This window comes from Acartia tonsa, chromosome 4 (genome assembly GCF_053477335.1).
Source record: "Acartia tonsa isolate MP-2025a chromosome 4, ASM5347733v1, whole genome shotgun sequence".
Classification (NCBI taxonomy): domain Eukaryota; kingdom Metazoa; phylum Arthropoda; class Copepoda; order Calanoida; family Acartiidae; genus Acartia; species Acartia tonsa.
Genome location: NC_137263.1, coordinates 48454439 through 48698231, shown reverse-complemented (window position 1 = coordinate 48698231; position 243793 = coordinate 48454439). Strand labels below are relative to the sequence as shown.

The 243793-nt window shown below is 33.4% G+C and overlaps 10 protein-coding genes and 3 long non-coding RNA genes across 20 annotated transcripts; 10 read left to right on the top strand and 3 right to left on the bottom strand.

The window, feature by feature from the left end:
- The first annotated feature begins 797 nt into the window (after positions 1-797).
- Positions 798-3490, top strand: Gcn5 (Gcn5 acetyltransferase). The gene is made up of 2 exons (XM_080158679.1): positions 798-3160; positions 3369-3490. Exon 1 carries the CDS (start codon positions 813-815, stop codon positions 3090-3092), a length of 2280 nt encoding a protein of 759 aa, XP_080014805.1. The 5' UTR covers positions 798-812; the 3' UTR covers positions 3093-3160; positions 3369-3490.
- A 5577-nt stretch (positions 3491-9067) lies between these two features.
- Positions 9068-15634, top strand: LOC145317544 (uncharacterized). The gene is made up of 9 exons (XM_080158675.1): positions 9068-9229; positions 10050-10172; positions 10497-10658; positions 11117-11192; positions 11913-12073; positions 12365-12470; positions 12815-12981; positions 13671-13782; positions 14840-15634. Exons 1-9 carry the CDS (start codon positions 9098-9100, stop codon positions 15478-15480), a joined length of 1680 nt encoding a protein of 559 aa, XP_080014801.1. The 5' UTR covers positions 9068-9097; the 3' UTR covers positions 15481-15634.
- Positions 15635-16290: 656 nt separating this feature from the next.
- Positions 16291-23600, top strand: Tmem43 (Transmembrane protein 43). The gene is made up of 9 exons (XM_080158676.1): positions 16291-16468; positions 17359-17439; positions 17906-18069; positions 18923-19070; positions 19763-19936; positions 20512-20600; positions 20900-21062; positions 21761-21910; positions 22287-23600. The coding sequence occupies exons 1-9, from the start codon at positions 16354-16356 to the stop codon at positions 22421-22423; spliced, it is 1221 nt and encodes a 406-aa protein (XP_080014802.1). The 5' UTR covers positions 16291-16353; the 3' UTR covers positions 22424-23600.
- A 904-nt stretch (positions 23601-24504) lies between these two features.
- Positions 24505-30159, top strand: LOC145317547 (methionine aminopeptidase A-like). Of its 2 annotated transcripts, XM_080158678.1 has the most exons (7): positions 24505-24755; positions 25113-25237; positions 25728-26082; positions 26682-26801; positions 27828-27939; positions 28782-28929; positions 29142-29491. In XM_080158678.1, the coding sequence occupies exons 1-6, from the start codon at positions 24569-24571 to the stop codon at positions 28903-28905; spliced, it is 1023 nt and encodes a 340-aa protein (XP_080014804.1). In that variant the 5' UTR covers positions 24505-24568; the 3' UTR covers positions 28906-28929; positions 29142-29491. The 2 variants fall into 2 exon arrangements, with proteins under 2 accessions (XP_080014804.1, XP_080014803.1); XM_080158677.1 differs by having other exon boundaries at positions 28782-30159.
- A 2683-nt stretch (positions 30160-32842) lies between these two features.
- On the top strand, positions 32843-44520 carry LOC145317543 (uncharacterized). Of its 2 annotated transcripts, XM_080158674.1 has the most exons (7): positions 32843-33595; positions 34418-36616; positions 41127-41247; positions 41542-42012; positions 42491-42750; positions 43091-43582; positions 43734-44179. In XM_080158674.1, exons 1-5 carry the CDS (start codon positions 33272-33274, stop codon positions 42646-42648), a joined length of 3273 nt encoding a protein of 1090 aa, XP_080014800.1. In that variant the 5' UTR covers positions 32843-33271; the 3' UTR covers positions 42649-42750; positions 43091-43582; positions 43734-44179. The 2 variants fall into 2 exon arrangements, with proteins under 2 accessions (XP_080014800.1, XP_080014799.1); XM_080158673.1 differs by having other exon boundaries at positions 43091-44520.
- Positions 44521-48134: 3614 nt separating this feature from the next.
- Positions 48135-67782, top strand: LOC145317539 (upstream-binding protein 1-like). 3 transcript variants are annotated; one of them, XM_080158670.1, is made up of 19 exons: positions 48135-48200; positions 48797-48846; positions 49110-49252; positions 49766-49843; positions 50197-50412; positions 50640-50889; positions 51129-51223; positions 51580-51771; positions 52193-52296; positions 52849-53017; positions 53508-53777; positions 53951-54070; positions 54566-54635; positions 58788-58945; positions 59732-59982; positions 60500-60578; positions 62152-62238; positions 62875-62958; positions 67450-67782. In XM_080158670.1, the coding sequence occupies exons 3-19, from the start codon at positions 49118-49120 to the stop codon at positions 67645-67647; spliced, it is 2556 nt and encodes an 851-aa protein (XP_080014796.1). In that variant the 5' UTR covers positions 48135-48200; positions 48797-48846; positions 49110-49117; the 3' UTR covers positions 67648-67782. The 3 variants fall into 3 exon arrangements, with proteins under 3 accessions (XP_080014796.1, XP_080014795.1, XP_080014797.1); XM_080158669.1 differs by having other exon boundaries at positions 52822-53017; XM_080158671.1 differs by lacking the exon at positions 49766-49843 and having other exon boundaries at positions 52822-53017.
- A 94-nt stretch (positions 67783-67876) lies between these two features.
- LOC145317540 (uncharacterized) lies at positions 67877-69354 on the top strand. The gene is made up of 3 exons (XR_013879019.1): positions 67877-68240; positions 68851-68973; positions 69203-69354. It is a non-coding gene; the product is annotated as an uncharacterized LOC145317540 (long non-coding RNA).
- Positions 69355-71270: 1916 nt separating this feature from the next.
- Positions 71271-73233, top strand: LOC145317542 (uncharacterized). 4 transcript variants are annotated; one of them, XR_013879023.1, is made up of 3 exons: positions 71271-71413; positions 71760-71828; positions 72761-73121. It is a non-coding gene; the product is annotated as an uncharacterized LOC145317542 (long non-coding RNA). The 4 variants fall into 4 exon arrangements; XR_013879024.1 differs by having other exon boundaries at positions 71284-71413; positions 71808-71828; XR_013879021.1 differs by having other exon boundaries at positions 71311-71413; positions 71760-71821; positions 72761-73233.
- A 162-nt stretch (positions 73234-73395) lies between these two features.
- On the top strand, positions 73396-74092 carry LOC145317541 (uncharacterized). The gene is made up of 2 exons (XR_013879020.1): positions 73396-73572; positions 73698-74092. It is a non-coding gene; the product is annotated as an uncharacterized LOC145317541 (long non-coding RNA).
- A 712-nt stretch (positions 74093-74804) lies between these two features.
- On the bottom strand, positions 74805-104515 carry LOC145317538 (S-methyl-5'-thioadenosine phosphorylase-like). Its single transcript, XM_080158668.1, has 10 exons — positions 104375-104515; positions 103500-103656; positions 103040-103090; positions 100288-100430; positions 94846-94891; positions 92983-93023; positions 92144-92219; positions 77832-77915; positions 76221-76368; positions 74805-74879 (listed from the first exon to the last, which is right to left on the bottom strand). The coding sequence occupies exons 1-10, from the start codon at positions 104443-104445 to the stop codon at positions 74848-74850; spliced, it is 849 nt and encodes a 282-aa protein (XP_080014794.1). The 5' UTR covers positions 104446-104515; the 3' UTR covers positions 74805-74847.
- A 7052-nt stretch (positions 104516-111567) lies between these two features.
- Positions 111568-138089, bottom strand: LOC145317532 (uncharacterized). Its single transcript, XM_080158650.1, has 8 exons — positions 138031-138089; positions 125164-125259; positions 121691-121737; positions 120520-120579; positions 119724-119879; positions 119506-119628; positions 118401-118513; positions 111568-112521 (listed from the first exon to the last, which is right to left on the bottom strand). The coding sequence occupies exons 1-8, from the start codon at positions 138072-138074 to the stop codon at positions 112330-112332; spliced, it is 831 nt and encodes a 276-aa protein (XP_080014776.1). The 5' UTR covers positions 138075-138089; the 3' UTR covers positions 111568-112329.
- A 22319-nt stretch (positions 138090-160408) lies between these two features.
- On the top strand, positions 160409-204471 carry LOC145318357 (uncharacterized). Its single transcript, XM_080159654.1, has 8 exons — positions 160409-160484; positions 167411-167545; positions 167834-167952; positions 189627-189755; positions 190226-190425; positions 201324-201355; positions 203246-203316; positions 204199-204471. Exons 1-8 carry the CDS (start codon positions 160413-160415, stop codon positions 204269-204271), a joined length of 831 nt encoding a protein of 276 aa, XP_080015780.1. The 5' UTR covers positions 160409-160412; the 3' UTR covers positions 204272-204471.
- LOC145317531 (recombining binding protein suppressor of hairless-like) lies at positions 195066-197244 on the bottom strand. Its single transcript, XM_080158649.1, has 4 exons — positions 197159-197244; positions 196328-196509; positions 195979-196060; positions 195066-195242 (listed from the first exon to the last, which is right to left on the bottom strand). Exons 1-4 carry the CDS (start codon positions 197201-197203, stop codon positions 195189-195191), a joined length of 363 nt encoding a protein of 120 aa, XP_080014775.1. The 5' UTR covers positions 197204-197244; the 3' UTR covers positions 195066-195188.
- Positions 204472-243793: the final 39322 nt, after the last annotated feature.

Below are 243793 nucleotides of genomic sequence, written 5' to 3'. Positions count from 1 at the left end.
TCAATTCCACATGAAATGTAACTTTTAAATTGTCTAAAGACAATGAGTTTTTCACATTGTTCTAAAGTATAAAATGTTGAATCCTACTCAGTCTTCAAAAAACGATCTCTCAATTTATGTTTTGCTATATGGACATTTATTAATGTGTAGATTTAATAATAAGTTGATGTGATTGAACGTCATATATATTGTTGTCCTTCTGATAGCAGAAACTTTCCATTGTTGTCTTTCTAATAGCAGAAATTTATGTTTGCTTGAATTAATTTAGCCAATAATGAACTGGGGGACGCGTTTGTTATTAATAATTGGTTAATGCTAAAAGCAAGTTTCAGGTTATTGGATATTGGCCTACAGCCAATGAGGAACTGGCGAAAATGAGTTGATTTTATAGGCAAAAAAGAAAAGTTGCCCCATCACTTTTAAAAGGAGGCTGAGACCTAATTTTCGGCCAGGTTTCCCATCCCTTATCCCTGGTAGTTTGGCCTTGATTGGTTGCTTTAAAAAAAATATCTAATTTAGAAGAACAAATTTTAAGGCATAATTTGTTGAAAATCCCTTAAATATTATTTTACTTAAATCTGCCCAAATGTTAGTAGGATAAACTAGACAGTACTTTAATTTAATTAAAAACTATAGGGGTATATTAAAATTGAAGTGGATGTACATATTTTTGTAATTATGTATGTTAACTTATATCTAATCATTGATTGAATGAAAGAATAAAATAATTTGAATGTTCCCTTTCAGCGTTATGTTTATTATTGCACTTTAATTAATTTGAAACTATTTTCAGAAATAATGCTAAATTGAAGATGAGCGCTATACCTGAATCAAGCTCCGCCCCTTCTGACTTGGAAAAGAAGAATGAGGATAACAAACAGAAACAGAGCAATCTACAAAGAATTCAACTAAGGAAACAGTCAGTCCGCGCCTGGCCGGCTGAAAAGAAGATCGAAAAGCTCGGTATCTATTCTTCCTGCAAAGCTGATGAAAACTGTAAATGTAACGGGTGGAAAAACCCCAATCCCCCTCCAAATCCACCTAAGCCTGATGCTCCCAGTCAAGTGTCAAGTCTGAATGATCCATGCCGTGGATGTGAACATAAGCTGAAGGATCACGTATCCCACCTGGAGACTGTAGGTGATGAGGAGTTGGACCGTCTATTAGGGATTGTCGTCGATGTTGAGAATTTGTTTATGTGTGTACACAAAGAAGAAGATTCGGATACAAAACAAGTTTATTTCTATCTGTTTAAGCTTCTTCGTAAATGTATTTTGCAGTTGTCCAAGCCTGAGGTTGAGGGACCCCTTGGAAAGCCACCATATGAAAAACCAAGCATTGCTAAAGGGGTCACAAATTTTGTCCTTCATAAGTTTACTCACTTGTCCCCCAAGGAATGGCAAATGATGTACGATTTGGCAAAGATGTTCCTGCATTGTCTCAACCACTGGAAGCTCGAGACGCCCTCAACCCGGAAACAATATATGTCACAAGAAGAGCTGGCAGCTTACAAGGTCAACTATACCCGTTGGCTATGTTTCTGCCATGTGCCTGCATTTTGCGATTCACTGCCTCATTTTGACACTACCCTCATCTTTGGCCGCACTTTTCTTAAGTCTGTCTTTCAGACAATGCGCAAACAACTGTTGGATAAATTCAAAGCAGAAAAGGATAAAATGCCTCCAGAAAAGCGGACTTTAGTTCTAACACATTTCCCAAGGTTTCTGACTTTACTGGAGGAAGAAATCTACAGTCCAAACTCACCAATTTGGGATCCAAACTTTACTGGTAAAACTCCAGCTCATGTGTTGGCCGCTGTACAGGCCCAGGCCGCTACTGACCCAAGCGGTGTAGTCTCAACTCCAACTGCTGGTAAGAAACGGCCGGCGGATGACGACACTGGCGGGCAACCGGACATGAAACGGCGGCGCTCAGAAGACGAGAATCTGGATGAGGCAGTCGCGGAAATCGTTGCTGAACTAGAAAATTCCAAACAGAATTCACAGTCAATGTTTCCGGAGCATGCACCTAGAGACGAAGCTGCAAAAATTGAGGAAAAGAAAGGACTATTGGAATTCCACTGCATTGCTAATAGTTTAACTGAAAAAGTATCTCGCCAAACAATGTTGTGGCTAATAGCCTTACAGAACGTGTTCTCCCATCAGCTTCCGAGGATGCCAAAGGAATACATCACGCGCCTGGTATTTGATCCAAAGCATAAAAATCTTGCCCTTGTGAAAAATGGCAAACCGATTGGTGGAATTTGTTTTAGAATGTTTCCAAGTCAAGGATTTTCTGAAATTGTGTTCTGTGCTGTCACTAGTAACGAGCAAGTGAAAGGTTATGGTACACATCTCATGAACCATCTCAAAGACTTCCACATTAAAAATGGCATTCATCATTTTCTTACGTTTGCGGATGAGTTTGCCGTTGGTTACTTCAAGAAACAAGGATTTAGCAAGGATCTGAAGCTTCCAAAGTCTGTTTATGGCGGGTACATAAAGGAGTATGAAGGTGCAACTCTTATGGGCTGTGAACTGAACAATAAGATAGTCTACGTAGAATTTACGGCCGTTGTCAGAAAGCAAAAGGAAATTTTAAAGAAGCTAGTTGAGCGACGACAGGCAGAGATACGAAAGGTTCATCCCGGACTAACCTGTTTCAAGGATGGTATTACAGAGGTCCCTGTTGAGAGTATACCTGGAATCTTAGAGACAGGCTTTGCACCTCCAGCAGCCAAGGCAACCAGGTCTAGTGAGGAAAGGATGGACCAGGAGACCCTATACAACACACTCAAGACAATCCTGCATTCTTGCAAGACTTATCAGTATTCCTGGCCTTTCATGCATCCCGTTGACAGAAAGGCTGTTCCAGATTACTATGATCATATCAAGTTTCCCATGGATTTCAAGACCATGACAGAGAGGCTGAAGGCAAACTATTATGTCAACAAACGCCTGTTTATCGCTGATCTCAAGCGAATGATAAGCAACTGCAAGGCATACAATTCACCTGAAACTGAGTACTACAATTGTGCCTCAAACTTGGAAAAATATTTCAACACCAAGCTTCGTGATCATAATCTTTTGTAATTATCTTGTTTGTAATAGATATTTGTGTAGTTTAATTAAAAGGAAGTGGGGAATTTCTCGCCTTTTTCGTACAAATTGCATATAACTGTGACTGAATCGAATCTATCGGGTATATATTATGTTTGGTGAATCAGTTATAAAACCAAATAAATCGATAAAATTTTTTTCTTTAATTAAGAACAAGCCATATTTTTCTAGCATAAAGATAATTTTCTATCTCAATTTTTTATTGACTTTTATTTAATTACACGTGATTATGAAATTTGGACAAAACAGGTGACCCCCAACCTTTTACCTAAGAATTAAACATTTCTCATTTTGTTTGATTTATCCTTATTTCTAGTATTGTTTTATTTATGAAATATTATTGTACCCCTTCAAGGTTATTAATATCATTCGTAGTATTAAACCTAAGCGTTCCACAGACATAAATGATGTCTCGATGTATGTTCTGTCTCGCTGTGCTGATACCATTGCCACTCCCTTAACACATGTTTATAATTTATCACTTCAAAATGGCACTTTTCCTGAAAAAATGAAAACTTCCAAAATAGTTGTCCTTCACAAATCAGGTTCACTCAGCGAGGCAGATAATCATCGAGGAATTTCACTCATTGACAACTTTTCCAAGCCCATTGAAAAATATGTCTGTGAAACGCTGGTTAAGTTCTTGGAAGATCGGTCTTTTTTTAGCAACCGCCAGTTTGGCTTCATGAAAGGAATCTCAACCTTTCACAATGTATTGAACTTAAGCACATTGATCACCCAAGCACTCAGTCGAGACACTTCCTGTATGGCCATATTTTTGGACATAAGGAAGTGTTTCGACATGATAAATAGGGACATCCTTTTTAGCAAACTGGAGAATTCAGGGATAAGGGGGGTTGCACTTGATTGGTTCCGTAGTTATTATGCAAATAGAAAACAGCGTGTATATTTTAAGGGCCTTTTCTCCTCCACAATTGAATTCATTATCATTGGCGTACTTCAGGGGTCAGTCCTGGGACCAATTCTTTTTTTGATTTTTATCAATGACCTTGTTTCATGCAGTGAAGAGATCCTAATCAATCTCTTTGCTGATGACGCAGTGGGCTTCATTGAAAAGCAGAATATTATACAATTGATCAACCTTGCAAGGGAGCTTGTCCCCAGACTGACCCAATGGTACAATGCCAATAAACTTCTTATTCACCCCCGCAAGACCAAATGTATGGTCTTTTCCTCCCCCCGTGAGATACTCACCCCCGCTGAGCTCGCCGCTAAGACCAACTTTGAAGTCTATGTAAACATGAATAATCATAATGAAAATGATGAGTCAAAAATCACTAAGTTGGATCTTGTGAGCGGTACCAATGAGGGTAGTATCAAACACTTGGGAATTCAATTGGACGAGAAAATGAAATTTTCTTATCATCTTGAAAAAGTCTATAGCAAAGTCTCTAAAATAATTTATAGTATGAAAGTAATGCGTCATTTGTTGGACAAGAAACACTTAAAGCTACTCTATTCTTCTTATATTAAGTCGAATATCGAATATTGTTGTCTCCTGTTCACTGCCTGTCCTATGTATCTGTTAGCACCAATCATTAAGTTGCAGAAGCAAGCCATTAGAATAATCGAAAATTTACCTAGCAGAGCTCACACAGCTGAATTCTTTAAATCTAATGGCATACTTCCATTTAACCTGTTAATTGAATTCAATGTTTGTAAATTTATGCACGCCTATAAATTAGGCAATTTTCCCAAAATTTTCGAAAACACCTGGAACTTTGTTCAAGACAGACATACGTATGGCACTAGGAACAGGAACAACTTTGCTTACGAACCGGGCACCAATAGAAACTTTCTCCTGCACGCCCCTCTTAACTCTTTCCCAACTATATTCAACAACCTTCCACTTGAAATTAAACTAATTGATAATAAAAATATTTTTAAGAAAAAATGTTTTACTTATTACCTAAACAAGATTGAGTTTTAAAAAAGCAAATATTTTAAAAAAGCAAATATTTTATTTTTGAAATTAAACTGACTGATAATAAAATTATTCTCAAGAAAGATATTTTACTTACTTATTACTTACTTTCTTAAAAAAAGCAAATACTTTATTTTTTCTCTTCCTCTATTTAACAATTTTTTGTTCTAACTAAGTTTCTATTCGTATCTTTAGCCCTCGACTTTTTGTAAGCACTTAATTTCTATATCAAAAAATAATAAAACAGCATTTCTTTAACCTCAAATCTCAACGAGTAGGTTCCGTAGGAACCGACATACATACCTATGTATAGAGTAGCTTTAGCATAGTTTGTTTCTTATCCACTTTATTCATTTTACATTTTATATTTTGACTTTGACTTCTTCTATTATATTATATATTTTTTATCAAGCAACTAACGAATCGCGCAACCTCTACCTCTATTTTATCTAATAAAAAAAATAACAAAGTTTTTTCATAATTTTGACCAAAAATATATTTATTTATTCAAATTTAGATATCGAAAATTTTGTTTAATATATGACTATCGCTGACTGGACTGGTTAAGCTCATGTAGTGGGCATAGCCATCTACTCGTCGTAGTCGCTGGAGTCATCGACGTCGTCGGGTTCCTGTTGGAGGAGCTCCTCCACAAGGTCCTGCTGGACGGTGACCAAGCGGTCCATGGTGGCGATGGAATCCATGTTGGCCTGGAAGGAGCGGGCGTACGTGGGCATTACTGAAATTAGCCTCACGACTAACCCATAGTTGGAGTACATCATGCGGAGGATCTCCTCATCGATGGCGTCTTGGCGGAATCTCCTCCACATAAGTCTGTCGCCCTCGTACACGACGCCCATTAACCTCCTCTTGACCATAAACCAGAGGTCCAGACAGCGCCTGTCTACCCCCGGAAATGGGAGTAGATCAGGCACTGCCGCGAGGTTCAGCAGCTGCTGGACGCCGTGCACGGGTGCAGGATCATCGATTTCATCGCTTGAGTTCAACATGGCGATGAGCTCCTGCACCTGGTCTTGGAGGGGAACATCTTCTTCTCCTCCAGCCTCCTCCGGAACTTCCGGCGCCCCATCCGGTAAAGCACCTTGGCCTTGTCCAACTTCCTCTTCTTGATCTGACATTTCTGAGACAATTGAACTTTGACCCTACCCACCCCCATATTTATACCCCCCTTGTGTCTTAATACCATGCATTATTCAATCTTAATTTAACTTATTAATTAATAAATAACTTTCCCTACTTCCGATTTCCCGCGTATTCCCCCTATGCTTTACAACCAATTGTCTCCCCCCCGCCCCCTCTTTTGCTTTATTCTTTTGCTTTATTCTGCCGTGCTTTACCGGAAAACCACTCTTCCCCCCTCCCCCTATTTTTCTCCCCCCCAGTATATACCAAACGATAGGCGCCGCTCCGTCTGTCTAGCTGGAAGTCACGGCCGCGCACAAACCACCCACCACTCCCCTTCTAGTTTTTTCCCCCCCTCCTCCCCCTAACCTGTTGAATTCCTTCACTTTTTTATGCTAATGAAAATTAATCCATAGCGAAATATTAACAGACATCCTATTACTCTATACATCCTTCATAAAAAAAAATAAAAGTTCATAGCAAGATATCTAGGATTTATTAAACAAATCAATGAATTTATGATAATTTATGATATTTTTAATACTTTTACTTTTTTGGATAAAACTAAACTGTATTATTCTTCAAAAACAATTTTATATTTCAATAGCCATATCAGTAACTTTTTGCAGTTTTTTTTCTGTTGATTCATTGTTGATTTTTGTTGATTTTTGTGAACATCATGTGGATATCTTGTATATAAAGTCGTAGAGAACTTGACCGTAACTGGTTCAAACCGGAAATGGCCAACTTCTGGAACTATAGCTGGAGACAGGCCCCCTCTTGAGCAGTTATCCGCTCAGCAATTTCACCCAATTTAGCTTCATGAAACTCCATGTCCTTGTTTGGGTTGTATAGTGTGAGGGCCAACTCGGTTTCTAAATAACCCTGTTGGTATAGAAGACGGGCTACCTCACGACGTACTTCGTCACTGACATTGTCACCATTAACTATATTGAGAAGTCGTTCATATGTTATTGTCAATCTATTGCGTAGCGGCTGCCACATTTGTTGGTATTCTTCCTCTCCGAACATTTCGTGTCTAAACAATAGTAAGATTTAAACCTCACTAAAGCAAAGCTATAACCAAATTACGCGCGCAATAGCACGCCACAGTCTTTTTTAACATGACCCACTTTCACCCTTTTACCTTCAAAAGGAGTGGAATCAATGGATTAATGATACGTTTTCGCCTTCCCTTAAAACCCCCTCCCCCCCCCCCCCTCTTCCTCTCCCATTTTGTTGCCCCATTCACAGCCATGCTGTGACCAGTTCTCAAAACACAAAAATCAGATTCCGGAGGAATCGAACCATACATATTTAGGGACACACTCCCATTATCAAAATACCAAAATCAGATTCCGTAGGAATCGCATATGACCTATTCTTAGGATTTTTTATATCCATTCTCAAAAATAAAAATCAGATTCCGTAGGAATCGAAACCAACCATTACACCTTGTTCACTTAAGTACACGATATGATTATTATTAGGGTATTCTTGTCCTTTTTTGGACTTTTCTTTGGTTTTTTTTTGGATTTTTTGGATTGGACCAAGTGTTATCGCGAAATTTGCCGTTACCCTGTAATTATTGGTGTGGAGATGTCCTTAAAACCCGGACAAAACTCCACTCTATAATGAAAATAATTTGATTTAAAGGAAACTGTCTATTTGGAGCTGAAAAGGGATCTCAACGGGAATAGCGACTCCTTATGGAGGTTTTGGTTCCTTAATTGTTCCGAATTCACGCTTGGAGAAGTTGCAACTGATAGTAGGAGGATGTCTGAAATACACAGCAAGATATTGTTTCATTGTTAAGATTATTATTTATTTGCACATATAACATTGTATCGGCTTGGCAAGCGTCAAAGTACACCAGTGGCTCCACAACCCTTAAAGGGTTATGCCAACTATCTGGTACAATGTTGCATGGAATTTTTATTGTAAAATATTGTCTCCATTCAATTTAAACTGGCCTGGTAACTAGGTGGAGATGAAGTTCGGCCAATTCCATGCTAGGTACTTAATAATTGTTATTATGTATATTATTATCTAACCTGCACCAAACACAACAAACCAGATGAATCAAACAAATCAAGCATAGTAACATAATTTATAGTATATATCTAATAAAATGTGTTGTACCTTTGGGGAAAATAAATCTTATCTTATCTTATCTTATATTTTTATGTAAGCCAAAGTAATAAGTAACAAGAATGACAATATCCATAAATAGCAAAGCATAAATAAATCAAAGATTTGCCAACTAAAATAGAGCAAATGATTAGGTAGTGTCCAGAAAACAGAGTATGTAATCATATGATCATATTTACTTTCAGCTAAAAACAGAAATTTCGAGTATTGAAATTTAATGTCATACAAAGTATTTCAGATAGACCAACGGACAAGTTAGTTATAGATTAGGTGATTATTTGATCATTGGAAATAACACAAGAAATCAGACGTCTATCTTAAATAACAGCTGAGTAAATCAAATTTGAAAATATAGAGTTGCTCCAGTTTCTACTTATTATTTTTGATACCTAGATAAATAATGAAAGATTATAGTCTCACTTTTGGTCAGCTTTACCATTAAAAGTTAAATTTCCTTACATTTAGAGTTTATCTTTTAACAGATCTTGTTAAAAATATTAATATTTGCTTTTATCCCATTTAAAGATCTATAAGTGAGAAAGATTTTTATTTATATGTTTAGCATTGTATTTTTATGTAATTTGCAATATGTTTTATAGAAGAATACATAAAAATTGAAATGGAAAATAAAAAAAATATAGTTTTGTGTAGTAATTTTATAAAAATTGTTTCATGTATTTGTAAATAGTTATTTATGTTATGTACTCTAATTTTGTTATTGAATATTTAAAGATAGAAAATGTCGAGGGACAATGATAGAGAATTTGCTGAGGTGAAGATGAAAACAACTGGCTTGGGAGCCATTATGGGACACATCCAACAAAATATTGAAACCATAGAGAAAGAAACAAAACCAGATCCTAATTCTATGGTTAGTTTACAATTATGTACACAAAATTATTCAAGAAAACATTAGAATTTTTTTATTTTCAATTGTATATGAATTTCTTAAACATGTGTGGGAAATAAGCATACTTATTCATTTAAATACTGTGCATTTTGTGGGAGGGAGGGGACATTGGGCTGTTTATCTCACTATTCCCTACAGTTTTATAATAACGTTTTCTTATTCGTTGGCTTAACAATCTTTGGAACTTTTATTGAATTTTGATTGTTTTTAATTTAGTTGAGTGTCCAAACGTTATAACCACTAATTGTAATCTATAGGAGTTATTTTGTGTATGATCATTGGAAATGTAGATTAATTTATCGGCCATTGTCTTATCCCTTTAGATCCCTGGTGCATTTTAGCGATTACCAGGATATATTTTTTTAACATGTTTGTTAGTATCCATTAAAAAGAAAATGTCCATGTAATATTTATCCTAACACAGGGGTGTATATTCTGCACAAGATTAATTTTTTTTCCCCGGCTGCAAAATTTTTTATTTTTTTTCCCTCCTAGTTTTTTCCAGCAAGGAAGGGGATAAAATGGAAAAATATTTTTAAAACTCTTTATTTTATTCATATCTTCCCCCCTCCCACATATTCTTTTAGTTTTTTTTTCACCATTGAGCGGAGAAAAATGGAAAAAATGCTTTCAGTTCTCTTAATTTTTACATTTTTTCCCCCCCAACCACATATTTTTTATATTTTTTTAACCCCCCCCCCCCTCAGCCGGGTCAATTTTGAAAATATACACCCCTGTCATAACATATCCTTTATTATTAATAAATGTTTTACTGTTTTAGTGGACGAACAACGTACCGTTAGAACAACTTTGTGATATAGGCCATGGACTGCCCAAGTCTTTTCGATCTCAACGAATATCCTCGTACTATTGTGAAACATGTGAAGTAGATCTCAATTCAGAGGTATGGTTTTTTTTACATTATATACCAAAACAAAGCTGATAAGTAAACTGAAATAATAAAACCAAAAATGACAACATCAATCAAAGCTTATTAAGAAATATAAAAACGAACAGTGACATATTAAATTGCCTAATCACCCTAGAAATCGTCATTTCAATAATCAGAGGAATATAATGGTTGTCAAATCAAGATGTTTTATATAGACCTACTGACTGAATGTAGAGTTGCTACGCTTTTTATAATACTCCCTAACTGTTTCAGGAATAAGGACAAAATATTTAAAAACTCTCAATGTTACTAATGATAAGAATATTATTTATTAAGGTAACCTACAACACCCACATAACTGGAGCCAAGCATAAAAAGAAAGAAAAGAATAAACAAATGATTGCACAGAGAGGTGTTGCAGTGCCAGGGGTGGGGGATTCTCAGTCATTAGCCCCCCCTAAAGCCAAGAAGTCAAAAAAGGCCGCAATCGATTTTAGGGTAAGCTAAATATGCAAAAATTAAAAAAATTACATTTTCGATGCAGTTTTAGTGTCGCATGCTTTGTACATATTGTGCACTTCAAGATGTCAAAAAAAAATCATGAAAAAATCACCTATCACTTCAAAATGCCACGTACATTAATCCCACTGATTGTTAATTTCCAAAATACCAACCGTGAAGGTAGATATAAAGCATAGAATACAAGAGCACATTTTAATTTGATGATTTTATTTAAGACTCTTTTATTCAAGGTTTTTTCACTTTAATTATAAAATAACTGTTTTTTGTTTTGTTTATTAATTTAGATAACAGTAACCTAGTAAGTATGTTAAGTTACAAAACTTGGATTTACTGCCAATGTGCAATGGCTTAGTTCCCTTTGTTGTAAAAGTTTGTATCTGAAATAATATGATATAATTTCAAGAGGTTCGAATTAAAATACTCAAAATATTTAGGAACTTGTTCGGGAGTCCACGGAACCAGTGATAGGTCTACATTATGTTATTGAAATATTTCCAGAAGATACATCAGGTTTAAACATTACATTATTTTATCACCAATTGTATTAATCGGATCATGGAAAGAAAACGAAGTTGCCGGTTTCGTCGTTTTTTCACAGTAGCCTTCCTCCTATTTCTAGCCCCTGCGGGGGGGCTCTAGACCTGCGGGGCATATTTTCTAACCCTGCGGGGCAATCATTAACATTTACTTAACCTATTATATGAAAGTAACAGGATGTCTCTGTGTATCCAAGGATCTCGCTAACCGCGCTGGAACGAAAATATAGTTCTCCTTCACAGTGAAGCTTCCCATAGACCAATTAAAGGAATGTAATATTTTTGAGAAGGGCACCTCCACCCTCCAAAGAGAAATCTCCCCAATAAAAAATTACTTTCTAAAGAGACTAAACAATCTTAAGAAAATATTCGTATGACATAGGTTTTTGGTCCCTAATGAAAGTGGAATTGGCTAAAGGGGGAAACGTCAACTTACCATAATCCAATGGCACAAAAGAAAAGTTTAACCCCCTATCTAAGAATATACGGGCATTTTTTATTTTTAAAAGCGAAGCCTTTCAATAATATGGTTTGCCTTCCGTCCGTATGTACTATCGATTTCAAACTTTGCATGATGATTCCTATAATAGGTACGATTTAGAAAGTGTAGAAACTCCTACCAATTCAGAGCTTCGCTTTTATGGATGTTATCATTCTTGTTACTATATAGTTAGTTAATAAATGTTATATTTAGGTGATAATGATGCTATGTATTCGTGCAGCCTGTGTTGCTGTGATAGCACAGCTGCAAGCATGTTTGCTCATGTCAAAGGATACAAACACAGAGAGAAGTATCTGGGCATGAAGTATAACTTTGTGTCAGAGGACAAGAGGGTCATCCTGGCAGAGGCTAAGGTAAAATTTAATGTTTTTCTCAAAACAAAAGAAATTGCTGAAATCTGGAAAAATTTGTCGGGTTAAGCTAGGGGGAAAACTGGTGCTTAAATTTTGAAATTGATTGCCAGAAATCTGGTCCATTGTCCCGTAATACGACGTAAAATTTGAGTGTTGTTTTATTAGGCCATATTACACTTTTGTATGATATTAAAACATTGATACTTTTTTTTTCTAAAAAAAAAGAATATCTTTAAGCGTATTTAAAGAAAAACAGATTTTGATCAGCTGTAATATGATTTTTTGTTACAGAGGGTTGAATCAATAGAAGGTCGACGGCTAGAGGAAGTAGACACAATATTTGATGATCACAGATATCCTTGGCCAATTGGTAGAAAACCTGCTCATTTGGAAACAGGTAAGTGTCTTTTTTGACATATAATTCTTCAAAAGTAAATTAAATGTAATATACTTCTTTAAAAACTAAATTAAAGGTAATATGCTTCTTTAAAAATTAAATTAAATGATGGAGCCGAGTGTGACACTTTTTAAAAACCAAAAGTAAAAGAACTCAACTAAAAAAAGACCACTGAAATTTGGCATGGCAGTTGCCAAAATTAAACAATTTTTGATTATTTGAGACAATGTTTTAATTTAATTCTTTTGACTTCTAGTTTTGGTATCAAAAGGTGTCACACCCACCCCCTCCCAATTTCTGTATCTGAACTTACTCTCTATGTTTTTTATTTTCTGTATTTTCAGAAGAATCAGTTGAACGAAGATCCAGGTCACTGGAAAGACTCGACCCTGGAGGATTTAGTGAGAGTAGTGACTCACTAAGCAAAGATTTTTCCCGTAGAGGATATAATTTTAGTAAACACAGACAGGAGGACAACAAGGTTAAGCTTATTAACAGCACAGTAGCTCAGGTTAGTAGAGTTTTGTTTATCTTTGGTGGGTATTGTAAGTAGGGAGAGAAACTTCTACCTTTTTATCAAAACCCAATTCATATTATATTTAAACTTCTTTTATTTTTCATTGTGAAAGGGGTAGAAGGATAAATATCAAAATAGGGAAATTATTCCATATTAAAAGCGAAGCTTTTTTATAATTAGGGTTGGTCCGTCTGTCTATCCGTCCGTCACGGTTAGCTCTTTGGTTATTTTAGGCATGTTAGAGTTAAACTATCGATTTCAAACTTTGCATGGTGATTCCTGTAGTATTAAGGTACTATTTTGAAAGCATATCAACTCTATAGTCATTACCAAAATGTCCGTATGTTCATTTGAAACATGTTGATTTTTTACTTTTCTGACATCAAATTTGTATGTTAGAATTATCCGATTAATCTGATTTTTGGAATACTGATTCCTATTACAACAAGGTACAATGTTTTAAGAGAAGCATCTCTATAATTAAGTCCTAAAATGTAAGTATGTCCTTAAATAGTATTATGTATTTATACAGTTTTGCAACAAATTACTTACAATTTTGTTTATACTTATGCAATAATAATATGCTTATTGACTTCTGACACTCTGCAAGTGTTAAAGTTCGTTGGTCCTTCTATTTCAAAGCTATAAAAATATACACCCCTGCATTATAATTACTGGTGTAGGTGTTGGAAAGCCTGCAGGCCTCCCAGGTGAAGGATGAGGACGATGCCGAGATGGCCCACCAGGTCGCGGCGCATCTTATCAGAGCTCTAATAGAATACAAACAGTTAACAGGTAATTTTCAGCTTGACCAACATCGAAATTAATTCGTGAAAAAATCACGAAACCTAGATTTTCAGCTGTCGTTGGGGGCAACACATAGCAGAATTGACGACCTTTTAATCTGCCCCCCCCCAAAAAAAAAAAAATTGTTTTAGATTTATATTGCTTGTTGGCTATAACTTAATCCTGTGTATTTTTTTTCTTTTCATCAATTGCATCATGGACAAGCTAATAAAGGGAGAGAGGAACAATGTGGACTCCACATTGTTCCTCTCTCTCTTTATGTGGAGATCCCGTAAAATCACGCACCTAGTGTATATAAATTAGAAACTCACTAGAATGCCAAAAAATGTATGTCTAAACATATCCTATTATATAAAGTATATTATATAAATAACTAGCGGCTACGCCCCTAGAGGCCTCTAGGGACACGTAAAATTGTTTCTTTTCAATCTATTTTAAAATCAGCTATTTACCAAAAATATTTTTATGTTACCTATAGGTGGTGTTAGTTATGTTTTTAGCTAATTGCAAAAATGTCCGCAGGGCGGCGTTTTTATATATTTTTTTCGATTTCTTTGGGGAGGGTGGTGGTACCCGATTGGTTCAGCGGTGAGCGAGATCCTTCGGTACAGACAGACAAACAGAGAATTAAACAGACATCCTTTTACTTTATTATAAGGATATGGGCTTACTTATTCATGTTTGTAAACATATATTATTACTAGCGGCTTCGCTTATTTTTTTTTTTTTTTGGGGGGGGGGGGGGGGTATATGCCCTGCTCTCCTAAAGAACGAGCTTTCCTTTTATGATATTAAGAGAGATTATGTAGGAAATTTTTTTCCTGTACTGCTTCGAAACCGATTAATATCCGGTGGATTAGAACCGGTTCTCAGCCATACTGAAAACTTATTACAGTATCGTGTCATAAACAGTGTAAATATACTTTGATGCGATAAATAACTATACCATGATTTGGATAATGCTTTTAGTGTTTTAACGGGACAAAACAAAATATATGTTCGATTAATCATGCAAACAAGAACCAATAATCTTTATGTTTTTCAGTTGATCCTCAAGATGCCCAATATATCAAGTTGAAATCTGACAATATTTTGCAGCTGCTACATGATGTTGTCTCAGTAAGGTCAACTAGTTCCATCACACAAAAGTCCGTGGCCGATGATTTCCGAGGCAACATTGTTGACTACGGACATGGATCTACTTCAGGTTCTAGTTATAGTGATAATGTGTATAAAGGCCACATACCATCAGATACAGAGCGCAGACCAATTAAAAATCCAACATCTGCCGCGCTTTATGGAGAGGAAATATTTTCGCGGCCAACAAATACTCGAACCAGCGCAGAAACTGCGCGAAATGGCCGTAGCGGCGGCGGCGGCGAGCAGCTAGACGAAGAGGAGATAGAATATCGTCGGTATTTGCTCCGTATGAGCGCGGAAAGAAACAGCGGCAGTAGTAGTTTATTGATGGACAGAATGCGGTCGCCCATGGAATCTATGCGTGTCCATATAGATAATGATTCGCGTGGATATTCTATCGACGAGGAACGTCGTAATGACAATGAGAGTAATGGTCGTTCTGGCAATAGTGGACCTGTCATCCCTACCTATAGCTCGTCAAATTCTAGAGTGAATGATGCAGGCAGAATGCCTCGCTTTGAGAGAAGTTATAAAAGTGATTGGTAGAATTTATAAATTGGATCTTTGTTTTCTTTTTTTTTGTTAAGATTGAAATTTTTTAAATGTATTTCTTGATACTAAGAGCAGTATTTTTACTTTTGCCGGATACCCAAGCAGGGATGTATATCCTGCAAAATTGACCCTGCTAAATTGGGGGGGGGGGGGGGGGGGATAAAAATATGTGGTTGGGGGAAAAAATGTAAAAATTAAGAGAACTGAAAAGTAGGCAACATTTTTATAGAGTTCTTTAAGTATTTTTCCATTTTCCCCCCTCCTTGGTGGAAAAAACTAGGGAAGAGGGGGAATAAAAAATTTTGTACCAGGGGAAAAAATGAATCTTGTGCAGAATATACACCCCTGCATTCAAGTAAAGTGTAATCAGTGCATGTTTGATGTTTATTGTTCTAACCATTGAGACAAACCAACATCAGTAACCATATGTAAACATTGTTTATTTGTTAAATATTTCGTTATTGTAAGTCTAAATTTTATTTCATTAATAAAGCTTGTTAAATTTGGTACTTTTCAAATTATTTGAAAAATAATGGAGGTTGGGGTTCTTGTGCTCGATAGGCACTTTAAGGGAAAGCAACAACAAGTATGCTCTGAAGAAAATTACTGTTTATTTGAAAATCTTCAACCAACTTTTGTCCTACTTTCTTTTCAATTAATATGAAAATAGCATTTGAATAGTTACCTAATAAAAATTAAGAATATACCGTTAATTTTAAACTGAATTTTCCAAAAATATTTCTTTTATGATTATCTTAGTTTGAAAAAAGATACCTAAGTTGTTCATCTGATTTGTTAAATTAAAATTTGGCACATAAATTTAAAATTCGTTTTTGTTTCAGAGCTTAACAATCACTTGACCAAAGAATGTACAGGCGGGATCACCCTGACATACCGGGCATGTTTGATGCCAGGTTTAGAGAATACAATAGGCCAACTCTTTGGAGGGAATTTCAAACATATTGGCTAATATCACTAGTAGGTGAGGGACGCTAGATTTTAAATTGTTTTCAAGTATTTTAATACGCAAAACGTGGTCTATAACGATTCATTTCCCTGTGTCAACTAATATATCATTAAACTTCATACCACCCCTGCCGTTTTTTTTTATCATATTTCTCCACATATTGCCTACCTCGGCAAAAAATGTGAGTAAATTTTTTTGATGGCGGCGGAAAACGGAGAGGACGGGTGTCCCGCTTCGTTTTTTATGAAAGATACCAAAAGTTTGAGAAATTATTATTTAGATTTTTATTATATCTGTACGCTGTAAAAAAACATAAATTTTCAATGTCCTAAATTACCCTACTTGTGTCCTGAATTAGCTTTAATGACCCAAATCAAAACTAGGGATGGCAATCCGTCAAATTTTTGGACCGAATTCGGATTCTTACAAGAATCCGCCAAAAGATTCCAGACTCTTGTTTTTGGTGGATTCGGATTCCGGATTCTAGCAATATTTTAAAATGCTTTTTAAAAAAATTAAAATATTTAAGTGCTACATATGTCCTAAAAGTTAATGTTCTTAGTGTTCTCTATAATTCACTTCGAGAATCGAAACAGATTTTAAAAGATATTATATATAATGATGATAATCTTTGCTCTCAAAAAGGGGGAGTTTAAAGAAAAAACTCAAGACGCTAATTTTAGCATACCAATTAAGAATCCGAATCCGCTATTAAAAGATGGATTCCGAATTCGGATTCGGACAACCCTAATCAAAACAAGCAAAGATAATGGTTTAATTGTGGTTTTCGAAACATTAATTGATTTAATGTCCATTTAGCTTCTTTGTCCAAAACAGTTTTCATAATTCTGATCATACAGATTTAAAGCAAATAGGTAATCCATGAATATTTTCAACTTTTTCAGGATTTTTGATGATTTTGGGCGGATGTGTTACTTTAATTTGGAATGAAGGCCGTGCAGTGAAGACAGCTGTTTCACTTACAGGTTTAATTATACTTTGATTTGTTTAAACAGAGTCGAGAGAAACATTTTAAGATGGGAATTTGTGAAAGTTAAAACATATTTTTCAAGAGTGTTAACAAATAAGGAATATTATTCCCAAGAAAAAGGGAATGTGATTCTGTCAAACAATTCTAAGTGAAAACTTCCCCTCAACCCCTTCCCTTTTTTCTCCCCCCCTTCTTACCCACTTCCCTTTCAGTTACACAAAAAAAACAAGCTTTACTCCAACAAAATATTTAATTTTTAGCAATTTCAAACGGAATTAATTGGCTTAATAGCAGCCCCTGATTATTCATAAAAGGCCTTTGATTTACGTTATTACGATCATTAAGTTATTTTTTTCTTGTTATCTAACAAAATGATGTAATACTGATAATTTTATTATATCTTTAGATATCTACTTAATAATATTACAAAAGCATGTCCAACAATTTTCCACTTTATTCAGAGGGTCAGCGTGACATAACTATTCCTGAGACACTGGACGTGGTCTTTGATGAGAACAATGGTAAGCTGGTTCTCATATCTGGCAAGCTCAAAATAGAGGATCCTCTCCTTGATACTGACTATGGCGTAGCTATCAATTGTGTCAAGTTGAGGCGTGTTGTCCAGGTATGTAGTTAAGCTTTACAGAGAAATTACTTATACCACCCCAAACATAAATAGTAGGGATGGCAATCCGTCAAATTTTTGGACCGGATTCGGATTCTTACAAGAATCCGACAAAAATTCCGGATACTTTTTTTTGCGGATTCCGGATTCTAGCAATATTTTAAAAGGCTTTTTTAAAAAAATAAAAAAAATTAAGTGCTACATATGTCCTAAAAATTAATGTTCTTGGTGTTCTCTATAATTCACTTCCGAGAATCGAACCAGATTTTGAAAGATTTTAGATTTTATATATAATGATGATAATCTTTGCCTTCTAAAAGGGAGAGTTGAAAGACGCTAATTTTAGCCTACAAATTAAGAATCCGAATCCGCTATTAAAAAACGGATACCGGATTCGGATTCCAAAATTGACCAAAAATTGGGCGGATTCCGGATCCCGGATTCGAAAACGGATTGTCAACCCTAATAAATAGGCTTGAATCCTCTCGGTACCTAAAATGGAAAACTCTGTCAGTGAAGTATTTATTGATTGATTGATTAGCCATAGTTTCTTAAGGTTTGGACCTAAGTCATCATGGAGTAGGTTGAGACACTACCTAATGTATAGCCACTAGGAACATCTCAAGCTCCTTGTTCAAGCACATTATGGCTTGACCCGCGCTATATCATCTCCTCATTATTACCTCACCCTTGCCGAATATGGCAGGTGCCTTAAATTCAGAAGTTATTGAAATCTTATGCTTCAGAAACGATAAGAAACATTATTACCGTCTTTTTATAATGGATTACTGTATGTAATTGTAGTATATGGTAGGTATTTACATAACATTTATAACAACAAAGAATTATTCAGATGTATCAATGGTACGAGACAGAGGATCAGAACAACAATATGAACATAGAAACAGCTGATCATGACTCACACATTGAGAAAACTTATTCATACGCCAAGGACTGGTTTGAATACAGTATTGATAGTGATCACTTTCATAATCCATTAGGTATGTTAAATTCTTGTTATCATTTTCCTTTATATATTCAGTATTATATCGTTGTTACTTAATACCAGTGCCTGTTCGTCATAGATATTTAGGTGCTTACTATCTTTAATACCAGGGTGTCGGAGCCGTATAATTTTGATGCGGCACCGGCTCCGGCTCCTACCTTAAAATTAATATATCAATTTTTGTTTATTATTGAATTTGATAAAATAAAATAAATAATATAAAATATTTTGCTTTTATTTGATTAAAGCTATATAAAAGTAGAAGTATGTGTGTCTATTTGTTAAGTATCAATAGTTTTTCAGTTTATTATATGGAAATAGACCGTTGCCAAATTATAATATTACTTAAAAAAATAATTTTTAGCAAATCTGGAGCCGGAGCCGTTTTTAACGAAAAATACGGCTCCGGCTCCACCAAAAATGTTGCTGCTCCCGGCTCCGGCTCCGAAACACTGTTTAATACTCTAGGTTACGAATTGATGGGATTTTTAAAACTTTACTTACAAGTAATTCAGATGTATTTCAGTTTTCTGTGCCACTTTACTTTTTATTTAGAAATATACTTTTATATTCTGCTTATTTTGTTCTGACACTCTACAAGTGTTAATGTTCTTTAGTTCTACCGTTTTAGAGGTTCGCTTTATTGATGTCTTCATCCTTGTTTTTAATGATTGATTATTAATTTAGGTCACCACAACCCTCACCATGATCAGTGGCCAGTGAACAGCACCATCCAGGTGAACCCGAGGGTCAAGATTGGCAACTATCTGCTTGGCAACCATGTCAAGGACAAGTATGAAGATTTCAAGGCGTTCACCAGTGATCAAAAGCCTAAAGTAGATGGATTTAAGATTTATGCAGGTTGGATTTTTTAAACAAAAAAGAACAAATTTCTATGTTTCAGAAAAATTAAAATAATTTCCCTCTGTAAACTCTGAAATTAGAAAATAATAAATGTTTTTTAGTTTTTCAAAGAATTAAAAGGTATTATTTTATTTAACAAGTTAATAACAATGAAAAGATGCACTTTATTCATATTTTTATTTGTTTCATATTTTAATGTCAAATATATATATTGAAAGCAGCTTATAACAATAACGAAAATAATTAAAAATACCATGAAGCCTATCCGTTATTTTCAGCTGTCGTTGGGGGGCAACATATAGTAGAATTGACAACTTTTCCATCTGCCCCCCAAATATTATTTTAGATTTATTTCGCTTGTTGGCTATACCTTATACCTGAATTGAAAGTATTTTTTGTTGACTTAGCTTTTTCTTTAATTAATAACACCCTATTATATAGAAGCAATTTTAAGAAGACTTTTGAATTTACTTTAAGATTTATCGTTGATCTAAGTACCTAAGCTACTGTCTTTCTTTTAAGTCACAAAAAATTATAGCGCGTTTTTGTAAATAATAGATTATTGTTTTTAGGTCTGTATTACCACAGTTTAAACCTTTGGAGACCTGAAGTTGGGGATTACAGGCTCCAATTTACCTATGCGGGAAGAGATGGAGAGGAGGTAGAGTTCTTGTAAACCTTTTACACCAAATAAAAATATTTAATTTCTTTCTTGCTATTTATATGGCCCGAAGGACATCCAAAACATTTGCCTCTCAAAAGTATTTGTGTCTCTGTAAGTGAATAGAAAAGACAAATTTTATAAACGCATAATCAAATACTTTATAGATAAACATTTTTTTTAAAGCTATGTTTTGTGTTATAATTTTAGTTGTTGGCCTATCAATATGAAATTATGAATCACAATATAATATATTCTACACTAGTTTGTTTGTCAATAATTCCTTATTTTGATTTTAGTTTACAATCGTTGGGAAGCAGAGCGGGCGTGAAATACGTCCTTTTAGAACAACTTCAGGTGAAGACCTGTTGATCCTGCATCCAGGCATCAGAACTGCGCAGGATGTTTTCAGAACTGAACATTTCAATAATAAAACAGCCACCTGGATGTACAGACTAGGAGGTAATCACTTTGTTTTTGTTTGCTTTTGATATTTCAAAAATCATTTATATTTGCCATTCGTTTTTTTTGATTACAAGATACCTTTAAAATTTCCTCACTTAGTTTTCCCAGTGACAAGGGACAATGATTCTGACAAACTACCCTCACCCTTCTTCCCCACTTCCCTTTAGTTACAGAACAAAACAAGTTTTCTTATTTTGCTGAATCACGGCCCCTTAATTTCCAAAATAATAGCTATATTGATGGAAATAGATTACGTAGATTACAATAAAGTTCTCGGAGACATTGGTCAATACGTTCCTCTATAGTCATAAGGGAGGAGGGGGGGTGAGGGGGTATCGTTAAATGAGCCAGCCGGGAGAAACATTTTAACATGGAATGCGAGAATCTCACAATATCCACGTATTCTATATCCATTGGAATATTTTAATTTTTTCCATAAAAAATTGTATCTTTCCTTCAAAATATACATCAAAACTTAAACAAGGAAGACAACATCCATAAGTAGTGAAGCACAAAAAAAAACATGGAAGTTTTTCTTTAAATTACGGGAAATTTAACTTTGATATGCTTAACTACAAAAATTTTGAAAGAAAGAAGCCGAGAAAATCACGTTTCCTCCAGTTTGTCTCTTACGGACTGACGGACATTTGGAATTATAGATAGATTCGATACTAAAAATGATTCCTTTATTATAGGTTGGTTGATCATGTTTATTGGGTTTTCATGTGCGTCAAACTTGGTTGACCTACTAATAGCAGAACACTATATACTGCGCCAAGTATTTGCTCCTAGAATTGCTCCAATTCAAATGTCGGCTTCCATAGCCCTGACTCTTACTCTGATAGGTATGTATAAATAGTAAATACCAGGAATAAGGAATACCTAGCCAACAAGCGAATTAAATCTAAAATAATATTTGATAAAATGCCCTCACCCCCACGACAGCTGAAAATCACGTCTAGGTTTCGTGATTTTTTAACAAGGTTTATAACCATTACAATTTACCAACAAGCAAAATAAATGCATAAGCTAATTTATTCCCTAAATAACATCTGAACTTATAAAATAATTTCCATTAACTTCGAAACCTATCAATATCCGATAGATTACAACCGGTTCTGAGCCTGAAAAATCATGTATCGTGTCGTATAATAGAAAATCCTTTAAGAGATTTTAAAAGTTTTCTAGTCAAAAGCTATTATAATTGTTTATTACTTTTAGGAGTGTGTTGGGTGTGGTACCGACCCCTAATTGGTATATCACTTGTTGGTGTGGCCACAGCTCCTTATATTGTACCAGCCATCAAGCATATTTTTGGAAGGAGGTCTTCATTACACAGATTTGATAGACTGGACTAAGAATAAGAGTTAGGATTAACATGCAAGTTGCAATGCAAAGAAAGCTGGCTTTTGTTTCATAATTGGTGGCATAACAAAATTTTAAAAAAGTAAACTGTCAAATATAAATTTTAATGAGAATCCAAAATTATATAACATTTTCTCAGGGATATGAAAAATATTTTCTGCTAGTTTTTAGGTATCATTTTGAATTTTACCTTATTAACTTTATATAATTTCATTTTACTATGACAATATGAAGTAAACATTTTCATTGCATCTTAAAATGATCAAAGATTTTTGTCTTTTATAATGTTGGCCTTAAGTAGTTCTTTTGCTACATTAATGTTCCTGTTTTCAACCTTTCTAAATATTAAAGCTTTTATTTAAAAGAAAATTAAAAATAAATATTGAATCTCGAAGAAAATGAAATCACTATGAAACATTGTGTCAAATCTAGTACCATCAATATATTATTTTGGTTGTTTTGTTCTGTGATTCGTCTTGTACTTGTTATTCAATTCCATTTTATTGTTGTAAGTTTTAAAAACATTCCAACAATATTTTATTTAAACAGTCTCATCCACAATCACATTATCAATTTTGTATCGACCTAAAACTAAACACTGTACTTTTATAATGAGTAGCTCTGCAACTTTACACGATTGCTTTATTTACGTTGGGCTAGACTCAACATTTATTACCCAGTTTCCTTCACAATAATTTACATTTCTGGGTTGAATCTTAAATAGTGTAATCTTAGTGTTATTGCGCAACTTATGAATAAATTTGTTATTGTTTTAAAATCTTTCCTGTATATTATATTACCCTTGTTAAATTGTGCTAAATTAACTGTGATAATGAAATAATACATCTTTAAAAATGAATTATTATTTAACATAATTGTCTAGTCAAATTTCTGTAATAACATTTTCGGACCATGGAAAGTAGTAGGTTTCGTCTTGTTTTCACAGTAGCTTTTCTCCTATTTCAAGAAGCCCTTGCAGGGGGCTTTAATCCTGCAGGGCCAATTTCTTAACCCTGTGTGGCAGTCATTAACATTTACCTAACCTAACCTTGAATAACTTAACAAGAGCTTCTGTGAAAATAAGAAGAAATCCGCAACTTCGTTTTGTTTCCATGATCCACATTTACATTATATATTGTATTTCCAATGTAAATAGAAGTATTTAAGTCTTCCCTTCAAGCTATACCTAGAGATTAAATTTTTTGCTCAATTGATTTTTTTTTTGGGGGGGGGGGTAGGGGGATACACAAGTATGGGACAATTAATATTAAAAAAAATCCCTCAACATTCACACTCATTTCTGAAGTGTGAAATTCTGCTTTTGATTTTTTGAAAGCAGTAAAAATTGGGAGAAAGAAAAGTATAGAATTTATTTTAACTACCATTGTCTTTTCCCTCACTGCATAATGGGGGTCAACTTAATTTTTGCAAGTTCTGGTCTATGTGACCCCCCCCCCCCCCCCCCAACCACCGCCTCTGTAAGGTTGAGGATTTTAGCCTAATTCATGAATAGAAAAAAACAAAACTTAATATTTATAAATAACAATACATTAGAAAAGGTAGGTATTAAAAAACAAAGTTTAAATTTGATTTCTAACAAATTGTGTAGACTTTAATAACTACACAACTTTTAGAGTCCTGTAAATATTTTATATTTGTTTTATTTTGATGCAATCCTAGAAATAAATTCTTTTTTAATGTTTGAATAAACTTTTCTTCAATACCATCTTTACTTTCTTATTATGATTAAAATTAATAACAATAGATCTGATTAAAATTTTAGAATAAAATATGTTAACTATGAATTAAGGCCACAAATTTAATATTGATAAAAATAAGGATGATAACGTCAATAAGAGCAACATTTTATAATTAATAAATAAATGAAAACAAAGCCAGAAGGTAGCTGAAAAAGCCTCTTAGTTTATAAAATTTTATTAATAATTTAGAAAAACAGTAATAAGTTGAGCAAGAGAAAGAGTTTTGTCAAAATTTTTCAAGTTCAAATTTAATCCAGGAACTTTAAGGATGGACGTACAGACTTAAGTGAGTGAAATAAATATAATGTAGTTTTGCTACAATGATGTAAGAAAAAAAATTGTGTTTCAGATGATAAAAAATGTGTGATAAATTTTCAAATGATGGTTTTAACTGTTGGCGGACATCAGTCCGCTAATGCGGTCGGACTCATACATGCTGTTCCTTGCAGATTGGCAAATCCACAAAATTTATCTATTTCCTCCGTCCAATGGAGGCATTTTAGTTGGAATCCCTGGGGGCCGCCAAAAAGAAAAGAAATTCCAAAATTTTCCATAGTCAAGCCAGGTTTAAATGACTTTTATTACAAACATACAAGAAAGCAATAATCTGTCTATTTAGTTTGCCCTTGATATGTTTTTTTAAATAGTTTCATAGGTCGTTTTATTTTCACTACCTTGTCAAATGCTTTGTTAAGATCAAGAAATAACATGATTTATTTTTTATTAAATTCTGTTAAGAAATTTTTATCGATTTTTTACAAATATATTTGTGAAAAAAAGAAAAGCTAATATTATTTCTCGACCCTTGGGAGTTAGCTGTACTAATATAATTTTTTGTATAGTTTCGAATTGATTGGACAACTCTATCAACTTCAAAATTATCCATTTTGTAACAAATAAGTAACATCCAATCTTTTTATAGAAGGGAAGAAGAAGGCTGCTGATATTTCTATAATTGCGGACAATATTCCCAGACCTCCTTACATTCATAATAAAGAAGTCATACCAAAGGCACCAATCATTTGGTCACATGATCAAATATCTAAGGTGAGAATCTGGAAGGGAGGGGATATTGGGCGGTTTATTACACTTGTCCACAAAGTTTTATAATAATGTTTTCTTAAATATTTTTATTGGTTGGTTCATTAAGTGGAGTGCACTTATAGTATTCTACGCAAGTGGTGATTTTGTGTATTAGTATTGGGGATGTACATATATTTATCGGCTATTGTCTAATCCCTTTAGATCCCTAGGTGAGAATACTGCAAGACTTTTTACAGAAATAGTGTGTCTTAACTTTAAGTTTGAAGAAAATTAAATCTAAATAATAGATGATTATAATTAAGTATGCTAAACGTAAGTAGGTAAAAAAGGAAAATAATTTGATGGACATTTGATCTTTTCAAAATTCTTATTGTTACAAATATTCCATGCAAGGGTTGAAATCAGTTGGACGATTTCAAAATGGCTAAATTTATGGATGTCAAACTAGTCTTGTTTCCTTTTAAGTTCTAATTAAAATTTTTAATATATTAAGATTCGAGAGTCATGTAAAGTAGCCAAAGAATGTCTGGATTTTTCCGGGAGCTTGGTAGAACCAGGTATAACAACTGAGGAAATTGACCGCCAAGCAAGAGAGTTTATAGTGCAGCGAGGCGCCTATCCATCACCTCTCGGATTCAAGGGCTTCCCCAAGAGCATCAGCTGTTCAGTGAACAATGTTGCCGCTCACGGTATACCTGACGCGCGCCAGCTGGAGAATGGGGATATTGTTAATATTGATGTGACTGTGTACCTGAATGGATATCACGGAGACTGTTCCTGGACGTATCCTGTTGGTCACGTGGACAGCCTGGCAGATAAACTAATGCTGGTCACAACACAATGCCTGGGTACGAATTTTTGTAGCAAAGCTTTTTTATTTGTTTTATGGTATGTTTATACGTCTGTCTGTTTATGAACGAGAGAAAAGTAAAGTAGAGTTAAGACGTTGTATACAATTTCTCTTTCCTCGCGCAAGCACAATCTTTTTCAACAACTAAACACATACAAAACGCTGGTGGTAGAGTGAGGCTACAACTTTCCAGTCCTTGATATATTATAGTTCAAACACTATTTTCACTAATTATTACCACAGGTCACTATTTTTGATCAAAGAAACCCTACCCGCCCCCCCCCCCCCCCCCCCCGCCCACATCATTCTTATTTTTGATTATATGTTTTTAGTATGTTTGTTTATTACTTTCACTATATTTGGTAATTGGTTTCTCCGAAAGGTTAGGCATAAGAACCCCCCCCCCCCTCCCCTTTATTTTTAATTTGTTTTAGAAATAAGAGAGGGGGTTTTAGTGCTGCACTGGAATTTTGATGGACAGTACTCTGTTTTTATTTAATCCACTTATTGTTAGATTTTTATAGCTTCGCTAAATATGGATTTAATTGTTCTTGCTATATGTTAATTACCTAATTAACTGATGTTCTCTGACTTTAGAACTTGGGATCTCCGTGTGTAAAGATGAGGAACCATACCGAAGCATTGGTCTGGCAGTTGATAGACATTGCAAGAAAAATGGATTTTTGCCCATACAATATCTTCTTGGCCATGGAATAGGTGATCACACTTTTAAGAATCATATACTAATGCCTCTTGGGGTACTTTAAAGGGGTTGGGGTTGCAAAATCACTTTTAAGTTTAGTTTGTAGAGATTGAGTAAATTTTTTTACTATGAGACTTTTGGTTGTTTTCTAAGGTGTGTCTATACATATAGAATAAGCTATATAAGTTGGAAAGAATTTTAATGTATATAATAGATTTGAAATCTGCATAAAATTTTAAGGATTTTTTTATAAAATTCATTTTTTATATAATTCTTTATTTAAAAGCTCTAATTTGTTGAATGATGTACGAAACTTAAGCTTCTCCAATCAGAGCGCAGATTGTTTTCAACCCACTAATCACAGATGTCCAAATTAATTAACTTAAATTGTATTTGCGCTTTTAGATAAAGAATTATACAAAAAACGAATTTTATAAAAAAAAATCGTAAAATTTTATTGAGATTTCAAATCTATTATATACATTAAAATTCTTTCTATCTTATATAGCTTAATATAGAAGTAGGATGTCTTTGTGTTTGTCTATTTGTATCACTTCAAAATTTGGACTTATCTTAGCTTTTTAAAAATTATTTCATAGGGATAGAATTGAAATTTAATTGTTTAATTTTGTTTTCTTGATGTTTCTGTAATTACATTTTTTATACATTCCGGAAAATATGACAATGGAGATAATTAACCAGCTACTCGAAAGTTAAATGTGGCATTGTGTTTATTACCAGAGGGAAAGGGGAAAATGGGCTATTTATTACACTAGTTTTAAACTGAATTTTGATTGGTTGGTTTATTAAGTTGAGTGTTCTAACGTTTCAACCACTAATTTTAATCTACTGAAGGGGCATTTTTGTTTCATTATTGCAGGGAATGTACATCAATTGATCGGCAATCATCTTATCCCTTTACATCCCTGGTCTATTATTTAGTTGGTTAATATTAGTCGTGTAGGTTTAAAATAATAATTTCCATTGTCCCCTCCCCTCTTGAATAGCTAAAAACTTTTTATCAAAACAATAATTTAAAGGAACTTTCTTCCATGGTCCGCCAGACATATACCACTGTCTAAACAGTTATCCAGGACGAATGAAGAGTGGGATGGTCTTCACTGTGGAACCTTGTGTTTCAGAGGGAAACAGGTATTAATTTTGAGTTTTACTGGAGAAAAGTGTTTGAAAATTAAAATCCAATGCTTCTGTTTGTCAAAATAAACTCAGGGATCTAAAAGGATGAATCAATAGCCGATTAATTGATGTACATCTCCAATGATGATACACAGAATTACCACTTTGTAGATTACAATTAGTGTTTTAAACAAATGAAAACTCGTCTTAATGAATCGACCAATCAACATTCAATGAAAGTCCCTAATGTCGTTAAGCTAACGATTAGGAAATCGTCATTATAAAACTTTGAAAAATAGTGTAAAAACAGCCCAATCCCATCATCCTCTCTGCAGAAAAGAGGATCTCATTTGATTTTAGGCACTTTGTATATAGTTTTTTTTTGAAATTATTAACAGGCATAACTGCTAATATTGCTTTACCTGTTGAAATTAGGGCAAACTTTGCTTTGCTTGATAAGATATCGGAATACTCTACTTTTCTTGGCGATATATTGATATGTGCTTTAATGATGAATTATTGGCAAATTCTGCCTTACTTGTTGTTCTTTGTCATGCTTTGCTTAACTTGATCCGTTGTGGCACTAACAAATAATTGTTATTTATCGCATTGTTTTATAGACAGATTTCCGGGGATATTAAAATGAAAAATAATAATATTAAAACCAGTTTTCTTAGACCAGAGGGGCCGAAGATAATAAAACTGGTATTAATTTTATGATTTTTATTTTAATTTTTAATATTCGTGGAGATTTGTCTGTGATTCCATGCTATACATGATTTTCAGTATGCTTAGAACCGGTTCTAATCCACCGGATAATAATCGCTTTCGACGTCATACTTTAAAATGTATTTTAGGCGAATAAGGTTATTGGAAGACGACTTTACATTGTTGACAGAGGACAACACTCGGACAGCTCAAGCTGAACATACTATTCTTATCACAGAGGATGGAGCAGAAATATTGACAACAACTTCATGACACATGATAAGATAGGGGACGTCAGTAAATGCCAGTTTCGTCAAGTTAATAATTTTATCAACCAAACCAAAGCTGAAATGCATATTTCTGTTAATTGGATAATGTCAAATGCTACAACATACAAGAGACGTTAAAAAAGTACATATTTTGGTTTCGTGTTCTCTAAGGGTTGGTTTTCTGTTGGCTGTTACCTAACCTTATACTCCTTATAGAATAGATACTCCTATGCGGAAAAGGCACTAACTGACGTCACCGTTTATATTTATTTTATATTGAGCAAAACTATTTTATATACAGCAAAACTAGTCATTTTTATACCGTATTTTTTGGGGGGGAGGGGTAAGGGGAAAAGGGCTTTTTAAGCAATCTGACTTTTCAGTTAGTTTATTTTAATAAAATGTGGAACTGTGAAGAAACGGCGTTGTTACTGTCGCTGAAAACCGACTTATTACGTTGATAATTGCTGAAAAAAAAATACGTTTCTGTTTTTATCAATTTGAATTCTGTTAGATATTTCATTGTGTTAAGTTTTTTGTTTTATACATGATTAATACTTGCAGAGAAATTAACAAACCATTATGATTCAGTTCATAGTTATTCCTTAACTTGTACTTTGGTTTTACAAAATACTATTTAAGAACATAGTTCAATAATTTTAACTGTCTTATTGTCAAAGGGGAGATTGAGGCTGGTGTGACACTTTTTGAAACCAAAACTAAAATTCAAAGGAACTCAACGAAAAAACGAGTTACAGCACTAAAATTTGTCATGTCAGATGCTTTAAAGAGATGTTTTCTGGAACTGTGAAGAGACTGGTGGAACCGCCGCCATCGCCGCAAACTGCCGTTTCCAGCCTTAATTTATTTGTGAAAAGTGTCAAGTAAAAATATATGAAGAATATGATGTCTCAGATGATTTAAAATTGTCAAATTTGGCAGAAAGGTATTTTTTTTGGCGGGAAACGTTTCTTCAAAGTTCTACATTGTTCCTCTTAAAAGCGACTGCTGTGCCAAATTTCAGTATGTAACTCGATCTTGGTAAGTTGACTTCCTTTGACTTTAGTGTTGGTTTTAAAAAGTGTCCCACCCGCCAACTTTCTTTATAACGTTCCAAATTTTGAGAAATAGGATTAAAGAGTAGCTGATAATGTTTTGTTAGTTGTTGATTTACATTCTGTCATTTATTACTATTGTTAAGCTTTAAATGCAATTCTTTATTAATGATATTTAATAAATATTTTCTATGTATTCTAAACTTACCATTTTTGTGCATTTTGGGGTATTAGATAATACATTTTTTCAAGGAGTGCCACTCCTCCCTTCTGTTTGATGTTTGGATTATAGTTTATACCCCAAGCGCATAAACTCGAATCTTATCTTTGATTAACTTTTATCGTTCATGCTGTTTCAGAGGTATTAACGGACTTAAAAACCAAAATATGTTTGCTGTCATGAATTACTGAAAACTAGTTATCATCAGAAATAAGGTATAATCAACAAGCGAAATAAATCTAAAATAATATTTGGGAGGCAAATGGAGAGGTCGTCAATTTTACGATGTGCTGCCCCACAACGACAGCTGAAAAACACGTATGAAATTGTGCCTTTCATTGTAGCTTCATACGTCGCTGGGTTGGTATCTGCGAATCAAGAACAACACCCCTAAATCATAAGGAGCATATCTAATCGTTCTAATTCTGTTTAAAGATTTGCTCCTTTGCCAAAAGAGGGTGATGAGTTTCCACAATTTTTTGGTTTTTAATAAAACGATAATTTGTTTTTTGACGGGTATTATTTTTTATCGATGCTGCATATTGAACCCCCCCACCCTTATCAAAATAGCCTAAAACATTCCATAGACCAATGGAAAACTTCCTGAGAAATTGTAGAACAAGAAAGGTCCAGCCTTTTACGAGATCTTATCAGGCTTAAAGTGAGACATACATCCTGTTACTTTAATAAGATGGTTGTTATCATGATTTTTCTCTGAACAGTTTTTATCATTTTTATTCTACCTTTTTTTTCTTCAAACGTGAAACTTAGGGCAATTTTTATAATAGGAAGGGGTGCAGTCACAAGTTCTAAATTGAATTTATGGTTCTTACAACGCAAAGGAAGTTGTGAGCATTTTTTGTTTGCAGGGAGGGAGGGGACATTTGGATATTATAATACACTAGTCCCCAAAGTTTTTATAGTTTAACGCTTTCTTATTCGTTGGCTTAACAACTTTGAGGACTTCTATTCGATTTTGATTGGTTGGTTCATTAAGTTAAGTGTCCTAAAGATTCAAGTATTAATTGTATTCTATATAGAGAAGGGATGATTTTGTGTATAATCATTTGGTATGTATATCAATTTATCGGCCATTGTCTTATCCCTTTAGATCCCAGATTTTTTTGCGTTAAATATTGAATAGAAATCAATAGCTTTGTTTTTCAAGGGGTGGTGGCTTTATTACTTGCCCCAGGCCTTTTCAGGGATGAATTGTACTAGTTTCAAATTTACTGAGGTTGAAGCATGACAGGAATTCATTATAAAACAAGTTTGCGCAACCAAAATTTAGGCCCCGCCCACGTATATTTACCTGTTCTTGTGTAGATAGAGAGAGAGATAATTTTCTTCTCTACCTGCTTATTTTATGTGAGCTCTAGCCAATATCAGTTTTTATTCAACAAAATTCAATTTCATACTTTTTTTTTCTAATATTAACTTTATTTTGGTGTATTTCCTTGTTATCTTAATTTTAAACACTTTTTTTTAATACATTTTTAAATTAATATGTACAAAGTTATGTGACTATGCATTTTATCGTTCTTGTTTGGTTAACGATTATTTCTGCCAAAGGGTGGAAAGTACAAACAGACAGGTTGCCTTCAAAATTAATGTTAAAACTATCAAACTTCCATCCACTTTTTATAAATTATCAAACATGTTTTAGACATTTATTGTACTAGTTCCATCTTCTTATCGATATCAAGTGACCAAGTTAATTAGCATTTATTGTAATTTATAACTCTTTGAACACCCTGTCTTCTTGTTGGCGATACGGGCCTGTTTGTACTATGCGCAATGGTAAATTCAAATGTACTATTCGTGTGTGGAGATACGTTCATTCGTACTTTCTTAATTTACGCATTTAGCCATATTTTACCAATTAGAATGATTCCCCATAAGAAGTATTAATTATCTTTGAATAACTGTATTTCTGATGAAGCTATTCGGTTGGTATTAATGTGTCAATTTCAGGTATTTCCAGAAAAATTGCATATATAACGAACGGTTCAATCATATATTTGCGCTTTGCAAGTGTATTTTGAGTTCTGCAAATCCTAATTAATTTTTAAAATTTATGAAATTATAAATTATTTACAATAAATGCATTGATAAATTATTAATTTTATTTTACTTATGTATATGTTGTTGAGTCATTTAATTCATTGTGTTGCATATTATAAGAAAACAGTTAAAAATTGTGTATGACTTAATCAATATTGTTAAAAGTACTCTTTTTATTGCATTCGTTTTTGCGTAGCAACTAGTTTATTTTGAGAGAAAATTGTTATATACATGTATATTTTTGCCATGATTATTTTTTATCAATTAGCGTGAGGATTTTATTCTCTCTGTGGTTCTCTTTTTGACAACCAATTTAAAAAAAAATATAATTCAAGATAGTTTCCTAACCAGGAAAATTCCGCTTGTTTACAAAATTACCTCTTTGTACCGACCAATGGGAGGCGAGCTGGGAACTGCTTTCTAGCCAATCACAGGCCGAGAGAACACTACGGAGTTAGAAGCAAGTTTTCTCAATGTATTTTTCATTGCAATCAGAGTAGGACTTTGAGGGAGAGAGAGAAAGAGCAAAATATAAAAAAAAGGGTACAACTACACAGGGGGATTCGGGGAATTGACAGGGAAAGAGGAAAGTAGTAAGGAGTTAAGAAACAAACTGATACACACACACACGCATATTTTCTGCTGCTGCTAAACTCTAACTATATTATAAATTTATAATAATACTCTGTTGTGCATAACTCAACTATGTATACTCTAAAATTTTATATAGAGAAGAAAGAGAGAGAGAAGTGAGTTTTTTTTCTCTCTGTTACTTATAATCCACATATCAGTGTTTGTTGTTATGTTGTTTGTGTGCTGAATATGTTATACTAATTATATACAAGCCATTGTTAAAAAGTTAAAATATTTGTGACATGCTCACAAATAAAACAGTGATGGCTACTATAACAGCGCATGTCACTACGTGATTGTTTGAAAAAGTTTGCATTTTTTATTTTTAATTGTGATATATGATGCAACCAAATATTTCAGAAAAGTAAACAAACCCCCCCAGTGATGCCGGTATAAAAATGCTTAGGTCTGGTGGGGGTGGCGAGGCCCCTGCCACAAATACACCATGTGGGACACCTGTCATTTTCTCAACTCTTAGAGAGACACCTGCCATAAGCACCTGCCGGAGTAGGACACCTGTCGCCACACACAATCCTCTGTGTGATACTCCGACACTAAGCTCCAGACAAAGTTGTGTATCGCCAGAAGTTGTACTGGAATTTCTCTGTCTTGAGGAGGGGACAGATTATGGCTACCTGTCTGACCAAGACAGACAGATACTCAGAGACATACAATACCCTTTGCAAAGCTCACTCTGTTATCAAGATGATCAAGAAAGTTGGGTAGGTTTTATTTTTTTTTTTTATATACCATTATTAAATCTTGTTTATCAAGTTTTTATTTATTAGAATAATTGGGAGAAAGCTGATTTGTATGGATTATATACCTTGTTAAAAACAAATATTTTATATAAAACGTATTAACATTTATTTTAAAATTGTAATATGTAAGCAAAAAAAAGGAGGTTTTGTTGTTTTACCTTTTATCATGAAAATTATATTTAAAGCTTCATTATTATTTTAATTAGGTTTAAAATAATCTAGTATTTGTCTTTACAGTTTTAAATTAAAGGAGGGGAAAGGGCCTTTGAGAATAAAAGATTTCGTACAGCCTTTTGAAAAATAATCAATTTGGTTCCGTTTGTTCAATTGAGTGGTTTACATATTATACCAATAATAAGCTAAATTATAGGAGGATGTGCATAAGAATGGGCTGGGCAAAGGGGGGGGGGGGGGGTCTACTCGAGAACCCTTTGACCAAAATTGAGCTAACTTCGGATTTAAGCTTCTATAGGGCCAAAGTTACTCTTAAAATTATCGTTAACCGCGGTTTACCGCCGCCGCCAATTTTTTTTGAATTTCTCGCCGAATTAGTCGATTTGGAATCATTTAAGACCATGTTTTTTTTTTTTTAATTTTTTCCGCAGCGGCGGAAGTTCTCGAGTACCCCCCTACTCCCCCTGCTCCGCCCATTCTTATGCACATCCTTCTTTAATATTTTTTAATTCTAAGTGTCTTAAAAGATACCTATATATTGGCCAATTCAAGCACCCGATCCATTAAAAATTTTGTTGTCCTTATTAATTAGGTATTTTTATTTGCTAGATTTCCACTGATATTGAGCCTGCTGACATTGAGTTTGGATGTGCGTCAGAAGTTTTCAACTGCATCGCCTCTGGCCAGTTCAACCCCAATGATCCAGAATCATTGCTCCCCTCGCTATGCTCAACTCCTTCCTTGTTTACTTTTCAAGCTGCTGAAGAACCCCTAAATAATTTACAAGCTATTGAAGAACACTTTATAGATGATATTCACGAAAATGATGTTGATGATACCATTAGATCAAAAGAACAGTTGTCTTATAAAATGAAAGAAGATAATACAGTAATAAATGATGGAGAGAATGTTGAAAACATACAACAGTTTTCGAATAATAAAATTATAGAAGAGAATTATTCACGTGATCAAAACATCCAAAAATGTGACGACTCTTTACAAACATCCAAACTCCAACCAAAGGTAAATGATCAGACAGAAACAAGTAACCTACCTGGATATGAAAGGAATTCTGAAAATTCCAATGACTTGACAGTTTGTCAACCTAACAGTATCCCTGTTTCAGTCAACTATACATCTACTAAATTATCTGAAGCAGCACAACCTATTCAAACTAATTCTTCAATACCAACTAGTCCGGTCGTAAATTTCGGATCCAATGATTTTCCAACAAATCAAGAATACAGCTCCACTCTTCAGTCTCCAGGGCTATCTAATCCCGTAAACACAATGTCTGACACAATGCAGCATATTCACATCAACCATTTCACCGCCAACCTAACATATTTACCAGCCAGCGGAGGCATGACATCCTTTAATATTCCGCCCCCTGCGTTACCAACTCAAATTCAAGTAACTTCGTCAGGAGGACTTGCTCTGAGGCAACCATTGCCCTTTGCCACATATCCTTTAAATTACGTGGCTCCTTTCCCGCAGGCTGAAGCCGGGCTGCAACCCAAACATTCTGTTGATCACGCGTTTCCACCTCCTTTAGTAATTTACCCAACCTCAAATAACAATGGCGGCCCTGCTCTTCACTTTTCCATGTATACTTCCTCTAATGAGCATTATAATCCTAGTACTACTATTGGTGGTAATAACAATGAGAAAATAATCAAAATGGATTCCGGTCCAACAAAAGTTGCAGCTATTATTAACAGTGACATTTCTGTAACCAAACCTGAAAATGATGAATCTAGGAAAGCAAATCAAGACGAGACTCAGATTAAACCAAAGCTAGCGGTGAATGAAGACCAAGAACTAGCTGGGCTTTATGAATCTAGAAATAGGAACGCGCCTGGTCATGGCAGTGTACCAGCAACAATGCCGATCATGGCGAAAGTATCTTCCCCACTTCAATATGTTGTCGACGAAAGAAGAGTTTGTCATCGCCCGACCCCTCCACCATTTCCTTTAAAAGATCAGAAAGAGGTTGGGACAAACAACAGTAGCCCCACCACTGAAGGAAACGCTTCTAAACAAGCAGAAGTAAACCATGATTACAATGTTAATAATGCTGCAGAGGATGACACAGTAAAACAAACGGCTAACAACAAATCCTGGGCTTCATTTTTGTTTTCAGGCACAGAACAATGTTTTGAAAGGGTAAGCGTAGAGAAACCGACAGCTCGGATACCGCCATTTTCTACAACGCCAACTGAAACTGAGGAGGGAAGCAACAATAATTTGCAGCAACAACATCGGATTAAAATTGGAAAATTTTTGAAGAATTATCAGCTGAATCATGCACCAGCCGCTCTAATGCCTCGTGGCCTAACAAATAGATCTAACTGGTGTTTTGTTAACGCTGTATTACAGGCTCTTCTAGCTTGCCCGACTTTGTACAATCTTCTTAAAAATTTGTCTTATGAGATGGTGAATAACATTGGACATAACAATTCCAACTCCACTACGCCAAAGCTAGACGCCATGGTTGATTTGGCAAACGAGTTTCGGCCGCTTAAAATATTCGGCCGTCATCCACTACAAAAGAAAGACCGTTTGTCATCACGACAGGAAATTTTGTCAGATACAGCTGTTGAACCTAACAATGTGTACAACGTCCTATTAAAGTCACGTCAGTGGCGGGAGGAATCTGTCAATGGTGACGGCAAATGCAGCAGTGTCGGCGGGGAGGGGCGCCAGCAAGATGCAGAAGAATTTCTGTCTCACCTGCTGAATGGTCTTGACGAGGAGATGCGCAGTCTGATCATGCTGGTCAACTCATCACAGATCAACGAGAGACAGGTTGGTTGAAGAGAGGGATATTACATTAGTCCCCAAAGTTTTACAGTAACGTTTTATTATTCGTTGGCTTAACAACTTTGGGGACTTATATTGAAATTTGATTGGCTGGATTATCATTTGAGCTTAGTGTCCAAACATCCAACCACTAATTGTAATATACAGAGGAGGTAATTTTATTTATCATCATGGGGGATGAACATCCTTTTATGGCCCATTGTCTTATCCCTTTAAATCCAGGACAAGTAGTATATCTTTGAGTGCATTTTAAGTAGCCTATCAAGAAAAAGCTGAAAAAAATTATGAACAACAAAAGAAAACTTTACTAAATGTTAGAAATAATTTATAAAAGTAACAGGATGTCCGTCTTGACTGTCTGTCTTTTGCTAATGATCACGCTAACCACTAAACCGATACTGTTCTCCTTAATAGTGAATATTCTCAGAGGTCTATTGAAGGTTTATGACTATTTTGCGGGAGGATACCTGCACCTTTCCTAAAGAATTGGCAACTAGAACCCCCTCCCTCAAAAAATCACAACAGCCATTTTATAATATGTTACCTTTTTGTTTCATTTTTCTGTTTGTGATCATTTTAAAATCTTTAGTTAAAGGTTTAACTCAGGGATCTTAAGGGATAGTACAATGGTCGGTAAGTAAATCTTCCCCTCCTTGTTTATATTAGAAATTTTGGAAAAAAGGATTGGAAATAATAAAACCGATATTGCCCCCTCCTCTCCCCTGTGAGTTTGTAAACTAGATTGTTGTGAAATATTTTAAAGTGCAAAAAAGAGTTTTCTTCTGTCAATTACCTTAAAAAACCATCTGCCTATCAAGTGTGAATAACGCAGGGATCTAAAGGGATAAGACAATGGGCGATAAATTTATAAGTATTGTGTATCTCCAATATGTACACAAAATTACCTCTTATGTAGATTACAATTGGTGGTTGAAACGTTTGGACACTCAACTTAATAAACCAATCAATTAAATTTCAATTAAAGTCTTCAAAATTGTTAAGCCAAAGAATAAGAAAGCGTTATTTAAAACTTTGGGGACTAGTGTAATAAATAGCCCATTGTCCACTTCCTTCCTGGAATAACGTGATATTTTAATAATTCTCCACGCATGATTGCACCCTCGTACTTTAGGTGTGTTTAAGTGAGAAATAAAAACAATAATAATAAGAATAAATCCTAGTTGTAGCCAAACGCCATTTGGCAGAAATTGTTGTGGTTTTCACTCGTGCACTTTGCATCCTTCACTGAGTTAGGATCAAATTGGTCCAATTTAAAACTTCACAAATTACAAATTTCCTAAATTTCACTCTTTATCCTATTTCATAAAGTATTAAGTTTTTATTTGTGTGTAGTTAAGGATCTCGCTGAATGCTGAACTTATGTTATGCTTCTAATAGGTTCTGAGATGGTTTTAGGCTATTTTATTTTCGTAAATAAGTCTGGAAATAGTTTAAGACTATTTTAATGCCCTTCCTTACTCATTCAAATATAGATCCCCTAGACGCTAGGGGTGCGGCTTCCAGTTTATTAAAAGTCCTCAAAAATATAAATATGCACTTTTTGTACTATTCTCCTAATTAAATGCTCTTATTATAAAGAGCTCACGTGGAATAAAACCATTTACATAGAAAATGTATTTATCTGCAAAATGCACTTTTGTGGGGCACATAAAAAAATCTGGGTTAAAGAGAAATTTTAGAGATATTTATAATTTGCAAAGAAAAATTTCCTTTTCATTATAAAAAGAGAAAGTACTATTGGAGATAAATTGTATGATTAAATATTACCTATAATCAATCTATTTTATTGTATAAGAAACAAGGCATGTTATAATTGTCGTATCAATTTTAAACATGACAGTTAGGGGCAACTTAGAAAGCGTAGCAACCTTATAATCAATGTTAGGAAGTCCGTATGTCCATTTTAAACTAGATGATTTTTGGCACTTTGAAAACAATATACAATCTTCTAATTTACTTGATTTTGACGAATAGTGATTCTTAGAACCATAAGGTATTATGTTTTTAGCGAAGCATCTTTATAATCGAGTCTGAAAATGTACATATGTCCGTATTAAAAATTCCTGTATGAAAGTAATTTTTGTTTAAACTTCTTCTATATAATGTTGAATGCGTGGTCACTTGTTAATGTTCGTATGTCTGACTCTCTGATTTGTTCAGCTTTCCTACTGGTAGTTGCTTCAAAAATTGGTCCAGATGAAACTTAATTTCAGGAAAACATGGCAAGCAGTTTTTTTTAGCAGTAGTTTGTCTTATTTAGCTTACAACTTGTAAGCTTGTTAGATTTTGTCATATGATCACGCATATTTAGTAAGAAGTGGTTTCGCCCACAATGTCTTATTATTTAGTTAAAAAATTTCTTTTCTCTTATATTAATTCTTTAGAAAAAAAAGCAGGGGTGTAAATTCTGTATGGGATACCCTGCTGAAGGGGTGGGGGGAATAAAAATATGTAGGAGGGGGGGGGGGGGGGTTAAGGGGAATCAAGAAATAAGCAGACCTGAAAACATTCTTTTTAAAGAAAAATATGTGGGAGGGGGAAAAATGAATAAAATAAAGAGTACATCAATTAATAAGAAGATATTAGGTGCTTTCCCCCAAAGTGCTTTTAGGGAAAAAATCGGTTTTCTAAAAATTAATTTTAACAAAATTGTAATTAAGTACTAAGATACAGAGTACTGAAAACATTTTCCATTTTTTCCCCTCCTTGGGGGAAAAAACTAGAACGGGAAAAAATGAAATATTATGCAGCAGGGGCAAAAAAAATAAATATTGTGGAGAATATACACCCCTGAAAAAAGGACATATCATATTTTTATAACATTACACCATGAAGAAAGATATTGAAATCAGACACTAACAAAGGGGGGGGGGGGGGGTTAATGCAACCATCTCGTAATCAATGTATAAATGGCACTTAGAATTCGAATTTTGATCTGAAATTTTGCATGAGTACCTAGTCCTTTGTAGGTCTATTTTCCCGAAATCGAACAAAAAGTTGAAAAAAGTAACGGCTAACGGCCAGCCGTTTAGCCGGTTTTTTTTTTGCTATTTTTAGGGCAAATCTATCATAAATTACGTAGGAATCAACATTTTGAAACATATTTTTGCTTTAAATCGTGTGAAATGATACAAAAAAAACATTTTTTAGATTTCTAGTACCAGCAACTACCGGCTAAACCGTTTGAAAACGTTTTGGAGCGGAAAAGAATATTATGTGGAGCTAGGTTTCGTGATGGATTTGAATTAAAAATAGCCCAAAAATGGCTAAACGGCTGAGCCGCCAGCCGTTAGCCGCTACTTTTCCAACTTTTTGTTCGATTTAGGGAAAATAGACCTACAAAGGATTACTCATGCGAAATTTCAGATCAAAAATTGAACTCTAAGTGCCATTTATACATTGATTACGAGATGGTTGCATTAACCCCCCCCCCCCCCCCCCCCCTTAGAAAATTGATTTTGATATCAACTCTCTTCTTAAAGTGGTTAAAGGCTATCAATTTCATACAAGATTCTATTATTAATCTAGTTTAGGTTAGTAAGAGCTAGCCTTTTTATCTTATAACATTTAGTTATTTCAGCAAGCTTTGTTGCCCGACAATAAATCATAATTTTGAGCATTTTTTATGTTGACTATAAAAAAATCATGTACAAGGTATAAATAAAACCATATGATATGAAGAGTGAACTTCAGGTTTTATTTTGATTTGAAACCTCTTTTCTAACTGGAGCTTGCTAACTATTACCTAAGTCTGGCCTGATCGTTTCAGGTTTCCTACTTAAATACTTCCATGTCACTAGGACTTTCCAGTAAGGTGAAGGGAAAAGGGGGGAGGCGGAAGTGACACTTTTTGAAACCAAAACTAAAAGTCAAAGTTACTCAACTAAATACAGAGTTACAGCTCTTAGATTTAACATGGTAGTTGTTTTAAAGAGGTATAATATGGAACTATGAAGAAACGGCGGCGGAAACCCCGCTCCCGCCGAAAACCGCTGTTTCCCGCCGAATTTTTTTTCGCCTTTTCTCTCCAAATGCAAATATAAGTAACGACAGGAAAGTGGAAGGCTGCTAATGCAGTAGAAGACAAGTGTAATTTACTAGAAGTATGATGCCGTTCAATATATTTGCACTTGACACTTTTAATATTTTACATTGACATGTTTAATAAAAAGTTTCAAGTGAAAATATAAGGGAAATTTTTATGAAAAAAATTATCTAATATAGCGAGAAAAGGCAAAAATAAATTTCGGCGGGAGCGGCGGTTCCACCGCCGTTTCTTCACAGTTCGATATTGTAACTATTTAAAGCAACTACCATGTGAAATCTCATAGCTGTAACTCTTTATTTAGTTGAGTTCCTTTGACTTTCAGTTTTGGTTTCAAAAAGTGTCACTTCCGCCCCCTCCCTTTAAATTACAACATTTTAAGTCATGATGTTCATAACTGGCTCACAGATTACCTAAAATCCTTTTAAGAATGATGACAGTGCAACTACTAGTGGTGAACTGGAGGAAGTAAATAGAAAGGGATGTATAACCAGAAGAATTGTGGACCAAACCACGACCACCAGGACGCCAATACAAGCTTTGTTTTCAGGTAACAGACAAATACTGTTTTTATTGGTTGCACAGCTATTGAAGTGTTACTTGTTGTTTTAACTATAGCTCATGCTTCTGATATCCAAAATTTTGCTCTAACTTTGCTATATTATGTTTAACGATAATTTTGTTTAACTAAAATGAACATTGGACGAAAATTTAACGATGTTCAGGTATCGTTAATTTTTTTCATAGTTTTTTTTGGTTAATGTCTGTTTTAAATGAGGATGAAAGCTATGTAGTGAATATTACCGTTCTACTCCTTTGTTTAAAGTCTCCTTAATGCTTACAGGTATAACTCGAAGCAGTGTAATAGCGGAAAACTGCGAGACCTCAGCCATGCTGCAGCCATTTTTCGCCTTGCAGCTGGACATCCCGGCCACCCAACACACGCCATCGTCCCAATCCTTTGACCTTCTTGACGTTATTGCCCACAATTTTGCACCGGAGGTGTTAGAGGGTTATAGAAATCCACGCACGGGTCAGCTGGCAACCACGGCCTCTAAAACACTGAGCCTGGAAGAGCTGCCGCTGGTCATGATTTTCCACCTGAAACGGATGGTGTACGATGGCTATTCTGAGCAGAAGGTTATGACAGAAATAAATTTCCCGGTGGACATAGTCATCCCGCGCGATATATTGTCAGCTAACTGTAAAACCAAGTACACACTAAAGCAAAAGCAGTATAAGCTGTTTGCTGTGGTTTATCACAAGGGCACTGAGGCAAGCAACGGACATTATATCACTGATATTTATCACACAGGTAAATTAATTTTTCTTCTGATTTTTCCATTAATTAAATAATAAATCTATAAATGTAGATGTATAAATAGACAACTACCTGGATCCCCCTAAGACCCAATTGAAAGTCGGCACTGGATCTTTGGGGTTAGGACATACAGTTATTTTACCCCTTCACCCTCTATTGTTTTACTGTAATAGTTAAATGCCTATTTAATATTATTATTCTACACAAAACCAATCAATCTATGTTATGAGGGAGTTTATAATAAAAACATTTAAGAACTAAATGGCCAAAGGTCCGGTCTAACAAAACTTGTAGGTATTAATTTTACCATTTTTTTAAATATTCGTGAAAATTTGTCTGTAATACAATGCTATGCATAAGTTTTCATTTTGGCTGAGAACCAGTTCTAATCCACCGAATATTAATCGGTTTCGAAGCGATACGAGAAATATTTTCTTAATGAATATTTTGTGTTAATAAGCATGTTTTTAAGGTTATGGTTGTTGGCTGAGATGCGATGACAGTCAGGTTAATTTTACCTCCGAGCCGGATGTAATGTCTGCTAGCCCCCACTCCACCCCATACATACTATTCTACAGACAGTTCAACAAGGACAAGGATATCAGGTCGCGCACAGCAGTATCACAATAAAAAATGAAGATAAAACATGGTTCCTAACGAGATAAAATGAAAAACCTGGTGAAAAGTTTTCTGTAAAATTCTGTTGATAAAGAAGATTACTTGGCCAATAAGGTATTTTTTTTGTTTGATAGAAAGTTTTTTTTTCATGAAGGAGACTGCATATTTAAAATTTCAAATGATTTTATGGACTTACTGCATTGATTTTAAGTCGTTTTTTCTTCATGTGTAAGATTAAGCAATGGTTATTTTGAGAATTTTTCTGTGCTTTTGGTGCTTCTTTTGATTGACCAAAAATATGCTTAACATCAATGCTATAAGGTTATCACTTGCTCTCATTCGTGCAAATTTTTGCATCAAAACTCATTTACTTTAATTTGTTACAACTTTCTATTATCTTAAAAAATGTTAAGGAGATATGTTAATATTGTCTTTAATATCTTAATGATTTTAGGATTTGAATGGGATTAAAGAACGAAAAATATGAAGTTGGTGTTTCATAAGTTAAAGGAATTAGGTAACCTTTTGGTGTACTAAGATATGTCAGGTGTATTTTTAAATGTTATTGAGCTTATTTATCAACTATCTAAATTCATCCAGATCTATCTGAAATATAATTTTGAAAGTTTTAATCAAATTTCCATTAAATTGGCAGCTTAACCCATTATAACAAGAGAATCTATCAAAACAAATAGAAAATCATTTTCATAAATAATATGACTTTCTCAAAATATTTGACATGAGATGCTCATATTTTTGGGATAGCTTATTAACATTAAATAAAATCCAATGGTATTATTTCGTTTAGGATTTAAATAAACTTTTTTGCTGTCTATACCTACTTTTTAAAGTATTGTTAAAAAAGATTAACAATAGGGCCATTTAAAATGTGCAATGTACTTTATTTTTAATGTTATTGAGTATTGTATCTCAGCTTGTAGAGAAGGTGCTATTTGCCCTGTGATGAAAAACCAGAGCTTGGCAGCAGTCAACAAGCCGCCAATTTACTGCTATTTGGCTGTTTTTAAAATTTTACATATGAGCTTAAATTGTAACATTACTATGGTATTTATGACAACTTTTTTGGCTGCTTGTAGGCAGCTGCTGAGCCCTGATGTAAAACCAGTGATCTGCTTTAACTAAACTATGTCAGCTTGATATTTTGTACATTACAAACTTAATACATTAATATTTTATCAGATTATAACATCCTTCATTGTAAAGTTATATGTAATTTAATAATTAATATTTAACCTATACTAAGACATATATTTTATCAAAAGGAATAGTTCCATAGAAAGCATTTGGTATGTAAAGACTTTATCAATACCCTAATTCATGTATCAACAACAAAACTTAAAGATTCACTAATAATAATGATGAAACAATTCTAATGGAACTATCCCTTTCATTCTAAATTCTGAAAGTACTTTTCCAACTTTTTAAATTATGAAAAATTACGACCTTAAAATTAAAATCTGATTAAACTTGAAAAAGCAATTACATTGACTGTAATATTTATACCAATGTTTGATTAACGAAAACGAAACCAAATAACCAGATTATATTAGAAATGTTAGATCTAGTGCAGTTCAAGGTAATATCTTCCTGGTAATGATTATCCCCAAAATCTATGATCTTTAAAGGCTGCGAGCTGCCAAAATGGTGAACGTACATGTCATGCCCGCACACCGTGTTAAGCGGCATAAAAATCTGTAATAGCCAAGATCCAAAAATGCACAGGAAAATCTTCTCTGAAGAAAAAACAAGTCTAATCATTCAACCGTTTGGCCGTTGGCAGCTTTTAAAGTTAATAATTTTTTTGAGATAATTGTTACAAGGAACATTTACCATTAACTGCACTAGATCCAAAATGTTATATGTCACAGCAATGCCTTATTGTCAGCTATTTAAAAGGGGGGGGGGGGGGGCGAAAGTGACACTTTTTGAAACCAAAACTAAAAGTCAAAGGAACTCAACTAAAAAAAGAGTTACAGGTCTGAGATTTTGCATGGCAGTTGCTTTATAGGGGTACAATATGGAACTGTGAAGAAACGGCGGCGCAACCGCCGAAAACCGCCGAGAAAAGGCAAAAAAAATTTCGGCGGGAAACGGCGGTTTTCGGCGGTTGCGCCTCCGTTTCTTCACAGTTCCATATTGTACCCCTATAAAGCAACTGCCATGCAAAATCTCAGACCTGTAACTCTTTTTTTAGTTGAGTTCCTTTGTTGACTTTTAGTTTTGGTTTCAAAAGGTGTCACTTTCGCCCCCCCCCCCCCTCCCTTATTTATGTTTCTTAAAGTTATTATGTAATTATATCTATAAATTAAACTAGAACTTTTTGGATGCATTTTTATTTATAGAGCAAAGAGAAGGATGTATTATTTCATGGAAACTTGTAAAATACGTCAAAAGTTTCTCTTTTTAAGAAAATATTAATATTTGCATCTTTAAAAGGAAAATAATTTTCCATTAATTTTTTTGTTTATTAAACCCCGAACCACTTCATTATGCAATCTATATTTTCCTGGATATTTTGTCTATGGTAGTCCATAAGTGTACAGTTTTACAGTACATTGTTTCTATTTGTTAAAGCAAAACGTATGATAAAAGAAAAAGATTCTTTTTAAAGTAAAATGTTTATATATCAATCGAAATCTATATTTTTTGATTTTCTACTGATCCACTTCATTATGCAAATCAAAATAAAATCAATGGGAAAACGTTTGTTTTGCACTTTTCTCCACTTTTCAAAATTGATTATGATAAAATAACAATTTTTAAAGGGATTTATGCATTAATTATAATGAAAAGCAGTTTAAGGTAGATTTTAATGATTTTTCTAACTAATAAATAATTTTAAAAATGAAATTCAATCCCTATCACTTTAGAGAGGACAGCTGCTGACCACCAGTCTTATGGATGAAGCTAAATACATGTTAAAGATAAAAATAACCCTCAAATGTACACAAAAATGTTTTTTGATGTGTTAAAAAAATCCATTTTAAAATCTTTATTTTGAGGATGATGGCCTTAAAGATGTTCTTACTGGTGGTGATGGTGAGCCAAATGTTATCTAAGTACATGACCATTACAACAACTTGTCTATTAACCTATGTACCATTTTTTGTAGTCATAGCAACCTCCAATGGAGCCTCACGACATGAAATATAACCATTATCAAAAAACTACATTATTTACTTTATGAATTTTAGTAATTAAAATTGTAATTTTTTTCTTTTTTAATATTGCTTGGCTGGAGGCTGCTCTGACTACAAAAATTGGACCATAGTTCAATATATAAGTATTCATTATGGGCATGCACTTTGATAACATTTAGCTCACCATCCCCACCAGTAAGACCATCTTAAAGGCCATCGTCCTCAAAATCAAGATTTTAAAATGGATTTTTTTTAACACATCAAAAAACATTTTTGTATATTTTTTAGGGTTATTTTTATTTTTAACATGTATTTAGCTTTATCCATAAGACTGGGGGTCAGCAGCTGTCCTCTAAAGTGATAGGAATAGAATTTCTTTTTTAAAATTATTTATTAGTTAGAAAAATCATTAAAATCTACCTTAAACTGTTTTTCATTATAATTAATGCATAAATCCCTTAAAAAATTGTTATTTTATCATAATCAATTTTGAAAAGTGGAGAAAAGTGCAAAACAAACGTTTTCCCATTGATTTTATTTTGATTTGCATAATGAAGTGGATCAGTAAAAAATAAAAAAATATAGATTTCAATTGATATATAAGCATTTTACTTTTAAAAAAAATCTTTTTCTTTTATCATACGTGTTGCTTTAACAAATATAAACAATGTACTGTAAAGCTGTACACTTATGGACTACCATAGACAAAATATCCAGGAAAATATAGATTGCATAATGAAGTGGTTCGGGGTTTAGAACTATGACAAAGAAACTTTTATCATATATCACTTATTTATTCTCATTATTATCAAAACATTTTTAATCAATAATTTATTACATCACTCGTTACTTGTATTAATAATCAATTTATAACATTTTACTTTAACATTTGTTAATACAAATAGGTACATATTTATTCTTTTTAAACAATTTATTATTACCCTAGCTTCAAAGAAGAAAAGATCAAATCAATTTTGAATTGAAAAATTCATACATTTAATTGAAGTCATATTAAAATGAGCTTGTGACCTTAAACCTGGTTTAATACTCAGGGAATAATGTGATAATTATTTTATTATTTCAAGTATCGTTTCGAAACCGTTCAATATCCGGTGGATTAGAATCGGTTCTCAGCCAAACTGAAAATTTTTGTATAGCACCGTATTATATCCAGTTTTCTACAAATATAAAATGTATAATCATAAGATTGAAACAAGTTTTTATTAGCCCGTGCCTTCGGCATCTCGGGGCTAAAAAACTGGTTTTAATCTTATAATTGTTCATTTTCATATCCGCGGAAAGCTGTTTATAGTACAATGCGTTAATAACTTTTCCCCACTGCTTTGTACATAGTCTCTGAACAGGGTTAAGGCACCTTAAATAAAAACTATTTAGACTCAAATATTGAACCATATTACTTGCTTTTAAAATTTGAAGTATGTTATTGTTCAATAACATTTTAAAAGTAATAGGTATATCATGTTGTTTGAAACGCTAATTTTTACCAGAAGCTATTTGGAGGTGATATAGTTTTTCTTTATGGTGATGTATCCTTGTATTAACTGCAAAAGTTAATAATTCTAAGGTTCCCCATAAGAGGGAGGTCATTTTCTAGTAAATCCCGTAAAGGTGTGTGTTATAAGGCCTAAAAATAGTAGTAGAACGATAAGGTGCTCTATATATTTGTATTCCCTATTGAATAGAACAATAGGGAAGAAATTTTTTTTTTTTTTTTGATAACCTTTCCTGGAATATCTTTAAAAAATAAGAAATTTCTATCAAACGCTTTGTTTGGCTCAAACTGACACAAATAAAAAAATATATAATTATAATAAATCAGCCTGTAAAGAATGACTTCTTCCTTTGTTTAATGGTATAGATTGTTCTTAACCTTTACCTTGTACCTATAGAAAACATTATTATTATAATTATATTTTTTTTTTATTTTTGTCAGTTTGAGCCAAACAAAGTGTTTGATAGAAATTTCGTATTTTTTAAAGATATTCCAGGTACGGTTATCAAAAAAAAAAAAAATTTCCCTATTGTTCTATTCAATAGGGAATACAAATATATAGAGCACCTTATCGTTCTACTACTATTTTTAGGCCTTATAACACACACCTTTACGGGATTTACTAGAAAATGACCTCCCTCTTTTTTTTAAGTGATAAAAAGAATCTGAAAATTTTCTGTAACTTTATTCTAAAATATTCCATAAAAGAAATCTTGTATTATTGTTATAATTTTGTTGATATTGAAATTTTTATTATTGCTAGTATTAAATATGTATACCTAGGTATTATGAAAATTATGAAACTATTTGTTGACTAAGAGCTTTTTTTCAGAAGTATGTTTGGACTGTCGTAACGAATAATCATTGATTGTTAATTTCCTATATCTTAGGTACAACATCATTACTAAATGGAATTAATATTCCAGTATGGCTTCGAAACTGATTAATATCCGCTGGATTAGAACCTGTTCTAAGCCATACTAAAAAAATCATGTTTAGCATCGTATAACAGACAATTTTCCACGGATCTCAAAATGAAAAACAAAAAATTAATAACAGTTTTTTTTGGCCCGGGCCTTCTGCCCCTCGGATTTAACAAAACTGGTTTTAATCTTATAATTTTTCATTTTAATATCCGTGGAAAGCTGTCTCTACAATGAGATAATTAACTATCCCAAATTGAGAGCAAAGTTAAGTTATCTCTCATTGTCTTTTCTCCCAATGTAATGGCCTTGAATACACAAACTTTATTTTTGAACCTTTTCTTTGTGATATTTAAAACTTTTAAGAAAGGAAAGGACAAGAGGTAAATTAGTATTCCGCGATATATTTTAATGTCTTTCATTGACTATTTCTACATTTTTATTCTTAAGATATTAGCAAAAGTATTAAGGGAAAAGAATCCCTATTGATTTCTTGTTAAATTCTTAATAAATTTTTCTTGATAATTCTGTAAAAAAAATATTTGTAATGATGTTTGTGTTAGGGGTTATCAGGTGCTAGCGAGTAGACCGTCCACCAACTAGTTATCCAAAGGTAGGTTAATTTTTAGTAGGTAGTTAAAAGAAAATTTCCTAACTTATTTTTATATGCATCGTAATAGATTAGGGGGGAAGTTTCTAGTTGGCCAAAAATGAATCCTTTATTTTAACGACATCTAGTGTAGTTTAAGTAAGCGTATTTGTATAGGGAAAAAAGAATAATACCTTGATGTTACAGCAGCTGTGCTTAAATTCGCGAAGAATTTAAAATAATTTTTTAAATTCATTGCACAAGCTGTTTTAGAATTGTTTGTTCAGGGATTGTTATGTCTAAACTACTGGCTGGTAGTAAACAACCACAGAATAACAGTTCAAGTAGTGACCAACAGGGGGTGGACTACGATTTCTCAAGACTGCCCATCTCTTTCAAAACGAGCTTAGATGAGTCGAGCAACAGCAAGGTAGGAGTTTTTACATTAGGGAATGTTCCATCAATGATATCATGTGGCAACTTAACAAGAAATTCTTATGTTTTTAGTAAATGTTTTTTTTTTAATGTACTACCTATCAATAATTTGGATCATGGAAAGAAAACAAAGTAGCGGTTTTCGTCGTATTTTATTTTTCACAGTTACTAACCCTGCAGGACAATCATTAACATTTACCCAACTAATCATTAGCTACTGTGAAAATACGTCGAAACCCGCTACTTCGTTTTCTTTCCATGATCCAATAATTTTATTTTATAATAAAAAAATTTATTTTTTGCATTTGTATTTAGTTAAAGCACATGATATTGTTCATGGAACGTTCTCTTGAATATAAAGTCCTTGTCTTTAACAGCCGCCATTTTTATCCTGAGATTTTTACACACATCACAAATTGGCCCATTTTCATTATTACTCATATATATTTTCGGGGATTTTATTTGTACATGATAAAACAGAACGTTGTTTATGACCAGTTGTTTTAAGGACTTTCATATTTTGTGGAAGGGATTGCATCATATGGCTGCATCTGGTCTTAACAAGGAAGATTCTAACCTAGCAAAGGTAAACACATAGTATGGCAGGTGGTTCTCTAGGTAGAAACTAACATTCTCGTAGATGAAAAGGTGGGTTAATTTAACTAATCATATATTGAAGTCATTTTACAAAGAAAATCAGAGTTTGAAATAAAAGGTAATTTAGAAAAATGACAGGTGTCCTTATTTAGCGTCTATTCAAGATTTTCTGTTAATACTTAATTTTTTTTAACTTTTATTTATTTGTCATTGTTTATTTTTTACAGCATTTTAAATACGTTTTTCTCTCGAACTAGTTTAGATACCATGAGATTGAACAGGTTAAAAAATAGGACACTTTTATTTCTTTTAAAGGCCATTTTTAAAGTTTTGTTATTTCAGGGCGATCCCGCGAGCTCTGCTGTTGTAATCAGTCGCAAGCGGAAGGCGTGGGAGGGGACCGGTCGCACCGTGTCTAACAAGTACGTCGGGTCGGGGAGGTTGCCCAACAACCGAGACCCCGACGACGAGGATGACAAGGGGGATGACCATGACGGGATAATTATTGCCAAGGGAGACGGCCTCGACACCCCCGTCTGCAGCAGGACTGGGTTTGAGGTAGGTTGTCTGGCTCCTCTTTGGGGATCTGGACTAGACTTTTGTGACAGTTTTGTGTTCCTATATTATTGCTTACTATATCATACTAGATTTATTTTAAGTTTTATTCCTTTTAAAGAAAAGGAAATCGATTTTTAGGGATCATAAAAAATTAGGTACCTATTTAGGTAAAGATACTGTATTAGTGTTATTTTTGGCACCGAATCATGATCCTTTTACCATTGCAGGATGAGGTGCAGGATGGAAGGGCCGGTACTGATGAGGATGGGGGCCACAGCGGTGAAAGCGGCGGTAACAGTGGCAGCGGTGATGGGCACCACCATCTCCACAACAATCATCATCACCACCACCACAACCACGGGCACCATGGCAAGACCAACGGCAACAACCTGTTGTCTCCCATGAATCCCAACCTGTTGAATGTTGATGATATTGACACGGATAATCTGGCAGCTGACTTTGACGGCTCTTTTACAGGTAAACAAATATATCTTGTCAAATTTGTAGATTAGAACCATACATAAATATCATGTATAGCATCGTATTACAGATAATTTTCACGGAAATTTTATTAGAAATCATAAAAATTTAAACCAGTTTTTTTAGCCCTTGCATTCAACCCCTGGGCTAAAAAAAACTGGTTCTAATCTTAAAATATTCATTTTAATATTCGCGGAGAGCTGTCTATAATACGATGTGATAAATATCTATTCTAGGTCTTGGTGTTGATATAACAACTGCTCACTACTCGATGTCAGACGCTATGATAAGTCTGAATAATATTGTTATTAACAGTTCGCAAATCAAACAGGTATAACTACAATTTTCATGAACTTTGTGTTTTTGTCAATTTTGCTAATTCTATTGGGAGAATCTGAGGACTTTTGTAAATATCTCGTCACCCAAACCCAGATGAAGAGGTCGCTCAAAACACAACCGCCGAAGCTTTATTTTCTGTTAATGCCGTGATTTTAAAATTCATCTGATTTTTAAACGTTGGGCATAATTATGAAACTTTTTAGACATTTCTGTAAAAATGTAATTGAATATCTGAAATAATTTCCGATTTGTTTAATGACATTTTAGGCTCAATCGAAAAGAAATACCTCTTCATCATGCACACTTTTAACTAAAATATTTATTTAACCTAAAAACCCTTTTTACCAGGAGTCCAGTGGGAGGTATGCCTCTCCTAAATCCGACCCATCCTACATGTTCTCCAGCTACGGAGCTCTGGATCTGTCCAATGACGAGGCTCAGCACGCTGCTAGCCACGAGATTGGGGAGACATCACCCCCCAACCAGACGGGTCCCCAGACTTTCAGCGGGTCCGTCTCAAGAGATAACTCGATGGACAAGGTAAAATAGTTGGTATTTTTACCCTCAAAGTGCCTTTTTGAGCACCAACCCCCCGCCCTTATTCTGAAATAAAATTAATGATAATGGGGGGAGGGGGGTGGTAGTTTTTTGTTTGTTTGTTAATTACTTAAGGTTATATTAGGTACTGGGTAACCCAAAAAAAGGAGAACCAACCTACAATCCCCCCTCCCTTTTTTTCTATTAATTTATTTGAAAAGTAGGGGGGGGGGGGCAGTACTCGATAGACACTTTAAGGTAAAGCACTAAAAGTTGTTAGTATTATTTCAGCAATTCAAAGTGATACCCGGATGTGTTATAATTTCAGGAAGCACAAAAAGAGACTCATTAAGTATAAGTTACAACGAGTTAAAAAAATTGTGGATTTTTGCCTTATTTCTTTGTAATGTTGCTTCCTTTTCAGGTTTTAACTGGAGTGAAGTGCAAGAGTACTCAACAAGTGGAGAACCTTATCGCCAGCAAACTTCTGAATGCAGACACTAAGGAATCCAAGATGGACATCCTAGGGTAATTTCTAATTATTTTTTTTTTGGGGGGGGGGGGCGGCTTCGCTCCCACCATATTCAATTTTAGTTTTAAAAAGAAAAAGTAAATAATAATGATTTTTTTTTTTTTTGGGGGGGGGGGGTGGACATTTTTTCTAGGGTAATTTATCTAGTGAAGGTGGTAGTAGTAGTACCCTCCTACCAAAATAGTTATAAACCTGCCCGTGACTTATGAGTAGCTACATTGTAAAGAAGAACCATATCGGTTCAGCGGTTAGCAAGATTCTTCGACGCACAGACGTAATGTTACTTTTATATAATGATTAGAGTGTAAGGTCTAGGGTAGTTTTTCGTTTATCAATTACTTTAGGGCAGGTTAGGTTAGGTTATATTGGGTAATGGCTGGCCCCGCTGTGGTTATTCATGGGAAAAAACTAACGCCTTCCCTCTCTCACTTAATTTTTAATTTATTTATAAAATAAGGGGGGATGGGGTTCAGTCCTCTAGAGGCACTTTAAAATTTTTCATGGTGTGAATTAATTTATAGGAAGAATCTGAGTGACAATCTATCTAGTGAGTTATTGCACCAGAGCCTTACCAGCGGGTTGTACGGACCCTCCAAAATAGAACTTGTGACGGGGAGCAGCAATAGCGGGGGCGGCGGGGTTGGCATCCAGCCCTTCGAGGACTCAGACTCCAGCTTCCAGTATGTCCTAACTGCTCCAACCAGTATTGCTACAAAGGTAAAAATATTTGGAATCATGGAAGGTAAACGAAGTATCGGGTTGCGTCATATATTTACATTAGCTTGGGATAGGTTATTGTAGGTTAGGTTAGGTAGGGTAAATGTTAAAGCTACTGTAAAAGTACGACGAAACTCGCTAATTCGTTTTCTTTTCATGAACAATATTTTGCAAGTACTTATTGCCTTTATCTGTTTATCTATAGGAAAGTCTTATGTTATTTATAGATACACCAAATTAAGGTTTTTATTTTTCGTGATTATACAAATATACTGTAATAATATTAAGAATTTTAAGTGTTTGGAGTTAGTTGACAATTAAAAAGAATAGTTTGTGTTAAACTCTGTGATCATTAGGCTGATATACTAATCTTGCCTCCTAATTCTTTTTTTTAGTTAAAAATAATACATCTTATTGACCTTACCTTACTTGAAACTCTCTTGTTTTGTTATTTATTTGTTTTAATGATTAATGGATATTTTACTTGAAGGTTGGTGAGCCGTCCCTGACCTACATCAACCAGGGCCAGAGCTACGAGTTGAAGATGAAGAAGCTGGGGGACCTGTCTAGTCACTACAAGAAGAAATGGTTGCGCAGCCACGTGCGCATCTGCTTCCACGAGCGCAGGCTCCAGTACATTGAGAGCGAACAGATCGCGGAGTGGGCCAGGTCCCATCCCAACGAGCGCATACTGGAGATTGATATGCCGCTGAGCTACGGGATCGGTGATGTCCGCCAGGAATATGATCAACTTAATCAGGTTGGTTTAACAAATAATTTAAATTGAATGGTAAAATTTATAGGTATAATCGTCACAACTAATGTCTAATTATTTGATAGTCTATTGAAACCAATTGTTCAATAATGTTAAATTTCGTCTTAACATTTTTTTGCAAGCTTAAATATGAAATATTTTCCATTTTTTAAATTTAGGTTTCGTTTTCGTGGGATCCTACTCGTGAGACTGGTGTATTCATCAAGGTGCATTGCATCTCTACAGAGTTTACACCCAAGAAGCATGGGGGTGAAAGAGGTGTTCCTTTCAAACTCCAGGTATAGTTATTTTATAGCATCGTATTATAAACAGCTCTCCGCCCGTGCCTTTTGCTAACAAAAGTGGTCTTAATCTTAAATTTTTGTATTCGTAGAAAACTTGATATTATCTGATACATGATTTTTCAGTGTGACTGAGAACCGGATCTTATCCACCGGATATTAATCGGATTCGAAGCCATACTGGAAAATAGTACTTAACTTCAGCCTCTCTAACTGTATACTTGAAAAAATAATCTAAAAATAAAGCTATAAATAACGATATGTGAAAAGTTTTGACTTAAAAGTTGTATTGTTACATTTGAAACCTGCAAATGTTCTTCAAAACAGGGTATCTACTAAAATTAAGATTAGATTCACTTATTCTTCTATTTTCCTCAAGTTTTAAGATGAAAATATTCACCAAAGGAAGAAAAAAAGGACTTTTTCAATAGATCATTGGTTTCTCTGAAAGTTTGTTTTCGATATTTTTTAATTTTCTTTTTTTTTGTTAAGATTGAGACGTACTCCAACGAAGCTAGAGTTCATGCGGCTGCATGTATTCTTCAAGTATTCAAGCTTAAAGGTAACATATTCTTATTTATGATAAACTCAAATAAATGCGGAGGGGGGGTGGATGATACGTGGTGGGGGTGCGGTTATGACACTTGCAGACTGGCCAGAGTGTACGTTTTGTACGTTTTGTACGTTACGCATCAAATCTGTGTACGTTCTGTACGTTATTTTGATATGTGTGCGTAACGTATTTTGAAATTTGTATTTTTGTACGTTTTACGTTTTTTTTTTAAATAATAAGAATCAAATATTAGCAGAAAAGTAATTTGTATGTTTTGTACGAAAATTTTAACAAAAACTATAGGTGTATTATAAAAAATAAATTCAATAATATCTTAAATTTTCATAGAACAAAAATATGTAGGTAAAATATGTGATATATGTATGTTTTTAGAACTTATAGTTTAAATTTATGGATTTGAAATATATGTTTTATAGATATAGTTTAAAGAATTGAACAGAAAATGATATGCAGTTGACTAATTTCAAGTCTAAATGCACTTTGTGCAACTAACCTGTAATAGATTTTACAATAATTTTTTTCAAATTCTTTGTATATCTACTTAGGTAAATTTTCCGAGATATCATATGGTGTTCAGTTTAGGATTAAGAAGTCTTATTTTTTGGTATCTTCAGTTTTTAAAGAATAAGAATCAAATATAAGTATAAAAGTATTTGTATATGTATTTGTATTTGTATAAAAAGTATTACGAAAATAGTATATTATCTATAATACAAAGTAGAATGATATCTGTCTGTCTGTTTGTCCGTCTGTCTTTTAGAAGCTTAAGATCTCAGTAACCACTGAACCTATTAGGTTCTACTCTTCAGGGAATATTTTAAAGCTATTTTCTTGGGGGGTGGGACACTTAAAGCTTTTTACTTACTACTAGGATTAGCGGCTTCGCCCCTATCCTCTAGAGGATTCGTTCCCTCCTTCATAGGATCGTTTGTTCATAATTAGTAAAAAAAAACGAAAAAAAGATATTGTGATGATTTTTTTTCATTTAGGCCCCACCCAGCTTATTTGCATTAGTTTACAAAAATAAATTAAGGGGTGGTTGTTTTCTTGGGGGGTTGGGTTTTCCACACTCCAAGAAAATAGCCTAAAGCCACCACAGGACCAGTAGATATATTCCCTGAAGAGTAGAACCGAATCTGTTCAGCTATTACCAAGATCTTAAGCTTCAGACAGACAGACATTGTTTTACTTTGTATTAAAGACTAGTATTTTCTGAGATCTTTAGCATTAGACAAAATAACCCTATATCCTATTACTAGCGGCTGCGCCCCTAGCATCTAGGGGCTATATATTCGAAGGAATATGAAATGTCAGAAAAATAGCCTAAAACCATACCCAGACTTATTTCTAAAAACGAATAGCCTAAAACCATCTCAGGGTATGTAAGAAGCTTTACTGTAAAGGAGAACCATATCGGTTCAGCGGTTAGCTAGATCTTTCGTTACAGACAAAAAAGCATAACACTATATATTAGGATATGTATAATCCTCTAAATCCTTTTTTTTCTGTAGTGAAGAATCTTGTTAACTGCTGAACCGACATGATCTGGGAGAGGTTGAAGGCTATTTTCTCTGTCCTCCCATATCCCTTCGAGAACCTGTATTCAAAATAATAGAAAAATAGCCTAAAACAATCTCGGTAACTGAGTGAAGTTTCCCTGAAATTGAAATCAATCGGTTCAGAAGTAATGAAAATCTTAAGCATCACAACAAAAAACTTACTACTTTATATAATAGGATATACTTAGTACGTAATAACAGGATGTATGTCTGTCTAATTGTTTGTTTGTACCAAAGGCTCTCTCTCAACCGATATGGTTCTCCTTTAGAGGGTAGCTTCTTATAGGTTCTGGGAGAGGGTACAACCACCCTCCCAAGAGAAATCACTCTTAGAAAAAAATAACCACCCTTCCCCTATTTTTTCTTTCTTTTTAAAATTGAAAACAGAAATGGGGGTGGTCTAATTCACCCCCCCCCCCCCCCCTTCTCACTAGAAAAATTATTAGCGAAGCTACTCTATAAATACTTTCTCAGTCCGTTATGCCATCGGAGAAACGTGATTTTCTTGGCTCTTGTTTTTTGATTAAATAAGTTCACATCCTACATATTTTCATTGAGATTTACCTTTTGGTTGGGGTGCCAGATCTATTCCTAGATTTTCAAGTTTTTGTGATTTTCTCGACTCCTATTCAAGATAGACGGCTAAAATTTTCAGGAAATAGATAAATTCACATTCTACATATTTTCAAAAAGTTTCTTTAAGGTTTGTCTATTTGTTGCAGTGCTAGATCGATTCCTAGATGTATAGGTTTTTATGATTTTCTCTACTCATTTTCTTGATGGATGGTTGTAATTTTCAGGGATTGTATAAGTTTTTATTCTCAATACTTCCACTTTGTTTCATTTAGATTTGATTATTGGTTGGGGGGCTGAATTTATTCCTAGATTTTCACGTTATTATATATTTTTAAAAAGGTTTTGTGATTTATTTGAATAAGTTAAATGTTTTTTTTATGACACTACTCTATGCCTAGTTTATTTATTTTCCCAGATTTCCATCCATAACTTTTGAGCTTAGCTACTTAAGGATGTTGTCATCCTTGTGTTTTACTTTTTATTTTTAAATAAAAAATATAAAATTGGGTGTTTGAATTCAACTCCCCCTTAATCAAGTTTCTCTAGAGGCCTCTAAGGGCGTAGTCGCTGGTCCTTATAATAGGATATACTTTGTACATAACTAGCGGCTTCGCCCCTAGCCTCTAGGGGCTTTGCCCCAAGAGGTGATCAAAAAAAGTGTAAGGTGAAATTCTTAAAAAAAAAAAAATAAGGACCAAGGAAATCTTTTACAAAGGAAATCTTCCACAAAGGAAATCTTCTACAAAGGAAATCTTCTACAAAGGACTAAGGATATCTCCTACAAAAAAAGGACCAAGGATATCTCCTAAAAAAAAAAAAAAAAAAAGAAATGGGGGGTTGATTTTTTTTGTTTTTTGGGGGGGTGGCCCCAAAAAATAAAATAGCTTAAAACCACCACAGGACCAATAGGTATATACCCTGAAGAGTAGAATCCAATCGGTTCAGTGGTTACCGAGATCTTAAGGGACAGACGGACAGACATCGTTCTACTTTGTATTATAGATAACAGAATGTCTGTTTATTTGTACCAAAGGATCTCGCTAACCGCTGAACCGATATGGTTCTCCTTAACAGGATAGCTTCTCATAGGTTCTTGGAAGTTTTATAACTATTTTGGGGAAGAGTATCACTATCCACCCTTCCAAGAGAAATCGACTTTAGAAAAAAATTACCTCCTCCCCCCAAAAAAGAACTTTAATTGCTCACTGATTTTTTATAGTTAAATTTTTCCAGATGTCTATATAAAACTTTAGAGCTTCGCTACTTATGTATGTTGTAATCCATGTTTTTTACTTTTTCTTTGAAAATCTAAAATAAAACAATTGGGTTATTGAATTCAACCCTCCCCTTCTCAAGTGCCCCTAGAGGTCTTTAGGAGCGTAGGCGCTAGTTCTCTTTAATAAAGTAATAGGATATCTTGTGTCTGTCAGTCCGCTATGGTCCGTTATGGTGTTTCTCCGCTAGTAGACTTAAATGTTTTGATAATAGGTAACTAGGAAAATATAAACATCATTTTTATTAGGAATGTACGTTTTGTACGTTTTTTTATTTTTTTTTATGTACGTAACGTATTTTTTTTGTGTACGTTTTGTACGTTTTTTATTTTAAAAATTGGCTGGCCAGTCTGCACTTGCCTGTGGTGCCCTTAGTAATAAATATAGATGTATTACCAGACAACTACGCAGATCCCCCTGTTGGGGACCTATTTCGTCTGCTAGCAAATGGATTTCTGCTCTTTTGTAGCGAATTGGCAGTGATATTATTCCCAACGCTATTGGTTGATTTCCAAGGGCCCAATTGAAATTCGACACAGGGTCCTCGGGAAGGGGACATACAGTTATTTATTCCGTTCCCCATCTATAGTTTTACTCAAATATGCGCACTCTCAGAAAAGTATAGCCATACACATACACACAAACATCCAGTCATTTAAAAGTTCTAAAATATCTTCATTAAAGCTTGAATAATGTTATTATGTTGTAAAAAAATATGTCAATCCTTTTAGGAGCTGACCGAAAGCACAAGCAGGACCGCGAGAAGGTGCAGAAACGGACACCCATGGAACAAGAGAAATATTCCCAGCAATACGAGTGTACGGTCCTCACTGATCTCAGCGTTGATAGCATTTATATACCTCCGAGCAGAGGCATTTCTCCGATACAGGTTCTTATTTTATATTTATATACCTCCGAGCAGAGGCATTTCTCCGATACAGGTTCTTATTTTATATTTATATACCTCCGAGCAGAGGCATTTCTCCGATACAGGTTCGCATTTTATACCTACTTACACAACAATGGATAAATAATATATGACAGGGGGAAAAATGTCGTAAATTTATGTTGCTAACGTGGAACTCTCTTATTGGTCTGTTCGTTCATCCAGTAGGAGGGGAGGGAATTGTGTAAAGGGAGGGGATGGGGGTTATCTTTATTTTATCCTGCTGCGAAGCTCACTTTATCAGAGAACATAAAAATCTGGTGTAAGATTACATCCATTTACACATCGCTGAATAGCAATCTTACAGATAGAAAAAGACGATTGCGTCCAAACGAGCAAAGGTGTATGAAAATTAAAAGCAAAATATAGGGGGGGGGAAATTACAAAAAGGAAAGGGAGAAAAATAGAGAAGAAAAGGGAAAAAAATTACAAGAAGCATGAAACTTTAAGTGAAAAAAACGTAGATATGATAAGAAAGACATTATACGTTAGCTCCGCTCGGGTCGTACAGTAATAAGCATATTTTGCTCGCCATATCCCGATTAACATGTATTTATGTCGTTTTCGAGCAGAGTTTAGCTTTGACATAAACTAATAATAGTATCTAGCAAAATATTATAGTTTTTACAATTTATATTGAAGTGTTAGGAACAATTGTTTGATTATTTTTTTACTTAATCATTGATTTTAAGGCAAAGCAAATAAAAAATGAATTCTATATATTTATAGTCGGACAACGAGAGCTTAAATTCCGTGGCTAAAGCGACTGTAAAGGCCTCATCCTTACCTCCGTCCACGGCGGCCAACAGAGTCGACGACTCGTCCGCCATACCCACCTCTGTTGCTCGTGTCGGCGTCGGTGTGGTGCCAGTCAACTGGGTGGCTCCGTCACAACCACTCAGCGAGACCAAGACATGGAAAAGAGTTCTTCCCGGAAATGCTACTCCTGATACTGTGGCCACCTGGCTAGCATATCACAGGTAAGAAATAGACTTATTGTCTCTTGTTGTTTGTTTGTTGTAGCCATGATTCCCTGAGGTTAGGACTTAGAAGCACACGAAGACTGGAGTTGAGAAGCCTGTGAAAAAACTGTGAAAAAACGGCGGCGCAACCGCCAAAAACCGCCGTTTCCGGCCGAAATTTTTTTTGCCTTTTCTCGGCGGTTTTCGGCGGTTGCGCCGCCGTTTTTTCACAGTTCCATATTGTACCCCTATAAAGCAACTGCCATGCAAAATGTCAGACCTGTAACTCTTTTTTTAGTTGAGTTCCTTTGACTTTTAGTTTTAGTTTCAAAAAGTGTCACTTTCGCCCCCCCCCCCCCCTTTTAAATTGAGTTTAATTTCTCTTGTGAGGGTACCTCTTCCTAGCAGATCCTATCGGAAGCTACACTGTAAAGGAAAAACATTTCGATTCAGTGGTTTTTGATATACTTTTGTTACTTATAGAATACAGACAACCCGTTACTTTTAAATTTATTTGACTATAAATTTTGTTAAGGTATAATGAACACCTGAAAACCTTTCAAAATTGTGATGCTCAAGATCTCCTCCGGTTTGCCAAGTCAGAACTTGTTCAGGTAAACAACACAAAATTTTATACTTTTTCAATCTTGGGAGATTCCAACTAAAAAAAGGGATCAAGCTTCCAGTCAAATGCGCGTAGTAGTTCAAATTGTTTTTAATTTTGATCAAACGCATAGTATAATTAAACCAAGGGTAGCTATTCTAACAATCAATTCTACAAAAAATCACAAAATCTTTAAAATTTAGGTTGAAGTATATTTTTCTTTTTAATATAATTGAAGAGGGGTGGGTAAGAAGGGGGTTGTGGGGAAATTTTCCATTAGAATTGTTTGTCAGAATCACATTCCCTTTTCCCTGAATTAAACACATAATATTAAAACCAGTTTGACCTAATAAGCGCATTTGACTGGAAGCTTTAAATCTTTGTTCTGACGTCCAATATATTTTCATTGTTATTCAAAAGATTTATTGATAATTTATTCATTTACCTATTTTGGCAAAAATTATGATGAAATTAATTTCTTTCTGGTACAGTTTCGCATAAGTTAGTTATTATCAGGGAAAAGATACCAGAATTCTTGCAGTAAAGGATGTATAAAAAAGTGACACGTAGCATATCCGTACGTTGTCGTCAATGTGATAGGTTTATATCTCATAACTAAAAATGTAGAAATGGTTCCTACTCAGGGTTGTCATATTGGGCATTTTTTTTCGATAACGGGCCGCCCAATTGCCCAAACGGCATTTTTGGGCAAATGTCGTAAAAAGCATTTAAAAAGGATATAAAATAGCCTAAAACCATACCGAGACTTATTATTAAAAATAAAATAGCCTAAAACCATCTCAGGACCTATAAAAGCTCCACTAGAACGGTGAACCATATCGGTTCAGCGGTTAGCGAAATCCTTCTCTAGATACAAAAAAGCTTACTAATTTATATAATACCTAGTTAATATAGGCCCGCCCCCCCATTCTTTTTTCACCCCCTCCCCCTTTTTCTCACCCCCCAAAACGGGGGTGCCCAAAAGGACCCGATAAAGGGCAGCCCAAAACCGCCCGCCCAAAAGCGCCCGCTCGATATGACAACCCTGTTCCTACTGCTGCTATGTCAGGTGGGCGGCATAAATAGTAGGGGAAATGAATACCTTGGCCGAAAACAGACTAAACTTTTCAAATGAACATCTAGGACTTTCAGACAAATATCGTGCAATCAAAGGTTGGTTGTGTAAAGGACGCTTGACCGTATGAACATGCAATTTATTGGCAGGATTTGGTTAAGAAATACACAGGGGTGTATATCTTGCAAATTTGACCCGGTTGAGGGGGGGTAAAAAAAATAAAAAATGTAAAAATTAAGAGAATTTTTTTTTCCATTTTTTCCCCTCTTTAATGTAAAAAACTAAGAGAATATGTGGGAGGGGGGATAATATGAATAAAACAAAGAGTTTGAAAATATTTTTCCATTTCATCCCCTTCCTTGCTGGAAAAAACTAGGAGGGGGAAAAAATATAAATTTTTGCAGCAGGGGAAAAAAATTAATCTTGTGCAGAGTATACACCAAAAAAAGATCTCATGGTAATTTCAATATTTGCAATATGTGATAGTAATATTATTTCTTTGTTGTAGATTGTGGGGCCTATTGACGGTATTCGGTTGTATAATGATCTGCATCTTACACCAGTTTCTCCAAGATTAGTTCTCTATATTGCACAGGTATACACACATTCTACACAATAAACAGTACATATACACACATGCTGCAATGGCTGTTATGAAAAGGGAGTACAAAAATGCGCACCTTTTTAAAATACAAATTGCGCGGCTTGTGTTAATAGTAGAAAAATTCTATGCTTATCGTTAGGACCGTATTAAGCGTTTTTGGAGCTATGCACATAGTTTTCAAATATAAATTGTATGCGTACCGTTTTTAAGCTTGTAGATTCTAGTGTTCAAAATAATAGGCAAGTTTTAATAAAGTCCTAGGGTAAGTATAATAAATAATGAACTTTGTTGTGAAACGTAATGAAACCAGAAAGTGCACATAAGAAACAAAGCTTAAATTAGTCTTAAAGGGTGTTACTAACATGAATTGATTATGCCTTTTCTGTTTTTATCAAAGTATAATACCACCTAATAATAGGTATTTATCGCATCGTACTATAGACAGGTTTCCGCGGATTTTAAAATTAAATATTGTAAGATGTACTTTTACACTTACATTTCCTTACATATAATAAGCGGCTTTGTTCTATTACCCTAGTAATTTAGTGAACTATTAGTACTGCGCTACCTATAGACATACTTGTCATTTTTTTTTTATAAACTGATGAATGTTTTATTTTATTCCAGAAAGATGACTCAATATTCAACCCAATTTTGTTAAGAGAAGTAACCACCCTGGAGTTAGGAAAAACTTTGGCGTCTACTTTTAAGGTATGTAGCATGTAATATCAAAATCTTTATTTATGAATCTCATGAATTAGTAAAAAACTCATATTTTTTAACGAAAATTTACCCACTTTTTCAGGGGTGTATATTCTACATGGGATCCCCTGCTCAGGGGGGGGGGGGGAATAAAAAATAAGTGGTTGGAGGGGAAAAAAATGTAAAAATTAAGAAAACTGAAAACATTTTTTCCATTTCCCCCCCCCTCCTTGGTGAAAAAATGTGTGGTAGGAGGGATAAAATAAATAAAATATAGAGTTCTTTAAATATTTTTCCATTTTCCCCCCTACTTGGTGAGAAAAAAACTAGGGGGGAAAAAATAAAAAAATTTGTAGCAGGGGAAAAAAATAAATCTGGTGCAGAATATACACCCCTGCACTTTTTTGAAAACAAAAGTTTTTGGGATCATGGAAAGGAAAGGAAGTAGCGGATTTCGTTCCCCAGGGATCTAAAGGGATAAGACAATTGCCCAGAAATTGATGTACATCCACAATGATGATACACAAAAGTACGCCTTCTGTATAATTACAATTAGTGGTTGTAACGTTTGGACTGGACACTCAACTTACTGAACTGAACAAACCAATCAAACTCATTAAAAGTCTTCAAAGTTGTTAGGCAAACATATTAAGAACGTTTTATAAAACTTTGGGGACTAGTGTAATAAACAGCCCTTTGCCCCCTCTCTCTTCACTAATAATAATTATGAATCCCTTTTTAATATTGATTGAAAGAACTTTAGTTCAACAGACATAAAATTAAAACTTTTCTCTAGACAAATATATTTTTCTCAGTGGAAAATTATTATTTTTTATTTGAAGACAAATATTTTTAAAGTTTGTTATAAAAACAAAGTTATTTTAATGTTTGATCTCACTAGAGAAGGGTATTCAATTGCAGACTGGCCAGAGTGTACGTTTTGTACGTTACGCATCGAATCTGTGTACGTTCTGGACGTTATTTTGATATGTGTACGTAACGTATTTTGAAATTTGTATTTTTGTACGTTTTACGTTTTTTAAAAAATAATAAGAATCAAATATTAGCAGAAAAGTAATTTGTTTGTTTTGTACGAAAATTTTTGCAAAAACAATAGGTGTATTATTTAAATAAATTCAATAATATCTTCAATTTTCATAGAACAAAAATATGTATGTAAATTATGCATATATGTTATTAGAACTTACAGTTTAAATTTATGGATTTGAAATATATGTCCTATAGATATAGTTTAAACTATTGAACAGAAAGAGATATGCAGTTGACTAAATTCAAGTTTAAATGCATTTCATGCTACTACCCCTTTAATAGATTTTACGATAATTTTTTTCAAATTCTTTATATACTTGGGTAAATTTTCCGAGATATCATATGGTGCACAGTGTAGGATTAAGAAGTCTTATTTTTTGGTATCTTCAGTTTTTAAAGAATAAGAATCAAATATCCTATTATATAAAGTAGTAAGCGTTTTTTTGTCTGTCCCAAAGGATCTCACTAACCGCTGAACCGATATTGTTCTCCTTTACAGGGAAGCTTCTTATAGGTTCTGGGAAGGTTTTAAACTATTTTTTGAGAGGGTGTCTTCACCCCCCTCCCCCCAAAAAATATTTTTTTTATTCTTTTGAAACTCAAATTTAATATGGGATGAGGCCGACTTTTCCCCCTCCTAAATTAAGTGCCCCTAGAGGCTTCTAGGGGCGTAGCTGCTAGTAAGTATAAAAGTATTTGTATATTTATTTGTATTTGTACAAAAAGTATTACAAAAATAGTATATTATCTATAATGCAAAGTAGAATGATGTCTGTCCGTCTGCTTGTCCGTCTTTATATCAAAAGCTTAATATCTCAGTAACCACTAAACCTATTGTGCTCTACTCTTCATGGAATATACCTAATAGTCCTGTGATGGTTTTTGCTATTTTCTTTGGGGGAGGGACACTTAAAGCTTTTTACTTTCTACTAGGATTAGAGGCTTCATATCCCTCTTTTGTAGAATCGTTTGTTGGAAATTTGTCAAAAAAAAATATAAAAAAAGATTGTGTTTATTTTTTTTTATTTAGGCTTCGCCCCAGGGTGCGGTGGGGGTTCCCCCACCCCGCTGATTTGCATTAGTTTACAAAAATAAATTGAGGGGTGGTTGATTTTTTTTTTGGGGGGGGGGTTGGTTTTCCCACACTCTAAGAAAATAGCCTAAAACTACCACAGGACTAGTAGATATATTCCCTGAAGATTAGAATTTAGAACCCAATCTGTTTAGCGGTTACCAAGATCTTAAGCTTTAGACAGACAGGCATTGATTTACTTTGTATTAAAGACTAGTATTTTCTGAGATCTTTAGCAATAGACAAAATAACCCTATATCCTATTATATGTTTATCCTATAAATCCTTTTTTTTCTGTAACAAAGAATCTCGCTAACTGCTGAACCGACATGATCTTTGTGAGGTTGTAGGCTATTTTCTCTGTCCTTCCATATATCATCAAGAACCTGTATTCAAAATGGTAGAAAAATAGCCTAAAACCATCTCGGTAACTGTGTGAAGTAGTTATGAAAATCTTAAGCATCAGACAAAAAACTTACTACTTTATTTAATAGAATATACTTAGTACGTAATAACAGGATGTATGTCTCTCTGTCATTTTATTTGTACCGAAGGTTCTCGCTAACCGCTAAACCGATATGGTTCTCTTTTACAGGGTAGCTTCTCATAGGTCCTAGGAGAGGGTACAACCACCCTTCCAAGAGAAACTACTCTTCACAAACAAAAAAATCACAACCCTTCCCATATTTTTTCTTTGTTTTTAAAATTGAATTTAGAAATGGGGTATGTCTACTCCCCCTTCCCTCACTAAAAAAATTATTAGCGACGCTACTCTATAATCACTTTGTCAGTCCGTTATGCTATCGGAGAAACGTGATTTTCTCGGCTCCTGTTTTTTGATTGAATAAGTTCACATTCTTCATATTTTCATTGAGATTTGCCTTTTGGTTGGGTGCTAGATCTATTCCTAGATTTTCTTTTTTTCATGGTTTTCTCGACTTCTATTCAAGATAGACGGCTGAAATTTTCAGGGAATAAATAAATTCACATTCTACATATTTTCAAAAAGTTTCTTTAAGGTTTGTCTATTTGTTGCAGTGCTAGATCAATTCCTAGATGTATAGGTTTTTGTGATTTTCACAACTCATATTCCTGATAGACGGTTGTAATTTTCAGGGATTGTATTAGTTTTCATTCTTAATACTTCCACTAAATTTCATTGAGATTTGCTTATTGGTTGGGGGGCTGAATTTATTCCTAGATTTTCACGTTATTATATATTTTTAAAAGGTTTTGTGATTTATTTAAATAAGTTAAATGCTTATTTTTTACGACACTACTCTATAGTTTATATAGTTCCAAGATTTCAATCCATAACTTTTGAGCTTCGCTACTTAAGGATGTTGTCATCCTTGTTTTTTACTTTTTATTTTTAAATAAAAAAATGGGTTTTTGAATTCAACTTTGAATTTTTTTCCAGATGTCTATAAATAACTTTTGAGCTTCGCTACTTATGTATGTTGTCATCCATGTTTTTTTTATTGAATTCAACTCTCCCCTCCTCAAGTGCCCCTATAGGCCTTTAGGAGCGTAGACGCTAGTTCTTTTGAATAGAGTAATAGGATATCTTGTGTCTGTCAGTTCGCTATGGTTCTCCTTTACAGGTAGCTGCTAGTAGACTTAAATGTATTGATAATAGGTAACTAGGAAATTATTTAACTTATTTTTATTAGGAATGTACGTTTTTGTACGTTTTTTTTACTTTTTTTATGTACGTAACGTATTTTTTTTGTGTACGTTATGTACGTTTTTTATTTTCAAAATTGGCTGGCCAGTCTGCAATTGAAACTAAGATAAAAGAAAGAGTGGGAATAAAACAGCAAGATTTTGTTCTTAATCTTTGTAATATTTAAAATCTTTATTTTACGCTTTTTTGCCAGAGATCTAAAGGGATAAGACAAGGGCCGTTAAATTGATGTACATCTCCAATGATACACTAAATTACCCCTTCTGTAGATTAAAATTGAAACTTTTGGACACTCTATTTATCAAATCAACCAATCAAAATTCAGTAAAAGTCCCCAAAGGAAACGTTATGAGGTATAAAACTTTATGGACTAGTTTAATAAACAGCCTATTGTCCCCTCTCTCTCTACTTTTTGCCCTTTCTTAGAGAGTAAGTGTGATTACATATCGATATTACACTTGTTTTGCTTGTAACTTTCAGAAAAAAATTTCCAGATATTTAAGGGTGTTATACGAAAGAAAAGTAATCGCTTTTTGTCAAAAAGGGAACAGTTTTTGTGAAAACTAATCTCGTTGCATTTTAGAATTTATTTCTTAAAACCTTTCGGTTGGTAGACAAACCCAACCAAAACGTAGAAAACTTTTTAAAATCCACATATGATATTTTATTAATTAATGTGTTTCCTGTTTAGATTTTGGAAAAGTACACAATGAAAATAATCGCCTCCGGCCCCAACAAGATTCCCGTGCGAATGACTGATGAATATCTGCGCTATCAGGACGCCGAGTCCGCCTACCTGGTCACCTTTCTGTACGACGAGACTATGGGCATGTGCACGGCCCACCTGGAGGGGGTCACCTTCCACCAGGTGCAGCAGCAGCAGACCTGACACCAGCCGCCAGCAGCAGCCCCGAGCCATGATCCACTTTCTCCATCAGCCGCGCTAAAAAAAGGCGTGGCGATGGCTATAGTCCGAGGAGTCAATAGATGTTCTAAATAATGTATTAACTTTTTTTTTAAATCTGCACTTTTGCTCCCCGCGTTCTCTCCCGCCATCATTATGACTGTAATAGACAATTACATCCAGTGACAGAGGGGGAAATAAATTTTAAAAAGAGAAAAAAAATCTAAAAAAATAATTAAAATATTTAGTAAATAGTTTGCATAAAAATCCAGCACTGGTAAATGGCTATGAAGAAGTGATATAGTTTGGTCAGATAATATATTTTTAGAATTTAAAAAAATATGTAATATTGTTTATAAATAAAATAACCTTCTCCATCCAAAATTGTTGACCTACGTGGTGCCTCGAACATTTATATTACTATTAAAAGCTCATTAGATTTATTATTTATATCAAAATTAAACCTAGCGTACTTGGAAAGCATAAAAGAGGTTGGGATATGCTAATAAGACGTTAAAATGTTAATTTTTTTGTTTATTTAAATTGTATTTTTTTCGGAAGTTGTGAATTTTATCAAAGTCAGTCACCGATATCATGGTTTCTTCTTATGGTCGAAATAACATGGTCAACAGCAATCTAAAGCACAAAATTTATAAATGTTTGAAAATAATGATTGTACAAAAAGGGACTATGCAGGAACAAGAGCATGTGATGTAATGTACCTTTCAGCAGTGGTGATGGGCATTTTCCATTTGATATAGTTAAGGAGAGAAAAATTAGTTCCACCACGAATTTATATAAAAACATTGAAATAGGTATTTAGTTTTTAGTTTTTACGAAATAACATCAAATACATCAAATACACAGAAAAATATTGTCAAATGCAGTAAAATTAAAATGTACATCTTCATATTGTTAAGGTTATTATAAAATAACATCCAGTTTGCAAAATATGTAACTTTTTTTTATATAAGTAAGATTTTGTGCATAAGCTTTTTTTAAAATCTATAATCGCAAATTTTAAGACCTAAATAAAAGAATCAAAGTATAAGAGCCCAAAAATGTTTGACATCAGTGCTAGGAGGTACTTAACATCTTTTGCTCTCGTTCGTGCAAAGTCCCCTTTATAAAAAATATTTGTTTGGACGAATACTTAGGAACATGATAAACGTGGCTCCGCTCTAAAAGACTTAAAAGTCTTATGAGTTAGTTTGAATTATCTTGGCCACTCCTGGCCGGCCTATGCCAGTCTAGGAGGGCTGGGAAGAATCTCTGTAATGTTTTTAATTCTGTTTAAATCATTTCTTTCAAGTACAAACATTTTATGAAAATACCTTTATTATAATTATAATGATAAGACATTAATGTACCAATAATCTCTGCACAATTTTCTTCTTAAATCCGTTTCTATATCAACTTAGTCTAAAAACTGATTGTATACTTATTATATTATCCCAAAATATATTACATATTATTACTTTGTTGTAGTATGTACTTTTGATTGACTGATTTTTTTCGCATTACATATTTATAATCAAAGTTAGTTTTAAATGAAGTAATATTATTATTATTATTAAATATTGTGAATTTTATTGCAAACGCTGTAAAAATTAATAAAAATTACATTTGTGACAAAAAAAATCTTCTAAGTAAAAAAAATATAAAAAGAACATATATAGAATTTTAATTTTAGTAAACTTAAAAAAAAGCATTTTACATTTTTATTCTTTTTTTCCAATAATACATATTTTTTGTTTATTTTTACGGTGTTATTTTCACTTGTCTAATGTCAACCCAATATAAAGTAAAAAGAAGACTCAAACATGTTTCAATTCATTTTTTCTTTTTAACCTACCCATTTTACATCTTAAAAGAAGGATAAGAAAGTTTAATTAAATAGAAAAATTTCAAATATTAAAATCAATTTCAAAAATCTTCTTTTTTAAAGGTTCAGTAAATTAATACTGACAATTTGGTTGACTTGTGAAATATTTGATCTTAGTGACCTTAAAATAATAGTTTATAGGCAAAAAGTAAACTACTCAATAACATAATATGTTTATGAAGCTTATTTTAAACAATGCAAAAATCATACGGAAACTAATCTTCGTAGACATTTTAAAAATTGGTCTTTTTTTCATAATTTTTGACCTCTTTTATTTCGGGTCTTAAGCTCTTATTATAATATATATATTTTTTATCACATTTTGGTGCCCTTTTCAATTCTCACTTTTAGTATTAAGAATATAAATCTGTTGTGAAGCTAAATATTTGATGTGAGTATCTATGTGTGTTATTTTATTCTATGTGTGTGCGTGTGTGTGTGTGTGTGTATGTGTGTGTTAAATTATGTGGCTCATTCTATTAGGTTAGGGGAAAATGAGGGATGGAGAGGACAATGAAGGACATCATTTAATCTTCTCCCTAAAACTGATGTACCTGAAAATCTGTTTTAAAGAATTATTCAACACAGTTATAGGAGAATTTTAAGACATTGTTATTCAAAATATGTATAATTCTTTTGAATAATTAATCATCTTTTTAAAACTATTAAAAGATGAAATTTCTCCAATTCACCTGTGACTGCTAAGCTTTTTGGCACACACAAAAATACAACGAAAAAAATGTTTAAGAACTAATTTAGGTTTTAAAGGTCTTTAAAGGAATGAAATGATAAACTTAAAGCAATTGTCTAATATTGGAGATTATCATTTGAATTGAATTAATAAGTCAATAGAATTAAGCATTATTGCTTTGTCCTACTTGAAATTTCTGTAATTTGTACTGCTGTGGCTGTAGTCTTGGTTGTTAACATTCACATTGAATATCATGGTATCTCTGTTCAATGTTGTCATTCATGTTTAATATTAAGTACGTGTTGTAGCCTAATCTAGACCTGATTTTTTACAGGGTACAGAGCCTGCTCGTACAGAGCCTGCTCGTTTGTTTTAAATTATGTTTTGTGTAAGTAATATTTCATCTTAAAAAAAAAACAATTTTCCCTACACTTGTCCATCAGGCTGTATGTATAATTGTTAGAGTGTGTGCCAATTAGCTACATTACTTTTCCCTCACCTAAAAAGAATTATTTGATGTGTGGCGTAAAAAAAATTATTTCAATATATAAAACTTTTATTAACATTTTTATTTATAAATTCCCTCCTCAGAATTTATATATTAACAAAAGTATGAATATTAGACTTGATCTTTTATTTTGGAAAAATAAACTTCTATAGAAATAAATTTTAATAAAGGTTTTATTAAAGAAATATATTTTTGTACAATAAATGTGGTGTTGTTAACTAGGAATTACAGAGTAATTACAAAATTTGAATCATGTAAAGAAAACTAAGTTTTTCCGAAAATGGGCAAAAATTACCTTGCTAAGATTTGACCTCAGAAATATCAGAGATAGAACCTATGTTCTGTTCAGTTATTTGTAAAGCATGTAATGACGCTTCTTAAGATCGATTCTAGCTCACACCAAGCCCATCTGAGGTCAAATCTTAGGAAGTTAATGCCTCCCATTTTTGGAAAAACTTCGTCTTCTTACACGACCCCAAAATTTTGACCCTTTGGCAAATAAATAAAACTTGCTGATACTCTAGTCCTGCAATACTAATTAAAAGTAAGATTTTTGCAAAGTAGGTATTATAAAATAAGTAAATCAGTATCTATCTATAAAGTTTAAGTTTGATTTTATAATTGTATCCAACAGTGAAATTAATATTTACTTGTGTGCCTTTTAAAGGTTAGATGGTAGAAGTTTATACATAAACTTTAAGTTTTTTCAAATTCAAGTTATTTTTAGACGCCTTTGTTCTTTTAATTATATTCTATGAAACTATTATTTAAGATAGGACTGATTGCAATTTGCAAATGATATTAAATGTCAAACATGTTATTTTTTTCTTTTAATGTATTTTTTACTTAACTAAAGTGTTTGACGAACAATAAATAGCTTAATTTATAACGAGGAATTGGATTTAATGCAAAAAAAAATAACAAAAATAATCATCAATTATTTGTGATTACTCCCCTAAACAAATTTTATCATTTTTTTGCTGAAAATCTCTAAAAATAACTTGTTTTTGCAGGATCTTTAGTTACATGTATAAAACATTTTTTAAAAAATACATATATAGTTATCATTTTTGTGGTTAAGTGTAATAAGACAATTATTACCTACCAAATAATCTATCTACAAAAAAAATATTTGTCTATAAGCTAACAAAGGACTTTAATGTGAGTTATAAAATAGTGTACATGGTGTTTATACCACTTCTTATGCATGCTTGCACAAATATCAAGGTGTCTCATTATGATATATTGCACAAATAAAAGTTACTTCTTTCAAATCAATTTTTCTTAATAATATTAAACTTAAAGAGTTCGAAGGTACCCAAAAATGCAGATAGAGAGAGGGGACAATGGACTGTTTATTACACTAGTTCCCAAAGATTTATAATTACGTTTTTTATTCGTTGGCATAAAAACTTTGGGGACTATTTTCAGTAATTTTCATTGGTTGAGTGTTCAAACGTTTCAACCTTCAATTTTAATATACAGATGGGGTAATTTTTTACGATCATTGGGGATATACATCAATTTATCGTCCATTGTCTTATCCCTTTAGATCCCTGCTCAAAATGACAACAGAATTCATCTTTAAATGAGACCCCTTTCTGCACTCTATATTTACACAATATTTCCTTATTTATTGACTGTTTGCAAAACTGTATTACCATATAATATTCAACAATAATACAATACTATATAATATTTACGTGCATATGATGTAGGGTTGGGCCGGATACCGGATATCCGGCGGATTTCTAATGCCGGATATCTGGTAACCGGTCGGATATCTGGCCAACGTTCGATATCTGGCAAATTACCGGATATTTGGCATTAAAAATCAGCCGGATATCTGGTAACCGGATAGGTTCGAAATTCGGTATCCGGCCGGATATTGAAAATGGCCGGTTATCCGGCCCAACCCTAATATAATGTAATGTCTAATGTTGGCTTATAGAAATATTTTAGTGATGATTTTGGGTCTTAAATTCTCTTATTTCAATTGGCCTTTTTGTGTCAGGTTTTGTGTTCTATGTTAAACTATGTTTCAAAGTATGTTTTTTTTTTGCTTGAAACAATAATATGTATTTGTATCCTTTAAAGAGGGGGGGGGGGGGGGGTGGTAGATATTTCGTTTTACTTACAATTGAAAGCTCAAAGCCAAGAAATTCTTTACTACGAGGTGTCTACTATCCCCCTCCCACCTTCCGCCCTCTTGTAAATTATAAAAAATCCGCATTTAAATGTTTCATTTTTATGCTGAATTTTATTCATAACATCATTTGTAAAAAATCATAATACCTTCCTCATTTTAATTTTAGCCCTGGTGTTATTTTTAATTTTGTGAGTATAATATATTAACAATTTATGCTTACATTTATGTACACTGTTAAAAAAAACACTCAAGGAACTTTATTTGCAATTTTTTTTTCTTTTAAAATAAACCATTTAACATTTCCATAGTTGCATTTTAGAGATATTTTAAACTTTATGGTAGGGGTGTATATTTTTCTATTAATTTTTATCTCCCTCTTCCATTTCTTTCCCAATTAATATAAACAAAATAGGTAAAAAAAAATCCTCACCTTATAGCAAATATCCACCACCCTTCCTTTTTTTGACTACAATATTTTAACCAAGTATTGTAATTAAAAGTTTCTTAAAATGATTTTATTTTGCAGTGTACAACAATACAGTTTCTGTTTCATAAGTGAAGCTGAATTTTGTTGATTTGTTTTATTTTTAGATATTTAAAATGTCCTTTTTATGAGATAAAATATTTATGTGAAAACTATTATTCCATTTAATTAAAGGTAGAAAAGTTTTAGCTAGGTAATTATTTCTATTATAAATCAAAAGGGATCACTAAAATCATGTTCAAATGCATTTTGTGCAACTAACTCTTTTAATTTTTAGTGATAAATACTTAATTTAAAATTTTGATTTCAATTAGGTAGTTAATTTGAAACGCTGGACTTTTTTATCCTTGTTAAATATATACTGATATTAACATTTTATCCTATAAATCTGTACCAATCTTTGAAAAATACTCTGAAGATCCCATTTACTAATTGATTAATATAAACATATTATTGTGCTCATTAAAAAGATATTTACTTTGAAACATTGTCAGCGCAGAACCTGTTTTTATAAATTTTAATTGTACAAAAATGATGTTAATGTTACTATAATAAAAAAATATAATTTTTATGTCATGTTATGTTTTAAAAGAAAATTTGAAAATTGTGTTCATTTATTTAAATTTGTGTAAACTGGAGTTTTATTTGCCATACTTCCTAATTTTATTTCAATCTATCAAGCACAGAAACTGAAATATATATTTTTTGTCCAATTATTGTGTTAATTATTTTGTAATTTCCGTCATGTATCTAAGGGATAAGACAATGGCCGATAAATGATGAACATCCCCAAAGATGATAACAAAATTAACCCTTCTGTATAGTAAAATTAGGGGGTTGAAACGTAGGGGTTTTGAAATAGTAACACACAATCCGACCACCTTTTTGGTTATAATGTGTACATATTTAGGTTGGAGTTTTGCATTTTATCGTCCTAATAAATCCACTGAAATTATTTGGTATGCTTCGAGAAACTTACTCCAAAGTTAACATTGAATGACAATCTAGAATAATAATAAATTTAGCAGCGAATCTTATAAAACAATTACCATTACAATTACAACGTTATCGGATAGGTTATCAGAAGTCAGCAAAATCTTCAAAACAAAGACCCAATGGTAGAATTTTAAAGGTTATGAAATTTTAGCATTCTATCTTTACTAGCAAGAACATTAAATCCCATTTAGACTTTTTAGCAAACGAACGGACCCAATGCTTATTTGTATGAATAGCAGCGGAGGAATTAACGTTTCCCACTCACCGTTAAGAATGCCTGCTTATTTAATATAAAATATGAGTTGCTCAAGGTTTGTTCATGTTCGCAAGTCCTTATAATTTGTTGAGCTTCACTTTTATGGATGTTTTCATCCTTGGTTTTTATTTAGTTTTACAATTACGAACAATAATATGAATTAAAACACCGTCTGAATATGAAAATTTATTGAGATTATACAAGAATAATAAAAGATCAAAATTGAATCGCCTGGCTTGGATCACCACCTAAAAAAATAATTTTAAGTAGATATTTTTGAAGAAATTTAGAGATTCCCCTTTTAGACTAGACTAAGATATTAAGAATGCAGAAGAATTTAAAGAGGGATTGGGAATTTCAAGCCTAAGCCCCAGATTCTGCAATATGGTAAAAAGTAATATAAATAGCAACAAATTTAGAATACATATTGTACACTTCAGTTGCTTTATTCTATGCATTTAGATTTTTAAAAGCGAGGCTTTTCTATAATTGGGTCGGTCCGTCCGTACGTCCGTGACAGATAGCTTTTCTTGTTAGTTTAGGCATGTTAGAATTGTCCTATCGATTTTACATTTTGCATGGCAGCATGATGATTCCTGTAGTAGTTAGGTACGATTTAGAAAGCGGAGCAACTTTATAATCGTTACCAGCATGTCCGTACGTCAATTTTAAACATGTTGATTTCTAACTTTTTTAACAACAAATTTTTATGTGATAAAATCATCCGATTTTTCTGATTTTTGGAATAATGATTCCTTGGACACCAAAGTACAATGTTATGGGCGAAGCATCTCTATAATCAAGTCCTAAAAGTGTTGGTATTTCCATAAAAATTATTCTGTATTTACGCAGTTTTTGACCCAATTTACTAACAATTTTGTTTCTACTTTTGTTCTTTTTATTCTGATTTTTCAGTTCGAACACTCTACAAGTGTTAATGTTCGTTAGTTCTACTGTTTTAGAGCATCGCTTTTATGGATGTTCTTATCCTTGTTAAATAGTGAAGCTACTTCATAAATATTTTGTGTCAATTTTTAAATAATGTCCTAATGATAATATGTGAAATCTTATAAAGTTTCATAGGCTAGCCTAGGAAACAGGGTTTCCTAGGCCTTATCCTTATACTAAAGTAACAGGATGTCTGTGTGTTTGTGTGTCTGTACCGAAGGTTCTCGCTAACCGATCGGGTTCTCCTAAACAGGGTAGATTCTCATATGTCCTGGGAAGGCTTATAACTATTTTGGGGGAGGGTACCACCACCCTCTCCAGAGAAATAAATTTTTTTTTTAAATTTCTCGATTTTAGAAAGAGAGTTCAACGAAACATAAACGTCAAACGCAAAATATAAATATAAAAAAAACATTTAAAGTGCCACTAGAGGCCTCTAGGGGCGTAGCTGCTAGTGTAAATATAAAGGAATATTTATATATTTAGTCAGAAACACCAATTCTAATACCCCCTTTTCTTCAAATTAGAGCATATTTCTAGGCCCTGTGGGCATCCCTAACGTGCTTAATTTCCATGAACATAGCTCAACCTAACTTTTGTTTGTTTTAAAGCTTGGGTCTTAGATCCAGCAGTACTTTTACCTATGACACTGCTGGTGGCAATGTTTCTGTTGTCGATGATAGTTTGTGTCCAGTCCTGGTCCATTATCCTGGTGACAGTGTCCACCAGGACCTGCCTTACCCGGGTCACATTGTCTGCCAGCACCTTCAACACTGACTGGGTGCACACCTACGTTTAAAATAGTTATTTATCGCATCGTATTATAAACAGCTTTCCGTGGATATAAAGATGTACAATTATAAAACCAATTTTTTTAGACCCGAGATGCTGAAGTATGGCAGAGAACCGGTTCTAATCAACCGGATATTAATCGGTTTTGAATTGATACTGGAAATATAGTTTTAGCGAGGGTTTCTTATGCTTATTAACTTGCAAATAATGTAAATTTTTTTTATCAAGCATTTATATAATCCTCTCACCAATCTTCCCTTTATTTTTTACTTTTCTTATCTCTCTATTAATCTTCTCTTAATAAAATAAACCAGTGGATACTCCCCCTAGAGACCTCTTGGGGCACTTTAAAGAAGGGGAGGTTGGGGAACATTTTAGTTTTAAACAGAAAAAGTTAAAACAAATTTGGTAGATTTTTTACATGGGCCATCTCTCATGGGAGTGTGGAGGAAAAAGTTTAAAAAACCTTCCTATGAACTATACGAGGCTTCATTGTAAATAAGAATTATATCGGTTTAACGGTCAGTGATATCTTTCTGTACACACAGACAGACAAACATCATGTTACTTTTATATAAGACAAATGAATTAATAGATATGATATACCCTCAGCTATGTCAAACTAGTTTAAATCATCAGAAGAGAAACTATTCAATAAATATGTAAATATAGCTGATAAAGTGCCTGATAACAGTAGGAAACTAAGTTTCTACCTGATTATCTGTTTTATAGTAGTCATAATCAGTAGCCAGTGCTTTGGATGTATAGCTGATACCTACCTGATACCAGAAAGAAACTAAGTTTCTTCCAGATTATCTGTTTTTCAGCAGTCATAATCAGTAGCCAGTGCTATAGATGTATTGCTGATAGCTGGCTGATAACAGTAGGAAACTAAGTTTCTACCTGATTATCTGTTTTCCAGCAGTCTAAATCAATAGCCAGTGCTATGGATGTATACTATAACTGATACCTATCTGATAACAGTAGGAAACTAAGTTTCTGCCTGATTATCTGTTTTCCAGCAGTCATAATCAGTAGCCAGTGCTTTGGTTGTATAGCTGATACCTACCTGATACCAGAAAGAAACTAAGTTTCTTCCAGATTATCTGTTTTTCAGCAGTCATAATCAGTAGCCAGTGCTATAGATGTATTGCTGATACCTGGCTGATAACAGTAGGAAACTAAGTTTCTACCTGATTATCTGTTTTCCAGCAGTCATAATCAGTAGCCATTTCTATGGACGTAAAGCAGATACATGGCTGATAACAGTAGAAAACGAAGTTTCTACCTTATTATCTGTTTTCAACCATTCATAATCAGAGCTATGGATGTATAGCTGATACCAGTAGGAAACTAAGTTACTACCTGATTATCTGTTTTTCAGCAGTCATAATGAGTAGCCAGTGCTATGGATGTTTAGCTGATACCTACCTGATACCAGTAAGAAACTAAGTTTCTACCTGATTATCTGTTTTCCAGCAGTCATAATCAGTAGCCAGTGCTATGGATGTATAGCTCATACCTGCCTCTTTGGCCAAGCATACCTACAAAAGACAAAGAAATTTTCAAATCTGAATTTTTAGCTTCTAAAAAATTGCGTAGTTGCCAAGATAGGCCAGCTCTTGCTGAATATAAACATTCACTTTTAATCAGGGATCTAAAGGGACAAAACAATGGCCGATAAATGTATGTACAATGTACATCCCCAATGATGATACACAAAATTACCCCTTCTGTATATTACAATTAGTGATTGAAACCTTTTGACACTCAACTTAATGAATCAACCAGTCAAAATTCATTAAAAGTCCCAATGGTTTTTAAGCCACTTCACGTGAAGAGGGAATTCCTGGATGAACTGAAAGAGAAGAATTTATCATCTTTCAGTGAAGCCTCTACTGAGGCCCAATTCAAAGAAAAATAGAGAACCATTGTGCGTGGCCTACGCTCTGAAAAGAAGGGATAAATGGCGATGATGATGGTTTTTAAGCAAACGAATAAAAAAACGTTATTAAAAAAACTTTGAGGACCAGTGTAATAAACATCACATTGTCACCCCAACCTGACTTTTATTATCTCATTGGAAAACAACTTTTTAGGGAAAATTAGAAGTGGGCTGTTACCAAAAACCCTCTTAGGGTGAAGCCCTAGAAGCTGGGGGCGAAGATTCTTGAATGTTTACACGTAACCAACTGAATAGACTTTGGGGCCTAAGTAAATATTGAGTCTGTATAGAAAATAAATTAAATCTATATCCGAAACAAACACACAAACACAAAATATATTAACAAACTTTACTTTTATCAGATACAAAAAAAAGTAAATATATTGTAAAAAAAACTTTAACAAAGATAAAACAGCCGCTAGTTGCATAGGCGTCCAAGGGGGGGAATAATGGGGCGATTACCCCCCCCCCAAACGAATTTGGTGGTGCCGTAGGCACCCCCAAAATTTTTTTCATTTTACCCCCCCCATTTAAATTTACCCCTACCCTGGGGGTGCCGTAGGCACCCCCAACCATTTAGGAGGGGGTATTTACCCCCCCCAAACAATTTTGGGGGGGTAAATACTCCCCCCAAAATAGAAAATCTCTAACAAAAAAAATTTTTGCGCACTTCGCGCGCATTTTTAATACTATATTTTTGATAAAATTTAAATTACCCCCCCCAAAAATTTTACCCCGGGGGTAAATTTTGGGGGGGGTAAACAAATTTTACCCCTGCCAACAGATTTTAGGGGGGGTAATTACCCCCCCCAAGCAAATTTTACCCCCGGGGTAAAAATTTTGGGGGGGGTAAAAAAAATTTGCGGCGCGCTTCGCGCGCCATTTTACCCCCCCCAAAACCGAATTACCCCCCCCTTAAAAAATTTTTACCCCCCCCAAAATAAAAAGCTTGGACGCCCCTGGCTAGTTGTCCCCCAGAGTTAATTCGCTGAAGTTATGATTCATATGCACACGAAGATTCAAAGAATCCTTTGGCAAAGCTTCGCGCACACATGAGTGTATTCTATGTTACATTACAAGCTGGCCCGCAATTCTCGTGGAAGCTACTCGATTATTACACCAACCTGGCCTAGAGTTTTCCTATTAGTGTTCAATGTTAATACGCGACTATTCACGTGCATCGACAAAGAAAAGGGTGTTTAAAGTTTCTTGATAAGTTGTATCCTAACCTCCTTTATAAAGAAGGTGTCTTAACTTTTTTGCTTTTTATTTAAAATAGCTAGTCGGTGTTTTTAGTAAGTAATAGATGTAAAATTGTCCATAGAATTTAGATATGCAATCGTTTTTTTTTGTAGACCTCTTATTTTTTAAGTAATTTAAGTTTTTAAAAAAAATTTAAGTCGGTTTTAAGGTCTACAAAAAAAGAGGTCTACAAAAAAAAACCGATTGCATATCTAAATTCTATGGACAATTTTACATCTACTACCTACTAAAAACACCGACTAGCTATCTTAAATAAAAAGCAAAAAAGTTAAGACGCCATCTTTTCATACAACTTACACAACATTAGAGTAAAACACTAGAGGGGGAAGGTGTTATATAAAGTTATATGTCTCCATTCTAAGGACCCTGTACCGACTTTTAATACCTTCTCTTTAGATTACAATTAGTGGTTGAAATATATGGTCACTCAATTTAAAAAACTAACCAATCAAACTTCATTATAAGTCCCCAAAGTTGTCAAGCCAACGAATAAAAAACTTTGGGGACATGTGTAATAAACAGCCCATTATCCCCCCTCTCTCTCTCGGATTTAACCCAGACAAAATGATTAAACTACAGCTAGCGATATAATGCGACACTATTAAAATTCACAACTTATTTATGTTTTACTACCATATCTCCTCTACAATAGTGTCTGTTTGGTATGTTTTATAATAACGTTTTCTTATTTGTTGGCCCAACAACTTTGGGGACTTCTACTGAATTTTGATTGGTTCATACATAAAGTTGAGTGTATAAACGTTTCAACCACTAATTTTAATCTACACAAGGGGTTATTTTGTTTATCATCATTGGGGATGTACAACAATTTATCGGCTATTGTCTTATCCCTTTAGATCCCTAACCCTCCCCATCTCTTTAAAGATGGCAATTAAAAAAACACAAAGAAACACGTCTACTTAATGACTTAACCACCAATGCTAGAAATTTATCTATTTCACTTTCTTGTTTGCCAATTCCGTCAACTGATGCATGCATTTGTTCTTGTTGAATATGCGAATTTATATTTGTGTTCGTGTTAAAGACAGACAGACACATTCCATTAAAAGGACTGTCCACAAGAAAAACAAATTTAGATTTTTGAAAATCAAACATTATTATTAAAACATTATTCGATTGTCCATGGTAATTCTATGTATTATATGTTAAAAATTAATTTTTGTCAGCTTGACATTAGCAAAGCTTTTGGTGAAAATCTCAGGGTTTTTTAACAATTTTCAGGTATCGTTAATTTTAAAAAATATTTTTTGTCTATGGTTCTATTCAATAGGGAATACAAATATTTAGAGAATATTATCATTCTACTACTGTTTTCAAGCCTTAACACTCACACCTTTACAGAATTGACCCTCAACCTACTCCTCTCTTCATCTATTTGTAAAATATTTGCCTTTTTCGTCAAATTATGCATGAAACTGTTCCTGTTGAATATGCGAATTTATGTTTCTGGTTGTGTTAAAGACGGACAGACATATTCCATTAAAAGGACTATCCACAAGAAAAAAAAATTTAGATTTTTAAAAATTAAACATTATTATTAAAACATTATTTGATTGTCCATGGTAATTCTATGTATTATGTTAATTTTTGTCAGCTTGACATTAGCAAAGCTTTCGGTGAAAATCTCAGATTTTTTAAAACAATTTTCAGGTATCGTTAATTTAAAAAAGATATTTTTTGTCTATGGTTCTATTCAATAAGGAATACACATATTTAGAGAATATTATTCTACTACTGTTTTTAGCCTTAACACTCACACCTTGAAATGAAATGAAATGAAATGAAATGAATGAAATGAAATGAAATATTTATTTTATGACACATACAAAAAAATATATATACATTACATGGTATAATCACAAACAAACAATAAAATTGATCATGATTACTTATAGTTTAATAATAAAGATAATAGTATTCACATTCAAAATTCGTGTCAAAGGACTAATTAATCTCTCTCGAGGTAATATTAAGTAGCCTTTGCAGATAGGAAAAAAATGATAAAAAAATATATTAGATAACATGAAGCTTAATTATTTAAAATAAGAACTTACGCATTATATATGATGGGGATTATAATGTGGAATTGTAAGGAAGGGAATTGGAGGGGAAAGTAACATGATGTGTGTTTGTAATATTGACTAAAAACATTTATAATTAATATGAGGGGTAAATCAGTGAAGACTTGTAGAACAGACAGAATAAATGTTTTACATTCTTAGGTGGCAAGAACGGCAAAGAAGTCTATAACATGTTATGTCTATTTTTGCTAGAAGGCATTTTTTTAGCTTACTCTTAAATTGATTTAGGTTTAAGGCATTTTTTATATTATCACGGTCGTCAAAACTGTTCCATATCTTTGGAAATGAACAAATAGGAAGCCTCTCTACTAAGTTAATTCGAGAAAAGGGGATAGTTAAATTATTATTGTTTCTCAAAACGAAGTTACCATTTAATTCACCTCGTCTAGGCCACATATTATTAAAAGACCTTGGCAACAAATTATTTTTGTACTCATACATAAATTTTAGTTTGAAGTAATGAGCTAGAGATTCAAAGGGTAAAATATTGAGATTTTTAAATAAAGGACTAGAATGGCTATAGTAGGTTGCTTGCTTAATACATCTCACAGCCATTTTTTGTTTAGTGATTATGCCAGTAAGATTTGTGGGTGATGCACATGAGTAGATAAGGATTCCATAAACTAAATGACAATGAAAAATAGAGTAATATAGAGCTTTGAGAGCTTTTTCAGTAAGTAGACCTTGACATTTTCGGAGACAAAATAATGATTTAGAGAGCTTTTTGTTTAATTCATTTATATGAACCTTAAAATTCAAGGCTGGATCCAAATAAATACCCAAGAATTTTATAGCTGGAATATCACTTTCATGGTTGACAAAGTCAATTCTATGTCTAAGTAAAGGGTTAGGGTTAAGGGTATTTGGATCATTATCATCAAAATATAGATTGATTTCATTCCATGGAATAAGGGAGGGAGTAGGATAAAATATAGTGAATTTTGTTTTGTTGGGATGTAAAGACATTTGATTAGCCCTAAACCACTGGGAAATATTTTTGAGTTCTGCATTAACAAATTCAACAAGCTCATTTAGGTTTTTACCAGAGGCTAATATAGTAGTGTCATCACAGAAAAGTAGGACTTTTAAAAGTGTTGACTTAGGCAAGTCATTAAAAAATATAAGAAACAAAATAGGACCTAATATGCTACCTTGAGGCACTCCACTATCTATCTCTAATGGATCAGAGTCAAAAAGGCCAAATTTAACAAATTGATTTCTATCTGTTAAATATGATTCAAACCAATTAAGCAAGTTCCCATTAATACCAAATTTCTGTAGCTTCATAAGAAGAGTATTTTTAGGCACACAATCAAATGCTTTGCGAATATCACAAAAAATTCCAATAGTATACTCCTTATTATTCATAGCTTTACTTACATGATTGAGTAAATGAATCATAGGATGATATGTTGAATTATTTGCCTGGAATCCAAATTGAAGTTCATCAATAAGATTATTATCAGAAAGATAAGCTTGCAAATTAATGGCAATGAACTTTTCTAGAATTTTTGAAAAAATAAGAAGTAGAGAAATTGGCCTGTAATCATTAAGATTGAAAGGATCTCCGCCTTTTTTGAAGACAGCTGTTACTTTAGCCATTTTGAATTGTTCAGGTACAGAGCCAAGTTCAATTGATTTATTGAAAATATGACATAAAGGATCTAGAATTTGTGAAACGACTTTTTTCAATAAAAAAGATGATATTCCAAGGTAGTCACAGGATTTTTTTAGGTCAAAATTATTAACAATTTCAGTTATAATTGCAGGTGTGATTGGGGGAATGTTAAATAGGTTGCCAGATTCTTCAAGATAAGAGTTAGGGGATCTCTCAGTAGGGGGTATAGCCTGTCGAATGTTAAAAGCAATGCTAGAAAAATGCCTATTAAATGCCTCTCCTATGTTCTTATCACCAATGATCTCATTACCATCAACAATAATCTTATTAGTTGAAAATTTTCTTTTTGAATTCAAACCAGCGACATCTTTAATAATTTGCCAACTCTTTTTAAGATTGTTTTGGTTGGAGACAAGTAGATTACTATAATATAACTTTTTTGCAGTTTTCAGAACTTTGTTAAACACGTTTTTATATTTAGTATACAATTCCTTATTTTCAGTTGTTGGAACTTTTGCTAATCTAGATTGTAATTCAAATTTCTTATTCCTAGACCTTAATATGCCTTTGGTCATCCAATTTTGGATCATGTGGTAGTTTTTATTAAATCGAATTTCCTTAACAGGAATATTTCTCTCAAAAGAAGCTTGAAATAAATTTTGGAAGATAGCATAGCTTTCTGTGGGGTTATTTTTGGCATAGACTTCATTAAAAGACAAATTACTTAAGTCATCTTTAAAGCTTTCAATATTAACGTCAGAAAAATCTCTAGTGGAAATTACTTTTGGGTTTGTCTTATGTTTATTAGTGCTAATAAAATGAAAAGTTGAGAAATGGTCGCTCAAATAAGTAGTTATTACTCCAGAAACCATTTGATCCTTAATATCATTTGTCCAGATGTGGTCAATAAGCGTAGCTGTATTGTTATGGGCTGAGACTCTTGTAGGGTTAGAGATCAGCTGCAGGAAGCCAGCGCTAAAAAGCATGCTGACAAAATCAGCTGTATAATTATGTACATTGTAAGCAAACAAATCTAAATTAAAGTCTCCACAAAGAATTGCTTTACATTTTCGCTCCGTGATAGAGTCTAAAATGCCTTGAAAATGTTCCAAAAATAACTCTATTTGCATATTAGGTGTAAGATTGTTTAACCCAGTGCTAGGGGGTCTGTAGAAATTACCAATAACAAGTTTTTTCCTGTTGATAAACTCCAATTCTATGAACAAACTTTCAATAATTTTTTCATGAAAAATAGAATACTCATTTAGAACAGAAAAATTTAAAGATTTGTTAATATAGAAAGCTACGCCTCCACCCACAAAAGTTGTTCTTGTTTTAAATAGAATAGGATGATATAAAGATATTTCAAAAATGGATGGAATAACAATGGAATAACATTCTTGTAAACAAATGATGTCAAAAATAACCCCTTTCTCTTTCCAAAAATGAATTAGATCAGAAAGGCTAGAAAATTTAGAATTAATAGATTGAATATTCAAACTGAGGATAGAAATGTTTTTTGAATTTTTAAATTTTTCACAAAATTTATCAGGAGAATAGTATGAGCTCTGTATGTCTAATTCTCGATAAATATCAACCTCTTCATTTTCTTCAAAAAGCAATCTGTGAAAATTGTTGTTACTTAGATTGTCTGTCCCAAATCTATGAAATGATTCATTCATTTATAATAAATCCAATGTATGAAGAAACAATATACAAACACACAAACCAAAAGTAAGAAAGGATAGAGAGGGGGTGCAGGGAAAGGAGGGACTGGATAGGGATGGGAAAAAGGGGGGGGGGTGAAAGTCATAAATACATACAGGTGTACAAGGGGTGTAGGGGTTGTAAGAAGGGTAGGAGAATGGGAGGGGGTAGGTATAGATCTTACACTTCCGGTAATACGGACAATTTTTACTATTTTTCATATCCTATATTTGGGGTGTCCAACAAATTTTAAAATATTAAAATCATTAAAGAAAAACAAATGTTTTTTTAGAAGAGGTGTAAAAGATAGTTTGTATGGTACTGAATAAAATCCTAATTATTATAATAAAATATTTTTTTATCTAGAGCTAAAATTATTGTATATTGAGAAAAAAACAGAGGAATCAGATAAGAATTAATGCTAAATTTAGGAGATAAAAATAGGGTTTTTTTATTTAAAAGAAGATTCTTGTAGGAATATGTTGATATATCTAATCTTTAAATGAATTTACATTAAAGGTAGAGCAGGCAAGATCATTATCATTTGGCAATAGACCTTCACCTTTTTCAATTTCACCTTTTGTAGCTCCATTCTTTACCTCCTGCCAGCTGCTTTCCCCTGAATCCTTATGTTCTCCTTGGGCTCCACCAGCATGCTGTCCATCCCGACCAGAAAACTGTCCACCACGCCCTCTACCACGTCCTCCAGGAACACCTCCACGTCCACCAGGAACACCTCCACGTCCAGCTGGCACTCCACTACGTCCACCATGTCCAGATGATTGGCTCCAAGGCCCTCCATTGCCTCTAACTGGGCCCTTAGATCTCAGTTGGCGATTATTTGTAGGAAGATCTGCTCTACTTTTTCTGGAGGGTGATGAGTCATTGTGGGAGGCAACAGCTTTGTCAACCTCTGCTGTGGGATCTGTCCTTATATCCTCAACAAAGAATACCTCTGAGAACCCAGCTCCAGTTTCGTTAGACTCCTCACCTTTGCTGTCAGCCAGAGAGAATCTCAGGTTCCCATCAAATGCCCAAGCAGCCTTAACCCTAGGGTCTTGTTTCAGGGCCATCAGATATTTATGGTTCATTGCTGTAAGATCAGGAAATGCAGAATAAAATTTAACACCCATTGTTGTCTCTGCTGCCGTTGGATTTGGCATAAATTTTCTCTTATATTTGAGAAACAGATTTCTCATATACCTTGACATGAATCTTATGATGATAGTTCTTGGAAGATTATCTCGTTTTTTACCAACAAAATGACCATTTGAAAGGAGATCAAAAACTTTAGGAACAGAGTCAATCTTTGTAGGGCCCCATTCTGTGTTCACATCAGTGTCTTCAGGCTTTGGGGTAAGCTTTCTCAGCACAGGCTCAATGATAGCATTGTAGGCAGTAGTTATGCATGCCTCATCAGCTCCCACTTTCTTAACTAGCTCAGAAGAGACAGATAACCCATGAATTCTAATGGTCCAATTGCGATTATACTGCTCATTACTGTTGCAGTATAACTTTAAATCACTGCAACATTTTTTGAGGTTTGACTTATCCAGATATATTTTTGAATCACTTTTGTTAGCATTGCATAACAGTTCTTTTAGTTTTTCTGGCGTCACTTTATTGTCAATGAGAATTTTAGTTAAATCCCCAATATTACTATCACTTTGTTGTTGTTCAACTTGATTTGTAGCCATTGTTAAAATAGAAAATTGTTGGACACCCTGTCACCAATAATTTCTATTTATAGGTCATACGGGATATGTTTATTACACGTCCGTTCAGTCTGGCGGTCAACTATCAATTTACCCGCAACCTACTCCTCTCTTTATCTATTTGTAAAATATTTGCCTTTTCCGTCAACTTATGCATGAAACTGTTCTTGTTGAATATGAGAATTTATGTTTCTGGTTGTGTTAAAGACGGACAGACATATTCCATTAAAAGGACTGTCCACAAGAAAAACCAATTTAGATTTTTGAAAATCTAACCTGAATCTAACTCGCGATGTACAGCTACGACATCGGCAAAAAAGCATAGATTGTGTGGCGGCGAGCTGTTTCTGGCTGACTGGCCTCAGTATTAGTACACATTTTTTGCGTACGAGAATGAATAGGGCGCAGCGAGAGAAAATTTCTTGTAAGTATGTTTAGTTATAGCGGGAGTACAAATAGGCGGTATAAAAAATTTTCAAAGGGCATCAATCGCGATGCCACAAAAATAAAATATGCCTAAAGTTGAACAGAGAATAATAGTTTGAGGTTAGATTTTCAAAAATCTAAATTTTTTTTGTGGACAGTCCTTTTAAGGAGAGAAGACCTCGTAGAAAACTAGATTTATCTATATACACAACAAAGGGTGGTTAGTAAACTATATTTTTTCAAAAGTTTTATATTTTTAAACAATGATGATTTCTGATAAATATGATACTTTTAATGATAATATGTTGACTAATGATAGCTTCCAGCCGTTAACTAAATCTAATGGGACCACGGATCTAAAGGGATAAATAAGACAATGGCCGACAAATTGAAATACATCCCCATTGATGATTAAACAATATGTAGATTACAATTAGTGGTTGAAATGTTTGGACACTCAATTTAATGAACCAATCAATAAAAATTCATTAAAATTCCCCATAGTTGTCAAGCCGACCAATAAGAAAACGTCATTATAAAGCTTTGGGAATTAGTGTAGTAAACAGCGATGCTGTACGTATTGGTGCAAAAAATGGGGACAATTTTTAAATTGATTTGACAGGGCTGTTTATTTACGTCACAAGTGAGGGGAAAGAAAAGGGAAGGAGAAAAGAAACCCCCTAGAAAAGAGATGGGGGTATGACGTCACACGCCAAAACAATTTGAAATTTGTCCCCATTTTTTGCACCAATACGTACAGCATCGTAAACAGCCCAATTGAGGTAACACTTAGAAGCACAGACGCAACTTAAAATTAGCAACTAGATCTTCATAAGTTCCAACACCCGAGGGATGAAGGAACCGCAAATTACTCTGGTACCCAAAGTTTTATAAACCCACCCAAACTAGCAATTTTCAAATTTTCAACCAATAAGTTTAAAAGGGGTAAAATTGTTTATCATCATGGTGGATATATACCAATTTATCGCAAAATTAACCAAAAGACAAAAAACTCAATACAGTTTTGGAGTATACCCTGGCTACTGAAAAAGTTGTAGGACACCAATTTGTATGTATTATTTTTATTAAGTTGTAGTGTTAGTATGTGTAGCCAGGGATTTAAAGGGATAAGCCAATGGCCGATAAATTAATATACATCCCATATGACAATACACAAAATTAGCCCTTCTGTAGATTACAATTTGTGGTTGAAACGTTTGGACACTCAAACCAAGCAAAATTTATTAAAAGCCCCAAAAGTTGTTAAGCCAACAAACAAGAAAACTTTGGGTACCAGTGTAATAATCAGCCCTATGTCCCCTCCCTCCTTGGTGTGTAGCACAAAATCCTCTAAATTATCACGCAAGCACAAGTGTAAATCCCTCCTGGAATTTAAATTTTTGAGTAAAAAGGTCATAAAGTATATATACAAAATAATTACAGTTGAAAAAGGGGGGGGGGGGGCTTTTTTAATGCCACCCTTGGACGTCTAATGGGGGGCGGGAGGTGTTCTTTTAGTGAAAAAAGTGAATAACGCATCACCCACTATGTGTGTGAAGTTGTCTAGTAGAAGTTTGAGGGGGGGGAAACACTCCTTCCCCCAACCTTGGATATCTAATGGGGAGGGGAGTGGCGGGGGTGTTCTATTGGTGAAAAAGTGAATCTACCATTTCCCGCCATGTGTGTGAAGTTGTCTAGTAGTCTTGTTCACATGAGTACATACGTTAAAAAAGTTTGTTGTCTTCATCTGTATTGACAATATCAACATGGGTTAAAACACAGGGTTCTAAAGGGATAAGACAATGGCCGATAAATTGATGTACATCCCCAATGATAATGCACAAAATTACCCCATCTGCAGATAACAAATAGTAGTTGAAACAGTTACCCATAATCATAAAAGGCTATTAGCATAGTTTTCCAAATTTCCATGAACAATGAATATTTAATTTGTCCTTTTTTGTCTGTCCATCTATGATATGAATGGATTATAATATAACTTGGATCTTATTTTCATATGAAATGAAACAAAAAGTGGGCTACAATAACGATTAACCCCTTTAACCTCCTCCCCTCTTTCTGGAACGAATTGACCAATGATTGAAGGGAAAATAGCACTCTAAATTGACGAAAAAATTTCCCCTATCATAATATCCACGTGTATTGTACTGCTATGCTACTTATCTTGTCATCTTGTTTTCATATTAGATCCTAGAAATCCTAATAATTGCCAGAGATCGGTTTTTAATAAATGCCGCGTTTTTTCGACAATTTTTTAGACATTGATTGATTGAACGAAGACGATGGGAGAGTATACAACATAAGAATTCAAAATTTTAAAATTATTATTTTAGCCATTTGTATAATGTCTAATACAACTTAAATCCATTTTCGCGGCATATTTATTAATGCGTCTTTTTAGAGCTGTGTTAGACATTATACAAATGGCTAAAATCCCAGTAGCACACAGACAACGGAGGCGAGCAGACGTCTTCATGTGTTTCCTGTGAAGATTTATTTTTTTTTTCAATCTTACCCTTACAGTCAGCTTATTGCAAACATGGGTTGAAAATGTATGGGTACCCAAACCAATTCGTGTGTTGTGAACATTTACCATCAAACAAAAAAAATCTGCAATATACAACAAAAACAGTGAAGCCACCTTTTTTTGGCCTGCAAAAAAAAATTCCTTCAAAGAAAGCTTGTTTGTAAGATGATATTATCATCCCCCTGCCTCCTTTCATCCCCAAGATACAAGGTGACCCAAGCTAACCGCTGCGCTGTACAACACCCCAAACATTCACAATGGGAATTTCTAGGAACTAAACAAATTATGCTGAGGATACAGATTTGTTGGATGCTACTCATTATTTATCCTCTGGCTACTACTCAGGCTATTGGTGTCTGCCATTAATTAAAATGAGTAAAAGGCATCCTTTATTGGATGTATTGCGTCGGGCTGCAGACGACATGTTATCGTTTCTGGCATCTTCAATTTAAATTTTCCGCCAAAATAGTATGACAGATGAAAACAGCACTGTACAAACTGTAAATAGAAACAATAGCAAAGCAATGGTTTATACATCTTCAATCAATGTTTCAATTTAGTGACAATTTATCTAAGATATTGAGTAGAAACTGTAACAAACTGCAAAGTATAGAGATATCTGTGTATCTAATTATTATCAATCTATGTAACACTCCTAACAGTTGAATATTATTGATGTTTTATCATTATTGTTGTGTTTATAATATTCACCTGTTTCTAACTATTTGCATTTTATGTGCTATCATGTTTTTAACTATATTATAACATTGTGTCCACAGTTTTGTCCACTGTGAGTACCTATATATAGACAATGAGAACGTTATTAATTGACATATATCATTAACTTTTAACACGTATGTATAACTTCTCGGCGTTACTAACCCCTTAGCTATTTAATATTTGGTGTTGTATTAAATAGCTATTAATTATTGCACAGTAATTTTATGTTTATGTAGAATGTTCATGATTTTTATTTTAATATGTATGATATTTTTTCCAAAAGTTGAAATATATCATTTTAAAACAAACAAATGGCTAAAATAATAATTTAAAATTTTGAATTTTCAAGTTGTATACTCTGTTAAAATCGTTTAAAATCGTACGGGGCATTGATCTTCAAGATGGAATAAGGTTTTTAGCAGAGTATACAACTTAAGTATTCAAAATTTTAAAATTATTATTTTGGCCATTTGTATAATGTCTAATACAGATCTAAAAAGATGCATTGATAAATATGAAGTGAAAATGGATTTAAGTTGTATGGCTAAAATAATAATTTTAAAATTTTAAATTCTTATGTTGTATACTCTCCCATCGTCTTCGTTCAATCAATCAATGTCTAAAAAATTGTCGAAAAAACGCGGCATTTATTAAAAACCGATCTCAGAGGGAAAGAAAAGTCTAAGACAATGGATTTATTATTACATGGATCTTACACCAGATTTTCATGTTCTCTGATAAAGTGAAACATAAAGTGGGCTAAAATAACGATCCCCTCCCATTCTATTGGATGAAGAAACTGACCAATAAATGACCGGGGAAATAGCAACCTAAATTGACGACAATTTTCTCCTGTCATAATACCCACGTATGTCGTATATTCTACATCCATTTATAAGGCAGTCAAAATATTGGATTTTAAGTCCATTGTCCTGTGCTGGATCTTTAAATCATTTCAATGGTGCGCCAAATCGGGGTGCACCGAATTTCAGCCAATCACAGCGCGGCATTTCGTAAAATGCTGTGTACTCATTGGTGGAAAGTTGGCTCACCCCGATTTGGCGCACCATTGAAATGATTTAAAGATCCAGCTCTTTACCCTACATCCCTAACAGTAAAGAGAATAAGTTGATAAAACTTTTATTTAGTTCTCTCAAAGTTCCATAAAAAGTAAAACAATAGAGGGAGAATGGGTTAAATAACTGTATGTCCCCACCCCAAGGACCCTGCGCCGACTTTCAATTAGGTCTATTAAAATCAACCAATAGCGGCGCTACAAAAAAGCTTAAAGCAATTTGCTTGCAGACGAAAAATGTCCCTAACAGGTGGATCCAGTTAGTTTTCTGGTTATACATCAATATTTGATGTTTTGCTTCAAATCAGACATTTATCATTTCTACCCAATTCAAATTTTAAACTTACAAACTACCCTGTCGAAAAAATGTGTCTATATTACTTAGCTATGCCAATTTACTATCGATTTGTCGATATTATGTCAGCCAATGCCATTTTTATTAAAAGTTATTTATCAAAATAGCATGTCGATATTTTGTCAGATTCAACCATTTTTTTAAAAAACCGATTTTAAATTGCATATCGATACGATACCAAACATCAATTTAATGTCATAAGAGCCAGCTTTTCAAACTTCAAGTCCCACCACTAGCTGCGCTATTTATCAACATTATTGTCCTTGTTAGCAATAATCTAACAAATGTAAATTAAAACCTCTGGAACTGTAGTCATATTTATGACATGAGCTCCAAGCTGCTTGAACATCAGGCTCTCACCCCGACTTGAAAATCTAAAAATAATTGATGTAAATTTAGCTATGAAATATTGATTAAAGTACCTAAAAGATATTTAATTTAAGTACTATTAATTTTTGCATGTTTAGCCACAAATTTTTTTAGGGAAGCTCCAACTTGATTGAGTAATCCTCATAAAGTTAAAATAAGTTTAAGGTCAGTAAAAACAGGTTTAAGGGGTCTTGGTTTAGTTTTAATCAGTAATTCGTTGACTTAAAGGGCATAGATTCTAAGGGCAAGCCTCTAAATTCAATAAAAATCTATTAATGTGTATTTATTGCATAAGGTAATGCGTATCATCCGCGAAAATAAAATGAAAAATTGTAATATTAATTGTAAGTGATCTGATGGCCTAGGGGGCCGAAGGCCTGAGTCAACAAAACATGGTCCAATTTTAAAAATTTTACTTTCTTTTGCGTATAAAATTGTCTCTATATAGATACTAAAGGGTGTTTTTTAAAAAAACCAATCGCTTCACTTTTTTCAACATAAACCCTACAGTTTTAGTCAAAAACTAACAAAAAATGACACAAATCATGTCCAAGCAATGACAATGGGAAAGCACTCATTGTCATTGCTTGGACATGATTTTGGTCATTTTTTGTTAGTTTTTGACCAAAACTGTAGGGTTTATATTGAAAAGAGTGAAGCGATTGTTTTTTTTTAAAAAACACCCTTTAATCAAAGAGGCTCAGAACCGGTTTGAATACAGCGGATACAAATCGGATTCGTAACCATAGACACTGGAAACTGGATTACCTGGGACCCTGAATTGTGACCATCGTACCAGACTTGAACACCTTAATATAAACAAAATATGAAAAGGAATTTTTAAACACCACAAGGGGAGTCTAAAAAATCTTGTATTTGACATAAAGCTTAAATAAACGGACATAGAACTTTGTTTTTGGGGTTCAATATTCATCATTTCGACACAGTGCTTAGTTTTTATAGTGTGCTTTTCTGGCATTTCTGGGAAACCTTAGTATGAAATTGAATATAAGCAATTAGGGTGGGTTCATATCGGAATTAGACAAAGCGGGGATATGCAACAGATAAAATTAACCTTAAAAACATTTCTGATCGAAAAAGAATTTTAAAAAATTGAGTTTTAGAACACGACCACTTAAAAATATAATTCATTACTTATTAGTATGCAAAGACGACATTCAAAATTTTTTTTGAATCAGAACTATGGCTTCATGGTGCTCCCTGGAAAGGCCTTGAGGAGCTGAATCAGGAACTTTTGTCCGTTTCAAAATATCTCGTTCCTAGCCTTAGAAATCACTAAAAAATCAAAATTTTTAAAGGTTTATTGAGAATTGTCCAATTTGTAGAGGTTTTTTAGATTTTCTCAGGCTAGGAACGAGATTTTTTGAAACGGACAAAAGTTCCTGACTCAGCTCCTCAAGGCATTTCCAGAGAGCACCATGAAGCAATAGTTCTGATTCAATAAATTTTTGACTCCCATTTACAAATAGCTATACAATTGAATGTCTGGTCGTCAGCGGTTTTAAGACTTAGGATAAATTTTAAATCATCCAGAGGTGTATTATATCTATATAAATTGAGTGCTGATCCCCGCTTTGGCCTCAGAAAAAAAATGTCCAAAATCGACCCACCCTAATAAGCATATTTTCTTTTTATCTTGAAAATTATTTAAAACATATACAATATATCCCACTAACTACACTATAAATATTCTTAGGATAAAAAATATTACAAGTAAAATGGAATAATGAAAAACAAAGGTAGCGAATTAAAAAAAATTGAAACAATTAGGACATTCCCCCTCCCCCCTATTGGTTAAGCACTTCATCCCCATGGTAAATCTCTAAGAACGCGCCGTTCCTATTTTAAATGAACCATTTCGCAAAAATTATTAAATTGTATTTATACCCCCTACAAAATATTGAAGAAAAAATGTATTTTGATGCTGTCGCATTCAATAGACAAACAATGCTTATTTTAGGTAAGGTTAATTTAATTAAAGTTAAAAAAAGAGTCTCTTAGAGATGGTATCCCGTAGGCATAATGTGCTGCAAGATTAGTACCCCTCCCTCTAAACGTCAGAAATTGGGAAGGGGGATTTCGTTGGTCAAGAAATAGATTTGAGTGAAAGCACCATCTTTTATCGTTTTATTTGACAAAGGGTAAATTCGTTTTCATTTAATTGCTTCCTCTGTTTGCTTTGTGCAAGGCCTTGGAACTAAAACTTAGTACATTGAAACGCTCAGCAGTTGACTTACAAATAATCCTTATAATAAAGTAACAGGATGTGTGTTTGTCTTCTGTTTGTTTGTAATGATCTCGCTAACCACTGAACCGATCGGGTTCTCCTTAACAGGGTAGCTTCTCATAGGTCCCGGGAAGGTTTATAACTATTTTGGGGGAGGGTACCACCACACTCCCAAGAGAAATCGCCCCTAGAAAAAAATTAAACCACCCCCACCAAAAAAAAAATCCTCCCCAACAATTTTTTTTACTTTTTCTTTTAAAATCCAAAATAATAAATTAGGTTATCAAATTTGACTCTCCCCTCCTCAAGTGCCCCTAGAGGGGTGGTAGCCGCTAGTAATAATTATAGAGTAGCTGCACTATGTACTATAAATATAAACAAACCTTATGCCCAAGCTTAGTACACACATCATAAACAATATCTCGAGTTCTTAAATAAAAACAAAAAAATAAAAAAAATAAAAAATATAACAAACTCCCAGAGAGAGAGAAAGAGAGAGAAAGAGAGAGAGAGAGAGAGAGAGAGAGAGAGAGAGAGAGAGAGAGAGAGAGAGAGGGGGGGGAATAGGCTGTTTATTATACTGGTCCCTAAAGTTTTATAAGTATGTTTTCTTATTCGTTGTCTTAACAACTTTGGGGACTTTAATCAATTTTCATTGAATTTTGATTGGTTGGTTTCATTTAGTTGAATGTTCAAACGCTTCAATCACTAATCGTAATTTGGTGTATATTCATTGGGAATGTACATCAATTTATCAGCACTTGTCTTATCCATTTAGATCCCTGCAACCTCCTAACTTATTTCTAATGTTTTCAGAATCAACATATTAAAAAAATAAAAAGACATTTAATATATTAAATTGACGTACAGACCTTGTGTTAATATTTAACAAGTAGCTACGATTCTTTGATGAGATCCTATAGTTGCAGGAATCATCATTAAAAATATCAAATTCATGATGTTTTAAACATGCTATAATTTGAGAGATATTCCTTCTAGACTAGGAAGGGAGAGGATATTGAACTGTTATTTATACTGTAAGTAGGACGAATGGTTACGGACCCAACATGTAAAATCCTCAGAATAAAAAAACTCAAGGCATCAGACTTTTAAATTTATTCAACGTTTCGAGGGCAAAACTGCCCTCATCATCAGGAATTTTTTTCGTCCATGTACATTGTTAACAAAACACAAATTCATACTGGTACCCAAAGTTTTATAACAACGTTATCGTCTTCTTTGACCAAAAAATCTTGTGTTCAATATTTCTTAGTCTACAGAAGGGGTTACATTGTTTAACATCATTGGGGATCAATTTATCGTTTATTGTCTTATCCCTTAAGATCCCTGTTTGGGACCCCTGTTTATGAGACGGACGGACACTCCTTAAATGTAGAAAAATATGTAAAACTTGTACTTTTTAAGTGTTGATTAGAACAGTTGCAAGTACATGCTGCATCATATTTACACAGAAAAAGTTCATAGAAAAATCAGACTAGAAAGATATCACCACCAAATTTTATTTTTATGTATCACTGAAAAAAAATCTTAATATGTGCTTGATTGTCAAAACCTTTGATTGCATGACCTTTGTCTGTATGTCTTAACTGTGCATGGTAACGAGTTGTGCATGGTAACGAGTTGCGCCTGTTTTGGGTCAATTGATTCATTAATTCATACTCTTTAGGTAGCGCACCTTACATAGCAGCAGTAGGAACTATTTTACCGTCTTTAGTTATGACGCGGTGTTGTGCCGAGATTCGAACCTTTTTTGTTGTCAAATGTTTAAAATATATTGGTCACAAATTAAGCTTTGAGAAACGTTTATTTATGATATAGGCATACACCACCCTGGCAAAATCCTGTGCACGCCACTGCATTCATTGTCAACATTTTTAAAGCGAACCTTTTCAATAATTAGGGTCGGTCCGTCCCTCCGTCCGTACGTGACGGATAGTTTTTTCGTTAATTTAGGCAAGTTAAAATTGTCCTATCGATTTCAAATTTTGCATGGTGATCCCTGTAGTAGTAAGGTACAATTTAGAAAGCGTAGCATTTCTATAATCCTAACCAGAATGTCCGTACGTCCATTTTTTTAACAACAAATTTTTGTATGATCTAATTATCCGATTGATCTGATTTTTGGTATACTGATTCCTGAAACAACAAAGTACAATATTATAAGCGAAGCCACTTTATAATCAAGTCCTAAAAATGTAATTATGTCCTTAACGTTATCCTGCATCAAGCAATTTTTCAACAATTTACTTACAATTTTGCTTCGACTCTTATACATTCATATTCTGATTATTCATTTCTGACACTATACAAGTGTTAATGTCCTTTTGTCCTATCGTTTCAGAGCTTCGCTTTTATGGATGTTGTCATCCTTGTTATATACAATTCAGATGCAAGTTTTCTTGGAAATAAAAAGCCCTTTTCCTAAAAAATGCAGCTTTTTTCTTTGATAATCTTCTTTCTGAAAATAATTACCCTTAAACACTTTTTATTTCTTTTCCTTTCGATAATCAGAATATTTTGTGTAAAATCATCAATTTAACTTAGTGCGTATATTAATCCAGAAGTGACTAATGAATCAGTCTTGCGTCAAATAAGACTAATTAACTAATTTATTACTAAAAAATATATATTTCCAATCAGTAAAAAGGTTTAAAACCTGTCGAAGACAAAACTTTCCTGAGGACTTTAAAAATGGTCAAAATTGAAAAATACACACACACATACACCTAACTACCGATAAATAATCAATCCTATTTTATAAAGTAGTAAGGTTTTTTTTGTATGTAGCGAAGGGTCTCGTTAACCACTGAACCGATATGGTTCTCCTTTACTATGTACCTTTTCATAGGTCCTGGGAAGGTTTATAACTATTTGTGGGGAGGTTAGACAAAAGAGAAATCACCCCTACAAAAATGATACCCCTACAAAAAAAATTTAATTTCTTGGTAACAAATTTTTTTTTCATTGATATTCCCTTTATCCCTGCCTTCCTGTATGTCTATTTTTCCTAGATAAATCTTTTTTTCTTCAACAAATCATTATTCTTTTCACATTAAACCAGGGTTTCGGATCCGGATCCGGATCCGCAAGGATCCGCATATTTTTGAGTCCAAGGATCCAGATCCGGATCCTTGGACTCAAAAAAATGCGGAAAAAATGGAAAAATCTACCTAAATTTATATAAAATCTCAGTACATTGGCAAAACAAAAAATCGTATTTGTGATAGATTTAATGCCCATAACAGTTCCATTAAACCAAATTCAACCAAAGCTGTAGGTATTCATTTTTCTTCTAATGGACACCAGCCCAATGATTTTCAAATGGTGCCATTAGAGCAAGTGCAGAGTAATGACCCTTGGATTTTGTTATCTAGAGAAAAATATTATATTCGTAAATTTGACCCTGTATTAAATATTAGAATGTAAAATGCAGTTGCAATGTTTTTAAAAAAATAAAAAAATGAAAATAACAACTACACCACAATCCCCTCTTGCTACGCCCATTTAAAATCTTCAACCCTTTCTTTCAGCTGTTTTTTTGTTTGTTTTGAAATGGTCTGCTGTTAGACCATAAATAGATATGTAGCGGGAGTGTAAATATGTTTAAAATGTCAAAAAAGTTTATAGGTATGTGTTTTTATTAATATGAATTATGAAAATTTAATTTTAACAGCATTTCTAATTACATAACCTTTTATAAAGATGCGATGCATCTCTACAATTCTTTAAATCAAAAAGAAACGTTAAATATCTTATTCAGATTCTTCAAAAATAGACTTTTTGTATGTATTATTTACTGATTTGTGTTTTTTTCCTTTACAGGACGATTGAGAATGATAACCTTAGTTATTGAAATATATATATGGCCTGTACAAAGATGTTAGTTTGATAAAGTAGTCTTGGGTTGAGATGGATCAATAGCTTTTAAAACTAAAATCTCAGACATTCTCTTGATGAGAGTCAATCTTTAAGGTTTAGGGTCAGACTTGAAAATTAAAAGTATTTTTGACTTCGAATTAAAGAATAAAATTTTTTGAAAAGTTTGGTGATTTTTTTTTATTGTCAAGGATCCGGAACCGGATCCGGTAGGATCCGGATCCGCACTGACCAAATTTGGAATCAAAATCAATGCGGATCCGAAACCCTGCATTAAACCAATTCACGTTGGAGTTAAGCACCATTTTATAGACATTTAATGTAAAGTAAACGTTTTATTTGATGTCTAGTTTTTTGAATAGATGAGCTTTAACGATATTTTTATTTTATTTTCAAATAAAAACCATGATGACAAAATCCATAAAAGCGAAGCTCTGAAACGGTAGGAAAAACGAACATTAACACTTAATAATCAGAATAGAAATGTATAGAAGTCGAAACAAAATTAAAAAACTGCTTGAATACAGGATAATGTTTTAGGACACACTTACATTTTTAGGACTTGATTATAGAGATGCTTAGCTTAGTTGTCGTAGGAATCAGTATTCCAAAAAGCAGATCAATCGGATAATTATATCTCATAAATATTTGTTGTTTAAAAGGTTAAAATCAGCATGTTTAAAATTGACGGATGGACATTCTGGTAACGACTATAGAAATACTACGCTTTCTAAATCTTACCTAACTACTACAGGAATAACCATGTAAAGTTTGAAATCGATAGGACAAGCCTAACATGCCTAAATTAATGAAAAAAATATCTGTTCCAGACAGACGGTCGAACCGACCCTAATTTAAAAGCTTTACGTGAAGTATAATATAATTTGAAACGGAAAAAAGCTGATTTTGATGTTTTTTCATTTTTTTCCTTCCAACAAGCTGGAAAATAAAGTCATAAATTCTTGATAATAAAATTTTTTCTATTTGCATGGCTAAAGATGCTTAGAAAATGTGTCCAATTATCCCCCCCCCCCCCCCCCAAACGAAATATTTTTCATTTTACCCCCCCATTTAAAATTTACCCCATTTAGGAGGGGGTAAATACCCCCCTCAAAATAAAATAAGATACTTGAAAGACTTTAACTAAAAATTGGTCCTAGGACAAAGCAGCAGTGATAAACGTTGAAGTGGTTACTTAACCTATCCTAACCTATTATAAATCATCTTACAGGTTTTTTAAATGCCTAACCTCTGCGGGGCGCTTATTTGTATATTCATATAACCTGCATAGAAATACTTAAATTATTATTTTGACACTCCTGCGTTTTTCCAATCTGACGTTTGTCACTCCTGCGTTTGCCCTGGAACCTAAAAATTTCTACCTGGAACAGAAAGCCGGCTCCATGGGTACATGAGCAACACTGGTGAATCCTGCTGACCCACCTCCATAAAAATTATACCTGTAAGAGAAAGCAGGCTCCATGGGTAAATCAGCAACGCTAGTAAATCCTGCTTTCCCAATCCCATAGAAATTAAACCTGGAACAGAAAGCCGGCTCCATGGGTACATGAGCACCACTGGTGACACATGCTGCCCCGCCTCAATAGAAATTATACCTGGAACAGAAAGCTGGCTCCATGGGTAAATGAGCAACACTGGTGAATCCTGCTGAACCGCCTCCATAGAAATTATAACTGGAACAGAAAGCAGGCTCCATGGGTACATGAGCAACACTTGTGAATCCTGCTGCCCCGCCTTAATAAAAACCATACCTGGAACAGAAAGCTGGCTCCATGCTTACATGAGCAACACTAGTAAATCCTGCTGACCCGCCTCCATAGAAACTAAACCTGGAACAGAAAGCTGGCTCCATGGGTACATGAGCAACACTGGTGAATCCTGCTTACCCGCGTCCATAGAAACCATACCTGGAACAGAAAGCAGGCTCCATGGGTACATGAGCAACACTGGTGAATCCTGCTGGTCCGCCTCCATAGAAGCTCTGCTGCCGCGCCTGCGTCCTGTCCAGAAAAGTGTCCACCAGAACAAAGGAACCAGGTGATATTTCTTCCTGAAAACATGAAAATAATGAATTTTAGATACATTAACTATCAATCTCAATAATCAAATTGAATTTTATTTTTCGTAGCTTCAATTATTTTGAAAAATTAAATAAAAAGAATTTGCTAATTAAGTACTTGTACTTTCGCCTAAGATCCTAAAACAGTGTAGCTTGATGTTTTTCTGCTTAAAGCTTAAGATCTCGGTAACCGCTGAACCAATAGGGCTCTTATCTTCAGAGAATATAGCTATAGTTCATAACATTATTTGAATCTTTTATCTTGGGGACACCCCCAAATTTTTTTTTTTAAATTATGAATTAAAATCTTTGTAAAAAAATCCCCTCATATTTTTTTTGTTTTGTTTAAATTCCGAATTAACGAAATTGGGTATCCTTGGTTTAATTTTGCCAAAGAGTAATTTTTAAAAAGGAGGGGGACTTCCCATTACTTATTGGGGTAAAGCCCCTATAGACTGGAGGCGAAACAATTATACAATGTACTTGTTTTCAATTGGTATCAATTTAAAATTCTGGATGGTCATCAGCCAGAAGTGTGCAGTGATTCACTCATTAGAGTAAAACAATAGAGGGGGAAGGGAGTAAATAACTGTATGTTCCCTTCCCGAAGACCCTGTGCCGACTTTTAATTGGGTCCTAGAAAATCAACCAATAGCGTCGAGAATATTAACCCAGCCAAGTCGTTACATAGAGCAGAAAGCAATTTGCTAGCAGACGAAAAAGGTCCACAACAGGGGGATCCAGGTAGTTGTCTGGTAATACATCTATATTTATAGATTTATTCTTCATTCCAACATTCATTATTCTTCATTTTCTAAATATTTATTCCCCCAAGAAGGAAAAATTTAAATTTAAAAAGTCTGGACATGTTTTTATAAAGACAGTGAGACTCGAAAATAGTGCTTAGCAGAAAATGAGGGTTTATAGAACATTCTTTGCCTGTTAAATAAATTTATGTACATTTTTAAAACAGGTGTATGCTAAAGGGGGTAGTGTTAACACGCCCAAAACGAAATTTTCGGGTATATCATCACTTCTAATATCCTCTATATTAAAACCATAAGAAGCTTCTATCCCCTCCCGCCCCCTCTAAAGGGATAGTTTCACGAAGTGCATTTAAATAGAAATAGTGAACTGTAAGTTTTTTCTTTTTTAAATAACATAGTAGTGCATAATATTAAGTTATTGATTAAAATTAAAAGATTTGACCAGGGATTTTCCTTAAAAAATGAGTTTTTCATTTTTATTTTCAACTTCGTTGCATGTTATATATGACAAAAACTTTTTTGTCATAAATACAACTTTAGATAGCATTTACTATTTAATAGAACTTCGAACTTTTTAAACAACTAAGAATGATCAATAAAATATTTAGTATGGTACTTAGAGTAGTGATCTTTTCATATGTCTTAGTAGAATATATTAGGCATTGGATAGATATGATTGTGATAAAGAATTTTAACATTGACCTGACCAAACTTTTTTTATTTGACAATATCTAAAAAAGTTAGTGATTTGCAACATAAATTACATGAGAATGGTCTTTATATATATATATATATATATATGTTGTATGGTTAGTTGGTATTTCCGCGTGAGATAATGTGTATATTGTAAGTAAACCGGACGGTTTTCTTAATTTTTTTAAAAAAGAATCTATAGAAAACCTGTCCTATAATGAACCGGACGTTATTTTTTATGTTTTTTAAGTAACTGTTCCCAAGGGGAACCCCTGTTCAATTTTTTTATAACTCTTGTGAAATATGTGAAAAAAGATTCTCTGATATTGGTGTTTTGGCTATACATATTTGGAAAAAAATAGACCATTCTCATGTAATTTATGTGGCAAATCACTTTAACTTTTTTTGATATTGTCAAATAAAAAAAGTTTGGTCTGGTCAATGTTAAAAATTCTTTAACATATAATCATATCTATTCAATGCCTAATATATTCTACTAAGACATATAAAAGTTCACTACTCTAAGTACCTTAATTCTTTAAATACACTTCATAGAACTATCCCTTTAAATCAATTTTGGTTTAAAGCAAAATTTGCGGGTGTGCTTCCTCTCCTCTTCTGCAAAACCTGTGCACGCACGTCATAGTTTATATATAAACGTTAGTAAATCTCCAGGAATAAGGTATAGCCAACAAGCAAAATAAATTTAAAATATTTTTTTTTTTTTTTTGGGGGGGGCAGTTGTAAAGGTCGTTAATTGTACTATGTGTTGCACCCCAACGACAACTGAAAATCACGTATAAGTTTTATGATTTTTTTCGAATTAATTTCGTTGTTGGTATAAGCTGGTTTATCTCAGAGCAGAAAAAGAGATATACTGAAAATTAGTAAAATTCTATTTATCAGTATTCTACTTGAGATTTTCCAGCTTTGTGTCTTGGGAAAAATAAACAAAACTTTGTAAAGTTTAAAAGAGGAAAAGATATTTCCAGTATGGCTTCGAAACCGATCATTATCCGCTGGATTAGAAACGGATCTCAGCCATACTGAAAAATTATGTATGGCATTAATTAATCGGCCATTGTCTTATCCCTTTACATCCATGTATCCCCTCGAAATCCTTGAGTTAGACCAGCTTACCTGTAGAGAACCACAAGCTGTGGCAGCAAGCACATGGGTCACTCCTAGCTCCTTAAGAAGAAAATATATAATTAGCCGGTATTATCCTCTTTGGATTTTTTTTCAATTTTGAAAATTTTAACCCCCCCCTCCCCCTGTGAACTCTGGCTGCAGCGCTCGGTCCCCTAGCCTATAACCTAACCTAACCTAATTGTAAAAACTGTTGTTTTCTGCCAGAGTCATAGTTCTGTCGGAGGGAGGGGGGGGGGGGCGGGGAGGGGGTGGGGGGTACAAATGTAAAACGATGTGAGTTATTATTCTTATTTTTAACTCTGCAGTATGATTCTAAAGGTGACAAAGTATATTGTTGATACCTCTTTCAAAAATGCTACAAAACAGTTTAATAAACAGTGATTCAGCCATCCCCAGAGATTTAAAGCTTCACACAATAAACAAAAAAAAGAGAAAAACGTATACTTACTTTGAGGGCCCAGATGTTAGCTCTGTAGTTAATTTCAGCTGGTGGGAGTGAATGACCGTGCCCATGCCTGGCCAACATGTACACAGTGTGACCGCCAAGCTGGCCGCGGGTTATGGGACCACTGGGAGAACCAAACCTGTTTTCTGAGTGAGGTAATCTAAAAATTAATAAACTTTATTGACAGAATGCAAAATTTTCCCCATGAATATATATTTTAAGGCTATTTGGAATATGATTACAGTTTTCGTTGTATATAAAATAAAGACGAAGCCCAAAATACATAACTTTTGCACCACGTCTTCCTGTGACGTCATAAAATGAGGGAGATGAGAGGAGAAGTGGGAAAAAACCCTAAAAAAGAGATGGAGAATATGACGTCACAGGAAGACGACGTGGTGCAAAAGTTATGTATTTTGGGCTTCGTCTAAAATAAATAAATTGTTTGTTTTTTGTTTTGTTGTGAGTGTTTGTGTGTTCCGAAAGATATCGTAAACGGCTCGGCCATAGACGTCCAAGGGGGGGGGGGTAATGGGTTGATTACCCTCCCCTCAAATAAATAAAATGCCTCTATGAAATAAAGATTACCCCCCCCCCCCAAAATTTTTAATTTCAAAATTTTACCCCCCCCCCCAAATAAAAAAGCTTGGACGCCCCTGGGCTCGGCCATTCGTTCAGCAATTCCCTCCTCCCCCCCCCCCCAAAAAAAAAATTATTGTAGCTAGGCTGTTTAACAAAGAAGAAGGAGTCATTGGTCTGTAAAATTATACTGGTACCCAACATATTAAATATTGATAGATTTAAGGGGAATTTTTTTAATCATCAATGGGTAGGTATTTGCTTTTTTAGCTTGAGGCATTCAACAAATAAAAACTAACCTACAAATGTCCTGAAACTCTTCCATTTCATAAAATCCAGATCCGCCAATAATACAAATTACGGGCTTCATTGTATATCAAAAATGTCTAAAAATTAAAAGAAAAAAAGTGCAAATATTGAAAAAAAAATCACTTGAATCACTTTAACATTAGATGCGAAAAATACTTTTCATTGTGTAAAGCTCCGAATATGATTTATTTCCACTGAATTAGAACCAGTTCTGAGCTATACTGATAAATAAAGTATCGTATTATAGATAATTTTCCACGAAAAATGAAAAATAAATATAATACAATTAATCCCTGTTTTGTTAGTCCAGGCCTACGGCCCCTCAGGGCCACTTAGCAGATTTTTTTACATTTTCAAACAATTCATTATACGCGGAAAACTGTCTAAAGTACAATGCAATTATTAACTTTTCTACAAAAAACTGTTCGCTAGACTCTAGTTAAAGTTGATGTTTTCATTGTAAAATTTTTGTTGATACTGTTTCCGTCTGCTATGACTATATGATCAGCTGATTCTTGTTATCGTAAGTTTAATCTTAGATAAAGAGTAATTATAAGTAGAATGGTACTTGCTTAAACTCCTGCGACTCTAGCGTAACATTTAGAGCATGCGCTAGTCGTCGGGGATACAATGGGTTCGAATCTCGGCTCAAAACTGCGTCCAAAATTAAAACTGCTGCAATGTCAGATGCGCGATGTACAAATTAATAGCAGGAGAAGTAACAATGCCTTGGCCAAAAACAGGCGCAACTCGATACCATTCATTTACAGTTAGGACTTCGAGACAAGGGTCGTGCATTGACGGATGAACCACGTATGAAGGGGACATATTGTATTGTAAAGAACACAGGTAGGCAAAGCATTATCATGCAATATCAATATGAAGTTATTGTACTTGTTGGTTATACTGCCTCTTATGCATGTTTCAAATTAATTTCTGTGCGGTTTATGATAGACTTAAAAAAATGATTATATAACATACTATATCACAAGGACTCTGGTAAGAAATTGACAACTTATTCATACGTACTGTACTAAATCCATCATTACTTGAACTAATTTGACCAAATTAGGTTTTTTTTAGGTTTTTGATATTTCATACAACCCCCTTAAGTTATTCATTACAGTAAAATACAATTTTAAAATTTATTTAATGTGTAAATATGCATAAATATGACGTTTTTACTGACAATTATGTTGATTTTTACTCAAAGCATATATCTTGTAGACAATAAAATGATTATAACTTTCGTTCTATTTAAGATAAATTGATGAAATAAAAAGTACATTCAATTTTATTAAGCTGAAAAGTCACTTATTGATATTAAGAAACTAGAGTTGGCTCGATATAATTATCTCCCTATTGGCTAGTTTTCTACATGCATATCTATTTCTCAATAAATCTATTTTCCTCACCCGTCATTACTATCTAAAAGAAAGTAAATATTTAATAATCTAAATGATTTTAAAAAGATTTTTTAAATTATATTTTTTTCTTTACATTACCATCACCAAAGGGTTAATGATGATGATTACAATTTTAGTTTAATATTTGAACACACAAAGTGTCGCCACAATCGAATTCTTTTAAAATAGAGTTTTCTTAAATTTACATTATATTATAAATCTAAATTTTCTTTTTTATGATTAGAAATTAAATACATTGATATAAGGTAAATAGCAACATGAAATTAAAAAAAGGAATTTATTTTTAATAAAGTAAAATAATGGGTCTTATCGTTCTGGGCAATGAGAGTTTATTATGGATTATTGGAGCACTATGAGTTTTAAACAAATATTCCTTGGAAAACTTGAGCTTGTTTATAGACATTTATTTCCTATATAGATCTGACATGGATCTTGAAGCAATTAAGCAGGCCGTTTTGTACATGTTAAAAATTGGAAGATTTCATTAAATAAAAGTTATCGCAAATATACTTAGTAAATAATAAACCCCTTTGAGTGGGGGAGGGGAGGGGGGGGGGCGTTGAGTATCGAAATAAGAAACTAATGTAAATTTCTTTTCTACGGTGGGTTTTAATGATTCATATAGCAGCCAAACTGTTTTAGGCAATACCCATTTGTCTGTCTGTCCCTCTGTCTGTCTGTCCTTTTGTCTGTCTGTCCCACCACTTGTCTGTCTATCTGTCTAACTGCCTCTCTTTTGGATTTCAATGAATCATCTAGCATAGCCTAGTTGTAATTTGTTAATGCCTCAAAGACTCTCTGTTACTATTTACCTGTCCCTCTGTCTGTCTGTCTGTCCCTCTGTCTGTCTGATCATTCACAGGTTCTCTATTGGATTTTATCTAATTAATTGTCTATTTTAGTAAAACTTTGATAATTCTTCTTGCCCGTCTGTCTGTCTATCTACTGAGTTTCTACCCTTGGTCTAACAGACTTATTCACTTAATTTATAAAAAATTAGATTTAACTAATAATATGGTGGTATCTTGTACCAAGAGATACACAAATAACCTTGTGTTGAAAAAAAAACAAATAAAAAAATATTCAATTTCTTCTATGAAGAAAAGTGTAATACATGTTCCTTTATTCTCTTTGTACATTAAAAATATGTTTCTAATTTATAATATCAGGTTATATTCCATTAATTTATTAACAACTAAATTTTTTGACACCCCACTTATGACTTTTAACAGCCCCCTTTAACTAAAATCAAGGGTGATTTTATTAAGATTTTACCAAACCTACTTTACATAAGAATTTTATTACATTTTAAAATTTTTTTTATAAAAAGAGGATTGGGATATATCTCCCTCCCAACATTAACTTTAAAAGCTATTGTAAAATATATTAAAAGTTATAAACATATATCTATCAAGATCATTAAAGGAATTAACTCAAGTTTGAGGGGGGGGGGGGCCCGGGGGGGCTTAATGCAACCATCTCGTAATCAATGCACAAATTGCACTTAGAATTCGAATTTTGTTACAAAACTTGGCATGAGTAATCCTTGGTACATCTATTTTCCCAAAATGGAACAAAAAGTTGGAAAAGTGACGGCTAACAGCTGGCGGCTCAGTCATTTAGCCGTTTTTGGGCTATATTCAGGGCGAAACTATCATTAATTGCATAGGAATCAACTTTTTGAAACATATTTTTGCTTTAAATATCCATTTTTAAAATTTCTTGTACCAGCTGCTAGAACTGGCTGAAAATGGCTGGGAGCGGCTAAGAGTATGAAGAGTATATAGGGCTTGTGACATGTCTAGGGGTAGGTTTTTATTGGTACTGAGCTCAAAAATACTACTATAAATAGTGGGGGTCCATCCATTTGGCAGCTGGGGCTGTTACACAGACTGTTAAAAACCTACCTAGAGACACGTCACAAGCCCTATCTACTCATTCTACTCTTGGCCGCTCCCAGCTGAGCTGCGGCCATTAGCAAGCTGCCAAATGAATTTTTTTGTAGTATTTTAAAAATTAATAAAATAAAATTAATGGTCTTCTTATCAATAAAGGGGGGTTTGGTGCTGGAAGGTGGGCAAAATTTTTTAAACTACCTGGTCGAGTAGTTACTGCATCTAAAAGAAAAACAAAATTAAAATTTTTTTTTAAAGTTAGGTAAGAAAAACTGCAAAAATGGAATTTGACTTTGCAGATTTCTTGCTACACCTTCATATGTTATTTTTGAGACTGCTCCATTTTTTTGGTAAATTTCAGGTTTATATTGACATACTAGAATTGAAATTTTGTAAAAATCTTTAAAATTGAGATCACACAAAAGAACTAAAAAAACATTCTTTTTGCAGATTTCAAAAACTTTGAAGTGCTCGTGAGGTCACAATTATTGCATCACAGAAAAAAATATTTAGCATGGGTTATTTTTTGCTTAAATCAACCACATTTTTACTGGGGGCTAAAATTTTTCAAAATTTTTTCATGGTGGGATGATTTAATCTACAATATATACTTTTGGCTGTTGACAGCTGTTCTCAGCCATTTTTGGCAGTTTTCAGCTGTTATGACAGCGAAATCTAGAAATTAAAAAAGTGTTTTTAGTAATATGTCCTTGTCCATGACATAAAGTTATAATGTTAATTAAGAAAAGTTTAATTCCATGGAAATATTCAATTTTTTATATCCTTATAAGCCATTACCCAGCTGCCACTATTTTTGGTAGTATTTTTCAGCTCAACACCCCTTAAAACCTATCCCTAATGGATGATTCCTACGTAATTATTGCTGGATTTGCCCTGAAAATAGCCCAAAAATGGCTAAACATCTGAGCAAACAGCCCTTAGCTATTACTTTTCCAAATTTTTGTTCCATTTTGGGAAAAAAGATCTACCAAGGATTACTCATGCCAAGTTTTGTAATGAAATTTGAATTCTGGGTGCCATTTGTGCATTGATTACATGATAGTTGCCTTAACCCCCCCTACCCCTCCCTTAAGCTTAACTTTTTGTTAAATTTTGAAAAACAGACCTACCAAGGATTACACATGCCAATTTTCATAACAAAATTTGGATTAATTGATTATGGGATGGTTGCATTAACTCCCCCCCCCCCCCCTACATATGTATGAGAGCTTCCTCATGTCCCAATTTACTAATTAAAAGTTGTACAGTACAGTTGTACAGAATATTGCAAGATTTTTTTAGTAAAGTCTGGTAATTAATTTACCTAAAAATAGATAGCATATAATTATCTGAATCTGTGACTTGCTTACATACACCCTCCTTAAACACCCCCAACCCCACTTTATTTTAAGGGGTGTAAATTTATTTCCTTTACACCCCCTTGGAATTTATAGAGGGGTGTATCTGAGGGTGTAGGTTCTTGTCAAGAGGGTGGACATGGGTGGACACCTAAGGAGGTGTATCCATCCCCCTTAATTTTACAAGGGTGGTGTAAACAACCCCTATACCAACCTTTTGCACGCCTTTGATCTTAACTATACTTTCAGAGTCCATAACGTTGTAAATTCTGTAATTATTCTACAAAAATTATCTTCCTAAATTGATATATGATTTTCAGGGTAATCTCCGGTGGACTAAACATTAAAATTTTATGGAAAAAAAGATATCTTTAGAACATTCATGACTTGAAATTATCCCCCCTTTGTACTCAATACGCATTTTTTATTCTAAGTGCGTCAATTTTGCGTCTAAAGATACCCTTAGTTTAAGCATTAATTTCTCCAAAAAATGATGAAAAAAGATAGATTTTTTTTTGATAAAATGATAAAAGTATATGTAAAATGAAATAACCAGCAAAAAAAATTACAAAATTACGTTAAATAGAACGAAAATTAGAGCGTTTTGTATGCCTTATAAAATGCGTATTTCTCATGAAAATTGTAACGATTTAGTGGGTTGAGTAAAATGTTTACAAACTTCTCGCTTTTATAAGAAAATAGAGCCTTTGTGACTAGTATAACATAAGACATTCTTTGCAGAAAAACAAGGATGACAACATCCATAAAAGTGAAGGTCTGAAACGGTAGGACAAACGGACATTAACTCTTGTATAGTGTCAGAACTGAATAAACAGAATATAAATGTATAAGAGTCGAAGCAAGTAAATTTGTTGAAAAACTGCTTGATACAGGATACTGTTTATGGACATACTTACATTTTTAGGACTTGATTATAGAGTTGCTTCGCTTATAATATATTGTACTTTGTTGTCCCAGGAATCAGAATACCAAAAAATGTCAACTTATATATTCATCTTTTGTACATATATTCAGTTCTGACACTCTACAAGAGTTAATGTTCGTCTGTCATACCGTTTCAGAGCTTCGCTTTAATGGATATTGTCATCCTTGTTTACAATCAATTGAACCAGACGCGTGCAAAAGGAGTTGTTACACTCACCTTGATGTTCACATCCTTCGCCCCTTTACATTCTCCTTGACAAGGGTTTACACAGGGATCTAAAGGGATAAGATAATGGCCGATAAATTATTGTTCTTCCCCAATGATGATTCACATAATTACCCCTTCTCTAGGTTTGAAATTGTAACGTTTGGACACTCAAAATTCAATAAAAGTTTCCAAAGTTGTTAAAGCAACGGAAAAGATAACGTTACTACAAAACTTTGGGGACTAGTGGAATAAACAGCCCTATGTCATCTCCCTCCCAGGGTTTACATATCCCTAAAACAGCCAACGGAAGTCTCACCTCCCTTAAATTTATGGGGGTTGTGAAAAAAAATGTAAGGGGAGTTGACACATGGGTGGGCAAATCCATCCCACTGACAATGAAATTACACCTCTCATGTTGCCTCTTCGCACCCCACTCGCAAAACCCTGTGCACGCCAGCGCCACTGAATTTAACACAGCATGAAATACCAAATTATCTCAAATGTTAATGTCACTTAAGTTTTGGTAAAATTTTCTTAATTCAAATGCCATTTATGAAAATAGACTAATATACATTTCAAATAAAAATCACCAACCTTCGACGTTTAATTTTACTTTATGTTATACTCAAGGATCTAAAGGGATAAAACAATGGCCAATAAATTGATGTACTATACAACCCCAATGATGCTACACAAAATCACTCTTCTGTGTAGATTACAATTAGTGGTTGAAATGTGTGGACTTTCGAACCAACCAATAAAAATTAAAAAAGTCCCCAAAGTTGCTTTGCCAACGAATAAGAAAACGTTATTATTAAACTTTGGGGACTATACAGCCCAATGTCCCCTCTAGCCTCTACAGAATTTATTTTCGAAAAGGGGGGGGGGGGTCGGGGTTAATGTTAAAATACATGCATGATGTTACCCTAAAAATATCAACATAATTGGATCAGCCATTTTTCCTATAAAAAAAAGCAAAAAATCACTACTTTATATTATACATGTTCAATATCATTATTTCCTGATTCCTTCTAATACAGAGCCTCAAGGTGCTAGGGGCGTGCTGATAGTTCTTATAATAAAGTAACAGGATGTCTGCCTGTTTGTCTGTTTGTACCGAAGGATTTCGCTAACCGCTGAACCGATGTGGTTCTATTTTACAGGGTAGCTTCTCATAGGTCATGGGAGCGTTTATAAATATTAGGGGGGGAGGGGGGGTACCACCTCCCTCCTAAGAGAAATCACTCCTAGAAAAATCCCCCCCCCCACTTCACCATAAAAAAACTAAAGGCCTTTAGGGGCGTAGCCGCTAGCATGGAATAATGTAGTCCCTGTCAAATAAAAAAGAAAAATATTTAAAAGTTTATTTAAATTTAAACATCAACTACATTTAAAAAGACAATAAAAAAAACAATTAACAAAATTTGTAAAAACCAAAACAATAAAATCAAAACAATAACAATACAAACTTAAATTCAAACAATGAGACTTAGACATTATATATCACAGTTAAATACTTAATATTACAGTAATAAATAAGACCAAAAAGTGCATAAAAACATTTAAATATTAGTGTGTGTATGTGTTTAATATAATCATTATAAATTTATAAAGAATAATTTAACATGACTAAAGTACAAAAAAGATATTCATACATATAAAATACATGATGCCAAGATCTTTGACAAACCAGATGTCATCAATCGCTTTTCAAAATCACACATGACGCTTTTTTCTCCTCACTCAATTATTTCAACACATTTTTTTGGGAAATAATTCTTGTAGTTGTACAGACAAGATAGAAATTAGAGACTAGGTAGCCAGCAGGCTGATTATCAGTATGTCATAATAATTACAAAGCCGGCGGCTATATATGTTGTGTAGATGATAGATACAATTTATCCTAACCAATTGTAACTACCATCTGGCAGTGGGCTAAATCATGGCCGTTTTTTGAGCAATAGTGTCGTTTTTTTACAAAATTGTAGCACTACAAATATTGTTTAAAAAACACTAATTTAAATCCAATACAAAGACGACATTTTATATTGTAAAAAATCAAATATCGTCTTTTTTACTGTAAAGTCGTTGTCGTTTGTAGCAATGTCGTCTTTATTTTCTATCATAATAGTACTCATACTCCTCCTCCTCTTCAGCTGGCTGTTCTTCCCCCTTCCTGGGCACAGTGTTCTTGGTTGGCTCGGTCTCAGTGATACCGAAGACCTTCTTGACAGAGTTGTCATAGCTTTCCTTCAGAGAAATATGGTTGCAGCTGGGGTGAAGCTCATCACAAGATTTTCCACTCTGAAAAAGAAAACAATTGAAAAAAGGAAATAGTAAAAAAATACACATATAATAGTTTAATCTAATAGTTTCTGCTATAAATTTTAAAATATTGTCTCCTTTTCCTTACAAACATCCTTTAACATTCCTAGCTATTTTACTTTGAAAAAATTTATTCAATAAAGTCCCCAAAGTTGTTAACATAACGAATAAGAAAACGTTGGAATGAAAATTTTTGGGACACGTGTAATAAACAGCCCAATGTCCCCTCCCTCCCTGATAAAATTGTGACATAAGGACCCTAGGAAGGATCCACCTAAACTGTATTTTGATCTACTTAAGATTGACCAATTAACCAATTTCAGATTATTTGATTACAGTGCGGCGCACGAAACAAAGAATAGTTATTTCTCGCATCGTATTATAAACAGTTTGCCGCGGATATAGAATGCCGAAGGCACCGGCTAAAAAACTGGTTTTAATCTTATTATCGTAAATTTTTATATTCGTAGAAAGCTGGATATGATATGATGCTAGACATAGTTTTTTAGTTTTTTCGTATGGATGAGAACCGGTTCCTATCCACCGGATTCGAATGAATACGAGAATAGTTATTTCTCGCATCGTATTATAAACGGCTTTCCGCGGATATAGAATGTACAATTCGTCACCTCGGGGCTAAAAAAACTAGTTTTAATCTCATAATTGTACATTTCTATATTCTTAGAAAGCTGGATATAATACGATGCTAGACATAGTTTTTTCGTATTCATGAGAACTGGTTCCTATCCACCGGATTCAAATGAATACGGGAAATATAATTATCTCAATAGTTTTTTTTCTTTTTTATATACTTTTTAATTAATAATTTAAACTGGTTTCGAGCTATGTTTAAAGATTTAATAACTAAAGTGCCAAAAATGATAACATAATGTACAATATTTCTAAACAATTAAATGAAAAACTTTTAAATATTCCAACATTAAAAAATGAAATATTCAACAAGGAAATGTTTTTTTCTGTTTGTAATTAGTTGCTAATGTTTTTTTCTGCCCCTGCTTACTTTGCAAATGATATTGCAATTATTTGCATATTATTTTATGCTTGAGTTGAAATCATTCATTGATTATTCAATTACTTGTGGCTACGCCCCTTGCCTTCAGTGCAGTGGTATGCCCTCAGTGACTGCTTCATTTCCCCCTTCCCTAATTTGTTTCAGAATTTTAGCTGTTTAAACCCGATTAAAACAAGACAGCGTAAAGTGGCACCAAAAAAAGGACGTCATACAATAAAGTTGACCTATGAGAGGCCAGTATACACAATTACAGTTATTGGTAAAATTTATACTGGCATCTCATTGGTTATTTTATCGTATTACGTCATTTTTTTGGTGCCACTTTACGCTGTCTCGATTAAAACCGATACTAAGCTATTCAAGGTGATTTAAAGACCACATATCCAGGAGCTGCGATTCAGCAAATTAATTTCATTTGAAATTGCCCAAAATTTAGATATTTGAGTGGCGTAATGTTGGCTTAAAACTTGTTTTGTAATGTATCTAAAGGGAAGTGGGTAAGAAGGAAGGAAAAGAAGGAAGTGAGTTGTGGGGAAATTTTCATTTAGAATTGTTTGTCAGAATTCTGGTCGCTTGTTTAGTAATTCCAGGTTTCTAATAAAGCAGCTTTCATCGACTATTTACCATTTAATGATTGACAGCTACATTAATAGCAGTTGATAATAGTTATTTCTCGCATCGTATTATAAACGGCTCTCCGCGGATATAGAATGTACAATTATAAGATTAAAACTAGTTTTTTTAGCCCCGAGGTGCCGAAGGTACCGGCTAAAAAAAACTGGTTTTAATCTTATAATTGTACATTTTTATATTCGTAGAAAGCTGGATATAATTCGGTGCTAGACATAGTTTTTTCGTATGGATGAGAACCGGTTCCTATCCACCGGATTCGAATGATTACTATGATTCGATACTACAACAATAAAACAATAAAAAACAAAACAATGAATACGAGAATAGTTATTTCTCGTATCGTATTATAAACGGCTTTCCGCGGATATAGAATATACAATTATAAGATTAAAACTAGTTTTTTTAGCCCCGTGGTGCCGAAGGCACCGGCTAAAAAAACTAGTTTTAATCTTATGATTGTACATTTCTATATTCGTAGAAAACTGGATATAATACGATGCTAGACATAGTTTTTTCGTATGGATGAGAACCGGTTCCTATCCACCGGATTCGAATGAATACGAGAAAACTAATTACCCCTATGACGTGCAGACAAACCAACATTCATAATTAGAGCAGCTTTGCTACTAACTAGAATATGCATTTGTAACTATGTATTTAAAATCAGAGATCTAAAGGGATAAGACAATGACCGATAAATTGACATACATTCCTTATATTGCTACATCAAATTACCTTCTGTAGGTTACAATAAGTGGTTGAAACATGTGTACGCTAAACTTAATGAACCAACCAATAAAATTTTATAAAGTTCCAACAAATAAGAAACATTATTACAAAACTTTGGGGACTAGTGTAATAACATTCCAATGTCCCCTCCCTCTCTGATTGAAGATGCATAACATGGTTAAAATATTGCAATTAGCATGAATTCGCACAGCACAATTGGAAACTATGTATGCCAAGCATTTTGGTCTTTAGTTGCAAAGATATTCTACAAGCCAAGTAAGTCAGTGAGTCCCTATGTTATTCTCTTATGCGGTCTGGCTCCGAATCTCGCTGGGTTAGAACTTAGAATTGGTCTTAATCGGGGAGGGAGGGGACATTGGGCAGTTTATTACACTAGTCCCCAAAGTCTTATAATAACGTTTTCTTAGTCGTTGACATAACTACTTTGGGGACTGTTAATGAATTTTGATTGTATGGTTCATTAAATCGACAATCAAAACATTGCAACCGCTAATTTTTATCTACTGATGGGGTAATTTTGTGTATCATCATTGAGGATGTACATCAATTTATCGGCCATTGTCTTATCCCTTTAGATCCCGGTCATATACCCCTATCTTTTTTATTAAAATATTTTCTCTCTATTATACTTATTATTGCTGCCATTTAATTTTTTCATCCTTGTTTTTCTTGGCGTAATTTAAACTTGCGGAACTATTATGTTGTGCAAAATGTTGGTTGGATAATAATTATTTATCGCATCGTATTATAAACAGCTTTCCGCGGATATAAAATGTACATTTATAAGATTAAAACCAGTTTTGTTAGCTCCGATATGCTGAAGTCATGGTCTAACAAAACTGGTTTTAATATTATAATTGTACATTTTTATAATTATACAAAACTGGATGTAATACAATACGATACATGATTAGTCAGTTTGCCTTGGAACCGGTTCTAATCCTGCGGATATTAATCGGTTTCGAAGCCATACTGAAATAATTAACATCAACTATTTGCATGTTTTATAAATGACTTGTTTAACAAATAATGCTGTCATAATGTTAAATAAAAAAGGATGCTGTCTAAAATGGTGCAAAAAATGGGGACAAATTTCAAATTGATTTGACGGGGCTGTTTATTTACGTCACAAGTGAGGGGAAAGAAAAGGGAAGGAGGAAAGAAACCCCCTAGAAAAGAGATGGGGGTATGACGTCACACGCCAAAACAATTTGAAATTTGTCCCCATTTTTTGCACCATTTTAGACAGCATCTAAAAAAGTAATAAAATTATCACTATTAAAAAGATTGTTTTTGTGCTTTTGTTTATAAGAAGACTTCTTAATTTAAATCTGCTTATTAGTCAACTGCCCAAAATCTAATCTAAATTGTCAATGTGTATTGCTTAGGATCTAATAAACAGGTGGACTAATCGTTTAAGATACCTTTGTCTTATGCTTATTCCAAAAATATAACATCCATCATATAAAGTAGTAAGGCTTTTTATTTCTGTATTTTGGTAACCCACTGGACCAACTGAGTTCTCCATTTTAGAGAAGTTTCGTATTTGTCTCGGGATGGTTTCATTTTATTTTAAGCCTTAGAAATGTTTTAGGCTATTTTCTTCCTCTACCAATTTTTGAGAAAAAAATTCGATTTAGGGCCCTAGTCCTACGCCCCTTGAGGCTATGGGGCGAAGCAACATATATATGTAAAGAAACCGGTCGCATAGAAGAATATGCAAAAACAATGTTTGAATGCAGACATTTTTTAGAGCTTTCCACAGCATAAATCATTTTTATGAACATGAATGTAGTTAATAGCAAGTTCACAACATACAAACTTTTATTTTATTCAAGAAAGAGGGAAGTAAAACCAGAGCTGCATCTTTAAATCATTTAGTGCTGCCCACTGCCAGTAATAAAACGCGGATCTTTAAATCAAAATGGCGGTTGTGAGCCTGGAAACACCGGCTCAGTGAGACGCTTTTAAAATATGCTCACTAGAGGAATCGGCAGTGGTATCGTTGTAGTGTAAAGATTCAACTCTGAATTTATCCTAGAACTATGGTGGTTCCCTTAAAAGCCAACAAGAGGCTCCCCTTAAAAGCAGAGAACTGGAGGCTTCGCCAATTGGGAATCTTTACTAACAAGCACAGATTGATGCTCACTTTTGTATAATATTGTATGTAATGCAATACGAAACATGTATTTTTAGTATGGTTTTAACCCATCGAAAATGAATATGATTCTGAATCAAACCGGAAAGAGGTTTCTCTGAATATTTAAGTTGAAAGCTGCTTATAGTGCCTAATAACAAATGATAGGCCAGTATACATTGTAATTGACCAATGGTAAAATGTATACTGGCCTATCATTGGTATTTGTATTGTATGACGTAATTTTATTTGGTACTTTAAGCTACTTCTTTCAGTTGTGGCTGCAACTATTTGGTTGATTTTGTTAAAAGCTAATTTAGGGATCTAAGGGATACCCCCTCCCCCTTCAACAAGAAAATTAGACATTCCATTTAAAGGGGACGTAATGTTATAAACCCTATGATAGCATATTTCGAATGATCTAAATATTTGTGCATACGTATTTCTTGGCAGCCGTGCCTCAGCCATGTATAAGCCTCAAATTTAAACTCGTAAGTATGACAAATTTTTGTTTGTTGAAAAAAGGATTGTCTGATTAGAAACAGGTTTAGACATCCAGTTGAATTTTAATATTATAATATTTTGTTTTCATTGAGGCTTACACGCGGAAGACGTGCGGCTGGCGAGCACTGGCATTTCTTGCATTTCTTTGGCAGCTACCATCATTTGCAATCAAGGCCAACACAAATATCTTTGTTGGATCAGAGCAACTCTATAGGTTTATAGTGTCTGTAAGTCTGTTATTTCTTGTTACAAATTGGAGGAATCTTTATATTTCACATATGAAATCCCCCCTTTAAATGTTTTTTTTTGTAATTTGCTTCGATTTCGGTCTAACAGTCCTTGATTTCATGGATTTATATGTAAGCATATACACTATTTTTTGGGGCATTTTAAAGAAAAAGTATGCATCAACTTGGAGTGAAAAAAAAGAATAGAACACATAGCATCTAATTGACATGAAGTCAAAGAAAGCGTAATGGCAAATGAAAATTATCAGCTAGGACGTGCACACGAATTTGGCTGGGGTGGGGGTTGTGAAAAGCACCCTTAATTTTTCATCCCTGGATCCCCCCCCCCTCCATATTAAAAATATTAATCAGGTTGGTTACATCACTCCTTGAAAGATTTGCCAGTGGTGGTTACGGGGGATACCCCCCCCCCCTCCCCCGCTGCCTTACCCCATACCAATTGCATAAACAAACAAAATATATACAGTAATAATAACAATAATTCAACCTACATAAACTTTAAAATCAAATGCGGCATTTCTTCAAACTTTGCACGCATGAAAATTTTCCATACCTGATCGTTCAAGCTGGCAGCTTCTCTGATGCTATCAACATAGGGAATATTCCAGGAAGAGAGGAAGCTGGTGGCTGTCTGGATACCTGTCCTCACAGAGTTCGCTCCGGTACCTGCACAAATAAAGGGTATGAAACATTAGAGTAAAACATTAGAGAGAGAAAGGGTTAAATAACTGTATCTTCAAATCGCAACCTCCTTGTGCAACCTTTCTATTGGGTCATTGAAAATCAACCAATGGTGTTGCTTATAGAAACACAGCCAAGTAGCAGAAAATAATTTAGAAGCAGACGAAAGAGGTCTTTGAAAAAGGGAGGGAGGTAGTTGTCTGTATATACATCTATACTATAGATCTGTTTATAAAACTGTGGCAACACACCTCTTAAATTTGAAATTATCAAGGCCTGCCTTCCACTTTTTCCCCCCTCTTAGTTATACCCATCTCCCCTTAATTAAATTGCTGTTCACGCCTCTGGTATAAAATTATATTATAATAGCGCAATAATATTTTGTTTTACAGAAGCGGGTAATGTTTACATTATCATTAGTTAGAGTTCATTCCTACAGTTAGCTGGAGATATAATGCTACATGATTTCTTTATCTATTTTTAGTGTTTTTGGTACAGTAGAATAAAGCAATAGATGGGAAAGGGGTTAAATAACTGTATTTCCCCACCCCGTGGTCCCTGTGCCGACTTTCAATTGGGTCTTTAAATATCAGCCGATGGTTGGTTATATTAACACAGCCAAGTCGCTAAAAAGAGCAGAAAGCAATTTTTTAACATATGAAAAATGTCTCCAACACTGGCGCCTGGTAGTTGTCTGGGTTATACATCTAGTTTCATACATTTATTAAAGGTACAACCGGGAAAAGGCGGGAATGGATTTACTGTTATGGCCTGTTTCCTGTTGTTTTTTTAATGTATATAAAAATGTAGTCAAACAATAAAAATGACCAATGTTAGGCTAATACACAGACTAAATTACCAATGACTGGACAGAATACATTTTAATTGACCGATGGTAGGCCAGTATGACCTCATTTTTTAAAGGCACTATAAAAGCTTCAAAATTTATACTACAAATATTTAAAAAAAATACTAACCGAACATCTTGTTATCCTTCATGAACTCGCAGATGACCTTCTTCTGGCAGGTCACGTCGTCGCTGTCCATCTTGCTGTAGATGTCGGTGGCCACGGAGAACAGGGTCATCAGGCCAACACCACCTGATCAAAAATCAATATTTTAATCATATAATGGTTTGAGTTCCGTCTCCTTTCCCTTAAATTGTCGACAAAATTATGCAAGAAAAAAACTTTACCTGGACCGTTAAGTCCAAACTGTCTGGACTGGAAAGCATCGAAGAGCATGTTGCTGCCAAAGGAGAGAAGCTGCCGGGATTGACCAAAATCTCCCAGCAGGTTGCCTCCATAGCTCAGCTGGATACCAGGCAGCAACAGAACAGTAATGATGGCAGCTATAATTAGAATAGTTCATTATTGAATTGTATTATAGACAGCTTTCCGCGGATATTAAAATGAAAAATTTTCAGATTTAAATCAGTTTTGTAAGCCCCGAGGGGATAAAGGCCCGGGCTCATAAAGTTGTAATTTTTCCATGCTTTTTATTGGAAAATTGTATGTAATACGATGCTATACATAATTTTTCATTATGTCTAAGAACAGGTTCCAATACAGCGGAAAATAGCGTTTTCGAAGCAATACTGGAAAAAAATTTCTTTAAACATTTTCATATATATATTGTTTAATCTTTGAAATAAATAAGATTTAAATTTTTAATTATAACTTTGTATTTTTTAATTTGTTTTATGATTTGAATAAATTCGAACCTAGTAATAGTGTCTAACTTTTTATCTTTGTGACGTAACAAAAATCCATCTCTTTTTTAGGGGTTTCCATTCCCACCTCCCCTCTCATCCTTCATTTTTTGTTACGTCACAAAGATAAAAAGTTAGACACTATTACTAGGTTCAATAAATTCCCTTTCATTATATTTTAAAAGATATTATAAGAATTGAGAAAAACTTTATTGCACATTAAAGAAAAACTATTATGTCTAAACTTTCCCACTATTCAAATATTGATAAAAAGACTTACCAGCAGTTAAAGCAATGGCAACAATAGCAGCATTGGCGAAGTTACTGTCAATTCCAAGTCCTAAACAAACATTTCATTATCCGCTTGGAATGGGGTACAATATTAGGTTAAGTAATACACAACAGACAACCAACCCTTTGATTGCACGACCTTTGTCTGAGAAGTCCGAACGGTGCATGGTAATAAGTTGCGTCTGTTTATAGGCCAAGGCATTCCCCCTACTCCAACTGTTTATGTCGCGCACCTGACATAGCAGCATTAGGAACTATGTTTAACGTCTTAAGTTATGACGCGGTGTTAAGCAGATATTGGAACTTATCATCTCCCCGACGACGAGCGGATGCGCTACGTGTTGAGCCACGGTCGGCGGTATGTTTCTTGGTAATTAGGAGAAGGAAAAAAATATTACTGATACCTCCCCTTACTCCTCTGGGATCCTAACTGTCTAATCTATAATACAAAGTAGCTTGATGTCTGTCCGTCCGTCCGTCCTTCCCTCTGAAGCTTAAGATCTCGTAAACACTGAACCGATTGGATTCTAATCTTCAGGGAATATATCTACTGGTCCTGTGGTGGTTTTAAGCTATTTTCTTGGGGTAAGCCTCCATAGACGTCCAAGGTTTTTTTTTGGGGGGGGTAAAAAATTTTAAGGGGGGGGGGTAATTCGTATTTGGGGGGGGGGGGTAAAATGGCGCGCGAAGCGCGCCGAAATTTTTTTTTACCCCCCCCAAAATTTTTACCCCGCCCAAAATTTTTACCCCACCCAAAATTTTTACCCCCCCCAAAATTAACCCCCGGGGTAAAATTTTTTAGGGGGGTAATTTAAATTTTATTAAATATTTAGTATTAAAATTGCGCGCGAAGCGCGCAAAACATTTTTTTATTAGGGATTTCTTATTTTGGGGGGGGGGTATTTACCCCCCCAAAATTGTTTGGGGGGGGGGGTAAATACCCTCTCCTAAATGGTTGGGGGTGCCTACGGCACCCCCAGTGTAGGGGTAAATTTTAAATGGGGGGGGGTAATCGCCCCATTACCCCCCCCCTTGGACGTCTATGTAAGCCTCACATAGTTCCAGTGATGGTTTTAGGTTACTTCATTGTCTCATTAAAGATATGGGGTGGTTTTAAGCTATTTTTATAGTATACATAAATAGTAATAGATTATATTTACCTAAAGATCCGAGATTACCACTCACTGGCAAAATACCAACGGAGAGCCTAAACAACAAAAAAATTATCATTTTCTCATATAAAATAATTCTTTAAAAATATAAAAAAAACAATAAACACATATATTCACTACATTCAAAGATGATTTTACAACATGAAATGATGAAAAAGCGGGAAAAAATAAAATATAAGATGTGGGATAAATTTTACTATAACTTGGATATGTGTTGTTTTTTTTGTGTGTGGGGGGAGGGGCTAAAATCTAATTTATTTTTTTTTAAAGAAGTTGTATCAACTTTTTTTTTATATCTAGCCGGTCCTTTTAGTAAGTAGTAGATGTAAAATTTTTCATAGAATTCAGATATGCAATCGGTTTTTTTCTAGACCTCTTATTTTTTAAGTAATTTAAGTTTAAAAAAAAAAATTAAGTCGATTTTAAGGTACTAAAATGCAACAAAAAAAAGAAAGAAAATGGCCATTATGAACAAAAATAGTAAGATCTTTAATTTGACACCTTACTTTTTCAATTCTGTCAGGTAATTATTGAAAAAATCGATTTTTTTAAACCCACGAGAATAAAAACTTTGAACTCAATTTTATCATTTCACAAGTAAAAAAATATGGGTTCATATATACCTTTAGAATCAGAATAATATTACGAATCCATTGTAAGCAAAATTGAAAAAAAAAGTTTACAATATAGTATATAAACTACAATAAAAGGAATTATATGAAAATATCATATTATATTGTACAGGCAACGTCTTAACTCTTTAATTGAGTATAAAAATGGGAAGGGGGTATAGAGGGGGTAAAGAGGGGGTAAAAAAGGGAAGACGATAGTGTTGCCAGAACAAAAAATACAATTGGCCATTTTTAAATTTTTATATTTTTTTACTTTTTTTCAATTTTGCTTACAATGGATTCGTAATATTTTTCTGATTCTAAAGGTATATATGAACCCATGTTTTTTATGTCTGTTTGAGAAAACATTTAGGTCTAAAGTTTTTATTAAACCGAGGTTAAAAAAATAGATTTTTTCAATAATTACTCAACAGAATTTTAAAAGTAAGGTGTCAAATTAAAGATCTTACTATTTTTGTTCTTACTGGCCATTTTCTTCTTTTATTTTGTTGCGTTTTAGTACCTTAAAACCGACTTAATTATTTTTTTAAAAAACTTAAATTACTTAAAAAATAAGAGGTCTACAAAAAAACCGATTGCATATCTGAATTCTATGAAAAATTTTACATCTACTACTTACTAAAAGAACCGGCTAGCTATAAAAAAAAAGTTGATACACCTTCTTTGTGTGGAAGTATTACCCTTTTACCCCATCCCCCATACTTGTTGTATAATAGCCAGAGAGGGAGGGGACAATGAGCTGTTCATTACAGTAGCCCCCAAAGTCTTATAATAACGCTTTCTTATTCGTTGGCTTACCAACTTTGGGGTGAATTTTGATTGGTTGACTCAAGTTAAGTGTTCAAACGTTTAAACCACTAATTCTAATCTACAGAAGAGGTAATTGTATCGGTAGTATAATAGTATGTTGCGTTTGTGAACTCAAACCTTTATCCTTTTTGTTTTCCTTATCATTATTGGCAGTTGAGAAAGCGCCTATTTTCAAAAAGTTCATAATTGAACACGGCATTCATAATAACGCTTGCGCAACCAAACATAAACAAAGCTAGCGTAGCCATCTTTATTCTTTCTTTCAAGATGTGCGGAATATCTGTGTGATAAAAACCCATGTATAGTCAAAAATGTGGTGTTATCCGTACTGAAAAATACCTTTGAGTGCTTCCCGGCTTGACATGTTCCATGACCTCGGTAAGAATTCTTTCTTTAACCCATTAGTGCCGAACCGGACATTAAAACCCGGTTCCGAAAAATGGAAAAAAAACCGGTTTCCGGCTCCATAATTGCATCATTCTCAGTATGAATCCCTCCTCTACTACCCTGGCTTTCTTTTCCCCCTGGAGCAGGCAGTTTAGCTTACTTCCGTTTTATGGTATAGCTCAACAAAATTTGAAAATCATGAAATTCAAAATACCCCTTCTAACTTTTTTGTTTTTATAGTAAAGTCGCTGATTTTTTTCGTGAAATCTAATGTTTATTGACAAGTGCATCTATATGTGAATTCGTTTTATTCAAATTATTATTTTTTATATGATTTTTTTATCGTTTTTTTACGCCCTATTATGACCCGGTTCGGCTTGGCCATACATACCCGAAAATTTTAAAACCCGGCTCGGTTTCGGTTTTTATTACCCGGTTTTAACTTTTCAACCAATAAAAATAACAATTAACGTCATTAGTAAGGGTTTGAGCCACCATAATAACCCTAGTAATCTCTATAGGTGTCACCCAATAGTTTTATGATCGTTTTCTGATATGTAACACCCAAATTTTAATGTTCTTTTTTTGTAGTGTGTGTCTTTTAAAACTTCGAGCAACGGGTTTTTTTACCCGAAACGGCGGCACCTATAGCCGAAACACTAAATTTGAAATAAATCGCTTCGTATTATACTTGTAGCTCTTTAGATTACATGAGGTTGTGTAGTTTTCAATTACGGATCGTATCAAATTTCTAAAAAGTGTTCATCTCACTTTTGGCGTTAAAAAATTACATTTTTCGATTTTTGGTCAAAATAACCGGGTTTATACAGGTCAACCGGGTTTTAAAACTGGGGGAAAGCACCAAAAACGGGTGTTAATGCCTGGTTGGTATTTATGGCCAAGCCGAACCGGGTTTTTTTGCAACTTTCCTGTGCACGCCACTAGAGCAAAACAAAAAAATACGAATTCCGTTTTGACCATTATAAAGCTTCCCTGAAACTTACAGCTCGATCGGCCCATAAAAGTGGCGCTCGGCACTAATGGGTTAAGCATTTTAATAGTGTGGAATGATTTTTAAAAGACGGCAAATTAATTTCTTTATTTTCATTAAAATTAGACCAAGTAATTAATTTATTTTTGTACCAGAATATTTTAATAGTAGTCTATGATGATTTTATCCATGAATTACAAACTCGCATTTAGTTTTGATTTAATTTTAAGCAAAAATAACCCTAATTTCTTTTATACATTTTGAAATGTAAATTCGAAATCACGAAACCTTTTATAAGGAAAAGATGATTATTCCCAAAATGAAAAAGATTTATTTTCTTTTACAAGATTTATTTCTTTATGATGTATTTAACATTTTAATATTTGATTATTAATTTTGTTATTTTTATTTCAGCGTGACCATTTTCATACAATAAATTGTATTAGTAACTACGCTGGTTTTGCTCATGTGGGAAGTAGCAGGTTTAGTACGTCTGTACTAAAAGATCTTGTACACGGCCAGGCAAATGCCGTTGTACCGAAACAGTAATTTTGTGTATCATCATAGGGGATTACATCAAGTTACCGGCCATTGTGTTATCCTGTTGGATCCCTGATAATTGCAACTTAATTGATACTTACCCATCTCTGGACTGAGGCTTCTGTACAACATTGAGTGCCTGTCCAGTAGCCAACCAGGCAACAAAACAAAATATTCCGTATCGAACCCTTAACATTCTGAAAATAAGAATAGTTATTTCTCGCATCGTATTATAAACCGCTTTCCGTGGATATAGAATGTACTATTATAAGATTAAAACTAGTTTTTAGCCCCGAGGTGCCGAAGGCTAAACAGACTAGTTTTAATCTTATGATTGTACATTTTTATATTCGTAGAAAGCTGGATGTAATACGATGCTAGACATAGTTTTTTCGTATGTATGAGAACCGGTTCCTATCCACCGGATTCGAATAAATTCGAGAAAAAATATTTAGGTTTTTGAATAGTTATTTATCGCATCATATCATAGAGATCTTTCCGCAGATGTTAAATAAAAAATTAAAGATTAAAACCAGTTTTATAGCCCCGAGGATCCGCTGGTATTACTTTTATGATTTTTGAATTAATGGAAAAATGTCTGTGATACGATGCTATACATAATATTCCAGTATGGCTGAGAACCTGTTCTTATCCATCGGATATTAATCGGGTTCGAAGCCATACTGGAAAAAATCTTCATTAACTTTTGCAGGCAAAATAATAATAAAACATATAATTAAAGATTTTAACATAATAGATTTTTTTTAAAGATTACATGAGTTATCTGGCGATGTAACAGCTGACTTTCGAATTTGTGCAAAAACAAAACAAAAAATGAAAAATTATTTTATTAAAAAAAAGTTTTTTCTATCTGGTATTGTTTGTTACTTTTTATAAAATGTTTTACATATTTTTCATATTGCATATTTTAGATATTCATTCTATTAGTAATAATTAATATTTCATTTTACATGAATTACAAATTCTGGTATTGTAATTTAAATTTAAATATAAATTAGAATTTATTGAAAATTCAGAGAATTAATTTTAGTTTCTTAAATTCAGCTTAAATTCACAATTTGGAAAGAAAAGTGTGAAAATATCGTTGAATAACTTTGTTTTTAGTAAACTATGTTTAAGATTTTAAAATCCGCCGATAATAATAATAAATCCGCAAAAAATAGCTTAGGACCTTGGATTAATGTACTATTGATTTGACATTAAACATTCCTTTATCCAATAATGGATGTAGAATATACGTGGATATTATAGACAAGAGAAAAATTGTCGTCAATTCGGTTGCTAACATGGACCCCCCTTAATGGTCAGTTCGTTCATCCAGTAGGAAAGGGATTGGTGTAAAAGGGGTGAATTGAGGGCAATCATTCTTTTAGCCCTGTGCGAATTTCAATTTATAAGAGAACATGAAAATCAGATTAAGATCCAAGTAAAATTACATTCATTTATCCATTTAACTTTATTAAAAAAAAAATCAAATAAATTAAATAAACTAGATACTTAGTACCTTAGTGACTTGCTTCTCAAAAACGATTTATGGGTCCTAAATTTTTTTTTATTGTATGACCATTTTCTAATGATTACAATTAGTGGTTAAAACGTTTGGACACTCAAATTATTTAACCTGCCAATTAAAATTCAAAATAAGTCACCAAAGTCGTTAAGCCAAAGAATAAGGAAACGTTATTATAAAACTTTGGGGACTAGTGTAATAAAACGCCCAATGTCCCTTCCTTGTTTATAGTCTTATCCCTCCTTTCTACCAATTAAAACTTTTTTTTTTTGGTGGCCACTTCTGAATAAATGTTAAAGACCAGGACCACACATTGGCAAGATTTTTTTAGGAGCGAAGCTTTTCTATAACTAGGATTGGTTAGTCCATCCAGAACGGTTAGCTTTCTTTCGTTAATTTAGACATGTTAGAAATGTCCTATCGATTTCAAACTTTGCATGATGATTCCTACAACAGTTAAGTACGATTTAGAAACCGTAGCAACTCTATACTCGTTTTCAGAAAGTCCGTACGTCCATTTAATTCATGGATGTTCCTATCTTTGTTTTATCAAAAAAAAAACTTTATTCGTTTAACCTAATAAAACTCAAATATAATCCTTATGATAAAGTAACAGGATGTGTGTCTGTCTGTCTGTTTGCGATAAATATACATTAAAATTTAAATTACTCCCTATTAAATACTTCATCATGATTTAAAATAGATTGATGAATATAACATATTTATGGCCTTCAGTTACTAAGATTTCATTCAGTCAAAATTAATTAATTATTACTTGGATCTTACACCAGATTTTCATGTTCTAAGATAAAGTGAAGCGGGTTAAAATAACAATCTCTCCCATGTCACTTCTTTACCCCATCCCCTTCCCTCCTACTGGATAAACTTCCCGACCAATAAATGCGGGTGGATATTGCAACCTAAATTGACGAAAATTTTTGGGCTGTCATAATATCCACGTTTATACTAAATCCATTACAATTACGGTATCTGATAACCAGGAAGCAAAACTTTTTACTTAGCACAATTATAAGGAGGGAAATATTTGTATTTTGATGTGGGAAAAATTGTCCGCTACACGAAATGTGGGAAAAAATGTCTTATGTATAAATGTAATTGGATATTTTTCTGGCATAGTTGCTTGAAGCAATTCCGTTGCTTTTTAGTGGTATATATACTTTATAACTAGGCCTGTCTGTCCGTCCATCCGTCTGTCTATATAGAAGTCCGCTCGTCCCTCTGTTCGACTGTCTGTGCATTAGTTACTCAGTAATATCTGTCTCTTCGTTAGTCTCTCTGTAATTGCCTGTATCTTTTGTTTGATGGGTGGGGGGGGGGGGTATGGACACCTGAAATTAACCTGGGTTGGCATGCCTCCCCCCCCCCCCCATTCTCCAAGAAATAAATCCTCTGGCAAAATAAAGTGCACGACATTGCCTAGGACATATACTAAGCTTTTCTTAAATATCTCAATAACTAATGAACCGATGGGGTTCTCTATTTTAGGTAAGATTCACATAGGTCATGTGATTGTTTTAGATTTTTTTTTAGTTTAAGTCTTGGTATAGTTTTAAGCTATTTTAGCTTCTAGGTGCTAGGTGCGCAGTCGCTATAGTAACTCACTATAAAACAAGGATGACAACATCCATAAAAGCGAAGCTCTGAAACGGTAGGACAAAAGGACATTAATTTTTGTATAGTGTCAGAACTGAATAATCAGAATAAAAATGTATAAGAGTCGAAGCAAAAGTGTAAGTAAATTTGTTAAAAAAACTGCTTGATACAGGATAATGTTTATGGACATACTTACATTTTTAGGACTTGATTATAGAGTTGCTTCGCTTATAATATTGAACTTCCCAGGAATCAGTATACCAAAAATCAGATCAATCGGATAATTAGATCATATAAAAACTTGTTGATAAAAAAAGTAAAGAAATTAACATGTTTAAATTGGACGTCCGGACATTCTGGTAATGATTATAGAGTAGCTACGCGTTCTAAATCGTACCTAACTACTACAGGAATCACCATGCAAAGTTTGAAATCGATAGGACAGTTCTAGCATGCCTAATTTAACGAAAAAGGCTATCCGTTCCGGACGTACGGACGGACCGACCCTAATTATAGAAAAGCTTCAATTTTAAGAATTGTTAAAAATCTATAATGACCGTAGAGACAAAGTAATTTCTCCTGAACCTTTAGTAAATGATTCATTTTTAAGAGAAAGTTAAAAAAATATAGCACAAGAGGATTTATTACTTGGAGGGGGGGGGGGGGGAGAAGACAATAGTACTAAATTAATCTTTGCTTATTTCTTCCATCCCTTAACCAACCAATGACAGAATTAAACACATACAAATACAACATATATATATGGGAAAGATATTATTTCTCAAATTTATTCCAGCATGGTTTCGAAACCAATTAATATAAAAGACTAAAGGCGACGCCTCTAGCATCTATGGGCTCCTTATTCAATCGGGAAGGATGGGCGAAAAAAAAGACTTGAATCTAAACTTTAAAAAGCCTAAAACCATCCCAGAAAAAAGTGACCTAGTCCTTAAAAAGCTCCAAAGAAAAATAAAAACCATGTCAGACAAGCAGTTATCGAGATCTTTTGGTGCAACAGAGAGACAAATTACTTCTTTAAATAGGATATAATACTCTCAAATCACTGTTAAATGTTAAAGATAAAACTGTGCAGACAAATTGCTCGTAACTGGCATCGGTCAAATTTGCAAACCCTTTTTTTTGCACACTAGCGCCAAGACATGTTTTAAAACTTGATCTTAGAGGACTTGATATTAATATGCATATGTACTTTTGTAGGGTATAATCCTTTTCGTGGCAACGCCTCTTAAGATACGATTCGTTGTATTTTCACAGAAGCTTTTCTCCATTTTCTAGCACCTGCGGGGGGTCCTATCCGTGCGGGGCAATAACAAAACCTAATTTAACCTAACCTAACCTAACCTAACCTTAAGTAACCTATGAAAAACTACTACCCATAAGGGGCGTTGCCACAAAAGGGACTATACGTCTTTTGTATAACAAATTATCTATTATCACGGCAATTTATTGCTTTGTTTCTTAAGGAACAATTTTTAGAAGTCTGTTTAACTTAGCTATAACGATGTTACTAATATGTCCAAACTTAATATAAATGGTTTAGAAGCTAGATTAAGCTATAAGAGGAGAACGCATTCTATCTGTCTATTTGACTCCTAGCTATTGAGTATATATGCACGGGAGGAATCATGGAGAAGGAATATAAAGAGGGGGGGGGGGGGTATAATATGAAAATAATGCTGAATCATTGTCTTGACCCAGACCTCTGCACATGCCTGCACCCCCCCCTTCCCCCCACAACACGCCCTCTCTCCACCACACTTCCCTAACAAAATTGCCAAGTTCAAATATTTTGTATATTTGAATATGTTATCATACAAGAGAAGACAAATTTTAACTAGACATAAAACTCTATTTAAAAAAAAAATCCATCTTTTATTTTAACAATATAATGCTTCTTAACTGTTTTCTTTTTTTTTGAACATGAAATTTTGGAGGCTTTTAAAAAATTTGGCAATCATGTCTTTAATCTAAATATAAATATATCCTAACATTTTGAAGCAAGTTTTAAATTCTCATAAAATTTATGTCTTAGAATTTTTGACCTGTTCATTGCATTAAGAGCCTTTTATTTTTGCTTATACAACAAGTAAATTAATAATGAACTTATTCTAAATAGTGTCAAAATAATTTTTTTTGTGTAATAATAAATATAATCATTTCGAATTTAGATATACTTATATATCTAGAAAGTAATGCATGGTAATTAGATAATCCAATTTGAACAAAACCAGCTTAGGTGCTAGAATGTGGGAATGCTTATAATAGCTTCATCTTGGATCATAAACATCAACACAGGTCAGCTGAATTTGAGTTTCCGATTGTGTACATAGCACCCTCATCCTATCTCAATATTTACTACTAGCTAAAAAGCTTCAAACTTCAAAAAAATAAAATAAAATTTGAAAAATTATAATTTTGAATGTATAATGTATAAATCGTTTATACATTATACCGCTTTTCCCTTTGACCGGAGTAGCTGAAAATAGGTTTTGCAATATTTGGTTTATCTGCTGTACAACTTCGGAAATTAGGGAAGAAATAGACAATCAATTTTCAGTTGATCTCAACACAGCGTTCACAGGACTTCAGGAGTACCGTTTAGATAATTATATTCATGTTGAAGGGCAAGGCCAGATTCTAGAGTCTTATTCAGGGAGGGAAAAGACAATGGACTTTGAATTATGCAGACCCAAAAAGGTTTTGTAAACCCGTTTTGTATTTTTTTTGCAAAACACCTTTTTTATCAAGTATTGTTTAGTTGTACAAATTAGTAATCTTAAAACTAATAATCCCTTTAAGAGGTTATTTTGTTGATCATAATTAGGGACTGTAAATCATTCCCTTTATTATCATTTTAGATTCCCTTAAAATTACTAATTAAAGATTACATATTAAACACGGTTTTAAAATTTTCAAAATCACACAAGAATTAAATTAACCATCTAAAACCAAATTTTTCAACTGCTAAAAACAATCGTAAAAAGAATGAAGATGATTAAAGTCCCTCCACGGATTATGACGTCATACGATAGAATAGCAAATGAGAAGCCAGTATACACTGTAATTGACCAATGGTAAAATTTATGCTGGCCTCTCATTGGTTATTCTATCGTATGACGTCATAATCTGTGGATAGACTTTAATCAACTTCAAAAAGAATCTAAAAGTTGATAACTTATTTTTTTTAGTTTTAGTTACAAATAAATGCGTAAAACCAAAGTCTTGCCCCAAGTTCAAATAATACTTTCAAAATATAAATATATTCTATCATAACAAAAAGTTGACAAGAAACTAACCAATCCAAACAGACGGACAGACAGACAGAAATCTACAGACAAGCAAATTTTAGTAAAAAGTTGAATGATAAGATACATTGACACATGTCAAAACCACGGATTTGTAAGATTTAAATTTTTTGATGTTATATTTTAGAGAAGTAGTGAACATAATAAATGCAGGTATCTAAATGGATAAGAAAATAATGGTTGAAACGTTTGAACATTCAATTTAATGAATCAACCAATCCAATTTCACTATAGTCCCCAAAGTTATTAGGCCAACGAATAAGAAAATGTTATTATAAAGCTTTGGTACTGAAGTAATTAATAGCCAATTGTCCCCTCTCTCTGTGTTGTGAATGAATACAACAAAAAATTGATTAGATTTTGTTAAACTTTTTTCTCCATTATTAGAAATGTCTAGAATTTGGCGGTATATTTGTATTTAAAAAATATGTATTTAGTAGCGAAGCTACTCTATAATTCACTTTGTCTGTCCACCATTCCATCCATAACGTTATGGAGGAAATTCGATTTTCTCAGCTGATATTGAAGATAGACTGCTGAATGTTTGGTGAAGATTTCCTGTAACATTGAACATCAAGTGTATAATTTTCTGTGTCCGTCAGTCTATCGGTCATGCATAAAAGATATTGAAAATATTTTTAATTAGTTTTTCAGAAAGGTTTCGTGATTTCTAAAAATTATTGCACATTTATCAACTGAACATCTTCTCTATACTTTAATTTGTCTGTTTGTCCTTCTTCAAATTTTTAATGCTTCGCTACTTATGGATGTTGTCATCCTTGTTTCTTATTTAAGGTATCAAGCTAAAAGAAAAATATCAGTTTTATGATTTTATCCTTACCTCAATCAAATAAATGCAAGTAATCATTTAATCAAAACATATGCTTAAATTTTCAACAATTATTCATTTATATCAAAACAAGGATGACAACATCCATAAAAGCGAAGCACTCAAACGGTAGGACAAACGGACATTAACATAATCAGAATATAAATGTAAAAGAGACGAAGCAAAATTGTAAGTAAATTTGTTGGAAAACTGCTTGATAGAGTATAATGTTTATGGACATACTTACATTTTTAGGACTTGATTATAGAGTTGCTTCGCTCATAATATTGTACTTTGTTGTTCCAGGAATCAGTATTCCAAAAATCAGATCAATCGGATAATTAGATCACATAAAAATTTGTTGTTAAAAAAGTAAAATGTTTAAAATTTACGTACTGACATTCTGGTAATGATTATAGAGTTCCTACGCTTTCTAAATCGTACCTAAACTACTACAGAAATCACCATGCAAAGTTTAAAATCGATAAGACAATTCTAACATGCCTAAATTGACGAAAAAAGCTATCCGTTACGGACGGACGGACCGACCCTAATTCTAGAAAACCATCGCTTTTAATAATAAGCGAGACAGAATTTAATTATTTTGCATCAATTGAAGGTTAATAATTGATAATTTTATACTTTTTGTAATTATTTAAAATCATTTTTAGGAGGAAAACAATAATAAATTAAATTTCATTATCATTAATGAGAATTTTATAGTAATTTAATTGTCTGTATATTACACATTACACAAAAAAAAGTTTGACCTAATGGTCTTGTAAGTCATAAAAGAAACTTATTCTGTTTTACAAACATACAAACAGCTGACATGCAAGGAGAGTGAGTGAAGAAAATCTTTGGTTTTATAGAACACAACTTGCGCTTATACTACTTGTAATAAATTACCACAAAATGCAAAAAATTATCTTAATTTTATATCCTAAATAATTTATTATCTTATTAAAAATGATTAATTGAAACATATTTTAAAAACAAAAAGCATAGGCAACACATAATTGAAGAGAGCACCTTTTTATAACCATAATTAAAGAACAAAAAGGTGTACTTCCTTCTTTTGGTGGATTTTTTATTACACTTTTTTTAACAGCTGGTACCGTTACATAAGATGTTAGTTTTCGGACTTAACTGTAATGGTTTTTACTGCCATTAAGATTATTACTAAGTGAAATGTGTACAGAAATTTAAATTGTTAATAACCTTGTAATTTATGATTTAAAGTAAAATGATGTCTTTTCTAATGCTGGTTTAATCCTATAATTTAAAGTAGTTAGTTTTTTTTTGTCTGAAGCTTTGGATCTCAATAACTATTAAACTGATTTGGTTCTCTATTTTAGGTAAGCTTCATTTAGGTCCTGTGATGGTTTTAAGCTATTTTATCTATCCTTTGAATAACTAGCCACTAGATGCTAGGGGCATAGCCGCTAGTATGTTGATATGTTGTTTCAAGAACATTGGGAATTAATTCAATTTTAAATAAAGAAATCTTTTTCTTTTAATCTGACTAAAAACTTAGGAGCCAAAAAGTTTTTCAAAAAATTGGACATACTGCAGAATCTATTGTTTTAAAAAAAACTATGAACTCTAAAGGCTGCTAGAGGCTGGACGTTCCCACTTCATTGTACCCTACAAATAATCTAGAATAGCATATATACTTATTAATGCCGTATTATGTCGCAGTGCACAAAAATGCGCAAAAGGACTTATTTTGGGCTTATTTTCTTTAATCAATCTCTCCAATGGGAATCATTGGATGTGGGCTATTTCAGATAATTTTTAGGTTTTTTTGGGGAAGGATCTTTTTACCGAAATCTGTACCAGATCTATAAAATTCTCAAGAAAAGGGTAAGAATAGCTCGAGGGAAAATAAAATAATAGTTTGGAAGTAGGAAGTTGTAAAAACATAAAACCAAAACCAGCTTGCTTTGCATAATTATTCTTTTATCCTATTTTGCCTGGCCAAATCATTTTGTGGTTTTATTTTTATTTAGACTCGAAAAATTTGGTAGAATAAATTGATTGCTTGACTGAATGATTAAAGCAGATTTGCAAGCGGAATGCCTGTGCTCAGAAACAGGCGCTAGTATTTTGCCTACTCCTTTTAAAACTATGGATAGAGGAAAAGGCTCGGCAGAGGTGCATACAACTCAAATGTCACAAAAATTGAGACAAAAAAATAAAGAGCAAAAACTATTCGGGGAAGCCTTGACAATCATATTTATAATAACATAGAATTTTCAGTAAAAATATTTTCTCTTATTAATTTAATTTCCTTGGGTTAGAATAATAAGACCTCAAACTTTTTTCTTACACTTTGAATAATAAAGAAATGTTTTGATAATTAAGAATTCTTTTCAACAAACTTTGCTTTGATCTTCAGAATATTTTTTAAAGCGAAGCTTTTTAATAACTAGAGTCTGTCCGTCCATACGCCTGTCCGTCTGTTGCAGTTAGCTCTTTCAGAATTGTCCTATCGGTTTCACACTTTGCATGATTATTCCTGTAGTAATTTGGTGCTCTATAATCGTTATAAGAAAGTCTGTTTGAAATATGCTGATTTTTAACTTTTTTGACAACATATTTTTGCATGGTATAATTATCCATCTGACATAATTATGCATCTGACTTTTGGAATACTGTGATTTTTATAAGCAAAGCACATCTATGATCAAGTCACAAAAATGTCCTAAACAATAAACAGTATCCTGTATTTAAGCAGTTTTATAAAAAAAATACTTAGACTTTTACAATTGTATTTTCCTTATTTAGTTCTGATACTCTACAAGTGTTATTGTTCGTTTTTTCTACCGTTTCAGGGCTTCGCCTTTCTTATTTTCTAGAAGTTTGACTACTCTGTACTTTTCTTGACCCTACGTTAAAAAAAATCACAGTTATCCATTTTAGATTTTTTTGTCTGTTTTTATGACTTTTTTGTGCTTATTCACTTCCTCCTCACATATTCATTAAAACTAGTTGCCTACGTGATCTTTGGCGAGTTGAAGGGTTGTGTCTTTATAAAAGTTATCTTCTCTCACAATTATTTTTTTGCATTTGAAGGTTTTAGTCAGCTTATACCAACAACGAATTTTTTAAAATCACGAAATTTATACGTGATTTTCAGTTGTCGTTGGGGGGCAACACTGAGTAGAATTGACGACCTTTTTATCTGTGCCCTAAATTTATTCACTTTTTTGCAATACTTTATTTCTGGGTTTTAGTAAAGAACTTCTAATTTCAAAACTTTTCCTAGAATAAAAAAAAATATTTGACTTATGTAATATTTATATATAAACTTAATAAATTATATAAATTAAAGTAAATTTGTCCTAGAATGTAAAGAAACAAAAAGACCTATTTATATAAAAACTTAAATAGAATTATATAAATTTTCTTTATAATTTTTAATTTAAGTTTTAATAATAATTAAAGAAAATATAGTTTCTCGTGTTCATTCGAATCCGTTGCATAAGAACCGGTTCTCATCCATACGAAAAAAACTATGTCTAGCATAGTATTATATCCAGCTTTCTACGAATATAAAAATGTACAATCAGTTGATTATTCATCTATCAAAATGGCTCGTACCAAGCAAAAACTTGAGAAATGAAATAAGGCTTTCAGGCTCTGTAAAGAAATCATTGTCTATGATTAAAAACGTTTATTTTTCAACATATAAATCATTTCATTGCAACAAAAGAAAATGCTTTTCCTGTAAGAAATAAAATCTGTACCAATTTCTGTAACTTTATATAGTTATTTAGTCAACCCACCTAATTATTTATATATTTTTTATTAAATTTGTGTAAATATCTTTATATAATATATAATTTGTGTAATTCTAACTATAAATAAAATGAAAAATAAAATCAATTAAAGGGGTAAATTAACGGCCTACTCCAAGGCCTAATTACTCCTTGCTATGCAATTTTTAATATGATTTTGTATATTTAATAATTAAATGTATTGCATTAGTTAATAAATTATATTCTATTCTATTATCATGTTTCGCTTTTATGGATGTTGTTATCCCTGTTTAAATATGGTTGACAATGTTCTTTAAAGATGGAAATCTGAATGTAATGTATAAAAATCTAGGGATCTAAAGGGATAAGTTAATGGCCGATAAATTGACGTAAATCCCCAATGATAACACACAAAATTAACCCTTTTGTAGATTTCAATTTACAATTGAAACGTTTGGACACTCAACTTCATGAATTAACCAATCAAATTCACTAAAATCCCCAAAGTTTTAAGCCGATGAATAAGAAAAAGTTATTATAAAACCTTGGGGACTAGTGTAATAAACAGCCCATTGTCCCTTCTCTCTCTCTGATAAGAATGTAATGTATAAAAATTTGACAGCTGTAAAGGACGTGCACGGCATTATTCAAAATACCATACACAAATTTTTACAATTTTGTTCAAATTTCTCAAATCTTAAAATAAAAAATATAAGTTGACTTTTGATTTTTGATGAAATAAAGACAATGAAAAGCGCCAAGTTTCACAAGATGTGTGTGTTTATCTAAACCATTTTTTTTTTGGGGGGGGGGGGCCCGGGGGGGGGGGGTAGGATGATGGTTATTAGTAATCTAATCTATCTATAATACAAAGTAGAACGATGTCTGTCTGTCTGTCTGTGTGTCTGTTTGTCTGTTTGTTTGTAGCGAAGGATCTCGCCAACCACTGAACCGATCGGGTTCTCCTTTACAGGGTAGCTTCTCATAGGTCCCGGGAAGGTTTATAACTATTTTCTTTGGGGGTGGGACACCCCCAACCCCCCCAAAAAATTAAAATACCCCCCCCCCCAAAAAAAAAACTATTTTTTTTAGATTTATTTTTTAAAATATAAATTACGAAAAATTGGTTTGATTAAACCCCTAGAGGCAATGCCCCTAGAGGCTAGGGGCGAAGCCGCTAGTAGATAAAATAACATTAATTTGAGAAAAAAAATATTTGACACCAAACTGATATGTTTTATTTGGACTTTATTAATTTTTGTTTACAAATTTTACCTGAATTTTAGCAAAATCACTTAAAATAAGTTTCGTAATTACTTAAGGTTTATTTTAGAATATCTAAAATATGCAACAAAAATGCTATTAAAAAAACCTAACCATAGTATGATCAATATTAAGCAAAATAAAGTAAAACCCCGCTGAGGCCTCTAAAATAATGTTTAAACAAAAAAAAACTTTTAGGGTGAATAAAATATTATTATTTTACACTAAAAGTTCATAAAATTCATAAATTTTACATTAATTAATATTATAGAAACTTTTGTTTGATGCATCGATGTAGCATTATCTTAAATGGTTTTCTAAGATATTTAGTTAATATCACTCAATTTTGGAAGCAGTTTTTAGTGCCTATAAAAATAACGCCATACAATACAATTGACCAATGATAGGCCAGTGTATTTTACCATTGGTCAATTAAAATGTATACTTACCTATCATTGGTCATTTGTATAGTATGAATTAATTTTTTCATAGGCATTATAAGATGCTTTATTTTTTGATCATATTGTGTAAACTGAACATCACAAATATTATAATCTAACTTATTATGTCGCTCTAATTGTACAGTAATGAAAACTGTGGCACGAAATGAAGGTCAGCAGCTGTTGCTTAGTTGTTATTACCTCGTTGTCGTAGATACAACTAAACTCACCAATATTGCATTCATATATAATACGATAACAATCAGGCGGAACGGGGCGACGTCGTCGCCAGGGCGAACGCAAGACGCCGCCATGGCGCTACTCTTATGATGACATAATACGTTATTCTTAACCCCCTTACATCCCTAATCTCTTACTGTTTATAAGGGGTAATATATAAATTAAAGGGAAGAGAGATATCTGTTTGTTTGTGTGTGTATCTGAACTTGGAATTATCTGGACTTATTATTAATAATTGATATACTATGGTATACTTTATGTTCTCAGATTGCTGGATGCACAAGATGCTTGATGCTTCCATAATGCTTGAAGCTTATGTTACTTGATGTTCTCACAATACTGGATGCCTATGTTACTTGATGTTCTCACAATACTGGATGCCTATGTTACTTGATGTTCTCACAATACTGGATGCCTATGTTACTTGATGTTCTCACTATACTGGATGCCTATGTTACTTGATGTTCTCACAATACTGGATGCCTATGTTACTTGATGTTCTTATAATACTGGATGCCTATGTTACTTGGGGTTCTCACAATACTGGATGCCTATGTTACTTGATGTTCTCACCATACTGGATGCCTATGTTACTTGATGTTCTCACAATACTAGATGCCTATGTTACTTGATGTTCTCACAATACTGGATGCCAATAATACTTGATGTTCTCACAATACTTAAGGCCTATGACACTTGATGTTCACAATACTGGATGCCTATGATACTTGATATTCTCACAATACTTTATGCCTATGATACTTGATGTTCTCACAATACTGGATGCCTCTGTTATTTGATGTTCTCACAATACTGGATACCTATGTTACTTAATGTTCTCACAATATTGGATGCTTATGTTACTTGATGTTCTCACAATACTGGATACCTATGTTACTTGATGTTCTCACAATACTGGATGCTTATGTTACTTGATGTTCTCACAATACTGGATACCTATGTTACTTGATGTTCTCACAATACTGGATGCCTATGTTTCTTAATGTTCTCACAATACTGGATGCCAATAATACTTGATGTTCTCACAATACTTAAGGCCTATGATACTTGATGTTCACAATACTGGATGCCTATGATACTTGAAATTCTCACAATACTTTGTGCCTATGATACTTGATGTTCTCACAATACTGGATGCCTATGTTACTTGATGTTCTCACAATACTGGATACCTATGATACATGATGTTCTCACAATACTGGATGCCTATGTTACTTAAAGTTCTCACAATACTGGATGCCTATGATACTTGAAGTTCTCGCAATACTGGATGCCTATGTTACTTGATGTTCTCACAATACTGGATGCCTATGTTACTTGATGTTCACACAATACTAGATACCTATGTTGCATAATGTTCTCACAATACTGGATACCTATGTTACTTGAAGTTCTCACAATACTGGATGCCTATGTTACTTGATGTTCTCACAATACTGGATACCTATGATACTTGATGTTCTCACAATACTGGATGCCTATGTTACTTGAAGTTCTCACAATACTGGATGCCTATGATACTTGAAGTTCTCACGGTACTGGATGCCTAGGTTACTTGATGTTCTCACAATACTGGATGCCTATGATACTTGAAGTTCTCACAATACTGGATGCCTATGTATATTTTTCTAACAAATACACTATTTTACTCTAATACTTTGACTTTAAGGACACTCTAATAGAGGGGCACATCTTTTCTTACAGAGATGCTTTGCCTCTAGGTTGACGAACCTGGTTTTGTAAATGCTACCCTATCCCCTCATTATCAGTGTAAAGCTACCCTTACACACACATACACACACACACAAACACACACACAAGCGTCGTGAATATAAATATGAATTTTCTCAAGAGAACTGAAAAGTTGATGTCAAAACTTGTGTGAATTATTCTTTCCTCATTTTAATAATAGCGTAACAACTCTATATTTATGGTCTGTCCACGTAGGTACGTCTGTCAGTAAAACATATCACTTTCTAACCTCAGTAAAGTTAGTATATTTACATGGAGGGAGAGGACAATGGGCTGTTTATTACACTAGTCCCCAAAGTTTTATTATAAGATTTTCTTATTCGTTGGCTCAACAACGCTGAGTACTTTTTTAAAAATTATGATTGGTTAGTTAAATAAGTGTCCAAACTTTTCAACCATAAATTGCAATCTAAAGAAGGGTTATCTTTATTTATCATCTTTAGGGATGTACACAAATTTGTTGGTTATTGTCTTATCCTCTTAGACATTACATTGACTTCTTTGTTTCTTTAAATAACATTATTTATTTAAGATATTATTTTGGATGCATATGGACTATATTGTCCTTGTTTTAAAACTTAAATAGGTTAGGCATCACCTCTAGCAATAAAAAGTTGTTGAATTTTCTAATCAGTTTTAAACAAGAAAGATAAAATAAATTTTCCAGAGCTTGATCTTTAAATCGTTTTTATGGTGATTTAAACCGGGGCGATTCAGAGGTAAACCGTAGGTGCGTTGGTGTTAAGCCACAGCGCGCCTATAAAACTTGGATTTTTAAAAGATTTTCGGCGCGGTGTTGTTAAATCGCCTGCGCACTCACTAAAATATCGATCCGCGCCAGTACAACTTTATTACTTAAGCAGTGTCAGTAAGGTATTTTATATAAAATGCCGTGTCTGTATGGTATTTTATATAAAACATTAATATATAATTTATTTTAAAAATAACTATAAAAATGTTTTCACGATAGTTTTGCAATAAAATATTAAAGTAATTAAAAAAAAATATTTATTTATTAAACAAATCACCCCGATTTGGTTCGGCAATGGCACTCTGTGAGTGCCATTGCCGCGCCGGGCCCGCGCCACTGCCCGATTCAAATCGCCCATGCAAATTCGATTTAAAGATTGATATTAATAATTTGATGGTGCGCCAAATGAATCGCCCCGGTTTAAATCACCTATAAACGATTTAAAGATCGAGCTCAGTATAGCCTCGACATTTTTAAATTGTTCATGTCACAAAGACTCTGCCTATAATAATTATTTCCAGTATCCCTTCTAAACCAGTTAATATCCGCTGTATTATAACCGGTTCTTGGCCATACTGAAAAATCATGTATCGTATTGTATTACAGACAATTTTCTACTTTTTAAAATGTGCATTTGCTTTCGCACTTTATAAAAACATACAAACCGCATCTCATAGCAAAAACTGCCCTTTTCCCTCTATGTTTCATTATAACCATAAAAACTCACTTTTATTTAATTGCTAATGTTTTTTTTTAGAATATGAATTACACCAATAAAATGTAATTGTCTAAATGCTATAATTATTCTGTTTCATACACATTGAAAAAAAACCTATGTATACGACGGCTGGAAAATAATTAATCTTATTAATTGATTGACAGCACAGGCCTAACAAATTATAATTTAAATTAGGGTGATCACAACTTTGTTTTCTGTCCCCGTCTTGCCCCTTTGAAGACAGAATCCCTAAATGCAAGGGGGGCTGCCGCCATGTCTGTTAGAACGAATACACACTGCAAAGTTAAACTAAAATTTATCGAAAATTGAATTCACACATACAACCATTTTCACTCTAGCTTAAGGGTGTTTTCATTCACAACATTGTACCTATTACCTAATTGGGACGAAATCTTTCTTCTATTTTAGGTTTATCATCTAAGGCCTAAGGGCATCATCCGCTTTTAATGGGATGTAATACTCTAATGCCCACTGCACTGGTGGATATTAGGTTAAGTATTATCTAACAGACAACCAACCCTTTGATTGCATAACCTTTGTCTGAGAAGTCATAAATGTGCATGGTAATGAGTTGCGCCTGTTTATAGAATAAGATATTCCCCTACTCTAACTATTTATGTCGCGCACCTGGCATAGCTTAGGAACCATTATTTTAAGCCTTTAGTTATGACGCGGTGTAGGGCCGAGACTGTTAGGAGTTTCTCACAACTCAATCTTCCAATTGCAAGAATCTCTTAGAATTACCACGTATTCTATATCAATTTCAAAAGTACATTGATTATTGTGTCATACTTACTATGACAAACTTACACACACACACATTCACAAACACACACCTACACACACCCACACACACACACACGTATTGCGTGCTCAATTTGTAGATCGAGTTTGTAAAATTAGATTAGAGTTTATATTGTGAGGTGTAAATGCAACTTACATAAAATTATTTAATTTCTAAAGCTTTTTTCCTAGTATGGCTTCGAAACCGATCAATATCCCCTGGATTAGAACCGGTTCCCAGCTACACTGAAAAATCATGTTTAGCTCGTATTACAGACACCTTTCGATGAATTTCAAAATAAAAAAAAACATAGAACTAATACCAGTTTTGTTAGACAGGGCCTTCGGAACCTCGGGGTTTGCAAAACTGGGTTTAATCTTTAATCAGTATATATTTAGGATGAGTATTGACCTAATATTTGTATCATAAACATTTTTTAAAATTCTTAATGACGCTTATTCTTCTTTCTAGAACTTACTGAAGTTCTATTTTTTTTAGTATAAAATTGACATATTTTGAGAATAGATTATGTTGAATAAGTCTTGACTTAATTTAAATGTACACCTTTTATGATAAACGGCAATTTTTCTTTCTCTTTTTTACTTCTGGTTTAAAATCAACTAACACTTTTTTTAAAGAGAATATCTTGGAATAATCTTTATTTAATATTGTTATAATAACTCTTACAATTCAGATGTAAACTTTTTTTATGTATATAATTAAGACAAATAAAGAATCAAATAATAATAATAATAATCTTTAATATCCGCGGATATCTGTCTAAAATACTCATTAAGGCTAACATTGCCTTGGAAATTACTGTTTTGTTGGCTCGAGGGACTATATCTTCGAATCTGGTTCATTATTGATGGATTAAAACCGGTTCTGAACCACACTAAAAAATTCGTATAGTTTTTAAGTAATACAAATTTAGTTTTATATACTCGGAAGCTAAAGATCTTACAAAATGCTGGTCAGAATTGGTTGTACTTTTCATGGATACATTATATTTGTCTAAGGCTAGGGACGAAGCAACTATTATTATAGTAAAGTTTTTTTTTCTTCTGAAACTTAAGATTTCAATATCTACTGAAATTTCTCCTTTTATGGATGCTTCCCTTATTATCTCTTTGAATACAGAGCTCCAATATGCTAGAGGCGAAGTATTTAAAAGAAAAATGCACGAAATTATTTTTCTTAAATCTACCAACCTCAAGAAAAAAGAACAATATTAAAACTTTGATTTAATAATTTATTAATGATTACATTGTTTTTAAATAAGTTAATTTACTTAACATAATTTGATGTTCTATTGTTATGGCGGCGATTATAATTATGAATTTTAAGGCCAGCTGCGAGTTTACTATTATGCAGGGAGTAAGGGAGGGGACAATGGGCAATTAATTAAATTTAAGAGTTTTCGCTGAAAAGCAATGAAAACCAGATTTATCCAGAAAATTTGACCAAAATTGTAAAGGGATCATGGTAATATAATATAGAACAAAATTAGTTCTAAGAAAAAAATCATTTACTTGAAAATTAAATTATCAATACATCACAATGTAGTAATATTTCTATACATGAAATGACATTTTTCTGTCTGCTATATTCAAAACTAACTCAGCTAGCGGGGCATTGATGCGCTAGTACCCAAAGTCAGTCAGAACCTGCTGAATACTTGCACATTTCCTTTAAGCCAGTACCCTAAGTCTGAGACTTCATTGTCCCCTCCCTTACTCCCTGACTATTATGTGTTAGACGCAGCCGCATATCTTAAGTGAAAAATAATTGGATCAGGTGCAGTTCACGGTTAAATGTTCCTTGTACCGATTATTTTCACAAATCTATGAATGTAAGGCTGCTAACGGCGGAACGTATCTATTATGATCGCACAAAATTTAACCGACAAAAGAAGGCCTACAAATAATCAGGAATAGTCATTACTCAAAAATGCATATTTATTTCGCAGTGTACACAAATGCGCGAAAAATATTTATCTTAAGCGTTTTTCTTCAGTGCTTGCTTAATCGTACCTAACTGTAACAGGAATCACCATCCAAAGTTCGAAATTGATTTAACACTTCTAACATGCCTAAATTAACGAAAAAAGCTAACAGTGCCGTACTTATGGATTGCCGGATAGATTTTTGAATTATTGAAAAGCCTCGCTTTTAAAAGATAGACTGATAAACACACAACCGCTACTTTTTTAATTAACCAAGCCGCTCTACTCTTATTGAATTATTGAATCTAAATATTAGGAGGAAGTTGTTTTTAATGGGATTAATAAAGGCAATAAAGACTTTTTACATGCATAATGTGTTCTATAACACTTTTTTTTTATTTTAACTTATATTATATATTTTTTTCTATGTCGAAAAAAGAATTCAATCAACATAAGATTATAACACCCATTAGACAAACAGACATTATAGGTTAGGTTAAGGTGGGCTACAATGGGTTTTGTGCTACGGAGTGGTTAAGCTCTTGTCAGCTTGGGACATTGGGTGGAATTCCTCAGAATAAGAAAAGGGGAAAGTAAGTATTTTATTTGTGTTGCTGCGTTTCTATGTGTTATGGACGTTTACATCCTTGTTATTTTATATAAATTGAATGCTGTGAATTATACAAGTCGTGTGAACAAAAGAATAATGGGAAAGTCCGCATCTTAAAAATGTAACATTCCTATTTGTTTCTCCTGTTTCAAATAAATGTAGAAACTTAAAAACTTAAGGAGCGAACTAACCCTCACATCATTAATGAAAAAGGTAACATGTCGGCTTGTTGTCTTTTAGGTGTCTGGTTGTGACTGGACACACCGCGCTAAAACAGAGAAATAAAGAAGGGACCTACTACTGCTATATCAGGTGCGTGAAATCAATTTAATAGTAAGAAAGGAGAATGTCTTGGCCCATAAACAAGGCATAGTTAGGAATTCAAGGAACCTAGTAAAAATGTCTGACTCTGATTATGACATATAAAAAAAATTAGCCAATGAGAGGCCAGTATACACTGTAATTGACCAATGGTAAAATTTATAGTGTCCTCTCATTGGCAAATTTTTTTTAATGTTAAATCAGAGTCAGACACTTTTACTAGGTTCGAATTCAAGACAAAGATCGTGCAGTAAAAGGGTTGGTTGTCTTTTTGGTATTTCTGATTTAATACCTATTTATAATTCTTACTTTTTATTATACCTCATACCAGTAATTTAGGGTATTGTATGTGCTATCTCCTAAGCTAGGGGGTACCTGACAGCACCTAATAAACATTATTACTATTTTTACCTGGGGTATTTGGACAAAAAATAAGAGATTGCTCCACTTAGTTTTCCTTAGTTATAGGACCTGACATTGCAGTGTCATTACAGTAGCCTCTCCCATTTTGAAGTAAGGAACATTTGCGTATATGCGTATTATTATTCAGCCAGCAATATTACCTGGACATCAGGTTTGCTTCAGCTAGTGAGACCACAGTTGTACTTAGATGCATGTAAAAGGACACCTGTCATATTATTATTTATTTTATAGAGATTGAAAATATAATAGTTATTTTACGCATCGTATTATAAATGGCTTTCTGCGGATATAGAATGTACAATTATGAGATTAAAACTAGTTTTTTTAGCCTTAAGGTGCCGAAGGCACTGGCTAAAAAAACTGGTTTTAATCTTATGATTGTACATTTGTATATTCGTAGAAAGCTGGATATAATACGATGCTAGACATAGTTTTTTCATATGGATGAGAACCGGTTCCTATCCACCGGATTCGAATGAATACGAGAAAAATCTATCACAATCACCTAAGGAATTACATTGGTAAATAAATACACACCAGAATTTTCAAGATCAGGGTTGATGCAGATCTTTGGTTCATGAATAAATAAATTGAATTTAAGTAGTCTTGGCATTTCCCAAAATAACAGTGTCAAGAAATTGCCTAAAACCATCCCACAACTTATTTCTAAAATATAATAGCCTAAAACCATTTCAGGAGCTTTGTGAATCTTTTTAGAATGCAATCAGTTTAATCAATTTAGACGAAATATACAACTTAGTGAAGGGCAAGATCAGGGCTTGGCGGCTCCACCTGCAGTGGCGTGGCTAAGGTTATGAAAAATTTGGTGGTTAAAGTTTTCTCTACATTGCTCCGGCTAAGATTGAGGGGGTTGCCATGTGCCGGCTTAGGCTTAAAACTAGTTAATTAAATTTGAATGACTCCGCTTGAGTGCTAAAATGACCTATAAGTAATTGCCAAGGAGTGTCCTTTGAATTCAATTAGCTAGTGGTTTTTAGTAGCAAAGCTACTCTATAATTCACTTTGTCCGTCAGTCCGTCCGTCCGTCAGTCCGTCCGTAACGCTATGGGGGAAATAAGATTTACTCAGCTCCTATAAAAGATAGAAAGCAGAATTTTTTTGACAACATTCCCATCATCAAGGGGCACAATTAAGTATAAAACATCAATGGCGGTCGGATTGCTTTTTATCGGGTTTTAGGCTATTTTTATATTTTCCACATTTTTCCTCATATCTTTGGTGTTTATTGTCCGATTTTCAAACTATTTTCAGTTTCGTTTGAAGAAAACAACAATGATGGTCAGACTGCCTTTTTGCAGGTTTTTGGCTATTCTTATATTTTTTACATTTTCCCCCATATCTTTGGTGTTTATGGACCGATTTTTAAAATTTTTTCAGTTAAAGATATCAAAATTAAATTTCCGGTCATTTAAAGAAATCAACAATGACGGTCAGACTGCCTTTTTGCAGGTTTTGGGCTATTTTTATATTTTTTACATTTCCCTCCATATCTTTGGTGTTTATTAATCGATTTTCAAAATTTTTTCAGTTAAAGATATCAAAATTAAATTTCCCGTCGTTTGAAGAAAACAACAATGACCGTCAGTCCCATCCACGAAATTTTGTGCTTTGCTACTTATGAATGTTGTCATCCTTGTTTTCCTCTACTTATACATATATGTAATATGTACATATACACATATGCAGGGATGTGACATTAGACAATAAATTTATGTACATCCCTTATAAATATAAACAAATTTACCCCTTCTCTAAGTTAAAATTATTGAATAATACGTTTGAACCAAGATTTAATAGAAGGACTAAAAGTGTTTAAATCAACGAATGATTTAAAAGTTTATAAAACTTTGGGTACTAGTATAATTTACAGACCAATATTCCCTTCTTCCCTGAATACGTATGAAACAAATTGAACTTCCTTGAATATATCCTACGAGCCCGGAGGGCATCACTGCACCTGTGGTCATTAGAAGGAAGCTATTTCTAGAAAACAGTAAAAGTGTCTAACTATGACGTCAGAAAAAATTAACAATTAACCAATAAGAAGCCAGTATTCACTGTGGTAAAATATATAGCGGCCTCTCATTGGTTAATTGTTAATTTTTTCTGACGTCATAGTCCGACACTTTTACTGTTTTCCTATTTCTATATATTTGAAGCTGTTTATAGTGCCTATAAAAATGACTTCATACAATACAAATGACCAATGATAGACTGATACACAGACCAAATCACCAATGGTAGGCCAGTATTCATTTTAATTGACCAATGGTAGACCATCCTGACGTAATTTTTTTAAGGCACCAATAATCTAAAAATTACAGGATTTTTTTTGTTAAAGCTTGTGAGTGATGGTGCTCCTGGTCATAATAAGGATGAATTTATTGGGAGGTGATGAGGTGGTCTATATTTCTCCACTTTATATCCTATTATATAAAGTAGTAAAGTTTTTTGTCTGAAGCTTAAGATCACAATAACTATTTCACTGATTGGGTTCTATATTTTTGGTGAACTTCACATATGCTTTACACAGTGGGATCTTTTGCCAAAAAACGGGACATTAAGGGTAGACAAAAGTAAACATCAATAAAAAAGCTTGTATTTGACGAAATGATGTAATTTCTTTTGCTTTAACTCAAAGATAACATAAATTTTGCTCCTGTTAACTTCTAATGTGTATTTGGTAAGTACGTCTGGCGGTTATGGAGGAGCGAAGCCACCCTATTTTTAAAAATCTATAAACCTTCATAACTTTAGTTAGGATAGGAATATTTTAACAAAATCAACGTCTATGTAAATATTTCTTCAATGCAAACAATGTTTGTGAACATGAATATAGCGTCAGGTGCACCCAGTTCGAGTCCCGGCATTTTTAGGTAGGTCCAGTATAAGTAAAATAGGACACTTATCAGGCATGTTTTTATACATTTATTTTTACAGATATAAACAAAAATAACATAATTTTCAAAACACTTTTGATTTTGTGTTAATACCTTTATTCTAAGTCTAGCTATCTTCATTTAAAGTTTGTATAAGAATATAAACATAATTACTTATAATATATTCTCTCTCAAACGTATATTTTTCTCTCTCTCTGATGCGTATATAATGTTTTTGCAATATTATAATTAATCCTCAAATTTGAATTTCTGCTGGACCAAAACCAGTTAGAAATACAATTTTTTTTAAAACAGATGAAATTTAGCAAATTTAATTGCTAAAATAAAAGTTTTTATAAGTCATCTTTATTTAACAACTCCTTTATCCCTTAAATGTCCATTAAAACCGCGAGAACGGCAAAAATCGTTAAAAATCACGCCAACGGCGGCAAATAACGGCGAAACGGTTCGCCAGAGGCAAATGATGCATAAGTCAAGAAAGATCCGCCTTAAAAAGTTTGAAAATATTGCAGAGATGAGTTTGGGCTCTAAAATGACGCCTTCCCCCTCTAACGGGGGAAAATTTGAAATTAACAAGAACGAAATTGTTCAAAACATGCAATGTAAAATGCTCAATTACTCAAAAACGGACAAGAGGCCCCAGGTTGTGAAAACTGTTTTATACACAATACATGTTGTATATTGATATTATTATTGCAAAACCCGGGGCCTCCTGTCCGTTTTTGGGTAAAATGGAGAAAACTGATTTTTTGGGGTTAAAAATCTTAATATTTTTGGTGAAATTTTCTCACAAAATGTCAATTTACACCACCAAAAAAATATTTTTTTAAATTTTTTCTTTAATTAGACATTGGTACAGGTATCTGAAAAGTACCTCAATAAATTTTTTTTTTCATAAGATGAACATAAATGTATTTTTTGTTGCTTTGAAAAAATTGTGTAAAAAAATCTGGAAAATCATCAAAACTGAAAAGAAATTTTTCACTACCTTTTTTAAAAATGGCATAAACCCGCCAAAAATTAATATTTTCTAAAAATTTCTTTTCTAGCTGTCTGCTTACAGCCATTATTAGGTCCTAGGATAGATAAAAGTCGATTTTAGATTTTTTGGATGTCCCGATTTTTTTCAAAAGATCCCACTGTGCTTTAGGTGAAGTTTTGATGGTTTTATGCTATTTCATTTTTAGATTTAAGTCATGTGATGGTGTTAAGCTTTTTTTCTAGACTTTTTGAATAAAGGACCCCTAAATGCTAGAAACTCTGTACAAACGCGTCCCGAACTCTTTTTCATTTTGTAGAAAGAATAGTTATTGTTTCAACTTTTTAACTGTTTTGTTCTAAATTCCAATAAGAAAAAAATTAAGTTTGATATTGTATAAAATCGATTCCTCTTACTTCCTTGAATGTAAAGATGAATATCCATACTCTGAAACATTTATCTAGAAACAACGCAATTAAATCTATATAGAAATGCATTTGTAATTGTCTTTCTGTAAAAGAGGTAGCATGACTGTGTGTTTGTCTGTGTATTAATGGTGATCTTTCTAACCGCTGGACTATTTAATTAGCTTTGACATGGATGGCCAGGGGAATTTTTATATTTATTTTTATACTATTGTATAAAGTAGTAAGGTATTTTTTGTCTGAGCTTAAGATCTCATTATCTAATAAACCGATTGAGTTATCTTTTTTGAGGTAAGCTTCACATGGTTTTTGGCTATTTTTTTCAGATTTAAGTCTTTGGGAGGTTTTAGGCTATTTTTCTAGCCAATTGTGTTGTTTCGAATACAGAGGCCCGAAAGGCTGGAGAAGTATTCGCTAGTTTTATATAAAATTACCAAATACTATGTTGGGGGTGTGATGGACTTTTATCCTTCTAAGTAGTAATAGATAGAAATAAAGTAATTAACTCAATATATTTTGAGGCGGGTAATTTTTTTTGTCTTTCTCACTGGGAAAATTTTAACCTAGGGAGGAAACATTTTCAGAGGAAAGGTAAAATATGGAATACTTATCGAACTTAACTGGTATTATTATTATAATAATATTCCTACTGTAATTGATATCAACTAAGAAATACCCCACCAAAAAAAGATTATTATATAAACAAGTAATGCAAATAATTTTAGATACAAAATAACTTATCTAATTCTTAGATAATTGTATGTTGACCAAGGCAAAGCTTCTCGGAATTTGAGGAAAGATGTGCTTGACATTTCATCTGGCTGGCTGCCCCACTTTCTTTCTAATTCCAGTAGTTTCACAATTCAACAAAGGGTGAGTTCAAAATGATTTTAAAAGTGCCTGAATGTTCGTCTGCTATTCTATCTATTTGTGTTTTGCTTAGGGGGGGGGGGGGGGGGTAGGTAATTCTGTCTATATGTATTAGTGGTGTGCACAGAGATTCTCCACGGGGGTGTACATAGGGTTTGCTTTTTCGTTTATTTGGTTAGGGAAGGTTAGGTTAGCTTGTATTGGGCAGCCCCGCAGGGTTAGGGCACTGCAGGTAAAGGCCCATCAGGGTTAGCCCTCCGTAGGGGTTAGGAATAGGAAAAAACTACTCCCCTGCCACCCCTTATTATCAATTTATCTAAAAAATAAGGGCGGGGGGAGGGAAAGTGCCTAATTTATTTAAGCTAAAAACCTTTTTAATAAGTTGGAATATAATTAATTTGGCAACTAAACCATTTTTGAAACTTCCTTAATTTTCACACACACACACAATCACACATACTTGATTAATTCCTAATTAAATCAGTTTAAACTTTATAGTGTAAAAATAAGCAAGAAGCTACTGATATCGATGATGTGATCAAAACTAACATCCAATTATATAAATTAGTATTGGGTTTTGCTGAAGCTTAAGATTTAAATAACTGACTACTGAACCGAGTTCTCCGTTTAAGGGAATCTTGACATAGGTTCTGGGATGGTTTTATGCTATTTTATATTTGAATTTACATACATCCCGGTATGGATTCAGTATGATTTTCTACCCCACCCTAACCTAATATCATAAACAGGATAACAACATCCATAAAAGCGAATCTCAACAAATAGACGTTGAGACAAGCGAACATTAACAAATATTAAACATTATTTATGAGTCAGAAAAATCCGTGTAAATATGTCCAAAAATTACGCAATCAACCACTGAGAAAATGTACTTAAAACTTTGAGGACTAGTACAATTTACAATCCAATATCCTCTCCCCCCCTGCACATAGGTAACTAAGACGGATACATCAATGGTTGATAGTAGCTACGCAACTGAAAAATATGGCGAGTGTAAAATTAGGGCTCGGCAGCCGCGCGTTAGAATCATATTTAAACACGTTTTGATGCTTTAATTTTTGTTGAAAAAAGGTTTGCCATAATTGTGGCAGGTCTAGACTTTTAGCTAATTTTTAAAATTGTAAAAAGTTGAATCCCCTGAGTCTTACAGGCGGCTGACGCTCGGCTGCCGAGCCCTGGTAAAATTCTTTTAATTCAGTATTTCTTTATTTTCCGGGTAAGTTGGAAAACTGTGATGATGTTATAATATGAACAAGGATGATTACATTTATAAAAAAAAACAAGTTTTACAGATAAGGCTTAGAGCCAAAAGAACATTATCAATATTTTTACACAGAAACCATTTAAAGCTTATTTTTCAAATTGAAAACAGGCTTAAAATGTAAAATACAAAAAAATTTGTAGTATAGATGTACCAGACAACTACCTGGATACCCCTGTTAAGGACCTATTTGTCTGCTAGCAAATTACTTTCTGCTCTTTTGTAGCGACTTGGCTGTGTTATTATTCCATATGCTATTCGTTGATTTCAATGACCCAATTGAAAGTCGTCACGGGGTCCTTAAGAAGGGGACATACAGTTATTTAACTCCTTCCCCCTCTAGTGTTTTACTCTATTTTTAAACCAAATGACGTATATTGAGAGATGTTAAAACAGAAGCACAGATACTAGAGAAGAAAATTTTTGTTTTCTAAAAAGTTTTCATTAATACACATTTTGTGTAAATTTTTTTAAAAGCGGGGCAATTCTACATTTTCGTACTTTGAATATTTTAACTTGCGCATTTTTGTAGAAAATTTATATAAGCTATATGCAGTGCACTTGAGCTTGATTATGAGACTCTAATGACAATTATAAGCGTATCACCTCTATAATAATGACTGTAGGTACGTTCATAATAAGCATCTAGCGTTCTGGATTTAAAACAATTTAAGGCCTATTTTTTAGGTTTCGCTCATAATTATGATATTAAAACTTAATTAAAACCCAGAGATCTAAAGGGATAAGACAATGGTCGAAAAATTGATGTACATTCCCAATGATGATACTTAAAATTATTCCTTCTGTAGTTCTTGAAACGTTTAAACACTCAACACAATAAATCAATCAATCAAATTTAATTGAAAGTTCCCAAAGTTGTTAAGCCAACAAATAAGAAAATGTTATTATAAAACTTTGGGGGACTGGTGTAATAAACAGTCCATTGCCCCCCCTCTCTCTCTAACTAAAATCACTCCCATTCTGTGCTTACTGTTCCTTTGTCCAATTGTCTGATTTATCAAGGCTTCGCTTTTACGTTCTTTGTTACCCTTGTTAAAAGCGAAGCTTTTCTATAATTAGGGTCACAGACTTATAGCTTTTTTCGTTAATTTAGGCATGTTAGAATTGTCCTATCGATTTCAAACTTTGCATGGTGTTTCCTCTAGTAGTTAGGTACGATTTAGAAAGCGTAGCAACTCAATAATCATTACCAGAATGTCCGTACGTCCATTTTAAACATTGATTTTTTTCTTTTTAAACAACTAATTTTTATATGATCCAATCATCCGATTAATCTGATTTTTGGTAAATTGATTCCTGTGACAACAAAGTATAATGTTATAAGCGAAGCAACTCTATAATCAAGTCCTAAAAATGTAAGTATGTACATAAACATTATCATATATCAAGCAGTTTTTTAAAAAAATTACTTACAATTTTGCTTCGTCTCTTATACATTTATATTCTGATTATTAGTTCTGACACTATACAAGTGTTAATGTCCGTTTGTCCTACCGTTTCAGTGCTTCGCTTTTATGGATGTTGTCATCCTTGTTTTAATATTATCCTTGTTGTTAGTTTTAATGGGCCCATTGTCGCCAAACTTTAGATTAGATTACAAATACACAATTTTGACAAAATTATCTAAGAACACTATTTAAATTCTAAGAATGCAGTGCATTTTCTAGTTTCTGGCCTATTTTGGTTAAGAAGATAATCTTTGATTCCTCATATTATTTTTGGTTTTTCAAAGCGAAAATAAAGCCCAAATTGTGTTAAAATTGTGTCAAGAATGATCCATGTGACGTAATAAAATGAGGGAGATGAGAGGAGAAGAAGGAAAGAAAACCCCTAAAAAAAAGATGGATAATCCCTCATTTTTATAACGTCACATGGACCCTTTTTGACACATTTTTAACACAATTTGGGCTTTGTCAAAGCAAAGCTTTTCTATAATTAGGGTCGCCCATAAAATTTTTAAAATTTTTTAGATAATTATAAATGGGTACTTTAAAAAGCACATTGTAAAAGCTTTTTATAGTGGTTATAAAAATGACCAATGGTAGACCAATACAATGACTAAATTATCAATGGCAGCTCAGGACAATTGAATTTTTTTATAACAGACAAGTTGCTTCGCCCCTAGGCTTTAGGAGAGGGCGGGAGACGTCAGAAAAATAGCTTTAAACCATCAAAGTTAATCTTACCTGAAATGTACAACCAATTTAGGCCAGTAATTTTTAAGATTTTTAGCTTTAGACAAAAAACCTTACTACTTTATATTTTGGAATATGAAGTGTATAGTTTCCCCTTGAGGCTAGGGTTAAAGTATAATTGGTTCCAGGACAAACGCAGGAATGTTAAAATATTAATTTAATAAAGTATTTCTATACAGGTTAGGTTAGGTTAAGATATGAATACACAAATAAGCCCCCCACAGGGGTTAGGCATGTAAAAACCTATAAGATAGTTTAAAATAGGTTAGGTTAGGTTAAGTATCCACTCCGACGTTTGTACACTCCGACGTTTGGGACTCCTGCGTTTGTCGTAAGACCGTATAATTAAGCAAATTAAACTAAAATAACTGAAATGCTACACGATCAATCAGAAATATGATGCTACACAAATTACAGGAAAACTTGTCTGATCTAGTGCAGTTCACGGTGAAATATTCCTGGCAACGATTATCTCCAAAAATCTATGAACGTTAAGGGCTGCAAACAATCTGGAATAGTTATTACTCAATAATGCACCGTTATATCGCAGTGCATATAAATGCGCAAGAAAGACTCATTTTACGCGCTTTTTTTCAACGAAGCTTTCCCTGTGCATCATTGGATCTTGCCTTTTTCAGATTATTTGTAGGCCTTCTTACGCTGCGTAACACAGTGTGCGCGCAGATCATATACGCCAGCCGTTTGGAAGTTAGATGCCATTAAAGTGCATAATTTTTTGGAGATAATCGTTACCAGGAATATTTTACCGTGAACTGCACTAGATCCAACTTTTCTAACCCAGGCCTTGATACTCTTGCAATATTAGTAAAACCTTTTCATGTTAAATGTGACTCAATGGGATGGAATGAGGATCTGAAATTGTATCTCTGTATTTCAAATATCGTACATCTATATACAAGGATGAGACAATCCATATTACCAAATATTTGAAGCGCTGAAAAATGCCATGTGTGACGACTTAAAAATAGTCTATTATCCATGTCTTTTTAGGGGTTTCCTTTCCCACTTCTCCTCTCATCCTTCCTTTTAAGACGTATTTTTATGACATCAAATATCTTACAACTGCTAAAAAGAAGCAAGATGACTGCTAGTCTATTTTGCGCCGTCCCAGGCGGTAAAAAAAAACTATAAAACCCTGCCCCCTCCCCCCATAGTAGTTATAAGTTAGGGCACTGCAGGTGAATGCCCACAGGGTCAGTGCCCAATGTGGAGGTTGGGCATAAATAAAAAAGTTAACCTCCCCCCCCCGCTCCCCACCTCCATTAATTTCTATTTAATTTAATTCACATAGGGTGGCGAAAAACTTTGAATATAGAGAAGGTTTACTTTAGGCGTATAAATACACACAATCCCTACATCAAACCAAGAAATTCTATGTACAATAAAAGATGTTAGACAAACTAAAAATAAGTTAATGATTCGATAAAAGCAAAAATAATTTTAGGCATGATAAATGGAAAAAAACACTTAAATTTTATATTATCTCGCTAAATAAAAAAATCTTTTCAAACACATATTTTATAAAACAAAAACTCACGGGACAGCGGAAAGTGTGACGTCATAAAAATATGTCTAAAAAGAAAGAATTAAAGGAGAAGTGGGAAAGGAAATCCATAAAAAAAGAGATGGATAATAGACGCATTTTTATAACGTCACACATGACACTTTCCACTGTCCTAAAAGTCACACTTTGTGTTACTACCAAGTATCTTGATTTGAAGGAAGGGGAGGTGTGATTTATATACTTCCTCTCTATCTTCTTTAACATTATTCCATCTGAAGACGGGTTTTTAAACTTTTAAAAAATGTTTCCCTCAAATATTTGGGGGAAATGGGCAAGCCTTTTATATAGCCTACCATTGGTCAATTAAAATGTAAACTGGCCTGCCATTGGCAATTTAGTCTGTTAATTGGTCTATCATTGGGCGTGTGTATTTGACGCCTTTTTTATAGGCACTAATAAGAATGGAATGGTAACTACTCAGTTTGCTATGAGATTCACTAGATAATGACGTCAAAGCTTTTTTTTGGCGGGTTGCTCTCAATATTAGGGTAATTAGACTAATAGGGATAGTTTGGGTATAGAATGTAAAAAGTTTACATGATCTTTAAAAATTAATGGCTTTGATCCATGGCACTAAATATTTTTTTTTATGGTTTTGAGGTATTATGGGGTAGGTTTTGACTGCATAAAACTCATTAGGTTCATTCTGTTTTCATTAGCACTTCCCCCCCCCCCCCCAAAAAAAACAGGGAAGTACTAGAAACTTTATGCTATGTGAACCAAATCGGTCCAACAGTTTGAGGGATCTTTTGGCAGAGAAAGAAAGAGAGAGAGGGGACAATGGGCTGTTTATTACTCTAGTCCCTAAAGTTCTGCTGTAACATTTTCTTATTCGTTGGCTTAACAAATTTGGGGACTTTTACTTAATTTTGATTAGTTAATTTATTAAGTTGAGTGATCAAACCTTTTTAACCCCCTAAGTTTAGTCTACAAAAGGGGTAATTTTGTGTGTCATTATTGGGGATGTATGTATATCAATTCATAGGTCATTGTCTTATCCCTTTAGATCCCTATCTTTTGGTCAAGAAGAGAAAGGCACACATATATTTTGTTTAAAAACTGATGAACATAATCGTTGGAATATATACCATATACCTCTCTATTTCTTTTTAATGTTTTCCCTAAGCCTGCCTTCCATCAAATACATTATAATTCCAAATTTGCAGCTAAAATTATTGGGAGCACTGCTATTCTGTAGCAAAAATCCAGGGATTTAAAGGGGCAAGACAATGGCCGATAAATTTATGTATATCCCCAATGATGAAACATAGAGTTATCCCTTCTATAGATTACAATTAGTCGTTGAAACGTTTGGACACTAAACTTAAAGAACCCACCATTCAAAAGTCAATAAAAGTCCCCAAAGTTGTTAAGTCAACGAATAAGAAAACGGTATCATAAAACTTTGGGGACTGGTGTAATAAACAGCCCATTGTCCCCTCCCTCCCTGTAGAAATCTGTCTGACAGTCTCTTGTGTTAATTAAAAATATTGCTCTTATCACAAACATAACCAACATCCTATTCTAACGAAGTTTTTAACATATTATCTATAAGACATATATGACTCTAGGGTCCCCAGAGGAGAGGTGTTTTTTTTTTTGGGGGGGGGGGAGTTTTTTCTGTAAAAACTATTATATTGTAATAAAAATTCACTTATATAACGATTAAAGATATTAAAATCAATTATTATTAGAGAAAATAATATGTAAATTGATTTAGTAGAATTTATCTCATATTAATAATCTACGTTTTATCTTTTGGTTTAGTTTATAATCTAAATCATTATAATAAAGTAACAGGATGTTTGTCTGTACCGAATGATCTCGCTAACTGCTGAATCGATCGGGTTCTGCTAGAAACAACCCCCCCCCCAAAAAAAAAAAAATTAATGTAATTTTTTTATTGAACTTAAAAATGAGGGGGCGTCAGCTCCCCACTCAAATTTTTTTTTCTTAAATAAAAAAATGGTTATCAAACTCCCCCCGCCTCAAGTGCCTCTAGAGGCCTCTAGGGGTCGTAGCCGCTAGTCCATATAATAAAGTAGTAGGATCTGTCTATGTTTGTGTAGTTCCTGATAATCCAATTAAATCGCCCATAGAAAAAAATTATCCACATAATAAAAATATTTTTTTCAAGCATCTAGGAGCTCTATATTCGAATTTATATTGAAAGACAGCAAAATAGCCTAAAACCATATTCAGACTTTTTAGAATAAAAATAAAGTAGCCTAAAACCATCCTGATTAATTCTAATTTTATTTTATGATTTTTATTTTATTATTACTGGAAAATTGTCTATAAGACGATACGATACATTAGAAATGGTTCTAATACAGTGAATATTAATCGTTTGAAAGAAATACTGGCAATGGTATTCTATTTTTGAATGTACAATTTTAGAATACCTTTTTTATTTACCATTTATAGAACATATTTGTATCTAAATTTTGCTATGCATCATTTAATTTTAAGTGGTTTTCCTAATTTCAATTTTAATCATGGACTAAAGAGTATAAAAGAGTAAAAGAGTAATTATGTAAGAGTAAATATAAAAGTGTAATTTTTTAATCTTCGAAAGTTCGAACTGGAAAAAACTTTGAGAAAAAAATCCTCCAATAAAAAATTGTAAAGAAGTTGTATCAACTTTTTTTTTTTATAGCTAGCCGGTTCTTTTAGTAAGTAGTAGATGTAAAATTTTTCATAGAATTCAAATATGCAATCGTTTTTTTTGTAGACCTCTTATTTTTTAAGTAATTTAAGTTTTTAAAAAAAATAATTAAGTCGGTTTTAAGGTACTAAAACGCAACAAAATAAAAGAAGAAAATGGTCAGTAAGAACAAAAATAGTAAGATCTTTAATTTGACACCTTACTTTTAAAATTCTGTTGAGTAATTATTGAAAAAATCTATTTTTTTAACCTCGGTATAATAAAAACTTTAGACCTAAATATTTTCTCAAACAGACATAAAAAACATGGGTTCATATATACCATTAGAATCAGAAAAATATTACGAATCCATTGTAAGCAAAATTGAAAAAAATTAAAAAATTAAAAAATTACAGAAATGGCCAATTATTTTTTTTGTTCAGACAACACTATTGTCTTCCCTTTTTTACCCCCTCTTTACCCCCTCTTTACCCCCTTCCCATTTTTATACTCAATTGAAGAATTAAGACGTTGCCTGTACAACATAATATGATATTTTCATATAATTCCTTTTATTGTAGTTTATATACTATATTGTAAACTTTTTTTTTCAATTTTGCTTACAATGGATTCGTAATATTTTTCTGATTCTAATGGTATATATGAACCCATATTTTTTTATTTGTGAAATAATAAAATTAAGTTCAAAGTTTTTATTCTCGTGGGTTTAAAAAAATCGATTTTTTCAATAATTACCTGACAGAATTGAAAAAGTAAGGTGTCAAATTAAAGATCTTACTATTTTTGTTCATAATGACCATTTTCTTTCTTTTTTTTGTTGCATTTTAGTACCTTAAAATCGACTTAATTTTTTTTTTTTTAAACTTAAATTACTTAAAAAATAAGAGGTCTACAAAAAAACCGATTGCATATCTGAATTCTATGAAAAATTTTACATCTACTACTTACTAAAAGAACCGGCTAGCTATAAAAAAAATAGTTGATACACCTTCTTTCTTGAAAATGATGTTTCTGAAAATTTTTAACTCTACGGCTAATATATACCAGTCCAATAATGTAAAGGGGTAGTTTCACGAAATGCATTTGAACTTAATTTAGTGAACCGCATATTTTTTTTTTGCTAGTTAATGGGTTTAACTATATTTATATGGCATATATTTGAAAGAATTTCAATTTTCTACCTCGTAGTTTTTAAAATATCAAGACTTGAAAATCGTCTTTTTGTGATATATGCAATTTAAAAAGACGATTTTCAAGTCTTGATATTTTAAAAACTACGTGGTAGAAAATTGAAATTCTTTCAAATATATGCCATATAAATGTAGTTTAACCAATTAACCAGGAAAAAATATGCGGTTAACTAAATTAAGTTCAAATGCATTTCGTGAAACTACCCCTTTACACATAAAAACTAAAGAGAGGAATATTTATAGTCCGTTGTCCTTTCCCTGGTCCAAATAGATTATGAACAAAATTTTTAAGACCAAGCTATACAATTGAATGACAAAAATGTATAAGTACAAACTGAGATCCAAAAATTTATGAACCATAACTTAGTTGTAAAATACGCCGGGCCTTAATAATCAAAACTTTTTTTTCATGTTTCCAAAAAAGGGCCAATTAGGCAGTAAAATATATCCGCCTATATCAAAATATCAGGATCTTTGTCTGTTTGTGTGTACCAAAAAATCTCGCTAAGTGCTGAACAGATATGGTTCTCCTTCATAGTGTAGCTTCACATCGAAGGTTTATTACTATTTTGGAGGAGGGTACCAACACTATCACATGAAATATCGCCCTTATAAAAAATTCCCATCACCAAAAATAATTTATTCAAATTTGAGGAACTCCTTTCTCAAGTGCGCCTAGAGGCTTCTAGGGGCGTTGCCGCGAGTAGTCAAGAAATTGATAAATTTGCAAGTGCTTTTCAAATTTGCTTTTCTAAAAAATATCCTACATTCTTCAACTTGGAATTTATATGATTTGATCGCTTTTGATAAAATATTTTGCTAAAATTAAGTAATTTATTTTGCACTTTTGCAGATACAAAGATGAACTATATAATATTATTAACAATTCTCTTTCATTGCCATCAAATCATAGCATGGGTTTCTCTTAGTCAGGTAAACAATATTCTGGCCCCAGAGCTATTTTATAAATTCGTTTGTCCATCTATCAATTAATTTTTAGATAGCCCCACAGGGGGAGGGAACAGCAGGTATGAACCCCGCATGGGTTAGGCAAAAGATCTCCTTCTTCCTTATTTTAAACTTCTTTTAAGATAAAATAGGAGTCAGTGCTCAACAATCACATTGAGGGAAAGCATTCTTTTAAAAAAAGTAATTTACATAATTTTACTTTTATCATTGTTTAATTCATAAAAGATTGTCAACAACTGTAACTTTGTAATATTAAATTAACAAATGATCATAAAACAACAAGGATGCCAATTTCCAGAATTTGTGAAGCAAAATAAATATAGAATATTTGGCTATTGGTTACGAAATTTTAGCTATCTATCTTAAACAGCAGCTAAAAAACAAAAAAAAAACTTATCTTAAATTATTGATGAATTGTAATCTTTAGGAGATGATTAAAGTCCCTCCACAGATTATGACGTCATACGATAGAATAGCCCATGAGAGGCCAGTATACACTGTAATTGACTAATGGTAAAATTTATGCTGGCCTCTCATTGGTTATTCTATCGTATGACGTCATAATCTGTGGAGGGACTTTGATCATCTTCTAATCTTTAGGAGAAATTTCAAACAAATTGTTTTTGAAATCCAGACAGAATTCGGACATGTGTACGCTCGAACAATCATGAAATAAGACAGACGTACGTCCTGAATTATAGAGTAGCTAATATCTGTTCTGCTACCAAAATATTTTTAATGTGATGTTAAATGTGAAACCTTGGTTGAGCATAAATTAATCGTCTGTAAAATAATGATTTTAGCTATTACACAAACATAATACAGATACTTAAATATGTTGGAAGCGAGGCTTCTCTTCTGCAAGATCAGGATGCGTTCGTCTGTCTGTCTGTCCGCATTTTCTCTTTAAAATAGGTAATTTCATATACCTAAAGTATTTTTTAAAAGCGAAGCTTTTCTATGATTAGGGTCGGTACGTCCGTAACGGTTAGCTCTTTTCGTTAATTTAAATAGGTTATAATTGTCCTATCGATTTCAAACTTTGCATGCTGATTCGTATAACAGTTAGGTACGACTTAGAAAGCGTTGCAACTCTATAATCATTACCAGAAAGTCCGTACGTCCTTTTAAATCAAGCTGATTGACAACAAATTTTTGTACGTTAAAATTATCCTATTTATCTGATTTTTTTAATACTGATTTCTATTACAACAAGGTACAACGATTAATTTTTTTTATCTGATGCTGACCGCCCAACCTACCTACCAAACAATTGTAGAGTTGCTTGGCTAGACTAAAAGTGTTGAGACTACACGCGAAACCAACTTTTCAATGTCTCCTTTTTCCTTGATTGGACTTAGACTTTGGCAACAAAAAAATCTTTTTCAGTTAAAAAAAAAATTTTGTGAACTGAAAAGAGTTGAAAAAACTTTTTTTTTAAATGTTTGTTTTTGTTAAAATAGTAGGTACCAGAGAGAATTCCTAATTTACATTCATACTATAGAGAGCAGAGGCGTGCACAAGGGGGGTGTCTTCCCCCCCCCCCCCGTGACACTATAATGGGATTGTATAGATTTAATAGCCCTCTTCAATAATCTACATCTTCAAAAGTCAAAATGCCTCCTATGACTGGTAAATTGACGCGTGACCCCCTCCTTGGGTGTTTTAGGGGGTTGTATCAGGGGGTGTAGTTTCAGGGGGGTTGAAATCACCCCCATAATCCCCCTTCCACAAGCATAGACATTTGTCCGTGGATAGGAAAATAAATCAAATGTATTTAAATTCCTTTTATAATAGTTCTGATATGTCCAAGCTCCGGGCTAGCAAGAAAGGGATTAATTCCATAATTTTTTTTTTCGTAGACAATTGCTATAAAGTTGTATGATCATGTGTTTATTATAATAATTTACAAATAAAACTTGAAAGTACCAGTATTATATTGAGAGTAGTTTCAATTGTTTTAATTAGTATTTTTCCTTGCTAACCTTTGAATTTTACAGATTCCAAATTTTTTCAACAATTAACCTTTAAACAATGATGATAACATCCATAGGTAACAAAGCACAAAAAAAGCATGGATAAAAATAAGGATGAGTAAGAGCCTTTGTTAAAAGGGGGGGGGGGGGGCGTAATGACATAAGCTCTTAAACCGTGAGCAAAATGGTCTAAATATTGAGCTAGACCCTTCAAACTTGGTATATAAGCTTAGTCCTATAAATATTACATCTAAATGGCAAAAAAATCCAAAAATTTTTATTTTTAGGTTAGGTTAGGTAAGAAAAACCCTGCGGAAATGGGGTTTTTAGGCTTTTTTTGGTCTATTTTGATGTGGAAACTTGCCTTAAATTGTTTTTTCTTAGGGTTTTAACTTAAATACACTGTATATATTCATATGGACATTATTTAAGATGATTCAGCAAGTCGGGGATCGACCCCAGGGGGCTAGGTGGGTGGCCCGCAGGAGTTAAGTTCATTTTTCCCAATATATTTGTTGTGATACATCAAATTATAGGTTTTTTAGGTCAAGGAACTCAAATTCAGAGCTAAAATAAGCATTAGACTAATCTGAAGCTAGCCACAGCGGGCTAGGTTGGTGGCCCGCAGGGGTTAAGTGCATTTTTTCTAATATATATCTTGTTATATATCAAACTATAGGTTTTTTTGGGTCAAGAAACTCAAATTCTGAGCGAAAATTAGCATTAGACTGACTTGAAGCTAACCCCCCCGGGCTAGGTTGGTTTTCAGCAGAGCTTAAGAGCATTTACCTAACCTAACCTAGAAACTTACTTATATTTTCACAGGTTTTTTCTTGAATAAACTGTGTCTATTAATGAGGACTTTATTTAAGATGATCCAGCAAGTCCGGGACCGACCCCAACGGGCTAGGTGGGTGGCCCGCAGGGGTTAAGTGCATTTTTTCCAATATATATGTTGCCATACATCAAATTATAAGTTTTTTAGGTCAGTTAACTCAAATTCAGAGCTAGAATTAGCATAAGACTAATCTAAAACTAGCCCCAGCGGGCTAGGTTGGTAGCCCACAGGGGTTAAATGCATTATTTCCAATATAGATCTTGTTATATATCAAAATAAAGGTTTTTAAGGTCAAGAAACTCAAATTCAGAGCTAAAATTGGCATAAGACTTACCTAAAGCTAACCCCTGCGGGCTAGGTAGATTTTCCACAGGGCTTATGTGCATTTTACCTATCCTAACCTAGAAACTTACTTATTCTTTTTTGGTTTTTTCCTTGAATAAACTGTGTCTATTAATGAGGACATTATTTTAGATAATCCAGCAAGTTGGGGACCGACCCCAGCGGGCTAGGTTAGTTGGCCCACAGTGGTGTAGTGCATTTTTTCTAAAGTGTGTGTTGTCATACATCAAATTATAGGTTTTTTATGTCAAGAAACTCAAATTCAGAGCTATTTTAAGCATTAGACTGACCTAAGGCTAACCCCCGCGGATTAGGTGGGTGGCCTGCAGGGGTAAATTTTCCAAATTATGTGTTGTTATACATCAAATTATAGGTTTTTAAAGTCAATTTGGAGCTAAAAAAATACAATAGCAACCTGATGCTAGTTTTTTTATGTGGTATACATTAAATTAAAAAATTGTATCCTATTAGCATATTAAATTCTTCCACCGCTAACATTGTACTATCAAAATTTAAATTCTTTCAAATATATGCCATATAAATGTAGTTTAACCAATTAACCAGGAAAAAATATGCAGTTCACTAAATTAAGTTCAATTGCATTTTGTGAAACTACCCCTTTGAATTTCTGGATCTAAAAAACCTATAATTTTATGTATGACAACTAAAAATGCACTTAACCCCTGCGGGCCACGCACCTAGCCTGCTGGGGTCTTAAATCTTAAATAATGTTCTAATAAATAGACACAGTTTATTCCAGAAAAAAACCATAAAAAACAAGTAAGGTTCTAGGTTAGGTTAGGTAAAATGCACTTAAGACTTGCAGGCAACCCACCTAGCCCGCTGGGGCTAGCTTCAGATTAGTCTAATGCTTTTATTAGCTGTAAATTTGAGTTTCTTGACCTTAAAAACCTATAGTTGGATGCATGACAACACATACTTTAAAAAAAATGCATTTAACCCCTGAGGGACACCCACCTAGCCCGCTGGGGTCGGTCTTCAACTTGCTGGATCATCTGAAATAAGGTCCTCATGAATGGACAGTTTATTAGAATAAAAAAAATATTAAACGTAAGTTTCTAGGTTAGGTTAGGTAAAATGCACTTAAGCCCTGTGGGCTACCTATCTAGCCCGCTGGGGTTAGCTTCAGATTAGTCTAATGCTTATTTCAGCTCTGAATTTGAGTTCTTTGACCTAAAAAACCTATAATTGGATTTATCACAACATATATATTGGGTAAAATGCACTTAACCCCTGCGGGCCACCCACCTAGCCCGCTGGGGTCGGTCACGACTTGCTGGATCATCTTAAATAAAGTCTTCATTAATAGACACAGTTTATTCATAAATTCCTCATGAATGGACAGTTTATTCTCGAAAAAAAAACCTAAAAAAATAATAAATGTAAGTTTCTAGGTTAGCTTAGGTAAAATGCACTTAAGCCCTGTGGGCAACCCAGCTAGCCCGCTGGGGTTAGCTTCAGATTATTCTAATGCTTATTTTAGCTCTGAATTTGAGTTCTTTGACCTAAAAAACATATCATTTGATGTATCACATCATATATATTGGGGAAAATGCACTTAACCCCTGCGGGCCACCCACCTAGCCTGCTGGGGTCGGTCCCCGACTTGCTGGATCATCTTAAATAAAGTCTTCATAAATATACACAGTTTATTCAAGAAAGAAACCTGTAAAAATATAAGTAAGTTTCTAGGTTAGGTTAGGTAAATGCTCTTAAGCCCTGCAGAAAACCAACCTAGCCCGGGGGGGTTAGCTTCAGGTCAGTCTAATGCTAATTTTCGCTCAGAATTTGAGTTTCTTGACCTAAAAAACCTATAGTTTGATATATAACAAGATATATATTAGAAAATATGCACTTAACCCCTGCGGGCCACCAACCTAGCCCGCTGGGGCTAGCTTCAGATTAGTCTAATGCTTATTTTAGCTCTGAATTTGAGTTCCTTGACCTAAAAAACCTATAATTTGATGTATCACAACAAATATATTGGGAAAAATGAACTTAACCCCTGCGGGCCACCCACCTAGCCCCCTGGGGTCGGTCCCCGACTTGCTGAATCATCTTAAATAATGTCCATATGAATATATACAGTGTATTTAAGTTAAAACCCTAAGAAAAAAACAATTTAAGGCAAGTTTCCACATCAAAATAGACCAAAAAAAGCCTAAAAACCCCATTTCCGCAGGGTTTTTCTTACCTAACCTAACCTAAAAATAAAATTTTTTTGATTTTGCCATTTAGATGTAATACCTGTAGGACTAGGCTTATATACCAAGTTTGAAGGGTCTAGCTCAATATTTAGACCATTTTGCTCACGGTTTAAGAGCTTATGTCATTACGCCCCCCCCCCCCCCTTAATAAATCACCAAACCATTCTGATGTATTTTTATTTTTTTAAATTTTTATATTTGTAGCTTGACTGACAGACCGACGGACAAAGTAAATTACATATTGGATACTCATTGGTGTAGGGAATTTTCTGCCTTCTATCTTGAATAACATATGAGATAATCGCATAAGTGAATTATAGAGTAGCTTTGATACAAAAAAAGGAAAATTAATTTTCCTTATTCAGAGTTAGTTAGGTAACACAAAATTTGTATGTAATAAGTGAAAGATTAAATTTCATAGTAGTGAAGATATAGTACGTCAAAACAAATTAACTTTTTTTGACAACTTTCCTACAAATAAAGTACATTGGCGATTATATATAGTTTTTCGTCTTACTTGATTTTCTCTGAATTTATTGGACATGCTATGTTGATTAAAATTGGTATTATATTTTCTCGTATTCATTCGAATCCGGTGGATAGGAACCGGTTCTCATCCATACGAAAAAACTATGTCTAGCATCGTATTATATCCAGCTTTCTACGAATATAAAAATGTACAATCATAAGATTAAAACCAGTTTTTTTAGCCCGTGCCTTCAGCACCTCGGGACTAAAAAACTGGTTTTAATCTTATGATTGTACATTTTTATATTCGTAGAAAGCTGGATATAATACGATGCTAGACATAACTATTCCAGTATAGCTACGAAACAGGTTTATATCTGCTGGATTAGAACCGGTTCTGAGCCATACTGAAAAATCATTTATTGTTTCGTATAATAGAAAAATCTTCCCGAATAAAACAATGAAAATTATTAAATTAGTACCAGCTTGGCCTTTGTCTAAAATACAGTTTAATAAACAACTTATCTTTGTATTATATCTACATACTTTTTATTTTTCCTTACAAGTTATGCAATATTGTTGATTAGGTTTAAAATCCTTATTTTTCCTGTATTGTTTATAAAAGTTTTCAAATTAGTATTGGAATGAGAAAACTTGTTATTTGATCTTTTTCTAAAGAATTGTTAGTTTTTTGAAAAATCATCTTTACCTAGAAAAATGATTATAATTCTTCAGTAAAGTATGTTCTTCGCAAAGTGGTAAACCCTATATAAAGAAATAGGTTTTTTTTTGTCTGCAGATTTAGATCACGATAACTGCTAAGCTGATTAAGCTCTCGATTTTATTGAACACTTTGGTAGTCGATTAGTCTTAGGCTATTTTATTGATTCTACTCCTTGTATGGTTTTAGGCTATTTTAAGCTCTTCCATGTTCATTCTAATATAGAACCTCTTGATGCTAGGGGCACTTCCTCCATTCTCCCTTCTTGAGTTTTTTCATGGCTATTAACGATATGCTGATTGCAATTATAATTAAAGGACACTGTGTACTATAAATCTGAAGTTGATCATCCTGCAGCAGATAATCTCCAGCAGTCACCTGTCTACCTGGAATCAAGGTCTGCAAACAGTAAGATGTCACAAACACAGATGGATGCTTCCTATATCGACAAGGTATAACAAAAAAAACTACATATATTTCTTGCAGTACTTTTAAAATTTACAATAATTAGGTAGTATTAGTAATCAATATAAAAAATATGAAAAATTTTGTTATAAATATTAAAAATGTTTAATTAAGTATATTGACAAGAATAATTTGTATATCTGATATATTTTAAAAAATATTGGAGACCTACGGGGGGAGGAATAATCACCCTTTTATCCCTTTATGATTTCTTTTAAGTAAAAAATAATGATTTTTACACATTTTATTGATAATTTATCCTATTTATCCTACAGGAAAATATGCTACGTGCAGAAACAAGTACTGACTCACAGGATAATTTTGCAAAAGCTTTGCTGAAGGATATAGTTGCAGCAGGGGGCAGACACGACTGGGTTCAGATACATAATAACAGGTAAGTTTCACAAAGCTTTTTATAATGCCTATAAAAAATTAAGCCATATAGGCCTACCATTGGTCAATAAAAATGTATACTGGCCTGCCATAGGTAATTTAGTCTTTGAATTGGCCTATGATTGGTCATTTTTATTGTATGACGTAATTTTTTTATAGGCTCTATAAGGAGCTTAAAGTTTCAACTCATACGGTCACTTGTTACTAAATGCATCTAATCAAGCGGAAATAGCCCGGTTTCAAAGCCATACTGGATGGAAAACTTTCTTTTGTCGCCTATCCCTTCAAGCCCTTATAGTCCTCATTGTAGGTCAATGGAAGGTTTATAACTAATTTAGAGAGAAATCATCCATTGAAAAAAATAATCTACCCCAAAATTGTATTTTACTTTTTCTTTATAAAACTAGAATTGTCGGGGGTCGACCCTTCGTAAGTGCCCCTAGAGTACCTAGACAAAATGGTATGGATAAAAATTTTCATTCTAATTTATATTTTAACTTTATAAGATTTTTTTTGTTTTAAATTAAAATTAAAGCTTTTGTGTTCGTATTTGCATTTAAATTGAAATGAATATTTTGATTAATTAGTATATTCTAAAAAAAATTTCTAGAGGCACTTGAAATAGGGGGTGGGAGATGGAGAAGGAAAAGCGAAAAAATGGTTCTGAAGAACACTGGAAAAAAAATGGATTATTCATTTTTATAGAAGTCATTTCACAAAAATTGGATTCTAAAGGAGAAAAATTTTCATCTAATATACTATTTCTGCTAAATAACATTTGAGGATAATTGAAAACCATATGCCTCCTTACTTGCTTCATATATTTTCAGTAAGGCTTCAAATCTTTAATATACGATAGATTTGAACCAGGTTTAAGCCTTACTGCAAATCATATATTGTATCCTCTTATAGACAAATGTCTACAAAATTAAATAAAATCCCTAGTAGTTTTTACCCCTTTTCGGTCAGATTAGAAATCCACAGTCACTAGATTTCAGATTTAAATCTGTCTCAATATGACTCTTTGTTACCAAAGTTCAGATATGACAAAATTTGACCAAAGTTCAGATTTAAATCTGAAATTTAGTGACATTATGTCAGGTTATTTTCTCATTTTTGGCAATGCAAACAAATCTGACACAATATCACCAAAAGTCATATATGACATTTAGTGACATAGAGTCAGAGTTGGGGAAATTACCTAATCTGACACATTATTGCCAAAAGTCATATATGACATTTAGTGAAATAGAGTCAGAGTTGAGAAAATTACCTAATCTGACACAATATCACTAAAAGTCATATATGACATTTAGTGACATAGAGTCAGAGTTGGGGAAATTACCTAATCTGACACAATATCACTAAAAGTCATATATGACATTTAGTGACATAGAGTCAGGTGTGGGGAAATTACCTAATCTGACACAATGTTACTAAAAGTCATATATGACATTTAGTGACATAGAGTCAGAGTTGGGGAAATTACCTAATCTGACACATTATTGCCAAAGTCATATATGACATTTAGTGAAATAGAGTCAGAGTTGAGAAAATTACCTAATGTGACACAATGTTACTCAAAGTCATATATGACATTTAGTGACATAGAGTCAGAGTTGGGGAAATTACCTAATCTGACACATTATTGCCAAAAGTCATTTATAACATTTAGTGAAATAGAGTCAGAGTTGAGAAAATTACCTAATCTGACACAATATCACTAAAAGTCATATATGACATTTAGTGACATAGAGTCAGAGTTGGGGAAATTACCCAATCTGACACAATGTTACTAAAAGTCATATATGACATTTAGTGACATAGAGTCAGAGTTGAGGAAATTACCTAATCTGACACATTATTGCCAAAAGTCATATATGACATTTAGTGAAATAGAGTCAGAGTTGGGGAAATTACCTAATCTGACACAATATCACTAAAAGTCATATATGACATTTAGTGACATAGAGTCAGAGTTGGGGAAATTACCTAATCTGACACAATATCACTAAAAGTCATATATGACATTTAGTGACATAGAGTCAGAGTTGGGGAAATTACCTAATCTGACACATTATTGCCAAAAGTCATATATGACATTTAGTGAAATAGAGTCAGAGTTGAGAATATTACCTGATCTGACACAATATCACTAAAAGTCATATATGACATTTAGTGACATAGAGTCAGAGTTGGGGAAATTACCTAATCTGACACAATATCACTAAAAGTCATATATGACATTTAGTGACATAGAGTCAGAGTTGGGGAAATTATCTAATCTGACACAATGTTACTAAAAGTCATATATGACATTTAGTGACATAGAGTCAGAGTTGGGGAAATTACCTAATCTGACACATTATTGCCAAAAGTCATATATGACATTTAGTGAAATAGAGTCAGAGTTGAGAAAATTACCTAATCTGACACATTGTTGCTAAAAGTCAGATATGACATTTAGTGACATAGAGTCAGAGTTGAGAAAATTACCTAATCTGACACAATATCACCAAAAGTCATATATGATATTTAGTAACATAGAGTCAGAGTTGAGGAAATTATATAATCTGACACATTGTTACCAAATGTCATATATGACTTTTAGTGACATAGAGTCAGAGTTGGGGCAATTACCATATCTGACACATTGTTAACAAAAGTCAGATATGACATTTAATGACATAGAGTCAGAGTTGGGGCAATCACCATATCTGACACATTGTTACCAAAAGTCATATATGACATTTGTTGTGACATAAAGTCAGAGTCTGGGCAATTACCAAATCTGAAACATTGTTAACCCTTACAGATTGGCCCCAATTCTCACCTTAAAAGCCCCCCCCCCTCTATCTTGGCTTCTGTTACAGATAGAGACATTAAAAAAATTTCTGGTGGTTCATGTGCATTTTTAATGAAAATTATTTTTTTTAGTTATAGCGGTACGACCACTCCATAGCCGCTTCTTAGCAGCCAGCCGCTAAATATTAAAACAGCTGTAGAGCTGCCAATTTTAAAGCTAGGAATACCAAATTTTAGGTGGAATTTTAATTTTTTTAACAAACAATTAACTTTTTTTACAATGGCCGAAAAACAGCAAATAATGGAAACTGCCATATTTGGTGGTTACAGCGGTTTGACGGCACCTATTATTATTTTTTTCTGTATCTTATCACAACAAAAGACTAGTTTTTAAAAATAGGCTGGTCTAAGGCTATTTTGAAATATGGCACCTGGCAGCTTACAAACAGCAAAATTACAGGTAGGAAATTGAAAAATGATCAAGAAGTGGTCAAATAATAATGACCTTACTATTCACAGAATTTTATTATTACTCAAGAATTTACCACAAAAATTTTTTGGTCTCTAGCTGTAATAGAAGCCATGATATTTATGATATATGTCTATAGTAAAAGCTGGACAAAAAACCTGTCCTACAAAACAGTCATGGAGCGGTCAAACAGTCATAACACCATTTTTCTCAGATGCTCATTGATATCTAACTGTTTGCCAAAAAAAAAATTAGGTGACTACCTTACACACCACTTTTAGCAGATGCTCATTGATATCTAAGTGTTTGTCAAAAAAAAAATTAGGTGACTACCTTATACACAAAAGACATATTGCATAAATTAAGATTTATTTACAATTTTATCTAATTTTGAAGCCACATAATCAACCGGAGGGGTGGGTGATGAATGCCCAAACCCCCCCACCCCAACCGTTAAGGGTTAAAAATAAGTATTTTTTGACTTTTCAAGCATGAGTGACAGACAGACGAAAATAAAATGTATATGAATACAGATGGGCACAGGCCTTGGAATCTTCACTAAAAATTTTAGCTGTCTACCTTAAATAACAGCCGAGAAAATCACAGTGTTCCCATAGTGACTGTTACATAATGACTTAATGATGGACAGGACAACAGACAAATAAAGTGAATTTTACAGTAGCCTTGCTACTAAAAAGGGTATTTTGTCAGTTTGTTTGATCAAGATTTTTACCTATGTGTCTTTATTCTAGCTATAGTATCTCATTTATAGAAATGAAGCTACTCCGTAATTCATCCGTATGGAAGCTACTCCATTATTCACTTTTTATATCTGTACACCATTTGAACAGTGAGGAAATGTGATTTTCTCGGCTGTTATTAAATGAAGACAGCTGAAATTTCAGTGATAATTCATATGAAAATTTGTACATCTAAACACTGTTTATTCGTCTTTTCTGTCATTCATACCATAAAAAAATTGTCTAAAATTCTTAAATGGACAATTGCTTGTCACTAAATAGGATATGACATTCTCGATTTTTTTCATTAATAAGGAGGGAGTTAGATATAAATCTTGCCCCAAACTACATTGTCGTATTACACCTTTCAACAGATATAAACATTGAAAATTTTAAGATCTAAACCAGTTTTCATCTGTCTGTCCGTCTGTCTGTCCATCTGTATGTTTTTCCGTATGTCTGTTCGTCTGTCTATCCATTTATCTGTCTGTTTGTCTATCTGTCCGTCCATATGTTTGTAAATTTTAAGATTTAAACTAGTTTCTGTCTATTTCTTCGTCAGTCTCTCCGTCTGTATGTTCGTCTATCTGTCCATATGTTTGTAAATTATAAGATTTAAAACAGTTTCTATCTCCCTTCCTTCTGTCTGTCAGTATGTCTGTCCATCTGTTTGTCTGCCTGTCATTCTGTTTGTCTGTCTGTCAATCTGTCTGTTTCTGTTTGTCTGTCTGTCCATCTATTTTTCTGTCTGTTCATATCTCTGTCTGTACGTCTCTCTGACCATCTGTTTTCTGTCCGTCTGTCTGTGTGTCCATCATTATGTCCGTATGTTGGTCTGTCTATCCGTCTGTCATTCCATTTATCTGTCTGTCTGTCTGTCTATCTATCTGTATGTGTGTCTGTCTCTCCATCTGCATGTCCGTCTGTATGTCCGTCTGTCTGTCCATCTGTTCGATTTTTTGGAAGGACCTTGGACCTACGTGAAGCCATATTTTAAAGAAGAATAATATCAGTCAAGTGGCCAGCTAGATTCTTTGGTACAAACAGAAAATCATCTTGTTACTTTTATGTAAGGATTGACTCAGGCCCAAACGCAAAAAAAAGAACATGATACATCCACTTGTTGTTAGTGAGGAAATGGGTTTGATTTGCTCAATATTTAAAGAATGTACGACGTTTGTTTATTATATTTATGTGCTTTGTCAACTATGGATGATGTCATTCTTATTTAATTTAAATCCAAGTACAGGGTGTCCCTCTTAAACTGGTTTTTTTGAAATGCTTATTACTCCCTTAATATTTGAGCTATCTTAGTAAAATAAAAAGTATTTGGCAGCCTACTACTGACCATTTTATGGGGTAGTGATGAAAAATCCACAAAGTAAACATAAGAGGTTCATTTTATTGAATTTAGACTAACCCACAAGAAAATATTTGCTTTGTGAACTTTAAGATTAGTTAGGGTCCAAACAGCTGGTCGCTCAGACTTTCTAAGCACAAAAATAGAACAGACTTGACATGGCATACCAGAAATTCTAAATATTCAAGAATCTGAAGTGTAATATAAGTGAACAATATGTAAAAATAGCCATAATATTGATCTTCTTTGTTAATTTTTCATGTGAGCTCGCTTCAAATGCACACAAGAACCTGAAATATACCAGATTTTTTTATTTGACTACAATGCCAGTTCTTATAATGTCTGGAGTAAGTCTTTGTGATCCACCGTTTGACGACCAGCTGCTTTAAAAGTTAACTAAAGCATATTTTTCTTGTGAATTAGTCTTATATTCACTAAAATCAGCCTGTTATGTATTACCTTGTAGATTTTTTTCTGTTACCTTTGCGGATTTTTCATCACTATATCATTAAATGGTCAGTAGTAGGCTGCCAAATACTTTTTATTTTACTAAGATAGCTCAAATATTAAGGGAGGAATAAGCGTTTCAAAAAAAACAGTTTACGAGGGACACCCTGTATAATAATTCATAGAGGGAGTGTACAACACTGTACATTGGGATGTTTATTACACTAGGCCCCAAAGTCATTAAAAATGTTTTCTTATTCGTTGGCTAAACAACCTTAGGGACTTTTATTAAATTTTGATTGGTTGGTTCATTTAGTTGAGTGTCCAAAGGTTTCAAACACTAATCGTAATCTACAGAAAGGGTATTTTGTATATCTTCATTGGGGATGTACATCAATTTATCAGCCATTGTCTTGTCCCTGTTGATTATAATACTTTGATAAAAGTATCGAAAGCGAATAAGAAAAAATTGAATATACAGGGTGGGGCAAATAAAACCGGACATTTTTCACGGCCATAGCTCCTAAACTACTTGACCAGTCAGGACGTTTGACCCCACTTTAAAAAGCTTAGGTAATGACCTTTATGCCAATAAAAATTTTTGGACGATGTAGGACATGTATTCCGAGCTGGCCGCGCACATGTTTAACAAGGTGGATTCGGAGTGCGCCTGTTCTATATCCTGAATTCTCTGATATGGCCTACTAAATCTGACCTTAGTCCATTTGTAGATGAGATAGACTTATAAAACTTGCTGGAATTACAGTTAGATACATAAGTAAGACACTAGAAAAAACTAGAGCTCTCTATCCCAGCTGGCTTGATGTAGTACTCCGGCAAAGTAAAACGTGACAGATTTTGAAATGTCATAAATGTCTAAAATCCTGAATATTTCTCGGTTATGGACTTCAGGGGCCATATGAAACCCTGAAACTCGTTTTAGACTGTGGGTTGCGCTGATAACCCTAGCTAAATCTTCAAGCCATTTCTAAAAATATATAGAACATTGTGTTAGCTCAACTGTGGCCAAAATGAGAGCTGCCGTGTAGAAGGTTAGCTTGATAGATGGGTGAATTTGGATCCTGCTGTTTCTCACGTCTTGAAGACTCTATATTATTCCAATGGACTATTAGGCCTAAGGCTAATTTAAAGCATGCCCATTCCACAAATACCTCTCTCATTGCCATTATTATATAAGGAGAACTTAGCCATCTTGGACAGGGACATGGTGGTCAGGGCCTGCGGGCGGTTCAGGGGGTGGGTAGAGGCGGTGATTGGGGCTGGTAGCGATTTTATTGAATAATATAATAGTCTTATACCCAATTTGCTTCCCAGTTTTTGAAATTTTATATAATCTTTAAAATTGATGATTTTATGTTCATTTGTTTAAAAATAGAATTTGTCCGGTCTTATTTGCCCCAACCTGTATAATATGTGATAAGACAATGAATGTATACGTACATCCACAATGACGATAAATAAAATTAACACTCTTATAGATGAAAATTATTTGTTTTTGGCCCTACAGGTTTAAAACTAACAAGTTCAATAAAACTACCCAACTTTTTTAAGCTGACCAATGAGTGAGCCTGGGTATTTTGTAAGGGTTGTAAACAGGGACAATGGACGAAAAATTAATTAAATTCTCTCTATGATAATATGGTATAGATAACAGAGAAAACTTGAAAATCCATTGTTCTATTCCTGGTGATTTATTTTCTAGAATCTTAATAATAGCATAGCTTTTCTATTATCATTAAAAGTTAAGCTATTATATAGATATGGCCAGTTCACCAATAACTTTTAAAGGTTGACCGATTTTTTCTGTAGGCCAACCTAAACAATTACAACCCAATAAAATCGGTCAACCTAAAGTTTCTATAGGTGGACCTAAAATTTCCAGAGGTCGACCTTTGTCTTTTGTGAACTGGGCTTTAGAGTCTGTATGTTCGTCCATACATTATTGTTAATTTAGGCATGTTAGAGTTGTCCTATAAATTTCAAAGGTTTCACGGTTTTACAATTTTTATTGGGAGAAGACAATGTATGTTTAATTGATATATATCCCAAACGATACTAAAATTTATTTATTGCAGCGTATTATAGACATCATTCTGCGGAAAGTAAATTTAAAAATTATAGGTTTAATTTTGGTTTTGTTAACCCTGAGGAGCCGAAGTCCTAGGCTAACAATTCTGAAATTGTTATTATAATTTTTTATTTTAATATTCATATGAAATTGTCTAATTCATAATAATATACATATTTTTCCAGTATGGCTTTGAACCGGTTTATTCCAGCGGATATTAATTGGTTTCGAAGACATACTTAAAATAAATTTACCCCTGTTGTAGATTAAAATTATTGGTTGGGCACTCCTTGTTCGGAACCAACCAATCAAAATTACATAAAAGTACCCAAAGCTAACTATTGAGCGTTGATGGTAATGAAACATTGAGTACCTGTATGTGTATAAATGTATAAATGTGATTTACTTTTTTATGATCCCTACATCCATATGGGTATGGTCTACAAATTGTAACATTAAATAAAAAATGTTTTGATTTATAAGCGAAGCTTTCTACATGAAGAGTTGGAAGGTATTAAATTTTACTGGTACCTAAAATTTTATAACCTTTGGATGCCTTATTATATTTGGTCAATTTTATTTAATCTGAATTGGTTGGTACAAACATGTAGTGTCAAAACTTTTCCACTGATTATTTTAATCTACAAAAAGTGTTCTGTTTTTTTATTGATAATTGTCTACAATATGATACATTTTTTTCCAGTATGACTCAAAACCTATTAAATCAAGAGGGAAAAATTAGATTCGTATCCACACTGAAATAGTTATTTATCGCATCGTATTATAGACAGCTTTCCGCGGATTTAGAAATGTTTAATTGTAAAATTAAAAATAATGCAGAATACTTGTTATAATATGATACATGATTTTTTAGTATGATTTAGAACCGATTCTAATCCAGCGGATATAATCGGTTTCAAATCCATACTGAAAAGTATTTTACTAGTCCTACTATACAACTATCTTACATATACACAATAAGTTTGCCTGATATTGTATCATTTGTTGATATGTTTATTTCTTAAACAAGGATGACAACATCCATAAAAGCGAAGCTCTGAAATGGAAGGACAAACGACAATTAACACTTGTAGATTGTCAGAACTAAATTAGCAGAATATTAATGAATCAGTACAAACAATATTGTAAGTAAATTTGTTGCAAAACTGCATAAATAGATGAGACTGTTTAAGGACATTCTTACAATTTTGGGACTTGTTTATAGAGATGCTTTGCTTATAACATTTTACCTTGTTGTATTAGAAATCAGTTTTCAAAAAATCAGAAGAATGGGATAATTTTAACATACAAAAATTTACAAAAGTTAAAAATCGACATGTTTCAAATGGACGTACGGACATTCTGGTATTGATTATAGAGTTGCTACGCTTTCTAAATTGTACCTAACTACTACAGGAATCATCATGCAAAGTTTGGAATCGATAGGACAATTCTAACCTGTTTAAATTAACGAAAAGATCTAGCTCTCTGTGACGGACGGACGGACCGACCCTAATTATAGAAAAGCTTCGCTTTTAATATGTGTTTTTATCATTATTGTAGTCCTATTATCTAAGTAGTAAGCGTTTTTTGTCTGTCCCAAAGGATCTTGCTAACCGCTGAACCGATATTGTTTTCCTTTACAGTGAAGCTTCTTATAGGTCATGGGAAAGTTTAAACTATTTTTTTATTCTTTTGAAACTCAAATTTAATATTGGATGAGGTTGACTTTTCCCACTGCTAACTTAAGTGCCCCTAGAGGCTTCTAGGGGCGTAACCGCTAGTGTAATAATAAATTAATAATAAAACTGAAACAACATATAATACTTGAATTTTAAATTGACTTATCCCTTTAGACATTTTCTCTCTGATTATGATATACCTTTGTTCATAAATGGGGGTTGGGAATGAAAAAGGGGAGGAATATGACTCTAGTATATATGTGACCTTCGTCGCATGAACTACGAAGCGAGCCGTGTGATATGTGTTTGTGTTAAAAGTAAATGTTATTTTAAACAAAAATATGAAAACAAAGTTATCAATTGATTTTTTTTGCAGTTACATGAAAGATATTTTAGCAATAATAATCTCGACATTGTATGATCAATATAATGAATATTTTTTGAATATAAAAATGTCGTGGTTTTTAATGCTAAATCATAAATCACCATTTTACCAAAGATCAAAAATAATAATAAACAAACAAACTAAAAAGAAATCAAAGTGCAATTTTTGAAAGAATCCTAAGGTTAGAATTTTATTACTTTGTTTTATTTTATTTATTTAATATTTATATTTGCGGGAATTTTTATATTATAATATATGATATCAACCCAAACATTTAGTAGGGTATAGTTATGAGGAAATGGGACGAGTATTACAAGATTAAATTCGTAACCATGGAGTAGTGGGGATGGGGGGGGGGGGATTGTTAAGAACCTGGTATTTTAAGAAATAGATATAAAGCTGGTTCTACAATGTATTTGAATGCATTATATGATTAAAACTAGCTCTGAGATGCCAAACACGCCGGCTAACAAAACTGGTTTTAATATTATGATTATACATTTTTATATTCGTAGAAAACTGGATATAATACACTATGATACATGCTTTTTAAGTATGGTTGAGAACCAGTTCTAATCCACTGGATATTAATCGGTTATGAAACCATACTAGAAAATAATTTATAATTTTATATGCCATTGTCTTTCCCCTACCTTAAACATAAACTATTAGAAACGTTTTAGAGTAAATTAGATAAAGTCACAAATCTTAATTTTAAATCAAACCTTTTCTAGATTGAAGGTAGACCCTTTCGACTGTAACATTTAACTCTGATAATTTTTAGGCAAATTAAAATAGCAATATTGATTTAATTAAAAATAGTCTAAAATCATGATTAAACAAAGATCGTTTTTCTGGCTTTATGCTTAAAACTTACATGATGCATATCTATGAGCAAAGCTTTAACATTAAAAAAAATTCAACCTGCTCATGTACTTTTGATGGGTTAATTTTGTTATCATCATTTGGTGTGTAAATCAATATATCATTTATTGTCTTATCTCTTAAGATCCCTGATTTATATCCCTCCCTAAAAAATTAAGTATATAGGTTAGTTTAGATTATCTGCAATAAATGTGTCAGCTCCCATATTAATAACCATAATCTAAGTTTTGATTATGTTTTAATAACATGTTTTGGTATAATTAGCTGCTTTAATATTAGGTTAGGTTGTCACATTATTTGTGACCATTTGACAATATGCATTTATCATTATAATTATATCTGCAAAGACAAACATTCTAAAAACTAAAAGTTAAACTTTAAATAAGAATGTACACAAATAACAAGTTTGATTATCTTATGTAAAAGTAACAAGATATCTATGTGTCTGTCTGTGTGTACCGAAAGATCCACCAAACCGCTTCAACGATATGATTCTCCTTTAAAGTGTAAAGTCTCATCATTACTAAAACACTTGGGTATACTCTCTTCCGTGACAACGACTCTAAAGGGGCAATTTATCGTATTTTTACAGTAGCTTTTTATAGGTTATTTTAGGTTAGGTTAGGTGATTGCCCCACAGGGTTAGGCAATTGGCTCCGCAGGGTTAGAACCTTGAAATAGGAGAAAATCTAATGTGAAAATACAATGAATCGCCCCTTAAGAGGCGTTGTCACAAAAGGGACTATACCCAAACATTTTTATAGGATTCATATTTTTTAACGAACATAGCGAGTAAGGGGCCAATTGGACCATAAATTACACTGGTACACACGCTTGTCTGTGTTACGATTTAATGAAGCTTTGTAAAAATCAAGTAGGGAGGGGGCATTGGACTGAAAATTTTACTTGTCCCAAGGTTGTGTAATCTGTCGTTTGTTGGCTCATGAACTGTTTTTAAAATAATTTATTGAGTTGTACAAACCAGTCTTAACCTATCTACTAAAAAGTTTAACTTTAAAAAAAAAGGTTTATTAAGGTACATAAATAAATTTATCGTCCATTGTCTTATTCCTTAAGATTTCTGTTAAAAACGAAAATTTAGTCTGTAGTGAAGACAGGGATAGTACAATCCAGGGAGGGAGGGGACAATGTGCTGTTTATTATTCTTGTCCTGGTCACACCGCGTTATACTAGAGACTTCAAAAATTTTACAGTCTGCTGCTATGTCTGAAACATGACACTAATAGTGAGCGTAGTGGGAATGCCTTGGCCTATAAACAGGCGCAACTAAGTACCATGCATAGTTGGGACTTCCAGACAAAGGTGGTGCAATCATTTTGGGTATAGTTAAAATGAGTTGCTGTTTGTTAGGGATAATTAACACAGAGGAAGGGGCCATTGGACCATAAATTACATTGGTACCCAAGGGCGTCCCTGCTGGTACCCAAAGTTTTTTTTAAACCCTGTGATCTTATTTGTTCAAAAAGTTTTATTGAATTTTGATTGGTCCAAAATTTTCAATAAATATTTTTTTTCTACAGAAATTAACAAAATTACCATTACTATAGATTAAAATTATTAGTTGAAACATTTACAAGCTTTTAAAGAACTAACCTATCTAAATTTAATTAAAGTACCTAAAGTTCTTAATCCAACGAATATAAATCATGATCTTAAAACTTTGGGTACTTGTGTAATTAACAGTTCAATTTCCCCTCTTTGTTCATTTATTATCATTAGGGGCAGGGCTACTCTATATATCTCTTTGTATTAAATATAGTAGTAAGGTTTTTAAAAGCGAAGCTTTTCTATAATTAGGGTCCGTCCGTCCGTAACGGATAGCTTTTTACGTTAATTCAGGCACGTTAGAATTGTCCCATCGACTTCAAATTTTGCATGGTGATCCCTGTAGTAGTTAGGTACAATTTAGAAAGCATAGCAACTCTATAATCGTTAACAGAATGTCCGTACGTCCATTTTCAACATGTTGATTTTTTCACTTTTTAACAACAAAATATGATCTAATTATCCGATTGATCTGCTTTTTGGTATACTGATTCCTGGGACAACAAAGTACAATATCATAAGCGAAGCAACTCTATAATCAAGTCATAAAAATGTAAGTATGTCCTTTAACCTTATCCCGCATCAAGCAATTTTAACAAATTTACTTATAATTTTGCTTCGACTATTATACATTTATATTCTGATGACTCAGTTCTAAAAACCTTACAAGTGTTAATGCCCTTTTGTCCTACCGTTTCAGAGCTTCACTTTTGTGGATGTTGTCATCCTTGTTTTGTTTGTAACCTAAGATTTTGAAAGCTACCGAACTGATTGAGTTCTTTATTTTAGAGAATCTTCACATTGGTCTTACTTTTTAGGATGGTTTTATGCTATTTTGTTTCCTCCCTACCCCTTCAAATACAAAGCTTCTAAATGTTAGGTATGCAGCCGCTAGTATATCAAGTGTCAAGTAATCAATAGATTAACACAAAGATGACAACATACATAAAAGCGAAGCACTGAAATAGAAAGACAAACGGACATAAACACTTATATAGTGTCAGAACTGAATAATCAGAATATAAATGTATAAGAGTCGAAACAAAATTGAAAGTAAATTTGTTGAAAAACTGCTTTATACAGGATAATGTTTATGGACATACTTACATATTTAGGACTTGATTATAGAGTTGCTTCGCTTATAACATTATACTTTGTTGTCCCAGGAATCGATATATCAAAAATCAAATCAATCAGATGATTATATCAGATAAAAATTTGTTGTTAAAAAAGTTTAAAAATCAACATGTTTAAAATGGACGTACGGAAATTTTGGTAATGATTATAAATCTAAATCACCATGCAAAATTTGAAATCGATAGGACAATTCTAACATGCCTAAATTAAAGAAAAAAGCTATCCATTACGGACGGACTGACCCTAATTATAGAAAAGCTTCGCTTTTAATAATAACACAAAAGCTTACACTTTTCTTCAATTCATTGTTTTTTTCATTGATCTATCCCTACTCAACTTAGATTTGTTATGTAAATAAACCACACGGACGCATTTAACAAGGACAACATCTACACTTTACTTAAGAACAAGAATGACAACATCCATAAAAACGAAGCTCTGGAACGGTATGACAGACGAACATTAACTTTTATAGAGTATCAGAACTGAATTTACAAAATATAAATATAAAAGTTTTGACAAAATTATATGTATTTTTTTGTAAATACAGAATTCTGTTTAAGGACATACTGACTTTTTTAGGACTTGATTATAGAGATGCTTCGCTTATAACATTGTGTTTTATTGTATTAGGAATCAGTACTTTAAATTTCAGATCAATCGGATGATTATATCAAATAAAAATATGTTGTTAAAAAAGATAAAAATCAACATGTTTAAAATGAACTTACGGACATTCTGGTAACGATTATAAAGTTGCTACGCTTTCTAAATCTTACCTAACTACTACTGAAATCATCATTCAAAGTTTGAAATCAATAGGACAATTCTAACTTGCCTAAATTAACGAAAAAAGCTATCAGTTACGTACGGACGGACCGAAATTTATGATAGAAAAGCTTTGCTTTTAAAAATTAAGTCAAGTAGCGCAGATATAATTAAATCTATCTATACATTTATTACCATGAACAATTTATCTCTATGTAGTGAAGCTTTTTTTGTCTATAAGATGTGCAGCTACATAGAACTAACTATTATATACCCTCACCCAAACAAATTTTGAAAGTACATTAGATCCCTAATTTAATAAACCAACCAATCAGATTTCATTTAAATTCCCCAATGTTGTTTGGCCAACAAGTAAGAAAACGTAAATATAAAACTTTGGGAACAAGTGTTTTAAACAGCTCATTGTACTCTCTTTTCCTCTCTTTTCCTCTCTCTCTCTGTCTCTCTCTGTCTCTCTCTCTTTCTCTCTGTCTCTATCTCTCTGTCTCTCTCCTCTCTCTCTCTCTCTCTCTCTCTCTCTCTCTCTCTCTCTTTCTATCTATCTCCCTCCCTCTCCCTCTCTTGCAGAAAATCTAGCTGACAATTTAATATTAATAAGGAAAATTATGTTCATGATTAGCGAAGCAAATATTTTAAATTGATAGTCTAATAAGAACTATCATATCCATACTAACATAACAATAGCATTCTTTAATTATTTCTAATAGAAGAAATACCGCAGCAATATATGTTTCTTATTTTAATAATATACAGCTATGAAATAAAAGTGCACTTCAAACTAGCTATACTTATTCTAACCAAGTACAATTTCAACAATAAGTAGCACAGCAAAACCAGCCAACTATTTATCGTGCAAAGCTTGAAACTAATGCATTGCAATGGGACAAAATTTATTAATTACGGATGTACAGACCTAACCTAATTACCTCCTAAAAACTCGTGGTATCAAGGACGTCCAAGCTTTTTTTTTTGATAGGGGGGGGCATAGACGTCCAAGGGGGGGGGGTAATGGGGCGATCACCCCCCCCCCCCCCCCCAAACGAATTTGGGGGTGCCGTAGTCACCCCCAAAACTTTTTTCATTTTACCCCCCCCATTTAAAATTTACCCCTACGCCTACGGCACCCCCAACCATTTAGGAGGGGGTATTTACCCCCCCAAAATAAAAAATCTCTAACAAAAAAAAATTTTACCGCGCTTCGCGCGCATTTTTAATACTAAATTTTTAATAAAATTAAAATTACCCTCCCCCAAAAATTTTACCCCGGGGGGGTAAACAAATTTTACCCCTGCCAACAGATTTCAGGGGGGGGTAATTACCCCCCCCTAGCAAATTTTACCCCCGGGGTAAAAATTTTGGGGGGGTAAAAAAAATTCGCGGCGCGCTTCGCGCGCCATTTTACCCCCCCCAAAAAACGAATTACCCCCCCCTTAAAAAAATTTTACCTCCCCCCCCAAAAAAAAGCTTGGACGCCCCTGGGGGGGTAGTCATCCCTTTATAAGTAAAGTTTAATAAAAGTATAGATTTTAATCCAACGAATAGATCAACGTGATTTTAAAACTTTGGATACTTTACCCTCCTCCCTGAAGATATTTAAATTGATTCTATAGTCTAGTATTCTATAGTATTCACAAACTGGATATTTCCACCCTCCCCTTTTTAAATATGCTTGCACGCCCTTGAACAAGAATGACAAGCATGCATCTTTATAAAATAAAAACGCATTGAATACTACGCTTCTTAGATCGTACCTAACTGTTTGAATCATCATGAAAAGTTTGAATTTGATAGAACAATTATGACATATCTAAATTATTCAAAAGAGCTATGCGTTTTGAACGGACATATGGAAAGACAAACCAGAATTATAGGAAAGCTTTTAACTTTTAACAATTGTTACTTATGCATAGCTAACTTCTTTTCTGGGATCGAAAGGGAAAAGACAATGGCCGATGATTTGATGCACATCCCCAATGATGGTACACATAATTACCTCTTCTGTAGATTACAATTATTGGTTGAAAGTCCCCAAAGTTTTCAACGAAGTTTGCAATGAATAAGAAAACATTATCATAAGACTTTGGGGACTATAGTAATAAACAGCCCAATGTCCCCTCCCTCCCCAACTACTATACTGTTTTTTTTTCAGAGAAAGAGGGGACAATGGGTTGTTTATTACACTAGTCCTCAAATTATTATAAAAATGTTTTCTTATTCGTTGGCTTTTCAACTTTGGGCTCTTTAGTTAATTTTGATTTGTTGTTTCATTAAGTTGAAAGTTCAAACGTTTCAACCAATAATTTTAATCTAATTCTACAGAAACGGTGATTTTGTGTATAATCATTGGGGAAGTACATCAATTTATCAGCCTTTGTCTTATCCCTTTAGATCCCTGTTTTTTTTAAAGCGACTTTGTATAATTGGGGTCGGTCCGGTTAGCTAGAATTATCCTATTGATAATCAACAAATATTAAATTTTTTTATAAATATGTTGTTGGCGTAGAGTTGGCGTAAAACTTGTTTCTTGATGTAAATGAAGGGAAGTGGGTTATAACTTCAGAAAAAAGGGAAAGAGATTGTGGGGAAATTTTCACTTAGAATTGTTTGTTAGTATCCAATCCCTTTTCCCTGGTTTTACTACTTTGGAGCTTCGCTTTTGTATGTTTCCTCGTCAAAAGTGAAGCTTTTTATATAGTTAGGGTCTGTTTGTCCGTACATAATGGTTATATTTCATTAATTTTACATGTTAGAATGTTCTATCCATTTCAAACTTTTCATAATTATTTTATAAATGTTATCAGAAAGTCCACACATCCATTTAAAACATTTTATTTTTATCAATTAGTTCAAGTGTCCTTTGGTATGTTTGTTTAGGTGAAATTTTGGAAAGTTGAATATAAGGGGGGGGGGGCTGAGGTGCATTTCTGATATTTGTTTTAGTAGACTGATTTTTAGATGATGCTCTTACTTGAAGTAGCCTAGCTAAAAGATGACCAATATCATTGGTCAACTGTCTATAATTAATACTACAATTAATCCTTCACAGCTTAGAATATACCTGCTTTTCAGAGACGTATAACATTGTCAGTGATAAAAGGGATAAAAACAATGGATGATACATCAAAATACCCCTTCTAAATTCTATAATTATTGGTTAAAACGTTTGGACACTGCTGGTATATTAATTGACTAATCAAATTTAATAAAAGTACCCAAAGTGTAGAGCGAATGAATTAAAACTTTGGTATTATTGTAATATACAGTTCAATGTCTCCTCCCTCTCTTTTTGACCAGGGAGGGAGGGGACATTGGGCTTTAAATTACGCTGGCACCTAAAGTTATCTTCGGTTGACAACACTTACAGGTTTTTCTTATTAAAGTTTGAATGTTTTTTTTTATATTAGAAGAGTGCAAATTTTTCAACCAATAATTTTATTCTACAGTAGGATTATCTTGTTTATCATCATTTGGGATATGAATAAATGTTTTGTCCATTGGTTTATCCCTTGAATTCCTGTTAAATCTTTAACGTTTTTTCATTCATTGGCACAACAACTTTAGGGACTTTTTTACTCATTTTGAGTCTCCAAATGTTTTAACTACTAATTATAATTTACAGAAGGGGTAATTTTGTGCATCATCATTGGAGATGTATGTTAAGGCGGGTTGATTTTCCACTTTTTTGTTTACACAATTTTTTTAGTAAAAGTCCCCAAAGTTGTTAAATCAGCGAATGAGTAAACGTTATTAAAAAACTTTGGGGACCAGTGTAATAAATAGCTCATTGTTTCCTCTCTCTCTGGACAATGTGGTGATAAAACTTTGGGTACTTTCTTATTCCCTACTTTGACATTGGGCTGTTTATAACACTGGTACCCAAAGTTTTATGATAATGTTTTCTCATTCGTTGGTTTAATAACTTTTACAAAATTATGATTGGTTGATTTATGAAATTGAGTGTTCAAACGTTTCAACCACTAATTTTAATCTTCAGAAGGTGTAATTTTGTGTGCCATTGATATGTACATCCATTTATCTGCCATTGTCTTATCCCTGTGTTTCATTATATATTGCTATTTTCTTCAGGGATCTAAAGGGATAAGGCAAGGGCCGATAAATTGTTGTTGTATATCCCCAATGATAATACACAAAATTAACCCATCTGTAGATTGAAATAAGTGGTTGAAACGTTTGAACACTCAACTTTATGAACCAATTAATAAAAATACAATAGATATCCCTAGAGCTGGCGAGACAAAGAATAAGGAAAGGTTAATATAAAACTTTGGGGAATAGTGTATGAAAATGCCCATGGTTTTACCCTCCCTGTATTTTATTTCTAATTAGCGGCTACACCCCTAAAAGCCTCTAATGGGGGGGGGGGGGGGACGAATCAACTTCCCTTAATATTCAATTTTAGTTTTATAAAGAAAAGGTAAAAAACAACTTTTCAGGACTGAGTCATTTAAAAAAAGGTTTTAGTAGGATTATAATCAATGTTACTTTGTGTTTCGTGCAAAAAAATTGGTGACAGCTAGGAGTAAAAAAATTACAGTAAAGGTTGCATATTTGTGTAATTTAAAAAGAAATTTTGTAAATCTAACATTCAAAATAAGAGACAAAAAAACTTTATGGGGGGGAGGATGTTAAAAAAATATAGAAACTACTTCAAAATATATCACAATATAAATCTTGATCTTAGCTACATTATCAAAAACAAAAAATATTGTTGCATATTCTGTGTTCTTTAGTTTTTTTTTCTGATATATTATTATTATTTAGTTTAATGTATAATTTGTATAATTGAATGTTGAAATCAAATATTCATAGATATCTAATTAATAGTATTAAATTTTTCCTTATTTTTTGCATCAAAGGGGTAGTTGCAAGAATTGCATTTAAACTTGAATTTAGTGAACTGCATATTTTTTTATGTTAATAGTTTTTCTAGAGGACATACATTTGTAATAATGTCAATTTTCTTCCAGGGAGTTTTAAAAATATCAAGACTTGAAAATTATATATGTTAGATGGTATTTTTGTAACTTATGTTTGCCATCAAACTTTTTTTAATGCACTAATGCAACTATCCCTTTAGATATTACATGTTGATTTGTAATCATTTCTAATTAGTATACCTATTGTCAAAAATTAATTTAACACAAAATTTTAGAATCACTTCAATGTCAGGTTGTTATTTTTTTTAGTCTGGTGTTGAGGTGGTTTTGAAAATCTTAAAACTACATCATAACTTATTTTTAAATTGTTGATGAACAGTTTTTGATGCAGTTACCACACAAACAAAGAAATGAGAAACCAAGAAAGAGACAATTTTCAATAGAATAACTTAATTAAAAGATTGTTACATAAGTACAAAATCGTTTATGATAGTTACTTCTGTTGACCCATTTGCACAACTAGAACAACCAGAATCTTTTGAAGAGTACCATCATTTAATTTTATAGTTTTATATTTTTTAATTAAATATTTTTTAATTTTGTAAAATTTATTGCTATTAAAATCAAAATATCAGAATTATTATTTGTTTAAATAAAGAGTATGACTATTTGTCATTTAGAGTCAGATTAGAGTATGACTGTTTGTCACTAAAAGGCAGTTTAGAGTATGACTGTTTGTCACTAAAAGTCAGTATGGAGTATGACTGTTTGTCACTAAAAGTCAGTTTAGAGTATGACTATTTGTCATCAAATATCAGATTAAAGTATGACTGTTTGTCATCAAAAGTCAGGTTAGAGTATGACTGTTTGTCATCAAATGTCAGATTAGAGTATGACTGTTTGTCATCAAATGTCAGATTAGAGTATGACTGTTTGTCTTCAAATGTCAGATTAGAGTATGACTGTTTGTCATCAATTGTCAGATTAGAGTATGACTGTTTGTCATCATATGTCAGATTAGAGTATGACTAATTGTCTTCAAATGTCAGATTAGAGTATGACTGTTTGTCATCAAATGTCAGATTAGAGTATGACTGTTTGTCATCAATTGTCAGATTAGAGTATGACTGTTTGTAATCAAATGTCAGATTAGAGTATGACTGTTTGGCATCAAATGTCAGATTAAAGTATGACTGTTTGTCTTCAAATGTCAGATTAGAGTATGACTGTTTGTCATAAATTGTCAGATTAGAGTATGACTGTTTGTCATCAAATGTCAGATTAGAGTATGACTGTTTGTCATCAAATGTCAGATTAAAGTATGACTGTTTGTCACTAAAAGTCAGTTAGGAGTATGACCATTTGTTATCAAATGTCAGATTAGAGTATGACTGTTTGTCATCAAATGTCAGATTAGAGTATGACTGTTTGTCACTAAAAGTCAGTTAGGAGTATGACCATTTGTTATCAAATGTCAGATTAGAGTATGACTGTTTGTCATCAAATGTCAGATTAGAGTATGACTGTTTGTCATCAAATGTCAGATTAAAGTATGACTGTTTGTCTTCAAATGTCAGATTAGAGTATGACTGTTTGTCATCAATTGTCAGATTAGAGTATGACTGTTTGTCATCAAATATCAGATTAGAGTATGACTGTTTGTCATCAAATGTCAGATTAAAGTATGACTGTTTGTCACTAAAAGTCAGTTAGGAGTATGACCATTTGTTATCAAATATCAGATTACAGTATGACTGTTTGTCATCAAATGTCAGATTAGAGTATGACTGTTTGTCATCAAATGTCAGATTACAGTATGACTGTTTGTCATCAAATGTCAGATTAGAGTATGACTGTTTGTCATCAATTGTCAGATTAGAGTATGACTGTTTGTCATCAAATGTCAGATTAGAGTATGACTGTTTGTCATCAAATGTCAGATAAGGGATTAACTGGGCAAATTTTGAGGGTCAATTTAATCACAGATTACGATCTTAATCACCTGAACTTTGCTCACATTGAGTCAGATTCGTCAGATTATAATCTGAAATCCCCCCTGACAGATTAAAAATTTGGCGGCAAATCCTGAGTAATCTGAGTTTTAGTACCTTTTTGCGCAAAAACACAGGTTTTGTCAGATTACAATCTGACGAAATGTAATCAAATGTCAGAGTTGATTGATGAGGGGCGGGCAGATTAAAACCTGAGGAAAACCTGTCAAAACTCAGATTAGACAAGGTTTTGTCACTACTTGTCAGATTTAAAAACTACTAGGGAATAATAAGATTAATACCAGTTTTGTTGTTCCAGTCCTTCGGACACTTAGAGTTAATAAAACTGGAATAAATCTTTCAATTTTAAATTTTGCTATCCGCGGAAAGCTGTCTATAATACGATGCGATAAATAACTATTCTAATTTTAGAAACCATGAAGCAACACAACCTGGTACAGAAAATTTCAAAGTATCAGATTCTGACAAATCTAAACCTGACTCGAATGACCGCTGGAATTTAATTCCCCTGACCTTGCCTGGTCATGTCTTGGAAAGCAGGTAAATATAATCTAAAGTTTCTGAATTTTTCAAAAGATCGCAGAGTCCCTCTGCAATAGAAAGAAGCTGGCAAAAGTGCCTCGAAAAAAAAAAATTTCGGCGCGCTTCGCGCGCCATTTTACCCCCCCCCCCAATACGAATTACCTCCCCAAAAAAAATAGCTTGGACGTCTATGCCACCCTATGTAAAGCTTACAGTAAAAGAAGGAAGATAATTAAAGCCCCTCTACAGATTATGACGTCATACGATAGAAGAACCAATGAGAGGCCAGCATAGATTTTACCATTGCTAAATTACAGTGTATAATGGCCTCTCATTGGCTATTCTATCGTATAACGTCATAATCTGTGGAGGGACTTTAATCATCTTCTATAAGGAAAACTAAATCAATTCAGTTTTCATTGAATCTAAATATTCAGACAAAAAATTCTTAATACTTTATATTATAGGATGAATGTGCCTTCTTTCAGGTCTGGCGAGCAGAGTGATGGCTCCGAGGTTGCGCAGGAGCCAGGACTTCGCTTCCCCAACTCTCAGATGGTCTTGGAGGACTATATCAACCGAGACTGGCTGCAAATGTTGCCTGGACGCAAGGAGAAGACGGAGGGACTGATCACCGTCACCTCAACTATTCTCATGCTAGCGGCTGTTGCTATAGGGACTCTTGGAGGTACTAAACATTTCCTAATATCTAGGAGATGGATCATTTTTAATGTATCAAGTCTGGACACAATAGGCATATTTTTTTTCATAGACTAAAAATGATATCTATTGTAAAAATCCATTCTTTCAGGAAATAACGAAATAATACATCTATTCACAAACTTTTTGTTATCAAAAAACATGTAATTCACGAAACGGTTCTCCTATACAGGCTAGCTTCTAATAGGTCCTGGTATGGTTTATAACTATTTTGGGGAGGGTACCACAACCCTCAAAAGGAAAAATCGCTTGTAGAAAAATATTACACCTCATTATTTTTTTCTTTTAAAAACTTAAATCTAAAGTGGGGGGGGGGGACTTCCCCTCCACACCTTTAAGACCTCTAGGGGCATAGCCGCTAGTTAAATATAAGATATTAACTCAAAAACATACAAACTATGAAATTCAATTGAGATCTTTCATTTAATTGCTTTTATCACTAGAAAATATCAATATATCATACGAACAAGCAATAAACAATCAAAAAAAAAATAATTTATATATCATTAAAGAATACACATTTTGAACTAGGAAATGTATTTTACTTGAAATAATTGACAAATTAACCAGACTATTCGAATTTAAGACGTCCAATTTACTGACCACATAAAAAATAACAGCTATGCATATTTCATAATAATGTTCATTATTTGTAACAAAACAGTTATTATACACTTTTTTCAACAAGGAAATATTTATATTTTATTTGTTGAAATAAAAACTATATGATTTATTTAATTTTTAAAAACACAAAGTGCCTAATTTAAAAAAAAAATAAAAACAGGGGGTGGTATAATTTTTTTTTTTTTTTTTGCCAAACCCTGTAAGACATATACCTACAGTGTCATAACCTTACTGGGCTAAAACAAGTACTAGATATAACCTAACCTAACCTAATTTTGTAAGAAGTTTATAGTGCCTGACGCAAAAAATGGCGCCATACAAATAACCAATGATTGGTCATTTGTTTCGTATGACGTCATTTTTTATTGACACTAAAAGCTGCTTCCATTTTTCTTCAGATTATCAACTAAAACTTTTTTTAAAAAGTTATCGTAAAAAATACAGTAATCTGAAAATATTATGTTGAATTTAAGCAACTAAGCGTTATAGAACAATAACTTTTTGCGTGATAGAAACATATTATAACCGCGGAAGTGAAAAACTTAATGCATAAAATCATATTACTTTAAGAATTAAGTATTTTATATTACAATTAACATATGGTTAACAAGTATATCAACATCTGTAGAGGGATATTTCAATAAACTAGTCATAACGAGAAAAGTTATTTATTGCATCGTATTATAGACAGCTTTCCACGGATATTAAAATGAAAAAATATAAGATTTAACCAGCTTTTGTAGCCCCGAGAGGCCGAAGGCCAGGGTAACGAAACTGGTACTACTTTTATCATTTTTATTTTTAAATTTGTGGAAAATTGTCTGTAAGACGATGATATACATGATTTTTCAGTATGGCTGAGAATTAGTTTTAATTGGTTCCGAATCCATTCTGGAAAATAGCTTCTTTGCTGTGCCCCAAGGGGTAATTAAAAAAAAAATAAGTAACTCCACACAACTCCTTAAAAAAATAAGAGGGATTTTTTGTTTTTTGGGGGGTTGGGGGTGTCCCACCCCCCAATAAAATAGCTTAAATCCAAAACAGGACCAGTAGATATATTCCCTGATAAGTAAAATCCAATTGGTTCAGTGGTTACCGAGATCTTAAGAGACGGACGGGCAGTAGCTACTTTGTATTATAGATATATAGTGTTTGAAGCAATTTTTTAACAGACTCACTTTTAGCAGTTACGGACATACTTTATATATATATATCTTTAGGCCAGGATCAAATTAATATTATGATTCTAACGTTGCTAAATTTACTTGCATGGTCATTACTATTGTTACGACTAAAGTACAGATAGACCCAAACTATAGAACAACATCGCTTATTGAAATTAAACCAAGTAATTCAAGATAATTTAGTAAATTCTCATCTATGCACTTTTAGTAGTGCAACCATTCTAAAATTAAGATACGTCCGTAAGTCACTCATTTTTAGTAAATGAACCTTATCTTACTTGTTTATTGACAGAAAACTGGTACTTTCTCTCAAATTTCATGTCTAGCACTGAAAACCTACTCGAACCCCATATTTTCAATTACATTGAGGCTGGATAATTTTTTTTCATATGCCTAAACCCTTTAGAAAGCAAAGCCTCTACCTGCGTTGTATTAATCCTGCTCGATTTTCCAGGACCCATACAACCTAACCTGACAAACATACGAAAAAATACCTCCCTTATTTCAATTTATTTTAAAACAAGGATGGGGGGGGGGGGGCGTCCATAATACACCCCTTACTATTCATAACAAGGATGACAACATCCATAAGTAGCGAAGCTCAAAATTTATTGATAGACATCAGGAAAAAATAATCTTTTGAGTATGTTAAAAAGACATAAATGAAATAAATCACGAAACCTTTTAAAAATGTTTAATACCTTTTGAAGCATTAAGCTAAGAAGAAAAACGTAAAATCTAGGAATCGATCTAGCACCCCAACCAATAGCAAGTCTTTATCAAACTTGGTGAAAATATGTATAATGTTGACTTAATTAATCCCTAAAAATTCCAGCTGTTTATCTTGAACAGGAGTCGAAAAAATCATGAAAACTTGAAAAACTAGGAATCAATCTAGCACCCCAACCAATTATCATTTCTTGAAAAAATGTTATAGTAATGTGTAGAATGTTGAATTAATTATTCCCTAAACATTCCAGCAGTTTATCTTGAACAGGAGTTGAGATAATCATGAAAACTTGAAAAAACTAGGAATCGATCTAGCACCCCAATCAATATACAAATCTTAATAAAACTTAGTAAAAATATGTAGGATGCAAGTTTACTTAATCCCAGAAAATTTCAGTTGTATGTCTTGAAAAGGAGTCGGGAAAATTACAAAAACAAAAAAATCTAGGAATCGATCTAGCACCCCAATTAACAAACAGAAGGACTAAACAATGTATAGATTAGATGCGCATATGTCATGGGAATCTTCACTAAAAAAATCAGCTGTCTATCTTTAATAAGAGCCGAGAAAATCACGTTTCCTCCACTCTGTCTCAGACAGACGGACAGACGGACGGACAGACGGACAGACGGACAGACGGACGGACGGACTGACGGACATTTCGAATTATAGAGTAGCTACTAAAAACTAATGAAATCCGCTAATTATTAAATCAAATCTTTAACTACAGACTGATAGATAGACGACCAGATATAAATCTATATCTATGGTAAAAATAATGTTGCCTTAATTAACATTTTTTAAATGTGCGTTTTTGCTACTCTAACTGTAAAAATATTTGTGTTGATTTAATGATTGAAACTATTTTCAATTTTTCTCATGTTATGACAAATAGTTGTATAACTCTTGGCATAATTAGTCCACTAAACCTTGGAATCAGGGATCTTAAGGGATAAGACAATGCTCGATTAATTAATGTAAATCCCCAATGATACACAAATCAATACATTGAAACGTTTGAATACTCAAGTTAATGAACCAACCAATAAAAATGTAACAAAAGTTCCCAAAATTGTTTAGTCAACGAATAAGAAAACGAATAAGAAACTTTGGGGACTTGTGTGTCCCCTCCCTCCCTGTATCATTGGGATAGGTCAATGAAAAACAAAAGTTTTTTCTTAGGCAACAAGGTAAACAACAAATAGCGAAGCAAAAAACGGACAAATTGCTCTATAGAGCATATGTCCACAGAAAAGAAAAAAGAGGCTTTGTGATTCTAAAATAATAAAAAACCACGAAGCCTTTCAAAATACTCTATGATCATAACCCAAACATTAACAAGTTAATATGTCGATTTTAGAAATGATAATAGATTTATCTCCCACTTACCTATCCCCTTGTCTCTGTATAATTGTTTTACAGTTTTATCTTTATTATCTTTTAGAATTAGCACAAAAACTTTATTTGCTAAAATTAGTTACATTTGTTAAAAGAACCGTAACAGACATTTAATAAAAAACTACAAAATATTTCGGATCATCATGGAAAGAAAACTAAGTAGTGGGTTTTGTCGTATTTTCACAGTAGCTTTGATAGGTTGTTTTAGTTTTTACCACTTTTACGGTAAAATTTTACCAGCCTTTACGTTATAAAAAGTGGTAAAAACCTTGGTAAATTTTACCGAAAAGTGGTAAAAACATTTTTTCTGGTACTTTCTCACGGTTTTTACCACCCGTTTTTACCACAATTTTCGGTCAAATTTTACCAGATTTCCGGTAAAATATTACCATTTTAGGACGCAAATTTATACCAGATTTCGACCAATTTTACCACTTTTTTGGTAAAATCTTACCGCAAATTTCTGTAAGATTTTACCGAAAAAGTGGTAAAACTGGTCAACACCTGGTAATATTTTCGTCCTAAATTGGTAAAATTTTACCGGAAATCTAGTAAAATTTGACTGAAAATTGCGGTAAAATCGGGTGGTAAAAATCGTGAGAAAGTGGTAAAAAACGACCGACCCTAATTATAGAGAAACTTCGCTTTTAAAAATCGAAAAAATTATAAAAATTTTTGTTGTATTTTTATATTTATTTAACTTGAACATATAATAATAATTAACAGCAGCCGTTCTCAATGTCGCGCAGCTGAGGACCCTTGGGTGCGCCGCCAAACACACAAGTGTTCTTGATTCTACTGCTCTGGCCGAACTGTTGCGCAACCTCCTGGATTTGCTGGGCCAACTCTCTAAAATAGAAGTTATTTTAAAGAAAACTTTAGCAAGGTGATAAACGCATGAACCTCGGGGTTAAAAAACTGGTTTTAATCTTATAATTATACATTCTATATCCGCGGAAAGCTGTTTATAATACGATGAAAGAAATAACTATTGGACCAATGGTAAAAATACATTATTGGTGCCCAGGTAAACTAACAACTAATTTTAATTTACAAAAGGGGTATTTTGTGTATCATCAATTTATCCACCATTATCTTATCCCTTATATTTCAACTTTCAAAAAGCGAAGTAGTGGGTTTCATTATATTTTCACAGTAGCTTTTCTTTTATTTCTAGCCCCTGCGGTGGTCTCTAAACCTACGTGGCAATCATTAACATTTACCTAACCTATCAAAAGCTACTGTGAAAATACGATGAAGCCCGCTGGTTCTTTTTTTCCATGATCAACACATTTTACTTGAACTAGGCTAGGTATATATCCTACTGGCTGACGTTTGGATAAAATTCAACCAATAATTCGAGCTTGATACCTCCTCATCCAACTCAGATCGTACGAGTTAGATACATACCCAGGGAGGTAGGAGACATTGGACTGTGAATTATACTGATACCCAAGGTTTAATATACACCTTCAAAACTTTGGGAACTTACAATCTAGCAGTGTTCATATTTCTCAGTGTCCAATAATTCTAATCTACTGAAGGGGTATAGTTTTGTTTATCATAATTGTGAATGTACACATACCTGAGTTGGTTGTCTGACCCACTGCCATCCGTTTCTGAATGCTGATATGTCAGGCACCACACACAACATACTCTCTTGGCATCTATAATAAGAATTAAGTTAGGTTAGGTTAAGTAAGATGGCCCCGCAGGGATTAGGTTTTAGGTAAAAAAGGGAAAAATATACATAGTTTTCTTTAAAGTTTATGTCAGAAAATGGTAAAGTTGTCAAGTAAGGTTTTTGTTTGTTCGTTAAGATCTCGCTAACCACTATTTTAGGGAAACTTCATGTAGGTCCTTTTAAAGTGAAGTCTTTAGATAGTTTAAGGCTATTTTTATGCCTCCCCCATAAAAAAAAATCAATCACGTACCTATACATTGTCTCGCTCTCCACATCTCCGAACCACACCTTGAGGTTGGGGGTGAAACACTCCCCGGTCAGCTCGAGCATGGCCACGTCCCCACCCTCATTCAGGTGCAGGGAGTGGACCACGGGCACGGGGGTGACGGGGGCGCGCACCGGCCCCATTCCCTCGTAGAACTGATATTCAACCTGGAATAAAATTGCTCATTAGTTAATTAGATAATTACAGGGATATAAAGGGATAAGACAATGGCTGATAAATTGATGTTCATCTCTAATGATGATACACATCGTTACCCCTTCTGTAGATTACAATAAGTGATTGAAATGTTAGGACACTCAACTTAATGAACCAACCAATAAAAAATCAATAAAAGTACCCAAGGTTGTTAGGCCAAAGAATAAGAAAATGTTATTTTAAAACTTTGGGGGCTAGTGTAATTTACAGCCCAATGTCCCATCCCTCCCTACTAAATATCTAATCTATAATACAAAGTAGAACGATGTCTGTCTGTCCGTCCGTCCGTCCCTTAAGATCTCGGTAACCACTGAACCGATCAGATTCTACTCTTCAGGGAATTTACCTACTTTATCACCTCTTGGGGCAAAGCCCCTAGAGGCTAGGGGCGAAGCCGCTAGTTAAAAACAATAGGATCACAGTCGCCTTCAGATATATATTTTGGTTAACAAAACTGGTTTTAATTTTAGAATTTTTTATTTTAATGGAAAATTGTCTGTAAAAAACCAGATTTTTTAGTATGCCTGATAACCGTTTCTAATCCAGCGGTTATTAACCGGTTTCGAAGCCATACTGGAATAACAAGTACGATTCTATTACCTTGTCGGTGGAGATAATTGTCCAGTTAGCGCCGTCATTCAGCATCTCCTTGTTGGGCTCTTTGGGACATGGGGTAGCCTAAAATAAATAAATCAAGGGGGGGGGGGGGAAGTTTGTACAGTTATAGGAAATGAAATTCAGTACCAAATTTTGCCCTGGCCGTTTGGGCTTGTTTTTATAGTTATCAACCTAATTCTTTTTGTAAGCGCTCTTATATGATTGGATCTACCTGTAAAACTTTAAAACTTGAATTTTGGGACTTTCCCTTAAAGGGGCTAGTGGAGCAAAAGACCCCCTAAAACAAAAATTTTAAGTTCTGAGCCTATTTTCAGGGATATTGTGACGATTTTTTTAATGAAAACACTTTTTAACAAAACCGAACTAAGTAGCCAATACAAATTTCATTTTGGGACTTTCCTTCTAGGGGCTAGTGGAGCAAAAGGCCCCCCAAACACTAAAATTTTAAGTTCTGAGCCTATTTTCAGAGATATTGAGATGATTTTTTTTATGAAAACTTTTTTCACAAAACCAAACTAAGTAGCCATTACAAATTTCATTTTGGGACTTTCCCTTAAAGGGGCTAGTGGAGCAAAAGACCCCCCAAACACTAAAATTTTAAATTCTGAGCCTATTTTCAGAGATATTGAGACGATTTTTTTTAATGAAAACACTTTTTAACAAAACCGAACTAAGTAGCCAATACAAATTTCATTTTGGGACTTTCCTTCTAGGGACTAGTGGAGCAAAAGGCCCCCCAAACACTGAAATTTTAAGTTCTGAGCCTATTTTTAGAGATATGAGATAATTTTTTTAATGAAAACATTTTTAACAAAACCGAATTAAGGAACCATTACAGATTTTATTTTGGGACTTTCCTTCTAGGGACTAGTGGAGCAAAAGGCCCCCCAAACACTGAAATTTTAAGTTCTGAGCTTGGAAAGCTTCATACTGGTCCTGGGTAAACCTTTGATATACTTTCTGTAAGGAAGCAGCTTCTAAAATAATGACGTCATACATTACAAATAACCAGTATACATTTTATAATTGGTCAATTAAAATGTATACTGGCCTATCATTAGTAATTTTTAATGAATTACGACATTTTTTTTTATATAGACACTATAAGCTGCTTCTATTGTAATCAGTTATAGGTGCAACCATTTATGTTTTGCTTTATGGAAGCTTAGTATAGATGTATATACAGACAACTACCTCCCTTCCTTTTTCAATGACCTTTTTCGTCTGCTTTTAAATTATTTTCTGCTACTTGGCTGTGTTAATATAAGCGACACCATTAGTTGATTTTCAATGACCCAATAGAAAGGTTGCACAAGGCGGTTGCGATGGGGAGATACAGTTATTTAACCCTTTCTCCCTCTAGTGTTTTACTCTAATAAACATACAATAGTCTAATCATATAATTGTTTAAACTTTGTAAATGTTTTCATCAAGTGGAGAAGCTTATAGAGGCCAGAAAAAACAACTTCTGATACGATGCAATATAATTAAAATTATTAGGCACTTTTAAATATTCTGTCTGATTATTAGACTTTGAAAATTTTTAGACACAACTTTTAATTGGGCTTTTAACAAGGAAAGAAACAGGATTTTGAAAAAACATTTCTAAGTGAAAATTTTAAATAGGTGATACTATTTTAGGACATACTTATATTTTTAGGACTTGATTATAGAGATGCTTAGTTTATAGCATTATACTTTGTTGTCCTAGGAATCAGTATTTTAAAAATCAGATGAATAGGATGATTATTTTCCATAAAAAATTGGGTAAAATAAGTAAAAAATCAACATGTTTTAAATGGACGTACGTACTTTCTGGTAACGATTACAGAGATGCTACGCTTTCTAGATAATACCTAACTGTTATAGGAAGCATCATGCAAAGTTTAAAATCGATATGACAATTCTAACATAGATAAATTAACGAAAACAACTAACAGTTACGGACGGACGGACCGACCCTAAATAATAATAGGGCTTTTAATAATCCTATTATATAAAGTAGTATGCGTTTTTTTGTCTGCCCCGAAGGATTACGCTAACTGCTAAACCGATATTGTTCTCCTTTACAGTGAAGCTTCTTATAGGTCCTGGGAAGGTTTTAAACTATTTTTGGAGAGGGTGTCTTCACCCCCCTCTCCCCCCAAAAAAATTATTTTTTACTCTTTTGAAACTCAAATTTAAAATGGGATGAGGTCAACTTTTCCCTCTCCTACCTTAAGTGCCCCTAGAGGCTACTAGGGGCGTAGCAGCTAGTAAGTATATAAATAATTTGAGTGCAGTTCCTTGCTTTTTGATTATTATCATTTTTAAAAGTTATGTTAGTGTTCTATATATTTTTCTAACAGCTTTTAAAAATTGTTTCGCTCCACTTATGCTTGCCTTTCATCTTCAGAAAATTTTTAAAACCGAAGCTTTCATACATTTAGGATCATTTCTTCTGTAAATGATAACTCTGATATACATTTTTGAATAGTTATTTGATTATAAACTTTGAAGGTTGAATCCAGCGGCATTGGAACCCATTCCTAAGATCTTATAAAACATACTACTATAGCCTACTACCAAGGGTGAAATCTAGTCTCCTATGAAATTTATTGAATATTTCATGAAAACAATGACAAAATTAAAACAAAAATACAAGATTAATAAAATAATAAAAAGGTCTGCCATTGGCCAATTAATTTTGCCTGTGTATTGGCCTATCAATGGTCATTTGTATTGTATTGTACGACGTCATTCTTTAGGCAATATAAACAGGTTTCCTGTATTATGCAATTTTAGGACAAATTTTTCAAAAAAATCATACTTCTAATTATAATTCTGATTCAAGAGTTGTTCTATGATGTTTTTTTTATCGATTCTCTGATTTGTTGAGCTTCGCCTTTATGGATGTTGTTATTCATATTTTGTTGAACTAAAAAAATTAATTTTTTTTCGTGCAAAAATATAAAATTTCATAGCTTGAATTTTAAAAAAACCTTAAAAGTTAAAGTACTGTACTACAGGGAGGGTTTGGACATTTGGCTGTTTATTACACTAGTCCCCAAACTCTTAATAACGTTTTTTTTTATTCGTTGGCTTAACAACCCTGGGGACTTTTATTAAATTTTGATTAGTTGCTCATTTGGTTAAGTGTCCAAACGTTTCAATCACAAATTGTACTGAAGGAGTTATTTTGTGTATCATCATCATTGGGGATGTAATTCAATTTATCAGCCATTGTCTTATCCTCTTAGAAACCCTGAGTTTACTAGCACTAGATATGATCAATTATACTTGCAGCTTCCCCCTAGCTTTTTGTTAAATTCTATAGTGGTACAGACCGCCTCAAATTGTAGTTGGTAAATTCCAAGGAGGAGTAGGTGGGGGGTTGTAGTTTGGGTTACAATGATTTGGTGCAATAAAATGGCCTATCATTTTTAAAATTGAAGATTTCTGTAACAAAAAGGTAACATATTTAAGAGTAAGAATTTTGCATATTCTTTCATTTCACGACAAATAACAAAAAAAGATTCAATTTAGACTTGAATAATTGACTAGCCTCTAGGGGCTTTACCCCAAGAGGTAAATAAAAAAAAATAAAAAAATTTCTGGTGCTGCTAATTTTATGTGAAGTAGTTTCCCCAGAATTTTTAAAATTTTTTTTTTTTTTTTGGGGGGGGGAATTTTCATTTTTTGGGGGGTTGGGGGTTTCCCACACCTAAGAAAATAGCTTAAAACCACCACAGGACCAGTAGGTACATACCCTGAAAAGTAGAATCCCATCGGTTCAATGGTTACCGAGATCTTAAGGGACGGACGGACGGACAGACAGACGGACAGACATAGAAAATACTCAGTTGTCCCCTTGTCTGTTGTTAAGCTTCGCTATTGTGGATGTTTTCATACAATTTCCAGTATGGCTTAGTAACCGATTAATATCCGCTGGATTAGAACCTGTTCTCAGCCATACTAAAAAACCCTGTATCGTATCGTATTATAGAAGGCTTTCCGCAGATATGAAAATATAAATCATGTTATTAATACCATTTTTATTTAGCCTGAGCCTTCGGCCCCTTGGGGCTAACAAAACTGGTTTCAATCTTGTAATTTTCATATAAAGCTGTCTATAATACGATACAATAAATAACTCATCTTTTTTCAGGTTTATCCTACGCAGCATATTCAGCCTTTCAGGAATGTCATTCTTAATTTAATCTACAATTTTAATATAATTAATTAAAGGATTTTTAAAATTTATATTGAGGAAAGTAAATTTAAGATTTATGTGACAAGGTTTCGTGATTTTTATAAACCATTAAAACATAGTCTTCTAACAGAGAATTAAATTTAGGTTACCTTATACGGGCAAGGAAGCTGTCCATGACACTCTAACGTCAGGTCCAACAACCCAGAATAACTAAGGGGAGTTAAATTTCTCCTTTTCTGTCCAAACATTCGGGGTATTAGGATAAGTAACACCCATCAGACAACCAACTGTTTGATTGCACGACCTTTGCAAGATGGTTCTAGCTGTGCTTTGTAATGAATTTTTTTGGGGCCAAAGCATTCCCATACTCTTACTATTAATGTCACGCATCTTACATAGCAGTAAGTTATGACGAAGTGTTATTCCGAGGTTCAAACCTATCACCGTCCGAGGCCGAGCGGATGCGCTACTTGTCGCGGGTTAATTTAGGCTGCTTTTTCCATGAGTTTTAAGTGAAAAAAGTTCTTAGAAACTTTATTTACAAAGAAGCACTTAAATTTTAGGATTTATTTATTCTATTGTTTATTTCAAATACAATACACAAAGGTTTTGAATGTTTCCAATGCAATTTTGTAGAGTATTTACATTAACAATTCAAAACTGTACTACTTCAAATTTATAAAAAAAAATATTTAATATTTGGTCAATTATTCCAGAGAGTTTGTTTTACAATTTAATTAAATTAGTTTTTCAGTTTAATGATTAGAGTAAAACACTAGAGGGAGAAAGGGTTAAATAACTTTATCTCCCCATCGCAACCGCCTGTTGTTTTATGTTCTTTTGGATATACAAAAACCTTTGAATTCTTTAGATTATAAAGGGGGAGGTAGGTTGTGCCAAAATTCCGTAAATATGTGAGTTTTAAGGCTTAAAAACAGTAGCAGAACGATATTATTCACTACATATGTGTATTCCTTATTGAAAAGAACTATAAACAAAAATATTAGTAAAAAATATTTAGTGAATATTATCGTTCTACTACTGTTTTCCAGCCTTAAAACTCACAACTTTACAGAATTTCAGCACAACCTACCTCCCCCTTTTTTTATATGTTATATTACCATTTGTCTGTCATTCACCCAGTCAATCGCTTATTTTTAAATGTCACGCGGTTAATATAGCAACTGGAAGCCTTGACTTGAAAATAAAATATGTTTATATTTCTGTAGATAAGGTTAGGTTATGTTATATTAGTTACTGGTTATCCCCGCAGGGTTAGGTATTGGCCCCACAAAAGTAAAATAATTCGCCAAATAAATGTATAAGTATAGATGTATAACCAAGATAGCTATCTTGCTCAAGTGGTGGACACCTTTTTCGTCTACTAACAAATTGCTTTTTGCTCTTATCTAGCGACTTGGCTGTGCAGGTAATCCCCCTACCTTGTTTTCAATTTATTCAATATGTGGAGTAAATCGTCCCGCCCTATAAAAAAATTATGCAAAAAATGACCCAAGCTAAATATTTTTTCTGCAATGCAAAAATTGCGACCACACAAGCACTGCAAAGTTTTTAAAATCTGCAAAAAAAGACCTGTTCTTAAAGCTTTAGTGTGATCTCAATTTTAAAGATTTTTACAAAATTTCAATTCTAGTGTGTTGATATAAACCTGAAATTTACCAAAAAGAAATGGTGACAGTTGCAATTATAACATATGAAGGTGTAGCAAGTAATCTTCCAAAGTCAAAATTGCATACATAAATAATAGGGTTGGGCCGGATACTTTTTTGGCCGGATATCCGGTCGAATAACCGGGAGGTTTCAGTGCTCAATAGGCCCTTTGTTGGAAATCATATAACAATGACATGAGTGTATAGAGTTCATTCCGAGCCAGACAGACACAGGATCAACATTTTCTCTCCTCTCTAGTCATCCCTCTTCTAGACAGGTATTAACTGACATAAAATAATAGGATGTGTGTTAGTCTCTTTTGTAGGGCTAAGCATAGAATTACAGAAACTTTCCGTGGATATCAAAATAAAAATCATAAAATTAATACCAGTTTTGTAAGTACAGGCCGATCGAGACTTACAAAACTGGTTTTTTTTATCTTATATTTATTTATTTTATTATCCGCGTACAGCTGTCTATAATACGATGAGATAAATAACTATAAGTTCATCAAACATTTTGTCCTTAAAATAAGGGAAGATTGAAAAATCGACACAATGATGTAAACAAGACGACTTTAATTATAACGAAACTGTGAAATGAAAGGAAAATACAGAAAACATGTTAAAAATTAAAAAGAATTATTTGTGATCAAACATTAACTGTATAGAACAGATTTCCATCCGATTTTGTATAAAGTAGTCAGTTTTTTTTGTCTAAAGCTTAAGATCTACTACTGAACCGATTGGGTTCTCTATTTTAGATAAGCTTCACATAGTTCATGTAATGGTTTTAAGCTAATTTTTTTAACCTTCTCTGCCCCAATTGATACAGAGCCCCAAGAAACCAGGGGCGTTGCCGCTATAGCTAATAAACTAATGAGAATGGAAATCTATACTGACCACGTTTTAAAGATATATGCCAGGGCTTGGCATCCGTCCATCATCTGAGACTAAGCCTCAAATTAAAACACTTTGGATCCTTTGAATTTAAAAAAAAAAGAATTGTCATATTTGGGTCAGGTTTAGACTTCCAGCTGATTTTTAAAATTGTGAAAGGTAAATTTCATTGATGCTTACAGGTGACTGACGCGCGGCTGCCGAGCCCTGATAAATACAACCAATTATAACTCTAATTAATGGTTATTGTTAAAATTTAGTGAAAGTTTGAAATCCGAGGAACTCAATGGTATTCTAGCTGGAATTCAACATATTTTTCAACAATTTCAGTAAAACAAAAATCCGCTAAAATCCTTATTTTGCAAGTTGGACACCTATTACCCCCTTCGGGCCCCCACCCCACCCCCTCCTACAAAACAATATTTTAAAATACAATTTTGATTGTCAATTCTTAAAGTAAAGCCATGATTAGAACAACAAACGGCTAAAACATTTGGGGAGTGGGCGGAAAACCAAGATAGAAATCGTAGAATTTGAACCAATTTTAGAAGAATTTTATTCATTTTTACAAAAAATGTAATTAAAAAGAATAACATAATATTGTATTTTTTTTTATTTGTTTGAAATTAAATATGCCTCTAGTAATATTATAATGATAAAAGTTTTATGATATCGTTTTTTTAATGTTTTTGACTAATAAATCTAGTTTTTATATCATAAATTAATTCATCATAATATACTTTTTTATCAGAGAGAGAGAGAGAGAGAGAGAGAGAGAGAGAGAGAGAGAGAGAGAGAGAGAGAGAGAGAGAGAGAGAGAGAGAAAGAGAGAGAGAGAGGGGGGGACAATAGGCTGTTAGTCCCCAACGTTTTATAATGGCATTTTCATATTCGTTGGCTTAACAACTTTGGAGACTTTAACTGAATTTTGGTTAGTTCATTAAGTTATCAAGTGTACAAGCGTTTCAACCACTAGCTTTAATCTACAGAAGGGGTAATTTTGTGTGTCATCATTAGGGATGTACAATGTACATCAATTTATCGGCCATTGTCTTATCCCTTTAAGTCCCTGATTTAAAGCAAATTAATTTATTAAATTAATATCGAAACAAAAAAAGTTTGATATTTGCAAAGCGTTTGATGTTAAATTGTTCATATACCGATGAAAATATTATAATTAAATGATGCGATCAAGATTAAAATTTAGTTTCACTTTCATCTAACTTTGAAAATACATGTTTATAGAAAATCTATTTGATATATGATTTTTTTTTGTTTTTTAGTATGCTTCTTTTCTATATATAATAATAAAGGCTATGCCACTAGAGGCCTTTAGGGGAATTTGAGGATTTACGGAAGAGTGGATGTCGAACTCATATTTAAAAATTTTTGTTAAAAAAAGTTTTATTAAATTTATTTATCTGTTAAAAACATTTCGAGGACCTATGAGAAAACTGTCTAAATCAGCCAATAAAAGAATACTGACGGTACATTCAAGACATCTCATTGGTTGAAACATTTTACAGATCTTGGTAAGTAAGGACGTAATTTTTTTTCAATTTGTTCTTATTATGAGTCAACTATAAATTTTCGCATATCTTAGGAATAGGATAAAGCTTTTCCTGGGTAAATTAATTCGTGTAAAAATTTCTTCCCTCATATAATGTGAAAAATATGTCAAAACACAATAAGTTTTCTTTGACTAAAGTTAGCTTTCTAAACAATTAAATCGCCGAAAAAATTCTTCTTTAATTTTGTCGCCCGTATCTTGTATATAACAAAATGTAAACAATGGTTTATGTCTGTAAAAAATACCTTTTTACGATTGACAAAAATGGGGTCAGATGGATTATCTAGATATCTATAATACTAAGTAGCTTGATGTCTGTCCATCTGTCCGTCTGAAGCTTAAGATCTGGGTAACCACTGAACCGATCGGATTCTACTCTTCAGGGAATATACCTACTGGTCCTGTGGTGGTTTTAGGCTATTTTCTTGGGGGGTGGGACACCCCCAACCCCCTCAGAAACAAAAAAATCCCCCCCCCAATTTTTTTTGTAGAAGATTTCCTTGGTCCTTAACCTTTATTTTGATCACCTCTTGGGGCAGAGCCCCTAAAGGCTAGGGGCGAAGCCGCTATTATTATATATATTAGAAACATAAAATGATAAAAAGTTTGGTCAAACACTCAGTCCATTTTCTTGGCTCAAACATCTAAAATTGTCTACTTTTTGTTTCAGATAAATTTTTTGTCCAAGTTGGGAAAAAGTACTTTACTACCTCTCTATATTACATGACTAGCGGCTGTGCTTCTAGCATCTAAGTGTTCTGTATTTGAATGTACAGGGAAAAGCAGAACCATCCCAAGAGTTATATCTATGCAATAAGATAGCCTAAAACCACACCTATGTGAAGATTTTCTAAAATCAAGAGCTCAATTGGTTTAGTAGGTATTGAGATCTTAAGCTTCAGACAAAAATCCCTTACTACTTTATTAAATAGGAAAATTGGATGACAGCATTAGCAATGAAGTTTTTGTGTGTGATTTAATATTTAAAAATCTTTGATTTTTTAACTAGATCCAAAAGCATCGTACCCTAATAATATTTAGGGCCTTAATATCTTCAATAGCAGCTCATGTTATAGCATGAGGTTGGATCAACATTTCACCCTCTTAGTCATTTTACAACATACAGAAAATTGTAGAGTAGCCTTGCAAGGGAGAAAAGTAGATCCTAATTTAACTTCTATATTATTCTTCAAAGAAACATCAAATAAATAAATAATCCAGATAAATCTAGTTATGTTTAAAATGATCAACAATTATGTGCCTATAACTTTTCCACCAATAGTATATGCTTATTATTTTGCCTTCTTATTTATGATGAAATTATATTAGAACAAAATATAACCCTTTTTAAAATAAAGATTTATAAAAACATCTGGTTAAGTTTGAATTCAATAAGCTGAAGGCCACCATAAGAGTTTTCCACGAGTTAACACATGAAAAAATATGCCTTCCCCCATGTCATAATTTTACCCACATATGTGCAAATTAATATCCATCCCTTTCAAAATCTGTCTTTATGCATTTAGTCGTTGAATCAAAACTTAACCCTTTTTATGGTAATTCCTACAAAACAACGAAAAAAGTTTAAATTAATAGTTAAATACTTTTCTAGTATAACAATAACAATAGTGTGGATTTTCTGGTTTCAGAGAGTTTCTGCTTGTGATCTCATATAAGTTTAATAGTTCTTTAAGACCACGAGAACAGTTATTGGCTTAAATTTCTCAAGCATAGAACTTGTTGAAATCACTGATTCCATATTTTCATTTTTAACATGTGCAGAAATTAAATGTGATCACTTTACAATTTTTAATTTGTTATCTTGTCACTTTGTAACAACACCCAATGATTTTTCAAATGTCTCAAAGAGAAGTAAAAGGAGAAGCATTTGGTGATACTCTGCTTGGATAGTAGGCTCTGCCCAGTTAGCTGGGAAGTCAGGCCTATAAAATGCAGCCCATTCGGGCTCTACAGTCAGTTGTGATATAGCACGCAAAATCACCAGTCGAATTTCTTAAGGGATAAGTCGGGTTAAAATCTTTGACTAGAACTTAGCTTGAGTAAACTTCTCTCTGAGATTTTTGGCCAAAAACATACCTAAAATAAAATAGATTTTGTTAGATAAAATTATTCCGTTTCCTTAAAAATAAAAATCTGAGATATTAAAAACTTTGTTTATATTTTAGGTATAGGGGGGAAATAATAGGGTTTAAGCCCCTATGGGCTAATATTAATAGGTAGTTATTAAGATTAGGTACAAAGAATAAAATTTGTTCGGACCTTAAGATATCACAATAGAATCCATATTTCGGAATCGCCTGATGGATCTGAGGCTCTGACAGGTTTTATTTCTTTAGCAGTATAATTCCTATACCATAAGATAACACCAAAGACGACATATAGTTGTCGAAGGCTGGTTAGTGAACCTCCACTTTTCGTGGACTAAAGGGGATCTTACTCTGAGGTTGGACGGAATTTTATTTCTCAATTACTTTGTGCTAAGTTTCTGAGATAACACCACAGACGACATAAAGTTGTCAAGGCTGGTCAGCCGGGTCTGCACTCTCGTGATTACCTTTTCGAAGGTAAATAGATCTGGCTTATTCGACGAACCTTAGTACAAAATATTAGGGAGTTTTTATTTATTTTACGCCAAGACTTTAAGATAACACCATAGACGACCTAACGTTGTCACAGGTTGGTCAGTGACCCCGCTACATTACGTGGTAAGTCTCTTCGGAGATTAAAGGGGGATCTTACTCTATAGATCTTGGCCTAAAATATTTAATTAAATTTTATAGGGCATTAATAACTTAAAAGTTTGATTTCCAATAGACGTATGATCGTTGATATACATTCCTGAAACCGCTGATAACACAATATTTTCGGAATAGGGTTTTTAGGTAAATTATATATCTACTGTTTAGTAATCTATTATCTAGTGATTTGGTTTGAGTATAAATAGTCATTTCATTGGATGGTATTTCTAATCAGACAGATATTAGTGTTTCACTGAATCGAGCTTGGACCGTGACAGGAGGTGAGAGCGCTGCGTCTTAGCCATAGTAGTGTGACTGAAGGGCGCGACTGTTCCGGGAACCGGGTAGTGAAGCATAATAATTGGTTCCGTTACCTACGGATTAACCCAGGTAAGATTTAACTTTTTTTCTTTTTAGGGGAGAAAATGGCTTAACGCCACTAAAATCTTATCAGTAGAAAACATCCATAAAAAGCAAAATATAGTAAAAATAAGTTTGTCTACTAAAAATAGAGGCAACAAAAGTAAATTTATGCTCCATTACGTTCTAAAGTTGATAATAAACATTTTTGAATTAGTTATTATTAAATTTTATATAAAAAAGAAAACTCTTGATCAGTCAATAAATCAAAATAATAATTTTTATGTTTATGAAGCAAATTTCTCAATTAAAATTGGGGAAAATTTGAAACTTCTATATCAAGCAGTTAAAAGATTAATTCAAAATAGATATAATTTAATAAGACAAGACAATACAGCTATAGGAGATAGAGATATAAATAGGAACCTTGATAATAATTCACCATATGATAGTCAAGAAGTAAATCCAGAAATAGCAGGTCCCTATACCTTTAGTCATTTTGGAATTAACAGAACTTTAGACAGGTTTCCTGAGTTTAGAGAATATTTAGGTGGATCAATAATAGTTGGAAATAGTCAAATTGATAATATCTATCATTCTGACTCGGAATAAAGTTTAAAAAATATATAAAAATATAAAAAGTTGGGAAGTTGAGAAATTTTTAACTACCTAACATCTTAAAAATTGTTTTATACATAGAACACAAAAAGTAAAACTCAGCAATAAACCAAAATGGAAGATAATATTATCGATCAAATAGATGATGAAATATTAAATCCACCACCCTATAATCCAGACTATCAACCTGGACTAAATAATGCAGTAAACCATTATTTAAGACTAGATGAAATAGAAGATGAAATCGAGGAAATACCTCGCGTACATGTTAGGCCAGAAATTAGGGCAGCAACAGCAATGCTTGTACTAGGCAATAGGCGACATAATAATCGCATAGTAACTAGGCCTCAAATTCATGTACAAAATACTCCTACAATACATGAAAATGAACAAAATATCCAAATAATAAAACAAGAGCACAATACTTCTAAACCCAAAAAATATGTAAAACCAACATCTGATTTTTCGGGCTATGAATCAGACTCTAGTTATAACAGTGAATATTCTGACAAAAAGAAAGATAAAAAACATTCTGAAAGGCCTGATAGAATGTATGATCCTCTTAATCCTCATGGTCATGAAGATCAAGAACGCCATGATCAACATCATGATAGACATGGCAGTCGTTATAAACACGAAAAGGACAAGTCAAAGTCAAGACATAATAAGGATAAAGACAATAGTCACAAGGACAGACAGAACTTCTCCATGCCAAGAAGAATGAATAGACACGACGACAGTAGTGGTCCTAGTTCTAGTACAAGTTCTTCAGACACAGAGTCAGATAGAAGGACTCCAAGAACAAATAGAGATAATAGACATAGAGAGACATCCCAAGACAATAACTTACTTGGAAATATGTTCTCCCAGTCACAAATACACGTCCTCCAGACACTGTTACAGGCAAATGCTACAGCCACAGACCTAAATATTGCAAAAATATTAAAACTAATACCAAATAACTTAATCTGGGGAAGTTGTCAACATGAACGCATCTTCAAGCAGATAAAAGTGCTAGGTAAAATACCTAATAGCTACGGGGAAGACACCAACCCGTATACTTTTTTTAGCACTTTTAAATACTTGGAGGAATATGAAGACCCTTTCACCCATAGTTCATATAATAATATTCTTATTCACTACTTTAATACAGAATCAAGGAATAAACTAGATATGCTAGAAATAGATCCTAATGCCCTTAGTGCTCAGGACTTCGTAAAATCAATCTTAACTACCATTGGGGCAGAATTGCTTAATCCTCAGGATTATGAGCGGAAATTCCATACCTATAGAATTTCCCCAGAGGACGAAGACAGACCTAACAGGACAGTAATAAATTTGGCAGCCATGTTGCAAAAAACAGGCAACAGTCAAGAAAATCAAATGGCCAAACTTAGGGAAAAAATATGTACCTATTTAGTACCACCATTATTACAATCTGCATTTTTGTCTGCTACAAACGTTCCTAACTGCTCGAAAGAGACAATCTTGAGCTGGTTTAGTAATAATAGAAGCTTTTATACCTCAGCAATTGAGAGAAAGAGAAAAATGGACAGACAAAGAAATGCAAATGTAAACCAAGTAGGTAAAGAGGACAAACCAAAAAATGACAAACCAAAAAGTGAACAAAGCAAGGCCAATAATAATAATAATAAAGGGGGAAATTCTAAAAAGGACAAAAACCCCACACAGGAAATATCAACCCAACCAAAGCCTACTTGCGAACACTGTAAAAAGCCTCACTGGAGCAAACATTGTCTTAGGCATCCAGATCCAGCAATAAGAAAGGCAAATGCAGAATGGTGGGATAAAAAGACCAAAGAAAAGGCATTAAATAACAGGATTGTATGCCTCTTATGCAATTCTGACACCCATGGTAGCGCAGACTGTACGACGTACCCTAACACAACACCGGCGCAAGAACAATGCCCACGTTGTATGCATTATGGCATTACAAGACGACATCATCCTTTGTCGTCTTGCAAGCTTCCTGCGCCGGCGGAAAAAAACGGCTAAGGCCGCCGAGTATATCTCAAGAAATCAAAAACATACAACTTATAGAACAGTTACCGTATATTGCGAATTCTTGGGACATACCCGGCACCCCTATCCAAGGGAATAATTTACCTAATATAGACGGAGCCAAGTTAACCATTCCATTTTCAATCTCTCTAAGCCTAAACACAAATCATAATAATGTAGATAAAGAGATAAAAAATGCTGAAAATTCAGATATTAAAGGTCCTCTAATTAATAATGTAAATAAAGAGATAAAAAATGCTGAAAATTCAGATATTAAAGGTCCTCTAATTGATAGTGTAAATAAAGAAATAAAAAATGCTGAAAATTCAGATATTAAAGGTCCTCTAATCAATAGTGTAGATAAAGAAACAAAAAATGCTGAAAAATCAGACACTAAAGGTCCTCTAATTAATAGTATAGATAAAGGAGTAAAAAGTGCAGAAAATTTAGATTGTTCCACGAATAAAGATCTGGTAAATAATAAAATTAATTCTGTAAATAATACTACAGAAAACAAAAGTGGAACAAATAATACTCAAACAATAGAAGGCCCGTCTATAGAAAGTAATAATATTAAAGAAACAAAATCAGAAAGCATATTATTAAGCTCTGATAAAAAATTAGCATATCTTGATGAAAAATCAACTATAAATAAAGTAGATACTGAAAACCAAAACAAAGAAAAAACCGAAATCCAAAATAATGAAAATATTACCTGTCAAAATAATGAGATCCATGACTTACAGGCCGGTCAATCTCTCCAGGGTAATTCTGAACAAAAAAGCAAATTAAATATTAATACTAGCTCCACGGATTCATTAAATCCAAAAGTCTGTGTTAATGAAATAAAAAATGTGACTGAAACGCTTCCATTAGACGATAATGATTTAAGTAATCTTTTTAATGAAAATCCTTTAATGGAAGATACCCCTGAATACGATATAAATGAAACGGACTTATTAACCGAAATTACAGGTTTAAGTAGGGAAGAAATAAAAGCTGAAATTGACAGAATAGATCTAAGTAGTGATACAGACTCAGATACAGACATGAGTGACTTAGACAGTGGCGATTTTAGCTTAAATGAGGATGAAGCCAATCCTCCCTCAATATCAGTATCAGGGTTAGATAAAATTTTTGAAGGTTTTGAATATAATGGCAATAAAACCATAGAAGAACATTTAAACGGTTTAAATCAAACCATAGCAAAAATCGACTTGGACTTAAAACAAAATACAGGCGAAAAAACAGAGGTCCAAACTATCTATACGGGAAGTATTTACCTGGAAACTTTAGAAGACCAAGACAGGATAAACAATGGGCCACGTGAATCCGATGAAACATCACGGTCATTATCTGATTTTGATAAGTCTGAAAGTAGTATAAAAATTAAGTCACATTATAAAAATGCTCTAAATTGTGAAAGTCGCGCAAAAATAGCTAAAGCAGTTTCCTTTATTAGCTATCTGCACGACTTTCCTGCTCAAAACAAGTTCATGGCAATATTGCTGGTCCTGCTGACAATGCTTATATTGGGTCATTCTCTTGCTCCGATTGGTCTGTTGGCATTAATATTATTTTATGTCAACATACCAAACGGGAGACAATTTCTGCTTTATTTAGCGGAGCGCAGGACCGACATTATTGATATGGACAAACTTGAGGAAGCAATTACTATAAAGACAATAAAATCCAATCTTGGCGTCCTTGACAAGATCCAGATTCCCATGGCAATAAATGGCAACAAAATTATTTTTGAGTTGGATACCGGGGCATCCGTCAATTGTGTCTCCGAAAATTTATTACTAAAAGTGTTGCCAAATTACCATGAGATGGAACTTTGCTCGGCTTATAGGCTTTCCTCCGTCGAAGGAAAGCCTATAAACGTCATAGATGCAAGGCGCCTGGGGTGTGAGTTCGAAGGTGTGGGAAAAGTGTTCTTAGATTTTCATATACTAAAAGAGAAAAATATATGCCTATTAGGACGCCCTTTCCTTGTCACATGCAATATTAGCATGCAAGTGAAAGGCGAGCGAGTTTTTATTGAGTTAAACCCAAATAGAAGAAAAATAAAAAACCCTTATGCAGTTAATTTACACAAATTAGATATAGCCCAAGGGGAAACAAAATTAGTTGAAATGGAGGTCAAAAATAAAAATAGTAGTGAACACTTCATACCACACCTATCGAATCACAACCATCAAATTAAACTTAAATACAGGGTTTACAATATTCGGAGGGAAGGGAAGGATCAAATCGCTGTGTATGTGGAGAACATCGGCAACAAACCATTGGTTCTTCATGAAGGAGGATTTGTGATATCTCTACTCCCTTTCCAACCTGAAAACAAAACACAAATTAGAATTAAAGGCTTTGAAGCTCCAAAAATGGGTTCAATAAAATCAATTGCAATAGTAGGAAAGAATACTAGAATTAAAGAGCAGCTTAATAAAATAAATAAAAATTCTAGCATAATTTCCAGGCTCGGCAAGCATCTTATTAAACCCATCCTAAATAAAATAAGAAATACATTTAGATATATTAAAAAATATAGTATGAATATAGTAAAATATATAGTAGATAAAATACCATTTAAGATCGTTAGAAAAAACTGACGAAGCCCCACTCTAAGATCTTCAAAAAAGATCAAACTTATGTTAAAATAAATAATGTAATTTCTAAAGTAGAAATAAATAATGTAAATTCTAATGTAAATAGTACTAATAACGAAGAAATAAATCAGCAACAAAATGAACTCAGTCTAGAAGAAATAGCGGATATTTTCGGGGATAATAAAGAAGGGATAGAATTGACTGCGCCCCTACCCCCACCTCCACTAAATCTAGCACAAATATTAGAAAAGTTAAAATACATAGAAGACCAAGATGTAAAACTTAGGGTAGCAAAACTTTTATTAAAGTTTGAGAGCGGTGCTTCTCATAACTTTGATATCGGGGAAAGTATAGAAGAAATGGACTTTCCATGCCCCGAAAATTATGACAAAAATACAAAAATTTATAATTTGTCATTGACGGATACTTTGCATTTAAGATATTTTATAGATCTTTGTTTAAAATTAGACATAATAGAATGTTCCCCTCCTAGTCAACAATTTGGATCGCCTGTTTTCCTTACCAGTAGGAAGGATAAACAAGCCCCTCCCCGAATAATAATTGACTCCCGGGGGGTTAATGCAAGTATACCTTATAGCGTGTCATCGATCACAATGGATCCGATGAACACGCTAAAAAATCTACTGCCTAAAGTAAGATATGGAACTTTTGTAGATATAAAAAATGCCTTTTATAACTTGAAATTATCTCAGAAAGTATTAGACAGCGGTGTGTCCTGCATAGTTACCAGCTTCGGCTGCTTCCGTTTCAAAAGGGCAATAACGGGCTATGCAGGAACACCTAGCTTATTGTTGCACTACATACTTTCTAATATTCACCTTAACAAGATGAAAATAAATGAGATTATAGAACTATTGCTAGTTTGGTTCGATGACCTCTCAATCTTCTCATGGCTTGAAGAAGACATCGAGGAACACCTTGCCAAACTAGAAATATTTCTAGAAAGACTTAATAGGCTCAACTTAAAACTAAATCTAGATAAATGCACTTTTTGTACAGATTTAACTAAAGATAAAGTAGTAGTACTAGGGTACGAAATTGGCCAGGGGCGTATTACAATGCCCGATAAAAAGGTCAAATATATCATGCAGCTAAAAGCACCAAAGAACTTAAAAGAACTCCAATCATTTATTGGAAATCTACAATATTATCGCAGTTTATTACCCCTACCTATTCATGGCCATATGAATGCTCTATTTAAACAGGTTAGAAACTTTGATTGGGACCCCGAGGCAGAGGGCCATTTTAACGCCATTAAGGAATTACTCGCCTCGGATGACCAATTCAATGAATCTACCAGGAATGTAGATCTTCAACTGTTATACACGGATGCCAGCAAGCATGCCATAGGGGCAAGCTTGCTGGGCTTCGAATTAAAAGATCTTTTTGAACAGGAGTTTCCTACATTCCAAGAAATGCCAATAGAATTAAATGAATACTTTGGCAACCATGAACAGATAGGGGTATTGTTCAAAGACGCAAATTATTTAAATTTATTATATCAAATAACTATCTTTTTGAAGCTAGATTTATCTAGTTCATTCGAAGGATGGTATAAAATATTTTCAAATCATTTTACTATGTATAGTCATTTAAGCTACCTTTTAGAAGTTACCTCTGACGGAATAGAGAGGACTAAAAAGGAACTTAATCAGTTGTATATAGAAAAGATCAACTGTCTTAGAGCTGGGGCGCTCGACTTAAATAATCCATACGTACAGACATTCCTGTTACTTTCATATAGTGTGTTTACAAAACACAGAATAAGATTAATTTACCTGTCAAGTAAGGATGGTTCAGTTCTCGAGTCCTTTGTTAGCCAGCGGTTTTCGGAGACCTCGAGCTCTGAAATAATAATTTTTATTAATAAAGAATATTATTATTATCTTGGAGTACGAGAAAGTTTTGAAAATAAACAGACCACTTACAAAAAGACAGTAAAAAAACTTAGATGTCTCGGACAGAGAAGTCTATACTCTATTAGAAAAAAGTATGAAAAATAATTTAAATGATATTGGCTTAAGAGGAAAAATCTTAGGTTTCTTTTCAAAAACAGTGGCCCCCAAGGTTATGGAGACCACTGGTATAGTGTACTTGGAAATTTTAGCCATCTACGAAGGACTTACGTTCTTCGAAGTGGAAATAAAACAAACAAGAACACTTATATTAACAGATAACGTAGCATGCTTCAAAATTCTCAGAAATAAAAAGATAGAAAATCGTAAATCCAAATTGGATTATTTGAGCCAAAAAATATTGTATTGGTTCGGTAAAGCTGTTTCTTTCCTTAGTATTCGAACAGATGAACAATTAGCCGATTTTATTAGTAGATTAATGCCCCATGCTTCTGAAAGGCTAGACCTTCAGGTGGAGGAAATAAAACCAGTCTATCAAGGGGAAAATTTTGCAATATATGACGCAAATCCCATTATTCGAGATAAGGAAAGTTTCATAAATAAGGAAGTTAAAATTTTGGCAGTAACAAGAGGTAAAGCTGAAGAAGTATTAAAAAGATATGAAGAAATGACTAAAACAGCTAAAAATAGGAGAAATAAAAAAGATAAAAAACTTGTTAAAAAACAAGAGGAAACAGTTAAATCCAAATCCTTGCCACAGCAATTAATGGATCAACTGTTACCTAAAGCTCCTACAATAACTAAAAGCAATAAAACTACCGTGCAAAATAACATAGTTAACTCGGATAAAAATAAAACTATCCCTGTCCCTGAAATGTCAGAAAATAAAATGAATGATTCAAATAGTGTGAACACACAAAACAGAGACACACTTATCTTAACAAATTCACAATCAAGGGATATTTCCATGAAAGATAAAAATGAAATAGTTTCATCACAAAAGTCAGAACCAAATATAGTTATAAATTCCCCAATTATTCCTGAAGGAAATACAGTTCCCATAAATAATCCAATAAATATTTTGCCAGAAAGTGATCAATTTTTAGTAAATGACCCCGTACCTACCCTCCCTGAAATCTCTGAGAAAAATACAAAATCAACATTTGAAAATTCAAAAAGTACAAATAAAGACATAAGTACAGATAGCATAAAATCTTTTTCTGAAGGGCTGTTAAATACTCAAGATCATAGTACAGTGGGACATAGCTCAAACAAGGCCATGAAAGATCAAAAAATGGGAAAATTTGAGCAAATGTTAAATAAAAAACCTGACAGGGAAGAAAGGGAACAAATGAGACAAGAAGTTATAAACAACTTTTTAAACCAACCCCATGATAATGAACAAAACTTATCTAATACAACTTTAAGCTCCTCTAAAGATAAAGAAAGTGAAATATTGTTGCCCAATGCCAATGCAACTTTTGAAAGATTGAGAATATTTGAAAGATCTACTTTTATTCAATTACAAATAAGAGAAAACTTATCAAATGATTTGAATCCAACCACACTTAAATACAAAAATAACTTATTAATCCTTCCCTACCCGCTATATGGGTTCTTAGTAGCCACTATGCACAGGGATATGGTACATGCTGGAGAATCAAGGGTATATAAAAATATTATATCCACTTTTTATGTACAATATAAAATGAAATTATTTAAAATAGTCAAAGCCATAGTTAGCCTATGTTATACATGTATAAAAAGTAAATCTAATCACTTAAGATTAAAAAGAATGACTTCTATAAATAGAAATAATCAATTTAGAAATAATGTTGTGGCTATGGACATTCTGGAATTTTCAAAGCTGTCTGACATAGACGGGATAAGAGGAATTTTGGTTTTTATGGACGTGTGTACCCAATATATTACCCTACATTTCTTGCCCAATCTAAATTATGCTGACATTGAAAATGGTATAGCCCAATATATGTTATTACATGGCCACGTTAAATATTTTTGGAGCGATAACGCCCCAAATATTAAAAATAGTAAAAGTAGAGAATTTTTAATGAATATTGGATCAAGATTTTTAGACAGTGCTGCTTATAAAAGTGCCTCAAGAGGCAATATAGAAAACAGGATAAAAATTATCCAAAACTTAGTAAGAATTGCTAGAGCACATTCGGATAAAGTTAAAATAAAAACAGCCCTATGTACAGTCATTCATATTGTAAATACAATTAAACTTATTGGCACCAAGCTAAGCCCTTATAATTTGCACTTCCTCTCCCTCTATGGCTTTGAGGGAGGGATAGTGCAAAATGATAATTTATTTAGGCCTAATTTCTTATTTGATGTACATTCAATGTCAGACAGATTTGAAAATGCCCAGACCCCTTTTCTAAAATTACACAAAGAAACACAAGATTTTATATATGCTAGACAAGAAAAAATTATAAAAAGATTAAACAAGAATAGGCATGATCATAATTATAAAGTGGGCCAGTTTTGCGTCTTAAGACGTGATAACCTAAAAAAGGTTTACTACGCAAAAAATAAGCCCCTATTCAACCTAATAGTTTACGTAATATTACATATAGGAAGACCATTAGTTACCATAAAGAATATATGGTCAACAGAAATTAGAAAGGTAAACCCTACCCAAATAAAGATAATAAAAGAAGATCTTATAGGGGATTACCAATTACCCGGTAAAATGGCTAGGTATTTTAGACTAATAACCATCCGGGACATTAAAAAATTCAATAAAATAAATAAAGCCAATAGAATATTAAGAAGTATATCAGACAACATATCTAGTTCTAGAGCAGACTCACTATCAAGTATTTAATAGTAGCTAAATTAAAGAACGATATCCTCTGGAAATAGAGTAGCTTTGCTCCTTTAAAATAATGAATAAACCCTACCTTCCAGCAGCAGTATCAAAAGTAGCAACTTCACAACTCTCTGGAATAGGTGGTAGCTCGCGTTGTATCTCCCGCCTCCTGCTGGAAACCTCGTACACTTCAGCATAAACAGCCTCGAACCCCAAGTCATCCAAAGGAATTGCCGGCTCACTCGTGGATCGACACAAGGGTCCCAAGGGATACAGCGTGGGAAGGGACTTGGACGTTGGATTGCGCAAGCTCGAAGGAAATCGCTCCAACTGGGCACTAGCAGCCAAAAATCGGCTATGATATTCAACCCAACCAGCCTTTAAGTTCATACATTCATCAAACAAACGCCTTTTATCCTCACAATCGGTCTTGTTTTTCTTCAGCAGAATCTCGTTTTCCTCCTTAGAATCCAAAATCTTCCTTTTTAGGCTCCTAACTTCACAGCCGAGCCAAAGCACATTTCCAAGACAAGAAACCTGAAATAAAATAAAAGAATTACTAAAATAGGTAAGACTAATTTTAGCTGGTTTAGTGAAACACTAATAAACTTAATAAAATAAAATAATCAGACAATAAAAACCCTAGAATAAAATGTGTAACCTAAAATCACGAGAAGTAATTGAAATAAAACAGAACCTATCATTAGAATTGAATATTATATATATGCAGCTACTTCAAATTTATAGACAGTTAGAAATTATACTTGAATTACTACAAAACAGTACCCCTAGTTCAAAAGCCTACACTGACCCTCTAGTAGAACATTGGAAAAAATCCTTCCAAACAGCGGTGTTCTTTTATAAGTACCTAAGAGAAAGTTCCAGAAAAGTTACAAGACCAATATTGCTAAAAGTACTTCTTCATATCACCAAAAGATTCTCAAACAAACTACAACACCCATTTTTTGAAAGGAGACTTCCATAATTTTTACTTACAAAAATATATCAATTCAGTTATATAGATACATATAAATTAAAACAACTACAATAAGTGAAAATATACGCATTGCAGAATAATTAAAATGTACCGTGACTCAATCCCCAGGTTGCGTATGCATTACGCAAGGAGATCCCTGGCCAGCTGCATCAACCATCACCTCACAGCCTATGATGCCAACAAAATAGCCCTAGAGTACATGAGTTTTCTCGAACAAATGTACAGGGATTATATAATAGTCTTGCATCACAGTCCCGACGAAGATCTGAGGAGCCAAGTGGCGCACAGGCTATACAAGACTGGTCAGTGGAGAGCCTTCGTGAAGAATCTCGTATACTGGTATCGAGAAAGCCCCAACAGCCAGCGACTACCACAAATCCTATACCAACACGCAGCACAATTGGATCACGAAATGGCGACTTTCAAACGCATATGCCTACAATATGAAAGAGACTTGTGGGATTTGCCAGAAAGGAGAAGACCTCGGTTTTACATCAGAAGACCAGACCAATACCACTACCTACCACACTGGGACGGCCGCAGACATACCATTTCCAGAGACGAGAGGCCACGATCCATCGGCAGCATGAATAGGCATCATTAAAACAACTGCAACTGCATAACATAGTCTTAGTATAGCAATAGATAAAATATTTATCCAACATTTAATCTTATTTAACCTATATTTTAACCAATATTTAACCATATTTAATCAATGTTATTAATGTCATATTTAATCAAATATATTAATTGCAAATTGTAATAAACTGTTATTTATTCGGGTACGCTTAAAATAAACAAGAATAGCATCGCTCCTATATATATAAAATAAAACTCTGTATAAGTAGATAGGAATGTAAGATTTAAAATTAAAAAACATGTGTTAATATTCAAACTTCTCATGAGAATAAAATTTTCTGTATCTCTTAAGTTCCAATGCATAAATATGCATTATTAACCGCTTTTAAAATAGTAAGTAATGTATGAAACTGAATAAAATGTTAATTCTATCTATCTTTCACTCGACTTTTCGACTATATCACTTTTCGCTCACTCTAGCTCTAACTCTACTAGTCAAAAGGCCAAAATGTCTATCGTCTCAAAATACTCTAAAGAAAGAAAGAAATTAAACTTTTAATACGTTTTATGCACAAATTTTTTCCATAGGTAATGCGCCAAATAGTGAAAAATAATAAAACTAAAATTTTAGAATAGGTACCTAGCTAAAAAAGTAACAATTTCGAAAATAGTCTAATTTTAATTTAAATAGCAAAAAAGGTAGGCCATATAGGCCCAAATAGATAATTCAAATAAAGACAGCTGTCAACAGCTTAATGAAAGGAAAATCTTAGACTATCTAGCCAGCAAGGAAAGCAAAATCACAACATTTTGAATGCACTAACACGGGCAGGATAGCAAAATTTACACAAAACCTTTTCCGTGTAATCAACGAAATCGCAGCTTAACACTTTCGCGATCATATACGCAAATGAAAATGAAAGTACAGCAGCAGCTGACAACTTGCAATAATAACCAACTTGCAATTTTTTCAAAAACAAGGAAGCAACAATGCAATTTTTAGCAAATAACAAACAATTAATAATTATTTTAGCATCTTTATTACAAATACAAATTAATCATCATAATCTAAAATCTCTACATTTATAACTTCGCCTTCATAAATAATATCAGCCCCACACTTTTCTTGGATTTCCTGGATGAACAGTTTTAGCTGCAGACAAACCTCATACAACCTTCTTTTAATTAAAGCCAAATCTTCCCTTACAATAGGACGGGCAAGTGCCAATAAACTGGAAATCTCAACACTTCTATTCCTCAAAACTTCCAAATCGTCAGCGCTAAGATTCCTCGTCCCAATATGTCTATTAAGGAAATCCAAAGTTTCCCCAAATTTTCCCCAAAAAGCCACACAATCAGCGAAGTTTTCCATTATTTCTTTACACAACCAATATAAACAACAAACTAAAACTACATTAATTAAATTATTTACAGGTAGGATTAATTTCCCACCAACAAATATCATGACAAAATAATATAAATTACAATAGGGTATCCAACTTTAACAAACATTCCACAAAATAAATTAATCATCTCCAGTGAGCTGGGTGCGGATTGATAAATCCAACCTGGCCAAATCACGATATAAATCCCATTTTCTCAAAACATCCTTTTTAGTATCAGTTTCCACTGGTCTGGACAACATCAGCTTGTTCAGGATAATGTCCAATTCAGCTTTAAAATAACGCGCCTGACATAAAGTGTCAGAAACATGCTCCTCGTGGGGCTTTGGACAATATTTCTCAGGATGGTATAAAACATCAATAACCTTATCATTCCTAAATCTCCACATTTCTCGCATGGAATGCCAGTAATCCATCCATGCTTCAAAGGATTCAGTACCAATCATGATTTAATACACTAATAAACTAAATATCTTTCCAACACTTCAATGAATTTAAACTAGTAAAACACGCCAAAATCAGATAAACAATCACGAGCAAAAAGCAACTCAAACCTGTACATCAAACCTGAACCAATGGATACCCCCCCCCCACAAAAAGGGGGAAACTTTGCTATAACAACAGAGAAAATAGATAACAATAAATATAAACTAAAATTAGCGGGAACTAGGCCAACTTAAAAATATTTTTTCCCCAAAGATTAAAATTTTGAACAAATAAAGATTAACCGGTTTTAGAAAAACAATTAAACAAAAACTTTCCTTCGAATACCTTCTTATTTTCTATAAATCTTATTAAAACCATAACAAAATTCATCTTAGACAAACATCCTACTACTTTAATATTCTTAATTTTTATATAAATTGAGTAAACAAACAAAATAAAATTTTAAAAAAGACTAAAAAATTTTATTAACACATAAAGTAACAACATAACTAAAATATCGACTACAGATAATACAATTTTCTATACTTTTTCTAATATTATTCTAAAAGTAATTAGGTCCTTAAAATCATCATACATAGCATGAATATCCTCTAGAATAGGATCCAATTTTATTCTAGTATCTTCAAAGTGATCACCATATTCTGGCCTAGCAATGCTAAGACAATTGAACAACGCCTCTAACTTGGTCAAATAACTCTTTGCACAATCTCTAACAAACTCCTTGGGCCCACATTCAGGAGGGTTGTGTATATGCGTAGATAAAAAACTTCTAAAATGATCAAACAAGTCACGAATATCTTCCCAATACTCGTTAGCTATCTCAAAATGCCTGTCTACATCAAATTCCGACATTTTCCTTACTAAAAAAGCAAATGAAAACACTATAAAAATAACAAATATGAAAACAGATAAAATAAAACAAGTTTAAAATATGCGCGCAAAATCAAGTGCTCATAATAAGTAGGACAAATAAAATGCTGCAAAATAAAAAACATTAATCACACCCCTCCTAAAAATAAATAAGACAAACAAATAATCATTCCTCAAATTAGGATGAATCCATACGAATACCGCGAGCTACATGACAGATGGGACGCCCTCATGGTTAGGATGTTGAGACTCTTCTCCAAGCTAAACATTCGAGTTCAAGAAGAATCCTGTGGCATTGATGACAGTGTTGAAATAGTAAAATTGTTATACCATCACGGCTGGGTAGAAACACACTTAAAGAAGAATGAACCTATGCCAGAGAATCTCTACGAGAACGAGAGACCCCGCCTGGATGATACCGAGAGATATGTCATTGACCATGAAGCCGACTGTGCACCTTTCATAACCAACGTCAGCCCTTTTTTCTAATTAAAACCCATAGGGGCTAAGACAAGAGGTATTATACAGAAAAAACCTGCATAGCTTAGCAACCAAAACTAGTAAAACTACAAAATTTCCAAAAAACACAATACTCTTAATCATAAATAAACAATAAAACAAAACAAAAAATATGTGCTCAAAAAACTTTATTGAACACAAAATCAACAATAACAATTATCTCTTCTTAATTTTACTCTTCTCATACTCTCTATCCAATCTATCATACTCCTCAAACGCAGGCATGAAGCGTTTAAAAAAGGCATCATAACTTTCTCCATGTACTGGACGTGATAACATAAGATGGTTAAAACAAACATCAACACGCCTGGAAAATTCAGCCAAAAAGCCTGGAACCACACGTCTGGGAACTTCAGGATTAACATTATCCACGTACGCTTCATGTTCCTTCTCTTCCTCAATCTTTTCACGCAACCAATCAACACAACTCCTTATACCCTCCCATTTTTCAACAGCTTTGTTATAATCTCTAACCAGATCAGACATTTCCAACTCAAGAATCAACCAGAAAATGATAAAACATAGAGAAAGGGAAAACTATTTATACTCCTCAACTCCCTAACACATAAGTAAAACAACAATGCTCAAACCTGTACTTCAACCCCACACCCCACTCAAAATAGACAAAACATATCACCTAAAATTTTTATTGGTCACAATAGCAAACAACGAATAAAACAACCAAAATAAAATTAAGCACGAAAAAATTAAACTAACAATAAATACAAATACTTAACACTAATACCAGCTAAAACCAAATTACACAAAACATTAAAAACCAAACCCAAAAACATATCATAACAACTCTCTTTCTTTCCGTCAGTCTCAACAAAATATTAACTAACAGTCTGTCCGAATTTATGCGCACCCAAATTAGTCTATAATAAAAACACTAACTAGAGAGAGAGAAAAATGATATATAATCATAAAAAGAGGATAAAAGACGAAAAGGCTAAAAATTATACCCCACCCAACCACTAACCCTAATATAAATATATAAGGAAACAAAGCTTCACAAAATAAATGTCAAAATTAAAACTCTAACCTCCTAGAAAGACAAAGCTCTTTTGCTTAGGGGGGAAAGTATTTGCATAAAAGCAAATAACATTAAATCTTTCTGTTAAAAATAATATATAATAATCGTATTAAAAGTTTCGAATAAAATAAAAACGATATGCATGCATACTTTATTCCCCACAAAATAGATAAGAAGTAAATCTATAGGGGTCTTTTCTATATAATATAAAAGCTCTAAAAAGTTTTATAAAGGAATAAAACTGAGCAAAAGATGATTCTTAAAAACAAGGATCACAAATATAGAAACTTAAAATATGAAAATGTACTCACCAAGAAAATAAACAGGACACAGGCGAGGCCGCCAGTCAACAGCAAGTATGCTGGACAGAAGGCGGCCAATTGCCCGGACTCCACCGCCTTGACATCCGGGGCGGGAGTACTAACAACCTCGACAGCTCCCAAACCAGGAGCGCTGGAAACTACGCCAGGTTTCGTAGTTGTAAACATGTCGCTTTGTGCCTGATGGTAGCGGCTAAAAACAGAAAGAATAATTAATAACAGAAAATAAAATAAAAATAAAACTGAAAAAAGAAAATTAAATCTATGAAAGATAAAAGCTAAAATGTAATATTACCTACAAATCACTTCTACTATCTTGGGATCAAGACAGTGGAGGAAGTCCCCGTGATAATCTAACCGATCATCACGGGGATCTCCCTCATATTCCTCACTGTCCTCGACATATAGATCCTCATAAAGGGGATTCATAACTTTTAACTAAAGATCAAACTTATTCCAAAGAAAGTGTTTAATTACACTGACTACTAAAAACTAATTAAAATAAGATATTATTACCTCAAAGTTGCTAAATAGCAAATCACACCAAATCAAGGGTGGAACAAGAAAAAATCAAATCTGAAAATAATTAAAAAAATTAAAAGGACATAAAAATAAAAGACTTAATTACCTAAAAAGAACTCATTTAATTAACCAAAAAACCATAAGAAAGTTTATAACCAAAAAACAAAAACTTAGACACAATTTTTGAGGTTTTGAATAAATACTACTTAAAGCTTAATATTAAAATAAGTCCAATACTTAAAAAATACTCACCACATAATAGAACAATAAGAGGTGTTGGGAGGAGCATTTTCTCCATCCCCACCAACAGAAGCAACAGCTAACTCCGGGGTGCCAAAGGAACAGGGTCATCTATCGGTCCCCTCTCCAGATCTTGAAGGGGGAGGACGGCGGGTGTTTCACGGACCCGTGCCCGCAGGGAGAAGCGACGCCCAAAGTCAGCAGATAATCGCCGAGAAAGCTTGACGACATCTTCGCGGTTTATAACTGAAAAAATAAAAAACAGTTAGAAAACTTTAAAAAACAATCTAAAATCAAACTTTTAAAGATCGGACTGATACTCATAAATCTATTAACTAAGAGATTTAAAAAGCAATTATTTCTATTTCAGCACAATCAATTAAATTGGATGAATAAAAGATGGATAAAGAGTTATCAAGAAGAAAGGTACTATGCATTGGAGGAAGCTACTTCAAAAGAGTACAGTCCGAACTTGAAAAGATTGGGTATCGCTATATTTTCTTAACAAATGTACAACTTTTATTCGCAGAAGACCTTCCCCCCAGGAAAAGAGAAATTAAGCGAAATTTTTTCAACAACCTCAGAAATGAACTAGACGAAAATACTATAATATTACTGAATTTAACAGGGAATTCACTTTTTTTAAATAGATGTAGGCAGAATCACCACAATCCGGAAAGTAGGCTATGTTTTGATAATCAAAAAATTGAATCTTATCTAAGCAATATGATCAGTTTAATAAGATTCATGTTAGCAGGACTCAAAGGAAAAGGCCTAAGTTGGGAGGAACTTAGAGAAAGAGTGGTGATCCTGCCCACATCTCCACGTTTTATATTTAAATGTTGCAACAATACACACCACCATGTTCAGGATATGAAAACCATCCATAATACAATAACAGAACTACAATTGCAATTGAAAGATCACTTTGTCACCAGAAATATACCAATGGTAAAAGTAATTCCTTTGCGACATTGGATGAATTTCATCTTGTTGAATGTGGGAATATACAAAATCTTTGAAAAAGATATGACTTTATTAAAAGACTTAACCAAGAAAAGATTTCAGTACTCATTCAAGAAACTAGGTGGACATAAGAAAGCACAAAAAGTAATACTACACCACATCATGGACATGGAAAGAGATAATGGTTTCCATATACGGCCAGAATATAATGAACTATGGGTTAAATATCTACAAAACCTAAAAGATCCAGATTTCTCTCCATATAGCAGAACTTCTAAGAAACTGCGCATTTACTATGAAGAAATAAAAAGGTATTATTAATCTTTATTTATTTTTAGGCCATGATTTTGCTTATCCTAATCCTCCTAATGGGTGAAAGTAGTGGTGTTTTACAGAGGGAACAAATTAGTTTTCTAGGTGAGTCCCATTATCTTCCCGTGGAAAAATACCCCTCATATTATCAAGATGTGGTAAAATTCAAAATTCAAATACTAGGAGAAAAAGAGTTCAGAACTATTTTTAGGGAACACTTAGAATATGGATTGTGGCATGCAATCAGGTTTATGGCAAGGGGATTAATCCTTAATGATAAAATTAACCACATAGGAGTTGGACTTTTAAATTTAAAGGAAAGTTTAAGCAGAATCAAAAATGGCACAATAACTTGCCAAATCTCAAACGTAGAAGACCTAATAATTGAATTGCACGATATGATAAAAAATAGTAAAAGTTCATCCACTGATAGCCCTACTAGAAAAAAGCGCCAAGTTCCAAAAAGACCTCATCCAGATTCTCCACCAAGTAATATACCCAATAAAAGGGATAGGCAAGCTTACCCAGTATACAAAATGAGACAAATTATGGAAACAATTTTTGACAATGGATTAGAAAATCCGCCTACTCCTTATAATGACAGACCAAGAAAAGAGCAATTAAAATTAAGTATATCAGTATATATGGGAATAAAGAAGTTAAAACGAGAACAATTATTTAGAATAGGGCAAGTAGGAAAACTAGGATTGAAAAAATATAGAAACAAAGTTTTAAACAAAAAAGTAAGACAAGGGATAGCGAGACTACTGGGAATGGAAGGCATGCCCGACAGTACTTATGATAGGTACATTGGCCACTCCTCTGTAGGATTAGCAAATTTCATGGATGGAAGTAACCTCCGATTACCTAGTAGAAATACCGTTAATCCCTCTACTTCAGACAATGATAATGATAATAATGATGGATTAGTGGGCATAGACAATCTAGAGGACGAGTCAAACCAAAATATACCAGAAGGTGAGGAAGAATACAACTATTCTGACTATGACAATGAACTGGATGATCCCACTTATCAACCTAATCTAGACCCAGACATTGACATGGACTTAAGCGTTGATTCCGAATATGACGAAGACTCCTCAGACAATGAAAACAACATCGAAGATCAAGTAGGGAATCCGATACCGGATAATAATAGAGATCATACAAATCCTACTCCTGCAACAAATCCTACACCTGTCACAAATCCTACCTCTGAAACTACTGTTTCTAATGCTAATCCCGACACTCCTAACGCTCCTGTATCTGATCCTATACCTGTTACAAATCCTATCCCTGATACGACAGCTTCCAAAATTACACCACCTACACAAGCACCTGTAGATACACCACCCACACAAACACCACCTACACAAACACCACCTACCCAAGCACCTGTAAACACACCACCCACACAAACACCACCTACACAAACACCACCTACCCAAGCACCTGTAAACACACCACCTACACAGACACCACCTACACAAACACCACCTACCCAAGCACCTGTAAACACACCACCTACACAGACACCACCTACACAAACACCACCTACACAAGCACCTGTAGATACACCACCTAAACAGACACCACCTACACAAACACCACCTACCCAAGCACCTGCAAATACACCGCCTACCCAATCACCTCCTACTCAAACACCTCCTACTCAAACACCTCTAACACAATCTCCTAAAAATACTCCACCTACCCCAACACCTGAAAATTTACTACCTACCCAAAATCCTGGAGGTATATCTCCTGCACAACAATCGGAAAATTTAATACCTATGTCAAAATTGGAAAAATCAAGCCCAACCTCCGATAATTTCACTCCTCCTCCTAATACTGAGGATACTCCAATACCATCAAACTTAGACGTCAAGCCAGAAACACCTGATACTAAAACACCACCTCCACCAATCAATATACCTAAGGTAGAAAAACAAGAAGAAAATCAACCACCACCAATAGCAGGCCAACCAGGAAATCCAGTTAACTCTGAAAATATACTGGTGAAACCTGACATTGATTTCTTTCTGCCAGAAGAAAAAGGGGTTGATCCCCTAGCTCCTGAAAATACCCTTAATCCAGAGGAATCCGGAAACTATGAAGAAAATCCTGATCCTGTTAACAACCCACCTAAAAAGGAAGAAAGTGGAGAAAATAACCATCAAACCTTACGATGTGTACATATTGACAGACTCACGAGTGAAATAATGGAGGTAGATCTCACTCTTTGTGATGATCCTAGCCACGTAGATTTACCTAGAACAATATTGGACTTAAGGCAACAAGTCCTATCATTATCAAATGAATTAGAAAATAAAATTAAAGAAATACAAGAATTAAAATTAAGTATTATAAATATAGAAGGATCCATAGAAAACGAAAAACAAGAAAGGATTAGGCTAGAAAACTTACAAAAAGAATGTGTGGAAAAATTAGCTACATTAACCAACCAATTCCAAGAGTTAAATGAATTATATAACCAACTAAGCACACAATATCAAACCCTACATGGGGAAAAATTAACATTAGAAAATAGAGTGTCAGCAGAACAAATTAAACATAGAAATGCGGAAGAAAAATGGGCTGAACTTAATAATAAATATCTACAATTGTCAGCAGACAAATTGGCTACAGAATTAAGTTTGAATGACTTAAAAAGTAAAGTAACATCATTAACAATTGCCAACACCCAAATAAAAGAAGAGAAAGAGCTTATAGAAACAAAATTAGATAGCAGGGAAAAAAGGATAATCACTCTAGAAAATAATGAAAGGGACCTAAATAATGATATTTTAGCTCTTAAAAAGATGATTAATAAACTGGAATTAGCTAAAGAAAAAGCCATAAACGAAAAATCCTCTCTACAAAACCAGTTAGATGCCGCCATCCACACCAAAGATAGATTTAAAAATGACAAAGTAGAATGGCTAAATAATGAAATAAAGGAAATTGAATTAAAAAGGGCACTTTTAGAGGGAAAATTAGCAGAATGTAATAAAGCAAAAAGGGACTTAGAATTAGAACAGGATAATACACAAAAACAATATGGCAGTAATATAAAAACAATGAAAAAGGAATTAGAAGATAAAATTTTCAAGTTACAGAACCAGCTTCAATCTGCGACTTTAAACATAAATAAAGGGATAGAAACTGTTCAAAACTTGGAAAATGAAAAGGCTAAGGCAGAAAATAGGGAATTAACGTTAATTGCTCAAAAAATAGAGTTAGAATCTAACATAAAAACACTTAACAAAACACTAGCATCAAAATTATTAAAAAATCGAATCTTAAGAACTCTATATACAAAAACCAATAGACATAATATAAGACTAATGAAAGAAAATAGAATACTAAAAAAGCGACAAGTACTAGACAACAGCAACCTTCCGCTTCGATCTGATAACACACCAAAAACAGAAGACAATGCCCCAGAACAGAACTCAGGTACTCCAGAAACACCAGCTCTACCTGGATCCAACAGTGACCCAGCAGGATCAGTGGCAGTACCATCAGACTCATCTAAACCTCCAGGTCCACCCAATCCTCCCGCTGGAGGCAATAATCCACCGAAATCCTCAACTGAAAATCCTAATGAAGAACAAGAGGAAAACAGTAGCGATGCATCAAAAAATGAGGATAATCAAGAAACTGATGAGCTTGATTTTTCGGGATTGAGAACATACGAAGCAATATCGGGACAAATAGCAACAAATCTAGACGAAATAAAAACATTAAAAAATCTAGTTACCCAAGATACTGAGACCAAAGATAGACTAATAAGATTAGAACATAAAAACAATATACTTGAAGAACTTTTAAATAAAATAACAAATGATAATGAAAAAACACATGATATAATAGATTCACTGCCAAACAGTGGATTTACACCCCTCTTTTCTAAGATAAATTTTAGACATACGCTAAAACTCCAACCATTCGAACTAAAAAACAAAATGCAAGATATTTATGACGTTCTAAGAGGCACAAAATCAGTACTGCAGAAAAGAATCTACGAAAGAATAATGGCTGAACTAGATCTGCTATCTAACTACCTTATCAATATCATACCCCTTGGTGACGGAACTATGGTAATTGATCCCTCCTTATTGAGGGAATGTGTGGATCTAGTGGCAACAGAAAAACCAATAGCTAGCATGTTGTACCATAATGATTATCTTTGGGCCTTTAATACGGATAAGCATTATGGATACAAATACAAAGCTATGTGGTTCGGGGGAGTGCCACAGTGGAGCCTGAGGGAAAGGACGATTTACTCGTCTACCTTTCCCCCAGAACTCCTCTGTGACAAAACCCTCGTCCATCATAACTCTGTTTACTGCCTAAGTCAACATACTAGGGCATCAGATTACAGCTGTATTAAAGATGTAGAAAAGACCTGCAACTATACCTATTCATTCTCAGCTGACCCTCACATGGACTTAATAGAAGACCTAGTTTACGCCTGTAGCGCCAGCTGTGAAATCTACCTACACAAAGGAACGCCTATAGCAGAATTTATCATGACTCCAGATATTGTGGCGAAATATTTCGGAAAAACTGGATCCGCAAGCGATATCCTGGGTGTTATGTATGATTTCTTAATGCATCACTGGTGGTCAATTTTTGTATGGCTCAGTTTCGGGGGCTTCAACGTCCTGATTGTCATCCTGACCTGTTTCAGCAACTATTTCATCAGCAACCAAGGAGAATTTCGATGGGTTCCATGCAATAAAACGGATATGAAAAATCTGGCAAAATGTTGTTGTTGTAAACCTCAGGATATCAGAAGCTCCGAATATGAACTGGTCCCCATACAAAGACCAACAGATCAAACTTCCTAGAATGATAAACCACAATACCCTGATCCTCAGACCTACAAATGACAAACTAACAAATAGACATCATATTGCTTTGCTGGGTCTAGTGACTTGGGAACGGTGCAAATGACCTAGGATCCTAAAAAGGTTTTTAAGAAAGAAAACTAGCTTGTCAAGGAACATCTGGAAATTAAATCATTTAGGCAATAAAAATCAATAAAAATATCCTATCCTTTTACAAAAAATACGGAATTCATCTTTTTTTTACCTTAATAGACAAAAAGACCATTTGTTGACAAAGACTCTACTAGCAAACATTAAAAAACAATGCAATAATTTTTATAAATAACTAATTCTCAGCAGTGACAATCCAAGACGACATTTAAAGTATATTTCTCTGACTTTTAAGGACATCAAGATAGAAATCTAGCTATATCAACTGTTAACACCAATAATAATATGAACCAATTTTTAGATCAAGAACCAGCAGAACTAGTGTGTAAACTAGTCTAGATAAACTGACACCTTAGGACAGCTGCCAGCTACAGAGTTGAAACTACTTATACCTGCCCCTCTTGGGTTCTATTGCTCGTATAAGACCAGTAAGTAAACTCTCTTTCTTCTTAAAAGAAGACTCTCGAGCCATACCTGTCACTCTTGTGCTTAGCTACTCGTTGGCCGAGAGCGCTGCCTGCCCCGCCCATTTTCGTGAGCGTATAAGTGGGTTGGAATAAACAGCTGAAACCATCACCATGTCAGACTTGTCAACACTAGATGTTTTAACAAACCAACTAATTGGAGCTGACGGTCCTTTTAACATTGGAAGATACCAAAATGTCTTAGCGGATGCACTGAATAAGCTAATCCTAATGCCCAATAACACTGATTTTACACCACCAGAGTGGAGAGACTTAGTTGACAAAAACCAAACTATATTTACACCTAGACATGAACTTCCGATTACACCTTCAGATATGATCACCCTGTATCCCAACCAATGGATTTCAGGAGAAATTATATTTGCATACTTAATGGAGGAGCTAGGATATATAGAAGGTCTATCAATTTTTGATACCTATTTTGGGGATATGTTACAAAAATATGAAAAAGAAATATTAACCCAGTTGCTCCAAGATAAAGCCAGATATTTACTGAGCAAAGAAGTTTTTATTATACCCCTACACATAAGAGGAAACCACTGGGCTTTTGTAATTGTTCACAAGTCATGTGACCTGATTGAGTATTATGATTCTCTGCTACAATGGGATATAACAGAACACCGAGTCTACATAACTAACCTTCTCAGAAAACTACATGATTTTCTGATCTTCGAAAAAATCTTAATAAGCCCTGTCACCACTAAGATAGTGACAGATACCCCACAGCAACCCAACTTAACCGACTGTGGACTGTTTGTGTGCCGCACGGCAGTGGCAGTGCTAAGAAATTATCCGCTGGATTTCAATCTACAAGACTTGGGATTTTTTCGAAGAATCATAGCAGACAAACTACTTGGACGTGACACTGCAAAATTGCTGTTACTACAACCACAGCTACTCAAAGAATCCTATGACAAACAATCGAACAATCAAACAGATAATACTACACCACTAAACAATTTACAACCCCATCAACAAACAAGGAGCAGTAGATGCAGTCCTGCGGAAAGATGGTTCAAGAAAAAATATGAAAAACAACTTAAACACTTAAGTATGACCGACATACCTTACCTGGATTATAACAGCCAAGGAAAGATCGTCACACAAAACTTCACGGGAAATTATAAAGATTGCCGAAAGATGAGTGAAGTATTATATATTTTGCGTAAAAAGACAAAGAAGAGTGCAGTTGAAGTATGGAAATACTTGGAAGAAGAAGTTAAAAAAGATGACCGGTTCTTAATCGAGTGGGTCTCAAAAATAAATGACACGATGACACCGCTTAGCTTCTTACCTGGATCCAAAGGAAACTCCCAAAGACTAAGAAAACTTATGAAGCTAGGAAACATGAACCAACTAAACCACACACAATATTCTGAAAACAAAGTCAAAAACAAGCGGAAAAAGCCATCCAAGGAGAAAAATAAGTTCCGAGTAACTGACCTAGACAAATAATCAACTACTATGCCTAATAGACTACCAGACATTGGACAATAATGAAGACAACACTTCAGGAAATATAAAAACTATATTAAAAAACTGAGACTATAGTAAAATAATACACTTTATGTCCTTAAACACTGATTTATATTAACTAATTTATAAAACCTTTAACTATATTAATTCAGATTTATCACGAGTAAAATAAAATATTCTTTATAATATGATAAATAAGATAAGTCCTAGCATAAAAATCTTGTGTAAAGTAAAAAGTCCACAGCAAATTTAAAAACAAAATTTTTAGAATAAGCCACGCAAATGCTACGTTAGAAACTATTAAAAATTAAAAAGCCAAACTACACTATAACTTAGATTTAAGGTTTTTGAACAAGTATGATGTAATTAAAAAGGTTGCCTAGCCCATAACGTTATATCAAAAATCCAAAGAATAGCTGCTCTTATCAAAGAAAGGTTGCTGATAAAAGTGTTATTGGCTAAGTAACCTCTTAAAATACAGTAAAACCAGCGGAAAAAATGCATAAATAAAAAAGAGGTTAAAATAATAATGCGTTTTCTCAATTGGTTATTATATGTAACATGTTGATAAAATAATAATATGAAAAGATCATAGTAACGAGTTATTAAAAATAATTGATACTCACCACATTTAAATAAGAAAGCTGACAGTATCACACTGCAGAGGCCCAAAATGGCTGCTATCAACGGTCCTCGGTCAGGATCACCCAAACTGACCCAGTCAACACCTGACTGGGCCAGTTGGTACAGCACCAGCTGAAAAATAAAATAAAGTCATAGTTTCTTAAAGTCTTAATCATAAAAGTTAAAAACTAAAATTATTGATTACCCATAAATTCAATCATAGAAAAAATAATTATAGTCCAGGTTATAATTCAGGAATGATTGCAATTATATGGAAAAATAATAGATAACTTTTAAGAATACGTATAAAATTTAGTCAATAAAACATTTATTCAGTGACAATTGAAAGGAAGACTAAATATTATATAACTAAAATGCGTTACATAAGATTAAGAACCCAAAGAAAATGAACTTTTAAAACAGTGACCAAATGACCGAATAATATGTAAATATTTGTAATTTAACTATCCTTTTATTTTGCAAAACTAGGCAAATTGTCTCACTAAATTCAGCCAATTTTTAGTTTTGAAAAATAAAAAGATACCAATAATGTAATATAATGTAATAATGTATAACAAATTAGTTATGATAAAATGAATTACCTTTAACTGTGCTGCCGTCTCCTCCTTAGACATCGACCCTGCACTCAACATATCCACCAGCTTACCGCTGGCGTATATGTTGAGTGCGTTAAACTGCTGCAATGTGAGGTTGTACTCGGCCAAAACCTCGTACACCCTCGCCATAGCAGCTTCGTTCAACATCAGGTCGGACAGATAAAAAACAATAATAATCTAAAATAAAGTAAGGTAACTTAAATATGTGATAATATATTTCACGAAGGCTAAAATAGAACTTAAAAACCTAAAACTTTAAGGAGAAATTGAATTTTTATCACTCAAGAATTAAAAGCCTACATTAAAAGATATTTTTTCTTTCATTTATCACTAATTTTTAAGCTCTAAGAGCATTATTAACACTATTTCTCCAATTTTAAAATTACAAAATTTTTCAGCTTGTAGCCACCATATTAAGACTAAAATATAAAGTCACACATAAAATGGCGTAGTCAAAATTGTAACGCGGCATTCGTCGCTTTCTCTTACAAATACGACAATATGTATTTTGGTATAAGTTCTATGGGCCCTCGTTAAAATAATGTATTCTATAAGAAAATAAAGTATGCTATAAGAAAAACCAATAAATATATTTATCGTAAAATAATATTACGTTCGTCTGTGAAAAAATAACTAAAAAATCCAAAAATCATATAAAAAATATCTCAAATTTATATATCCTCTAAAAACTAAGTCAACTGCGATCATCTTTCATTTTAACCTCATGAAAATGGCAAAGCAGGACTTCTCTTTTTGAGGAGGGAGCATGGATCAACATTTCACCCTCTTAGTCATTTTACAACATACAGAAAATTGTAGAGTAGCCTTGCAAGGGAGAAAAGTAGATCCTAATTTAACTTCTATATTATTCTTCAAAGAAACATCAAATAAATAAATAATCCAGATAAATCTAGTTATGTTTAAAATGATCAACAATTATGTGCCTATAACTTTTCCACCAATAGTATATGCTTATTATTTTGCCTTCTTATTTATGATGAAATTATATTAGAACAAAATATAACCCTTTTTAAAATAAAGATTTATAAAAACATCTGGTTAAGTTTGAATTCAATAAGCTGAAGGCCACCATAAGAGTTTTCCACGAGTTAACACATGAAAAAATATGCCTTCCCCCATGTCATAATTTTACCCACATATGTGCAAATTAATATCCATCCCTTTCAAAATCTGTCTTTATGCATTTAGTCGTTGAATCAAAACTTAACCCTTTTTATGGTAATTCCTACAAAACAACGAAAAAAGTTTAAATTAATAGTTAAATACTTTTCTAGTATAACAATAACAATAGTGTGGATTTTCTGGTTTCAGAGAGTTTCTGCTTGTGATCTCATATAAGTTTAATAGTTCTTTAAGACCACGAGAACAGTTATTGGCTTAAATTTCTCAAGCATAGAACTTGTTGTAATCACTGATTCCATATTTTCATTTTTAACATGTGCAGAAATTAAATGTGATCACTTTACAATTTTTAATTTGTTATCTTGTCACTTTGTAACAACACCCAATGATTTTTCAAATGTCTCAAAGAGAAGTAAAAGGAGAAGCATTTGGTGATACTCTGCTTGGATAGTAGGCTCTGCCCAGTTAGCTGGGAAGTCAGGCCTATAAAATGCAGCCCATTCGGGCTCTACAGTCAGTTGTGATATAGCACGCAAAATCACCAGTCGAATTTCTTAAGGGATAAGTCGGGTTAAAATCTTTGACTAGAACTTAGCTTGAGTAAACTTCTCTCTGAGATTTTTGGCCAAAAACATACCTAAAATAAAATAGATTTTGTTAGATAAAATTATTCCGTTTCCTTAAAAATAAAAATCTGAGATATTAAAAACTTTGTTTATATTTTAGGTATAGGGGGGAAATAATAGGGTTTAAGCCCCTATGGGCTAATATTAATAGGTAGTTATTAAGATTAGGTACAAAGAATAAAATTTGTTCGGACCTTAAGATATCACAATAGAATCCATATTTCGGAATCGCCTGATGGATCTGAGGCTCTGACAGGTTTTATTTCTTTAGCAGTATAATTCCTATACCATAAGATAACACCAAAGACGACATATAGTTGTCGAAGGCTGGTTAGTGAACCTCCACTTTTCGTGGACTAAAGGGGATCTTACTCTGAGGTTGGACGGAATTTTATTTCTCAATTACTTTGTGCTAAGTTTCTGAGATAACACCACAGACTACATAAAGTTGTCAAGGCTGGTCAGCCGGGTCTGCACTCTCGTGATTACCTTTTCGAAGGTAAATAGATCTGGCTTATTCGACGAACCTTAGTACAAAATATTAGGGAGTTTTTATTTATTTTACGCCAAGACTTTAAGATAACACCATAGACGACCTAACGTTGTCACAGGTTGGTCAGTGACCCCGCTACATTACGTGGTAAGTCTCTTCGGAGATTAAAGGGGGATCTTACTCTATAGATCTTGGCCTAAAATATTTAATTAAATTTTATAGGGCATTAATAACTTAAAAGTTTGATTTCCAATAGACGTATGATCGTTGATATACATTCCTGAAACCGCTGATAACACAATATTTTCGGAATAGGGTTTTTAGGTAAATTATACAGCATGACCCTCGAAAAAGTATTTTTAAGCATCTGCAGCCCATATTTCTCAATGAATTATCAAAAAATGTATATGTCCTTGTTCTCTGTAGATTTCCACATAAGTAGATATAAAAATATTTTTTTTACATCAATTAACAGCTGAGATTTTTAGAGCCAAAGTTTTGAAAAAGTGGCTGAGGAAAAAGTAACTTTTCAAGAAAAATGTTTTTTTAAGTGAAATGATGTGTTTTCCTCATAATTTCAATACTTTTTATAAAACTTATATAAAGATGTTTCCAAGAAATTTATTTCATGCTGAAAGCACTTTTTTCACTTGCTCTAAAAGGCATTTTTAGATTAGTGTAAATTGCAAAAACACCCTTACAGAAAGAAATCCTATAAAAATTAGTAGCAAATTGAAAGTTTACATAAACAGAAATCAAACACTTTTTATTTTATGAAAATAAGTTAAAAAACCAAAAAGTTACAGCTACAAACTTTTATTAAACATTTAACAATTTAAATGATTTTTATGTGTGTTTAAGTAATTTGTAAGAGTGGGCGGGAATTTAAGCACTAATCTTTCCGGTCGTAAGCATTAATTGGGGAGGGGTTTATTTAAGGTCATATAAGAGGAGATATTATAAGATTTGAGGGTAAATGGTTATGAGAAAAATGCATTTGATGAAATTTTGAAAAGTAATTTTCTATATGTAAAACTAACCTTTTTTAATGCAATAAAAAATGTATCAATTGTAAACTTGCTCTTCTTTCTTATTTGTTTTTTAACTGGTTGATAAAAAGTAATATACTAATAAAAAACTAAGAAATATTTAGCAATATCCAGTTTCTCAAGCACTTTTTCCAAACTTTGGCTTTAAAAATCTCGGCTGTTAATTGATGTGAAAAAAATATTTTGATATCCTTTGATGTAGAAAATTATAGAGAACAAGTACATATGAAACTTTTAATATTTTATTGAGAAATATAGGCTGCAGATGCTTAAAAATACTTTTTCGAGGGTCATGCTGTATATCTACTGTTTAGTAATCTATTATCTAGTGATTTGGTTTGAGTATAAATAGTCATTTCATTGGATGGTATTTCTAATCAGACAGATATTAGTGTTTCACTGAATCGAGCTTGGACCGTGACAGGAGGTGAGAGCGCTGCGTCTTAGCCATAGTAGTGTGACTGAAGGGCGCGACTGTTCCGGGAACCGGGTAGTGAAGCAAGGTCTACAAGCATTTCCCCAACCTTTTTTTTGCAGCAAAGCTACTCTTTAAATGTTTGGGCCTCTCTGTCTGTCCTTGTGTTTGTCTTTAATTCTACGGTTTTTCGGTTTAATAATACCTCAATGATGGCTCTGTCTCAAATTAGATGTCAATTATTGGTAGCGGGACAAAGTATCTCAAAAATCAGCCATGTGACGTCAAGAAATTGGGGGTTTCTTTCCCACTTTTCCTCTCATCTCCCTCATTTTTATGACGCCACATGGCTGATTTTTGAGACACGTTGTCACGCTACAAAAATTGCGTGGTTGATTTTCCTTTATACATATTATACATTATATATAAGTATAATACAGGTATAAGAAACAATTTATTATAACTAGTTTAATTATACATATTTTTATTTTTTTCCCTTGGTTTATTACATGCTTAAAAGATAAAATTTTCCTTATACAGGGTGCGGCACATAAATCCGGACGTTTTTAAAACGGCCATAGCGTCAAAACTACTTGACCAATCAGGACGTTTGACCCCACTATCAAAAGCTTAGGTAATGACCTTTTAGCACAAAAAAAATCTTTGGGTGAAGGTAGAGTTATGCAACTTGCTGGGGATACTGTTAGATACATAAGTAAGACACTAGAAAAGACTAGAGCTCTCTATCTGAAATGGCTTGGCCGTAGTACTCCAGCAAAGTGGAACGGGGCAGATTTTGAGATGTAAAAAACGTCAAAAACCGTGAAAATTCATGAAAATTTATCGGTTCTTCATCTCAGGGACCCATATTGAACTTTAAAACTCATTTTAGACTATATGCGCTGACAACCCTAGCTGAAACTTCATGCCATTTCTAAAAAGGTAAAGAACTTCGTTCTAGTTCCAAATAAGAGCCTCCGTGTCTAAGGGTAGCTTGAAAGTTGGGCGAATTTGGATCCTGCGGTTACTCACGTTCCTAAGGAAATGTGGCCTCCCAGCAGCCTCATTGCAACCTCCCTCATTGCCACTATCAAGGAGAACTACGCCAGCTTGGACAGGTACATATTGAGATGAACCTGTCGGCGGTTGAGGAGGCGGGTAGAGGCGGCGATTGAATTTGGCCGCCATATTTTTTGATAATCTAATAGTCATATACCTATTCTGTCTCTCAGTTTTTAAAATTAAATAAAATTTTTAAAATTGACGATTTTATGTTCATTTGTTTAAAAATTAGAATTTGTCCGGATTTATGTGCCGCACCCTGTACATATAATTAGTAGCGCAGGTACTCTTTGACTAATAGGAATAATATATCGTCAAAGTTAAGAGGGAAACTCGAGGAGACAAACACCTTATATATGTGTGTTATACACAATTCTTGCTAGTAATACCAGGGACGAAAATTTTGAGGATATGATTTTCCAGCTAAAGCTAGCTCTATTCTAAGAAGTTGAACTAGTCACTATAAATGTTTTGTCATATGCTTCACATTACACGAGAAAATACATTTTTACACGATATAATTTAACCTACCTAGCAAAGCTTCGTCCTAAGGAATGCGACTATTTATAGCTTATCATTATGCGAATGAAATTGAAAATTATCGCATTTCTCCCTAAAATCTTTACACTTTCTAACCAATAGTATGTCCGTGTTGTTCCTCCCCTGTTTTCCTATTGGCTGATACAGAGCATGTCTCTATAGACTAGAATATCCCTATTCTTTAACAAGGGTATCTACAATAAAGGTACTAAGAAAGAGAGGTAATCAGGCTCCGCAAATAGAAATTCCCTGTGAGAACCAGGCAGACCTGCTATTGGATATAAATAAAAAATTTAACAAAATAAATTTTTGCGCGCTTCGTGCGCATTTTTAATACTAAATATTTACTAAAATTTTTTTACCCCACCCAAAAATTTTACCCCGCGGGTAAACAAATTTTGGAGGGGGTAAACAAAATTTACCCCTGCCAACAGATTTCAGGGAGGGTAATTACCCCCCAAGCAAATTTTACCCTGGGGTAAAAATTTTTTGGGGGGTAAAAAAATATTGCGGCGCGCTTCGCGCGCCATTTTACCCCCCAATTAAAAAATGTTTACCCCCCCCTAAAAAAAGGCTTAGTATTTGATATACTTTTTTTTTAAAGATAATGTTGGAATCTAAAATAATTTTCTCATATGCAGAGTAAAAAAATCTATTAAACTAGTTTTGGTTCTGAATAAATGTGCAACGATTAAAACTTTTAAAAAAATAATGATTTTTAAAACCATTTAAGATTCTACCTTACCTGTTTTTTTTATTCTTTTTTAACAGAAAGATTTTAGCTGATTCTAATGAGGTTTTAACTGTTACAATTTCTTAATAAAGAAACCATCTAATAGTTCCTTTTTCATTATGACCAATTTCTTTACTATACATTAGTCTTCTTTATCTCATAATTCTATTGTATTTATATACGAACGTCATAATTTAATTAGTTCCTACAAAGATAAGGAAATTGACAATATTAATCAAAGTTTGGCCGACGCTAGTCTGACGAAAGTTTAATTATATTTTTCTTTTTTCCAGGTAAATTAATTTGAGTTGGATGCCCTCTTAATATAAAAAAGGATATCTGTATATCATTCTGTCTGTGTAAAATCTCGCTAACAGCTGTATAGATCTCGGGAAGGTCTTAAACTATTTTGGGAAAGGATTCCTCCACAAATTTTAGAAAAAATAAACTCCTCCAAATTATCAAAACTTTCCCTATTAAACTTAAATTGAAAGTGTGGTCAATTCCTTCCCTCCCACCTCCTCATTAAAATTCCCCTAGAGGCCTCTAGATGCGCAGCCGCTAGTAATACATAATTTTATATGATAATTTGTTTCTATACTTCTACAGAATTTATAAATAAAAGATCTTTTGTATCATCTATTTAACTAACTTTATTAGCTCATTTATTTGACTTCTCTTCATATTTTGTTAAATGGTTTTATATATCTGCGAATCGCTATTTATGGATGTTGTCATTCTTGTTTTTATTTCCATGGGCAAATTTTTGTTAAAATCTAAAAAGAAAATACACCTACACTATTTCTTTATACCTCTTCCATTATCTCTTTATCCATCTTTATGTTGATCCTTAAATCCAATTTCCAATGTAGATCTTATTCAAATTGAAATGTAACATATTTCTTTCTAACTTAATTTTTCCCTTACTAAATGTAAATCCTGTTTTTCTTGTTTTGTTCTGAACGGATAGGAAGGATTAGTAAATGGACTTAGTTCAATAATAAATAAGGATTCATACGCAAGGCATGCACATTAAGTTTTTTTTAGCATAATTTTTTTTTATAAAGAATGGGAAAGAAACTTAAAAAAATTACGTCATACTGGCCTACCGTTGGTCAATCAAAATGTGTACTGGCATGCCATTGGTATTTTAGTCAGTATAATGACCTATCATTGGTCATTTGTATTGTTTGATGTTATATTTTTATAGGCATTATAAAGAGCTTCAAAGGGAAATAAAGCTAATATAAAAATCGTACACACTATTTTCTAAATGTAAGAGGGAAAAAGGAATTAATCTGGAACCCGGTATTAGTGTCGGACTGATTATGACGTAACAAAAAAAATTAGCCAATGAGAGGCTACTATGAATTTTACCATTGGTCAATAATGTCCTCTCATTGGCTAATTTTTTTTGTTACGTCATAATCAGTCCGACACTAATACCGAGTTCATTAATCTGTCAAGTAACAACTACTTTTATATATATATCATGGAATATAAAGTGGTATGGTTTTTTGCCTGTCCGTTAAAAGATATTGCAGAATCATCTAAGTTTTCTCTGAAATTTAGATACCCCAGGCCGCTACTATTAAAAAAAACTATATGTATTAAATATGGAAATGCTTTGGTTTTACTAAGTGGATTGAGCATCCTTATGTGGGTAGAGCAGGGGCGTCCAAGCTTTTTTTTTGGGGGGGGGTAAAAAATTTTAGGGGGGGGGGTAATTCGTGTTTGGGGGGGGTAAAATGGCGCGCGAAGCGTGCCGAATTTTTTTTTTACCCCCCCCAAAATTTTTACCCCGGGGGTAAAATTTGATTGGGGGGGGTAATTACCCCCCCTAAAGTCTGTTGGGGGGGGGGTAAATACTCCCCCCAAATCTGTTGGGGGGGGTAATTACTCCCCCCCCCCCCAAACTAATTTACCCCGGGGGTAAAATTTTTGGGGGGGGTAATTTAATTATGTAAAAAAAGCACCTACCTAATCTATTAAGTTAATAAGTACTATCCTATAACATAAAGTAGTAAGTAAGGTTTATTTGACTATAGCTTCAGATTTCATTACTTTTAATACTGAGTTCTCCTTTTTAGGAAAGCTTCACATAGATCCCATGATGGTTCCACACTATTATAGGTCAATCCTTTGAGTGGTTTTAGGCTATTTTTCTCCTCCCTTTTTACCCTTTAGAAAACACGAGTTCTTAGATGCTAAGGGCGCCACTACTATTCAAATATATAGTAGTATCTCATTCTTTAGTCACACTATGACTTTTTTTAGGGGGGGGGGCGGGGATTACTCCCTCCCCCCCTAAAAAAAATTTTCAGTAAAATTTTTTTTCAAGAACATTCAATTTGGGGGGGGTAAATACCCCCCCCAAAAAAATTTTTTCTAAAGAACATTTATTTTGGGGGGGGTAATTACCCCCCCCAAATGGTTTGGGGGGGATAAATACCCCCCCCCCAAAATCGTTGGGGGTGCCTACGGCACCCCCAAGGTAGGGGTAATTTTTTTTTGGGGGGGGTATTGTTCACAAAATTTTGGGGGTGCCAAATGGCCCATTACCCCCCCCCTTGGACGCCTATGGGGTAGAGTACCTAATAATTACTGATTACAAGAGAAGGATGACTCTCCAAAATTATTCAGTAGAACAAACGAACATTAACACTTGTTTGGTTGTCAGAACTAAATTATAAGTCTAAACAAAATTTATGTAAATTT

Excerpts from the sequence above, each read along its gene's own strand:
- Gcn5 (XM_080158679.1), top strand. The coding sequence starts at position 813 with ATGAGCGCTATACCTGAATCAAGCTCCGCCCCTTCTGACTTGGAAAAG.
- LOC145317544 (XM_080158675.1), top strand. The coding sequence starts at position 9,098 with ATGTCGAGGGACAATGATAGAGAATTTGCTGAGGTGAAGATGAAAACA. Across the intron at positions 9,230-10,049 it reads AACCAGATCCTAATTCTATG|TGGACGAACAACGTACCGTT; the intron begins GTTAGTTTACAA and ends TTACTGTTTTAG. Across the intron at positions 11,193-11,912 it reads ATTTCCAGAAGATACATCAG|GTGATAATGATGCTATGTAT; the intron begins GTTTAAACATTA and ends TGTTATATTTAG.
- Tmem43 (XM_080158676.1), top strand. The coding sequence starts at position 16,354 with ATGTACAGGCGGGATCACCCTGACATACCGGGCATGTTTGATGCCAGG. Across the intron at positions 19,071-19,762 it reads TCACTTTCATAATCCATTAG|GTCACCACAACCCTCACCAT; the intron begins GTATGTTAAATT and ends TTATTAATTTAG. Across the intron at positions 21,911-22,286 it reads CCTGACTCTTACTCTGATAG|GAGTGTGTTGGGTGTGGTAC; the intron begins GTATGTATAAAT and ends TATTACTTTTAG.
- LOC145317547 (XM_080158677.1), top strand. The coding sequence starts at position 24,569 with ATGATGGTTTTAACTGTTGGCGGACATCAGTCCGCTAATGCGGTCGGA. Across the intron at positions 25,238-25,727 it reads CACATGATCAAATATCTAAG|ATTCGAGAGTCATGTAAAGT; the intron begins GTGAGAATCTGG and ends TAATATATTAAG. Across the intron at positions 27,940-28,781 it reads TGTGTTTCAGAGGGAAACAG|GCGAATAAGGTTATTGGAAG; the intron begins GTATTAATTTTG and ends AATGTATTTTAG.
- LOC145317543 (XM_080158673.1), top strand. The coding sequence starts at position 33,272 with ATGCTTAGGTCTGGTGGGGGTGGCGAGGCCCCTGCCACAAATACACCA. Across the intron at positions 33,596-34,417 it reads AAGATGATCAAGAAAGTTGG|ATTTCCACTGATATTGAGCC; the intron begins GTAGGTTTTATT and ends TTTATTTGCTAG. Across the intron at positions 36,617-41,126 it reads CACAGATCAACGAGAGACAG|AATGATGACAGTGCAACTAC; the intron begins GTTGGTTGAAGA and ends AATCCTTTTAAG.
- LOC145317539 (XM_080158669.1), top strand. The coding sequence starts at position 49,118 with ATGTCTAAACTACTGGCTGGTAGTAAACAACCACAGAATAACAGTTCA. Across the intron at positions 62,239-62,874 it reads TAGTTCTCTATATTGCACAG|AAAGATGACTCAATATTCAA; the intron begins GTATACACACAT and ends ATTTTATTCCAG. Across the intron at positions 62,959-67,449 it reads CTTTGGCGTCTACTTTTAAG|ATTTTGGAAAAGTACACAAT; the intron begins GTATGTAGCATG and ends TTTCCTGTTTAG.
- LOC145317538 (XM_080158668.1), bottom strand. The coding sequence starts at position 104,445 with ATGAAGCCCGTAATTTGTATTATTGGCGGATCTGGATTTTATGAAATG. Across the intron at positions 103,657-104,374 it reads GAGTTTCAGGACATTTGTAG|ATTACCTCACTCAGAAAACA; the intron begins GTTAGTTTTTAT and ends ATTAATTTTTAG. Across the intron at positions 93,024-94,845 it reads GTACTAAGCTTGGGCATAAG|GTGTTCAAGTCTGGTACGAT; the intron begins GTTTGTTTATAT and ends GTTTATATTAAG.
- LOC145317532 (XM_080158650.1), bottom strand. The coding sequence starts at position 138,074 with ATGAATGCAATATTGGTGAGTTTAGTTGTATCTACGACAACGAG. Across the intron at positions 120,580-121,690 it reads TGGTAATCTCGGATCTTTAG|GACTTGGAATTGACAGTAAC; the intron begins GTAAATATAATC and ends ATGTTTGTTTAG. Across the intron at positions 119,880-120,519 it reads TGCCATTGCTTTAACTGCTG|CTGCCATCATTACTGTTCTG; the intron begins GTAAGTCTTTTT and ends TTCTAATTATAG.
- LOC145318357 (XM_080159654.1), top strand. The coding sequence starts at position 160,413 with ATGAACTATATAATATTATTAACAATTCTCTTTCATTGCCATCAAATC. Across the intron at positions 160,485-167,410 it reads CATGGGTTTCTCTTAGTCAG|GACACTGTGTACTATAAATC; the intron begins GTAAACAATATT and ends TTATAATTAAAG. Across the intron at positions 201,356-203,245 it reads CAGCATATTCAGCCTTTCAG|AGTTCATTCCGAGCCAGACA; the intron begins GAATGTCATTCT and ends ATGAGTGTATAG.
- LOC145317531 (XM_080158649.1), bottom strand. The coding sequence starts at position 197,203 with ATGCTGAATGACGGCGCTAACTGGACAATTATCTCCACCGACAAG. Across the intron at positions 196,510-197,158 it reads CAATTATCTCCACCGACAAG|GTTGAATATCAGTTCTACGA; the intron begins GTAATAGAATCG and ends ATTTTATTCCAG. Across the intron at positions 195,243-195,978 it reads GGGTCAGACAACCAACTCAG|AGAGTTGGCCCAGCAAATCC; the intron begins GTATGTGTACAT and ends CTTCTATTTTAG.